At 45.3% G+C, this 288358-nt stretch overlaps 5 protein-coding genes, 1 long non-coding RNA gene, 2 other non-coding genes and 1 pseudogene across 51 annotated transcripts in view; 5 read left to right on the top strand and 4 right to left on the bottom strand.

Moving 5' to 3' along the window:
• Positions 1-9350, top strand: part of SNRNP27 (small nuclear ribonucleoprotein U4/U6.U5 subunit 27) — an 11924-nt gene extending 2574 nt beyond the window's left edge. Inside the window, exons 3-7 of one of the 2 annotated variants that reach the window (XR_005243390.2) lie at positions 101-213; positions 1032-1111; positions 6668-6732; positions 8042-8213; positions 8299-9011. Coding sequence is in view for 1 of the 2 variants with exons in the window: in XM_007970345.3 (XP_007968536.1) it covers positions 101-213; positions 1032-1111; positions 6668-6732; positions 8042-8096 (313 nt within the window). In the remaining variant the exon portion in view is untranslated. Of the gene's footprint in view, positions 1-100; positions 214-1031; positions 1112-6667; positions 6733-8041 lie in introns of both variants that reach the window. The other variant, XM_007970345.3, reaches the window with a different exon arrangement.
• A 5365-nt stretch (positions 9351-14715) lies between these two features.
• On the top strand, positions 14716-14818 carry LOC119627466 (small nucleolar RNA U13). The gene has a single exon (XR_005243657.1). It is a non-coding gene; the product is annotated as a small nucleolar RNA U13 (small nucleolar RNA).
• A 2265-nt stretch (positions 14819-17083) lies between these two features.
• Positions 17084-44914, top strand: MXD1 (MAX dimerization protein 1). Of its 2 annotated transcripts, XR_492243.3 has the most exons (7): positions 17136-17407; positions 18121-18220; positions 23718-23747; positions 37380-37494; positions 39219-39378; positions 40078-40320; positions 42220-42307. XR_492243.3 is itself a non-coding variant. In XM_007970343.3 (6 exons), exons 1-6 carry the CDS (start codon positions 17335-17337, stop codon positions 40263-40265), a joined length of 666 nt encoding a protein of 221 aa, XP_007968534.1. In that variant the 5' UTR covers positions 17084-17334; the 3' UTR covers positions 40266-44914. The 2 variants fall into 2 exon arrangements, 1 of the variants encoding a protein (XP_007968534.1); XM_007970343.3 differs by having other exon boundaries at positions 17084-17407; positions 40078-44914.
• A 12948-nt stretch (positions 44915-57862) lies between these two features.
• LOC119627462 (small nucleolar RNA U13) lies at positions 57863-57966 on the top strand. Its single transcript, XR_005243654.1, has one exon. It is a non-coding gene; the product is annotated as a small nucleolar RNA U13 (small nucleolar RNA).
• Positions 57967-69851: 11885 nt separating this feature from the next.
• On the bottom strand, positions 69852-217185 carry ASPRV1 (aspartic peptidase retroviral like 1). 37 transcript variants are annotated; one of them, XR_012095349.1, is made up of 9 exons: positions 215348-216757; positions 213365-213513; positions 205248-205329; positions 187510-187587; positions 178757-178859; positions 177668-177765; positions 138456-138547; positions 107929-108122; positions 76596-76757 (listed from the first exon to the last, which is right to left on the bottom strand). XR_012095349.1 is itself a non-coding variant. In XM_038007053.2 (7 exons), exon 7 carries the CDS (start codon positions 71457-71459, stop codon positions 70428-70430), a length of 1032 nt encoding a protein of 343 aa, XP_037862981.2. In that variant the 5' UTR covers positions 71460-73266; positions 107929-108122; positions 150062-150184; positions 178757-178859; positions 181281-181346; positions 215348-215431; positions 216023-216768; the 3' UTR covers positions 69852-70427. The 37 variants fall into 37 exon arrangements, 3 of the variants coding, with proteins under 3 accessions (XP_037862981.2, XP_037862979.2, XP_037862980.2); XR_012095348.1 differs by lacking the exon at positions 76596-76757 and adding an exon at positions 82402-90253; XR_012095350.1 differs by lacking the exon at positions 107929-108122 and having other exon boundaries at positions 76601-76757; positions 215348-216753.
• Positions 217186-217276: 91 nt separating this feature from the next.
• Positions 217277-218967, top strand: PCBP1 (poly(rC) binding protein 1). The gene has a single exon (XM_007970341.3). It carries the CDS (start codon positions 217545-217547, stop codon positions 218613-218615), a length of 1071 nt encoding a protein of 356 aa, XP_007968532.1. The 5' UTR covers positions 217277-217544; the 3' UTR covers positions 218616-218967.
• A 37645-nt stretch (positions 218968-256612) lies between these two features.
• On the bottom strand, positions 256613-259682 carry LOC119627270 (uncharacterized). The gene is made up of 2 exons (XR_005243410.2): positions 258489-259682; positions 256613-258177 (listed from the first exon to the last, which is right to left on the bottom strand). It is a non-coding gene; the product is annotated as an uncharacterized lncRNA (long non-coding RNA).
• A 4996-nt stretch (positions 259683-264678) lies between these two features.
• Positions 264679-277010, bottom strand: LOC140713339 (high mobility group protein B1 pseudogene; annotated as a pseudogene).
• A 6441-nt stretch (positions 277011-283451) lies between these two features.
• Positions 283452-288358, bottom strand: part of C14H2orf42 (chromosome 14 C2orf42 homolog) — a 42454-nt gene continuing 37547 nt past the window's right edge. For all 6 annotated transcript variants that reach the window (XM_007970336.3, XM_038007056.2, XM_073023054.1 and 3 more), the window contains one exon: positions 283452-283939. In XM_007970336.3, coding sequence (XP_007968527.1) covers positions 283731-283939 — 209 coding nt within the window. In that variant the 3' untranslated portion in view covers positions 283452-283730. The remainder of the gene's footprint in view (positions 283940-288358) is intronic.

The raw sequence follows: 288358 nt of genomic DNA on the forward strand, positions 1-288358 counted from the left end.
GAATGACTGGTTGTTCTGTGGAGCTCCGCTCATGTATATCTGTGCTGATTGATACAAAGTTGATATGTCTGTTTCTAACCTCTTTACTTGTAAATGTTAGATCTCCAAGACGACATAGATCCACATCTCCTTCCCCTTCTCGACTGAAAGAAAGAAGAGATGAGGAAAAGAAAGAAACAAAAGAAACAAAGAGCAAAGAACGGCAGATTACTGGTAATGTTATTAGATAAATAACTGTAGTAAAAGTACAGTGATGATAAAATTATAAAAGTTTAATTTTGAACATTTAAATGTTAAGCCTTTTATAATGTTCATTGCATATGGTTTTGAGCTTTTTTTTGTTTTTTTTTTTTGAGATAGAGTTTCATTCTTGTCACTCAGACTGGAGTGCAGTGGCACGATCTTGGCTCACTGCAACTGCCACCTCCTGGGTTCAAGCAATTCTCGTGCCTCAGCCTCCCAGAGTAGTTGGGATTACAGGCACCCGCCACTATGCCAGCTAATTTTTGTACTTTTAGTAGAAACGAGTTCTCACCATGTTGGCCAGGCTGGTCTCAAACTCCTGACCTCAGATGATCCTCCCGCCTCGGCCTCCCAAAGTGCTGGGATTATAGGCGTGAACCATCGTGCCCAGCGTGAGATTTTAATTATATCCTAGCAAGTTGCTGGTTATCTGTGGTGCTCCTGATATAGAAGGGTAGTTACAAACATGAGAATATTCTATTTTGGAAGTATCTTCAGAACTAGATAGTGTCATGCCTGATATTAAAGGTAGTCCTTAATATGAAACCCAGATTTTTTTAAAAAGGTAATCCTGTCTAAAGGCTTCAAGGAGAGGACTTTTTCTTTGTACCATGTTACATTCTGTCCAAATGTAAGAGGAATTTTTTCATTAGACTCATCTTCAGCTAATTGTTTTGTGTATTCTCTGCTAGTGAGGTGGAATGACTATTAATCTGTTACCACCTCTCTTTTTGTTTATGTATATATATGAAATGATAGAGAGTTCACAAAATTATTCATTTTTGCAGAGGAAGACTTAGAGGGCAAAACAGAGGAAGAAATAGAAATGATGAAGTTAATGGGATTTGCCTCCTTTGACTCCACAAAAGTAAGTAAAACATGCAACATTCTCATTTGAATTAATCTGTTATGACTGTCCTGTCTTTCTATGTTCTTTTCCATTTATACAAATGTGTTTGATTATAAGACAATAACTATCTGTTTGAAGGACTTTGAGAATACAGAGGAGGAAATAGTGAACTGCCATTGGAATTCGGGGAGTGGTTGCCAGGGACGATGTTTGAGTTAGATCTTCAAGGGCAAGTAGAAGTGATCAGACAAAAAGAGGAAGATGATTATTTCAGGTAGGGGAAGAGCTCATGAAAATGCCATGTAGCTGTAAAGGAGCACAGTGTATTGTGGGAATTTCAAATTCTGCCAGGGATAAAGCAGTGCTGATGGGCTAGTGACTTAGGCTAGAAATAGAGGTAGGAGGCAAATCACAGAGGGCTTTTGATGCCCTTAGTCATGCTAAGGAATTCAGAGTCGATTCTTTAGGTGTTGAGGAGAGGAAGTAGTGATTTTTAAATAAGGGAGTGGCATGGTTATATGTGTGTTTTAGAACAATAACTCTGGGGGCAGCATGGAGGACAGATGGGAGGTGGGTTAGATTGGAGGCAGGGAGAACTGCTGATTTGTGCAAGTGAAAGATGATGAAGGCCTGAACTGAGTTGAGAACGATTCAGGAGCTGGGGGATGTGGGAGTGAGTAGTTAGTAATGCCTCTCAGGTGTCAGGCTGGGACCCTGAGTGATACAGTCAACCCGGAACAGAGTTTCTGGAAGGGGAACTGCTGGGAAATGGAAGAACAAAATCCAGCTGCCAGATAGAGATGACACTGGGCAGCTGCATACATGTCTCACAGCTTAGAAGTAGGGTGGATAGGGGAGTGAATGCTGTCTAGCCTTCATAATAGCAGAGAGATGAGGGAAGAGGAAAAAGAGGGAGGGATTAGGTAGAGGAGGGAGAGCATAGAGAGAGAGATGGGGGAAGAGAGAGATAGGTATAGAGAGAAGAAAGAGGAGAGGAGAGGAGATGGAGAGAGGGAGGGTGTGTGGAAAGAAAAACAATATATTTTTCAAAATCTCTTTTCTAGAATTTTAAGTCTTTCCATTTAGTTTTGCAAATGGAAATAGAGATGTTTGAGAAAAAACTGTCAAAAATAATCCACTTTCCCAAGTCTTGTATTCCATTGAGTTGCTAATGGAGTGGGGTAATCGCAGTTGCTGTAAGAGTTTCTTTCTAACTAATGTGACTGTGTAGGGCTCACATGTTTTAAAATGACAGTGTGTAACTTAGGAGTACTGAGGCATGACTGTTTTGAGGTGAGAAATTAAGAACAAGCTCTCATTCTTGGAATGGTTATGTGAACTCTGTTTTGGAATTGAATGAAGTTTATTTATCAGCTTTTTTTCCCTTGAATGCCTTAAATCCTTATTTGTTTTTCCAAAGAGTATTTTATAAATGAAAATTTATTAATATATATGTTGGGTGAATAAAAATACATTAAAAGTAAAGCAACTATAGTTTTATTGTCTTTAGAAGAATGGGGAGGGAACTTTTTCCCCAAAGAAAATGGAATTATTTTCTTTGTTTTTTGGTTTTCCTGTTGTTTGATGTCAGATTTGAAGTTCCTGAAAGTCAGATCTAAGGGTGGTGCCACCCATCACTTAAATGTAGTCAGTGTTGAGGATGTTTGCTTATAAGGGAAAAATTAGGTGAAAAGTCATAGATCTTATAAAAATTATGGAGTACCGTCACACTAATTGATGTCAGTTTTTTAAAATGACATCTACAAGGATGTTAATTTAGTTTATATGCAGTTGGCTTCATGGCTATCAGTTATAAAGTCAGCTCATTTGTGTTTTTTTTTTTTTTTTTTGAGACGGAGTCTGGCTCTGTCGCCCAGGCTGGAGTGCAGTGGCCAGATCTCAGCTCACTGCAAGCTCCGCCTCCCGGGTTTACACCATTCTCCTGCCTCAGCCTCCCGAGTAGCTGGGACTACAGGCGCCGCCACCACGCCCGGCTAGTTTTTTGTATTTTTTAGTAGAGACGGGGTTTCACCGTGTTAGCCAGGATGGTCTCGATCTCCTGACCTCGTGATCCACCCGTCTCAGCCTCCCAAAGTGCTGGGATTACAGGCTTGAGCCACCACGCCCGGCCTCATTTGTGTTTTTAAGTAATGCGTATCTTGTGATGTTTCATCATTGATCTATTGTGGGACCTCTTCATATGCCAGTGTAGTCACCCATTTTCCTTTCTATTTGATTGTATTTTCATTTTTAAATTTTTATTATTTTTTATTTTATTTTATTTTTTTGAGACAGAGTGTCGCCCTGTCATCCAGGCTGGAGTGTAGCGGCGCCATCTCAGCTCACTGCTACCTCCACCTCCCAGGTTCAACCAATTCCCCTGCCTCGGCCTCCCAAGTTTCTGGGATTACAGGTGCCTGCCACCATGCCTGGCTAATTTTTGTATTTTTAGTAGAGATGGGATTTCGCCATGTTGGCCAGGCTGGTCTCAAACTCCTGGCCTTAAGGGATCCACCTGCCTTGGCCTCCCAAAGTGCTAAGATTACAGGCATGAGCCACTGCGCCCAGCCTCATTTTTTAGTTTTTTAGACAGGTTCTTGTTTTGTCACCCGTACTGGAGTACAGTGGTATGATCATGGCTCACTGCAGCCTGACCTCCTGGGCTGAAGCAATTTCCCCGCCTTAGCCTCTGGAGTAGCTGAGAATATAGGCACATGCCACCACGCCAGGATAATTTTTTTATTTTTTGCAGAGATAGAATAGAGTCTTGCTGTGCTGCCTAGGTTGGTCTTGAATTCATGAACTCAAGAAATCCTCCTGCCTCAGTCCATTTGTTTTATTATTATTTTTGAAGAGACGGAGTCTTCCTGTGTTGCCCAGGCTGTACTCAAACTCCTTGGCTCAAGAAATCCTCTTGCCTCAGCCTTCCAAGTAGCTGGGACTATAGCCTCATAGCAATGTGCTTGGCTTCTCCCTTTCATTTTATTAGATTGGTGCAAAAGTAATTACAGTTTTTGCCATTGAAAATAATGGCTAAAACTGCAATTACTTCAATAACATTCTTCTAGGAAGTTTCAAAGTTTGGTTTTGTTTATTAATGGATAATTTTCTATGCCAGCATGTAAATAAATGAGGATAGAGCTAATAATATGCAACTCTGCAAATAGTTGCCAGAAATCAGTTAACCTTTAGGAATCGAACTTTGTAAAAAGGTTAGTATCATTTACTTTTTTGTGCCCAAGACTGGTTTCTCAGTCATGCTTACTTCCTATTACTGGGAGTTCAAAATCATATACCTCAAGTAATTTGTTGAGGACTCACCCTCCACCCCCCAAAAAATACATGAAAATAGGTATAGAAAAGTAAGACCAAATACATTTATTTTAGCCCCACTTCAAATATATATTAATCTGTATATGCCTTTTGGCCAGTGGGTCAGAATCAGTTTTTGCCCTGACACCAATATCTAATTAAGTACACTACACAGATAGGCTACTCTTGCATAGGTAGTAATGGGAGAGGGAGGAGGTGGGGGTCACTTGTGTGTGTCATGACATTAACTAATGATACTCATCTAAGTCATTTTCTGAATACCTGGGAGTGCAGTTACCTAGGATGTAAGAATGCAAAGGTGACTCTCAGACATATCCCTCCATCAAGAAGCTTGCAGTCTCATAGGGAAAATACCTTTATGATGTACATCATGGTTTTATAGGGTAGAAAATAGAAGGTACTGGGCTGGGTGTGGTAGCTCATGCCTGTAATCCCAGCACTTTGGGAGGCGGCGGGGTGGGATCACGAGGTCAAGAGATCAAGACCACCCTGGCCAACATGGTGAAACCCCATCTCTACTTAAAATACAAAAATTAGCTGGGCGTGGTGGCGCATGCCTTTAGTCCCAGCTACTCGGTAGGCTGAGCAGGAGAATCGCTTGAACCCGGGAGGTGGAGTTTGCAGTGAACCGAGATCATGCCACTGCACTCCAGCCTGGTGACAGAGCAGGTCTCCATCTCAAAAAAAAAAAAAAAAAAGAAAAAGAAAAAGAAAAGAAAATAGAGGGTACTGTGAGGAAAGCACAGTTAACATTTTTCTGCAGTTAGAGAAGATGGCACTTCCTAGCAACTGGAATGCTTGAATTGGGCCTTGAACAATGGATAATAACCAGATAGTTCAAGTTAGAGGCGGGGAAGGTAATTCAGGCATGAGGAACAACATGGGGGAAAGTGGGTATGTGGAGTTGATTTGACTGGATTAGAAGACCTGAATAAGAATTTGTGAAAAAGAGAATGGGTGCTACATTCAGAAAGGTCAAGACGGAGTGACACATAACCTAGCATTTGTGTCTGTTATTCTGTTCTGATTCTTGATTTAAAGATCAAAATTGGGCTGGGCACAATGGTTCATGCCTGGGATTCCAGTACTTTGGAAGGCCAATGCAGGAGAATTGCTTGAGACCAAGAGTTCAAGACCAGCCTGGGCAACATAGTGAGGTCCCATCTCTACAGGAAAAAAAAATTCAAAATTAGCCCAGATTGGTGGCATGTGCCTGTAGTCCCAGCTACTCAGGAGCTGAGGCAGAAAGATCACTTGAGCCCAGGAGTTTGAGGCTGCAGTGAGCTATGATCACGCCACTGCACTCCAACCTAGGGACAGCGAGACCCCGTGTCTAAAAAATAATAATTTTTAAAATGAACAAAAAATTGCAAGAGCAACCATTCCAGCCATGATATGAGAATATTATTAGCTAAGGTTGTAAGTTAAATTTTGTGTAAATATGAGTTTTTCTGGAGATTATACCTTTTATCTGGTTTCAAAGTATTCTTTGACCAGAAAAGATTAGATTCTGCTACCCTACTTTCTCAGCATGCCTTGCACATAGTACATACACTGTGAATGTTTATTGGTTTGAATATTAATTGCTTATGTACAATTGTAAAAGTGTGAGCAGAGAGTTGTACCGCTTGGGAGTTCATAGGATCTGCAAATTATCTCTCCCTCATTGGACTCTCCTCCTCCTCCTCCTTCCTTTATTCTCCTTCCTTCTCCTCCTTCTTCCTCTTCTTCCGCTGCTGCTGCTGCTCTTGCTGCTCCTGCTGCTGCTGCTTCTGCTTCTGCTGCTGCTGCTTGTGCTGCTGCTGCTGCTTCTGCTGCTGCTGCTGCTGCTTCTGCTGCTGCTGCTGCTGCTGCTCTTGCTTCTGCTGCTGCTGCTATTTCTGCTTCTTCCACTGCTGCTGCCGCTTCTTCTGCTGCTTCTCTTTCTCTTCCTCCTCCCCCCTTCTCCCCCCTTCTCCCCCACTTCTTTCTTCCTTCCTCCTTCTTTCTTCTTCTTTTTTTTTTTCTTTTTTGAGACTGGATCATGCTCAGTTGCCCAGGCTGGGGTGCATTGGATTGGTGTGATTATGGCTCCTTGCAGTCCCAAACTCCTGGATTCAAGCAATCCTCCCATCTTAGCCTGCCCCCAAGTAGCTGGGAGTACAGGTACATGCCACTGCCACCACGCCTGCTTTCATGTATCCTGATTTAATGTATCCTCCCTGGTTTTTTGTTTGTTGTTTGTTTATTGTTTTTCTTCAGGGTAAGAAAGTGGATGGCTCTGTAAATGCCTATGCCATAAATGTCTCTCAGAAGAGGAAGTACAGGTATGCATGGCCCCCATTATTATGTTTGAACTAATCAGTTTTGTACTTAGAACTTTATTATGGGATAATCATGTTTGTAGGAAATGTAGCAGTTTTCCATACAGTTCCTTGTTTGAATGAAATATTATCTTCATTGCTTATATTCTGGCGTGTTAAAATTGTTTTCCCCTTTACATGTGAGCTAATAGCTATTAGAGAGAGAGGGTAGTTGGCTTAAATATTTTAGGACTGGCCGGGCGCGGTGGCTCAAGCCTGTAATCCCGGCACTTTGGGAGGCTGAGACGGGCGGATCATGAGGTCAGGAGTTCGAGACCATCCTGGCTAACACGGTGAAACCCCGTCTCTACTAAAAAATACAAAAAGCTAGCCGGGCGAGGTGGCTGGTGTCTGTAGTCCCAGCTACTCGGGAGGCTGAGGCAGGAGAATGGTGTAAACCCAGGAGGCGGAGCTTGCAGTGAGCTGAGATCCGGCCACTGCACTCCAGCTCCGGCGACAGAGCAAGACTCCGTCTCAAAAAAAAAAAAAAAAAAAAATTTTAGGACTATAGATAGTAATTTCCTCAGAAAAGCATAATTTCAAGTCTATGGGCTTTGATTTCAGTATAATTTAGGTATAAAATAGATCCCTCCTGAACTAGATTGATTACGTAATGATTTCAACTGTAAATATATTCTTCTGTTACGTATAGGCATATTTTATTTGTACCACAGTTTTGGAACAAACCAATCCATACATGAATTCTTAATGAAAAAGTCAAGATATTTTCAAACATTGCCTTTCTCTCTAACTTTATCACTGATAAAAGATTAATAGTCCAGTTAATTTAGATTATGAATCATGTGATTGAAAATGCTATAAGCTAAGGTACTAGAATCATTTTGGACAATCTTTTGTAAAATTACCTTCAAATAAGGTCTTATGGGGAGAATCATTACAGTGTGCAATTGAATTGGCTTAATGGGTGCCTGTTTTGGAACTCCTCTATTTCTAAATTACCTGTTTCTTATTACCTAAAATAAATAAGGATTTTCAATTGATTTTTTTTAAGTCCGTAGAGTCTTCTCAAATAATTTCAAAATTAAACTTCCATACTGCTATTTGGAGTTAAAAGAAATCTGAAAGTCTTTGGTTTATTTTGAAAGTAAAATAATCTCTAAATACACATTAAATTACCTTGAATAGTTTCTACCCTAGACTTTGCTATTATAAAGATGGTTTATAGGTTTAATCTCTGAAGCATGTTTTTTTTTTTTATAAGAAGAGTATAGGATTAAAAAAATAAACAATGAATTTTCTCTTCTCATCACAGGCAGTACATGAATCGAAAAGGTGGATTCAACAGACCTTTGGATTTCATTGCATGAGAATTGAAATGTTGAAGGATAATTTTTTTTCCGCTTATCTTGGTCAGAGAGTGGATTTTGTATTTTGTATTTAACTTGCATTCAAAAAACAGGATCTCAGTTCTCCCTTCTTGTAAAGTAAGAAAATCTTATTTATGATGTATGCAGTTAACTTACCTTGCCTCAACAGAAGAAAGGTTAAATATTACATTTTTTCTTTTAGGAAATATCATTTGTGGCAGGCGTCAACCCCATTTTATTTGTCCTTATTCCTGTGGAAGCAGTATATGTTTTCTTCTTGAATGCTCATTAGGACTTCTTAAAAAACATGAAAGTAATTTGGAAGTAAGTTTATCCAATAAAGCAGTATTTCTACCCTTTTAGATTTGATAAATATTTTTTATTACTAAAGAATCTCCCTAGACATTTTCTTTTTTTCATGCATAGATTTAAGTATATTGTTAGTAATTTAAAAATGGGAAGAATGAAAAAGCATAACTAGATTTTTCTATCTTCTATGGTCCCCCCCAGAAAAATGCCATTTATAGTTCTCTCCCCAAGTATAAAAAGCGTTACATGCAAAAAAAAAAGATCTGAGAGAAACCAAAAAGTAAAAGAAAAGCAGAAAATCACCTGTTATCTACTCCCAGAAAAAATCAATTTCAACATTTTGGTATATGTCTTTCCAGGCTTCTTTGGGTTAATCCCATCTATGAGATCAGAATATGTATGCAGTTCTTTCTTTAACCCTTTTTTTCCCCATGTACTGTGAACATTTAAAAAGTACTTTTAAATATTCTTTGGAAACTTAGCTTTTAGTAGCTACTTGGTTGTATCATAATTTATTAACTAATGTTTTATTGGTAAACATTGGCTTGCCTCCCATGACTTGCCATTATAATTAAAACTGTGACTACTCTATCTCCATTACATACATATTTTTGTATGTTTCATTATTTCCTCAGGCTCCATACTTAGACGTGGCATTGCTGAGTTAGATTAAAAGGGCTATGTATACATGTTTTAAGACGTTTGGTATCTCTGGCTAGAAGGTAACAACCAACTCTATCCAGTGAAGTATGAGCATTCTTGTTTCAGACACATGTACAAATATTAAGTGTAAAATTTGTTTTAAGGTTTCCTACCTGATGGGTAAAATAATGGTACTATTTGGTTTTGTGTTTTTGTTTCATTTCTAGGGAGGATGAATATTTTTTAAATGTATTAGCCATATTTCTTTTGTGACATGCTAATTTTAAATCTTGGATCTATTAATATTTGTCTTTTGTCAAGCTTTTCTTTTTTTCATTTGAAGAACACTCTTTTTATATTGAAGATAATAACCATCACCCATTCTGTTGTAGACTTTGCTGGTAGTTGACGCTGTGTGGCTAGATTTTAACTTACTTTTCTGAGTAAGTACTACAAATGTGGAACACAATTCAGATGATACAAAGGATATCTAGTGATGCATTAATTGTATATCCTTTCAGAGATATTCCACATATGCACAACCATATATTTATATATATATGTCTTATACATAAAGATAGAAGCAAACTCTTCATACTGTTCTGCACCTAGTCTTTGTTTACGTACATCTTATACATCTTATGATGGTTTCTTATTGGTACCTGTAAAATTGTGTTGCTAGAGATTTGACTCGAAATCCTTAAGGCAGCATACTTTGCAGATAGATAATCTGAGAGAATCTAGTAGGTCAACAGATCTGCTCTCTGTGAGCTAACACTAAAGAAATAGAGGAAGAGGAAATCTTTGAAAAATCAAGAAAAGATACCTTTGATCCCAAAAGTCTTGGTTTGAAGGAACTTTTATCCATTAGATCATCTAATTCTGGAAGAATAACCAAAGTGCGGCATCCTTGTATTCTTCCTCTAAGAGGCTCATCCTCATAGGGGATGTAAATTGAGCCAGGTTTTCTAAGTGTCTAAATGATAAGTGCTTCAGGGGTCAGTCCTTGAACTCTCCAATCTCTTCTTTGGTGAACTGTCCATTTGTGTGGCTTCAAACACCTTCTGCCATGGCTCTCAAATTTATACTCTTCCAGTCAGACCATTTTACTGAATTATAATCACATATATGCAGCTAGACTATTAGGCACCTCAAATTTAAGATTAACTGAACTGAACTCTGCCCAGTCTTCTTTTTTGAGGCTTTCCCATCACAGTAAATGGCCCTTTCATTCACTCCTTTGCTCAGACCATGGTCCTTGGGGTTGTCTTTGACTCCTTTATTTTATGCCTTACATCTGATTCATTAGCTGATTCTTTTGGCTTTAACATCAGAGTACATTTTGAATTTGACCACTTTTCACCACCTATGCTAACCTAAGCCATCTCTCTTGCCTGGACTACTGCAGTAGCCTCCTAACAAGTCTCCCTCCTTCCACTCTTGGTGCTGTTTATTCTTCACCCAGTATCAGAGAGGAACCTTTTAAAATGTACATCAAGGCTGGGTCCGGTGGCTCATGCCTGTAATCCCAGCTCTTTGTGAGACTGAGACCGGCAGATCACTTGAGGTCATGAGTTTGAGACCAGTCTGGCCAATGTGGTGAAACCCTGTCTCTACTAAATATTCAAAAATTAGCTGGGCATGGTGGCATGAACCTGTAATCCCAGCTACTCGGGAGGCTGGGGCAGGAGAATTGCTTGAACTCTGGAGGCAGAGGCTGCAGCGAGCCAAGATCTTACCACTGCATTCCAGCCTGGGCAACAGAACAAGATTTTGTCTCTAAATTAATTAATTAAATGTGCAACTAGTGATATTTCTCCTGGCTCCAGTGATTTTTTTTTTTTAATCATTTAGAATGAAGTCCAGTCCTCAGTGTGGTCTACAGAGCCTCCACATGACCTAGACCCTGGCTTTCTACAGCCTCACTCCCTTGCTCACTGCACTGAGATACACTGGCCGGCCTCCTTGCTGTTCTTTCAAAACAGGCATGTGTCTACTCCCAGTCTTCTCACTTGCTCTTTCTTCCTTCTGAAATGTTCCCCCACCTCCTTGATTTGCACAAGTAGCTTCTTTACATTGTTCAGATCGCTCCTCAAACTAAGGTCATTCCTGACCACCGTATCCAAAATAGCAAACTTTCTTCCCTATCTCTCCACTCTGCTTTACTCTTTTTTTTTTTTAACCTTTAAAAAGTTGAGATTAAATTTATATACCGTAAAATTTACCCTTCTAAAGTTTACAATTCAGTGGTTTTTAATATACTCAGAGTTACGCATCCATCATTCCTAATTCCAGAATGTTTTCATAACTCCAGAAAGAAACCTCATATCCATTAATAATCACTCCTCATCCCCCCCACCCCTAGAATCCACTAATGTATTTCCTGTCTCTACAGATGTACCTATTCTGAACATTTCATATAAATGGAATAATACAATATGTAGCCTTTTGTGTCTGGCTTCTCTCATTTAGCATAGTGTTTTCAAAGTTCCTCTGTGTTGTAGCATGTATCGGTACATCCATCACTTTTTTTGTCTCCAAATAATATTCCATTCTCTATTTATACCACATTTTGGTTTATAATTCATCAGTTGATGGGCATGTGAGTTGTTTTCACTTAGTGACTATTAAGAAATAATGGTGCCATGGCCAGGCGCAGTGGCTCACGCCAGTAATCCCAGCACTTTGGGAGGCCGAGGTGGGCAGATCACTTGAGGTCAGGAGTTCAAGACCAGCCTGGCCAACATGGTGAAACTCCATCTCTACTAAAAATACAAAAATTAGCCAGACATGGTAGCGTGTGCCTGTAATCCCAGCTACTTGGGAGGCTGAGGCAGGAGAATTGCTTGAACCCGGGAGGCAGAGGTTGCTGTAAGCAGAGATCACACCATTGCACTCCAGCCTGGGCTACAGAGCGAGACTCCATCTCAGAAAAAAAAAAGAGAGAAAGAAATGGTGCCAGAACATTTGTATACAAGTTTTAGAATGAACATATTTTCAGTTCTCTTGAGAGTATGCTTAGGAGTGGAATTACCAAGTCATATGGAAACTATGTTTGACTTAAACATAAAGCACTGTCAAACTGTCTTTCAAAGCTGCTGCACTATTTCATAGTCCCATTTACAATATATGAGGGTCCCAGTTTCTCCATGTGGCTCTCCAAACCCTCCTTTACTTGTCTTCACCGCATTTATCACTGCCTGACATACTGTATATTCTTTTATTATTGTCTGGTTCTTCTATTAGACAGCAAGCTCGGAGAAGTGGGGCATCTGTCTGGTTAGCTTTGCACCCCCGCACCACACAGTGGCTGGCACAGAGTACAACACTCAATGCATGTCTTGAATTCGTGAATATAGTTCTGTAACCTTTTTTCACTAACCGAGTCCCCTGATCTTCAGTTTACATCTCATTACCTTTAGTTACCCAAGTACTTTATTTTGTATTTAACTTGCATTCAAAACACAGGATCTCAGTTCTTCTTTCCTGTAAAGTAAGAAAATTTTATTTTTGATATATGCAGTTCACTTATCTTGCTTCAACAGAAGAAAAGTTAAATATTACATTTTTTTCATTTAGGAAATATCATTTGTGGCAAGCCTCTTTCTTGTAACAGTCTTAAAACATTGTGACAAAGCTAAACTCCTTTCAAACAGTACTCAGAATGATATTGCCCATTCCTATTGCTGATCCTTTGCTTTGTATCTTTTGTCCATGCCTCTATGTATATAACAGAGTAGGAAATTGGGAAAATATATAGTTTGGGCCTTTAAAAAGAAAATGCTGTAAGGGTTATTTTACAATGTATTTACTCAACACTGTGCCTTGGGGATCTTTTCTTGCCAGTATATGTAAGTCTACCTTTTAAAAAGCTGCCGCGTAGTGTTTTGTGTGATGTACATATGACAGTTTAGCCATTGCCTTTTTTTTTTTTTAACCGCTCTGGCTGGAGTGCTGTGTGGTGTGATCACAGCTCACTGGAGCCTCAACTTCCTGGGCTCAAACAGTCCTCCTGCCTCAGCCTCCCAAGTAGCTGGGACTACAGGCTGCACCACCACACCCAGCTAATTTATTTTCTGAGTAGAGATGAGGTCTCACTATGTTGTCCAGTCTAGTCTCAAACTCCTGAGCTCAAGTGATCCTCCCATTTCAGCCTCCCAAAGTGCTGGGATTACAGGCATGAGTCACAGTCCTTGGCCAATGCCTCATTTTCTAAATCACAGATTTGTACAGTGACTAATTTTTGCAAAGCAGCATTTTTAAAGGTTTTTAAAATTTAGTATTATGATGTTAGGTATCATATTAGTGTGTCCAAAGTAGCCACAAAGAAAGAGATGATACTATTGAAGCAGAAACTTGAAATCCTGATTTACACTTCAAGGAACAAAATCATTTCCTCAAAACCTTATGAGGCAAAATTTATTTTAATGTCATAGTAGTTAGGTATCAAACTCAGTTATAAATAGGGGGCTTTAATTCTCATAGTGATAGAACTTTTTAAGCACTTCAGGATTATAATACAGTAACAGTTGTCTTCCCTGCCACTCTGGGGTGCTCTCTGAAGCGGCATCTCCGGCAAAGAACTCCACATTGTGTGATGAGCCTGCTGCTTGTTCAGTATTGGCATTTACCTCTTAATATACTGTCCCGTGCCCATCTGGAGTATGAGCCCCCCAGAGGAGACTGGGCAGAGATTTACTTGGCAGTAAAGATTATCTGACAAGTCTTAATATTTTAGGTCTTTGTAATTCCCCATTTTCAAGGTATATCTCAATTAGTTTATCTTGATATATGCTCAGATATAAACTGTTGTCATCCCATGTTTATGCTATTATACATAGCTTTTTATTTAAAGTTCTGGTCGTAAAACTCAGGTTCAAACATCCTAGAATTCACAACTTCTATGTTTGGAGCTGTGACTCTCAGTCAGTCAATGTTTATATCATGCCTTTGAGGCACTAGGTATTGAAAGTCACCACTTTTTCATTATCTTAGGATTCTCAGTTCTTTCTTCAAGACTTATACTTTCAGGTTTTCTTAATTAACTGGTCATCACATACATTTGTGTAAAATAATTTCTAGGAAACTCCGAATCTCAAAACCTTTGCTTTATACTTACTACTTCATTTCCAGTAGATGGCACCAAATACCCTTTGAAGGTCTTCGTTATACTAATTCCTAGTTGGTGTTGCTGGCTAATTGATAATTGCGTCCACCACCAAGGAACGAACATGATCTATTCTTCAGTCTGATTCTCTAATTTTTATATAATGTAGTATTTTTGTTTGGAGTCTAAGCTAGACTTGTTGGCATTTAAATTATTTGCTGTTTCTGGCTCAGATTTCAACCTTTTTTCCTCCTTTTTAAAACAAAAATAAGTGTGACTTTCCAGTCAGGGTGATGGTAGAGGAAGGGTCATGATACTCACGTAGGACTTGGTTAAAATAAAGAGTTGAGAGTAAGAGAATAGAGACATATGCCAAATGTTTGTAATAAAATCAAAGAGAAAATATAAATATACACAAAATCCAAAATGTTAGGATAAAGAAATCAAAGCATTTTTAGTATTACCGCTTTGGGTATTTTAGTAGAATTGCACTTGTTTATGATTTTCAAGTTTGTTTTACAAATAACATGCAATTTAAAAATACTCTTTAAAAACTGTTAGATCCTTTTGTATTCATAAACATAGTAATTAGGTGTTCCCATTCATGTGTGAGACGTGCCCCCCAAAGAGCTTGTTACAGCATTGGCACATTACCTGTCTGATGGGGAGAAAAAAAAAACTGTTATATTTCTACCTTCATTTCCAACTTTGTATTGTACTTTGAAAACCTTTACCTACAGTATGTGTATTTCATTAGTATTTTCCTAAAGAATCAGTTTTTAGATCCAGTTAACCACTGAAACCAGAATATGCCTATATGTCAGGCATGATTTACTACATGTTTATTCTATTTATTGAGTTGATTTAATTTTAGTGGGTTTGTGGACCATTAAAAAATACATGTTTAATATTTCCTACCATAATTACATTTACACCTTTGTCTTTCTTTTTCTTTAGTACTTGAGTTGTCAGTGTTTTGTGACTCAGTCTGGAAATCTGTTTAAACCACCTTGTCTTTATACAACTACCAACAGGAGGATTGGTAATTTGGGCTCTGGGTGAGATAGACCTAGATTCAGTTTCCATGTCTGCAGCTGAATGCATGACAAGGAAAATCATTTAGCCTCCCTGGGCCTCAGTTTCTTCACTTGCAAAATGTAATTAACACAACCTACCTCATGAGGCTATGTTGAAGATTAGAGATAATGTACGTATGATGCCTACACATAGTAAGCTATTATATATTGGCAACAATAATAAACTTAAAAAAAAAAAAAGAAATATGTTCATGCTTTACTCATTTGTATTTTGGGGACTCAACCTACCAAGAACTTTATTTCTACTTATAAAATTGGAGATATCTGTCAGTACATTGGCAGTGTAGCTTGGTTTGCCATATAGCTTTCATCTCAAAAATTTTGATAGGTTTAGGGAACGATCTTTAAACTTTTTAGTTTTCTATACATAACATTCTATTAAGCATTTATATTGGTACCACCCCATGCGGAAACACACCATTTGCAGACATCTTAAAGAGTATTCTTGGCCAGGCGCGGTGGCTCAGGCCTGAAATCCCAGCACTTTGGGAGGCCGAGGCTGGTGGATCACCTGAGGTCAGGAATTCGAGACCAGCCTGGGCAACATAGTGAAACCTCGTCTCTACTAAAAATACAAAAATAAGTTGGGCGTGGCGGTGGGCACCTGTAATCCCAGCTACTCAGGAGATTGAGGCAGGAGAATCGCTTGAACCGGGAGAAGGAGGTTGCCGTGAGCCGAGATTGCGCCATTGCACTCCAGCCTGGCCGACAAGAGCAAAACTCCCTTTCAAAACAAAAAACAAAAAAACCCCAATAATCTTGTGAATGTCTTCATCTAGAATTAAAAGGGAGGGGAAAACCCTAAAAGATATTTAAGTCAAAGAATCTGAGTTTAATGTCATTCTGTAGGTTCAGGAAATCTCGGCTTTAAAAACCCACTCGCGTGAAAGTAATTAATTATTCCATCACTTCCCGGGGGTGGAGGGGGGTGCGGAAAAGGCGCATGAGCTCAATGCTGTATACTGGAGCCCGATTCCAGCTCTTTCTTGAGGGCAGAAAAAACGCCAGGCGGCAAGCATTTAACAACTGCCAGGCTTTTCTTCTCAAGCCCTGCAGCAGCCACGTGGCGCCTGCCCGAGCTCCCGGCTCACCGGCCACTATCCTGCACCGCTCTCCGGGATGATTCGCGGCTGGGCCCTCGCCAGCCGGAGTTCCGCGAAGCCCGGAACCTCCAGGGCCGCGGCCACCAGACCCAGGGCTCCGGCCCCGAACCCAAGCGGCGCAGAGCGCCCAGGCGACGCGAGGTGCCAGCCTTCCATTCGAGGGACGCCTGGCAGGTCCCCGGAAGTTTTCCCCGGGGACAGGTCTTCGCAACAGGTCCGAGGCGAGGCCGGGTGGAGCCGAGCTCCGCGGCTGCCGGTGAATCAGCGCCGCCCAGCGCCGGACCGGCCCTCCCAGCCAATGCCACACCTGGTGAGGAGCAGGCAGGCCGCTGACCATCAGCCACTTAGGACTCGCCTGGACTGGAGAAAGGTGACATCATCGTAGCTGGGAGGTTTCCTAAGGCTTCACCAATGGGAGACCGGCGAGGTGCTTGCCTGCTACAGCTCTTGGCCAATACTAACAAAGCAAAAGGGGGCCCGGGTTGTTGGTATAGAACCAATGGGAAACAAGGAAGGAGCACGAGGCGGAGTTGCGAATCCTGTCACCAATTGGAAAGAGGGGGTGGAGCCCGGGCCTTGTCAAGCGTGACCAACCAGCGAGAGGAGCGGACTTTGGGGGGTGGAGCCGTGAAGCCCTCTCCCAATCGCACAAGTTTGGGGGCGGGGCATTCTTTGGGGGGCCCAATGAGCAACGCGGCCGAAGCTGGCCTGTCAAGAGAAGGGGCTGGGGGCGGGGAGATGGTGAGTCGGGGATAAACACTCCGCGGCGGTGGCGGCTGCTGCTCTGCTCCGGGTTCTGTCACGGTGTCGGCGGTGCCCAGCTCACTGGCCCCCCTCCCTCTCTTGTCGAGCGTGGTTGCCAGAGAGGCTCCCTCAGCCCTGCTCCGCGGTGTCCACAGCGGGCTCCATAGCGGTCCGGCGGCGGCAGCGAGCCCGTGGGCAGTGGGGGTTGGTCCCGTGGCTCCGGCCCCCGGTGCAGAATGGCGGCGGCGGTTCGGATGAACATCCAGATGCTGCTGGAGGCGGCCGACTATCTGGAGCGGCGGGAGAGAGGTGCACGGGGACGGGAAGGGGTCCACTCGAACCGAGGCCGGGGGTCCTGTGGGGCTGGCCTCAGGTACGGGCGCCCAGCCGCTCCGGGGGTGGTTGGAGGCAGGGAGACCGCGAGCGCTCCCAACCCCTCCGGCTCTCCCCACGCGCGGTCCGAAGGGAGGCCGACGCTGCCCCAGAGCAATGAATCAGGTGGAGAAGGGGCTATCGCCCGCCGGGGTCCCGAACGCCGCCCCTTCCCCAGTCCCTCCCGAGTGGGTGGCCGGGGCCCCCTCCGATAGCCTCTCTGGTTTACCTCACCCGGGCTGGTCCCGGCCGGCCCCCAGGTGGGTCCAGCGCCCCAGTCTCCTGGGCAGAGGAGCAGCGCCTCACGGTGCTTGCCCCGCACCTTCACCTGAGGCTGGTTCCACTTAACCCGCACCAACCTGCTGGACGTTGCCAGTGGGAAACCCAGGCTGCGTGAGCTTAGCCACTACTGTGTCTTTCTCAACAATGAGCAGCTGGAATCTTCTTTACACCTGCTCCGAACTGAGGGTATTCACACAATGTTGTTTTTTTTTTTTTAAATCATTGTTCTCAGAATTCCACCTTACTCCATTTAATTATTTCCACAATATTCTTTTAAAAATAAATAAAGGAAAAAGGAAATACTGTAGAGAGGAGAGAGTATTAAATATTCTGGGCCCATTCATTAACTGGATCCTCCTGTTTTCTAGAAGCTGAACATGGTTATGCCTCCATGTTACCATACAATAACAAGGACAGAGATGCCTTAAAACGGAGGAACAAATCCAAAAAGAATAACAGCAGTAGCAGGTAATTTGGTAAATACTTCTTTCTGTCTTTTAGATTATATTGTAGGTGACACAAACTGCTGAATGTAAGTTGCCTGTTGTGATTATAACCCTGTAAAATTACATTGTGGCCGTCATGATTCAGTAATGTACACATGGACTTAAGACCTTGTAGGAAGCTGTTTCTGTTTGGGTTGAGGGAACTGAAAAGAAAAATAGAAATGTTTTACATTTTTTATGAACTTTATTCAAAATTTAATTTCGCTTTTCTTCCCTTTTGGAACAAAAAAATCTGTGAAAGCTTCAAGTGAGATTAGCAATGGTGACAATATTTTCCCTTCAGAAGTTGCAGATCAGGGCAAGTTTTCTATAAGTCAAAATGCTGGACATTATCCATTTCTTTTACTTTTCGTTGTAATAATTTTATAAACACATTAAAGTACCTGATTTGGCATAAGTGGTAGGATCTAATTCTTGACATGTAAATTAAATACAGTAGTTTGTTTGATACTCTAATTTGTCACCTCTATTTGTAATGGCAAAGAGGAATGATTGAGGTTAAAACCTACCTCTTTAGTGATAGAGGAATATATAATACCAAAATATTAATATGCTACAACCTTTCCATGTTAGTCTTATAGATTGTCTTATACCATAGTTCTTAAAAGCTGTGAATCTCACTGGAGATTTGATTAATGGTCAGTTAAATCACATATTAAAGTCCTGTGCATAGTTTCTGGTACATGTAAATAGTCCATCAATGTTACTGCCCTTTTTCTCCCTTCTTTGCCCTTAAAATGTAGTTGGCTAGGAAATTCGTTTTATTAGATCCCTTCAACTATACCTTTCCTGCCAGTAAATTAAAAGCATTGATTTTTTCGTCACTGGTTTAGAATCCTCATCCCTCCCTCACCCTCATGAATAACTCCTTGCAAGTATCTATTTGATATCCTCTGTGGCTTAATACAGACCAGGAATTTCCCACTTAAAACTAAAAATCACTTGTTCTTGCTGCGTCTTCTGTACTTGATTCACCTCATTAGTATCGTTGGTGGAACCACAGGATGTGAGCAGCATTACTTGTGCCATGCCCTTGAATAAAAATGGCACATGAAGAATCAACCTGGTAATTACTTGGTGGGTTTTGCTTGTCCTCTAATCTTAGCATTACCTGAAGGTGGTAGCCTGTAGTTTTGTGCATGGATATGAAGGCACTTTAAGAAGGTTGTTAATACTGACTGGTAATATGCAATAGTATAAAAATAATTAAGCTGTGTTGCATTTTAATACAGTATTTTTTTTTAAATTTGTTTAGAAGAATTTTGAGGCCTTTCAGTTAATTTTTCTGGAAAAACATAGTCCATTTTGGCTTTTATTATCGTCCACTAATGATTTGAGAGGAATTGTCCATGTTACTTATTTAGGCTTAATACCTTAACACCTTATTTTTTTCCTTAGTTTCACAGGAAGGTTGTAGGGGATGTTCACTAGTGGGGATAAAAAAAATGAGATGTTGAAGTGGTTTGGTCCCAAAAGGTGATTAGGAAAGAAAAATAACAGTAGTTAAGAATCTTAAGCCAAGAAAAGGATTCTTTCTAGTATCTTCTGTTTAATAATCAGTACTATGCCAAAAAAAAAAAAAAAAAAGGCTACAAATTCTTCTGTTAATGGGTTGGTTTGCTTTCCATGGCTAGAGACAGGGGATTATCACAGTTGTCCATATACTTGACTGATAGTGAGTTAGTGTAATATCTTCAGTGGTGTAAGGATTTCTGAGAGACCATGATTAAACCTAGAGGTAGCACCAGGCACACGTGTGAGGCAGGAGCAGGTAGTTTTCTTTCAGTGTGATCATTTCCTTCATGACCCATTTAGAATAGCTCCTTTTTTGAGGAACAAGCAATCATAACGGAGAAAGCAGCTTGACCCCATGGTTTGAATCGGCTTTATATCCTCAGCCATGTATGGTCAGAATTTTGAACTGAGGTAAAGGATAGGGAGAGATTACTGCTGGTTTACATAACCCTTGGATAACAGTTTACTCTTGTTCATACAGGTTGAAAATGCTGTGCTTTTTGCTTGTAGAGTCTGGGGAGGTACTTTTCCTTGGACAATAAAAGATAAGATTTAGCCACATAGGAAACTTCTTGGGAACTGAAAATGCAGATCTTATTCACGTTTCTCTAGTTGCTTATTAAAACAACAAAAACGAAAATGAAATTGTGAATATCAGTTGTTTTTGAAATTATCCGTAGGAAGATGGAAGTTTCTTTGCTACTGATTTTTGAAGTCAATTACTAATTATTTAGAATTGAAATCTAGAACTTTTTAAAAGTATGTTTTGTTCAATGAGTAAAGCAAGCTTTGGCACTCATATGAAAGAGGAAGTTCAGGACTTGCCACCCAGTTGTTTTATAAGACAGTGGCTAGAGTGACCTGACATGAGGAGTCTTTTTGAACCCAAGGATTTTTCCTGGTTATCTCAGATACGCCATAATTTGGCTTAGTTATTTTTTTATTAGAGTGTATTTTTAAATGATGAAATTTGACCTTTATCAGTGATTCCAGAGTTATCCACTGTTTTCCATAATCACATGGAAAATAGTTTTGACACAAGGTATCAATGTGTTCTTATAATGCTTTAATTAAAAATGTAAATGTTTACCCATCAATGGAGGTGGCTGGCATCTCGGAACTCATCATTTTTGAAAGGGCTGCTTTTTATTAATAACTCAGTTTCAGTAAACTGGATACCCTTCAGTAATGCTCTAGCCATTAGCTATAAGTCCCCCTTGAAGAAGCACCATGTGTTTAACACTCTCAAGTAATCAAAGAAAATCTGTAGTTTTGAAAATTTTGTTCAAATTTTGGAAGAAGTTGTGCTTCCTATGGAGTTTGTTTAAAAGTTTATTTTGGGGATTCAAAATTTTACATAAGTATATAACTCTATTTATTAGCTTATCTATATATTTTCAAAGAATCCAGAAATATTTTGGTAAGAATTTCCTGTGTGCTGTTATTTTCTACTGTCTTCTCAACCTGTTCACTTTCCTCTCCTCCACCTACAAGGGATGGTCCTTGTCTACAGTGAAAGAGGGTAATCTGAACCAACTGTTGGCATATACTGTCATCCATTTTATTTTATTTATTTATTTATTTATTTTAGACAGAGTCTTGCTCTGTTGCCTAGGCTAGAATGCAGTGGCACCATCTCAGCTTACTACAGCTTCTACCTCCTGGGTTCAAGCGATTCTCCTGTCTCAGCCTCCCAAGTAGCTGGGATTACAGGCATATGTGACCATGCCTGGCTAATTTTTTGTATTTTTAGTAAGGAAGGGGTTTCGCCATGTTGGCCAGGCTGGTCTCGAACTCCTGACCTAAGTGATCCACCCACCTCAGCCTCCCAAAGTGCTGGGATTATAGGCGTGAGCCACCGTGCCCATCTACTTTCATCTTTTTAAAAAAATCTGTCAGACTTTGAATTTACTAGTCCTGGTTAAAGTTAAAATGCCACGTGCTTTAGAGCCAAAGGTTTGCCGTATACGCCAGATACTTGTTAACTATAGTATCCTGTTGGCTATTGAAGGCAATAAACCTTCAGAACAATGTGACTGGAGAATGCTGAGGGATAACCAAGTGAATCAATGTAAAGCTTTTATTTCTTTTTAATTGAGATGGGCTCTTGCTGTGTTGCCCACACTGGTCTCCAACTCCTGAGCTCAAGCAGTTCTTCTGCCTCAGCCTCCCAAAGTGCTGAGATTACAGGTCTGAGCCACCATGTCTGACAATTTTAAAGTTTTGTTTTGTTTTGTTTTTGAGATGGAGTCTCCCTCTGTCGCTAGGCTGGATTGCAGTGGCACGATCTCAGCTCACTGCAACCTCCGACTCCCTCATTCAAGCGAGTAGCTGGGATTACAGGCGCCCACCACCATGCCCAGCTAATTTTTGTATTTTTAGTAGAGATAGGGTTTCACCAGTTGGCCAGAATGGTCTCAATTTCCTGACCTCGTGATCCGCCCGCCTCGGCCTCCCAAAGTGTTGGGATTACAGGCATGAGCCACCACGCCCAGCCTGAAACTTTTAAGTTAACCAATTTTGGATTGAATACATGAGATCCATGTGTTGTTTACCTAGAAAACAAATATTCTAAACTTAAAATACTGTCATTTTCTCATTTATTTTTTCTTTGTGAATAAAAATTGATTCCCAAGGTCCTTGTGGAAGAGGAGTTTAATGCTAGGTTGGAAATTTCTCATTTCAAGACAACCTCCTCATTGCCGCCGCCATCCCCCGACATTTGCTGTCCTTACCCCCGTTCTCTGATGAGTGAACTTGGTGGTGGTGCCCCTGATGTGAATAAGTGGCTGAGCACTCTTGAGGTGGTATTCCTCCATGATAGCTGTGAGAATATATCTCCGAAGCCCAGTAAGGTGCTGATTATCGATGGCCCAACAGAATTCATGAGTTGAACCAGGGAGTAAACTCCTGAGCTGGTTAAACTCCAGAGAATTTTCATAAGCAAGGTCAAGATTCAGCTCCTTTATAATGCTGGTAGCTTCTTCCAGATTTATAACTGGTTAGGAAGGAGTTGTGTGAGGAGGACACTAAAAGGGCCACATTGACTTCTTATAATTTTGTGGTAACTTGTCCATAAAGTCTTAGGCCAGACCTTGTCTTTAAGGTCAGCCATAAATACACTAATCATATGGTTTCGTATCTATCACACCTTTCATCCGAGGCTCTCTAATCAGTTTTACGGTTGCTACCTCATTGGCCTATACTTGTTCAGTAAATAATTGGTAATTATTTTTATTCTCATCTTACAGACAGGTTAACCAGCGACAGGACGGTAAAGAATTTTATTTATTCCATAGCATATCAGTGGCAAAGCTGGACTTCACATTTCACTAACTTCTGCTTTAACCAACCTATCATCTTTATGTTGAGCTGAGCTTTGGAAACCCCTTCCTAAAATCATTTGGTTGCTATTTAACAGTAGCATCTTGTACATGATAGTTACTTCAGGGAGTCAGAAGATTGGGGAAGAGGGTTATTTTACTATTTAAAACAGCATAGTCAAGCAACTTTACACAAAGTTTTGGTGTATACTACCCCTAGGGAAAACTGCAGGGGTGGGGTAGGGATGCTACCTCCATTGTTCTACCCTTAGCCTAAAGAAGGCTTTGTCGTATTATGTAACGCAAATTCACATTGCTTTGTGCAGCTGTTTTTGTATAAATAGACCCCTTTTCTTCCTTGTCTTAAAAGGGATTATTTTTCCACTAGAGAAGGCATGCTTCTTGGTTTGTCTCTTTACCTTGAACTCTATTTTAGGTATTTACATTTATCTAACTCTTCAAATGGACTAATTTTTTTAGTAGAGCCCAGTGAATTTTTCTCCCTTTCTACATCTCTCCTATCAACTTCGGAGAGAAAGAAGTTAAAAGAATTGTGTTGGTGTTGAAGTACTTCTTTAAGACAAAAATATCTTATTCTTCTTTTATTGTTCCCTCTTTCAGATCAACTCACAATGAAATGGAGAAGAATAGGTGAGTTGGGGATTTGGGAGGTGGAATGCGGGGAGCTTTGTTGCATTCTCTGTTCATTAAGTTCAAACTTGGTTGCTCTTTTTGACTCTTCCCACTAGTAGCACCTGATTTCAGAATTCACTCAGGGCCCTCTAAGCAGCATTGCTCATAAATTACTTAGGTAGATATAGAGCTTGCCAGTTAAAAGACTACACCTCTAACCCTCACTCCCACCAGCCCACTCCTGAAGAAAGCCTTTGGATGACTATTCCACAGACCAAAGCATTTTAGTAAGGGGCAATATTTCCACAAATAGTGTTTTTTAAAAATTACATGCTACTGAATATAATTGGCAATGTTATCTAAAACATGTATACATAGATATATATATGCAAACATAATATATGTGTGTATATATTAACACGTGTGTATTAACATGTGTATGTATGTGTATTTGCAGTTTACTTGTGAATGAAGAGTCTCAAAATTCAGGCAAATGTATGCATAGCAAAAATTGGAGATGGTGCCTAACTAGAGGAGGCCTACCACCCTCACTGGGCTCCATCTTGCCACAGCCTGAGTGGAATCTCTCTCACCTGGATTCCTTCTTGCTACTTACTTAAATCTTTATTTTCCAAATCCAGTTGCCCCTCCTTCAGTGAGGCCGCTGAGTGGTTCTCAACTATGGTTGCACATTAGAATCACTTGCAAAGCTTTCTGTGTATTTTTAAACATATTTTTATATTAAACACATTATACACATAGACTTGTAGATTTTTCTGGTGAGGGTAGAGAACAAAGTTTTATTTCTGCTGATTCTATAAAATAACTTTTTATTATAGAAAATTTCAAATCTGGCCAGGTACAGTGGCTCACACCTGTTATCCCAGCACTTTGGGAGGCCAAAGTGGCTGGATCACCTGAGGTCAGGAGTTTGAGACCAGCCTGCCCAACATGGCAAAACCCTGTGTCAACTGATAATACAAAAATTAGCCAGGTGTGGTGGCACGTGCCTGTAATCCCAGCTACTAGGGAGGCTGAGACAGGAGAATCACTTGAACCCTAGAGGCGGAGGTTGCAGTGAGCTAAGATCCCACCACTGCACTCTGGCCTGGGCAACAGAGTGAGACTCTGTCTTAAAAAAAAAGAAAAAGAAAAAAGAAAAAATTTCAAATCTACAAAAGTAGAGTGACTAATGTAATTAACTCCTATGTATCCATTACCCAGCTTCAGTAATTATCAGCATTTTGCCAGTCTTCTATAAGCAAAACCACCTCTCCCCATGGAGTATTTTAAAGCAAATTTTCTTGTGTATCTCTAGTAAACACCAAAAAAAAAGGCAGAAAATACCCAAAACAACAACAACAAAGAAAAAACACTTGGTTTTACCATACTGAAAAAAAATTAATGATAACTTTCTGTGGACCTTTTAAAAGCCAACAAACAGACAAACAAAATAATGCGCAGACCTTACCTTTAGCAATTCTGATTTAACTGGTTTGGGTTGAGGCTCTGCACTCGTATGTTTCAAAAGCTCCTCAGGTGATTCTCATGTGCAGCCATGGCAGAGAACCATTGAACTAGCCTCATTCTGGTCTCTGAGCTCCCATCAATTTGAAATGCGGGCTACCCATCCAAATTGAGTGCTTTCTCAGTGCCCTGCATGAATAAGAAAAGGATGTGTAATGATGGCTCTGTAAAGACGTGGTTATTTCCTGCCAACCCTCTTTGAAAAAGAAGCCTGACTCTGAAAGTCAGGATCTGAATTATATTTATGTTTCATCAGTGAAAGGGCAGACCAAACCCTTCCCAGGCAGGTAGAATTCTAGAAGAGTGCGGTTAGCTTTACTCCACTATGGAATTTCGTGTGTGTGTGTGTGTATGTGTGTGATGGTGAGTGTGCCTCACTGCACACATGCTTCTGCTCATCCCTTCGTCTTCCCTTTTAATTGTTCTATGATCGTGACTGACCATGTTTTAAGTTGAAGCTTCCTTTATGCTTTAGCTATTTACATATCATGAACTAGAAACACAAAAGTATCTCTTAAAGTGGAAAGGTAGTCAGTGTGGCTTCTCTTTCTCATCTTTAGATTTTCTCTTCAGATTCTCTCCCTGCTTCCTGCCTTTGCAGTGATGTGGGTAAACCGGGACTGTTTCTACTAAGAAGTCTTCTAGTTCTTCACCCCTCTAATACTTTACTTTGGTATTTATTATTATTATTATTAAAATTTGATCCCTTCACATAAAGACTTACTAAAACTTCGTGACTTTTGCCTCTGCAGGAATGCCACAGAATGTCAATTGTATTATTTATTTTAGCACCTCAGGGATGTTTATTTTTTGTCTATGGTGGCCCCGGAACTTGTGCATGTTACTGGGTATTAAATGCGTTCCTAGTAGGGTATTAAATCAGCAAGGTCCTCATCCAAGATAAATGTGTAGTTTGTCCAATGGTAAAGATGCAGAGACAGTTTCAGTTAATATGCTAAGTGCTAAGATTGAGGTGTGCACAAGAAGCTAGAGGTAAAAATTCTAGAAGAGTGGACGTGAAGTCACCACTAGGCAAACTGCCTATAATTGAGCTTGCTTCCATATGACCAGTCAATTTTGCTTGTTGAAGGGTTAGTTATCTAGTTTCCTTCTTTTCTTTTTTGGAATTTGGTCTTTTAAGGTCTTGATAGTCTTTCTAGTCTAGAGCATGTGAACAGAAGAGAAGGAAAATCAGGACTCAGTTTACTTAATTTAAGCAAGCATTGGTTGCTGCAGTTCAGGGGAGGTTAAAGTTGCTGGGCTCCCCTCTCTTATTAGTGTGGATGTTTACAAACTTCAGGGTTTGGAGGTCAGTTGAACAGCTGTTTTTGTACTCTTCCTGGTTTTAGTAGCTGAGTTCTATAAAAGAATAACACTCTGGTAAATGCTAATACACTTTAGCCATTTTTTACCTGATAACATTGCATAAAAAGATTATCATGGCTTTCATTGCTTCTTGGCCTTTTGGCTAAAATCAAGTGTAGAAAGATTGCCGTGGGTCTCAAAAAAAAAAAAAAAAAAAAAAAAGAAGAAAAGGCAACTTAGGAAAAGAACTTCTAACAATGGGATTTTCCCTTTTGATATTGCAGAGCTGATTATACTTGGGTTAGTTTTCTTGAATGGAAACCTTTTCTATAGCACTTTAGAGATCCTAAATAATTAGTGTTACTCTATGTTATCAGGACTCAACTGTAAGGATATTATACCCAACACCAACACTTCGAAGTATTTTCGCATTGGTGGGACAATAAATGAAAAGACTTCTAGAATGGTGGTGGTAGTATTCTCTACTCAACAGAATAGGTGTTGAGCACCTAAGATGCCATGTAGTAGGTGCTGGGACTACAGAGTCCAGTAAAGGCTACGCACTGCTGTGGAGGAGCTCAGATTAATATCACTCTACAGGGGGTTTGTCAGTCAGCACATGGCCTGTGTTTCTCTGCATTTTAACTAATTTTCTGGGTCTGAGCTCCTAAGAAAACACCCTTAGGGGTATGGGGGGGGCGGTGTGTGTGTGTGGTTTTTCTTTTTTTAAACTAATCTTGCAGAAAATTTTGAGAAATATAAAAAACAATACTAAAAATTTAAATCATCCATGGTTCTGGCACTCAGAGAAAACCAATGGAACTTGGAAGTATATCTTTCCAATTGTTTCGGAAAAGAACTGAAAATATAGTTTTGTGTGGAAAGTTAGAAAATTCAGAAAAGCACAAAGAATGTAAAATCACCTGTAATAGGCCTCTCAGAGGTAACACCTGCTAACATTTGTTCTATATCCATCTAGACTTTTGTGTACAGTTTTTTTAACCAACATGGGATCATATAGTAATAATTTGTAGCATCTTTTCCAGTTATAAACATTTTCCAGCATCATTAAATCTCCTTTTCCAACATTACTTAATGCCCAGTATTATATTATATGAATACGTTAAACCTCGTGTAATCAGTCCCCTAGTTTGGATTCTTCCCAGAACCTAAACAATGCTTTCTTAAACCACCTGTAGAAAAATCTCTGTCCAACATCATAATTATTTCCTTAGGATAAATTTATAGCTGTGGAATTGGTGGTGAGCACGTTTTTAGGATTGCTGGATTGTCCACCAGGCAGGTTATAGGCAGTATTTTCCCTACACTTCACAAGTTGATGTTATAACTTAAAATCTTTATGAGTTTGATAAGTAAAAAATAAAAAACACCCGCACAGGCAACTTGTTTTAATTTGCATTTCTTGTACTACTAGCATAGTTGAGCAGTGTTGATGTCTTTGACTCTGTGCGTCTCTTTGTGCAAATTGTCTATTCAATAGCCTTTGCCCAATTTTCTACTGAAGAATTTATCTTTATTTTAAAAAGTTTCAGTAATATAAAAGACATATATGAAAGATATTGACACTTTTTCTATCACATAACTGTCCAGTTTGTCATTTAGCTTTACAGAATCAGTCTTCCCTCACTGATTCAAGTTGCTGCCTTTGGTGTATACTTAATTTTTGTTTATGGCTAGGTCTCTTTCTAGACTTATTCTTCCAGTCCATTGATCCATCTCTTCTTTCTATGCCAATACATACCCTTGCATTCTCCTTTTTTTATTTTTCCATGCTCTTATCTATTTTCACCAGTTTATTTTTCCTGAAAAAAAAACTTTATGAATTCCCCAACCCCTAACTTCTTTTGGGAGTTTAAAAATTAACATTGCATAATTCCAATATAAATTAACCTTGAAAAGTTCATGCTTATATATTAGATCTTTTCATCCAGGATTTGGTGTGTGTCTTTATTGAGATCTCTCTTTATTCAGATCTGTCTCTAAGCAAAGTTTTGTAGTGAAGTTTTCCACACAGGTCTTATACATGTCCTGTAAAAGGTATTCTTGGATTTGTATATTTTTAGATTGCTGTTCGTTTCCCATTTTAGTTAACTAATTGATTATTGTTGGAATATAAAAATATTTGAATATTTTGTTGTTATATACCCTTTATTGATGATAATTCTGCTATATCTTTCTCTTAACTGAGAATTCCTCCACTTTAAAATAAAGCCTTTCAATGAGCCCCTCAGCAAATGGAGACTGAGCGAACACATGTAAGCTACAGCCAATAGGTCGGGAGCCAGGTGGTAGAATAGACTCTTTTTTCAAAAGATGGCTCTGGCATTTCCTTTAATAGTAGACATCCATTTTTCTAGAATGGTGCATATGCAGCTCTTGCTGGAATTAGGTGCCTGATCTAGAGCTACTACCTCTGCCAGAGTCTTCTGATCCTGTGACAGAAGATTTCTGTGTGGCTCCATGGGGAAGACTCCGCAGCCCAGTCTAAGCTGTTATTTCCATTTGATCAAACAGTATTTCAGTGGCATCTGGTCTGGCATGAGAAACTAATTCAGTCAGGTCTCTTCTGGAAGAATATTCTAATTGATTACAGGTCCCTGTAGTTGTTCCTTTTGGATTTTGATTTTTCGAATGACAAAGTCCCTTATATCGGAAGGGCTGGGGCCTGACTTTTGCACTGGGCCTGAGTTGTGGTATGTGTTGCATCACTCTTATTGTTTCTGAACTTTCTTGACCACATTCAGATTTCACTCTGGGATGTTGTAACAAGTCCATGTTTGTTGCAACATGGGGTAAGGTTATTACAAAGGAGAGACACAGGGATCAGTGTATAAATCCAGTCTATATTGATGGTCTGGAGAAGAACTCACATTTGTACCACAAGAATCATCTTTCTTGTACTATAACCCTTGAGTAGATGATACCTGCCTTTGGCAAGACTTGGAGGAGAGACACACGCTGGTCATTTGACCGATTTCTAGTCTCCTACCTGGAACTCTGGGGCTGCTCCCTGACTTTTTGTCATGGGCATTAATAGTCAAACAGTGGGATAGAGCCAACAAGTACGATTATAATATATATGTTGCATTTGAAAATTAGGCTCTAAAAAGGAAGTATTAATGAGGTGTACTTATGTATTTTATACTTTAATAAAGAAGTGATCTTATCTCTCCAAAATGTAGCCACTGTGAACTGCTATTTATGTATTATTCACTAAGTATATTAATATCTTTGTATTTTCTACAAAGATTTATCAGCACAACTGTGAGAAATCTTCAAAACCTTTTAGGGTTCCAATTAAGTTGGTAATAATGATGCACTTGGCAATTGTTTATAAAGAGATCATTTTAGAAAAAGAAGGAAAGTATTTTTTCCCTTTTCAAAGCATGGCTTGTCATCTTCACCTGGTAGGGCTTTGTTCTCAATGCAGAATCTCTTGTGACCCTTGACACTTTAAGGGATTAATTTTATGAGTCCCATTAATAAGACTTGTTCCTTCTTACTTTATACTAAATACCTTCTTTTCCTTATTATACAGCTCATACATACCCATATCTAAAATTATTTTTGTTCAGCCTCCAATTATCTTATAGGATTTAAGATGCTATTTAATTGGGTAAGTCTGTGCCCACACTGAGATAGGTGATAAAATGGTGAAACCTCAAAATAGGCTACCCTGTTTAGGGTGATCTGTTTGGAAAGGAAAAGAAAGTTATGATAGGCTATGAAAACTTGGAAATAAGTTAAGTCAGATGGGATGTTTGAGGGTGAGGAAAAAGAAAGAACGTGTTTGGTAAGAACAAAGGGGAGCCCATTCTATAACTTTAGGTGGGAGCTGATATCTGTCAGGGTTTGAATGTAGCTCCTACAAATCATTCTGCAATAATTCATCTACATGTTTGAGCACTCCAACTAAATTTTAATTACCTCAAAGGTAGGGACTTGATCTTAATCAATATTGTATCCCAAGACTAGCTGGGGGCACTGGCTCACACCTGTAATCCCAGCACTTTAGGAGGCCGAGGTGGGAGGATCAGTTGAGCCCAGGAATTCAGGACCAGCCTGGGCAACATAGTGAGACCCATCTGTACCAAAATAAATAAATTAATTAATTAGCTGGGCGTGGTGGTGTGCACCTGTAGTCCCAGCTACTCAGGAGGCTGAGGTGGGAGGATTGCTTGAGTCTGTGAAGTTGAGGCTACAGTGAACTGTGATGGCACCAGTACACTCCAGCCTGGTTGACAATGCAGAAAAAAAAAAAAAGAAAATATAGCCTGGGACCTAAGAAAGCAGCAGAACATAACATAATAGTTTTTTTTTTCTTTTTTTGAGACAGAGTCTTGCTCTGTCGCCAGGCTGGAGTATAGTGGCACAATCTCAGCTCACTGCAACCTCTGCCTCCCAGGTTCAAACGATTCTCGTACCTCAACCTCCTAAGTAGCTGGGATTACAGATGTGCACCACCACACCTGGCTAATTTTTGTATTGTTAGTAGAAATGGGGTTTTGCCATGTTGCCCAGGCTGGTCTCGAACCCCTGGCCTCAAGTGATCCACCCACCTGGGCCTCCCAAAGTGATGGGATTACAGGCATGAGCCACCGCGCCCGGCCCAGCCTGTTACACTTTCAATAAAGAGAAGTAATCACAGATAACAGTGCTTCCCTCAAACACACACACACATACCCACATACCCCTCATTTGGTACCACTTCTGGTCTTGATTACATCCAAGTCAGAAAGAACTTTAAGGATAGTATATTAAGTGCAGGAGACACTATCTACAGATAGCGCCATCTGCCTAATAATCCTACTCTGTTGAATCTATTCCCCAATTTGCAGATCTACTAGCCTGAGAGAGATTCATAGATAGAATCAAGGAAGCATGGTCTGTGAAGAGCTACCGTCAGAATTGTCTGAGACATGCAGGTTAGCCCAGGTGCCTTCTGTCAGTGCCAAAGCTCTGGTAGGAGCTGGTGCCTCAAACAGCTCGGCACCTTCTTCATTAATAACTTCCTTCACTTGGATATTTACTTTCCGTAATTCATGGCTGGCAAGAGTTAAGGAAGACTAACAACAGAAATATGTGGTATCTGAATATATTTTATATTTAAATCTTTAATCTGTTTGGAATTTATTTTGATGTTAACCTCCTCACTCTTGCCATTTTCTGAGTAATCCATTCTTTCCCCAAGGATTTGTGGCATTATCTCCTTTATGTGCTAAATTCCTATCTATTCTTAGGTCTGTTTCTGGGGATTTCTATCCTGTTCACTTGATTTGTCTGCCTATTCCTGTATTAGTACTACACTGTTTTTAATTATTGAAGCTTTATAATACAATTTAATATCTGGTACAGCACATTCCTCCTCATTATTCTTCTTTTTCAAAAATCTTGGCAGTGTCTCACACATCTATTCTTCTAGATGAAGTGTAGTCCCAGCATTAAAAAGAACACTGTTGGGAGTTTTTTTCTTGGAATTGTGTTAAATTTGTAAACAAACTTGAGGAACATTGACATTTTTTGTTTGGAGGGTTCATATCCAGGAATCTGCTATTTTTTTCATTTACTCAAATATTCTTGTGTCTTTCGACAGACACAAAAATATTCTTGTGTCTTTCGACAGACACAAAGTTTTATAGTTTTCTTCCCATAGATCCTTCCCAGTCTGTTTTAAATTTGCTCCTCAGTATGTTATACTTTCTTCTTGCTATTGCACGTGAGATATTTTAAGATCTGTGTGCTTGGACTTCGCAAGTCAATACGTATTTGCCTCTATTTTTATTTTCCTTTGGCCCTTGCAGTAGAGGTCAAGGAGGCAGGCCCAGGCTCTTCAGAATGCTTGCTCCTGCAGCAAGCAGAAGTGAGGCAGCTGCCTCTCTCCCAGCCGTGGAATCCTTTCTACCCCTGCCTCTCCATGATGCGAATAGGAAATAAAGGAATCTTTTATTTTGCATTCATTGGCTTTATAAAACCCTTGCTAATTTTGTAAATGTAAAGAAATAGTACCTTTAGCATAAGCATTTTCTATGTTTCCACAGAAAATGGATTAGATTTTCCATTAATTATTTTAATGACAAAAGATGTCCATTTTCTTCAAGGAAGTGTTCAGAAAAATGGATTTTGCCAGATAGCCTCTGTCTGCCTAGTGAGACATTTTTTAGTTCCTATTGATTGTAAAAGGAATATTATAGGGCCATTATTATCTGTGTTTGCTCACAGTAAATCTCCTTCTACAGAGGAAGCTAGGATTGAAAGGATAACTGCTACCACATGCAGAGTACTCCCTGTCAGACCCTGACCGAGGGGCTTCCATACCTTTTCTCAGTCAGTACCCATGGCGGCCCTCCCAGGGAGGCGCTTGTCACCCTCTTTCTACTGATAAGGAAACTGAGGCTACACAGAGTTAAGTAATTTGCTCAAGGTCACACAGGGAGTAAGTGGCAGAGCCAGGATCTCAAACATTTACTGTTTTTTTAATGCTAATTTTTAATTTTTGTGGCCATGTGGCAGGTGTGTATATTTATGGGGTGCATGAGGTGTTTGATACAGGCATGCAATGCATAATAACCACATCACGTAAAATGTGGTGTTCATCCCCTCAAGCATTTATCCTTTGTGTTACAAACAATCCAGTTCTACTCTTCCACTTATTTAAAAATATACAATTAAATTATTTTGACTATAGTTACCCTGTTGTGCTATCAAATACTAGGTGTTATTCATTCTTTCAAGCTATTTTTTTTTTTTAACCCATTAACCATCCCCATCTCCTCCCCACCCCCACTACCTTTCCCAGTCTCTGGTAACCCTCCTACTCTCTATGTCTGTGAGTTCAATTGCTTTGATTTTTACATGCAACAAATAAGGGAGAATAAGCAATGTTTGTCTTTCTGTGCCTGGCTTATTTCACTTAACCTAATGATCTCCAGTTCCATCCATGTTGTTGCAAATGACAGGATCCCATTCTTTTTATGGCTGAAGATTGCTCCATTATGTATATGTACCACATTTCTCCAGGCATTTACTCTTAATCACTGCATTAATGTTTGGTTGCATAGTGACTGAAGGAGTCAGAATATTTTTTAAAAATTTAAAATAAAAATCAATAAAATTTGGTATACTTAAAACTTACTGAAGAGAATCTATAGTTGTACCTAAATTCGTTATTACTAGTTATAGGCCATACTTGCTTGGGAGCATGACTTATTATAGTTCAAAGATTGGTTTCTTTATGCCGCTGTAGACCAAAGGTATATCAGCCTATTCAGAATAATTAAAGTTATATTTCTGAAGAGTCAGAAGGTGAAGTTTGTTAAAGTTCATGACCTAAGTACAAAGCAGTGTGGATCAGTGCTAAAGGAAGAGGCAGCCAGGAAGCTGGGAGGTAGCTCTTGGCAACAGAGCGAAGACTGTCTGAAGAAGATGTGATGGGAGGAGAGCCAACTGCAGGGGTCAGATTGAGGTGTCGGGTGGCTTCCTGTTGAGGATATATGGCAAAACCCCTGCTAGTTCCCCAAACGGGAGTTTGACCTGGTTTAAAATGGGACAGCAGGGCAGGGAAGTAGTCAGAACTGAGAAGAGAATACTGAGATGGGTGGTGGTTCTGCTTGTTTTGGATCTGGGAGCTCCGTGGGTACTCAGGGCTGGCAGAGGGATTCTAGATCCCAGGAGTTTGTGTGTGTGTATGTGTGTCTGTTTATGTGTCTGTGTGTGTATCAGGGTTGGAGAGCCTTGGTAGGAGCTGTACGTAACAGAGGGGTCTGTTTGCTTTTTTTGGTTGGGGGATTGGATTTCACTACTGTATGATGGAACTGAGTTACTTAATATATTTCATTGCTCTCCTGTAGTTGGCCCGGGCACCAGTGTGGGGATGGCTGCAGGCAGTGGCATGTGGGCAGGGGGCAGCCATCAGGCTGCAGCTGTGAGGCGCCAGAGAAGGCCAAGGCAGACCCTGCCAAAGACAGAGTTGGCTTTGGGTCTCTGCAAAAATCCAGAAAGAATTCTGGTCCTATTTTTGTAGAACTAGGCCAGAAAACACTGAATGAACAAGTATTAGCCTCAGCTGGAATTAGTCAAATGGCTTATTTCTAGTTTCACAACTAGGAGTGTTCTTTGGAAACCCACATTTAGGTAGTGAAAATTGCACTTTCTGGGCAAGACTCCTATAAGGCTAGAAATGACAATGCTTCAAAAGATGACTTTATTATATTTTTATCAGTGGACAAACTTCCTAAAAAAATTCACACACTCATATCTGCATATAAACCAACATCATAAAAGTACTAATATGACAATCATACAGACTGAATCATGCAGTCTTTGCAAATAAGCTGACTGAAAAATATCCAAATATAATTTTAATTTTTGAACTTTTTCTTCTAATTCGAAAATTAGCCCACACCTATAATCTCAGCACTTTGGGAGGCTGAGGCAGGTGGATCGCTTGAGGCCAGGAGTTCGACACCAGCCTGGCCAACATAGTGAAACCCCATCTCTACTAAAAATACAAAAATTAGCAGGACGTGGTGGCTGGCACCTGTAACCCCAGCTACTCAGGAGGCTGAGGCAGGAGAATCTGTTGAGCCTGGGAGGCAGAGGTTGCCGTGAGCTGAGATCACGCCACTGTACTCCAGCCTGGGCAACAATAGCGAGAACTCCGTCTCAAAAATAGAAAAAGAAAAAGAAAATTAGTCTATAAGTTTTATGACAAGAAATAAATTAGACAAATTTATAAATGTATAAATTATAGTGTTTCTAATAACATCTATTTTCATGGCTCTTGTTGAAGAATATTATCCAAGATTAACAAGTATGTTTTACATACAAGTTTTCTTCCCTTCCCCTCCCAGTCCCCACCCGTTGCAGTAGTGGGAGGAGCAAACCTGTAACGTGAGTCTTTGCTATGACTCTGCCACATGGACAGGTTTTCAGAACAAGTGAAAGACTTACAAAATAGTAAAACCCGTGTCCCATTACCTCTTCCTAGCTCAGAAATGAATGCTATACTCCCCAAGCTTGCCAAACCTTAGAGTGCCCTTGGAGAGTTCAGGACTACTTCCTCATGACCTAGAGGAGGCAGGAGGCAGGAGGCTCAGAAGGAAGGAAGTCTGATGCCTCACTTACTAGACCTGCCTTGGGGGAACATCCTGAAGTCTCCCTAGAGAGTGTGAATTGACTTCTTACATTAACATCATGCATATTCACCTGTCCTATAGCTTTCTGAAGCCATTTCCTTTTTTTGGTCTACATTTCAACTTTTGCTATACCAGTACAATTCTTAAGAGGAAAAACGGCAAACCTATAAGGCATTGCATTGTTTCCCAATTCAGCTGGAGGGTAGCCTCCTAGACTCCAGGAAGCTCTGCTCCAAGTAGGTTGTGTGTGGGCAATGAATGTTATCTAAAACCTGAAGACTCTGGGCACTGCTGAAGGTGCAAAGATGCAGTAGAGATGGACTCTGTCCTCTAGAAGCTTAAAGTCTAGTTGAATAGATGACATAATCCGTTCAGCAAACACTTACTAAGCACGTATGTGTTTGAGGCACTGTGGCAGCACAGCAATGATTAAGCTGCAGTCCTGACTTTCTAAGGAGACTGCAGTGAATCGTTAAGTAAAAATTACAAAACAATTCAGGCAGTACAGTGAACTTCCCAGTGAATAGTATAAACCAGTGGTGCTCAGAAAATAGAGGAATCACTGTGAGCTAGGATGGCTTGGGAAGGCTTTAAGGAGGTGGTAAGCTTAAGCAAAAACCCCAAATCTCGACTGTTTCTTACATTCACAGAATCTTCCAGGTTCTAGAATAAAGCACAAACCATTTCAAGGAAATGTAAATTTCTAAATTGGAGCAACTCTTGTGCTCTGTCTTCAGTCAGTTGCCATGTCTGCTTCTTCATCTAGCTCTTTTCCCTCTCCCACTCCGTGCCGTTGCATCGGTCTGACATACTCCAAGAACAAAAAGTATAAAAAATGACTCAGTAAAAACCCCCCTCGCTTCCTTCCTTATCTCTGTCTGACTGTTCCTTGCCTTCTCCCTGCCTAGCCAGTTTCTTATGTGTCGTTCCAGAGTTTGTCTACATACAAGAAAACATGAATATAGATTCTTGTTTTCCTCCGCCTTTAAGATAGCATGGTATACTTACAGTTTGGAATCTTGCTTTTCTCCACTTCACAATATATCTGGAAAATCTTTCCTAATAGGACATAAAGCACATTCTCATTCTTTTTGATAGCTACATAGTACTCCATGGTGTGGATGTAGCATAATTTATTTAACCAGTTCCCTCCTGGCTGGTCATTTGGGTTGTTTCCATCTTTGCTATTACAAATAGAGCTTCAACAAATAACTCCACAGATATATATGCTCCTTGACTTATGATGGGGTTATGTCTCAAAAAGCCCATCATAAATAAAAAACATCCCAAGTCTAATATGCATTTAATACTTCAATAAACTCATTATAAATTTTTAAAAATTGTAAATTGAACCATCGTGAATCAGGGATCATTGCTGTATATAGTATTTACATATGTGAATGACCATATAATAGCAGATATTATTCCCTACCCCAGTGCTTGTATTATCAACAGACTTAGCTTTGAAAACCTTGGATTTTGCTTCTCATTGGTTTTCACCAGAATTGTCTGGTTCAAAATATGTTTATTCAGCAAGAGGTCATTGGTAGCATTTGCCATAGCAAGGGCTGGGCAACTTCACACTCTTTTAGAACTCATTCTGCCTGGGGTGCTTCTGGCCCACTGTGAAATCTCAAATGCTGCCATGGTCTTGTTTTCATAGACGGGCTCATCTTCGCTTGTGCCTGGAGAAGCTGAAGGGGCTGGTGCCACTTGGACCCGAATCAAGTCGACACACTACGTTGAGTTTATTAACAAAAGCCAAATTGCACATAAAGGTAAGTGTATTGTTGCGATGCTGCTTTATCCTTACCTGTTCAGTGAGGGTTTGTCTGTTGTTATATCTCCAGGACAGTCCTCTCCCCTGAACTCCTCCAGTCTGGCTATTGGATGAATCACAGGTACCTCAAATGCAACATATTAAAAACCTAGCTGAGTGTTTCTCACTCCCATGCACCAGAGGTTAAATGGTCCATCCAACTCTCCATCCAGTTGTACAAGCCCGAAACTCAGGAGTCCTTGATAGCTCCTGCTCCTTAACCATATATATCTAGGCCATCTCCAAGGCCTAAATATTTTACAACCTGGTCTACTTCCATCTTCATCCCCACTGTCTATTGCAATAAAATCCTCAGAGGTCTCCTTGTATCCCTCTGGGTCCCTCCCGTCTGCTTTCCATGCTTCCTGAGAACAGTCCTTTCAAGGTGCAAATCAACATGTGACCTTGTTTAAAATTCTTCTGTGGCTCAGGACAAGCTCTGTCACCTGGCCTGCCCCAGGCTCTGCCTTGCCTGGTCCTCACCTGCCTCTGCAGCACCATCTTGTTCCCCAATTCCCCTTTCTTCAGCTCTTCTTCCAGTCCCTGGCACTGTCATATTGTCTTACTTTAGGGCCTTTGTCCATGCTGTTCCCTTCTACTTATTCTTCAGATCACAGTGCAAGTCTCTCTAGCTCAGAGAATCCTTCGCTGACTTTCCCGACTCAGTGACCTCCTTCCTGTGACAGGTGGTCCAGGCACTGGGTATCTCTTAGCCCTGTCATAACTGACGTTTGACAGTGGTTTGTGTGACCACTGGGTTGTCTCAGTCCTTAGACTGTATGCTCCACGAGGCAGGGGACTGGGTCTTTGTGCTCACCTCGCAGCCCCAGCACCTCCCAGGGTGTTGGGCACAGAGTTGACACTCTCTATGCTGCCTGAATAGCAAAGGGTAAGGGGAGTTGGATTCAATGTCTGCAGGGCCAAAATCCCTGTTTAGCATGTTCGTATAATCATATTATAGTTGGACAAATGTTACTTTAATTATGGTTAGTAGCCTACATTCATGACAATTCTGGGAGAAAACCTCTATTTAAAGCAAAACAGCTACAATTAAACAATCTTCTTAATTATCTGAAGAATATGAGAAGCTAGGGGGCAGATTTGTAAAAATGAGTATTATATGGAAATGTGTTTTCTAAACTCTTCTGTTGGACAAATTAGAATCAGGACATCAAAAGGGACTATTATTTCCTGCTAACAAACAGAAGTTAATTGAGATTTGGCATGACACAAAAAAGTGCTTATGTAATTGGGACATGTACTTGAATAAACATAGTTTTAAATGGAAGCATGTTTCTTAAGCTCCCGTCACGTGCAGTTTTCTAGTTCAGAGATGAGGTGTTCAGGGCATCGCTGCAAACAAGGGAGATCAGGTTGGGGGCTGCTGCCTGCAGTCTTTTTGATACTAAAACTGAGGGCTACCAGGGTGCCACCATGTGAGAGCTCTCCCCCAGAATCCCTGTGATAGGCCAAGTACCCCCAGCACTAGCGATGCTGAAGAGTCAGACGAAGCCAGGAGTCACTGGCCAGTCGACTTCTGTCTCAGGGAGAAGCTTAACGAGTGGCACCAGAAGGCGTCTGAGGAAGTTTGGCGCATTCTATTGCTAGAAAGGAAGATGCGGGGGGCATTGACCATTTAGAAATCTCCCTGTGGGGCCCAACAACTACCCCTTTGACTTGCAGAAACTTGAAGATTGTGACAGAAAAGCCGTTCACCAAATAGACCAGCTTCAGCGAGAGCAGCGACACCTGAAGAGGCAGCTGGAGAAACTGGGCATTGAGAGGATCCGGATGGACAGCATTGGCTCCACCGTCTCCTCGGAGCGCTCCGACTCTGACAGGGGTGAGCCCCTCTCACTCTCCTCCTGTCTCCCTTGTCCTCTCCCACTTCCAGAGCAGGGGTTCAGTGCTGCGGACAGGAGGCAGAGTGTAAGAAGAACTAAGACATTTGGTATGATGTAGAGAAGTCGAACAGTGTGACCTGCAGTGACAGGTTCCTCCTCCCTGCTAACAGTTAGGTGACAACCCACAGAAGGGTTTGATTGGGGTTGGTTTTCAGCCTGAGTTTGTTTTGTTTTGAGACAGAATCTTGCTCTGTCACCCAGGTTGGAATGCAGTGGTGTGATCTTGGCTCACTGCAACCTCTGCCTCCCGGGTTCAAGTGATTCCACTGCCTCAGCCTCCCAAGCAGCTGGGATTACAGGCACACACCACAATGCCTGGCTAATTTTTGTATTTTTGTAGAGATGAGGTTTCACCATGTTGGCCAGGCTGGTCTCAAACTCGTGACCTCAAGTAATCCACCCACCTTGGCCTCCCAAAGTGCTGGGATTACAGGCGTGAGCCATCACACCCGGCCAAATTTTTGTATTAGTAGAAACGGGGTTTCACCATGTTGGCCCAGCTGATCTCAAACTCCTAAACTCAAGTGATCTACCCGCCTCAACCTCCCAAAGTGCTGGGATTACAAGCATGAGCCACTGCACCTGAGTTTTCTGCAGAGCGCTTTCATCAGTGTTCTTCTCTCTTGTCCTCCCTGCAGAAGAAATCGACGTTGACGTGGAGAGCACGGACTATCTCACGGGTGATCTGGACTGGAGCAGCAGCAGCGTGAGCGACTCTGACGAGCGGGGCAGCATGCAGAGCCTCGGCAGTGATGAGGGCTATTCCAGCGCCAGCATCAAGAGAATAAAGCTGCAGGACAGTCACAAGGCATGTCTTGGTCTCTAAGAGAATGGGCACTGCGGCTGCCTCCTTGAAGGTTCTCCCTGTTGGTTCTGATTAGGTAACGTATTGGACCTGCCCACAACTCCCTTGCACGTAAACTTCAGCGTCCCACCTTGACCAAAATCAGCTTTGTAACTGTTTTCAAGGAAGTGCTTAGGATTGTGGGTTTCTGATTGCATCCACTAGCTTCTCTTTTACTCGCCATAAAAATTTGTCTCTGAGAGACTATACATTCCAATCAATTTGAAGCATCCAAGAATTCTTAGACCGAGTAAGCAATGTCCACATCTCAGCAGTCCCCCTCTTTGCTCTCCTCGTGTCCTCTCCCAGACCTTTCTTCCAGTTTTCTGGCTTACTATGTTACTTGCCTAGGAGGAACGTCCAAGTGTGTCTTGTACTTAGGAAACTGAAGGAAACAAACTTTTGAAATTGAGATCCTGATCTCAGAACTCCAAAGTAAGCTTTGAAAGCGGCATTTAAGAGCACTTAACCATGGACCTCACCACCAGTGAGGAAGTCAGGAATACCTCTAGAAAACACGCCCTTCACACTGCGCATGCTCATTCCCCCGACGCACCGCGTGTGGATGGGAGCAGTATTTCTCACTTTAAAATGGACACCTTGATAGTGTGTCTTTGGGGTTGCACAGCTCATCAAAGTTCCAAATTGTTTGTTCTCACAAACAAAACGGTACAATCTATTTTTGTGCGATGTTCTTGGGACCTCGTTGTGTTCTGCTATCTCGAGGCACATTCTCCCCTCCAACTTTGTTAATGCTACTTGTCTCTGGAACATTTTTTTTTCCTACCTCAGAGATAGATGAGATCTCCATTTCCCACTTAACACAAAGTGATTATCCTTTTTTTCCCCCCAAATAAGTGACATTTGGTCCAATTATAATCTATTTTCCTATTGAACTTTCAGCAATAACTGAGCTGTGGCACTAGCAGCGCTAGTAGCCATTATCAGTGAAAGAAAAAGTCCACGTTTCTACTCTGTTGCAGGTGAACAGGAGAGGATGGTACACCGTTACTAGAACTCCTCTCCTTATTGATTATTTTTGGACACACCCGGAAACTTCTTTATGGAGGCTTTTGGGTTGATAGTTTAAAAGGCTGATTTTTCTTTTTGGTTATGATTTCTCCCTTAAGTGGTCTCCGACTTTGTAGCATTTTTATTTAAGCTAAAACAGAGCACATGTATATGTACATAAGACACATTAAATCTATAAATACTATTTATTCATTTTATATAAACTAATGTAATGGAAAAAAAATTCTTATGACTTTGTGCTTTTATAGATGTTCTAGAAACTTTGTATGTAGGTATCTACAAAATTAGTTCATTCCCCTGAATATTTTTGCATTCATATTTTTGAGGTCTTGATGTTTTCAGCCTCTGGCGAATCTTTTTCATTGAATTTGAACCATTTGTAAAATCTGTGATGCTGAAGCAGAGTGTGTCACAAAGTGATGAGAACATTCCTAAAATCCATGGACGCACTGCGACCTAAGGGCTCAATGGCTGACTCGGCAGCGGGCAGCCACCCCCCCGCGCGCCTGCTGGCCTGCGGTCACTCGCACACCACAGCCTGAAGCTCCCCCGGCGTCTGCACCTCGCACACAGCTAAGGTCAAAGTTCAAACGCACTCCCCACGGAAGCTCATTCTATGCCCGAAGAGCAATCTCAAAAAGCAAGATTACTTTTATGTGTTTTAAAAAATGATTCTTTAATGTATTTTTCTAAATGTTCTAATTGGAAGTAGTGGATTCTTAAATGATTCCAAAGTCATCTGTAATTCTTCTGTCTTTGTTTTTTCTTCATTTCAGCTTTGGCTGGGGGGAGGGGCAGGTGACACAAAGGATTTTTTTTTTTTTTTAATTTTTGGAATCTTTTCCAACAACCAGCTAAAGATTTGCACTGAAATACAACTTGTATGCCTTTTGCATTTTTAAAGCCTGCTTCCTGGATTTTAAGCAGAGTGATGGTGTTCACAGAGCCAGCTCAGCCTGTAACATGTTTGAAAAAGATATGTCTGCACTTTGAGGTCCCTTTTGAATGCCATTCACTAGACCTCTCAAGCATTTTGTTTCATTGCTACATCCAAGCGCCTCACAAGTCCACGATGCGGGACAGCATCGAAAGCTCAAGACTTTGGAAAAAGCTTGTGGGCTTGCACTGGGGGAGGGAAGGGAACAAAATTTGTGTACTTCTTTGTTTAATTTAGAAATAAGGCATCCAAGAGATGCCATTATTTTCTGTGTTTCAATTGTTGTGCCTTTGAGTTAAACTGCATTTTTGTCTTTTGGTTGAAATCTGAAATGTACTGTCCCAATATAAAACAGTAATTATTTGACCTTTGCACTGTTTGTCTGGTCCTTTTCAATTTGATTGCATATAAATGTGGAACTTGATAGATCTCTATATTTTTAATGCACTTGTGATAAACTGACAGCAGGGTTAGACATTACTTTCAAAGCTCGAGGTAGACCAAGTCAGCATGCTAGACAGGCTTCTCTCTCTCTAACCAAAACTGTAATCTTCAGGACCAGCAAACTCAGCCCAAGGCAGCTAATCCCCTGACCCCATCCTCCGCCCCCGCTGCTGACCAGCAGCCCTGGTTTGCCAGTCTATCCTCTCTCATTCACTGATCCACCAGCCTGACTGCTAAGAGCTATAGTCTTTTTAGTTGTTTTGTCTTTTTAAGCAAGATGAAAACCTTTCTAGTAGGGATTTGGGGTTGGGAGGGGATGGGCAAAGATATAAACCCCAGCCTTTAAGACTTTGACAATTGTACGTAAATATAGACGTGTATAAATATAGGCACATGCTATTTTTATGTGAAAGTTGATTTTAAACTAAAAATATCTAAACTGCGCTCTTATTGATACCATCATAGTGCAAGTGGGAAAAATAAGAGTACGCAGTCTAATTTAATTTCATTCAGTGAGAAAATATATATGTGTGCTTCTGTAACATCCTGAAAACATAGCTTTCCATCCCGTTGGCTTTGAATGGTGGGCCGAGCACCCAGGGTGTCTTTATTTTGGTTCTCTTTTGCTAAGCAGAGATCTTGAATTCTTCAAGGTGCTGATAGCAACTGCTGGCTCCTTTCTGTAGTCACACACCTAATGCTAGTTTAGTGATTCAAAATGCATCACATTTTTAGGCAGGACCTAGATTTTCCCAGTCAACCCAAGATGAAAATAATTTCAGTGTTGATTCAGAACTGAACATGAAGTAGGCCCTCACCCTGCAGTTGGCCACTTGAGTGTTTTTTTGTTTTGTTTATTTTTTAAGGTGGGCATTTTCCTTTAACCTCTACTTTTTCAAAAGCAACAAAGGGGCCTCGACCTAGGTTTCCTATGGGCCTCTCTTCTGCATCCCCAAAGTGGCCAAGAGCAAATCCTGGGGGGTAAGAAAAAAGAAAAAAGTGTAAACTAGGTAGGATTGTGATGCTCAAAATAACCGTCTAGCAATATCTTAGAGCTTGAGAATGGATTTTGTGGGCTTATTTCTTCTTGCCTCTTCCCCATCCTTGCAAGAGAGAACTTATTTTTGAAAAGTGTCTATACACACACACACATACACACACTATTATTTAGGTTTTTATACCACACTGTATTGGCAAGAATACCACTATCATCGTCCTTTACAGTCTACTTCTTCCCCCAAGTCTTGGTCTTTTTTTATTTTTTATTTTTTCATGAACCACACAAGAGACTTTAAAATCCTGGTCTTTTCTGTTTCTTCTTTGTTTCCCCAAGTTTGTCTGCACTTCTTTGCCTTCCCTGAGTGTTGAACATCAGGTAGTAAAAGGCTAAACGCGATTTCCTGCACGTCAATCTATTCTTTTTCTATGTTTGACTCCAGTGCAGCGTGTTTAGCGTGTCTAGTAGCTGGCTACTCCTATTTAAAAACTCTTCCTGGTCGAAGACAACCCAAAGGCCCTTTTCAATGAGGTGGTTTTCTCATTCTATATCTTCTGATATCTATAGACTGTAGGATGCTTTGCTTTCAAAGATAACTGGGTTAGAGGGTGGGGTGTGCAATAGGTGATTTATCATGATTTTTTTCATTATCAATATTACATGGATGATTTTTCTCAGATCCTTCTGAAAGAAGAAATTGACAGGCACTGCTAGATTCAGCTATTGAATGGCTGAAGAGATTGAGTATCTGACCTTTTCTCAAAATCATAAAGTGAGAAATCATAAGGCACCCGATTTTAAGATTTATCCAGATTTTTACATTTTGATTTCTTCTCTCTGGGGGGATGGCAAGTTGAGGGAGCATTCTTCATTTTAGCTTTTACCTGACAACCAAACTTGCCTTTACCCCCGTCCCTAGAACTGGTGCTCTTGGAATATTGCTGTTACCATCATTTTGGGGGGGCCATCTTCCTAATGCTACATACAGCCTGACAGGGGAGCAGCAGATGAAAGGGTATGCTATTCTATTTCCAGATGTTTCTTTATGTAAATATGACGCCAATGTAAATCCTGTGTCAAGACCATAGAGAATGGTGCTTTTTACTACAGTTAGCACATGCATTTTTAGAAACTACATGTTTTAGAGAATCTTTGCTGTGTATATGTAAACTGTATTGTTCAACCGTTAACAAATAATAAATTATTTCATTATTAAAGAAATTGTGGTCTTTCTGATGTTTTGTATCCCAGTTTACCCTTTCATGGTTGTCCTTGCAGAACTGCGTTCATCAGATTTCTTTTTTTCTTTTAATTTAAGGGAAACATCACTAGCTAAAAGTTTTCAGCCCTTGGAGCCTGTGATGAGGATTGAGATTGTGTGGCTCCAGTTGAGCCCATTTGTTGATCAGAATTAGCCACAGTCCCACCCTCTCCACTGCCCCATCATCCCACCTACTGGTTTCACCTGCTGGTTCACTCGCTCTTGGCTGACTTGCCCTTTGTTTTGGGTGTCTCTAATGATGCAGGCAGTGCACTGGGGCTGTAAGCACTGCCAAGACTTCTGCGTCTTTCGAGCAGCCTGTAGCCTGGGAAAGATATGCACACAATTTAATGCGGTGTAATTAGTTGTGGAATAAAGTTGTACGGTAAAGCTCCATGAGAAGTCAGAGTTGGTGCATTCGAGCTAGGCCCTGGAGGAAGAGTGAGTGTTTGCTGGGAAAGGAGAATTAGTGGGAAGGAGAACATCCAGGGCAGTTGAGGCAGGTGCTTAGGCAGGGCAGAGCTTCGTGGGGCTGCGGTGTGGCCTGGAGGCTGGGGCATGTGGAAGGAAAGACCTCGTGGATTGCACAACTCACTGAGAGGAGAGAGGCATTGGCTGAGGATGTCCATTCTTTTACATACTAACCCATTTGGTTAGTATACATTTATTCATTCACTGAACAAATACGGCTTGAGCACCCGCTCCGTATCAGGCTGTGTCCTAAAGGTGAGGACACATCTAAGAACAGCACACAAACCCCCTGCCTCATGCTGCCGCCTTTCCCGCGTGAGTCTCACTGGCGCTTAAGTCCTCGTCTTGGCATATTCGCCAAGTGCAGTGTGTCTTCCTGTTTTTGTTACACCAGGAGAGCACTTTTTCAGAGTCAAGAGGAAGGAAAAAGTTGTCTTTCTCCTTGTTGACCAATGTCTTCTTATTCTAAAAACCACCTAAAATTTTTGAAAGTTTTTTATGGTGCCCTATAAGTTAACTACACTGGCATTGTGCCTGCAGGGCTGATGAAAAAGGAACTTTCTGGTACTGCTACTTTGGAAAGTGGCCTGCCTTGTCTGCTTTCTCCAAAGGGTAGGGGTGGCAGCTGGGCCCTTTTAGGATGTGTGATTCTAGGATCCATCACCGTGGACGAGCTCCAAATGGAACCCAACCTCATTGTGCATTGGTCACAACCTCAACAAAAGCTATGTTCTCTACAGCATCAGGATCCCTTGTTTACTGTGGTTGTGGAGAGGAAGCTTTGAACTGTGGATAATTAGAAAGACAGCTTTCACATAAAATAGCCTCCCCCACAAGATGACAAATCTTATTTCCGAAGTTTCCTGACTTGTTCACAGTAGCTGGATGAAAAAAATATCACTTGTTATAATGCTGGATGGGCCCATGTCATAATGAAGGTCAACCCACATTTACTGAGTGCTGACTAAGGGCTGAGTGCGCCACTGCAGGGCCTCTGTGAACCTTCACATTGGCCCTGGGAGGGGAGCGCTAGCATTATCCAAACTTTACAGGTGAGGAAGCTGAGGGAGAGAGAAGTGAGGCATTTTGCCCCAAGCCCACAGAGCTGGTGAGGGGTGGGATTGGAAGCGTCAGCAGCCTGGCTGCTGAGTCCCATACTCCCTTGCCCCAATTTTTACAAGAGCTGTGCCACATTGTCATCAGTCTTCCATATACAGCATCTTTTCCTGTTTAAGCCTTTGAACGAGGCTACCTATTTTCTATGGGGGGGACCTTAGATTCCAGACAGTGGAGCAGAAAACTGGGAATTCACAATACGATTACTAAGGCATGGCTCTCCTCTCAAACTTAACTTCCCTCTGTGCCTGTTGTGAAGAAGGACCCCTACTACTGATCCTCCTGGGGATCTGGTGGGAATAAACCAGCATGCTCTCAGAGGAAGACACTCTATCCCATGTCTTCTTGGTGGCGAACCCTGTGACATCGCTTATTTATTCAACCAGTATTTACCATACACAACTTCTGCTTAAGCCTTGGAGTCTCCATTACCCAGTGCAGTTTTGGCCTGCCTCTTCTATGTCACTATGACCTAGATGAGGAGGGCCACACCAAGGCTCTCTGCCAAGAGACTATGGAAGGCCCATTGCCCACTTAGGCCTTCCCATCAATAAAGGACACTTAGGCCTGTAGTCCCAGCTACTCTGGAGGCTGAGATGGGAGGATGGGAGCCCAGGAGGTCAAGGCTCCTGTGAGCTATGATTGTACCACTGCACTTCAGCTTGGGTGACAGAGCGAGACCCTGTCTCAAAAAACTAAAACTAAAAAAAAACCCCTTGTAACCTGCACATACACCCCCTGAATCTAAAACAAAAGTTGGAATTATTTAAAAATATATATAAAAGGAAAGGACATTCAGCTTCCAGTGGCCAAGGGCCCTACAGGCGGGGTCTCTGCAGGTAGTATTGCTCAGGGCTCAGGCCAAACAGGGTGGCAAGGCAGCTCCCTCCCACTCTGTTCCATGCAGAATTCTGGAGTCATTGCCTCTGAGAGTTTCTTTGTGGGACTGGATGAGGTAGATGCGGCTGCTGGCTGCTAGCTGGGTTGAACATGTTGCCCAGAGGAAAGGGAAGTTTTATGCTGGGACTGAGTGACTAACCCCCTTTCAGGAAGATGGCAGGGCAGGCTCTAACTGGCTGAAGCTTCCGGGAGCCTCCTGGGCTGTGGGTGAAGGCTGCGTGTCTGGTGAAGACAGGCTAAGGATTTAATGGGACAGGCAAACCATCTCATCCAAAGGGATGACCACAGGAAGAGCCAGCATAGAGGCCAAGGGCATGCAGCTGAGGCCAGGTCAGAGCGGGTGGACTGGGAGTATTGGAGCTGGAGAGGCCACTCGGGCCCTGGAGAAAAGGGAGGGGGTTTTTCTAGGATGCTCTTGGCCTCACCTGGGGGCAGAGGTGAGGAAGACAGTCAATGCAGGGAGCTCTGTGTCAGAAATATGTCTACCTTCAAAGAAAGCAGCCATCCTGGAGGAGAAGGCACCTGGGAGGGCCTGAGGGATAGGGGAAAGAAAGAAAGGCACAGGCCAACCAACCCCATTGGCCAGCCAGATGGCCGGACTGGGTGACACCTGGAGGCAGCCCCCAGCCATGTACAGGGGCCAGTAGGCATGGGAGACCCAGCATCTGCTGGGGAGTCCGTTTAGTTACAAGCAGAACATCCAGCACACTCGCCTTGCCACGCTGATACGGTCATCCCCCGGAAGGTGGAAAACACCATTGCTGCGAAGCTTTTGAGCCAATAATGACCAACAGGACGAATAGGCTGGCCAAGTGGAAACGGAAACTCAGGGGGAGTGCCCATGTCCCCTAGGTACCCCGGAAGGTGGTCCTGGGTGATGGTCACATGCACAGACTCTGGTCAAATGGAGCTAAGGGTCGATGCCAACTCCACCCTTACACCCTAGGTGACCCCAAGCAAGTATCTGGGGCTCTACCGACCCGGTCTGTAGAATGAGGATAATAACAGCATGTACTTTCCAGGGCTGCTGGGGGGATTAAGTAAGGTAAAGTATGCAAACAGCTTTTCCCCGTGCCTGACATGCAGAAAGCATTCAGTACATATGAGCAATTACGATCATTTTCCCAGCCAAGGAGAGAACGTTTGAACACTGTCTGGCATGTGACTTGGATTTTCAGAATACAAAATTCCAACACTCAGAGAAGAAATAAGCTTGGAAGGGAAAATTACATTAGAGGGTGGGGAAGTGTTCAAATATGTCATTCTGACTGTGCTGTTTAGACAACAAACAGTGGGCAGGAAGTGGTTAAACCGAAAGGGGGAGCAGAGGGTGACTCAGGGACAGAATGTGGGCATTGACAGTGGGGGGGTGGGTATTTTCCAGGTGGTACCTCACCTAGGTGCTGTTCGGAAGGTCAAAATGACCCTAAGACCCCTCCAATCCTACAGGGCAGCTCCTCTCATAGAAAGAGAGACCAGGTCGTACAGAGCTGACTCAGAGAAAGAGAGACAGAAGGAAGTCCTTGCTAAAATGCCCGTATGTTGCAAGTATCTCGTCAGAAGAGTGCAAGATGACTCCAGTGCCAGCATTCACATGTACTTTTGCACTACGAATTCAGAACAGCAGTAGCTAGAGCTCCACCAAGACAGCAACAACTCTACACTTCCAGCGTGACCTCTGAGCAACTGCAGAGGTTCTGACAATTCTTGGCTACTTTGCAGTTAATAACCTTGGTCAAAGAAGCCACCAGTCTATGCAGACTAGCACAGGGCATGGAACAGCGTGGGGCCCAGAAGAGGTATCAGTGGAAGTGTAAAGAGATAATCAGGATAGAACCTGGCCCTGCTTTCTCGTCACCACACTTGCTAATGTCAGGGAAAAGTATTCTTTTGGGACTAGTTACAGCAATCCCATTGCTTTCCCCTGAAAAACAGGTGTGTTTACCTCAGGGAAACAGTGAATCATGCAATAGATCATCTTTCTCTTCTCCCTTTGGCCGTCAGGAAACTCAGAGCCAAATTCACACTTCACCTTTAGTAATTTTGTGAGAACCTGTAATTTGCATGTTTGTGACCCAGTTTCCCCTTAGTCTCTTCTCTGGCTTTGACTTTTACTCAACATTTTTCCTATTTTAGTATTTGTAATTTTGGAAGTCACTTCTGATTCACCTTTGTAGAGAACAGGAGGATACTGCCATGCGGAATCACTGTGTAAAATAAAAAATGCTTTGCAAGCAGAGGGAAGTGAGATTGACTAAGCAGGAGTGAGGTTATTGGGGTCAAGGGTGTGGAGAGGGAAGGTGAGTGTGACGGGTTTTTTGGTTTTTTTGTTTGTTTTTTTGGTTATGGAAACAAACTTGCCAAGGAGTAGGAGGGAGCTGCCCCAGGGCTGGAAATAATCCCTCCTGTCTAGAAGAACTGGGGCTCCTCGGGGGATTTCCAGAGGCCAGAGGCAGTGGCAGTGCTGACCTGGGTCTGAGTCCCCTGTCAGAAACAGGAAGGAATGCCATCCTTTCTCCTCAACTGGAGAAAGTTCATTGGATTGCAAGTAAATGAGAATAATTGTTCTATGGAACTAGCTTTGAATCTGCTCTGTTACAGATTTGTTGTTGTTGTTGTTGTTTTGTTTTGTTTTTTTTTTTGAGACATTGTTGTTGTTTTGTTTTTTTTTTTTGAGACAGAGTCTCACTCTGTCGCCCAGGTTGGAGTGCAGTGGCGTGATCTCGGCTCACTGCAAGCTCCGCCTCCCGGGTTCAAGTGATTCTCCTGCCTCAGCCTCCCGAGTAGCTGGGACTACAGGCGCCCGCCACCAGGCCCGGCTAATTTTTTGTATTTTTAGTGGAGACAGGGTTTCACCGTGTTAGCCAGGATGGCCTCGACCTCCTGACCTTGTGATCCTCGGCCTCCCAAAGTGCTGGGATTACAGGCGTGAGCCACCGAGGCTGGCTACAGATTTTTTAAGAGTAAGCTTGGGAGACAGAGGGAGACCCCATCTGTCAAAAAAAAAAAAAAAAAAAAAAAATTAGCTGAGGTGGTGGCCTGTGCCTGTGGTCCTAGCTACTTGGGAGGCTGAGGCAGGAGAACTGCTTGAGCCCAGGGAGGTCGAGGCTGCAGTGAGCCACCATTGCACCACTGCACTCCAGCCCAGGCCACAGAGTGAGACCCTGTCTCAAACAAACAATCAAAATTAATAGCTTGCAAATTTCAATATTTTATTACCCCATCCCTCGGCCCCCACCAAGGTTAGATTAGCGGAGACAGGTCACTGCAGGAAGCTGTCCAGCGGCATGGAGGGGACACTGTCCTCAGCCTGTTCCAGTCAACGTCAATACAGCCATTTGCAGTCGGGAATGGATGGCACCTTCTCTACGTCTAGGAATGATCCCGTGGCTGCCAGACGGACGGCACTTAGGGCCTGACAGAACCAGGATCCAAAAGTGCTTGACAGGCCGCAGCGGGGGCAGCTTGGACCAGATGCCTTTAGGAGGGATCAGTGGAGGCTCCCGGCAGGCTGGGAAGGCTTGCAGCCACGGAGGGCGGTGCTGAACACCGCGGCGCGCCCTGGAGGAAAGGGGGCGGGCTGCTCCGGCAGAGTGGAGGCCTTTGGTCTCAGGAAGAGGCCCCGAGGGAGGGGGCTGCCCTGCCCCCGGGGCCACCGGACCCCACAGAAGCCTCCGAGCTCCTCTCCCTGTTTCCCCGCTCTGCCCGCGCCCCCCGTCTCCCCTGTAAACCCTGCCCTCCCGCAAATGCCGTCTGGCTGACAGCACTCAGGCCTCCCCAGCGGCGGGTCCTCACCCGATCAGGCCCTGGTCACCCCCCAGCCCTCTCCTCACTCACTCTTCCCTGGACACCTGGGGCCCCCCACTTGGGGCACCTGCCTGGCCGCTCCCCTGGGCACCCTTGCGGCAGACTGCGCTTCAGTCAGGTCTCAGTGCAAACGTCCCCGTGTCCTTGAGGACCCCTGACTCCACCTGTATAAAATCGCAGCTCCCTGGTCACTTTCTATCTGCTGTCCCCGCAGTGATGCATTTCACTTTCTCTTATCGTCACCTGACACCTTGTATTTTACCTGTGTGATGTTCGCACGGAGCTCTGCCGGAGCAGAGACTGCAGGCCCCCTGCGGCTCTGACCCAGTGCCCAGGACCATGCCTGTGGGTGCTCAGCAATGGCCACTTGTGGATGGGTGCGCGAATGAATGAATGAATGAACAAACGAATGAATGCTTTTCAAGAGAGACAGAGGTGAACTTCAGGCTCAGAGCTAAGGCAGGACAAGAGTCTCCAGTATCATATGGCCCCAAGCAGAGGTGGTGAAACACAGCCAGTGAGGTTTTTACTAAAAACAAAGGACTTGATCACCATCAGAGTTGTACAGGACAGTGAGGGCCACAGAAAATGCCTGGGTTTTGGAAGAATCCAAGTGACTGGTTCAAAAACAAAAGCAATCGGACAGAAAACAATTTGGTTGAGAACAAGTTGCAGCGGAAACAATTCAACCCACAGGACAATTTGGTCTAAAAGTATACCCCACATTATTTTTCAAAAATTAGAATTTTAATGCAGCATGAAGGTGAATTGCATCGTTTTGTGCCTTTTCAAGTATTTTGCTTACATTTCGGGATATTTAGTTTTACCCTGTGCTTTAAATTTCTAGTTAATTTTTTAGTTAACTATTTTTATTCTGTTCATTTTTAACGTTTTTTATCATGATTTGGCACATATATATGTATTTGTTTGTTTGTTTGTGTTTGAGACAGAGTCTAACTCTTTCGTTCAGGCTGGAGTGCAATGGCATGATCTCGGCTCACTGCAACCTCTGTCTCCCGGGTTCAAGCGATTCTCCTGTCTCAGTCTCCTGAGTAGCTGGGATTACAGGCGTCTGCCACCATGCCCAGCTAATTTTTGTACTTTTAGTAGGGATGGGGTTTTGCCATGTTGGGCAGGCTGGTCTCGAACTCCTGACCTCAGGTGATCCACCGGCCTCAGCCTCCCCAAGTGCTGGGATTACAGGCATGAGCCACCACCCCCAGCCAGCACATATAGATGTAAAAGTACATAAAACATAAAGGTACTGTTTAATAGTTATAAAGTAAGAACCCACAAAAACACAACTAGTGAAGAGCCAGGACATCACTGGCCCCCAGGTACACCTGAGTGTCCTTCCCAACACAGCACCCTTGTTAGCCCTGAAGGACATAGCCACCCTGCTGCTGGGTGACTGTGTCCTTTTTGCCTTTGTCCTTTTGCCTCCTAAGAATGCATCTCTGTGGCTGGGCTTTAGGTTTGCCTATCTGTTTGAGAATACTACACAAACGAAATCATATTGTAAATGTTTTGTGTCTGGCTTCTTTCATTCAACACTGTGACATTCGTTTTTCTTGTGTGGTTGCAGTACACTCCTTTTCATTACCATACTGTGAGGTTTATAACAGCAAATGTTGGAAACGATCTAAATGTTAAAAAATAGGGGAGGCTAGGCACAGTGGCGCATCCCTGTAATCTCAGCACTTTGAGAGGCCGAGGCGGGTGGATCACTTGAGGTCAATGGTTCCAGACCAGCTTGGCCAACATGGTGAGACCCTTGTGTCTACCAAACACACAAAAATTAGCCGGGCATGGTGGCTGGCTCCTGTAGTCCCAGCTATTCCGGAGGCTGAGGCTGGAGAATCACTTGAACCCAGGAGGAGGAGTTTGCAGTGAGCCAAGATTGTGCCACTGCACTCTAGCACGGGCAACAGAGTGGGACTCTGTCTCAAAAAAAAAAAAAAAAAAAGACAAAATAGAGGATTGGTTTAATAAAGATGAAAGTTTACGAAACAGAAATTACGATGTAATCCTACTTTTGTTAAAAGGAAAGAAAGAAAAGGCAAGAACGAGAGAGTGAGAGCGAAAGAGTGAAAGAAAATACATTCATATGAATGTATATAGAGAAAGGTCTGGAAAAATACACCATGTTGTACCTAAGCAGGGTGAGTGAGTTCAAGGTTCTTATATATGTATATAAAATATGTGAGTGTGTGGCCCGGGTGCAGTGGCTCACGCCTGTAATCCCAACACTTTGGGAGGCCGAGGCAGGCAGATCACAAGGTCAAGAGATCGAGACCATCCTGGCCAACTTGGTGAAACCCCGTCTCTACTGAAAATACAAAAATTAACTGGGCATGATGGCGGGCGCCTGTAGTCCCAGCTACTCGGGAGGCTGAGACAGGAGAATCACTTGAACCCAGGAGGCAAAGCTTGCAGTGAGCCGAGATCGTGCCACTGCACTCCAGCCTGCCAACAAAGCGAGACTCCATCTCAAAAAAAAAAAGTGAGTGTGTGCGTGTGCATGTGTGTGTGTGTGTATGATATGTAGATCTAGATATAGATTGACTGAAGTTTCTGCTTTTCCCGCAAGGCTCACTCGTTGCTTTTGTAATTTAAAAAAAGAAAATACTAAAAGGAATTTAAACCATGAAAGAAAAAGCAAAGCAATAAAAATGAACAATCAAAAAAGAGGATTTGGAGTTTTAGGGAGGTTTTAGAGGTTTTTTTCTCTCCTAGTTTATTTTTAGCCAATTATGTCTCCTCTACTTGTTTGATGATCTTTTTTGGTGAGTTTTTTATTTTCATAATTTGATTTTTACATGAATATTTCCAACCACAGTTAACTGTTTCTGAGTTTTGTTAATATCATATACACTGCTTAGTTAACCAAGACCTAGTTGTTGGTTACTTTAGCTTTTCAAATTCATTTTTGCCCACTTTGTCTTGCCTTGCTCTGTTTATAATAGATGAAAACAACCTAAATTCATTTTAATAAAATATTTGTTTGTCCAAACTGTTCCAGCTAACTAAATTGAGTGCTCCAAAGTCAAGCCAGCTTAAATTCCAATCTCGGTTCAGCCCCTTACCATTTATACAACATTGGGCAAATTAACCTCTCCCAATCTCAATTCCCCCATCTACTAAATGGGGATAAAACCTACTTTGTAGATGTTTTGCAAGAATTAGAAAGAATTGCCTGGCTGGGTGCAGTGGCTCACGCCTGTAATCCCAGCACTTTGGGCGGGAGGATTGCTTGAGTCCAGGAGTTTGAGACCAGTCTGAGCAACACGGCAAAACCCCGTCCCTACAAAAAATACAAAAATTAGGCATGGTGGTGCATGTCTATGGTTGCAGCTACCCAGGAGGCTGAGGTGAGAGGATTGCTTGAGCCTGGGAGGTCGAGGCCACAATGAACTGTGATCGTGCCACTGTGCTCCAGCCTGGGATGACACAGCAAGATCCTGTAAGAAAATAAAAAGAAAGGAAAAGAAAAGAAAAGAAATGGGAAGGGAAGGGAAGAAAAGAAAAGAAAGAAAAGAAAAAGAAAAGAAGAAAAGGAAATGAAAAGAAAAGAGAAAAGAGATCGCCACATAAGCAAGCTGTGAGTTCCTTCATCTAGGGCTGGATAATTCTTTATTGTGTGGGTTGCTTGGTGCATTGTAGGATATTTTGCAGCCTCTGACCTTTACTTACTAGATGCCAGTAGTCCCTCCATCGCCCGTCCCCTGGAAGATGTGACAACCAAAAATGTCCCCAGACATTGCCAATACTGCCTTAGACCTGTCCCTCTCTCACCTCCATAACAAATGCCCCCAAGTCCTGTTGGTTCCTCCTTCATGTTACCTTTGGAATCGGTTCCCCTTTCTTCCTAGCTGGCTTAGCCCTTCAGTCCTCACCAGGGCAGCACAGAACCCCCGAGGCAACCTCCCTCCATCAGGCCTTCTGCCCTGCCTCCCTCCAGGGGCTGCACAGAGGGGCGAGACACGAAAACATGAAGGTCTGCTTTTGCTCTTTGATTTACTCCTGTTTCTCCCAGCTCAGGCAAGTATCCAGGCCTTTCATTTTACTAGGCCAAAAGCCAGTGTCGCATGTAAGACCCAAGACACTTTTCTTCCCCATCTTCTGTGCCTGCCTAAACTCCGGATGAGTGTATGTCCTAGTGCTCGGACAGGGAGTTGTGGGTGATCTCTGGATGAGTAAGGGAATATGCAGAGGGCAGATCTGGCTTGACAGGGGATCAACAGTGGTCAGTCCTGAGGACAACTGGCAGCCACACACCTCTCAGCAGCCTCGCTTCAAGCAAGTGGCAGGACATCACAAGGGGTGGGTGCCTGGCGTCCCTAGAGAGGGAAGACCTAAGACGGGGCCTCCTTGTGCCCCGTGCATGGCAGAGAAAGCAGCACAACCTTGTGGCCGGAAGGGCTCACATGTGCAGGGACGCTGGGCATTTCCATGGACACAGTGTGACTGCCACTGGGCAGCTTCAACCTGCAGGGTCCCCTTTCTCCAATGCTTCATTGCTGCATAAGTTTCCGGGACCTTTCCCCCAATCCACGGTAAAAAGAGCTTGCCAAAGCGATTGAGAATGGATTTCTCAAATGCCTGGCTGAATGGGGACTCAGAGTTGGACTTAATTTTCTTTTTTTTTTTTTTTCTTTTTTTTTGAGAGCAAGTCTCACTCTGTTGCCCAGCCTGGAGTGCAGTGGCGCCATCTTGGCTCACTGCAACCTCCACCTCCCAGGTTCAAGTGATTCTCCTGCCTCAGACTCCCAAGTAGCTGGGATTACAGGCACACACACCCCCATGTCCAGCTAATTTTTTTTGTATTTTCAGTAGAGACAGGTTTCACCATGTTCTCCAGGCTGGTTTTGAAGTCTTGACCTCAGATTATCTGCCTGCCTCTGCCTCCCAAAGTGTTGGGATTACAGGCATGAGTCATCATGCCCGACCAATTCACTTTAATTATGGAAAACTTTCTTAAATGACATCTCTCACATCAGCATCTATGAGTTTGTAAACTGAGGTTCAGATGCATCTCATGATGCAGAAGCCATCACGTCACTTCCCTGCCTCCAACCCTGCCCTGGCTCCCCATTACCTAAGAATGAAGGCTCCTCATGGTCCACCACAGAGGAAGCAGGGGCTCAGCCTCCACTCCAACTCCCAGGCCAGACATCACTAATTGATCACAGCATCTCGCTGGCTGTGTCTGAACACGGTCCCAGAATCCTTTGCAGCATTGCCCACTAGGCAGCCGCATGGGTCTGAGCTGGTCTTTGAGAAGTCAGGTAGTTTCTCTATTTTACCTCCATTTCCCCATTTTACTGCTTCTTAGATCCAGATACACCACTGGTAGATACATTTACATTGCAGAAGTGGTTGTTGTTTCCTCCAAAAATATTAATAAACTTAAAACACACTTTTGAATTGAGTGCATTTTAGAGCCGAAATAAAAGCAGCATCTCCCTCCCTGGTCTCCTGGAGTTTCCTCAAAGGCCACGTGAGAGGATCCATGCTGGCCCCTGTCTTCTCCTGTCTCCGTTAGCCGACACCAGCAGGCTGGTCCTTGCCTCTCTGTTTTCTTCCCTTTCCTCCCTCTACCCTAAGTATTTCTGGGAAACATCAACTCATTTGTCTTTCAAGACTCACTTAAAGATCTCTAGGGAGCTGTCCCTGACCGCACAATGTCCCATCCAGCACAGGAGTGGGGAGGAGGTCACAGCACAGGGTCACTCTAAGTCCTGCCTACCTCCCTCTCCCAGACTATCCTAGAGGACAGGGCTCCCTTCACACCCTTCCTAGTGCAGGGAGAGGCTCTGCTAGGAGCTCCTAGAGACAGGAAGAGCGCCACATGTGCCTTGGAGAAGTCACCACAGTCCAGCTCAGAGTTACACAGTTCTCCAGGCTTGGGGCTTACTGACCCACAGTATCAAGCAGTGAAAACTTGAAAGCCAATTGATTAGCCCGCAGTGAAAACATAACAGTCAGGTGGAGTGGATGGTCACAGTGGTCTGACCAGGATGTGCCCTCCTTGCTACCCAGCCAAGAGGCTTCCTTACCCAAGGTTACTTGGCAACGGTGGAGTCAGTACAGGAGCAGTGACTGATGGGCCTGGAACGTGGGGTGGTGTCAGTTCTGACAGCTGCCCCAGTATCTCCTCAGTGGTAGAGGATCAGGTGGGCGGACCAGGTCACCTCCCTGGAGCATGGAGGGTGGCCCTTCCCTCGCATGGCTACAAGGGCAGGACTCGTGGCCTTCAGTCTGTAACTCCAGCTGCCCTCTTGATGGACACATCGTGTTCTCAGATAAGGACACACCTTCGCACTGGTCCTCGAGCCAATCCCTGTACACCTGGGAGGCCTCCACTCTCCCGCCACCGGCAGCACTCGGCTTCCTCACTTGTCTTTCTCATTTGCTGCCAAGGGCCACCCACGCCTGGCACTGGGTGGGTGATCTGAATGACTGGTGGCTCCCAGGCTTCTTTTTCGTAGGTGCATGGGTTAGCAATTCGGAAACTACTTTCTAGGTATTTTAGAACCGGGCAAATAACTACCCTGGAGCCAGGTTTCTCATTATTTGAGAAAGAAGTTGCAAATCTCAAGGGGAAGGTGACGATCCTTTTGCAGCTTGTAAGCGTGATGATTGGGTGTTTGCGAGAGCGTGTGTGATGTGCCACCCTCACATCTTGTTACAACATCAGCACATTAGCCGTGCGACATGAGAAATAATAAATAAAGGGGAAGCTTAGACTAAGCCCTAGAGTGTGGGGTTGGCATTGGAAGTATCAGCATGAATTCCTATTTTAATATATATAGAGAGGGAGAGATAGAAATATAGAGAAGTGGGCCAGGTGCGGTGGCTCATGCCTGTAATCCCAGCACTTTGGGAGGCCAAGGCGGGTGGATCATGAGGTCAGGAGATCGAGACCATCCTGGCTAACACGGTGAAATCCCATCTCTACTAAAGAAAACTACAAAAAATTAGCCGGGCGAGGTGGCGGGCGCCTGTAGTCCCAGCTACTCGGGAGGCTGAGGCAGGAGAATGGCGTGAACCCGGAAGGCAGAGCTTGCAGTGAGCCAAGATCATGCCACTGCACTCCAGCCTGGGTGACAGAGAGAGACTCCATCTCAAAAAAAAAAAAAAAAAAAAAAGGAAATAGAGAGAAGTGTACTCTATGGTTTTCTTCTTAGCTCTGACCACTGAGAGGTCCTAGGAGTGATGACATGCCAGCAGCAAGAAGCACACACACCTGACACCCAGATCCTTGTTTCTGAATATCTGACCCCACTCAAAGGAGCCAGGGCTCCTGGAGAAATGGCTGATCCCAGGGCTGGTACAGGGAAGGGACAAGATGAGCCTGGAACATCTTTTTTTTTTTTTTTTTTTTTTTTTTGAGACAGAGTCTCGCTCTGTCAGCAGGCTGGAGTGCAGTGGCACGATCTTGGCTCACTGCAACCTCCACCTCCCAGGTTCAAGTGATTCTCCTGCCTCAGCCTCCCAAGTAGCTGGGATTACAGGCGTGCACCACCACGCTTGGCTAATTTTTGTAGTTTTAGTAGAGATGGGGTTTCACCATGTTGGCCAGGCTGGTCTCAAACTCCTGACCTCAAGTGATCCACCTGCCTCAGCCTCCCAAAGTGCTGGGATTACAGGCGTGAGCCATCACACCTGGCCTGCCTGGAACATCTTGTGCCAGAAAATAAGGAAGGGCCCTGATGATGATGGGGACACGTCCCAAGGAGACAGGAGCCAGTTTGAAGCTGCTCCATGGCCAAATCTAAAAGAATTTCAGCATCCAAATAAATAATGATTGTAAATGAGTATAACTCATAGAAAAATAAGAATCTCTAAGTCCACATGGTATAAATCAACCAATAAATGAGTAAGGAAAGCTCTCCTGTAGAGTTGAGGGCCAGCTAATAGGTATAGAAGGATAGAATTAGTCCTGTACACCCAGCTACTTTGGAGGCTGAGGCAGGAGGATCACTTGAGCCCAGGAGTTTGAGACCAGCTAGGGCAAAAAAGCAAGACCCTGTGAAGAAGAAAGAAGAAAGAAGAAAGAAGGAGAAGAGGGAGAGGAAGAGGAAGAAGAAGAAGGAGAAGGAGGAGGAGGAGGAGGAGGAAAAGGAGGAGAAGGAGATTTGAAAATCACCATCATTTGGTAATTTGGTAACATCACAGTGACAATTCAGGCAAGGACCATCAATGGGTACTGAGTCTAGTGGTGACAGTCTTATGAGAAACAGGATATTTATATGGCTTCAGAGTGTCTCCCCACATGACACTTACTCATGATGGGGGTAAAATAGTTATTTATGGAGTAGAAACCTGGCAAACAGCACTTTGACCAAGTGATGAAACAAGTCGGCAACCTGTGCCTCCTGACACGATATACTGAGGACACACCATCACTTCGGGGTATTCCTGCCTGAAACACACAGCCCGAATCTCACCACAACTGAACATAAGGTTCAGCCCAACTAAGGAATATTCTACAGAATAACTGGCCAGGTGTCCTCAAAACTGTCAGGGTCATGAAAACAGAGACAGAGGAATTATTCAGATTAAAGGAAATGAAAGAGACACGGTGACTAAATGCAATATGTAGCTGAATTCAGTCCTGGACCAGAAAATAATTTGGGGGCCAACAATGTTCTTGTTGGGATAATTGGAAACATTGGAGTCAGGTCTGAAGATCAGTGATAGTGGTAGTTTATCAGTGAACTTCCTGATTTTGATAACTACATCATGGTTATATAAGACAATGCCCCGTTTGCTGAATCCACGCCTTCCTAACTGTGGTGCAGCACTCTTCAGCGGCCTCCTGACAAAAGTGTCTCTGTCAAGAAGTCTGATGCAGGGGCACGCCCAAGATGTCCGAATAGGAACAACTCCAGCCTCCAGCTCCCAGCGTGAGTGACTCAGAAGATGGGTGATTTCTGCATTTTCAACTGAGGTACTGGTTCATCTCACTGGTGAGTGCCGGACAATCGGTGCTGGTCAGCTGGTGCAGCCTGACCAGCGAGAGCTAGAGCAGGGCAAGGCATCGCCTCACCTGGGAAGCGCAAGGGGGAAGGGAATCCCTTTTCCTAGCCAAGGGAAACTGAGACACACAACACCTGGAAAATCGGGTAACTCCCACCCTAATACTGCATTTTACCAAGAGCCTTAGCAAACGGCACACCAGGAAATTATATCCCACACCTGGCCCAGAGGGTCCCACACCCACGGAGCCTCCCTTATTGGAGCACAGCGGTCTGAGATCTAACTGCAAGGTGGCAGCAAGGCTGGGAGAGGGGCGCCTGCCATTGCTGAGGCTTAAGAGGGTAAACAAAGCCACCAGGAAGCTCAAATTGGGTGGAGCCCACTGCAGCTCAAGGAGGCCGGCCTGCCTCTGTAGACTCCTCCTCTGGGGACAGGACATAGCTAAACAAAAAGCAGCAGAAACCTTGGCAGAGGTAAATGCCCCTGTCTAATAGCTTTGAAGAGAGCAGTGGATCTCCCAGCACAGAGGTTGAGATCTGAGAATGGACAGACTGCCTGCTCAAGTGGGTCCCTGACCCCTGAGTAGCCTAACTGGGAGACATCCCCCGCTAGGTGCAGATCGACACCTCACACTTCACACGGCGGGGTACACCCCTGAGACGAAGCTTCCAGAGCGAAAATCAGACAGCAACACTCTCTGTTCAGCAATATTCTATCTTCTGCAGCCTCCGCTGCTGATACCCAGGCAAACAGGGTCTGGAGTGGACCTCAAGCAAACTCCAACAGACCTACAGCAGAGGGTCCTGACTGTTAGAAGGAAAACTAACAAACAGAAAGGACATCCACACCAAAACCTCATCAGTACGTCACCATCATCAAAGACCAAAGGCAGATAAAACCACAAAGATGGGGAAAAAGCAGTGCAGAAAAGCTGGAAATTCAAAAAATCAGAGCGCATCTCCCTCTCCAAAGGAACGCAGCTCATTGCCAGCAATGGAACAAAGCTGGACGGAGAATGACTTTGATGATTTGAGAGAAGAAGGCTTCAGCCAATCAAACTTCTCAGAGCTAAAGGAGGAACTACGTAACCAGCGCAAAGAAACTAAAAACCTTGAAAAAAGAATGGATGAATGGATAACTAGAATAATCAATGCAGAGAAGACCTTAAAAGAACTGATAGAGATGAAAACCATGACATGAGAAATATGTGACAAATGCACAAGCTTCAGTAACCGACTCGATCAGCTGGAAGAAAGAGTATCAGCAATTGAAGATCAAATGAATGAAATGAAGCGAGAAGAGAAGTGTGGAGAAAAAAGAGTAAAAAGAAAGGAACAAAGCCTCCAAGAAGTATGGGATTATGTGAAAAGACCAAATCTACGTCTGATTGGTGTGCCTGAAAGTGACGGGGAAAATGGAACCAAGTTGGAAAACACTCTGCAGGATATCATCCAGGAGAATTTCCCCAACCTAGTAAGGCAGGCCAACATTCAAATTCAGGAAATACAGAGAACGCCACAAAGATACTCTTCAAGAAGAGCAACTCCAAGACACATAATTGTCAGATTCACCAAAGTTGAAATGAAGGAAAAAATGTTAAGGGCAGCCAGAGAGAAAGGTCGGGTTACACACAAAGGGAAGCCCATCAGACTAACAGCAGATTTCTCAGCAGAAACTCTCCAAGCCAGAAGAGAGTGGGGGCCAATATTCAACATTCTTAAAGAAAAGAATTTTCAACCCAGAATTTCATATACAGCCAAACTAAGTTTCAGAGATTTTGTCACCACCAGGCCTGCCCTACAAGAGATCCTGAAGGAAGCACTAAACACGGAAAGGAAAAACAGGTACCAGCCATTGCAAAAACATGTCAAAATGTAAAGTCCACCAATGCTAGGAAGAAACTGCATCAACTAACGAGCAAAATAACCAGCTAATATCATAATGACAGGATCAAAGTCACACATAACAATATTAACCTTAAATGTAAATGGACTAAATGGTCCAATTAAAAGACACAGACTGGCAAATTGGACAAAGAGTCAAGACCCATCAGTTTGCTATATTCAGGTGACCCATCTCACATGCAGAGACACACATAGGCTCAAAATAAAGGGATGGAGGAAGATCTACCAAGCAAACAGAAAACAAAAAAAAGCAGGGGTTGCAATTCTACTCTCTGATAAAACAGGCTTTAAACCATCAAAGATCAAAAGAGACAAAGAAGGCCATTACATGATGGTAAAGGGATCAATTCATCAGGAAGAACTAACTATCCTAAATATATATGCACCCAGTACAGGAGCACCCAGATTTATAAAGCAAGTCCTTAGAGACTTACAAAGACACTTAGACTCCCACACAATAATATTGGGAGACTTTAACACCCCACTGTCAACACTAGACAGATCAACAAGACAAAGTTAACAAGGATATCCAGGAATTGAACTCAACTCTGCACCAAGCAGACCTAATACTCCACCCCAAATCAACAGAATATACATTCTTCTTAGCACCACATCACACTTATTCTAAAATTGACGACATAGTTGGAAGTAAAGCACTCCTCAGCAAATGTAAAAGAACAGAAATTATAACAAACTGTCTCTCAGACCAAAGTGCAATTAAACTAGAACTCAGGACTAAGAAACTCAATCAAACTGCTCAACTACATGGAAACTGAACAACCTGCTCCTGAATGACTACTGGGTACATAACGAAATGAAGGCAGAAATAAAGATGTTCTTTGAAACCAGTGAGAACAAAGATACAACATACCAGAATCTCTGGGACACATTTAAAGCAGTGTGTAGAGGGAAATTTATAGCACTAAATGCCCACAAGAGAAAGCAGGAAAGATCTAAAATTGACACCCTAACATCACAATTAAAAGAACTAGAGAAGCAAGAGCAAACACATTCAAAAGCTAGCAGAAGGCAAGAAATAGCGAAGATCAGAGCAGAACTGAAGGAGATAGAGACACAAAAAACCCTCCAAAAAATCCATGAATCCAGGAGCTGGTTTTTTGAAAAGATCAACAAAATTGATAGACCGCTAGCAAGACTAATAAAGAAGAAAAGAGAGAAGAATCAAATAGACACAATAAAAAATGATAAAGGGGATATCACCACCGACTCCACAGAAATACAAACTACCATCAGAGAATACTATAAACACCTCTATGCAAATAAACTAGAAAACCTAGAAGAAATGGATAATTTCCTGGACACTTGCACTCTCCCAAGACTAAACCAGGAAGAAGTTGAATCCCTGAAGAGACCAATAGCAGGCTCTGAAATTGAGGCAATAATTAGTAGCCTACCAACCAAAAAAAGTCCAGGACCAGAGGGATTCACAGCCGAATTCTACCAGAGGTACAAGGAGGAGCTGGTACCATTCCTTCTGAAACTATTCCAATCAATAGAAAAAGAGGAAATCCTCCCTAACTCAGTTTATGAGGCCAACATCATCCTGATACCAAAGCCTGACAGACATACAACCGAAAAAGAGAATTTTAGACCAATATCCCTGATGAACATTGATGCAAAAATCCTCAACAAAATACTGGCAAACTGAATCCAGCAGCACATCAAAAAGCTTATCCACCATGATCAAGTGGGCTTCATCCCTGGGATGCAAGGCTAGCTCAACATATGCAAATCAATAAACATAATCCAGCATATAAACAGAACCAAAGACAAAAACCACATGATTATCTCAATAGATGCAGAAAAGGCCTTTGACAAAATTCAACAGCCCTTCATACTAAAATCTCTCAATAAATTCGGTATTGATGGAACGTATCTCAAAATAGTAAGAGCTATTTATGACAAACCCACAGCCAATATCATACTGAATGGGCAAAAACTGGAAGCATTCCCTTTGAAAACTGGCACAAGACAGGGATGCCCTCTCTCACTACTCCTATTCAACATAGTGTTGGAAGTTCTGGCTAGGGCAATCAGGCAAGAGAAAGAAATCAAGGGGATTCAGTTAGGAAAAGAAGAAGTCAAATTGTCCCTGTTTGCAGATGACATGATTGTATATTTAGAAAACCCCATTGTCTCAGCCCAAAATCTCCTTAAGCTGATAAGAAACTTCAGCAAAGTCTCAGGATACAAAATCAATGTGCGAAAATCACAAGCATTCTTATACACCAGTAACAAACAGAGAGCCAAATCATGAATGAACTCCCATTCACAATAGCTTCAAAGAGAATAAAATACCTAGGAATCCAACTTACAAGGGATGTAAAGGACCTCTTCAAGGAGAGCTACAAACCACTGCTCAGTAAAATAAAAGAGGACACAAACAAATGGAAAAACATACCATGCTCATGGATAGGAAGAATCAATATTGTGAAAATGGCCATACTGCTCAAGGTAATTTATAGATTCAATGCCATCCCCATTAAGCTACCAATGACTTTCTTCACAGATTTGGAAAAAACTGCTTTAAAGTTCATATGGAACCAAAAAAGACCCCTCATTGCCAAGACAATCCTAAGCCAAAAGAACAAAGCTGGAGGCATCACGCTACCTGACTTCAAACTATACTACAAGGCTACACTAACCAAAACAGCATGGTACTGGTACCAAAACAGAGATATAGACCAATGGAACAGAACAGAGCCCTCAGAAATAATACCACACATCTACAGCCATCTGATCTTTGACAAACCTGACGAAAACAAGAAATGGGGAAAGGATTCCCTATTTAATAAATGGTGCTGGGAAAATTGGCTAGCCATAAGTGGAAAGCTAAAACTGGATCCTTTCCTTACTCCTTATTCGAAAATTAATTCAGTATGGATTAGAGACTTAAATGTTAGACCTAAAACCATAAAAACTCTAGAAGAAAACCTAGGCAATACCATTCAGGACATAGGCATGGGCAAGGATTTCATGTCTAAAACACCAAAAGCAATGGCGACAAAAGCCAGAATTGACAAATGGGATCTAATTAAACTAAAGAGCTTCTGCACAGCAAAGAAACTATCATCAGAGTGAACAGGCAACCTACAGAATGGCAGAAAATGTTTGCAATCTGCTCATCTGACAAAGGGCTAATATCCAGAACCTATAAAGAACTCAATCAAATTACAAGAAAAAAACAAACAACCCCATCAAAAAGTGGGCAAAGGATATGAACAGACACTTCTCAAAAGAAGACATTCATACAGCCAACAGACACATGAAAAAATGTTCATCATCACTTGCCATCAGAGAAATGCAAATCAAAACCACAACGAGATACCATCTCACACCAGTTAGAATGGCAATCATTTAAAAAATCAGGAAACAACAGGTGCTGGAGAGGATGTGGAGACATAGGAACACTTTTACACTGTTGGTGGTACTGTAAACTATTTTAACCATTGTAGAAAACAGTGTGGCGATTCCTCAAGGATCTAGAAATAGAAATATCAGTTGACCCAGTCATCCCATTACTGGGTATATACCCAAAGGATTATAAGTCATGCTACTATAAAGACACATGCACACGTATGTTTATTGCAGGACTATTCACAATAGCAAAGACTTGGAATCAACCCAAATGTCCATCAGTGACAGACTGGATTAAGAAAATGTGGCACATATATACCATGGAATACTATGCAGCCATAAAAAAGGATGAATTCATGTCCTTTGTAGGGACATGGATGCAGCTGGAAACCATCATTCTCAGCAAACTATCGCAAGAACAGAAAACCAAATACTGCATGTTCTCTCTCATAGGTGGGAATTGAACAATGAGATCACTTGGACACAGAAAGGGGAGCATCACACACCGGGTCCTATTGTGGGGAGGGGGGAGGGGGGAGGGATGGCATTAGGAGATATACCTAATGTAAATGATGAGTTAATGGGTGCAGCACACCAACATGGCACATGTATACATATGTAACAAACCTGCACATTGTGCACCATGTACCCTGGAACTTAAAGTATAATAATAAAAAAAAGAGAATGCCCTTGTTGTTGTTTTACCCTAAGAAATATACATTGAAGTATTTAGAGATAAAAGAGCATCATATTTGCAATTTTCTTTTTTTTTTTTTTTTTTGAGACGGAGTCTCGCTCTGTCACCCAGACTGGAGTGCAGTGGCCAGATCTCAGCTCACTGCAACCTCCGCCTCCCGGGTTTATGCTATTCTCCTGCCTCAGCCTCCTGAGTAGCTGGGACTACAGGCGCCCGCCACCTCGCCCGGTTAGTTTTTTGTATTTTTTAGTAGAGACGAGGTTTCACCAGGTTAGCCAGGATGGTCTTGATCTCCTGACCTTGTGATCCGCCCGTCTCGGCCTCCCAAAGTGCTGGGATTACAGGCTTGAGCCACCGCGCCCGGCCATATTTGCAATTTTCAAAGGTTCCTATACATATAGATACAGAGAAAAAGAATGAGAATGAGAGAGATGATGAAGTTAATTGGTAAAATATCAGTATTTGGGGAAACTTGGTGAAACATACAGAAATTCTTTATACTGCTCTTGCAACTTTCCTGTTAGTCTGAAATTAAGACTTGAAGGTTTGCTGGATAAAGCATGAAGAATTATCTAGTGTGGCCTGGGGAACTGGCATGCATTCTGTTTGTGGTGGCCATTATTAGAGAAGAAGGCAGCTTGTAGGGGCCCCTTACCTAAAGGTTTTAGAATGTTCTAGGCCAGGGCTTTTCAAACTCTTATATCCCCTAGAATTACTCGGGGATCTTGTTCACTGCAGATTCTGGCGCAGGTCTGGGTGGGACGGAGTCTGTATTCTCAACGGGCTCCCAGGTGATGCTGAGGTCACCTTCCTGCTGGTTCATGGATCACCCTTTGGGTGGCACAGGGGTAGAAGCCACTGGAATTTAGACCACCGGTTCCCAAGCCTGCTGTACTTTGGGACCATTGGAGGAATTGATGTTCATTGGTCTTCTCTGGTGATTATCATATGCTCCCAAGGCTAAACCTTCACATCGATCCTGCATCCTCCTTTCCATCATCGCAAATGCAGACCCTAAGTCTAAGGGCTGCCATGGTGTCCAAGCGGAGCTTTTGCTGCTGCTTTACTCCTTCCTATACCCAGAAGCCAGATGAATCTTCCTGCTCCCGCATGGTTCACTGTGGGAGGCAGGTGTGAACTCCTCACCCAGGCAGCAAGCCCTCTGTGGTGTGGCCACTACCCACTTTTTCTGGCTTCTCTCCCGGGCTTCTCTGTTGTTTGATACCTGGCTTCCCAGAGAGCAGCTGCTCACAGTCCTGCAGCCGGGTTCCACGTTGGCGCATCGGCAGCTGCGATCACTCTCACACCCATGCAGCAGCGGTCTCAGGCTCACTCAGGTCTCCCAGTAAGAAGCACCACATGGTCCCTTCCTCCATGGGGGCCTTCCTTCGGATGTCACAAACCCCGCCCCTCACTGTGCCCTCTCAGGGGGCCCACATTTCTCTAGGAGAGAAAACTGGCTGAGAGTTGGGACCTGGGGGCTCAGACAGGCTCTCCTCACTCAGAGCAGGGGAAGAAGGTGTCTGCTGCTGGGACACAGCATCCCATTCGCAACCACCCAGGACAGGGCTCCACTCCCTGTGGTGTGTGGGGAAGGGCAGGGAGGCTGGGGTATTGCTCTGGAATTCTGGCCTGGCCACCAATTCCTTAGTCCCCTCCCCAGCTCCCCACCCACCCGCTTACAGACCCTTTACCCTCCCTCCTTCCATCCTTCTACCCAGCACGTGGCTGGGATCCAAAGGACCTGGAGGAAAATAGGTCACAGGGAGGTGCCACCTGGATTGTTCCCTCGGGAGAGGGCTCGGCCCATGAGAGAGCAGCACGTGTTAGGCCACAGAGACCAGGGCTGAAAATCACATTTGAGAAGGGGGATGCAGCACCTGGGAGGCATCCGGAGGCCACCCCTTCTCCAGTTCCCCCATCACCTTCTCCAGTTCCCCCATTACCTTATCCAGCTCTCACCCCCTCTTCTCCAGTTCCCCCATCACCTTCTCCAGTTCTCCCACCCTCTTCTCCAGTTCTCCCCCTCTTCTCCAGTTCCCTCATCACCTTCTCCAGTTCCCCCATCACCTTCTCCAGTTCCCCCATCACCTTCTCCAGTTCTCCCTCACTCTTCTCCAGTTCTCCCCCTCTTCTCCAGTTCTCCCCCCTTCTATAGTTCTCTCCCCCTTCTCCAGTTCCCCCATCTCCTTCTCCAGTTCTCCCCCACTCTTCTCCAGTTCTCCCCTCCTTCTCCAGTTCCCCCATCACCTTCTCCAGTTCTCCCCCACTCTTCTCCAGTTCTCTCCCCCTTCTCCAGTTCTCCCCCCCTTCTACAGTTCTCCCCCCCTTCTCCAGTTCTCCCCCCCTTCTACAGTTCCCCCATCACCTTCTTCAGTTCTCCCACCCTTTTCTCCAGTTCTCCCACATACTTGTCTAGGCATCACTTTTCTGGAAAGAGATTTCCTCCTGATCCCACACCTATCCTTCCCTCCACATGCCCTGGGGCTGATGGAGCTAATTTCAGTTAAGATGCTTGGCTGCCCAAGGAAGGGGCCTGGGTAAACCCTGGGGATTAGGGGCTGAGTCACGCCTCAGTTCCCAGGAGGATCACAGCTGGAATCGGAGGGAAGAAGGGGCCAGGGAGGGGCAGCTGATCCTGGCTCAGATCAGCTTCAAAAAGTCCAGGGGCTTCACTCCTGCCTTCTGTCCTCCCTCAGGAGCTGTCCAGGTGGGAACTTCGAGAGGCTCATTCCGCCCTGGAGGATGGAAAATGGTCCTTCACGCCTCCATCAAGAGGTCCAGGATCCCTGCATGCTCATGTCTCTGACCTTGCGCCAATCTTCCTGGGCCCAAAGTTTGGAGGGTGCAGGTCATCTCCCCTGAGAACGGGCTCGCCCCATGTGCTTGGTGGGGAGGCCTGCGATTTGGAACAAATTGGCTCCTCTGTGGAGACTTCTGTCCACTCAGCTTCTCCCTTTGGGTTTCAGATTCCCAGCCCTGCTGCATTCCAGGAAAAAACAGAGATTTGGAAGCAAATACGAGCTGGATCCCTAAAAGAGATGCACACCCCATTTCCAGATCTGGGAACGTCCTCCTCTCCATCAGGTCGCTCTAGTTTCAGGCTCTGTTGCAAGTCCCTCCAGGAAGAGGCTGACCTCCCACCGCCAGGACCCTGCATTGCCGCTGCGTCCCGCGTCCTCCAGCACACCCTTGGGCTGTCCCACGCGGGTTAACACTTGTCTCCTGGCCCTGCTTTCTGCCTCCAAGTTCTCTCTCCTGGACAGCTGTAAGAATCTATTTGCCCAGCAGACACTTTCCTGTTTATTTATCATAATCATAATTTCCCCATCCCCAATCAAGACATCTCACATAAGACTTTAGGGTCGCTTTTGGGTATAGGGGCAATGTGTATGGTAAAATACTACAGATTGAAATAAGTAGAGGAATTATGATGATTTAAAATAACGCGAGTAATTCTGGAGGGAATAAGTCCAAATATTTTATGCTGAGACTGTCTTAGAAAATCCAAGACATGTTGTCACTGTGTATACGTTCTTATACCCCCAGCTAGGCACTCAGTAGACACGTGACTCTCCCTTGTCTTTGATGTTGACTCCCTCTCACATTCCTCTCATCCTCAATCAACACATTACATGGTTTTTCCATGAATCAATCTTTATTGGTGTTTGCAGCAATTAGATTATTGGCACAAGGCACAATGGGCTTCAAAGCAAATAATAGACAGAAAATACCATTGTACAGGTGGAAAGGGCTCTTCAGGCGGTGTCTCAGAGCAACTGTGACCCTCACAAAGACCCTGCAGCTAGGACCCAGCCCAGCTGAGACAGGCTTTGAGAACCTGAGAGTGACCAAGCCATACCTCGGGGGATCTGAAGGGGTCCCACAGTTCTTTCAAAGACAAGCATTTCTAGCTTCCTTGGGAGCTCTTCCAGCCTTCGAGTCTTTGTCATCAATAGCAGCTTGATGACCATGAGGACTCTGTCCCTCTAAGACAGCCTGATCTCCCTCACCCATGCCTGTTCAGTGGAAGCCTCCCCAGCCAGGGGCAAATTAAGGCCCCTGCAGAGGGAGCAAGAGAGGAGGGAAGAGCAAGAGTTGATAAGCGGATTGGCCAAGCCCAGTGATCCCCCTGAGGATATGCGCCCCCCCCCCCCTGCCCACAGTGGTGGGCCTTCCCACCAATATTTAGGAGGTTAGAGAAAAGGGGGCTTCTCAGTGGGAGAGCTCCTGCTGCCCTTCTTCTGAGGAGGGGTCCTCCTCTATGAGCTCCAGGTCAAACTCATCTTCCAGGGACCCTCCCACAGGCAGAAGGCGGAACTTCTTCCCTTTCAGGGTGCATGTGCGGTGCTCAAAGTCCAGGACAGCGTTGTGGTCCTGGAGCACATCAGTGCCGATGATGGCTTCCTCGGCACTTGCATTGGCCACTAGGAACTGTGCTTTCAGCTTCAGCTTGCCTAGGGACACTGCTGTATCCCAGACACCCAGGATCTTCATTTCAGCACCATTGGCCACCTTTACCACGTTCTCAAAGGGCCGCAGAGTGTCCAGATCGCCATCGGTGACCTCCTCCCACAAGTTTGGGTGGACCACAGAGACCTGGGCCCCAGAGTCCACCAGGAACCTCACGGGCACTTTACCAATCTTCCCCTTGAGATAGTAGCCCTTACCCATGCTGTTGGCAAAGACGATCTCTTTGGGCAGGTGGCTGGGGGCAGCCCCAGGGACCCCAAAGGCCTTCAGGAGGGTCTCTTTCACAGTCCCATAGTCTCCCTGGTCCTGGGGACTGAGCCCATTGTAGATATCCAGGGCCTCTCCTCTGAGGGACTCTTTCAGGAACCTTAGCTTGGTGATATGGTCCCAATGGTTGAGGTCGTTGATGACTTCAAAGCGGTGCAGCCAGAGGTTTGGGACGACATTGGCCCCATCAAAAGGCTCCGGGACAAAGGCATGCTGCCGGCGGCCTTCCTCACTCCTGGCTCTGCTCCCAGCCATCCTGCTGCTCTCCCCTGGAACTTCAGCAGCAACCCACGCCAAGAAGAGAAACCCACAGAGCAGTGTCGGCGCAATCACGCTGGAAAATGGGGCCTCTGGAAGCAGATCGGGGATGACTTGCCCAGCCTTGGGCAAGCAGGAGGGAGCAGGTGCCGTTGGCTGACTGACTGCTGGGGCAGAGGCAGGCAGTGCTGTGGCCTGCTCACTCTGCAGAGCCCTTTTGATTCCTAGGCTGGCCCCCGGGCTCCCCATTCTTCTTTGTTCTGGAAGCTCCGCCCCTCCTCGCTCCGCCCTCCTGCCAGCATCCAGCCCGACTAGCAGGATGGGTGCCTCACCCTCTGCATCTATCCTTGGACCAACACCAGCCAGCCCACATCCCAAGAAAGGCTGGCCTCTGTTGAAGGGGGACTACCCTGTGCCCTCCCCAGCCTGTGTTCCAGAATAACAGATGAGCACATGGAGGATGTGATGCCATTCAGGTATTTGTCATCAGCCAGAGAAGGAAGACGGAGGCAGGGACCAGATGCCCATCAGCTCTGAGACCAGGGAAGCCCCTGTTGGCCTCCCCCACAGGTGACTACTTTGAGGGGTCAAAGGAAAAGAGTTTACATGTACAGAGCTCCTACCACGTGCCAGGCACTGGGAAGAGTCTCACACACATTCTAAAGCAGGTATGGGATCCTACGGGATTTCCTGGAGAGGGAGGTAGAGGAGGGTCCCAGAATCAAGAAGGCACAGAAATGGCCTTTTTTGAGTGAGGGGACACGCGCGCGCACACACACACACACACGTGCACAATCATCTTACATGGACTCAATTGCTGCAGTAATTTTCCTTCATTGATCACCCCTGATTCAGAGGCAGAGGTGGCCGAGCAACTCTGGGTAGGCTCACACTGGACTCCATGAGTGTTGTCTCCACTCTATTTACCCCTCTCCATTTCCAAGAACTGTTCCAAGGGTCCCTGCCCCAGGCACTGCAGCCCTTCCTTTCCCACTTCCCAACATGGTCATTTGTGGAAAGATCATGGGGAAATTTAGTCCCTTTTCATTTTGAGAGGGAAAACGTCCACCATGTTGGCGATGCCAGTGGTGAGGACCTGGAGGGCTCTGGCTGTGTGCCCCTCCACTGCAGGGGTAAAGGGTAGCACCGGAGGACCTCCAGGCGTCTACAGGGGCGATCTGTGAGTCCAAGGGCTGGAGGCCTGACTTGGGGCTGTGCAGGGGCTGTTGAAGGGATCCACTTTTATGTCCGCATTCAAATGTTGCTCCATGGAGCCTTCTGCCTGTCCCTAGCAAGGGCACCCACTCCTGGTTGAGCGTGTTTCACAGTGTGCTCTGGTGGTTCGTTCACAAGTCTGCCTCTCGCTATGAACCAGAGTCTGGGGCTCGCAAACTTGGCATTTGTGATTGTCTCCAGCCCCCAGAACAACTTCCTCTGGGACCCAGGTGCTCTTTGCTGGACTCCAGGCCTAGCTGTGTGCTGTCACCAAACAGGAATGATTAAGGATCGGAGAGGAGGAAGACTCGATGGCACACCTGTGGCTCTGGGGCTGTTTTTCCTGGCCAAGAGCCTGTCCCTTTCCAGCTCCCTATGCCACGCATCACTCAGCGCCTGGCAGAATCCCGGCAGTACCCTGCCTTCGGACAGTCCTGCCTCTGGATAGCCCAGGTCCCCAACCACACTGCAAGACTGTGCTGTCCCCAGCCCCTTCCACCTGATTCAGTGAGCCAGCGGAGAGGCAGCTGGGTCAACACCTCTCATCACAGCTGCCTGGCTAAGGTGGGGCCATTGTGGCATTCCAGGAGCCCAGAGGAGGGGGAAATGGAGTCACTGAGAAGGTGTTGAGAGCAGGTGGTTCTTTGAGAAGATTGCATAATGAAAACCCTGCATCCAGAGAAATGGCCCAGCCACATGCAAGGCCAGGAAGCCCCTTCTGCAGATGGGCTTTTGCAGATAGCTTCCCAGCTGCTGGGATGAGTGCTGTTCTGTGACTCAAAGAACTGACCCAGTGGTTTCCTGATTCCCTGGTATTCATTACCTCCGCACATCTGGTCCCCTGGAAGTGGAAATGAGTGAGGAGGTTAGCATGCGACCAAGGGAGGAGCGAGGCAGGGTGGCCTGTCAGCTGACAAGCTGGGACTGCTAAATGCCCTGAACTAGCTTTTCAAACCATAGTGGTAGACATTGAATTCCAGTCTCCCCGCTGCGCTTAGACTAGAAATTGGTGGTCCCTTGGGACCTCATTTGAGTGGGTTTGGTGTTCACTTTGGCAAAGGTGTTTCACACACATCACTCCGTGAGCAGTGTGACAACCTGGGAGGCAGAGCAGCTCCACCCAGGACCCTGGAGCACAGGAGCTTCCATGGCCTCAGGTCTCAGGCTTTCCAGCGGCCAGAGAAGGGCATTTTGCAAGGACAGGGAGGTGGAGTGCTGGGATGGGAGAGGTACAGCATAAGCGCTGGGGGCAGGGGTCTTGGTGGCCAGTGGAGAAAGAGCTGCTTGTTAAATATTCAGGAATTTGGTGGGTCAATTGTTAAACCAATTGGTGCTTGAAATCAGACTTGGTGGAAGTATTCACACCACCAGAATTGGCAAATACTAAATGAAGACTTTTTCCCCCTCTGGAATCCAGTTCCATCACACCCCTGCATGGAAGCCTTGGACACACTGACTCTCTAGGGCAGGCAAAGCACTGTGGCTGGTGATGAATAAGTTTATGGTAACCTCCACCCCTGCTTAGCTGCTTGGGCCCTCTCACCAAGGAGCCCAAGCCCACCTTGGCCCCATCCTTCCCCACAATCTTTAGACTTCTGTGCTGCTGTGGCTTGAGGCAGATGACCCTTCAGGTTGTCTGTCCACACAGCTCCCTCTGGGACCTCCACAACAGAAGCACGCAGGGGCCTCGTGGTTACTGTGAGAGCTGGAAGGGGTCGGCATCAGCCTCTGGCTGAGTCTGGGAGTCTGTCTCTGGCTAGGATCAGGGACACGGGTAAAGGTTAGTTCTCAAGTTCCCTTATGCCTTGGGAGGTGCCCATCCTTAGAACAGCCTGGAAGCACACAGAGACCTTGGAATGGCTATGCCAGAGGTGCCCCATGAGCTAAGCCAGTCAGGGCAGCCAGGTGCCACTACCTCCTCCCAGAACCTAGGAAATCATGGTTAATTATTGACAAGTATAGGTATTGGGGCGGGACACCCTCATTATCACCCATTAGCGATTCCTGGGTGTACCCTGAAGCAGGCACACCGTACTTAACCCTGGAGGAGCAAAGCAGGACAATAAACAGGAAGGAGTGGGGCTCGCCACCCTCCACGCCCCCTCACTGAGATTTCTGGGCTGTGAGCTCCACCAACCCAATTCTTTCTCAGTTCCCTGGTTCCCTTTTGCCGTTTCTTTTCTGTTGTTTTTTTAAAATTGTTTCACTTCTGATATTCACCTGGATCCTTTGCCTGCTTTAGTCTCCCTCAGGACAGTTGGGCAAATCAGGACAAGCCCAAGACTGGGCCTGTCGGGCCTCCTGAGACCTGAAGCCCTTGGTGGGCAGTGAGTTCACCCCAAACACTTTATTTTATTTTTATTTATTTATTTATTTTTTGAGATGGAGTCTCACTCTGTCGCCCAGGCTGGAGTACAGTGGCGTGATCTTGGCTCACTTCAACCTCTGCCTCCTGGGCTCAAGCGATTCTCCTGCTTCAACCTCCTGAGTAGCTGGGATTACACCAGGCTAATTTTTCGTGTTTTTAGTAGAGACAGGTTTCACTATGTTAGCCAGGATCGATCTCCTGACCTCATGATCCACCTGCCTCGGCCTCCCAAAGTGCTGGGATTACAGGCATGAGCCACCACGCCCGGCCCACCCCAAACACTTTAGACCAAGGGTTCAATCTTTTGGCTTCCCTGGGCGACACCAGAAGGATTGTCTTGGGCCACACATAAAATACACTAACACCAACGATAGCTGGTGAGCTAAACAAACAAACAAACAAACAAACAAAACCTCACAATTTCTTTTTTTTTTTTTTTTTTTTGAGTAGAGACAGGGTTTCATGTGTTAGCCAGGATGGTCTTGATCTCCTGACCTCGTGATCCGCCCGCCTCGGCCTCCCAAAGTGCTGGGATTACAGGTGTGAGCCACCGTGCCCAGCCAAAACTCATGTTTTAAGAAAGTTTACAAATTCGTGTTGGGCTGCATTCAAAGCAGGCTAGACATGCTTGCTTTAGATTGTTCCTGCGGCCCGATGACTTCCCAGAACACAGTGGCAGCTTGCAGAGGAGTGTAAAGCCTTCCAAGTCCTGAGGCTGGAGGGCAGGATCCACCACGCAGGGTGGAATGGGGAGCAGACCCTGCCTTCTAGGGAGATCGGTTTTTGAGCCAAGAGCCCAGGGCAAGAGACACCTTACGGACTGGGGTGCCCCTAGTGAGGCCCAGCCTGGAAGAGGAGGGTCGGGAAAGGGTAAGACCAGCACAGCCCTAAGCCGTTCTGCCAGCCCACCTTGGCCACTTCCCCACATTGCGAAGGTCAAGGCCACCCTGGGAAGCCGGTGGGAAGAGAGCAAAAGGGGACCCAGGGGCCTTCGGGGTGGCATGGGGAGGTTGGAGGGAGACAAGGAGGTGCACTCCTCCATGGGGGTGAGACCCACCCTGAGCTCAGAAAGGCCCCAGTTTGGTGTGATGCTCTGCTGTTGCTGTCCTGAAAGTCCTGGTAATTTTGAATGAGGATCCATGTTTTTCTTTCACACTGGGACCCTGCAAATTAAGTAGCTGACTCTGTCCCCACCCAGTCCAGTGGTGGGGTCTTCTCTTCATTCACATGCACGTACACGCAGACACACACGCTCCCTACTACACACCACGTACACGTCCGTCCACAAAAACACACTCCTCCACACTACACACACACACCCTGCACCTGTGAAACACGCACGGCACCCACAATCACGCTACAGTTCTCAGTGTAAAACAGCTGAGCAATTGTGTAACTTGCACATATAATTCAGATCCCATCTTTCATTTCATGTATTTATTTGCACCCACATTTACATCGAGTATTAAAATCCTATTTATTTGAGGCACCTGCTGTTTGTTAGCCTCTGGACACACTTGCTGCTTCAGAAGACCAGGCAGGTCCCCATGGCCACGGCTTACAAGCTAATGAAAGCAGGATCTAGATGTTTAACAGCCAAGTGTTGAAGAGTTTAAGACCCATGGATATATGCAGGCTGACCCACTTACTGCACCCCGTCACAACCACGCTGCTTTGAAAGGAGCCAGTCTCTAAGTGGGTCAGCCTGCCTCCTGCTCCCTGCCACCTGGTGAGGGCAGGGACTGAGGCCTCCATCCCCCGACCCCCCAACCCCCCACCTCTGGCCATGGCCGCCAAGACGAAGGCCCTCCCATTTGCCTGCCCCTCTCCTGCACAACTGGGCCCCCCGGCCCAGGGTTGGCGTATGTGTGGGGTTGGTGGCACAGCTCCTCCAAGCACCGTCCCTAACCGCATTCTGCTTCCAGCGTTCCGCATCAGTAGGCTTATGGCATCAGATCTTCAAACTGAAAAGAGACATGAAGAGGTGAATTCTGGACACAAATCTGGTCAGGAACTCAGATCAAAGCTGGGTGGGCTTTGACCAAAGCAAGGTACATTCAGAAATCCAAGGCACCTGCAGTTTCCTTATCCCCGCCCCAGATCACCCATGCCTGCTCTGACCATGCGGGCACCACGCGGCATCCACAGTCAGTCATGGCCAAGGGCACACGGGCAGGACAGCCTGACCTTGACTGGACCTCCATCTTCGTCCCTGCCAAACCTCCTCAACATGAGCATTCCTGCCACGTGCCTCACCCGGTAGGCCAGTGTCACTGCTCAAGGACAGAGCTCTCCTGCCTGCAGAGCCCTTCCCCAGCTTGCCACTGTTCCAGAACCTCTCCTTCCTGTTTGGGTCTCCCTCCTATCCCGCTTTGCCCCTAGTTCAGAACCCCTCTAATCGAAGTGGCCCAGCACAGCCCACCAGCCAAATCCATTTTGCTGTCAGGAGGCAGCAAAATGCTTAATGCGAGTCCCAACCGTGGGGGGTCCTGGAGGTGTTTGGGGAACAGTGGTCCTGGCCCCAATGCCATTGCAAGCCTCCAGGCCTGGGGTCAAGGGCAGGACCAACAAAGAGTTGGTGAGAGCAAGTTGCTGACTAACTCCTAGAAGTCCACTTTGCCAAAACTGGTTCTCTCCTGTTTTTATCTTTCAATCAAATATGAAGATTACTAAGATGTCCTGAAGGCCTTCTCAGTCACCTCCTCCGGGCCCAGCCCTCTGAATTGGGTTTCTGCCTTTTTCCCCAATTGCTGGTGCCCCCACCCTAGACCAAGCCTTCATCCCTTCCTGCCCCATCCCTGCCACGGAGGCCCAGGGCCCTGCCTGGCCAGAGGGGCTGGCTTTAAGGCAAGACCCTATGCAGATTCCCTTCCTCCCATCCCCTCTTCAGGGTCCCCTCCACTTAACTGAAGTTGGGAGTGGGACTTGTAACACAGGTCCAGACAGCTTTGGGGACATTAAGCCACTTTTGACAAACACCCCTGCAATTAGTGAAATATTCAGGCAATTAAAACATACAGATTGGGTAATCTCCAACTACAAGTGGGCTTCTAATGACACCAGGAAACTTGGCTTAGAGCTGAACACATGGAGGGCTTCTGTCCAACTTAAATACCTCAAAGGCAGCTTCGAAATAATCTGGAAATAGTTTGAATTGTCTCTAATGATAACTAGCATTGTGAGCGATTAAAACCTATCAAATATCCTCAGCACAGGAAGTTGAGTCTTTTCAATCAACTGCCAACCTAGCTTTGCTCCTAACATACAGAAGATGGGGGGTGGCGGCAGAGAGGGGGTACCTTCCCTCTGGCATGTCAAAGTGATCCAGAAGATGTGGGAGAGACAGGAGAGGGAGAAAGGGAAAAACAGCAGAGCCCTTACATGTATAGAAATCTCCAGGTGGCTGGGTGCACCATCCACACACATTTATTGAGCACTACTGTGTGCCAGACACCATGCTCATGGCTGTAAATTAGTGTCAGGTACTCAGAGAGTCCATGGCATAGACAGGAATGGACAATGCCAAATAGGTGGGTTGATTCAATTCCACACATACTTACTGAGGCCAACGCTGCCTCACTTTGAGAGATGAATCAGACCTGTGCCCTACCCTCCCAGAGTTCACAGACGAGTGAGAGAGACAGACTCAAACCCAGCTACTCAGGGGTGAGCACAGGAGGTGCGGGGCACACTGGAGGCTTCTGGGCAAGACGGTAGCCCAAGGAGCCTCAGGCAACTCCCCCAACCAGACATCAGCCAGCATCACCAGAGAAAAACAAACATGAAAGGAATATTACAGGGGAAACCCACAGTAGCCCTGAAGCCAGGGAACGAGGGCATCCACAGACCAAAATCTTGGATTAATTTTTGTCGCTAAAGGCAAACCATCTGAGGGGAGATGTGGGTAGTGAAGGCCCTGAGAATAAGTCAGTGCACATGGACACACAGGATAGGACGTCTTGGGGGGATTGGGATAGTCTCCCGGTAAAATGGAAACTGTGTCTGTGAACACAGAAAAAAGACTGGGAAGAAAGACACCAAAACAATGACAGTGGTTATTTTGGGGTAGTAGAATCATGAATGATCTTAACTCTCTTCTACAGATATTCTGTAAATATATCCTCTAATAAGAAAAAGTTATTTCAAATTAAGAAAACTTGTTCTTGCCATTTTCTGTAAGCTTAAAATTTTTTCCAAATAGGCCAGGCACAGTGGCTCATGCCTGTAATCCCAGCACTTTGGGAGGCTGAGGTGGGCGGATCACCTGAGGTCGGGAGTTCGAGACCAGCCTGGCCCACATGGAAAACCTGTCTCTACTAAAAATTACAAAAATCAGTCAGGTGTAATGGCAGGCGCCTGTAGTCCTGCCTACTTGGGAGGTTGAGGCAGGAGAATCGTTTTAACCCGGAAGGCAAAGGTTGCAGTGAGCCAAGATAGAGCCATTGCACTCCAGCCTGGGTGACAGAGCGAGACGCCATCTCAAAAAAATAAAAAATAAAAATAATTTCCAAATAAAGTTTTTTAATAGGGAATAAATAGGAAACTTCTGTACCTTTCACTCAGTTTTGCTGTGAAATCTAAAACTGCTCTAAAAATAAAGTCTATTAAAATTTTAAGTTTTTTAAAAGGTGCTTTCAAAAGTGGTACATTGAACAGGCATGGTGGCTCACACTTGTAATCCCAGCACTTTGGGAGGCCAAAGTGGGCAGATCGCTTGAGGCCAGGAGTTCAAGGCCAACATGACAAAACCCTGTCTCCACTAAAAATACAAAAATTAGCAGAGGATGGTGGCGTGCACCTGTAGTCCCAGCTACTTGGGATTTTGAAGTAGGAGAATCACTTGAACCCAGGAGGTGGAGGTTGTGATGAGCTGAGATCACACCACTGCACTCCAGCCTGGGTGACACAGTGAGACCCTGTCCTGGAAAACAAACACACACACACACACAAAAAACTGCTCCATAAAATAAGATTGGTGATATCAATCATTAGTAAAGCTGGGAAATAGATCTAAGAGGGATTATTTGAGTTTCTCACTACTTTTGGGTGTGTTTGAAATTTTTCCATAGTAAAAAGTAAATAATAAGCAAGCAAAGGCTCTGTGCCAAGACCCTCCCCAGCCTAGTCTGCTCAGCTCTTGGCCCACTCCTGGGCAGTCTGCATGGGCCTGAGTCTTGGGCACTGGAACCCCTAGTCGCTGGGACAGGCAGTCCTGACTGTGGCTCAGTGTCCCTGGTCCCCTATAGCACGGGCCTCTCCCAGGGCAGCCACTCCAGTCTTGCACCCTCCCACCTCGTGTCCCACTCTCCCACCTCGTGTCCCACTCTCCCACCTTGTGTCCTGTACTCTCTTTTCCTGAATCTCCAAATTCTCACTCTCCATGGGTTCCCTGCCTTTATCCAAATCAGCACACACGAGACTTTCACATCTTAAAAAAGAAAACCCTCACATGATCCTGAATCTCCTTGGTCAATGACCACTTGTCGCCTTCCTTCCCAGACAGTTTCTAGAAGGGTCGGTCCACACTCACAGGGCCAAGATGCCCGGATGCCCTACTGTGGGGCAGGTGGATGCTGAGGCCTAGCCTGCACTCCTCTTGCCAAGCCTATGTGCCAGAACAAGGGGCTGGATCTGCCCGGAGGAAGGGGTGCCCCTTTCTAATTTGCACATGGTGCGGTGTGGTCCGGGGCAGCCTGCTTACACTCTGCCTCATGGTGTTACCTCCATTCACACACAAAGCCCCACCGCCCTCTGCCGTCAGCCTTGCCAGGGACATCGGCGGTTCCCCGAGGCTGCCGTCTGGCCCTCTCAGCCTCAAGGACTCTGGCCTTCTGAAGCCCTCGCACTGCTGCTTTCCTCCTAGGTCTTCTCTGCTCCTTTGGTTTCTGTGGCCCAAGTTTCTGGGTCTTCCACCACTACGACCACTCCCCTCTGTCCTTTGTGGGTTCCTCTCTCCCTGGATACTCACAGATGTGGCTCCCTGAGGCTCTGCCTACAGTACATTCCCCCTCATTCCATCCACTCTCCAGGCCAGGGACGCCCCCGCTGCACCACTTACCCCTTCTCTCCCTGCTGCCCCAGCTGCCCACCTGACACGTCTGCCTGCAAGGCCACTTTCAACAGTGAACGTTCTCTATTCTCACCAGACACCCTCTGCCTCCTGTGTGTTTTGTTTGTTTTGTCACCTAGGCTGAAGTGCTATGGCTCCCTGAAGCCTTGACCTCCCGGGCTGAAGCAATCCTCCCACCTCAGCTCCAGTTTCACCTTAGAGGGGATCACAGGTACGCACCACCACATCTGCCTAATTGTCTTAATTTTTTTTTTTGGTAGAGACAGGGTCTCCCTATGTTGCCCAGGCTGGTCTTGAACCCCTGGGCTCAAGCAATCCTCCCGCCTTGGCCTCCCAAAGTGCCAGGATTACAGGCATGAGCCACCACACCTGGCCTGCTGTGTTCTTTATCTGGCAATGGCACTGCTATCTAGCCAGCCCTCAGAGGCATAGACACAGGGGCCTTCCTCACCTCCGCCCCTTTCTCATGGCCCCACCTGGACTGGTGGGTCGCCAGTGCCCTCAGCTCCTCCTCCTGAGTCTCTCTCCCACCTCCATGCCTCTTCACACCCTGGCCTCAGGACACCCTGCTGAGGTCCGCAGTCATCCTACAGGTCTCCTTGCCTCCTGCCTCCTCTCCATGAATCCACCCTCCTCAGGTCACGAGTCATCTTCCAAAGATGTAAGTCTGCTCATGCCATTCTTCTGCTCAAAATTCTCCCATGGCTCTTCATCCCAAAATAAAATCTTGACATCCAACAAGACTCATGAAGTCCGCCTCCCTACTTCATGCTCTACCTACACAAAATGGCGTGTAGTTCCCCAAACAGGACAGGCTTTCTTGTACCTTTTCACAAGCCACTCAGCCAGATGAGCCCTCTCCACACCCCTGTTCTCCTGGCAAATGCCGAGAAGTCAACTAAGACACTACCACCTCCAGGAAGTCTCCCTTGATTTCCCTGGCAAACTCAGGGTCTCCCTCCTCTGAGGTGCTATCACAAGGGACTGCCAGGCCCAGCTTCTCTCTGAGTTGCAGCACTGGTACAGTCTAAGCATGAAAATCCTGGTGTTTCTGGGCCTTTGGTCTCATCCATAACCTGCACATCCTCCAGCCCAGCCTGTCCTCACCCCTTTCCCATGAAGCACTGCCGGATCTTCCTCAGCAACTGCTTCTGCCTCGATGCCTCTGAATGTCAGGCCTGGCAATGCTGTCTTTATCTGCAGATGAGCCGCATTCAAAGTTGCCCTTTTCTGGCTGGGCACAGTGGCTCACGCCTGCAATCCCAACATTTTGGAAGGCCAAGGCGACAGATCACTTGAGGTCAGGAGTTCGAGACCAGCCCGGCCAACGTGGGGAAACCCCGTCTCTACTAAAAATACAAAAATCGGCTGGGTGTGGTGATGGCTACTCGGAAGTAATCCCAGGTACTTGGGAGGCTGAGGCAGGAGAATTGCTTGAACTTGGGAAGTGGAGGTTGCAGTGAGCTCAGATCATGCCACTGGACTCCGGCTTGGGTGACAGAGTAAGACGCTGTCTCCAAAAAAAAAAAAAAAAAAAGTTTTGTACTGTGCTCATAGTAAGAAAGACATTTTTCTTCATAATCCAGTACACATATGCACGAAAATATATGTAGCTAAAACAAAATGTATTTACTATGTGTAATATATTCTGGTATTTTCTATTTGGAGCCACTTCTTTTTTAACTCTGGTAATGATACTGAAAACTAATCTCCCAACCCACTAATTGATCCCCACCTACTATTTGGAAAACTGCTGTAGCCAGTAGGGATCACTAAAGGCTCCCAGCAGGGGATCAACATGATTAGAATAGCACGTTAGGACCCTGCCTCTCAAATGTTCTAAGATTCAGGATCTGTTTTGCAAATTTCCAATCTGTCACGTACCTTACTATTTAAAAACACAATAAGAATGAATTCTCTGAAGGTAAAACAACAAAGATATTTAAAAATGCAAGCCTAGATTCATTATAATTAGATTCAACAGACAGTGTGGGGTGCTAAGAGCATCAGGTGCAGGAACATTTGGGAAGGCCGGAGATGTGAGGCGGCTTTGGAAGGCTTTGTGAGGAAGACCACAAGCCCTTGACATGCAGCCACGTCTGCCCTGCCAGTCTCCGTCCTGGAGCATTTGAACTTGCATCGTCTGGGGGAGCTTTGCTGAGAAGAAAGGTGCCTCTGTGCAGTCTTTTGCCTTGTCAAGAAGGCCAGGCTGCCTAAATTCAACTCCTGACTCAGCCACTAACTGGCTACAAGCTGTGGATAAATGACTTAATTCTTCCAAGCCTTGGTTTCCTCCTACGATTGTCCTGGAAGATTAATCAAGCAATCCGTACCATGGGGCTTAGCCTAGTGCTGCACCTGGTTACACTCAACCCTCTTGCTCTCATGGCTGTGATTCGGTTGCTGTCCTCTGGGTTTGGGGGTTTTCTTTACTTTTTTTTTTTTTTTTTTTTTTTTGAGATGGAATCTTGCACTGTTAGCCAGGCCAGAGTGCAGTGATGCGATCTCAACTCACTGCAACCTCTGCCTCCCGGGTTCAAGAGATTCTCCTGCCTCAGCCTCCCCAGTCGCTGAGATTACAGGCACTCACCACCACACCCAGCTAATTTTTTGTATTTTCAGTACAGATGGGGTTTCACTATGTTGGTCAGGCTGATCTCCAACTCCTGACCTTGTGATCCTCCTGCCTCAGCCCCCCAAAGTTCTGGGATTACAGGTGTGAGCCACCGTGCCCGGTCCCCCACTTTTTTTTTTTTTTTTGATGGAGTCTTACTCTGTCGCCAGGCTGGAGTGCAGTGGTGTGATCTCGTCTCACTGCAACCTCTGTCTCCCGGGTTCAAGTGATTCTCCTGCCTCAGCCTCCCAAGTAGCTGGGATTACAGGCTCCCACCACCATGCCTTGCTACTTTTTTAAAATTTTAGTAGAGATGGGGTTTCACCATGTTGGCCAGGCTGATCTCGAACTCCTGATCTCAGGTGATCTGCCTGCCTGAGCCTCCTAAAGTGCTGGAATTACAGGCGTGAGCCACCCGCCAGGTCTGCCGTCCTCTTGGTTTTCACGTGTGTTCTGCAGTCTCTCCTTAGTCTTCTTCGTCCTCCCTGGTCCTTTTTCTTGGCCCCACACTGACTACTCAGGCCAAACCTTCACCCTTCCTCACTTCTCCACCTCCTGCTTGCAGAAGATGGCTTGCGTCCTACTTGGCAGAGAAATGGCGATCTCCCACTCCACCCTACCCCAGGTTTTCTTCACTCCTACATCCCTTTTCAGGGACTCTGTGCCTAGCCAGGCTAATCCTTCCACCTGAGGCCCCTCCAACCTCCTCAGGAGCCTCTTTCCATCAGTGATTCCGACCCTCTTCTGGGAATCTTTCCAAAGAGTCAAATCTCTGGTCACTCCTCATCAGCCTAAGGCAACCTGCCCAGTGGTATGCTGGTAGATGTTTAATTAACAATGAGCTCTCTGGGGAAAATGCATGCATATATACACATACATATATTTATGATAAATTTTTTGTTGACATAAAGGATGGCTAATAATTTACAAATAATAAAAAATATATACTATCCTTTATTATAAATTGCACATAGCCATTTGGGTCTTACAGAATGCTTTCACTGATTTTTGCCAACCTGCTGAATCCATAGCCAGCCTACAGTTGTAACTGACAAATGAACGTAGTTCCAACATGAATGTTAACTGATATTTTTGTTTGTACCAACTAGCAAGAAAAAAGTGAAACCAGAAAGACAAGATGTTGGAACTTCACTTGTTTTTTTTTTTAAAGAATGGGTTGCCCAGACCTTGGAGTGCAGTGGAATGATCATAGCTCACTGTAACCTCAAACTCCTGGGCTCAAGAGATCCTCCTGCCTCAGCCAGTGAACACCATGCCCAGCTAACTTTTTTATTTTTTGTAAAGAACTGGTTTAGTTATGTTGCCCAGGCTGGTCTTGGACTCCTGGCCTTGAGTAATCCTCCCGCCTGGACCTCCCAAAATGCTGGGATTACAGGCAAAAGCCACTGCACCTGACCAGAACTTCACTTGTCAATGGTGTTAGCAATTTCTTTACTGAAGCAGAGAATAGTTTTTGAATACTGGAAGAATATTTGCTTCATTTTTCTGTGCCATTCACAATGCAATGGCCATTGGCAAAACATACATTTAAGTTTAATGTGCATTATTAGCATTTTCTCCATAACTTTCTTAAGTCTAGATAGTCAACTAAATAATGAATAAAGCCCTGATTTGTGGTGGTTGCTGCCCATTTCTGTAGTGTAAGTATTCCCACTATGGCTGATTTCAATCCACCAATATGATGTCACTGAATGCAGACTTGGGGAAAAAGCACAGTAACACAACATTATATAGTATTTCTACAGACATAATAGATGTACATAATCTTAAAAGAATAAATAATAATAAAATATATAATTATTGCCAGGCATGGTGGCTCATGCCTGTAATCCCAGCACTTTGGGAGACCGAGGTGGGTGGATTACCTGAGGTCGGGAGTTCGAGACCAGACTGACCCACATGGAGAAACCCTGTCTCTAATAACAATACAAAATTAGCCAGGCATGGTGGTGCATGCCTGTAATCCCAGCTACTTGGGAGGCTGAGGCAGGAGACTCCCTTGGACCCAGGAGGCAGAGGCTGCAGTGAGCCAAGATTGTACCATTGCACTCCAGCCTGGGCAACAAGAATGAAACTCTGTCTCAAAAAAAAAAAAAAAAATCATCAGGAAGTGATGGTTTTTGAAAATGTATTATTTTTGCCTTAATATAATTAATTTAATGGTAAGTTTATATAATTTAATTTAAAATTTAGTTTTTCATAATGGCTGGGTTTAACCATTGGTTCACGAAATTCCTGAAGATTTAACAATCAGCTCATAGGAACTGTTATGATCTGAGCACACCTGGATCTGAACCCCGACCCCAGCTCTGCCGTGAGCAGGGCCTCAAAAGGCTCTCCGAACACCTGATGGCCCTTCCCAATGTATACTTTCCAGATCTGATCAGCGAAACGGAACTCATTTTCCTTCTCTCCAGTCTGCTCCTTTGTGGGCTGCCATGTTGGTGGAGGGCTTTGCCATTCACCCTGGGGTGGCAGGAGTTGCGGATGAGAACTCTGGACAGGAAGAAGCCTGGGATCAGAGGATGGGGATTTTGGAATTGTTTAGAGCAGAGGTGAAATAGTTTTGCGTAATGACAACGTTGGGTGGGTGAAGAGTCCCTGGGCTGAGGAGGGCACGGAACCGTAAGGCTAGGCTGTTCCTGGAGGTCAGGGCATGGGCTGATGGCACAGTCACACTCCTGTTAAACATCTGTCAACTAGCTTCCCTGCAACAAGTTATGTCTGACAGCCCTCCAGAGCTCCTGGGGCAGGGGTCCCAGAGCAGACTGTGAGTCACGCGCCTGACAACCTCCCACACCCATACTCTTCTGGGATCGCTCCAGGCTAAGGCTGGATCCTCAGGCAGGAGGAAGGAGGATCAGCCTTGACCAGAGGCACAGAAAGCTATAAAGCCCCTAGCCCCTTCCTTGAAGGGCAGAGCTCCTTCTGAGGACAGAGAAGGGTCTGGAGGGGATGTGGAGGCAGGTGTTTAATGAAGGACTTGACTGTATCTGGGCTTTCCATGGCGGTGATGCCTGGACGGAGGCCAGAGTGTCCTAGGTGAAGTGGGGGATTCTGAATGGAGTCCACAGGGAACAAGAGCCCAGCCTGCAACCCACCTTTCCTTGCACACCATCTAACTTCCCATCTGTACTGCTGCCCCTCAGCCTCCCTGCTGGTGCCGCTCCTCCCCTGAGAAGCTTCCCTGCCTCCTCCCATGTACTTCAGGAAATTGGTAAGTTTGGAAAGCACCCAGAATTACTTGAGGATAAGACTGTAGTAAGTACAATTTGAATTTGCCAACAGACTTTACCACCAACTTCACTCGCCTAGGGAGAGAGGCCAAGTCCATGGGTTTCTCCCTGTGGTTCTGTGGCTTCACTGGGAAAATGTGGGCCTTGCTGAGCCATGGAGGAAAAAGGAGTGGAGTGTGATGGAGACAGGAGACAGAAGTCCCTCACGGTGCCCAGCGTGCTGAATGACAGGCCTCATGGCCAGGTGAGTGCAAGGCCGGGCAGAGCTGCTTGTTTCATGTTCCCTACTCTTTCCCCCGTGGTCAGTGAATTTGCTTTGGCTGAACCAGGGACGATTTCTACATGGCCTTGAGGCCACAGGCATATGTAGGCAACTGCACACTTCAGGGTGCAAGGGGTTACACCTGTCCCTTGCTCAAAAGTCATGGGAAGTTGCTAAACAGACCAAAAGAAGAACCAGCACGCTTACTGCTCTCTGTCCTCCCCTTTCCCACCCCACCCTCAGCTGTTAGCTCACAGAGGGTCAAAACAAGCAAGATAAAATCTGTCCAACTCACAGCTTCAAAGGAACACAAGTTAGACATGTGACCCAACCGCACCCAGCCTTGTCCTCCCAGGTGTGTGGCCCTGGAAGGCCCAACCCTCCGGCCGCGTGGCCCATGTAGACGCCGGGTGGGCAAAGGCTTTCATTCCAGACCCAGTGCTGCCCTCCCACGAGATCCCAGTCTGAGTTTGGTCTTCCTGTGGTTCTCCTTGGAAGCCAGGCCCAGCTCCACAGTGCCTCCTCCTCATGCTCACCTGGCTCCCTCCAATCCGATCTGAGGCAGGAGGTGATGCGGACCGCAGTCTTCACGGCAACCTCAACCCTGAGGGCCCAGAGTCAGTGCTGGAGCCACCTACCAGGAGTCACTTCCACAGCCCTTGAGGCTGAATGAGAGCCTTTGGGTTCCTGGATAGCGGAGAGCACAACCCAGACATGGCCCTGGGTATGAAACAAATCCTTTCTGAACCTGACACCAGACTTTTCCCCAGAGGTGATTTTTAAAAATTATTTTTTGAATGCTTTCCAGATTTGAGTGAATGAATGAATGGGTGACAATGACCCTAAGTCATGGCCTTCAAGGCCTGTACACTTGTGGGTTAAGAAAGCCCCTTTCCAGCCTGGCATCGCTGGCCCCCTCCCTCTCCCCCTCCAGGCACAGAGTGTCCTGGAAGGGATAATGGCACAATACGGCCTCTCCACACCTTATTCCCACCATCTCCCGTCGCTGTGCCCCCATCAAAGCACACACAGAGTCCCAAATCAGACCAACCTATAGGAACAGAGTGCCCCCCACAAAACACACACACTCATACACTGAGGAGATACAAATTGGGCAAAAATGGGACAGGCAAGGTGACTCATGCCTGTAATTCCAGCACTTTGGAAGGCTGTGGCAGGTGGATCGCCTGAGGTCAGGAGTTTGAGACTAGCCTGGCCAACATGGTGAAACCCTGGCTCTACTAAAAATACAAAACTTGACCGGGCATGGTGGCGCACACCTGTAGTCCCAGCAACTCAGGAGGCTGAGGCAGGAGAATCACTTGAATATGGGAGGAGGAGGTTGCAGTGAGCAGAGATCAAGCCACTTCACTCCAGCCTGGGCTACAGAGTGAGACTCCGTCTCAAAAAAAAAAAAGGGGGGGGGGGGCAAACAAAATGGGCAAAAATGTAGAAATTTAGTTTTACTGAACTTTTTTGTAAAATTATGGGAATTCCCAGTGTCTCAAAAGAAAATGACAACCTCCAGACAAGCACATTTAAGTAAACAACGTAAAGGCACTGGCAGCCACTGTGGATGGGAAGTCATCAGCAACGGGAGCCCTGCCCCCTCAGGGTTCCGTCATTGTTTTGCAGGTGCGATTCCTGCTTCCTCCACCATTCTGTAAGTTGTGTAAGATGCTGTTGAAAGAGCATGGGACTGAAAGGCAGGAACCTCACGTTCCAAACCCAAGACTGGCCAGGTAGCTGCGTGACCTTGGGCAAGGTCCTCTACATCTCTGGGTTATCATGTCTCCATCTGTAAAATGAAGGTTGACCTTCCTGTATAATTTCATGTCTTGGGTTTCTACTGTACTCTCACTCTACCTGGCCCATTACCACCTAGGAGGGGCCTAATAAATACAAATGAAAAGAAGTGGCGCCAAATGATTTTTTAGTCAATATAACCCCAAATCTGGTTTCAGCTAAGATTTGGATACAGAAAGTACCATTTCCCCACTAGTTCAATCGGAAAGTTGGGTGGAATGCATCTTTGGAGGGCCACAAGGTGGAAATTAGAAGAGTGACTCTAGAGGAGGGAGTGAAGAAAAGGAGGTGACAAGGTGGCCAGTGGGGCCTGTTGGTGTCACCCTGAGCTGTATCATTCCAGGCTGTCTGGCCCGTCCTCTAGGTCATGAGCCCCAGAAGTGGGTCCCTGCCCTTGGGTGGTGAATGACAAGTGTGGGTATGGATCCCCCAGACACTAAATTCAAACTCAGATATCCCTTACCCTGCCCCAGCCCATAAAGGAAGCAGGCTGGGGCTCCATGGGCTTCCTTTGCACAAATGCAACTGGCCAGGTGCCTGTTTCTGGCTACAACTCTCTGCAGGGCGGGCATGCTGGCAGTCTTGGACCTTAAGGCCAGCCAGTGATCCCAACACTCTGAGAAATGCTTGCTCCAGCTCCCAGAGAAGCCTCTTCCCCAGGGGCTCTGTGCTCTCCCAACACTCTCTCCACCCCTCCAGGCCTCTGGGGGAGTCTCCTTGGGGAAAGTTTTCCCAGGCTGGTTCTGAGCATGGTCACACACTCATCCCTGGATAGTTGCCCCACAGAGGGGACACAACCCGGAGGGCCAGGGAGCTCAGTCTGGGAATGGGACCAGCGCTGCCTCACCCACCAGGCCACCATGAGAAAACAACTTTGGGCCCCATTTTCCCCTTCATAAAATGAAAACAACAAGCCCAGCCCATCAAGCAGTTATGTGGATTAAAGGAGATAACGCATCAGGGCCTTAGGTCAAACCCAGAGCTAGCTCCCATTCACCCTGATGATTAGGCAGAGCTACAAAAGCCCTCACAGATTACACCAACCACAAGCCACAGCAAGGCATGACAAGGTTAAGAAAGCCCTTTCCCAGCTTGACATGGGTGAGGGTGTCCTGGTGAGGCAGTGACTGGAAAAGGCCCCGAACACCAGAAGCAAACCTCACGCCCTCCGAGGTGGTAGCAGCCCGTGGACAGGAGAGCCGGGCTGCTTCAGAGGTCATGGAACCTTCCCCTTCATTGCACAACTGAGTAAACTCCTAGACGATGAGTGACTTCTCAGAGGCCACACAGCAGGTCTGTGCCATTTGGACAAGAGGCTTATCTTCTTCGTATTTCTTCTCCGTGTGGCCAGATTATTTCCTTGGATACTCATGTGTGTTTCAATGGTTGTATTTTTCCTCCTCCTCCCATTCCAAGGTGGTCTTGGACCTGTCCTCTTTTGGGTGTCCCTGCTGCAGGAGACATGTTGTTTGTTTTTGTTTTTTTGAGACAGAGTCTCATTCTGTCACCAGGCTGGAGTGCAGTGGTGCGATCTCAGCTCACTGCAACCTCCGCCTCCCAGGTTCAAGTGATTCTCCTGCCTCAGCCTCCTGAGTAGCTGGGACTACATGTGCGCACCACCATACCCAGCTAATTTTTGTATTTTTAGTAGAGATGGGGTTTCACCATGTTGGCCAGGATGGTCTCAATCTCCTGACATCGTGATCCACCTGTCTCAGCCTCCCAAAGTGCTGGGATTATAGGCGTGAGCCACCGCACCCAGCCAGGGACGTTTGAGTTTCAGGACCAGGTAGAAGCCACCCCAGGCCCTTCTCTCCTTTGCCTCTTTGTTCCAGTATCTGGGCTCCTTGTAGACTCTGAGGGAAGAGTCTTGGGAGTAAATGAGAATGCAGAGGGGAGGAGGAACTGGGGACTGGGAAGAGGGCTGAGGCCTGTACTATGTCTCTCTGGGAGGGGCAGGACACAGAGGTGAGGAGGCCAGCCCTGGACATGGGACCCCCCTCAAACTGGGCACAAAGGCCCCCAAAATGGCCTGGGGGCAGAGTCTCAGCCTCATGAGGCCCTTGAGAGTGACAGGCTCCTTGCCTGCCCACATTTCTGGGCAGCCTCCTAGATTCTGGGGTGACCCTCACTGGATGGGGCCTAATAATGACCAAGATGAAGTTTCCGCCTCCTCAGGCACCATGGGAGCTCAGAGTTGGAACTGAGTTGATTTCAGGAACGTTTCCTGCCACCTGGGTTGGTGGACTGAGCTCCACGCTCTCCATATGAGGCATTGCTCGGTCCCCTTCACCACACTGCTCTCTACAACACCATCACCCACTTGTACGATGCTTTACACGGTGACTTCACGACCATCCGTCCAGTACCTGAACAGGCCTAAATTGTGCCCGTTTAATGGATGAAAAACTAGGGCTCAGAAAATAGAATGAGTTTTCTCCCTGCCACTGGCCTGCCCTAGCGAGCAGGGAGCCTCACTGTGAGTTCCACCGCCCTGGGCAGGCCTCCGAGGGAGAAACCAAGTCTGTACAGGGAGCACGTGGGCAGCCTGCCTTCCCCCATGGCCCCTTCAGTGACTTAGTAGGATGCAGCACCAGTCACAGCTTCTAGATGCTCACCTCACCTGACTCTGGCTGTGTGTCACCTTGAGTGGAAGCTAAAGATCTAAACACTGACAAAAATTCCTGTAGGTGATTGAGAAATCAAAAACAAAGAAAACCGACTGGCCACCAAACAGATGAAAAAATCCGTAAACTCATTAGCAATGAATTAATGCCCACTAAAGTCACATTGTTATTATCGCTGTTTCTCTTTTAAGTTGGCAAAGTCTTTTTCTCATCCCCTGCAATCAATGCTATTTGTGGGAATATACGTTTATATAATTTTCATGTATACATGCACACACATACATACATATGTATGCACACACATACACACACATATGTGTGTATGTGTGTATTTATCTAAGAAGCCTCACAAATATTCACACTCTAAATACAACATGCTATCTTGGAATGTATCCCAGAACAGTAAAGGACATTCATGGAAAAAAAATGAGTGAAATCCCAAAATATCTGGAGTTTACTTAACAGTATCATACCAATATTAGTTTATTAGTTTTAGCAAATGTACCCTGGTTAGGTAAGATAGGAGCATTAGAGGAAGCTGGATAAAAGATATATGGAAACTCTCTCCACTATCTTTGCAACTTTCTATAAATCTAAAATTATTTTATTTATTTACTTATTTAAGACGGAGTTTCGCTCTTGTCGCCCAGGCCGGAGTGCAAGGGAGATAGCTCACTGCAATCTCCCCTTCCTGGATTCAAGTGATTCTCCAGCCTCAGCCTCCTGAGTAGTTGGGATTACAGGCACCCGCCACCACGCCCAGCTAATTTTTGTATTTTGGGTAGAGATGGGGTTTCTCCATTTTGGCCAGGCTGGTCTCAAACTCCTGACTTCAGATGATCTGCCCACCTTGGCCTTCCAGAGTGCTGGGATTACAAGCGTGAGCCATTGCACCTGGCCTAAAATTATTTTAAAATAAAAAGTTGTTTTTAAAGTTCACATTCTTTTACCCAGAATTTCACTTCTCAGATTTTATCTAAAACTTATCAGAGAAATAGATCAGAGAAAGGCCATCCTTTACTTACAAGGATATTGCACCACTTGTGATAATCACAAAAAAGTATGAAAATTATCTACATGTCCAAGAACAGTAAGTAGATTAAATAAATTATGCTGCATCTAATGATGATAGAATGTGACCAGAAAGTATTACATTATAATACTTGTTGATGTGGCAAATGCTTACAATAGAAGGTTAAGTGAAATAATTAGGACACAAAACTAGATATACTTTAAGCTCAATAAAAATTTTTTTAACTATGTACTATATATTAATAGTTACAAATGGATCATATAATTATAGTGAATCATATTTTCTTCTAAATGCATTTATAAATTTTTACACAAAGAAATATGTTTTTAATCAGGAAAAAAAGGTGTTTGTTTGTTTATTTTGAGATGGAGTCTTGCTCTGTTACCCAGGCTGGAGTGCAGTGGCGTGATCTCAGCTCACTGCAACCTCCGCCTCCCGGGTTCAAGCCTCGGCCTTAAGTAGCTGGGTTTACAGGCACATGCCACAATGCCCAGCTAATTATTTTGTATTTTTAGTAGAGATGAGGTTTCATCATGTTGGCCTGGCTGGTCTTGAACTCCTGACCTTAAGCGATCTGCCCGCCTTGGTCTCTCAAAGTGCTAGGATTACAGGCATGAACCACCATGCCTGGCTATTTGCTCTACTTTTAAATGATGCACAGGTTGGTAGAGCCCAGTTGCCTGTACCCCCAGAGCCAGGTCTATGTAGGTAGAGCAGGTGGCCATCTGCAAGATGGAAGGGGCCCTGAGGAAGTGATCATAACTGCAAATCTCTCCCTATGAGTACCTTCCTCTCTCCCTCCCTCTCATCTATCCATCCATCCATCCATCCATCCATCCATCCATCCATCCATCCATGCATCCATCCATCCCTTAGGGACAAGAGCTGCAATGATCAGGAGGCCTTACAACAGGGATCTACTCTTCAGAGCTACCCTTTGAAGTGGACACTCTGTGATTAAATCTCTTTTATTGAGGCTAGGCATGGTGGCTCATGCCTGTAAAGGAGGATCATTTGAGCCCAGGAGTTTGAGACCAGCCTGGGCAAGAGAGAGAGACCTCATCCATACTAAAAATTAAAAAAAAATTTTTAAAAATAGCCAGGCCCCTTGGCACATGCCTGTAGACCCAGCTACTTGGGAGGCTGAGGTGAGAGGATCACTCAAGCCCAGAAGTTCAAGGCTGGAATGAGCTGTGATCCTGTCATTGCATTCCAGCCTGGGTGACAGAGCAAGACCTTGTCTCAAAAAATAAGTTTTCTAAGATTTTTAAATTGACCACTTATGTGGAAATTAATTGATCAGAGCTTTCTAGCCATATGGGTAGCTGAAAGGGGAGGAGGCACAGGAGGTACCAGCTTTACTAAAGAAAAGAGAAAGGGAGAGGTTGGCAGCAAGCAGCGCCTCATGGAACAGATGCATCTGGGTGAGGACAGGAGGACACTGGGCGCTAGGAGTCGTCAAGCAGAGCAGGGAAGACAGAGTCATGCAGGCTGGGCAGTCCTGGGGGCTGCTTCCCCCACTTCTCAGGCCTGCAGCTGGTCACCACGAAACCTCAGGCCTCTGAAGTGTGGCCCCTCAGACCTGAAAGCCCTTTAAGATGCCCTGAGCAGATGCCATCGCTGTGTCAGAACCCTGGAGCAGAAAGGGCTGGCAAGGCTGGCAGGTGGGCCCCTCTTCTCACCCTGTGGGGGCCTCTGGAACCCTCAGCATTTCTTTATTTTTTTGAGATGGAGTCTTGCCCTGTCACCCAGGCTGGAGTGCAGTGGTGTGATCTTGGCTCACTGCAACCTCCATCTCCCAGGTTCAAGTGATTCTCCTGCTCCAGCCTCTCAAGTAGCTGGGATTACAGGTGTGCACCACCACGCCTGGCTAATTCTTGTATCTTTAGTAGAGACAAGGTTTCACCACGTTGGCCAGGTCAGTCTTGAACTCCTGAGCTCAGGCAATCTGCCCACTGCGGCCTCCCAAAGTGCTGGGATTCCAGCCATGAGCCACCGTGCCTGGCTGGAACCCTGGGTATTTCTGTCTTCCTCTCATTGGAGCCTCTTGTACTCAATGCTCAAGGTCTCCTAGTGGCCTCCCCATGAACACATTTTTGCAGGATTTGGCCAAGAGCGAAGTAAAAAGAGCTGGTTTTGAAAAGGCAGAAGTAGGAAGAAGCAAATGGGGATTTCAGCACTGGCCTGAGTTCTGTTTCCTAGGGCATAGGGAATTCTGTGAAGAGCAGGTGAGGATTTGGCCTGGGATTCTCAGGGAGGGACCAGAAGGCAGGAGGCCTCAGAGCAGGGCAGCCCTTTGGGCAAAGCTGCCACCTCCTGCTCGGGCCCAGCTAGGCTGGGCTGGGCTGGGTGCGGCAGGCAGGGAGATGGTGTGTTGAAATTAAAATTGGTGGAGGAATTTGAGGAATGGGGGAGGGTGAGGGAACAGTAATTACACAGTTCTGTGCATGAGGGCTGACCTGGAGGGCCTAAGCAGGCACTGGCGTGGAGGTGGGAAGGTGGGGGATTCTCATGTGCGGTGGTCAACGGTTATGCTTGTCCAGCAACTTCTGCTTCCCTTCTTCTGGACAGCACCTCACTTTTCTGAGGGGGAACTACGTCTCCCGCAGTTCCATCATGGTCCTGGTGGGGCTGTCAGCACAGGATCCCAGCCAGTCAGTAAGACTGTCTGAGAGATTTGAACCTGGAGGTCACACAAGGAGGCTGGCACCGCATCTGCCCAGCGGCAGTCTTCCTATTCCTGAAACCCCAGTCCCTCCTTTCCCAGCATTCCTGAGGTCTTGGGATTCAACCCCAACTCTATGAACTAGGAAGTTTTATTTTCATTTTTATTTTTATTTGAGACGGAGTCTCACTCTGTTGCCCACCACTGGAGTGCAGTGATGCAATCTCAGCTCACTGAAACTTCCACCTTCCAGGTTTTTTTTTGTTTGTTTTGTTTTGTTTTTTTTGAGACGGAGTCTCGCTCTGTCGCCCAGGCTGGAGTGCAGTGGCCGGATCTCAGCTCACTGCAAGCTCCGCCTCCCGGGTTCATGCCATTCTCCTGCCTCAGCCTCCCGAGTAGCTGGGACTACAGGTGCCCGCCACCTCGCCCGGCTAGTTTTTTTTTGTAGTTTTAGTAGAGACGGGGTTTCACCGTGTTAGCCAGGATGGTCTCGATCTTCTGACCTCGTGATCCGCCCGTCTCAGCCTCCCAAAGTGCTGGGATTACAGGCTTGAGCCACCGCGCCCGGCCAACCACCTTCCAGGTTTAAGCAATTCTCCTGCCTTAGCCTCCTGAGTAGCTGGGATTACAGGCGTGCACCACCACACCCAGCTAATTTTTGTATTTTTAGTAGAGACGAGGTTTCACCCTGTTGGCCAGGCTGGTCTCAAATTCTTGACCTCAGGTGATCTACCTGCCTCAGCCTCCCAAAGTGCTGGGATTACAGGCGTGAGCCACCATGCCCAGCCAGAAGTTTTTAAATAAATGCTCTTTTTGGCTTAAGTTCATTAAATCCAAACTGACACCTCATGCAAAACCTGAGCTATGGTAACAATAATCCCCATTATTTGCAGCATGAATACACTAAGTGAGTTCTACCCTGTGCCGAGAATAGTGTGGGACACATCATATACATTAATCTGATTCTTCTTGTACAGATGCAGCAACTAGGACATAGAGATAGAGATCGTGTCTAGAGAGCCACATTTAAAAGAGATAGAAAGGGGATTCAGGTCCAGCTTTTTTTTTTTTTTTTTTTTTTTTTGAGATGGAGTCTTGCCCTGTCATCCAGGCTGGAGTGCAATGGTGCAATCTTGGCTCACTGCAATCTTCGCCTCCCAGGTTCAAGTGATTCTCCTGCCTCAGCCTCCCAAGCAGCTGGGATTGCTGGCGCCCACCACCACACCCAGCTAATTTTTTGTATCTTTAGTAGAGACGGGTCTTCACCATGTTGGCCAGGCTGGTCTCGAACTCCTGTCAGGTCCAGCTTTATCTAGCTTCCAAACCTTTGCTCTCTCTCCTTCTTTTCTTTGCTCTTCCCTCTCTTCCCTCCTTCCTTCTCTCCTTCCCTTCTTTCCCTTTTTTCTCTTTCTTTTGGAATCAGACCTCAGGGACAGATTTCTGAGTTAGCCACACTCCTCATTTCCTGGCACCTGATCGCCACTGGTTCACGCCAAGTCCTTTCCTTGTTTCATGATGCACATTCTTCCCATCTCACCAAACCCCCTTCCCATGGCCCCATGATCATGGCTCACATGTGATGGGGCCTGGCCTTTCACCAACAGGCACTCCAGATACTTGGTTGAGTCAAGCCTTTGTGTTTCTTTGTGTCCTTGGGGGATCAAAATCCACTTTTGACTTAGGAAACTTTTCAGCAGTCCCATCCATTGGCCAACCCATCAGCCCTGTTATGGGCTCAGCTCCGGGCTGGGCTGAGATATAGAATTGGTAAGAAAGGGAAACTTCAAGAAGTTTAAAATTCCTTCCATTCAACAAATGCATATGGGCCACTGACTTCCTGTGCAGGTCCAGGATAGAAAGATGAATACAACTTTCTGGCCCCTGAAAGCCACGAACCTAGTAGACAATTAAGCAATTACTACCTTGGGTCACAGACTGCTGTAGACAAGGTGGTCGAGATCTCAGACAGACATGGAACCCAGCCCTGGACATGAAGCAGATGACAGTGTTAGCCGCAGAAATCACAAAGAACCATGCACCTACATAAGCACAACTGTTTCTGCTCACCCGTCTCGGCATTGTGCAATCACAGTGGGCAGACTGCTCATCAAATTTGGAGGGGAAATTTGGAATGCCCAGACTTAAAACACAGACTATGTGGCAAGCAGTAATAAAAACTCACCGTCGGGACTGGGGGAATACCTCAGAGAAGGAAGCAGTCATCCTTGACCTATGGAGACTCAGAGTAGGGGCCTGGCAGATTGTCAAGTGGGACACAGATGTCCCCATCCATAGATGCCTGCCCAGGAGCAAGCAAGGCATTTAACATGAATCCCAATCAAAAGACAAGTGCAGAAAGCTCTGCCCTCAGGTAGATTCATAGCTGAGCCTGCTTCCTGCACGGGCAACTCTATCTACATGAGGCCCAGGACATGTGGCGGTGGGTAGTTTAGCTAATGGGGGGAACGGTCCTCCCCAGCAGCCCCTCTGCTCAGCAGCTGAGAAGGCAGCAGTGAGCACTCCCCTCGCCCAGAGACACACAAGTGTGCCCAGAACAGAATCTGCTCATGAGGGGCTGCCCTCTGGGATAGGTCAAGGCATCCCAAACCAGCACATCCACGTGGCGACACCTACAAAGGCTCTATAACTCAGGTCTGTGTCCCCAGCCCAGCAGGGCTGAGCAGGAGGGAGCCCACACTGGAAGTGGAATGACAACTTCCCAGACCCTCAGCCATGAAGCAGACCACAGGCGCTGCCCTGAGTTCTGATAGCAGTCCCAGTTCCTCTTCAGGACCTGGGGACCCTTTAATCCAGATGGTGGGGGACAAGAGAACCATGAGATCCCTTCCTGGGGGGCCCTCACTGCTACCTTGCTGGGCCAGGCGTCACCTTGCTGTGTCTGCTTTGATCACACCCACTGGGACACCATTTGGGGTTCCAGCTGTGCACACCTCTCACTGTGCGCCAGGAGAGTGGGAGAGGACTGGGAGGCCACTTAGTGGGCAGACTCTCAGCCTGCTCTGGCTGGAGCTGAAGAGGCATCCTGTCACACAGTACACAACACATACTGTGCAATGCTGTCCACCCCACCCTTGCCTTGTGGGGTCTGAGGCCTGGCAGAGAGGGGGCTTAGAACTGTGGAGAAAGCCCTGCAGAGGATGTGCACCTTCCTCTGGGCTTTGAGAAATGAGCCACCTTGGGTTAGGAAGAAAGGAGAAGAAGTAGGAATGCTGCTCCTGGGGAAGGGATCAGGGAACAGCCGGAACGAAGATGCAGGGGTGGGAATGGGTGAGAAGTCTGGCCTGAGTGAGGAGAAGGCACTGGGAGGAGGAGTTCTGAAACACAGCAAACCCCTAGCCCAATCGCCAGCCCCTCCTGGTTCCTTCAGTGCAGCACCAGGCACAGAAGCCACGATGTTCCCCAAGGCTATGTCCTTCTCAGCATCTCCTGTCTCCCTTCCCCTATCCCTCACCCCTGGTCCAAGTAGCCAAGCCCCAGGATCACAGGAAACCCACGGTGGGCTGTCCTTGGCCCCTGACACTTCAGTCCCATTCCTCTGGGCCTCTTGACTCTTATCTTTGCCCTGGATGGACTTTTACATTCGGCTCGGGGTGGTGGCTCACATCTGTAATCCCAGGGCTTTGGGAGGCCAAGGCAGGAGGATCACTTGAGGCCAGGAGCTCTAGACCAGCGTGGGCAACAAAGTGAGATCTCATCTCTACCAAAAAAAAAAAAATTTAGCCAGGCGGCACATGCCTGTAGTCCCAGCTACTTGGGAGGCTGAGGTGGGAAGATCACTTGAGCCTAGGAGTTCGAGGCTATAGTGAGCTATGATCTTGCCACTGCACTCCAGCCTGCACCACAGTGAAACCCTGTTTCAATAAATAAATAAATAACAAATAAATGGTTGTCTCAGAGCTGAATAGGGACTGGAATGGGAAGGTCTTGGGACCCCATGTAGGTAGGACACTTACTGACTGGGTGCCACTTTCAGGTAGCAGAGTTCCCAGGTACAGCTGCTCTGAGGCCAAGGCCTCCCATTCATTCATCCAACAAATACTTACCAAGCACCTACAATGTGCCAGGCACTGCCCTAGTCTCTGGGGGTACACTATGACGAAGAGATTTAAAACTTCTGCCACACTGGGGAGAATGTGGAGAAACTGGAACCTGTGTGCATTGCCACTGGGTATGTAAAGTGGTATATAGCCACTGTGGAAAACGATATGGTGGTTCCCCAAGAAGTTAAACATAGAATTACCATATGATGCAGCAATTTCACTTATTTAGGTATAGACCCAAAAGAACTGCAAGCAGGGATTCAAACAGATATTTGCACACCCATGTTCACAGCAGCATTATTGGCTTGCAATAGCTGAAAGGAAGAAACAACCCAAGCGCCCACGCATGGCTGAACAGATGAACATGTGGTACAGTTACACAATGGAATATTATTCAGCCGTGAAAAGGAATGAAGTTCTGACACATGCTACAACATGGATGAATCTTGAAAACATTATGCTAAGTGAAAGAACAGACATAAAAGGACAAATACTCTATGATTCTACTTACATGAGGTGTCTAGAGTAGTTAAGTTCATAGAGACAGAAAGTAGAGTGGTGGTTGCCGGAGGTGCAGGGAGGGAAATGTTTAGTGGGTAGTGGGAGTTAGTGTTTAGTGGGTACAGGGTTTCAGTTTGGGAAGATTAAGAAGTTCTGAAGAGAATGTTGATGGTTACATGATGTTGTAAATATACTTAATGTCACTGAATTATACACTCAAAAACCGTTAAAATAGTCAATTTTATGTTATATATATTTTATCACAATTAGAAACAAACAAAAACCTTCCCCATGGAACTTATGTTCTTCTGAGTTGCCCCAGATAAGAGCTTATAATGAAGAGTGGTGTTAACTCTGCCACCTCAAAGCAGGGGTCAACGTGGGGTTCTGCAGAATAGTCTGGAGTAGGGTGGGAGGGGTCAGGAAGCAAGAGGTCACAAACAGGTTCCTCTCACTCTCTGTACCCAGAACAGCTCTCCTGTTACCAAGTTTGAACGTATTCTGATAAAATTTTATTTGAAAAAAATGCTGCCACCACTAAAGAACTTTTTTTTTTCCTAAACCATTGCCTTTCTTCTCTAAAACAACCACTGACTGAGAGATGCTTCCATGAAGAGTGAGCAGGCAGGGGCCACTTTGCAAGAATCTGCATGGGCAGGGGATAGGGCCCAGAGGAAAGGGCTCTCACAGCCCTGCCACCCTTCCTCTGGGCTGGAGGGTCAGTTATCAGATTTCTGGCTCCATCTCCTCCTGGAGGGCAGGGTTCTCGGCTGACTCACCTCTGGTCTTGCCCAGGGTGGTGTATGGAAATGGCACCTGATTTTGGCATTGGAAACCTTGGCTCCAAGTCCTGGCTGGGCCTTTTATAAGACATTTAATGTCCCAGCCTGTTTTCTTAGCTGTAAAATGAGAATGACCCTGACACCACCCATCTCCCAGGATCAGACACAACACCACAGCACACCACAACATGGTGCTTGGCACAGAGGGGGTGCATGTACACGGGGGGCCTCAGTGTTCATGCCCTAAGGCCCAGGAATGGGGGGCTGTGGGCCCCAGCTGTGCCCAGGAGGCCCTGGGGTGGGTCCCTGAGCCCTTGGACCTGCCCAGCCAGCCCTGCCAGTCCTGGCCAGTCCCGGCGCTCATTTGGGGCGTGGAGGGGGCACTGAGTGCACAGCCGTCCCCAGAGTAAACAGCCTGATGAGCACGGGACAACAAGATGCTGAAATGCTTCTGAGCCACGTCATGGTTTCAGAGGCCCTGGCCTGCCACCCCTGGGAGCCTTCCTGGGTCCCACCCAGGTGATGTGACCACACCCTGTGCTGCCCCTAACCCATCTCTGCATGTGACAATTCTGTGCCTTCTACACTGGGCCATGACTTCTGGAAGGTGGGGACCCACCATACTGGTTTTTACTCCCCTGGCACATAGACGGGGTTCAGTAACTGCATTTTGAATTGGCGGTGATGATGATGATGGTGACAATGACAGTTGCAGCAATTATTCAGCACATGGCCCTTGCCACGGGTGTGGCCACAGTGCTAAGAAACTTCATTTAACTCTTTTAACCTTCACGGAAATCCTCACAGGTGTGTCCTGTTGCCATGATCCTCATTTTTAATGAAGGCACTGAGGCGCAGAGAGCTTAAGTACCTTGCCAAAGGTCACACAAAGTGACAGAGGCAGGGCTTGAACCCCAGTGTCTTGGTTTGCCCTTTTTATTTTTGTTTGTTTTTATTTTTACCTTTTTGAAACGGAGTCTCACTCTATTGTCCAGGCTGGAGTGCAATGGCAAGATCTTGGCTCACTGCAACCTCCACCTCCTGGGTTCAAGTGATTCTCATTCCTCAGCCTCCCAAGTAGCTGGGATTACAGGCCCCTGCCACCATGCCCAGTTAATTTTTGTATTTATATTAGAGATAGGGTTTCACCATGTTGGCCTGGCTGATCTTGAACTCCTGACCTCAAATGATCCACCCACCTCAGCCTCCCAAAGTGCTTGGATTACAGGCGTGAGCCACTGTGCCCAGCCTGTTTATTTATGTAGAGACAGGGTCTCACTCTGTGGCCCAGGCTGGAGTGCAGTGGTGCGATCAGGGCTTACTGTAGCCTTGACATCCAGGGCTCATGTGATCCTCCCACCTGAGCCTCCTGCCACACTTGGCTAATTTTTTAAAAAATGTTTTGTAGAGATGAGGTCTTACTATGTTGCCCAGGCTGGTCTCTAACTTCTGGACTCAAGCCATCTTCCCTGCCTTGGCCTCCCAAAGTTCAGGGATTACAGGTGTGAGCCACCATACCTGGCCTCCCTTTTAACCACTCCTCCCAGCTGCCTGGACAAGGGAACTTTCTCTCCTACTGACTCCTCATCCATGGCAATCATCAACATCTTGGGAAGGGACATTAGAAGGCCTCGAGCCACCTTCCTACGCAGCCTCTAAGATCCCTTCTGAGGTGTACCCTGGCAGAGGGGCTGTCTTGAGACTATGTAGACCCTCCTTTGGCAGGGAACTCCCCACCACACCGGCACTCATCTCAGATGGGACCCCAGTCAGCCTCCTCGAACGTGGCCTGCTGGACATAAAGAATGGTCCCCCTCTCACCCTTGGTGGCTCTTCAGCTATATAAATTCACCTCTCCTCTAGCTAACAGCCCCTGCCTCATCACCACTGCTCTGTCCCCAGACCCCCTCCCTCCTGGTGACCTGCCTGGGGAATTCCTACTTGGTTGGGATCCGAGAGCTGCACCCCACACACAGGCATTTGGCCCAAGGAACAGGGATAGAGAAGGGATACGGCTCTCCCTGTGCCAGGTCCTTGCCTCCCATGTGTGGGGGGCTCTCCTGATTTTCACACTCTTGGTCCACAAGGAGCCCATGGAAAACCAGTCCCCTTGGGCCCTCAGGTTCCTCCACTATGTATTTGAATGAATCATTTTAGTGAACCCAAATATAAAATGTTACATTTTCCCTTGTAAAAATATCTTCTTTTTTTCACTCTGACAGAACTATTTTGAGTCATGACTTTGTTACCCCAAAGTCATTTATTGTCCCTCCAGGGGCTGGGTCACCTGCAGCCCAGAGAAGTCTCCCTTCAGGGGCTTTATTTTTTTTTATTTTTTATTTTTTTGAGATGGAGTCTCGCTCTTGTTGCCCAGGCTGGAGTGCAATGGCGCAATCTCGGCTCACCGCAATCTCTGCCTCCCGGGTTCAAGCAATTCTCCTGCCTTAGTCTTCCGAGTAGCTGGGATTACAGGCATGTGCCACCAGGCCTGGCTAATTTTGCATCTTTAGTAGAGAGGGGGTTTCAATATGTTGGCCAGGCTGGTCTTGAACTCCCGACTTCAGGCAATCTGCCCACCCTGGCCTCCCAAAGTGCTGGGATTATAGGCGTGAGCCACTGCAGGGATTTAAAAATAAAAACAAACCTTGCTGAGCAAGTTTCTCTTCTCTGTCTTGAAATCTAGGACTAATAAATGGATTTGTCTCTGGTCATGCCACCTCTCCCCAGAAGTGCTGCTTTGGGGGCTCTGGCCAACCCGGATGACCACCCGTGGGGAACGTGACCACCTGTGGGGAATGTGACCACCTATGGGGAACGTGACAAGTGGGTTGTTTTCTAGGATAGAGTTGAGGGAGCTCTATTTTACATTTTCTCTACTGTTAGGGGCTTCATTTCACTCTTAATGATCTTTGTTCCACCTTTTTTTTTCCTCCCAGTGTGAGGACTATTCTCAAGGGAGGTACAGTTAGAAACAAAATGGGAACTGGGTACTTTATTGTTCTCTCTACTCTGCGTCTTCCCCTAGCCGAGGGGAGTCGCTGCCTTGTCCATCCTCTTGCTCCAAACAGACCAATAAGGAAGCAAACAAACAACTTTGGTGCTGACCAGGATTCCTTTAAAATCGCTGCTAATTCTAGACTTTGGTCCTTCTGGACATTCTAACACACCCGGGGTATATCACAGCCAAGGCATCAAGCAGTGTGAAACCCCAGCAGGTTCACTGAAAACCTACACTCATCTGTCCTCCTTGGCTGCTGCCTGCCCCCTTCTTCCCCATTAAAATCATTTGCAATTTCATCATCAGAATCTAATTTCCACTCGGTAGAATGCTTACGCCTGGCAGGTTTTCCTCTACTCCTCACATTATTCTAATCCCACTGAAAAAAGAATTCCTTTAGGGAGCTTGTTGAGACCACCACTTTGATCAAGCCCTACTTCATTCTGGCCTTGGGGACATGTCACAGAGTGGCTTGTCTAAAATCTTTTCCTAGAACTTTGATATTGTTATTTTAGGTTATTATTGTGATTTCATGTTATTCTCCCCGCTTTGGGAGAAATGGTTTCATCATTTTGTAATTAAATTAGATTTGCAAAATGTCAACAATAGGATGTGCAATCCATTACACGTGCATAACGTAGTAATCTATTGTCAAGACAGAGACCTCCTGGTGAGGTGACAGAGTCCCGGGCCCCCCTGCCTTCTACTAGACCGTTACTTTCCAGATGTTGAGGAATAAGTCATCCTTATCTAAGAATCCTTATCTAAGATACCTGGCTTTTCTTTGAGATCCCCTCACTGATTGAAGCACCCCTGCAATCACCCAGGGTGATTCACAGAAGCAGATCTGGGGACCACATGGCCAGGGAGCAGGGAAGAATCAGGCTACCAAAGACACAGAGACTGGGCGCAGCCTGCCTCAGCGAGTGGGCTGCCCTGGCTCGGGCCATGTAGTGAAGAGGGCAGAATTTGTCCTCAAGCCCATGCCAGCCTACGCCTCCACCACTGCTCCCCAAACTGTACCCCTAGCCCAAATCTGAGTTGCTGTGTCCTGTCCTATGGCTATTTAGGCCATCCCACCAGGCCTGCCATCCCCAGGGAGTGTCCAGCTCAGAGTCCTCTCTCCACACCTGTCTCCAAGTATCAGCAAGCTTTCAGACTGGAAAGGATTTATTCACAAACTCATGCGGGTGAACAAAGGGGTCCAACAGTAAGGGAGACATTTTCAGCTGTGAAGCCAACTAGGGCTGTGTGGAGAGGACTTGCACCCTGAACCTGAAATCACAGTGGCCTCAGTCTCCAAGGTCCTGTGAGAAGCACGGCCGGCCCGAGTCAGAGCCACTCAACAGCATCTTATTCATCCAGAGTCACTGAGGTTCCCATCAATTACATTTTCTGAAAATGAAACTTGAATTGCCAAAACACTATTTTAACCACTATGAAAAGAAAAATCTTCCTAAAAGGGGGCCCATAGTCCCTAAACCTTAAACCTTAAACCTCTCCTTTTCCCACTGAAGTGGTCATCATTATCCCTATGGAATGGGACAATAATGTGATTGTGTTTCTATGTGCTGTTTAATTACAGCCTTCCTCACAGCCTTCACTTTCCTGTTTTCTACAAGTCTCTCTCTAAAAACCACTTTCCACCAGCCACCCTTCCAGGCTATTTCTTTTGCAGAGAGCTGGAAAATCAGACAGCACTCCTGTTAGGACAGTGTGCTCCACAGATGTCAGCGAAGCTTGAGGCCCACAGAGAAATAAGGCACTTGGTTCAAACGCAGGGATTTTGATTTAGCTATTTCTTAGGGTCTTATTTCCAATACCTTCCAGTTCATGGCTAAAATCCAAAGGCAGATGGGGCCAAGACTCACTTGCACATGGAATGCTCCTTGAATCTATTTCTCATGGTCCTCTGATTGGTAAGATGTTTCTGTCGTCGTGACACTATCAGGCAGGAGCTCCAGGGCTTGCTCTGCTTCTACTTGTTATGTGTGGCCCTGCTAGATGAGCAGCGTTGTGAGACCCCTAGACCTGAGAGGTCCCATTAAGAGGAATGAGATCAAGAGAGATGAGATGTGCAGCCTGTGTCCCTGACTCTGACCTGGCATCCTTCTTTTTGGTGTCTTGTGTGTTCTATAGATTTCAATCTCCTGACGCAGGTTCCGTGGCCATGGCCATTTTACAGCACGACCAATGGAGCAGTGAGAGTCTGTGAAAAGAGCAGGCCCCTCAGGGAGACCACCTGGATGAGCTAGCTCATGTGCTAGCTCCTCAAGGAACCCAGGGTGCAGCGTATGGGCAGTACAGTAACGGGCAGCCTGGGCTGTGTTTGGAGCTGCTCTGAGTCAGGCAGGGCTGGCTGTCACAGCTGGGGTGAAGATGCAGCCAGGGTCTCACTCTGTATTGCTCACTCGGTGGGTTGTGACTTGCTACTGGGTCATGAAATCAATTTAGTGGGTCACAACCAGCCTTTCTCTTTAAAAAATAAACAGAATAGGACAGGGGTGGTGGCTCAAGCCTATAATCCCAGCACTTTGGGAGGCGGGCGGACCATGAGGTCAGGAGATCAAGACCATCCTGACTAACATGGTGAAACCCCATCTCTATTAAAGATACAAAAAAAAATTAGCCGGGCATGGTGGCGGGCACCTGTAGTCCCAGCTACTCGGGAGGCTGAGGCAGGAGAATGGTGTGAACCTGGGAGGCGGAGCTTGCTTGAGCCAAGATGGTGCCACTGCACTCCAGCCTGGGCAACAGAGCGAGACTCCGTCTCAAAAAATAAATAAATAAATAAATAAATAAATAAATAAATAAATAAAATAAACAGAATATCCAAGTGCATCACATGTAGTCAGGGTGAATATTATTTTGACAAAACTTTTGCAGCTGGGCACAGTGGCTCACACCTGTAATCCCAGCACTTTTGGAGACCGAGGCGGGCGGATCACGAGGTCAGGAGATCGAGACCATCCTGGCTAACACAATGAAACCCCGTCTCTACTAAAAATACAAAAAAAAAAATTAGCCAGGCATGGTGGCGGGCGCCTGTAGTCCCAGCTGCTCGGGAGACTGAGGCAGGAGAATGGTGTGAACCGGGAGGCAGAGCTTGCAGTGAGCCGAGATTGTGCCACTGCACTCCAGCCTGGGTGACAGAGTGAGACTCCGTCTCAAAAAAAAAAAAAAACAACTTTTGCTTCAGTGTTATGTATCCATACATCGAGGTGTGTTCTGGTTGGGACAGGAGATATCTTTCTCACCGTGAGCAGTGGTCAAAGAAGTCAGAAACACAGTGGTTACATGCACATCCATCCTGCAGCTGATCTTCCTGAGACCCATCCCTGCCACCTCACCCCCTGCTGGGAAGCCAAATGGAATTTGTTCAGGGCCCTAGAATTAGCCTCACCTGGAAGGGACAGAGGAGTCTGGGAAGCCTTCTTGGAGGAGGTGGGGCTTGCTGTGGTGGGAGCAGGGAGAGGGACGCAGGGCAGAAGGGAGGACAAGAACAATGGTCCCAAGGTGGGAAGAGCTGGAAGAAGGAAGCCTGGAGAGGCCTGGGAGGAGCAGTACTGGACACCGCCTTCTCATGCAGGCAGAATGAGGGCTGAGGCCAGGGTTGGAAGGGAGAAAGAAAGCTCACTTGGTTTCAATGTGGAAACAGCCAAGTAATCTTCTACTTGATGCCTGCTTTTGTAGATGGTTAGAATCATCCTTAGTTAAGAACCAAGGCCGCCTCCTCCTTTATTCCAAATCCCTTTGGGGAGCACTTGGTAGTGCAGCAGTCAGGTGGGGTATCAGGCCTAACATCCCTAGCTCTCACCGACCCAGAGAATACAACTTCATAGTGCCTGCTTTCCATTTTTCAGTTTAAATTACAATTTTAAGGTGGGATGTGGAGGTTCACCCCTGTAATCCCAGCACTTTGGGATACCAAGGAAGGATCACTTGAGCCCAGGAGTTTGAGATCAGCCTGGGCAATATAGGGAGAACCCCGTCTCTCAAAAAAAAAAAAAAAAAAAATTAGCTAGGTGTGGTGGCACACACCTGTGGTCCCAGCTACTTGGGAGACTGAGGTGGGAGAATTACGTGAGCCCAGGAGGTCAAAGCTGCAATGAGCCATGATCACAGCACTGCACTCCAGTGTGGATGACAGAGTAAGACCTTGTCTCAAAAAAAAAATCAATTTTAATTCATTAAAATGAAAAAATCCAGTTCTTCAGTCACACTGGACACATCTCAAATGTTCAATAGCCACATGTGGCCAGCAGTTACTGCATGGAACATCACAGAGAACATTACTATCATCATGGAAAATTCTAGTGGGCAATGATGTTCTAGAACAAGGAAATAAATAATTTATTCATTGCCTCAGGAATGCAACATCTTTCATTATTTCTATGACACCTGAAATTCTAAATGCAAATGCTTCTGAGAGAGGCACTGGAATGACTTAAGTTCTTACCAAATAGTAACTGGTTGATATCAAGGGTCCAAAGAAAGCCACCATCTAAGGAAACCATCCACCTGAGGCTGACAGTATGGGGGGTGCAGGGATGTCAGACAGTCAGATACTGTCCCTAACCAGAGATGCTGTCCAAGAATGCTGATGGATAGGGTTTAAGCACCTCCATCAAGGAGTGTGGAAAACTGTGTGACCTGTGAAGAAAGAAAATGACCCAAAGTTATTATTCATCTTCAGATGAGTGGACAGTTTATTTTCCAACAGTCCTCAGCAGGGGTTATTGCATGAGAAACAAGCTCTTCTCTGTTTCTAGGTAAGGCAGAATAAGAAGTGGATACACAAAGAAGCTGGGTGTGGGGCTCATACCTATAGTTCCAACACTTTGGAAAGTTAAGGCAAAAGGATGGCTTGAGCCCAGAAGTTGAAAGCTACAGTGAGCTATGATCACACCACTGCACTCTAGCCTGGGTGACAGGGCAAGACCCGGTCTATTTAAAAAAAAAAAAAAAAAAAATGGATGCAGGCCTTTGCAGAGGAGGATGCTTGTGAACTTGGCTCTCCTCTGCCCTCCACATTTTACTCAAAGACCAAGCCCATGGCTTTATCCATCTCCTCCACACCAACACCTCCCAGAACCATAGTACTGACCTAGGCCTAGAGATCTAAATACTAACTTATCCTCACCAGGAGCCCAAAAGCAATTGTGACAATCTCTGTGCCCTGCCCCCACCACTTCTCTTCCTGTAGTCCCTACCCTGGCTCATGCTCCACCACCCTCATCCAAGTCAGCACCTGTGAGTCACCCTGGGCTTCTCCTCCTTCCTCCCTCTCCTGTGCAAAGTCACGTCTTGGCCACCTCTCCCATCTGCCTCAAGTCAGCCCTGCTCTCCTTCTCACCAGCCCTGCCCCACCTGCGGCCTCCTCCTGCCACACCTGCTCTCTGGCAGGAGCCGCCTGCTGACTTCCCTGCTTCCAGTCATGGCCACCTCCAGCCCGGTGGCACTGAACCACAGATGAGCAACAGAATGACCTGGGGAGGCGCTTAAAATCTAGATCCTGACTCAGTTATCTGGCCGGGTCAAGCGTGTGTATCTTTGCAAAAGTGCCCCAGGTGATTCTGACACATACTCCTAGTTAAGAACCACGGCTACAGCCGCCTCTTCCTCGTCGTTATTAATAACAAGAGAAACAACAATTCACATTTTTTTGTGCACTTACGTGCACTGCCTCATGTAATCTTTATGACAACCCTATGAGGCAGGAGCTGTCTTCTACTCCCATTTTACAGTTGTTGAAACTGAGGCATAGAAAGTCCCATGGCTAGTGAAGGGCAGGACCAGCTCATGACCAGCCTAACTTCTAACCGCTGTGCTCTCCATACCCCTTTATAAAGCCGAAATTCATACATGGCTCCCCTCCTCACACCATTTCCTGATAGTTCTAGGAAAAAAAAAAAAGCAGTTTGGGGACACATTTATGATTTCCCTCTCCACCCAACCTCCCACCAATAGCTTCTTAACACTAAAAGAAGTCTCTTGATCAGAGTCGTGGGGATATAGTGAATATCTATGTAAAAATTCACTGAGATGTATGCTTAGGATTTGTGACTTCAAGTTTGTTATTCCCCAATGAGAAAAGGCCTTTAAAAAGTCACTTTAAAAAGAACCTAGCAAATCTGAAACAGAGAAAAATATGCATCCGCTAAAGAAACTGGGGAAAGGCCATAAAAATGCCAGCAACTGTGAAGAATTCTTTCTGGCAATAACACAGGTAAGAATAGGCTAGGAAAAGACCCCCAGAGCTAACCCACAGGAAATGCTCGAAAGAAACCAGTCTGGGAGAGGGCACTGACTGGAGGCAGGGCCCCAGGCACAACTGACAGGAAACCCCAACACAGTGGGCTTGACGGCAGTCAGGCACAGGTCAGAAGCCACAGCAGTAACAGCAGCAGCAACACAGGGACTCTGAGGGCCCACAGGACTGTCTTTGGGCCAGGGGCTGGGGGCTGCCCCAGGTGGAGGTCAATGACAGTGAGTTATCTCCTTAACTTTCACAATTCACAAAAATTGTACTACAGATTCCATCTAGATTAATATTTATTTTATTTTTTGGAAACAGGGTTTCACCTAGCCCAGGCTGGAGTGCAGTGGCTAGTCACAGGTGCAATCGCGATGCACTACAGCCTTCAGCTCCTAGGCTCAAGCATTCCTCCTGCCTCAGCCTCCCAGGTAGCTGAGACTCTAGGTGCACACCACTGTGCCTAGCTACATTAAGATTTAAATTTAAAAAAAATAAAAAACTAAAGTATTGAGATAGTTTGTGTGAATATATTAATATAAATTCTGTAGCAGAAGAAGTATCCCTGAAACTGACATAAAGACAGAAACAATGCCTGTAATCCCAGCACTTTGGGAGGCCAAGGAGGGCAGATCACTTGAGCTCAGGAGTTCAACACAAGTCTGGCCAACATGGTGAAACCTCGTCTCTACTACAAAAATACGAAAACTAGCCGGTGTGGTGGAGCATGACTGTAATCCCGGCTACTCAGCAGGCTAAGGCAGGAGAATCGCGTGAACTCAGGAGGCAGAGGTTTCAGTGAGCTGAAATCGTGCCACTGCACTCCAGCCTGGGAGAGAGAGAGAGACTCTGTCTCCAAAAAAAAAAAAAAAAAAAAAGACAGAAACCACCCAGTCCTAGTGATCCAAATACCAGTGACCTATCCAGCCAGGAGCCTCCACGCAACAATGCCAAAGGGAATTGTCACGATTTCTGCACCCCACCCCCACCACTCCCCTTCCTGTAGTCCCAATCCTGGCTCATCCTCCACCTGCTCACACCCTGCCCTCCTCCAGGTCAGCACCTGTGAGTCACTCAAGGCTCCTCCTCTTCCTTCCTCCCTCCCCCACCCAAGGTCACCACATCTTGGTCACCTCTCTCATCTGCCTCCAATTGGCCCTGCTTGCCTCTTCTCTAGCCCTGCCCCACCTTCGGCCTCATCCTGCCACACGTGCACTCTGGCAGGGGCCGCCTCCCTGCTGGCCTCCCTGCTTCCAGTCATGGCCACCTCCAGCCTCAAGGTTTGTAAAGCCTATATAGACTACCTTGATACATGGACATTTTAGATTCATGAATGCTTTAAACATGAGCAAGACTAAATGACAAGTGACAATCTAGGATAAAATATTTGTAATGCATGATAATTGGGCAAGGTGGCTCACACCTGTAATCCCAGCGACTGGGTAGGCTAAGGCAGGAGCATAACATGAGGCCAGATGTTTGAGGCCAGCCTCGGCAACACAGTGAAACTCTCATCTCCAAATAAAAAAAAAAAAAAAACCACACATACACATACACACACACACACACACACACACACACACACAAAATATATGACAAGACAAGGAGTTAATAGCCTGAATACATCTTTGTATAAGAAAAAAATAATATACCACACTAAATACTAACAACAAACTGCACAAATGAAGTGGGAAAAATGGAGAAATATATCAATAGAAAACAGATAACTGACTGGGCTCGGTGGCTCACACCTGTAATCCCAGCACTTTGGGAGGCCGAGGTCAGCGGACTGCTTGGGCTCAGGAACTTGAGACCAGCCTAGCCAATATGGTGAAACCCTGTCTCTACTTAAAATACAAAAACTGTCTGGGTGTGGTGACGGGCACCTGTAGTCCCAGTTACTCGGGAAGCTGAGGTGGGGGATCACCTGAGCCCAGGAGGTTGAGACTGCAGTGAACTGTGATCATGCCACTGCACTCCAGCCTGGGCAACAAAGCAAGAACCTGCCTCAAAAAAAAAGAAAAAAAAAAAAGAAAAGAAAACTAGATAAAGCACATAAGCAGATAATTCATCAGAAAGAATTACCAACGGTTGGCCTGTAAAAGAGTCCAAGTAATAAAAAGAAAAAAGGAAAAGGAAAGCAAACTAAAGCAACAATGATATACTATTTGTTTTTGTTTATCAAATTTGCAAAATTTCCAAAAATGCTAATCCCCAGTGTTGGGAAGGATGTAGTGAGGAAGGCACTCTCATAGGATTGGTGACAACAGCCTAAGTTGATACATCCTTCCTGGAAGGTGATTTGACAATATGTACTAAATCCTTCAAAGTGTGCATACTCCTTGATCTACTCTACTTCACTTTAAAAAAAAAAAACACTAAAGTATTGAGATAGTTTGTGTGAATATATTAATATAAATTCTGTAGGAGAAAAAAGTTTCTTTCTGAAACTGACATAAAGACAGAAATCATGCCTATAATCCCAGCACTTTGGGAGGCTGAGGAGGATGAATCACTTGAGCTCAGGAGTTTAAGACAAGACTGACCACATGGTGAAACCCCGTCTCTACTAAAAAAATACAAAAGTTAGCCGAAGTGGTGGTGCATGCCTGTAATCCCAGCTACTTGGGAGGCTAAGGCAGTAGATCCCCTTCTACTTAAGTGGATCAAAATAAGGATGTGGCTGGGTTTGGTGGCTCACACCTATAATTCCAGCACTTTGGGAGGCCAAGGCAGGTGGATCACCTGAGGTTAGGAGTTCAAGACCAGCCTGACCAACATGGTGACACCCTGTCTCTACTAAAAATACAAAAACATTAGCCAGGCATGGTGGCACATGCCTGTAACTCTGGCTACTCGGGAGGCTGAGGCAGGAGGATCACTTGAGCCCGGGAGGTGGAGGCTGCAGTGAACCGAGATCTCACCATTGCACCCCAGCCTGAGCAGCAAGAGCGAAACTCCGTCTCATAAAAATAATAATGATAATAATAATAAGGATGTGCACAGCGTCAGAATTACATATAATGGCCACAACTGTTAATAACCTAAAATGGCAATAAGAAGGGATTAAATCATGGTAAATTATATAGTGAAATATAAGCGATCCATAAAAATTTCATTGACAAGAAAAAATATTCACAACGTACTGCTGAGTATAAAAAGCAAGTCATAGAACAGACATACAGTATAAACCTATTTATGTAATAAAATATATAGGCATAGAAAAAATATCTTAAAGGATATAACCAAAACCATAGCAATGTGTATCTCTGACAAATATTAGCATAATTTTTAATTTTCTTTTTCTGTTTCCTACTTCTCTTGTAAGAAACATGGCAATGTGCACTGGCAGAAACCCTGCAGGTAATGCAGACCCCACCATACCCCCACCATTCCATCTACCTGGTGGGGGTCCCTGTCCAGAGCTGCCCTGTGGCTCTGAGCATTCGTACCCTTTATATGAGACATAAATGCTATTTCTTTGTGCTGCCGTTTAACTTTTCAAGCTTAATTTTGCCTCCTCGATTTGCTGTGGTAAGACTGTGGGTAAGGTTTGTGTCTCACATTTCTTGTGTGTTCCTCTCACTGCCTACTACATAGCAAGTTCACAGCAAATAGCCTAAGCAAAAATGTGTCACTTCTGTGCCCAAGATGCTGTGGCATCTGAAAGAACCCAGTTCTAGGCCAGCTTGAGGCTGTATGTTGTGGGCTACCTGTCAATCTAGTTCTATGAAGATGCCTATTATGCTGCTAATTACTGTAGAGTGATGGGACTGTTTGTTTAAAGCATAGGTTATTGCCCTCACACCCAGAGGCAAAGACAATCCTGTGGCATCCTGTAATTAATGAGCCCATAGTATTTCTTCCTGCCTCTAGTGCAAAGTTGGCTTTGATCCAAGGGAGTGCTTCCCCTCCATCTACAACTTCACATCTTTGCTGTTGGAGGCCTCTTCTGAGAAAGTACCTCCTTTCCTAAACTGGGGGCCTGGTCAGAATAGCCCTATGTCCCTGGTGTTCCAAGTTAGCTTCACCAGCTCCCCCTGGTCCTTCTGAGTGACAGAGTATGCTCTTAAGTCCAGGCAAATCTACTATCCAAGCAGCTCAGTTTATAGGCCCAGAGGCCAAAAGAACCCTAGAGACCACTGCAGGGGTGACAGAGGGTTCGTTCATTCAAATTCAACGAGTAAATGTTTATAGCTGTCGGTAATCTCTGCAATCAGCACTCACTTCAGTTAAATCTTCTGTAGAAAAATGAGTTAAATTCTCTGGAGAAGGAGTCAGAATCAGGGAGAGGCCAGACAACTGCCTCTTTTTCTCCTTGTGTATGTGTGAATGTGTCTGGTGTTCACAAGGTTCTTGAAGGAGTGGACAGAGGAGAGAAGTCCTGAAGCCTTTGCCATGAGCACATGTGAGAGGCTTTCTGGAGGCCAAGCCCAGACTTCCATCATGGGGACCTTGGCCACGGTACTTCACAGCTCTGTGCCTCAGCTTCCTCATCTGTAAAATGGGATGATCATAGAGCACCTGCCTCACAGAGTGGTTGTTAATGAATGTTAAGCAGTTAGAACAGTGCCCAGCCCAAGGTGAACAGGATACAAGTGTTTGCCACTATTAACAAAAGCAGAGGGAAATTTTTGAAAATGTCATCCTTTGAGTCCCCTGAACACTCTCTTGCTCCTCTCTGTGAAGAAAGATTCCACACAGCCTGGCATGAGAGCAAACTCCCTTCCCAGGAGCTTTAGAAGCCAAAGAAGTGGCCGCAGATGAGTTGGAAGACAGCTACTGGCTACAGAACATTCCTTTGGAAACTCTTCTCTAAGCAGCCCACCAAGGGCCTTGGGTGTTGAGAGAGTCCAGCCAGCCACGATGGCTGCCACAGGCCTAAAACAAGGGTTGCGCTGTAGTTTGAATGTTTCTCCCAGAAAGTATGTATTGGAAACTTAACTTCCAATGCAAGTGCTGGGATGTGGAGCCCGAGAGGTGATCAGGCCATGGGGCGGAGTAAATGAATGCTATTATCATGAGAGTGGGTTCCTCACAAAAGGACAAATTTGGCTCCCTTTTCTCTCTTCCACTCTTTTCGCCTTTCCACCCTCCACCATGGGATGATGCAGCAAAGCCCCTTGATCTTGGACTTCCTAGCCTCTAGTACTGTAGGAAGTAAATCTCTGCTCATTATAAATTGCCCAGTCTGCAATATTCTGTGATAGCAGCACGAAATGGACTAACACAGGGTGTTTGAGAGGAATCCCACACTGGCTTACGGGAGGGCCATCTGCCACAAATGGAGTCTTCTAAGGGCGAGGGCTGGCCAAGGCTCCAATTCTTGGAGGAAAGGTTTCTTTTCTGTAGCCTGAAAGTCTGAGATAGAAAAGCAGAAGAGGAATAGTGACCAACTCCAGATGGAGTCCTTCTATTTAAGAGGTGGGGTAGGCTGAGCATGGTGGTTCATACCTGTAATCCCAGCACTTTGGGAGGCTGAGGCGGGCAGATCACAAGGTCAGGAGATCCAGACCATCCTGGCCAACATGGCAAAACTCCGTCTCTACTAAAATACAAAAAGTTAGCCAGGCATGGTGGTACGCACCTGTAGTCCCAGCTACTTGGGAAGCTGAGGCAGGGGAATCGCTTGAACCTGGGAGGTGGAGGTTGCAGTGAGCCGAGATTGCGCCACTGCACTCCAGCCTGGCAACACAGCAAGACTCCGTCTCAAAAAAAAAAAAAAAACAAAAAAGAGGTGGGGTAATCCAGTGCTAGTCAGTTAGTTGGTCTCATGGCAGGATACTACTTCAGACACATCAGTATTTGCAAAGAAGATAGACTACACGAGTCATTAAGAAATATTTATTTTCTTATATGGTAGAATCTGTTCTTCCCTCTGAATCTAGACTTTCTGAAAGGAAGTTAAACCTCTTCTCATCTCCTGCTCCATCTCCTCACCTAAGCCTCAGCATTTTCTTGTTCAATCAACAAACATCTTGAGCCAGTCTTGGGCCTTAGGTGAATTGATATCACTGGTCCCCATCTGTTGTTACCTGCTCACTAGGGCTCAGAATGCCACTGCCTTTTGTCTATTTTGTTAAATGCTGTACCCCCAGTGTTTAGAATAACGCCTGGCTCACAGTATGTGCTTAGCAAGTAGCTGTTAAATGAATGCATGAATATGCTGCAGTGTCCATCGCCCTCCCTCAAGCCCATGCCACCCTCACACAGAGAGGTTCCACTATGGTTTCTTTTTATTATTATTATTATTATTTTGAGTCAGGGTCTCACTCTGTTTCCCAAGCTGAAGTGCAGTGGCAATTGTAGCTCACTGCAGCCTGGACCTCTAGGGCTCAAGTAATCCTCCCACCTCAGCCTCCTGAGTAACTGGGACTACAGACACAAGCTATTATATTCTGCTAATTTTTAAACTTTTTGTAGAGACGGGGTTTCCCTAAGTTTCCCGGGCTGGTCTTGAACTCCTGGGCTCAGGCAATCTTCCCACCCTGGCCTCCCAAAGTGCTGGGATTACAGGAGTGAGCCACCATGTGCACCCAGACTGTGGTTTATCAATGTTTTTTTTCCATTTCTACATCCACTTTTATCTAATTCTGTTGTCTTCCTGACAAGCATACCAAACTGTCAATTTTATTTGTCTTAAGTGTATTTATTAAAGTTACAGATTTTCTCGTTTTCTAATTCATTAACTACTAATTTTATCTTAATTTGTTCTAGTTCCTTCCTGTCAGTTTATTTTTTGTTGTCTTGCTTCTTGAGTGTCCAACTTGCTCAGTTAAATTCTATCTGGCTTAATAATAAGGCATTTAATTCCAAGCATTTTTCTTTGAGACTAGCTGAGCCATATTTAGTAAACTTTGTAGTGTCTTCAACATCCTTAATTTCTCCATAGCTTGTGACTGCATGTAGAGAATGACAATCTATCCCACTACCCACCCCCAAACTTCACCAGCCATTCTCCTGTTCTTTGAGAGGGAAATTGGTATCTACTCATTGTTTATAAAAAGCTTTTTGTAAATATACCTTCAAGCCACTTCCCTTCATCCCAGATACCACCCACCCCTCAGCTCCTGTTACATAGAGACTCAGGAGTCATGGGGGAGAGCCATGTGCTGGGCACTGTCTGCCCTTCAATAGCCCAGCGTTTCTCAGTGTCAGCACTATTAACACTTTGAGCTGGATAACTCTTTGTGGCCAGGCTGTCCTGTGCATTGTAGGATGTTTAACAGCATCCTGGCCTCTTTCTACCCACTAGATGCCAGTAGAATATGCACATGTGCACATGCACATGCCCCATGTGCGTACACATATATACACCCCAAGTTGTGACGACTAAAAATATCTCCAGACATTGCCAGATGTCCTGTCCTGGGGCTGGCGGGTAAAACTGTCCCTGTTTGAGAACCACTGATACAGTCCTATAAAAGCCACAGCCATGGAGAAGTCAGGACACACAATCTTACCTCCCACTTCCGCAAAGGTCTGGCAGGACCAAGGCCTGGAGGTCCCACAGTGGGGCCCCCTGTGGTTAGGTGTAGGAGCTGCAAATGAGGCGGCGAAGGGGGCCAATTCTGTTTCCTTAGGTGGGTATAATTTTTCCCTCTTGCAGATGGAAAGAAAATAGGATCTAGGTGGCTTCTAGCTGGGAGGTACCTTCAAACTTAGGAGACCAAGAGGGTACAGGGGCAGGCTTCTCCAGCACCCAGTGGCCTTGGCCTCAGAGGGCATAAGAGGACACCAAGACTCATGGGAGCCCAGTCCAGCCCAGAAGGGAGAAGGCCAGATAGGATTCAGAGCTGAAGCCCTGGCCAAAGCAGACAGAACAGCCTTACTTCATAGAGCCTCAGGGTACAAGAGCATCGGCAGCCCCTCTGTTCTCTGAAAGCAAGTGGGATCTGTACTTGGTCATAAAAAGATGCCCATTACTCTTTACATAAAATAACATCCTAATCATTCAGCGCTATTAACGTGTGAAATGCACATACCTTGACCTAGCAGGTACATTGCTATGAGTGTATTTTATGGATATAACAGCACAAGTGCTCAGGGTCTACAGAGAAGCTGTGGCATACTAATCCAGAGTGCAGCCTTAGGGCCTGGCTGCCTAGGTTCAAGTCCCAGATCTACCACCTACCAGATATGTGATCTTGGGAAAGTTATTGACCTCTTTGCAACAGAGTTCCTTCATCATGAAGTACAGGCAGTAAAAGGACCTATTTCTTGGGCTGTTACTAAGATTATGTAACTTGGCCGGGCGCGGTGGCTCAAGCCTGTAATCCCAGCACTTTGGGAGGCCGAGACGGGCGGATCACGAGGTCAGGAGATCGAGACCATCCTGGCTAACACGGTGAAACCCCGTCTCTACTAAAAATACAAAAAAAAAACTAGCCGGGCGAGGTGGCGGGCGCCTGTAGTCCCAGCTACTCCGGAGGCTGAGGCAGGAGAATGGCGTAAACCCGGGAGGCGGAGCTTGCAGTGAGCTGAGATCCGGCCACTGCAGTCCAGCCCGGGCTACAGAGCAAGACTCCGTCTCAAAAAAAAAAAAAAAAAGATTATGTAACTTACCATATTCCAACAACATAGTCTGTGGTCAATAAATGCTAGCTAAAAATCTGGGAATTTAAATGCCAATCATTGGTTAAATACATGTGGCATATTCATTCTGTGAAATACTGGGTAGCCATTAAAAGAAGTGAAGTAGAACTATATCTACTTATACTACTATATCTACTTATAGTACTATATCTACTTACAGGTGTGAGCCACCGGGCACAGTGGCTCACACCTGTAATCCCAGCACTTTGGGAGCCTGAGGTGGGTGGATCACCTGAGGTCAGGAGTTCTAGACCAGCCTAACCAACATGGAGAAATCCCGTTTCTACTAAAAAAAAATACAAAATGAGCCGGGCATGGTGGCGCATGCCTGTAATCCCAGCTACTTGGGAGGCTGAGGCAGAATTGCTTGAACCCTGGAGGTGGAGGCTGCGGTGAGCCAAGATCGCACCATTGCACTCCAGCCTGGGCAACAAGAATGAAACTGTCTCCAAAAAAAAAAAAAAAAAAACTATATCTACTTAAATAAGAACTTATTTAACAATAAGTAATAAATAAGAATATATATATATAAAACAGAAAAACTGTGCTAAAATTTATAATAAAGATATACATACAGAAAAGTATATCTCATTTGAGGTTATTTGCATATAAAAAGAGCTATGTAGAAATAGCTATGTGAATTTAACTACATAGAAAGTTTCTAGAACCCTCAAGAAGCTCATTATATCTAGGGAGAGGGACTGGAGGACCAAGGAACTTTTGCTTTCTCCTTTGGTACTGTTTGAGTCTCCTACTATTAGCATGTATTTTTATTTATTTATTTATTTATTTATTTAGAGACAAAGAGTCTCACTTTGTTGCCCAGGATGGAGTGCAGTGGTGCGATCTCAGCTCACTGTAACCTCTGCCTCCTGGGTTCATGCAATTTTCATGCCTCAGTCTCTCGAGTAGCTGGACTACAGGTACGCTCCATCACTCCCAGCTAATTTTTGTATTTTTAGTAGAGACGGGGTTTCACTATGTTGGCCAGGCTGGTCTTGAACTCCAGACCTCAAGTGATCTGCCCGCCTCAGCCTCCCAAAGTATTGGGATTACAGGCATGAGCCACCGTGCCTGGCCTATTTTTAAAAAAATAATAATATTCATCTTTTTTAAAAGAATGAGATAGATTTATCTCATTCTTACTCATTCATTTCCACTGCTGTGGAAAATTTTTCAAGATTTATTAATTTTTTTAAGTGATAGAATATGAGTAATATAATACCAGTCATAGGAACGAATCACCTTCACAAATTCAAGTGTGCAAGAAATCAAGTTTTAGTCTATAACTGAACTCATTGATTATAGTAAGCTTCAAACTTGACAATAGAAAACTTAATTTCAGGTATGTCTGAAATCTCCAGAATACTGAGAAGTGCCAGGCATGGGGCTGCCGATGAAGTCAGCAGAGGCCAGGTCTGGCAGCCTCTGCTGCTCTGTGCCTCTTGGGGCAGCCAGGAACCTTGGATCAGGTTGCCTGTGTCTTCGCAGTCTAGTCCAACCTTGTCCAACCCACAGCCTGTGGGCCGCATGCAGCCCAGGACAGCTTTGAATGTGGCCCAATGCAAATTTGTAAACTTTCTTAAAACATTACGAGATTTTGTGATTTTTTTTTTCTAGCTCATCAGCTATTGTGTTAGTGTATTTTAGGTGTGGCCCAAGACAATGCTTCTTCTTCCAATGTGGCCCAGGGAAGCCAAAAGATTGGACACCCCTGGCTAGCCTTACCATGTGACTGCCTCTTTCTGGGATTGTAGTCCTGCCCCCAGCCAGACTGGGGAGGACAGGGCTAAAAGGGTTGGGGTCCTTTCCACTCCCAAGGAAATCCTTCTTCCATCGTTTCCAGTCAAGGCATTCAGTCTGTGCAAGAGAATCCTTGTCCTTTGATGAGCTACTCAGCAAATCCTGGAGTTGCCCTAAATGCTTAAGCTTTCAGCACACAAAAGCCAGAGATGCCTGAAGATCAATTCAGTTTTCTAACCTGAAAAGCTGCTCTGGAGGTAATAAGCTCCATCAATGTGAGGGCAGAAAAAGCGAAAATTCAGGGGAGAAAAAAATTAATTTCTCAGATACTATCCCAGCCACTCACATGCAAAGCAAAAAGTTTGAACATTTCCACCAAATAATTAACAGTGCCTACCTGTATGGTAGGCTTTAGAGAGGTACAAGGAGAGCATTTATATATTAGTCTATATATTTCCAAACTGTTTGGATTTTTAAATGATGAAGCTGTATTCAGCACTGCTTATATAACTTACTGTTTTTTATTTATTTATTTATTTATTTATTTATTTATTTATTTTGAGATGGAGTCTTGCTCTGTCACCCAGGCTGGAGTGCAGTGGCATGATCTTGGCTCACTGCAACCTCCGCCTCCTAGGTTCAAGCGATTCTCCTGCCTCAGCCTCCCAAGTAGCTGGGATTATAGGCATGCACCATCCCACCCCGCTAATTTTTGTATATTTTAGTGGAGGTGGGGTTTACCATGTTGGGCAGGCTGGTCTCAAACTCCTGGCCTCAGGTGATCCGCCTGCCTCGGCCTCCCAAAGTGCTAGGATTACAGGCATGAGCCACCGTGCCCAGCCATAACTTATTATTTTAAATAAATAAATACCCACACATCTTTTGCCTCCAGGGGGACAATGCAGGCCACATCTGTCTAGTAAGCTGGTGGGCAGACCTTTGGGAAGCCTATTTTCATGAGAGTTAGAAGGGTTCTGAAGGAAGTAACTCTAAGGGAAGAAGGAAAACAGGCACAACAAGCTGATCCAGAGACAGTTTTGTTCAACAGAAAGAACTGAGGCTGGGCTGGACTGGTATTTGTAATTTAGCTGCATCTGTGGGGCAAAGCCCCCCGGCTCTGTAAGGCAATGCAGGGACCAGCAGCCCCACAGCACTGCTCCTATAGGAGTGTCCATGACTCCCAGCAGGTATGGGGTACCTGATGGGTGTGGCTGTGTCCAGCAAAACTGATAGCTACATGGGGTGTGGTAGGGGCAAAGGGAAGTCACACAGCTGGAGGAGGGGGAAAGATGGGAAGGTAATGGTAATTGTCTAACCTTGTCCACTAGCACAGGGGAGTCACACACCCTGGGGATGCCTAAAATGCTCATGGGATGAGGGTGTGTGAACTAGACAGGGGTCTAGTTCCTATACTCGCAGGTAGGGGCAAGGGAGATGCATGAGTGGACAAGCTCTAAGTATGTGATAAGGGCACAAGAGTCCAGGTATGTGTACAGGTGGGGAGAATAAGAGAGGGAGCCACAAAGTCTACAGGGGAGGGACCAGGAAGGTCTCCTGAACAGCTGACGTGGGGTGATTCACAGTTGGACAGATAGGCAGTAGGGATTTGCGTGGCAAGGGTGGAGGGCACAGGGAACTCCATGTGCAAAGGCCTGGAGCTGACAGAGCGAGCAAGCAGCATTTGGGGGGAACTGAAATCAGTTTGGGCTGATGACAACGAATACAAGGGAGTGGTAGACAACGAGGCCACAAAGGTTGTGTTTCATGATAAGGAATTTGGACTTGATCCTGCAGGCAGTGGCGAAGCTCACAAGAGAAGTATTTAACAGGGAAATTAGATGATCAAATTTTCCAGTAAAGTTTTTCACCACAACACTCTCATCTCTCTTAGTTAATTCCCAACCAGGCTGTAGTCTGAACGTGAGAGCTGCTTCCTCCAGGAAGTGTTCCCTGAAAACCCTCAGACTCAGCCCTCAGCCAAAACTTCTAGGGGTTCTCAAGCACCTCTGCTATCTTTCCCCACTGCACTGGGTCCTAATGACCTGTGCCCTGTCCTTTTCTCTCTTCCTTCATATGCTGTGAGTGCTGGAGGTCAGCACAGTATCTGTTGTGTCCCACCTATGTTGTATTCCCACAGCCTGCAGAGAGCCTAGTATGATAAGTACTCAATACGTATTTATTTAATGAAAAACACATTATCCTTAGTAAACTAATGCAGGAACAGAAAACCAACTACCACATGTTCTCACTTACAAGTAGGAGCTAAAAGATGAGAACTCATGAACACAAAGAGAGGAGCAACACACACTGGGACCTCCTTGAGGGTGGAGGGTAGGAAGTTGGGAAAATGGAAAAGAGCAGAAAAAATAACTCCTGGGTACTAGGCTTAGTACCTGGGTAACGAAATAATCTGTACAACAAACCCCTGTGACACGAGTTTAACTATATAACAAATTTGCACATGTACTCCTGAACCTAAATTAAAAGTTAAAAAAAAAAAAAGAAGAAGTGTGAGAAGATCACTCTCGTGGTTTCCAACCAGAACTGTAGAGTACAGGTTGAAAACAGGTGGCAGGTGGCCAGGGAGAAGACCCTTGCAATCGTTCAGGTGAGAAGGGATGAGTGCCTGAGCTGAGGCAGTGGTGGAGGGGCTGGAGAGCAAGGAGAGACTGGGAAAATGTTTAGGCGGCAAACTGATAGGCCAGGTGAGCAGAGGAGGGAAGGAAGGGAGCCAGATAAGGGGAGGAGGACTCCTGGGATTCTGGCTTAAGCAGTTGAACAGATGATGGATTAACCAAGACTGCCTATTCCGGAAGAGGATGCAATGTGTGGGGGAAGATGAAGAAACCAGTTTAGACATGCTTTGACTTGCCTGTAGAGCATATAGGTGGAAAGGTCTCTGGTGGAACCACAAAACGGGAGCCCAGGACAGACATGTGGATTGAAGATAGAGATTTGGAAGCTATCAGCCTGCAGGTGATGGTTGAAGACCAGGGAGGAAATAAGATCACCCAGGGAGAGGAGGAGGAGACGAAACAACAAGAATGCCAACCTGTAAAGAGTGAGCTAAGGAGGAGCCATGGAGAGAAAGGGAAGCATGAGAGAGGGAGGAAAAGCAGGAGCTGAGAGCAGCATCACTGCTAAGGGAGGAGCAGCTTCGGGGGCCAGCAAACACAGTCCAACAGTGTGGAGAAACAGAGCCTGCCCAGGCCTCCCTTTACAACTGAGGAAAATGAGGCCAAGGGAGGCTGATCAAGGGTGCTGGAGGCATGTGCTATTAGTACCCATGGTCATATAGGCCATGGCTCTCAAATTATGATCCCTGGACTCCTGGGTCCCCAAGACCCTTCCCGGGGGATCCAAGAGGTCAACATCATTTTCATAATAATACCAAGAGTTTTTCTGCAGCATTCCCTTTGCGGACATTTGCACTGATGATGTGAAAGCAACAGTATTTGGTGCCTTCTAGAGCCTTAATCAATGAAGAGGCACCAAACTGCACCAGGAGTCATAGTCTTCACCCCCACGTACTTGCAGTTCAACAGAAAGGCAAACTTCATGTAAGAATGTCCGTGATAGAGTAATAATTATTAATTTTATTAAAACGTATCCCTTGAATACATGTCTTATTAATACTCTGTACACAAAGCACTTCTGCTGAATACCAAAGTACTTGAAGCACTTACCTAATTGTTTGAATTGCAAGCTGACCTACCTGCTTTTTCATAGAACATCATTTTTATTATGAAAAAAAAAGACTAACAAACTATGATTATTCAGACTTGGGTATTTGGCAAACATTTTCTCAAAAATGAATGAAGTGAACCTGTCACCTCATAGAAAACAACTGACAGTATTTGTTGCCAACTGTAAAACTGGAGCTGCAAGTGAAGATCTAAATTTTAGAAAATGTGTATCCATGTTGGTAGATACCTTAAGACTTCTTAACACCTCAAGACTTTTCTGATGAAATCAGTGGTAACACTGACAAATATTAGTTTTTGGTATTACAGACTGAAATGTGCCTATATTTAGAAGATGTGTATAATTCACTGAACCATCATTTTCAAAATGACCAATGTATGATGTTACAAAATCAGGCATGAATAAAAGACCCATTCAAAGTGCAAGAGAGAGCAATGAAGTTTACTATAGAAAGGTATGAGTTCACTGATATGGATTCAACTAATTTTTTACACATATTACAACTAATTTTTCAGAAACTGCCATTTGTCTAATTTTGATGACATACCAAAGAAGAGTATCCACCATGATCTAAAAAGGTTATTAAAATACTATTTTTTCCAACTCCAAATCTGTATGTAGCGGGATTTCCTTCATCTACTTCATTCAAAACAACATACATAACAGACTGAATACAAAAACAGATATGAGAATCCAGCTGTCTTCTACTACTATTATCTACATTTTTTTTGTTTTAGAGAAGACAGTTGTTTTTATAAAAAGTATGTTGGCTGGGCGCAGTGGCTCATGCCTGTAATCCCAGCACTTTGGGAGGCCAAGGTGGGTGGATCACTTGAGGTCTGGAGTTCAAGACCAGCCTGGCCAATATGATGAAACCCCATCTTTACTGCAAAATACAAAAACTAGCCGGGTGTGGTGGTGGGCACTTGTAATCCCAGCTACTCAGGAGGCTAAGGCATGAGAATCACTTGAGCCTGGGAGGCGAAGGCTACAGTCAGCAGTGAGCTGTAATCATGCCACTGCACTCCAGCTTGGGCAACAGAGTGAAACTCCATCTCAAAAAAAAAAAGTATGTTCACATGTAATGGATTCATTGTTGTTACCTTTAAATGATCAGTTTCTAATATGGCATTTTTCCAAAATACTAATTGTAATGTTTATCATATTTTGGATATGGCAAATATTGTTAAAACCACTAAATAAAAGTTATTTGGGGTTGTCTATAATTTTTAAGAGTGTAAAAGGGCATATCGTTGGATTTGTCAATGATTTCTTGAATATAACACCCAAGGCACAGGCAACAGAAGAAAAAGATATATACTGGACCTCATGAAAATTAAACACTTTTTTGCATCAAACGGCACTTTCAGCAGAGTAAAAAAGGTGATGCACAGAATGGGGGGAAATATTTGAAAAGCACATCTCTAGTATGGTTTAACATGCTAGGATACATAGAGAAATCTAAATATTCCACAACAGAAAAACCAAACAACCCCATTCAAAAAGGGCAAAAGACTTGAACAGACATTTCTCCAAAGAAGATATACAAGCACAATAAGCCCACAAAAAGATGCTCGAAATCGTAAAAAGCATGGGGGGAAAAAAAAGGAGACATATGGTACTACATCAAACTAAAAAATTTCTGTGCAACAGAGGATACAATCAGGAGTGAAAAGGCAGCTGGGTGCAGTGGTTCACGCCTGTAATCCTAACACTGAGAGGCCGAGGCAGACAGATCACATGAGCCTACGAGTTCAAGACCAACCTGGGTGACATGGTGAAATCTCATCTCTACAAAAAATACAAAAATTAGCCAGATATGGTGGCATGTGTCTATGGTCCCAGCTATTTGGGAGGCTGAGGTGGGAGGATCCCTTGAGCCAGGGAGGTTGAGACTGCAATGAGCCACATTCATGCCATTGTACTCCAGGGATAATAGAGCAAGATCCTGTCTCAAAAAAAAAAAGAAGAGTGAAAAGGCAACCCACAGAATGGGAAAAAATATTTGCAAATCATGTATCTGAAAAGGACTTACTATTCGGAATATATTTTTAAAATTCCTACAACTCAACAACAAAGAGCAAATGCCTTCATTTTTAAAATGGGTAAAGCACTTGAATAGACATTTCTCCAAAGAAGAGACACAAATGGCCAACAATCATATGTAAAGATGCTCAACATCACTAATCATTAGAGAAATGCAAATCAAAACCACAAAGAATTATCACCTCACACCCATTAGGTTGGATACTACCAAAAATTTAAAAACAGACCCAACTATATGTGGCCTATAAAGATTAAATTCATGTTTAAGAACACACATAGAATGAAAGTGAAAGGCTCAGGCAAATGGAAACCAAAGAGAGCAGGGGTAGCTATACTTAGATAAAATAGACTCAGTAAAAAACTATAAAACAAGACAAAGAACATCATTACATAATTATAGAGGATCAATTTATCAAGACAATATAACAACTGTAAATATACAGTTGACCCTTGAACAACACAGGTTTGAACTGCACGGGTCCACTTATATGCAGATTTTTTCCAACCAAATGAGGATCGAAAATACAGTATTCATAGGATGGGAAACCCATGTATATGGAGGGCCAACTTTTCATATACATAGGTTCTGCAGGGTAACTGCGGGACTTGAATGGTGCAGTTTTTGTTATACACAGAGGTACTGGAAGCAATCCCACACCAAGGGACAACTGTAAATACACCCAACATCAAAGCATCTAGATACATAAGGCAAATATCAATACATCTTGAGAGATTATAATACAATAATAGTAGGGAACTTCAGGCCAGGCATAGTGGCTCACACCTGTAATCCCAGCACTTTGGGAGGCTGACGCAGGTGGATCACTGGAGGTCAGGGGTTCAAGACCAGCCTGGACAACATGGCGAAACCACGTCTCTACTAAAACTACAAAAATTAGCTGGACATGGTGGCTCCCACCTGTAATCCCAGCTACTCGGGAGGCTGAGGGAGGAGAATCACTTGAACCCAGGAGGCAGAGGCTGCAGCGAGCCGAGATTTCACCACTGCCCTCCAGCCTAGGTGACAGAGCAGGGCTCCATTTCAATAATAATAATAATAATAGTAGGAGACTTCAATAGTCCACTTTCAATAAAGCCAGAAAATCGAAAAGGAAACATCAAACTTGAACTACACTTTAGACCAAAGGAACCTAATAGACATATAAAGAACATTCCATCCAACAGCAGTAGAAAATACATTCTTCCCAGGTGCACATGGAACATCCTTGAGGACAACTCACATGTTAGGCCACAAAACAAGTCTTAATAAGCTTTAGAAGACTGAAATCATACCAAGTATCTTTTCTGACCACAATGGTATGAAACTAGAAATAATAAAAGGAATTTTGGAAAATTTCACAAATACAAAGAAATTGAACAACATGCTTGTGAACAATAGCCAGACAAGGACACTACAAGAAAAGAAAATTATAGACCAATGGGACTACATCAGCATAGATGCAAAAATCCTCAATAAGGCCAGGTGCAATGTGACTCACACCTGTAATACCAGCACTTTAAAAGACTGAGACAGGAGGATTACTTGAGCCCAGGAGTTTGAGGCTGCAGTAAGCCAAGATTATGCCACTGCACTCCAGCCTGGGTGACAAAGCAAGACCAGCAAACCGAATTCAACAACACATTAAAAAGATCATCCAGGCCAGGCTCGTGTCTGTAATCCTAGCACTTTGGAAAGCCAAGGCAGGCAGACCACTTGAGGTCAGGAGTTTGAGACCAGCTTGGCCAACATGGTGAAGCCCCATCTCTAATGAAAATACAAAAACTAGCAGGGCATGGTGGCAGGCACCTGTAATCCCAGCTACTCAGGAGGCTGAGGCATAAGAATTGCTTGAACCTACGAGGCAGAGGTTGCAGTGAGCTGAGATCACACCACTGTCCTCCAGCCTGGACGACAGGGCAGCAGAGTGAAACTCTGTCCCCACTAAGGAGAAAAAAAAAACAATCATCCATTATGTTCAATTGGGATTTATTCCTGGAATGCAAGGATGGTTCAACATACACAAATCAATAAATATGATACACCACATTAACAGGAGGAAGGACAAAAGTCCAATGATCATCTCAATTTTTTTTTTTTTTTTTTTTTTTTTTACACGGAGTCTGGCTCTGTCACCCAGGCTGGAGTGCAGTGGCGCGATCTCGGATCACTGCAAGCTCCACCTCCTGGGTTCACGCCATTCTCCTACCTCAGTCTCCTGAGTAGCTGGGACTGCATGCGCCCACCACCACGCCTGGCTTTTGTATTTTTAGTAGAGACAGGGTTTCACCATGTTAACCAGGATGGTCTTGATCTCCTGAGCTTGTAATCCACCTGCCTCGGCCTCCCAAAGTGCTGGGATTACAGGCATGAGCCACCACGCCCAGCCTGATCATCTCAATTGATGGAGAAAGGTATTCAACAAAATTCAACATCCTTTCATGATTAAAAACTCTCAATAAATTAGGCATAGACCTCAACACAATAAGGATCATATACAATAAGCCCACAGCTAACATCATATTGAATAGTGAAAATTGAAAGCTTTCTTCTTAAGATTAGTAATAAGACAGGCTGGGCGCAGTGGCTCACACCTGTAATCCCAGCACTTTGGGAGGCTGAGGCGGGTGGATCACGAGGTCAGGAGATCAAGAGCATCCTGGTTAACATGGTGAAACCCCATCTCTGCTAAAAATACAAAAAATTAGCCAGGGCTGGTGGCAGGCACCTGTAGTCCCAGCTACTCGGGAGGCTGAGACAGGAGAATGGTGTGAACCCAGGAGGCGGAGCTTGCAGCGAGCCGAGATTGTGCCACTGCACTCCAGCCTGGGCGATGAGCAAGACTCCATCTCAAAAAGAAAAAAAAAAAAAAAAAGATTAGTAATAAGACAAGAATGCTTATTCTGGACACTTCTATTCAACATAGTATTGGAAATCCTAGCCAGAACAATTAGGCAAGAGAAAGAAATAAAATTTGTATAAATCGCAAAGGAAAAAGTTAAATTGTGTTTGTTGATGACATGATCTTTAGATAGATAGACAATAGTAAAAACTCACCAAAAAATGTTAGAACTGATAAACATATTCAGTAAAGTTGCAGGATACAAAATCAACATGCATTTGCTTGTCTGATAGTATTTTTTAAAAAAAGAAACAAGAATCAACATGCAAAATTCAGTACTGTTTGTATACAATAACAATAAACTATCAAAAAAATGAAGAAAACAATCTCATTTGCAATAGCTATTTTAAAATACTTAGGAATAGGCTGGGTGCAGTGGCTAACGCCTGTAATCCCCACACTTTGGGAGGCCAAGGTGGGAGGATTGCCTGAGCTCAGGAATTTGAGACCACACTGGGCAACATGGTGAAAACCCCATCTCTACTAAAATACAAAAAATGAGCCAGGTGTGGTGGTGTGTACCTGTTTAGGAGGCTGAGGCACGAGAAGCACCTGAACCCGGGAGGCAGAAGCTGCAGTGAGCTGAGATCACGCCACTCCAGCTTGGACAACAGAGTGAAACTCCATCTCAAAATAATAATAATAATAATAATAATAATAAAATAAATAAATAAATAATACTTAGGAATAAATGTAATCAAAGAAATGAAAGATCTGTACACAGAAAACACCGTTGAAACACTGATGAAAGAAACTGAAGAGGACACACACAAAACATGGAAAGATATGCTGTGTCCATGGATTGGAAGAATTAACATTAAAATGCCCATACTACCCAAAATGATCTACAGATTCAATGCAATCTCTATCAAAATACTAATAAAATTCTTCACAAAAATAGAAAAAACAACTCTGAAATTCCTATAGAACCACAAAAGACCCCAAATAGCCAAAGTAATCTGGAGAAAAAAGAACAAGGCTAGAGGTATCATACTATCTGGCTCCAAAATATACTACAAAGCTGTAGTAACCAAAACAGCATGGTACCACCAAAAAACAGACACATAGACTAATGGAACAAAATAAAGAACCCAGAAATAAATCCATATATTTACAGTCAACTGATTTTCAACAAAGGTCCCAAGAACATACACTGGGGAAAGGACAGCCTACTCAATAAATGGTGCTGGAAAAACCGGATATTGAAATACAGAAGAATGAAATTAGATGTTCATTTCACACCATATACAAAAATCAAATAAAAGTGGATTAAAGACAAACATAAGACCTGAAACTGTAAAACTACTAGAAGAAAGCATAGGGGAAAAGCTTCATGACATTAGTCTGGGCAAAAATTTTGGATATGACTCCAAAAGCTCAGGCAACAAAAGCAAAAATTGACAAATAGGATTACATCAAACTGAAACTCTTCTGCACAGCAAAGGAAACAATACAGTGAAGAGACAACTTACAGAGTGAGAGAATACATTTGCAAACCATGTATCTGAGAAGAGGTTATGATCTAAAGTGTATATAGAAACTCAAACAACTCAGTAGGAAGAAAACAAATAACTAGAGTTTTAAAATGATCAAAGGACTTGAACAGACATTTCCCAAAAGAAGACATACAAATGGCCAACAGGAATCTGAAAAGGTGCTCAACTGCACTAATCACCAGAGAAATGCAATTCAAAACAATGACGTATCACCTCACTCTTGTTACAACGGCTATTACAAAAAAGAAGAAAAATGACAAGTATTGGCAAGGACGTTGAGAAAAGGAAACTCTTGCACATTACTGATGGAAATGTGAATTAGTACAGCCATTATGAAAAACACTATGGTGATTCCTCAAAAATTTAAAAGTAGAACTACCATATGATCCAGCAATATCACTACTGGGTATACATCTAAGGGAAATGAAATCAGTATGTTGAAGAGATATTCACACTCCCATGTTCATTACAGCATTATTCACAATAGCCAAGATATAAAATCAATGTAAGGGTCCATCCGCAGATGAATGAAGAAAATGTGATACATACACACAATGGAGTACCACTGATCCTTTAAAAAGAAGAAAATCCTGTCATTTGTGACAACATGGATGAACCTGGAAGATATTATGTCAAGTGAAATAAGCCAGGTACAGAAAGACTTCACTTATATATGGAGTATAAAATAGTTGAACTCATAGAAATAGAGAGTAAAATGGTGGTTACCAGAGGGTGGGGGGTGAGGAGATTGGAAAGATGTCAAAGGACACAAAATTTGTTAGACAGGAGGAACAAGTTCAAGAGAGCGACTGTACATCATTCTGACTACAGTAAGTAACAATACATTGTATATTTGAAAATTGCTAAGAGAATTAAGTGGTCTTATCACAAAAAATGGGAAGTATATGAGGCAATGGATATGTTCAATAGGTTAATTTAGCCATTCCACAATGTATGTGTGTGTGTGTGTGTGTATATACATATATCAAAACATGTTGTATACCATAAATCCATATAATTTTTACTTGGCAAAACACACATTTTTTAAAAATCAAAAATAACAAGTGCTGGCAATGATATGGAGAAATAGAACCCCTAATGTAGTGTTACTGGGAATACAAAATGGTGCAGCTGCTGGAGAAAACAACATGGCAGTTCTTCAAATAATTAAAAATAGAATTACCGTATGATCTAGCAATTCTACTTCTGGTTATATATCCAACTGAATTGAAAGCAGAGTCCTGAAGAGGGTACTTATCCACTCATGTTTGTCGCAGTATTATCACAATAGCCAGCAAGGTATAAGCAACCCAAATGTCTATCAGTGATGAATGGATGGACAAAATGTGGTGTATACATACAACGGAATGTTGTTCAGCCATAAGAAGGAAGTTCTGAAACATGCTACAATATAAACATTTAAGACATTGTGGGCCGGGCACGGTGGCTCACGCCTGTGATCCCACCACTTTGGGAGGCAGAGGCGGGCGGATCATCTGAGGTCAGGAGTTTGAGACTAGCCTGGCTAACATGGTGAAACCCCATTTCTACTAAAAATACAAAAAATTACCCGGGGTAATGGAACACACCTGTAATCCCAGCTACTTGGGAGGCTGAGGCAGGAGAATCACTTGAACCTGGGAGGCAGAGGCTGCAGTGAGCTGAGATCATGCCATTGCACTCAAGCTTGGGCAAAAAAAAAAGACATTGTGCAGGGTGATGTAAGCCACACAGGGAGATGTGCTACATGATTCCACTTACTTGGGGTGCCTAATCAGATTCATGGAGAACAGAGGATACTGGTGGTGATCAGGGGTTGAGGGAGGGAAGAATAGGGAGTTTTCATTTAATATGGATAGAGTTTCAATTTTCAAGATGAAAAGAGTTCTAGAGATAAAGAGTGGTGATGGTTGCACAATATAAATGTACTCAATACAACTGAACTGTATACTTAAAAATGTTATGTGTATTTTACCACAGCTTTTTAAATTTTTTAATTATATAATAGAAGCTGTATGTCCACTGAAAAATGCTCCCCATTGCTCCCTCCCCCATTCCCTGGTGGTCACCATTCTATTCTTAGGTATGTGGAATATGCATCATATAGGTAGAATCACATGGTGTTTTTCCTCCTGTAACTGGCTTGTTTCATTTGGCACAGTATTCTCTAGGTTTATCCATGTTGTTACAGATAGCAAGATTTCCTTCTTTTTTAAAGTTGTATAGTATTCCATCATATGTACATAACTTTTTTTCATCCATTCTTCTGTATGCAAGATGAATAAATTCTTTTTTTTTTTTTTTTTTTTTTTTTTTGAGACAGAGTCTTGCTTTGTTGCCCAGGCTGGAGTGTAGTGGCGTGATCTCAGCTCACTGCAAGCTCCGCCTTCCAGGTTCATGCCATTCTCCTGCCTCAGCCTCCCCAGCAGCTGGGACTACAGGCGCACACCGCCATGCCTGTCTAATTTTTTGTATTTTTAGTAGAGACGGGGTTTCACCGTGTTAGCCAGGATGGTCTCAATCTCCTGACCTCATGATCGGCCTGCCTCAGCCTCCCAAAGTGCTAGGATTACAGGCATGAGCCACCTTGCCTGGCCAAGATGAATAAATTCTAGATATCTGCTGTACAATATAGTACCTATAGTTAACGATAAGGTATTGGGCACTTTAAAATACGTTAAGAGAATACATGTTATCTTATTATTTTTTTTTTTTTGAGACAGAGTCTCATTCTGTCGCCAGGCTGGAGTGCAGTGGCACTATCTCGGCTCACTGCAACCTCCGCCTCCCGGGTTCAAGCGATTCTCCTGCCTCAGCCTCCTGAGTAGCTGTGACTATCGGAGTATGCCACCATGCCCAGCTAATTTTTTTGTATTTTTAGTAGAGATGGGGTTTCACCATGTTAGCCAGCATGGTCTCGATCTCTTGACCTCGTGATCTGCCCACCTCAGCCTCTCAAAGTGCTGGGATTACAGGCGTGAGCCACCACACCTGGCCGATATATGGTTTTTTTTTTTTTTTTTTTTTTGGTTTGTTTGTTTGTTTTTGAGACAGAGTCCGGCTCTGTCACCCAGGCTGGAGTGCAGTGGTGCGATCTCAGATCACTGCAAGCTCCACCACCCAGGTTCATGCCATTCTCCTGCCTCAGCCTGCCAAGTAGCTGGGACTACAGGTGCCCACCACCATGCCCGGCTAATTTTTTTATATTTTTAGTAGAGACGGGGTTTCACTGTGTTGCCAGGATGGTCTCGATCTCCTGACCTCATGATCGCCCGCCCTGGCCTCCCAAAGTGCTGGGATTACAGGCGTGAGCTACCACGCCCGGCCCAATACATGTTATCTTAAGTGTTCTTACCAAAACACACACACACACGTGCGCATGAACACAAGCAGGCCAAGCACAGTGGCTCATGCCTGTAATCCCAGCACTTTGGGAGGCCATGGCAGGAGGATCACTTGAGTCTGGGATATTGAGACCAGCCTGGGCAACATAGTAAGACCTCAACTTTACAAAAGACAAAAAAAAAAAAATGAGTGGGGCATGATGGCACATGCAGTGAGCTGAGATCGCACCACTGCACTCCAGCCTGGGGAGTGAGACCCTGTTTCAAAAAAAAAAAAAAAAGAAGAAGAGGAGATTCCAAGATGGCTGAATAGGAACAGCTCCAGTCTCCAGTTCCCAGCGTGAGCGACACAGAAGACGGGTAATTTCTGCATTTCCAACTGAGGTACTGGGTTCATCTCACTGGGGCATGTCAGACAGTGGGTGCAGGACAGTGGGTGCAGCCCACCAAGCAAGAGCCGAAGCAGGGCGAGGCATCGCCTCACCTGGGAAGTGCCAAGGGTAAGGGAATTTCCTTTTATAGTCAAGGGAAACCGTGACACACAGCACCAGGAAAATGGGGTCACTCCCACCCTAATACTGTGCTTTTCCAACAGTCTTAGCAAAGGGCACACCAGGTGATTATATCCTGCACCTGGCTCAGAGGGTCCCACGCACACTGGGCCTCCCTCATTGCTAGCACAACATTCTGAGATCTAACTGCAAGGTGACAGCGAGGCTGGGGGAGGGGCGCCTGCCATTGCTGAGGCTTGAGTAGGTAAATAAAGCGGCTGGTCCAGGTAAGCTGGAACTGGGTGGAGCCCACCAAAGTTCAAGGAGGCCTGCCTGCCTCTGCAGACTCCACCTCTAGGGACGTGGCATACGCAAACAAAAGGCAGCAGAAACCTCTGCAGATTTAAATGTCCCTGTCTGACAGCTTTGAAGAGAGTAGTGGTTCTCCCAGCATGGAGTTTGAGATCCGAGAACGGACAGACTGCCTCCTCAAGTGGGTCTCTGACCCCCAAGTAGCCTAACTGGGAGGCACCCCCTAGTAGGGGCAGACTGACACCTCACACAGCCGGGTACCCCTCTGAGACAAAGCTTCCAGAGAAATGATCACACAGAAACATTTGCTGTTCAGCAATATTCACTATTCTGCAGCCTCTGCTGCTGATACCCAGACAAACAGGGTCTGGAGTGGACCTCCAGCGAACTCCAACAGACCTGCAGCTGAGGGTCCTGACTGTTAGAAGGAAAACTAACAAACAGAAAGGACATCCACACCAAAACCCCATCTGTACATCACAATCATCAAAGACTAAAGGTGGATAAAACCACAAAGATGGGGAAAAAACAGCAGAAAAGTTGAAAATTCTAAAAGTCAGAGCGCCTCTCCCCCTCCAAAGGAACACAGCTCCTCGCCAGCAATGGAACAAAGCTGGACGGAGAATGACTTTGACGAGTTGAGTGAAGGCTTCAGACGATCAAACTTCTCCGAGCTAAAGGAGGAAGTTTGAATCCATCGCAAAGAAGCCAAAAACCTTGAAAAATGATGAGACGAATGGCTCACTAGAATAAGCAATGTAGAGAAGTCCTTAAATGACCTGATAGAGCTGAAAACCATGGCACAAGAACTACGTGACAAATGCACAAGCTTCAGTAACCGATTCAATCAACTGGAAGAAAGGCTATCAGTGATTGAAGATCAAATGAATGAAATGAAGCGAGAAGAGAAGTTTAGAGAAAAAAGAGTAAAAAGAAATGAACAAAGCCTCCAAGAAATATGGGACTATGTGAAAAGACCAAATCTACATCTGATTAGTGTACCTGAAAGTGACGGGGAGAATGGAACCAAGCTGGAAAACACTCTGCAGGATATTATCCAGGAGAACTTTCCCAATCTAGCAAGGCAGGCCAACATTCAAATTCAGAAAATACAGAGAACGCCACAAAGATACTCCTCAAGAAGAGCAACTCCAAGACACATAATTGTCAGATTCACCAAAGCTGAAATGAAGGAAAAAATGTTATGGGCAGCCAGAGAGAAAGGTCGGGTTACACACAAAGGGAAGCCCATCAGACTAATGGCAGTTCTTTCGGCAGAAACTCTACAACCCAGAAGAGAGTGGGGGCCAATATTCAACATTCTTAAAGGAAAGAATTTTCAACCCAGAATTTCATATCCAGCCAAACTAAGTTTCATAAGTGAAGGAGAAATAAAATCCTTTACAGACAAGCAAATGTTGAGAGATTCTGTCACCACCAGGCCTGCCCTACAAGAGATCCTGAAGGAAGCATTAAACATGGAAAGGAACAACAGGTACCAGCCATTGCAAAAACATGCCAAAATGTAACGACCATAGATGCTAAGAAGAAACTGCATCAACTAATGAGCAAAATAACCAGCTAACATCATAATGACAGGATCAAATTCACACATAACAATATTAACCTTAAATGTAAATGGGCTAAATGCTCCCATTAAAAGACACAGACTGACAAATTGGATAAAGACTCAAGACCCATCAGTGTGCTGTATTCAGGAGACCCATCTCACACGCAGAGACACATACAGGCTCAAAATAAAGGGATGGAGGAAGATCTACCAAGCAAATGGAAAACAAAAAAAAAGGCAGGGGTTGCAATTCTAGTCTCTGATAAAACAGACTTTAAACCAACAAAGATCAAAAGAGACAAAGAAGGCCATTACATAATGGTGAAGAGATCAATTCAACAAGAAGAGCTAACTATCCTAAATACATATGCACCCAATACAGGAGCACCCAGATTCATAAAGCAAGTCCTTAGAGACTTACAAAGAGACTTAGACTCTCACACAATAATATTGGGAGACTTTAACACCCCACTGTCAACATTAGACAGATCAACGAGACAGAAAGTTAACAAGGATATCCAGGAACTGAACTCAGCTCTGCACCAAGTAGACCTAATAGACATCTACAGAACTCTCCATCCCAAATCAATAGAATATACATTCCTCTCAGCACATCGCACTTATTCCAAAATTGACCACATAGTTTGAAGTAAAGCACTCCTCAGCAAACATAAAAGAACAGAAATTATAACAAACTGTCTCTCAGACCACAGTGCAATCAAACTAGAACTCAGGATTAAGAAACCCACTCAAAACTGCTCAACTACATGGAAACTGAACAATCTACTAATGAATGACTACTGAGTACATAACGACATGAAGGCAGAAATAAAGATGTTCTTTGAAACCAATGAGAACACAGATACAATAAAGATACAAACAACACATTTAAAGCAGTGTGTAGAGGGAAATTTATAGCACTAAATGCCCACAAGAGAAAGCAGGAAAGATCTAAAATTGACACCCTAACATCACAATTAAAAGAACTAGAGAAGCAAGAGCAAACACATTCAAAAGCTAGCAGAAGGCAAAAAATAACTAAGATCAGAGCAGAACTGAAGGAGACAGAGACAGAAAAAACCCTCCAAAAAAATCCATGAATCCAGGAGCTGGTTTTTTGAAAAGATCAACAAAATTGATAGACCACTAGCAAGACTAATAAAGAAGAAAAGAGAGACGAATCAAATAGATGCAATAAAAAATGATAAAGGGGATATCACCACCAACCCCACAGAAATACAAATTACCATCAGATAATACTATAAACACCTCTACGTAAATAAACTAGAAAACCTAGAAGAAATGAATAAATTCCTGGACACATATACTCTCCCAAGACTAAACCAGGAAGAAGTTGAATCCCTGAATAGACCAACAACAGGCTCTGAAATTGAGGCAATAATTAATAGCCTACCAACCAAAAAAAGGCCAGGGCCAGAGAGATTCACAGCCGAATTCTACCAGAGGTACAAGGAGGAGCTGGTACCATTCCTTCTGAAACTATTCCAATCAATGGAAAAAGAGGGAATCCTCTCTAACTCATTTTATGAGGCCAACATCATCCTGATACCAAAGTCTGGCAGAGACACAACAAAAAAAAAGAGAATTTTAGACCAATATCCCCGATGAACATCGATGCAAAAATCCTCAATGAAATACTGGCAAACCGAATCCAGCAGCACATCAAAAAGATTATCCACCGTGATCAAGGGGGCTTCATCCCTGGGATGCAAGGCTGGTTCAACATAGGCAAATCAATAAATGTAATCCAGCATATAAACAGAACCAAAGACAAAAACTACATGATTATCTCAATAGATGCAGAAAAGGCCTTTGACAAAATTCAACAGCCTTTCATGCTAAAAACTCTCAATAAATCGGTATTGATGGAATATATCTCAAAATAATAAGAGCTATTAATGACAAACCCACAGCCAATATCATACTGAATGGGCAAAAACTGGAAGCATTCCCTTTGAAAACTGGCATAAGACAGGGATGCCCTCTCTCACCACTCCTATCCAACATAGTGTTGGAAGTTCTGGCCAGGGCAATCAGGCAGGAGAAAGAAATAAAGGGTATTCAATTAGGAAAAAGAGGAAGTCAGCAGAGCGGTTTGGTCATTCATTGGGCTAGTGTTGTTCTTTGCTCTGCGATTGCGGCTCTTCCTCGGGCAGCGGAAGCGGCGCAGCAGTCGGAGAAGTGACCTAAAACTTTGGCATTGGGTGAAAGAAAATGGCCTGAACCAAGCTCGTAAATCCACCGGTGGGAAAGTGCCCCGCAAACAGCTGGACACGAAAGCCGCCAGGAAAAGCACCCCCTCTACCGGCAGGGTGAAGAAGCCTCATTGCTACAGGCCCAGGACCCTGGCGCTTCCAGAGATGCGTCCCTATCAGAAGTCCACCCAGCTGCTTATTCGGAAGCTGCCCTTCCAGAGGCTGGTGAGGGAGATCGCGCAGGATTTCAAAATCAACCTGAGGTTTCAGAGCCCGGCCATCCATGCGCTGCAGGAGGCTAGCAAAGCGTACCTGGTGGGTCTGTTCGAAGATACTAATCTGTGTGCCATCCACGCTAAGGGAGTCACCATCATGCCCAAAGACATCCAGTTGGCTCGCCGGATCTGGGGGGAGAGAGCTTAAGTGAAGGCAGTTTTTATGGCATTTTGTAGTAAATTTTGTAAAATACTTTGGTTTAATTTGTGACTTTTTTCTAAGAAATTGTTTATAATATGCTGCATTTGTACTTAAGTCATTCCATCTTTCACTCAGGATGAATGCGAAAAGTGACTGTTCACAGACCTCAGTGATGTGAGCACTGCTGCTCAGGAGTGACAACTTGCTAATATGCAGAAGGGATGGGTGATATTTCTTGCTTCTCATGATGCATGTTTCTGTATGTTAATGACTTGTTGGGTAGCTATTAAGGTATTAGAATTGATAAATGTGTACAGGGTCCTTTTGCAATAAAACTGGTTATGACTTGAAAAAAAAAAGGAAAACCGGAAGTTAAAGTGTCCCTGTTTGCAGATGACATGATTGTATATTTAGAAAACCCCATCATCTCAGCCCAAAATCTCCTTAAGCTGATAAGAAACTTCAGCAAAGTCTCAGGATACAAAATCAACATGCAAAAATCACAAGCATTCTTATATACCAGTAACAGACAAACAGAGAGCCAAATAATGAGTGAACTCCCATTCACAATTGCTTCAAAGAGAATAAAATACCTAGGAATCCAACTTACAAGGGATGTGAAGGATCTCTTCAAGGAGAACTACAAACCACTGCTCAATGAAATAAAAGAGGACACAAACAAATAGAAGAATATTCCACGCTCATGGATAGGAAGAATCAATATCGTGAAAACGGCCATACTCCCCAAGGTAATTTATAGATTCAATGCCATCCCCATTAAGCTACCAATGACTTTCTTCACAGAATTGGAAAAATCTACTTTAAAGTTCATATGGAACCAAAAAAGAGCTCGCATTGCCAAGACAATCCTAAGCCAAAAGAACAAAGCTGGAGGCATCATGCTACCTGACTTCAAACTATACTACAAGGCTACAGTAACCAAAACAGCACAGTACTGGTACCAAAACAGACATACAGACCAATGGAAAAGAACAGAGCCCTCAGAAATAATACCACACATCTACAACCATCTGATCTTTGACAAACCTGACAAAAACAAGAAATGGGGAAAGGATTCCCTATTTAATAAATGGTGCTGGGAAAATTGGCTAGCCATATCTAGAAAGCAGAAACTGGATCCCTTCCTTATACCTTATACAAAAATTAATTCAAGATGGATTAGAGACTTAAATGTTAGACCTAAAACCATGAAAACCCTAGAAGGAAACCTAGGCAATACCATTCAGGACATACGCATGGGCAAGGATTTCATGTCTAAAACACCAAAAGCAATGGCAACAAAAGCCAAAATTGACAAATGGGATCTAATTAAACTAAAGAGCTTCTGCACGGCAAAAGAAACTACCATCAGAGTGAACAGGCAACCTACAGAATGGCAGAAAATGTTTGCAATCTACTCATCTGACAAAGGACTAATATCCAGAACCTACAAAGAACTCAAACAAATTTACAAGAAAAAAACAAACAACCCCATCAAAAAGTGGGCAAAAGATATGGACACTTCTCAAAAGAAGACATTTATGCAGCCAACAGACACATGAAAAAATGCTCTCATCACTCGCCATCAGAGAAATGCAAATCAAAACTACAATGAGATACTATCTCACATCAGTTAGAATGGTGATCATTAAAAAGTCAGGAAACAACAGGTGCTGGAGAAGATGTGGAGAAATAGGAACAGTCTTACACTGTTGGTGGGACTGTAAACTCAACCATTGTGGAAGACAGTGTGGCGATTCCTCAAGGATCTAGAAATAGAAATACCATTTGACCCAGTCATCCCATTACTGGGTATATACCCAAAGGATTGTAAATCATGCTGCTATAAAGACACATGCACACGTATGTTTATTGCAGCACTATCCACAATACAAAGACTTAGAACCAACCCAAATGTCCATCAATGACAGACTGGATTAAGAAAATGTGGCATATATACCATGGAATACTATGCAGCCATAAAAAAGGATGAATTCATGTCCTTTGTAGGGACATGGACGCAGCTGGAAACCATCATTCTCAGCAAACTATCACAAGAACAGAAAACCAAATACCGCATGTTCTCACTCAGGTGTGAATTGAACAATGAGAACACTTGGACACAGCAAGGGAAACATCACACACTGGGGCCTGTTGTGGGGTGGGGGTACCGGGGAGGGATAGCATTAGGAGATATACCTAATGTAAATGACGAGTTAATGGGTGCAGCACACCAACATGGCACATGTATACATATATAACAAACCTGCACATTATGCACATGTACCCTAGAACTTAAAATATAATAAAAAAAAAAATTAAAAAAAAGAGAACACAAGCAATTTTTTGGAGGTAATGGGTAAGTTTAGCATTGTGGTTGTGGAGATAGTCTCATGGGTGTATGCACATGTTCAAACTCGCCAAGATGTATACTCCTCAAGACATATAAATCAAATGTGTGCTATTTTTTGTGTATCAATTATAACTCAATAAAGCTAAAAAAAAAAAAGGAAGAAGGAAGAAGGGTATAAAAAGGTCCTGAGACCAAAGCACTTGAGAACTGCTGATACAGGACATCCATTTCTGCCTCCTGGTTTTTAGGCCCAGTTTCCAACACACCTTCCCCTCCCATGCTTCTCCACAGAATACAGAATCATAAAATCCTAAAAACAAAATCAAAATCAAAACTGAAGAAGAGATAAGACAGAAAGCACAGTGAGCTAGAGAGAGAATAATATCCCCTCTTTCTTTTCAAAATAATTTTCCTTTAAGGGAAGGGCCTGCTAAGTAGTCCCGCCAGAACAGGCTGGTTTCATCTACAACCCCTCCCTGCTGCTACATGTGGCAAAAGAAAGATGGGGGGCGAGGGCCTAAGCAGGAGTTCAGGTGTCTTGTCTTCTTCACATTCTGAATCTGATGTGCTACAACAGCCAATTAGGCAAGGCAGGTGGGGACATTTTTTATTAGTCACAATTTGCAGGGGAGAGAAGAGAGGTCTATGCCTTGCTTTTTACTAGTAAATAAAAGACAGGGCTGAGAGCAGGGCAACCTCCTGGCTGTAGTCCAGGGTTCCCCCCATTAGGCACTCTCTCTCTGCAGTAGACGCCTCTCTGAAGATGCCTTTCTTCTCCACTCAGGCCTAGAGGTCCACCATTAAAAGATGCATTGTTGGCCGGGCATGGTGGCGCACTCCTGTGATCTCAGCTACTTGGGAGGCTGAGGCACAAGAATCACTTGAACCCCAAGAGGCAGAGGTTGCAGTGAGCCAAGACTGCAGCACTGTACTCCAGCCTGGGCAACAGAGAAGACTCTGTTTCAAAAAAAAAAAATTCATGGTTGTACTTGCTAATAAAGTATTTTCTTGCATCTATAAACCACATAGATTTCTTTTTTAAAAGTCCTTTTTTCTATTACTTTGGGTTGTTGATCTTTTCATAATAGTTTGGAAGAGAAAGTGACTCATTGTATTACTTTTCCACTGCAAAATTAGTTTTTAAATAATTAGAAAGAAAAAGTTAATGAAATAGAAGACAAACAAGAGAGATGACAAAACGGGTCCTTAAAGAAAAGACAGACCACTAATAAAACAGATCATAAAAAAAGGCTGAGGCCAGGCACAGTAGCTCACGCCTGTAATCCTAGCACTTTGGAAGGCGAAGACTGGAGGACTGCTTGAGGCCAAGAGTTCAAGACCAACCTGGCCAACATAGCAAAACCCTGTCACTATTAAAAAAAAAAAAGAAGACTGAAATATTAAATAATATTGGGATGAAAAATGGAAGATAAAATCGAGCTTTAAAATATAGTAAGACTATGAAAAATTCATTCCAATAATTTTAAAACTTTTTTAAGAAAAAAATAAAAATTACCAAAATTGACTGGAAGAGAAGTAGTAGTAATATAGTTTGGGTAATACTTAATAACGGCAGCAGAAGTGATATGCTAAGATCTCCTCATAAAGTGCAAACCCGTCAACGCAGTCGGTAATAGTAAGTCGTTCATCAGTTGCAGTCTTCCGTGACAAAAGAGATGGGTCTTTCGAGCCTGGGACTATCAGTCTGGTTTGGAAAGAAAGGAGATGCTGAGAGAACAGAGAGGGGCTGGTACTGCCCCGTTGAGTCAGATTACTCCAGGGCTGGGCCAGGATGCCAAGAAATCTCCTACTTGCCTCCCCAAGGGGCAGCACCCCTGTCAATCTGGCTCAGCCCCAAGGTTGCTCCTGCCCACAATCCCCTCCTCACTAACCCTCTTCCTCCTTCCCTCCTCTCCTCACTTCTTCTCCCTCTTTCTCAACCCTCTTCTTTCCTTTCCCTGCCTCCTCTTACCTCCCCTGTTTTCTGTTGGAAGACAGCTGTAGCTCCAGGTGTGACTGGTGTCATCAGGTGCCACACCACTTCTCCCCACATCTCACCCCCTCCCTACCCCAGACAGAGGAGTTGCAGCAAATAGGTGGAGTTCTAAGGCCCAACCCTCAGCCTGTCTTGGCCCATTCCCCAAACTCATTCCTAAGGCTGATCTCATGGACACAGAAGAGGTCTAGGAAGGGAAGGGTATGCAGTAAAGGGTGACAGATGTCATAGCTCTGAGCCCTGGTACTAGAGTTAATGCAAAAGATCCACCTTTTGAACCCTGCACTGTCTGTAGCTCAAATATATGTCCCACATATATAAACACTATTGTGTCTCAAATTTGTCAATGTGATTGGATGTACAAAAATTAAATATACTTAAATTTGTCATTCTTTTCATACCAGCTTATAACCACTTGTATTATCTCAACAGACACTAGACAGACACTAGAAGCACCACCATTATAACACACATACATGCATGCATGTGAATATGCGTGTGTTGGCGATTAGAAATGCATTAAATATTTAATGATAGAAAGAGTGATCTCCTTCAGGAAAAGCATGGAGCAGGACATGGTGGCTCATGCTTGTAGTTCCAGCTACTCAGGAGGCTTAGGCAGGAGAGCCACTTGATCTCAGGAGTTCAAGGCCAGCCTGAGCAACACAGCAAGACTCCATCTCCAAAGGAAAAAAAGAGAGAAAAGAAGAAGGAGGAGGAGGAGGAAGAGGGGGGAGGAGGAGAGAGGAGAAGGAGAGAAAAGAAAAGGATGGAGATGACCAGTGTACCCAACATTGCTGTGGTCGAGTTCTGATGTCTCCTTATGGTCCTATCCATGGGGTGGGAGGAAAGGAGGCCACAACAGAGTTGGGTTTATGTAGGAAGGATTCCTTTGTGGACTGTGCCAATGATTTACTCCTGGACTGATGCTAGCCCTTAGCAGCCCCTCAGGCAGATGCTTTGGTAAACCATCTACCTTGCTCAAAGCCTGGAAGGTGGGATGAGATTTGGAGAGCAGATACTCTCTATGAACTCCAGCTTCTGCTGACACAAATGGTCTGGAGTAGCCTGACTATCCAGATACACAGAAACTGATGCTGCAATGGCTGTGACCATACCAAAGGCCAGGACACTTGACCAGGCACGTCCAAGTGCATTAATTGACACAATGGATTGAAAGAATTAAAATATGGACCATATCAGAAGTTTGTGCTCCTTACCAAAGTCAGCCTCTGGTGAGAATACGGATTGGAATCCAGCATCAGAGAACTAAAAACCTATAAGGATGAGAAAGAGATGCCACATTATGGGCACTTCCCAGTCTTCCTCTAAGATACAGAACAAGAGCCAGGCACAGTGGCTCATACCTATAATCCCAGCACGTGGGGAGGCCAAGGCGGGTGGATTACCTGAAGTCAGGAGTTCAAGACCAGCCTGACTGACATGGTGAAACCCTGTCTCCACTAAAAATACAAAAATTAGGTATGATGGCACATGCCTGTAATCCCAGCTACTTGGGAGACTGAGGCAGGAGAATCGCTTGAACCCAGGAAGCGTAGGGTGCAGTGAGCCGAGATAGCACCACTGCACTCTAGCCTGCGCAACAAGAGTGAAACTCTGTCTCAAAAAATATATTTTATATATATATATGGAACAAGAAAAGGATGCTCACTTTCACTACCTTTATTTAACACAGACCTGGAAGTCCTAGCCAGAGCGATCAGAAAAAAAGAAAGAAAGGGCATCCAGATTGGAAAGGACAAAGTCAAATTATCCTTGTTTGCAGACAACCTAAAAACCTAAAGACTCCACCAAAAAACTGTTAGAAGTCAATAAACAAATTCAGTAAAGTTGCAGGATACAAAATCAACATACAAAAATCAGTAGCATTTCTATACAACAGCAAAGAATCACAAAAAGAAATTGAGAAAGGAATTCCACTGACAATAGTGAAAAAAAAAAAATACTTAGGTACAAATTTAACCAAAGTAAAAAACCTCTACAATAAAAACTATAAAACAAGATGAAAGAAATTTAAGAGGATACAAAAAATGAAAAGATATCTCATGCTCATAGATTGGAAAAATTTATACTGTTAAAATGCCTGTATTACCCAAAGCAATCTACAGATTCAATGCAATCTCTATCAAAATACCAATGACATTCTTCACAGAAATCGAAAAAACAACCCTAACATTCCTAGGGAACCACAAAAGACCCCAAATAGTCAAAGCAATCCCGAGCAAAAAGAACAAAACTAGAGGCATCGCACTACCTGACTTCAAAACATACTACAAAGCTATAGCAGGCTGGGAGTAGAGGCTCACTCCTATAATCCCAGCACTTTGGGAGGCTGAGGCAGGAGGACTGCTTGCATCCAGGATTTTGAGACCAGTTGGAAAACACAGTGAGATCCTGTCTCTACAAAAAATTTTAAAATTAAAAAATTAGCTGGGTGTGATGATGTGCACCTGTAGTCCCAGCTACTCAGGAGGCTGAGGTGGGAGGACCACTTGAGCCTGGGAGGTCCAGGCTGCCGTAAGCCAAGATCGTGCCACTGCACTCAGGCTGGGTGACAGAGCAAGACCCTATCTCTCAAAACAAGCGGAGGTGGAGCAGGATGTAAATTAGTATAGCCACTGTGGAAAGTAGTATGAAAGTTCCTCAAAAAACTAAAAATATATCTACCATATGATCCAGTAATCCTACTGCTAGGTATAATACATACAAAAGAAAGGAAATCAGTATATTGAAGAGATATCTGCACTCCTATGTTTACTGCAGCAGCAGTCACAATAGCCAAGATGTGGAATCAACCTAAGAGTTTATCAACAGAAGAATGTGTTAAAATGTAGTATATATACAAATACAGTCATAAAAAAGGATGAAATTCTGTCATTCGCAGTAACATGGATAAAACCAAAGCCATTACGTTAATTGAAATAAGCCAAGCACAAAAAAGGTGATCTCATGGAAGTAGAGAGTAGAATGGTGGTTACTACAGGCCGGGAAGGGTGGGAGAGAGACTGATGAGAGGTTGGTTAATGGTTACAAAAATACAGTTAGATAAAAGGAATAAGTTCTAGTATTCAATAGCACACAAGGGTGACTATAGTTAATAATTTGTTATATGTTTCTAAATAACTAGAAAATTTAGGATGTTACCAACACAAAGGAATGACAAGTGTTTGAGGTGATGGATATGCTAATTAACCTGATTTGGTCATTGTACATTGTATGTATCAGAATATCACATGTACTCCCATAAGTATGTTCAATTATTATGTATCCAAAAAAACCCTACAGGATAAGAAAGAGGTGCCACATCATGGGCACTTCCCAGTCCAGGGTACTGTGATTAAAGCTCCCCAAGGAAGGTCCTCAGATCCTCCAACATATCTAGTGAAAAGATGCCTAAAACCCATAATTAGAACTCTCCCTTCCTTTCACTGCAATTCTACTAGGTTGGGTTGCACTGGGTGAGGCTGGGTGGAGCTAGAACCAGTATTATTCTGAGCTGTTGGCACTCTTTTCCACTCCAGTACAGTTGAAGATACTGAGAACGGAGTGTGATGGGGTAGATGTGGAAATAGATGGAAGTAATGACGAGAAGACAACTTTCTAATATTAGCCACAACTGATTCATTTCAGGTCTCTCTCCCATGAACCCCACTGAACTTATTTGCGTTGACTCTTTGGAAATTAGTGAGCACCTGCTTCAAAGTACTCACCTCTCCATACCACCTGAGACCTAGGAAATAGGGTGCTTTCTGCATGGGCTCTCTGCCGGCTCAAGGGCTATAAATTATGAAGTGACTAACTCAAAACCTTCCTCTCTGGGTGCCTCTGGAGGTGACATAGTAGGAAGCCTGGTGCTGCAGTTTGAATGCATCCACCAAAGTTCACGAGTCGGAAACTTAATCCCCAATGCATCAGTGTTGAAAGGTAGGATCTTTAAGAGGTGATTAGGTCATGAGGGTTGCACTCTCATAAATAGATTCATGTCATAGTCACAAGACTGGGTTCCTGATAAAAGGATAAATCTGGCCCCCTTCCTCCCTTGTGCATGTATACTTTCTTGCCCTTCTACATTCCACCATGGGATGATGCAACAAAAAATAGCCGGGTGTGGTGGCACAAGCCTGTAGTCCCAGCTACTCGGGAGGCTGAGGCAGGAGAATCGCTTGAACTCAGGAGGCGGAGGTTGCAGTGAGCCGAGATGGCGCCACCACACTCCAGTCTGGGAGACAGACAGACTCTGTCTCCAAAAAAATAAATAAAATAAATTCTCCTTCCCAAAATATCAACCCTGACACCTAAACTTCCACCACCACCAGAGAGGCCCTAAAGTTACTCAATGGGTCTCTGTTAAAATACAAATACCCCTCAACTCAGAGTAAGGGGTAGGGGACTGGTGTGATGTCATTCAACAGCAAATCCATTGTAACCCTGGAATTTCTATATCTGGGGCTGAGTGGCAGCAATCCAACAGGAAGAGGATTGGGGCAGGGAAGTGGGAGGTAATTATGTTGAATATTTGGAATAACTTTGGCCAAGGGACTGACAGAAATTTAGAATGCTAAAGACATATAAGCGACACCCTGACTACCATTCCAGCAAGAGAAACAAGCTGAGTGCAAAGACATTGGCAATAAAAAATAGGAGTTCAGCCGGGCGCGGTGGCTCACACCTGTAATCCTAGCACTTTCGGAGGCCAAGGTGGGCAGATCACAAGGTCACAAGATTGAGACCATTCTGGCCAACATGGTGAAACCCCATCTCTACTGAAACACAAAAAATGAGCCGGGCGCGGTGGAGCACACCTGCAGTCCCAGCTACTCAGGAGGCTGAAGCAGGGGAATCACTTGAACCCAGGAGGCAGAAGCTGCAGTGAGCCAAGATGGTGCCACTGCACTCCAGCCTGGCGACAGAGCAAGACTCCGTCTGAAAAACAAAACAAAACAAAATAGGAGTCCTGGACTTAGTGGAGGACATCAAACTCAACTCCCTCCCCTACTTAGCCACTTTGCTTGTCAGAAGCAGGTCAGCACACCAAGGCTGAGCTAAGAAATATCCACAAGGGGTCTTGTGTCCTCAGAATTCTTATCAAGGACCCCTCTCCAGAGGAGGCAGAGGAGGGAGTGCAGGTCCTTGGGCCACAAATCATGGGAGAAGGGCACAGTGAATTGTCAGCTGTCTTATCCAGTCATAAGAAGCAATCTCACTGCCTCTTGTCACATGATCTTTTTCTCCTTCCTCCTCTGGTCTCTCCCTCTCCACCCTTCCCCTCCGTTTGCTCTGTTTTAAAGATTTGGTTAAAATAGATGCAAACTCTAGTCTTTTCTATTTTTAATACCTAGCCATTACATAATCCACACCGTAATTGCTGACTTGAAAAACTATTGGCAACAGTAGAAAATCCCCAGAGTTTTAAACAGGAAAAGGATTATTACAGCACAAAAGCCTTTGGTAGTTTTACTGACTAGTAAACCATTGGTAATCGTCACTTGCCAGTGGAAGTCACATGGGCCCTGGGAAATACTCCCCCATCTCACGGAAAGCAGGCTACGGGGAGGGATGAAATGCAGCCTCAGCTGCGAGGAGGAGGGTGCTGGTGGGGTGGTGTGCTGAGCTCTGAGTGGGGCTCGAAACAACAAGGGAGCTCCAGCCAAAAGTGCTGAGGGAGTGAGCTTCAGGTTGTCCTCAGGCCACCTTTAACTGCTTTTGTTTCTTGTTAGGAGTGAGTGAAGTCTCCAGCGGCCCAGTCCTTTCCCTCTCAGTTTCCCGCCTTCCTACAGCCTCCAGCACATTCCTATAAGAGCCTGAGGGAGGGTAGACTACTCTAGTTAAATAGGCGATTTTATAAAGACACAGAAGCAGGGAAGGCTGCCTGTTTATCACAAAGACCTGACCCACTCCTCTGCAAGGCTTTCCAGACATTAGGCCAGAACCACACTATTTAATTCAATAAAATGATCCAATGAAAGTTTAAGAACCAGTGGTTTGGTTTACAACCAAGAAGTTAATTATCTAATTGAGACAAATTCTCTGTATGTGTGTGTTGGGAGTGTGGGCAGTGTATCAGATGCAGAGGGGACAGAGACTACTCTAATTTTGCCACTTCTGCCACAATCTAACCTCAATCAAGGAGGATCCGAGTAACCACATGGCCATTCATTCAATAAACGTATGCTGAATGCCACATACCAGACTAGGTGCAGGGGATGCAACACTGAGCAAAATCACTGCCCTGCTAGAACTGCTAGGTCAGTAAAGGAGAGAGACATTAATCAAAATTATTACATAAACACACCATTACAATCATAATGAAGGGTTATGAGGGGAAGGTACAGGGCACTAGAAGCATTTAGAATGGGGGTACCGGATTGGGTCTGAGGGTTCCTAGATTATCCTAAGGACTTCAGGGTTCTTTTAAATCAGTACCCCTTCTTCTTCCCCTCACCCCCCTCCTTCCTTGCTTCCTGTAGTTAATATTTACGGTTTTTTTTCTACAAGGAGGATAATGGCAGGTTCTTCACATGCATGATTTCATGTGATTCTCATGACAAACTTACAATTCAGCACTTTAAGACAAAAGATCTGTTGAGAAAGGCTGATCCACATTTTGTAAGGAGAACTATATAAAATTTATGGCACTGATTAGTTAAAACTCTTTTGGCTGCAAGTGGCAAAATTCCAAATCAAATTTTCAAAAGGAGGGGTAAAAAAAGGGAAAACCTGGGCCCATGTAAATGAAATGTCCAGGGTTAGACTAGCTTAAGACACAGTTAGATCCAGGTGCTCCAAAGATGTCATGTGGCCTTCATCTCGCTCCATCTCACAGCTCAGCTTTCATCTATGTTGGTTTCATTCTCAGGCAGCGTTCCCCTTGGGGTGGCAAGATGGCCCCCAGCAGCATGAGGCTTACATTTTACAGGCTTGGGAACCCAGCTGGAAAAGAAATGAGTTCACTTTCTTAATAGTTCCAACAGAAATCCAGGGTCATGATTGGCCTGGATTTGGAACCATGCCCATGTCAACTGCTATTCTCTGACTGCAGTCATGTGTCCTCCAAGGGATTTATCCCACCAGAATCTGGTCTGAGAGTGGGGAAGGACGTGGTCCCCCAAAGGAAAATCAAAGTGTTCTTACCTAAGAATGAAGACTGCATGCTGGGCAGTCAAAGCCCACTGATCTCTATTGTCCTCAAAGTTTGGAATTATAGTGAATGTTAAGACTATAAGATAGATTATTCTATCAACCAGGTCCTCCTCCCTAAGGAATGAGCAAGAGTATTTTGTTCGGTGTGGCACTAGCTGCATTCACTCTGGTCCTCCCTCAGCTGCTCAGACACCTTGGCTTAGGATAGTGATTGGAGTTAATATTTGCTTAAGGCCAAGTGTGGTGGCTCACAATTATAATCTCAGCATTTTGGGAGGCTAACATGGGAGGACTGCTTGAGCACCAGAAGTTCGAGATCAGCCAAAGCAACCTGGCGAGACTTGGTCTCTACAAAAAAAAAATCTGGGCATGGTGGTGTGCACCTGTAGTCCCAGCCACTCAAGAGGCTGAGGCAGGAGGATTGCCTGAGCCCAGGAGGTCAAGACTACAGTGAGCCATGACCGCACTACTGCACTTCAGCCTGGGTGACAGAGTGAGATCCTATCTCAAAAAAATTTATTTTGCTTAGGTCCTTGCTCAGAGCAGTCTTCAAGTTCCAAGACTTTGTGTAAGACTTTGCCCAACCTCTTTACCCCTAATGATATATCCTTCTCAGCAATGGTGTGGCTGAGGAGACTGAAGCTCTCCGACTCTTTTAACTAGCATCCTCAGGTTCTGTGTAACTCATAAGGTGGGAAGAGTATAACAAAGTCCTTTGTTGGGAAGTTTGCTGTTCCTCTTTGGAGTCTGAATAGAGAGACGAATAACATGATGGTTCCTGAAGCATCAACAGGATCTTGGGGACCACTGTTAAACACTGTATGAGTTACACAGCACTACAGCAATCAGATGTCAGCTACAACCACCCTATCCTTGGGCATGTTTTAAAAACTCCCTGAACCTCCCTATCCCAAGTTCTATGAGAAGTCCAATGGCCTTCCCAGAATTTCTGCAAATCAGGAGCTAACGCTCTTCATAGTCTCTTTGGCTCTGACTCCATTTCTTGCTGGACTTCTCATCTCACTTACTTCTCACTTCCTGAGGTGGATCTCTCCCTCTGCTCTAAGCTGTTCCAGATATAGGACTCAGTCCCCCTTTTCCATGCTTTAACAGAAAAAAAAAAAAACCACATATAAGCACTCACTCAACACACTGTGTGCCCATCAGACTTTCCTGAAGGTATGAAAAGACTGAGGGGTTATTACCACACTGCTTGGCCCCTTTATCCTCTTCAAATGCTTCTCACATTGTGTTTGTGTATTGGGGCGGGAGAGAAATCCCCCTTATATTATTCAGAATAATTTAGCTCTCCACTCCCTTTTCTCTGACTTCCATTGACCCATAGCTGGAGCCACCCACAGTATGAACTATCCACTCCAGCTTCTACCCTTGATCAGCACCGAGGAACAAAAAGAAGTTTTGAACTTTCACTCACCACTACCATTCTGTAGTGGTAAAGGGAATGAAATAATTTTTTCCCCTATGTATATGAATTAAGCCACCCCTCTTTAGAAAAAAAGCTGGCCACAGCCATTTTTTTTGTTTTAAATAAGTTTCTATTATATCCCTCTATATAAACTCTCCAGCTCTAAGTAAAGCCTATGTAACAAGTCTGAAACAATTCCCATACACTCATTGACAGTCTTCTGACACTGAGGATGTGATTAAGGAAAGCAATGCTTCTGTCCCTAAGACACTGCCTATATTTTATTTTTTTGCGACAGAGTTTCGCTCTTGTTCCCAGGCTGGAGTGCAATGGTGTGATCTCAGCTCACTGCAACTCCTGCCTCCCGGATTCAAGCGATTCTCCAGCCTCCTGAGTAGCTAGGACTACAGGCGTGTGCCACCACACCCAGCTAATTTTTGTATTTTAGGCTGGTCTCAAACTCCTGACCTCAAGGGATCCGCCCGCCTCAGCCTCCTGAAGTGCTGGGATTACAAATGTGAGCCACGCGCCCAGCCAACGCTGTCTATCTTTAAAAGAGAAAAGACTTGCTGTCCCTGGGCCACCTTATGATAGAATCCCTGTTGTTTCTAGGCTGTAGCTTTGAAGCCTCAAATCCCATTGAAATAGGCAGAACCAGAGCGAGCTTAAAGTACTCCATTCACCTAGGTTGAGGAGGGTCTGAGACCAAGACTAAAACCAGCTGAGGGGCCTCTCCAAAAGAGAGGCAAGGACAAATGCAAGGGACAGGTTTCCTCCAATGATTGAGGGCAGCTCTAAGCCTTGCCTTCCTGGGTCACTCAGGTTTATCTTTCCTTTTGAAGAGGATGAAGCAAGCAAGGCCTCCTATGCAGAGGTCCCAGCCCCTCCAACTGCATCAGAGGCAGGGGCAGAGAGGTTCTTGCATGGCTGTACATACCAAAAGTGAGCAAATTCCAGGAAAGAAGAATCCTGAACTTTGAATTCCATTATTCAACATATCAAAAAGTGCAACTACAGACATCATGGCCCAGCAGCCTACTCAGGAATCCTTTTAGGCTAGGCACAGTGGCTTATGCCTGTAAACCCAGTTCTTTGGGAGGCTGAGGCAGGACTGCTCGAGCTCAGGAGCTGGGAGACCAATCTGAGCAACACGGTGAGACCTCGTCTCTATAGAAGATTTTAAAATTAGCTTAGTTGGGCATGGCGTTGTGCACTTGGAATTCCAGCTACTCTGGAGGCTGAGGCAAGAGGATCACAAGAGCCTGGGAGGTTGAGGCTGCAGTGAGCCATGAGCATACCACTGCAATCCAGTCTGGGCAAGAGAACAAGAAAGACCTTGTCTCAAAAAAATAAAAATAAAAATGAAAATAAAAATTAAGATTTTTAAAAAAGGAATCCTTTTAGTCCCTGGGAACAGAAGGGTAGTGAGAGTTCTCTAAATCTTTTCCAAGGGCTAGAATTTATAATACCAGATTAAACTAAAAAAGAAAGGAGGAAGGTGAGGATGCAAGGATGGGGAATAAGTCTTTTTTCTTACATTAAAAAAAGCAAAGGTTAACATTTCATTCATTAAGATCATAATTAGAAAAACACAGCCTTGTCCAGGTGCAGTGGCTCACACCTGTAATCCCAGCACTTTGGGAGGCAGAGGTGGATGGATCACCTGAGGAGTTCCAAGACCAGTGTGGCCAACATGGCAAAACTCCGTCTCTACCAAAAATACAAAAAATCAACTGGGGGTGGTTGTGGGTGCCTGTAATCTCAGCTACTTGGGAGGCTGAGGCGGGAGAATTGCTTGAAGCTGGGATGCAGAGGTTGTAGTGAGCCGAGATTGCGCCATTGCACTCCAGCCTGGGTGACAGAGCAAGACTCTGTCTCAAAAAAAGAAAGAAAAACACAGCCTTAAATTTTAACCTAAAAGCACCCACAAATAAAATTTAAAACAGGGGCCAGGCACGGTGGCTAACACCTGTAATCCCAGCACTTTGGGAGGCTGAGGCGGGAGGATCACTTGAGGTCAAGAGTTTAAGACCAGCCTGGCCAACATGGTGAAACCCCAACTCTACTAAAAATATAAAATTAGCCAGGCGTAGTGGCAGGCACCTGTAATCCCAGCTACTCGGGAAGCTGAGGCAGGAGAATCACTTGAACCCGGGAGGCGGAGCTTGCAGTGAGCTGAGATTGCGCCATTGCACTCCACCTGGGCGACAAGAGCAAAACTCCATCTCAAAAAAAGAAAAAACAAAAAAAAGCTAAAATTTAAAACAGGTTATATGCTTTTGCTACTTTTTTTTTTTTTTTTTTTTTTTTTTTGAGACAGGGTCTGGCTCTGTTGCCCAGGCTGGAGTGCAGTCGTATGATCTCAGCTCACTGCAACCTCTGCCTCCTAAGATCAAGCTATCCTCCCACGTCAGTTGGCTCAGTAGTATAGAGACATGGTCTCTACTGCCCAGGCTGGTCTTGAACTCCTGAGCTCAAAAGATCCACCCACCTCAGCCTCCCAAAGTGCTGGGATTACAGGGATAAGCCACTGTGCCCAGCCAATATACACATTCTAAATCAAATAATTATAAATTTTTTTTAAATAAATGGATGCCAGACAAGATGGCTAATGTCTGTAACCTCAGCACTTTGGGAGGCTGAGGCAGGAGAACTGATTGAGTTCAAGACCACTCTGAGCAACATAGTATGACCTCATCTCCATAAAAATAAAAATAAATTAGCCAGGCGTGATGATGTGAGCCTGCAGTCCCAGCTACTCAGGAAGCTGAGGCAGGAAGATCACTTGAGCCTGGGAGATCAAGGCTGCAGTGAGCTATGATTGAGCCACTGCACTCCAACCTGGGATACAGAGGACGACCCTGTCTCAATCAATCAATCAATCTATCCATCAATGGGGACGACGAATGGTGGCTCATGCCTGTAATTCCAAATTGTGGGATTACACTTTGAGAGGCAGAGATAGGATTGCTTGAAGCCAGTAGCTAGAGGCTGCAGTGCGCTATGACGGCACCACCGTACTCTAGCCTGAATGAAAAAGCAAGATGTTGTCTCTAAAAAGAAATTTAAGCCAGGCACGGTGGCTCATGCCTGTAATCCCAGCACGTTGGGAGGCCAAGGCAGGTGGATCACTTGCGGTCAGACCAGTCTGGCCAACATGGAGAAACCCCATCTCTACTAAAAATACAAAAATTAGCTGGGCTTGGTGGCACATGCATGTAGTTCTAGCTACTCAACAGGCTGAGGCTGGAGAATCGCTTGAACCCAGGAGGCAGAAGTTGAGCCAAGATCACACCATTGTACTCCAGGCTGGGCAACAGCAAGACTCCGTCTCAAAAAATAAAATTAAATTTAAAAATAAAAAGTAAAGCCGGGCACAGTGGCTAACACCTATAATCCCAGCACTTTGGGAGGCCAAGGCAGTTGGATCATGAGGTCAGGAGATCAAGACCATCCCTGGTTAACACGGTGAAACCCCGTCTCTATTAAAAAAATACAAAAAAAATTAGCTGGGCATGGCAGTGGGCGCCTGTAGTCCTAGCTACTCGGGAGGCTGAGGCAGGAGATGGCGTGAACCTGGGAAGCGGAGCTTGCAGTGAGCCGAGATCGCGCCACTGCACTTCAGCCTGGGTAACAGAGCGAGACTCCGTCTCAAAAAAATAAAAAATAAATAAAAAATAAATGAGAACATTCTATCCATACTGTTCCTCATTCGCTTTTTTCACTGATACAGAAACCTACTTCCATCCTTTTTTTTTTTTTTTTTGAGATGGAGTCTCGCTCTGTCGCCCAGGCTGGAGTGCAGTGGCCGGATCTCAGCTCACTGCAAGCTCCGCAACCCAGGTTCACGCCATTCTCCTGCCTCAGCCTCCCGAGTAGCTGGGACTACAGGTGCCCACTGCCTCACCCGGCTAGTTTTTTGTATTTTTTAGTAGAGACAGGGTTTCACCGTGTTAGCCAGGATGGTCTCGATCTCCTGACTTCATGATCCGCCCGTCTCAGCCTCCCAAAGTGCTGGGATTACAGGTACTTCATCTTTTAACAGCCACATAGTACTTCATACTACCCCTACTTGTGGATATTTACCACTGCAATAAACATCCTTGTCTAGAGAACTCTGTGCTCAAGGGTAAGCACTTCTTTGTACTCTCTGCCCGTTCTCTACCAGGGTTTGTCTTTTTCTTACTGATTTGTAGAAACTCTTTATAGATATTAGCCCACTGTCTATTACATATATTGCAAAAATTTTCTGCCAACCTATTGGCTGTCTTCTAACTTCGTTTATAATGACTTTTGCCAGACAGTTGTTTTTCATTTTTATGTAGCAAAACCCATTACAAACTAAAAGTACAGAGACAGCCAGGCGTGGTAGCTCATACCTGTAATCCTAGCACTTTGGGAGCCTGAGGTCAGGAGTTCAAGACCAGCCTGGTCAACATAGTGAAACCCCATCTCTACTAAAAATACAAAAATTAGCTGGGTGTGGTGGTGAACACCTGTAGTCCCAGCTACTTGGGAGGCTAAGACAGGAGAATTGCTCGAACCTGGGAGACAGAGGTTGCAGTGAGCTGAGATTTGTGCCAGTGCACTCCAGCCTGGGTGACAGAGTGAGACTCCCTCTCAAAGAAAAAAAAAAAAAAGTAGTACAGAGACAGGAGCAGTGCACCCCAAGCTCTGATCCAAACAGCCTCTTCTGCTTAGCCTCCTGTGGTGAAATGGCTGGTTAGGCAATCATTTTCTGAGCTGTTCACATCTGGTTTTATAGCCAGAATGGTGGTGAAAATGGGTCAAGGTAAAAAGAGGCAAAAAGAATTGTGAAGATTTTAATGTATTTGTTTGAGTTATTTGGAAGCTGCTTTTTAAATGTTTGCGGTCATGAACTAACAATGTTGAAAAGAATCCTGAAACACTGAAAATTCAAACACATCTATATGAACAATTATCTGAGTATTTCCAGACTCTTCCAAATTATGTGGACTTTTTAGGGCATTTTCTGCTGTCACTGTGAAGCAGATGACTGAACATAGCTCAAGAAAAATAAATTTCAGACTCCAAAGGAACAGAAAGGCTCAAGAGTCCATTGACTCCTAGAGTTTTAAGTAAGAAACCTTTTTAAAAGCTTCCATTCAGCCTCTCACAGATGATTAGCACTGGCTCAGCTCAATCTGATCCTAAACAGTTAAAAAAATCCTAGCGGCCAAATGGGATTTTGCCTGCAAGAGGGCCACAGGCTTTTCCCCCAAGAATTAATGGCGCCTGTTACCTGCAAAGGAAGATCCAGGACTTTGTGGAGCTTGTCCTACTTGGCCAGAACACCCTAGGCCCCATTAAGACTCTGCATTACTTAGACAGGCAGTACAGAAAGCAAGACTGAAAGGTGGTCCTAGCCACCTTCCCTCTAGCTGAAACTTGATACTCATTTAGGAACTTGCTTTCTGGGAAATGAAAGTCATGCCATGAAATCATTCTTCAGTACCTAGCAATACTAGGAGGAGAAGTCCTAGAGTTCGGGGCTCCAGTGAACTAAGATTGTGCCAAGCCTGGGAGACACAGCAAGACCCTGTCCAAAAAAAAAACAAAAAACAAAACAAACAAAAAAAAGACACCCCACAAGGAGAAACAGACATTCGCCTCAAAGATACTTTTTTCTTTTCTTTTTCCTTTTTTTTTTTTGAGACGGAGTCTTGTTCTGTCATTCAGGTTGGAGTGCTGTGGTGCAATCTTGGCTCACTGCAACCTTCACCTCCTGGGTTCAAGCAATTCGCCTGCCTCAGCGGGGATTACAGGCACGTGCCGTCACACTCAGCTAATTTATGTATTTTTAGTAGAGACGGGGTTTCACCATGTTGGCCAGGCTGGTCTCGAACTCCTGACCTCAAGTGATCTGCCCACCTCAGCCTCCCAAAGTGCTGGGATGACAGGCATGGGCCACCACGCCCAGCCTCGGTGCTACTCTGAAGCCACTATTCCTACAAAAAAATCCTTCCTTTGATGAGGCTCATGCCAAACAACTACACTCTTCCTCACTGCTATCATCTGCAGACCTTCTGGTTATCAAGGACTTTGGCCTCTGAGGCACAGTATGCCTTTCCACCTCAAGTCACACCCTTTGCCTGGTCATGGCTTTCTATATTTCTGCATCTCCTTGTTTTTACTTCTACAGCTTCTGTTCTTCAACTTCATTGGGATTTCCAGCCCCTTGACAACCCCACTCTCTATCATATGCCACCTATCACTCCTCTCTTGGGTTCATTTCTTTCTCTAGCCAGCTAGAGGCCACTTTCCTACCAATACCCTAGACCCCCTTATTCCATGTCTTCCATTTGCCCCACAAAACACAGCTACTATCTGAACACAAATGTCCTCCTTTGTTTTAACCCCAAGTTGCTTTGTGCTGCTAAAGCAACCATGAAGTCATGAGGGCTACTTCCTCTAAAATTCATCATCTCCTATGTTAGCTGGGTCTTCAGCACAGCTCAGGTGTCCTCCTACAGCAGCTTTTAAAAACCATACCACTCTGCCCACTATCAGCAGATGACCTCAACTTCTGCCCAAAGAAAACAAAACTCAAAAGAAGAAAACTCCAACTTTCTGTCTCCCAGAATCTTACCAAATCCCTCTGCCCAATTACATCCTTTGCCCCATCAAACGAAATTTAAAAGTGCCTAGAAGAGCCTGGCATGATGGCACATGTCTGTAGTCCCAGTTACTTGGGAGGCCGAGGCAGGAGGATTATTTGAGCCCAGGACTCTGAAGACAGTCTGGGTAACACAATAAGACCCTGTCTCTAAAAAATATGAATAAATTTAAATATTTTTTAAAAATGCTCAGCCAGGTGCAGTGGCTCTCATCTATAATCCCAGCACTTTGGGAGGCCAAGATGGGAGGATTATCTGAGCTCAGAAGTTCAAGACCAGACTGGGCACAGTGGCTCACACCTGTAATCCCAGCACTTTAGGAGGCCAAGGCAGGTGGATCACCTGAAGTCAGGAGTTCGAGACCAGCCTGGTCAACATGGTGAAATCCTATCTCTACTAAAAAAAATTGGCCAGGCATGGTGGCATGCACCTATAGTCCTAGCTACTCGGGAGGCTGAGGTGGGAGAACTGCTTAAACCCAGGAGGTGGAGGTTGCAGTGAGCCAAGATTTTGCCACTGCACTCCAGCCTGGGCAACAGTGAGACTCTCTCTCAAATAAAAAGAAAAGTTCAAGACCAGCTTGGGCTACATAGTGAGACTTCATCTCTACTGAACATTTTTAAAATGGCCGGGTGTAGTGGCTCATGCCTGTAATCCTAGCACTTTGGGAGGCTGAGGCAGGCAGACTGCTTGAGCTCAGGCGTTCATGACTAGCCTGGTCAACATGGAAAAACCCTGTCTCTACAAAAAATACAAACACTTGGTTGGGCATGGTGGTGCATGCCTGTAGCCCCAGCTACTCAGGAGACTGAAGCAGGAGGATCACTTGAGCTCAGGAGATGGAGGCTGCAGTGAGCTACAATCACACTACTGTACTCCAGCTTGAGCAACAGAGACCTTGTTTTCAAAAAAAAAAAAAAAAAAATGTTGAGCAGAGTGTTGGCAAAAGGTAGGAAAGCAATAAAGGGTGCTTTATTGCACCTGGCCAATAATTTTTAATACCATGAATGATAATAGATTTTCCTTTGTATTAATGCTACCTCTGACCATAGTATAAGCAAAACTGTTTATTTTTTAAAACAATCCAGTTTTCACAAAACTCACCTAGTTCTCTAGATCCAAAAGCTGGAAACAATCTCTCCTCCCTCTGAATTCCTACAGATTAGGTGGTGGTAATGTTCATCTCAGTGGTAGCCCTGTCCTTTGTTCAGCTCAAGTTTAATCTCTCTGCCAGTACTCAGAACGCAGTAACCCCTTCTCCCCAAGGGCCTTGCTCAACAATTTTTATTTCTATTTTCAATTGTTATTTATTTTAAAGACGAGGTCTCACTCTGTGGCCCAGGCTGGAGTACAGTTGCATGATCACAGCTCACCGCAGTCTTGACCTCCCAGGCTCAAGAGATCCTCCCACCTCAGTCTCCCAAGTTGCTGGAACTACAGGTGCATGCCACCATGCCTGGCTAATTTTTTAATTTTTTTTGTGGAGACAGGGTCTTATCATGTTGCCCAGGCTGTTCTCAAATTCCTGGGCTCAAGTGATCCTCCACTACAGCTTCCCAAAGTGTTTATTTATTTTTCCTATCTTCAACTTCTCCCTCTTATCCAGCTCTTTCCCCACAGCAAAAGGACATGCTTGGGTCTCAAAATGTAAATCAATAGCCCTCTCCACATCCCATGTCTTCCTTTCACTAACTCTTCACACTTTACAGACAAGCTTCCTAAAAGTGCAGCTTCCCTGACTGGGTCCACATCCTTGCTTCTCATTCACTAGCTACAGAGCTACCATCCAGTAAGAGTGAATTCCTCTTACTTGCCAAAGGTTCTGCTCAGCACAATGAAAAGAAGTATGCTGTATTGCTATTAATTCAGAGTTTTAATAATATTAGTAATTTTTTGTTTTTGAGACAGTCTCGCTCTGTCACCCAGGTTGGAGTGCACTGGCGTGATCTCAGTTCACTGCAACCTCCGCCTCCTGGATTCAAGTTATTCTCCTGCCTCAGCCTCCCAAGTAGCTGGGATTACAGGCACACACCACCATGCCTGGCTAATTTTTGTATTTTTAGTAGAGATGGGGTTTCACCATGTTGGCCAGGCTGATCTCAAACCCCTGACCTCAGATGATCCACCCGCCGCGGCCTCCCAAAGTGCTAGATTACAGGCGTGAGCCACCACACCCAGCCAATCATTTTTTTTTTTTTTTTTTTTTTGAGACAGTGTCTCGCTTTGTCACCCAGGCTGGAGTGCAGTGGCCGGATCTCAGCTCACTGCAAGCTCCGCCTCCCGGGTTTACGCCATTCTCCTGCCTCAGCCTCCCGAGTAGCTGGGACTACAGGCGCCCGCCATCTCGCCCGGCTCGTTAATAATTTTTAATACTATGAATGATAATAGATTCTCCTTTGTATTAATGCTACCTCTGACCATAGTATAAGCAAAACTGTTTAAAATGTTCTTTAAAACAATCCTGTTTTCACAAAACTCACCTACCTCTCTCAATTTAAAAGCTAGAAAAAATCTCTCCTCCCTCTGAATTCCCACAGATTAATCTGTATCTGTCACATCCTAACACTCTATCTACAATTAAAATTATTTTTATACTGAACAAAAGTTCCTCAAAAGCAGGCTCAATTCAAGTTACCACAGAACTCTCTGCAGTTAAAAAATATCTGAAAATGAATAAATGCACTTTATAAACACCTGTTACAGAAGGGCTAATTTTAATTATAAATCAGTCTAATCAACTCATTAAATCAGGCCACCTGAAAAACCTCCACTGTCATTTTGCTAAATTAATGTTAGTTTTCCTTATGTATTGAAGCTAATAAAGTTGCATTCACTCATTCATATCCTATAATTTAGGCTTTCACTCATTGAAACATGCCTTGAAAAGTCTCAAATACTGACACTCAGGAATAACTAGGATAAGTCAGTGAGGTCAGCATTACCCAGTCTGAAAGGGATGAGCAGGGCATTCCTAGGGGAAGAATGCATTTGCCTCCTCCCTCACCCAAAAAATACCCAGGGAAATGCTCCTCCAGGAAAGACTGAGACTTACTCTCAGGCAGTGCCTGCTCCCGTCTGCTTCAATTCCTTTCATATAAGCTGAGTGGCAGCTCCTCATCATGGACGTGGCTTTCCCACTAGCTGGACCTTCCTAGGGTTGCTCATTTCTGAAACAAGAAAATTTGCCTTGGGGACCTCAAGTATTTTTTTTTTGTTTTGTTTTGTTTTGTTTTTAATAGAGATGGGGTCTCACTATGTTGCTGGAGCTGGTCTCCAAGTTCTGGGCTCAAGTGATCCTCCTGCCTCAGCCTCTCAAAGTACTGGGATAATATAGGTGTGAGCCACTGCACCCAACCCCTCAAACTTTTTCATGATGATATTCTGTGAATAATCATACATTATTTACCCATTTGAAAATCAGATTTCAGGCTGGGCGCGGCAGCTCATGCCTATAATCCCAGTACTTTGGGAGGCCGAGGCAGGCAGAACACCTGAGGTCAGGAGTTCAAGACCAGCCTGGCCAACATGGTGAAATCCCTGTCTCTACTAAAAATACAAAAAGTTAGCCAGGCGTGGTGGCGCATGCCTGTAGTCCCAGCTACTCAGGAGGCTGAGGCAGGAGAATTGCTTGAACCCGGGAGGCGGAGGTTGCAGTGAGCGGAGATGGTGCCACTGCACTTGAGCCTGGGCGAAAGAGCGAGACTTTGTCTCAAAAAAAAAAAAAAAGAAAAAGAAAGAAAATCAGATTTTATTTTGAAAAGCAGGTCCAATACTGATGGGAAATCCTTTTGTGATATGAATACCACTGCCCATAGACACCTCCAATATAACTGTTAGATCATCTATATGAGACCAACAATTCTCCCAAAGGCAGAATGTGGCGGTTGCTGTCAGGAGCTTCTTCCAAAGCACTGACATTCCTGCCCCCACAGACCCTCTGAAGAAGGTAGTTTCTTCTAATCCCTACCCAGGCAGAATTATGGGCTTGGAGTTGGTGTGCTAAGGGTAAAAAGGTGGCCAGGAATACTCAACAGGAAACACAGGCAGGCCAGGTGACAGGCCCCAGTCCCCAGTCCCTCTGGAGCCAGAACCAGCACCTCCCAGTTTGCTTTACCCTTGTAGAGAGTGTAATTTCCAGCAGGGCTAAAAATCACGAATGGCATACAGCCAGAGGGCACGGCCAGGCTGTGTAAGCAAAAACCAGAGATGGGTCAGAGAAGTTCCGGATTTAGAATTCAAGCAATGAGAAGGAAGGGAGGTGAAGAGCCTCCTACAGTAGACCTATAAAGTAGGGGCCCTCTTTGGGCAAGATCCAGGTTGCCAGTAGGAAATCTCCTACCTCCATGACCCTCCTCAATTGTTCCAGGGACTCTCAGCAGCCTGATCTTCTAGAAGGAGAGATCCAGTGACTGAGACTCAAGTGATACCAGCTTACCAGTTTTGAAAACACTCCTTCTGCCAGGCGCGGTGGCTCAAGCCTGTAATCCCAGCACTTTGGGAGGCCGAGACGGGCGGATCACGAGGTCAGGAGATGGAGACCATCCTGGCTAACACGGTGAAACCTCGTCTCTACTAAAAAATACAAAAAACTAGCCGGGCGAGGTGGCGGGCGCCTGTAGTCCCAGCTACTCGGGAGGCTGAGGCAGGAGAATGGCGTGAACCCAGGAGGCGGAGCTTGCAGTGAGATGAGATGGCGCTACTGTACTCCAGCCTGGGCGACAGAGCGAGACACCATCTCAAAAAAAAAAAAAAGAAAACACTCCTTCTTTGTGGAATTACCAACTCATACAGCAGAAAAGTCCTATGGTGCCTCCATGTCCTCCTCCCTCTCACTATAAAATCTAAGCAACATGATTTGTCCCTAAACAACCCAGCAAAACTACAGTGTGAGGTTGTGGGAAGACTGTTTCACACAGCTCAACATGCCTCAAGGAGAAAGATTCCACTAGTAATTCTCTCACTCACTTATTTACTGGACCATCCATCATTTTCTGACTGCCCACAATGCACCAAGCACTGAGGTGCAAGATGCCTTGCAGGATTCTTAGCAGACACCAGTCTAGCAATTGCAGGAGAATTTCTGTTAACACTGACCCTGTTGATTCTGAACTCCTCATAGGAGATAATTACATTTTGTATTTATGCTATCTGAATGAGTCAGTTAAATAATTTAATCCCATAAGTATGACTGCCAGTTGAAAAACTGAAGTGACTTAAGGGACTCCTGATTTTCTACTCATTAAAGCAGCTCCTCTCAGGATCTCTATCAGCTAGCGAATACACAAGTGGAGGTACCATGGAATTCCAAAAATAAACAAACCTAATGACTTCACAAATTTTTTTTCTCATTTAACTAACTCAAAAAAGCCCTTCTGTCACTGGTCTAAGTCAATATGCTTTTACTGTATTACTTTCAAAGAAATGAAGCCAGAATTCAATAAAGAAATGAGAAATGAACTTTGAGGCTGAATATCTGAGTTTGAATCCTAATTCTGCATTCTCAGATATATTCAGCCTCAAAGTTCATTCCTCATTTCTCCACTCCCTGTCTCTTAGAGATGAATTTTCCAAGGAGGGACAGACAGAGCAAAAGCTGCTGCCTGGAGCTAGGAGCAGTGAAGAGGTGGGCAGAAGAAGAGACAACTGTTACTTGAACGTGGTGGGTGGGCTGAAACGAGACAAAATTATTTTACCTTGGTGGGATTGGTGATGAAGAGCCATTGTAGGCTCTTGAACAGATAGTGGTGATAAAAGCAGTGATCAGCCCAGGTTTTATGGTGTAGCATGCAAAATGAATGAAGCAGAAAATGAGATTAGAGAAACCAGTTAGTAAGCTGTAATGGCAATACAAGTCTGAAATAATAAGGTAGCAACTAGGGTGGGCAGTAGGATTATAAAGAAATGGATCAATCTTAAGACACTTTATAGAGTAAGCGCTGATTTGACAGTCTCTCAGGTAGGGAGAACAGAGTAACAAATCACTGATAACACCAAGGTGTTTGTCTACACCAAAATTGGAAGGTTACCTATCAGTGTACATACAAACAAAAAACAAAAAAAAAGTAATAATCCAAAACACACAGGATTCTGTTACCTAAGTCACTATAATGTCACTTTGTAAAGTAATTTTTATTTTTTTCTGAGACAGGGACTCACTCTGTCACCCAAGCTGGAGTGCAGTGGCATGATCATGGCTCACTGCAGCCTCGAACTCCTAGGCTCAAGGGATCCCCCCACCTCAGCCTCCCAAAGTGCTGGGATTACAGGCATGAGCCACTGCGCCCAGCCTGAAGTAATTTTTAAATGCTGTTGTGGCTGTTTATGATTACTGCCCACTCCTACCTCTCCCCACTCTCTACTCTTTAGGTTCTAATTGAGACCACACACTCCTCTCCAGTGTTTCTCAAGGAGACTTCCAGTAGGAAGGGAAGAACCAAAATACCACCTCCCCTCCAAGCCTGTCAAGGGTGCCAAATCTAGGGGAGTCTCCACTCCCACCTACTGCTTCTACTTTAGAAGTAATTTTTTTCTCTAAATGGAAATCTCCAGCCTATAGAACACTTCCTCTTGGATGTACCTCTAGCTCTTCAAATTCAACCCCAGGAAACAAATCCATCTTCCCCTTCTAGAGGAGTGGCTCCCCTTTCCAGTTAGCCCCATTTCCATCACGACAGGTAACCTTCCAATTTTGGTGTAGACAAACACCTTGGCATTATCAGTGACTTGTTACTCTGTTCTCCTCAAACTCCTGGGCTCAAGCAATCTGCCTGCCTCAACCTCCCAAAGTGCTGAGATTACAGGAATGATGAGCCACTGCACCTAGCCTATTTCCTTTTTTTTTTTTTTTTTTTTTTTTTTTTTGAGACAGACTCTTGCTCTGTCACCCACGCTGGAGGGCAGTGGCGTGATCTCAGCTCACTGCAACCTCCGTCTCCTGCGTTCAGGCCATTCTTGTGCCTCAGTCTCCTGAGCTACTGCTGGGACTACAGGTGTGCACCACCACTCCTGGCTACTTTTGTAGAAACTTCCCAAAGTGTTGGGATTACAGGCAGAAGCCACTGCACCTGGCTGAAATAGCCTTTTCTATATGCTTTGTTAGTCACATTTGATTTCATTCTTCTATGACTGTGGTCTATTTTTTTGTGGTATTTGCTTTTTTTCCTATTAATGTGTAAAAGCTGTGTACACTAGAGATATGCTGAAAATTGTTTTTAACCAGTTTGTCATCGACTTTTAATTTTGCTTATGCTGTTACTTTTTTTAGCTATTTCATCACATATTTTCCATTATAGTTTCTGCCTTTAGTGCCATACTTTTAAAAAAATTATCTTCTAGTACATTTATTACTTTAGTTTTTATGTAAAAACTTGTAATCCATCTAGAATTAATTTTGCTACATGGTGACAGAAATTTTTTTTCTTGTCAGCCAGTTGTCCTGTATCATTTGTCCTAACACTATTCTTCCCTGCTGAAACCTAGGTCTGTTTCTGGACTTTCTAATCTATTCTGAGCTCTCCTCCTTGACAAGAATCCTTCTTCCCAGTTGGACTAGTTTTTCATTTATCCACAACAGGTTTTATGAAGGTTGCTGCTTTTATTGTTGCCTTTACCTAGAATATCCTCCTATTTTTCCTCCATAGATCCTTCAATGTAAAACCATTATGAGGGTAAGCAGTAAGTGCTATTCAAAACAAGAAATACCTTCAAAAGAGGGAAGATAATGCAAAAGTAAACATCAGAGGGTCTACAGATTATTCTTTGTGTAGCTAAAGAAATATTCATGAAGGCTGGACAGAGTGGCTCATGCTTGTATTCCCAACACTTTGGGAGGCCAAGGAAGTTGAATTGCTTGAGGCCAGTGGCCAGTTTGAGACCAGCCTGGGCAACATACCAAGACCCTGTCACTAAAAAACAAAAAAAAAAATAGCCAGGTCTGGTGGTGAGCACCTGTAAGTGCTAGTTACTCAGGGGGCTAAGGTGGGAGGATTGCCTGAGGCCAGGAGTTTGAGGTTACAATGAGCTATGATCACATCATAGCACTTCACTCCAGCCTTGGCAACAGAACAAAACCATGTCTCAAAAAAAAAAAAAAAAAAAAAAAAAAAGGCATATGAAGCTCTTTATTCCCCTTGGTGGGCTCTGGACACACAGAAGTGAACCCAGAAGTGATTTTAGGATGAAGAGTTTGAGAGAGTTAAATTGCTTGCAAAATAGAATGAGAGAAGTATTTGGAGTTCTAGTGGTAATATGCTAAGGAGAGTTTGCAGAGGAGAGAAAGATAAGATTATAAAAGACCAAGGCTGGCAGGGCGAGGTGGGTCACACCTGTAATCCCAGCACTTTGGGAAGCCGAGGTGGGCAGATCACCCAAGGCTGGGAGTTCGAGACAAGCCTGACCAACAGGGAGAAACCCTGTCTCTACCAAAAATACAAAAATTAGCCAGGCGTGGTAGTGCATGTCTGTAATCCCAGCTACTTGGGAGGCTGAGGTAGGAGCATCACTTGAACCTGGGAGGCAAAAGTTGCGGTGAGCCGAGATTGTGCCATTGCACTCCAGCCTGGGCAACAAAAGCAAAACTCCGTCTCAGAAAAAAAAAAACAAAAAAACAAAAAACACAAGGCCAACATATGTGGGTGATATGAGTAATGACAAATCCCTACTGGAGGGATGGGCAAAAGTACTCTGAGGAACAGGAATAACCAGTATTAGAATTCAAGTTGCTTACTTTGTTGCTATGTTCAATGTTCAATTCTCTTCATTATCCCAAACCTTTGATAAAAGTCTGCAACACATATAAAGGCTTTAGCTGTGAGTTCTGCATCTGTATCAATGTGGATGGAAACAATGACAGTGTACTTGATCTAGTAAACCATCCATAATCTGAACAAATTCAGTGGAAGCAAGAGCTCAAAATCAGAGCACCTGGGAATTTGAAGCAATCTGAAGAAGGAATCAGGACAATTCCTGCTGTAAGTTGAAGAATGACATTTCAAGCCAAAACTTTAAGGAGAAGGATGACTCCTGCTAGCTGATGGGTTACACTAGGATGCTGAATCCTTAGACTCTTAAACCAAATTACATGAGGTTCCATAGCGATTTACAGAAACAGCCAGCAGGGGAGGTGCCAATTACTTTGCTTGCACAAGAAACAAACTGAGGATCATACGCCCCCCGCCCACCTCTTCTCCATTCTGCATGCTCCTAAAGAGGTCTTGTGGCCCCTACTGCACCTAAGGGTGGCCTTAGTCAACTCTCAAGTTTTCTCTCAAGGTTCTAGCCCTCAGATGCTTCCTCTCCAGGACTTCCATTTTACTTAGTCTGAATCTCAGCTTAACCTTTAATTGTTCTTGAATAAGAAAAAGAACGAACCACATCCTAGACATCTTACAACTGGAGCCTATTAAATTCCCAGTGGGGGAATAGAAGACAGTGATGCTAAAGCATGTTAATAAATGACCCTAGTTGGTGATGCTTCTAAATCAAGGAAATGAGGAGGAGGAGGAGGTTTGGAATGGGGAAAAAGAATGGTTTGATGAAGAATATAATTTGGCTTGAGACATGTTGAGTTTAAGATGCTTAAGAGCTATCCAGGTTACAATGCCAATAGTGTTTGGCTATTATGAGTAAGAAACTCAGAAGAGAGAGAAATCTAGGTGGGAGATGATAGTATTAAAGTACTTGATGTATTAGTGGTAGCTGAACCAATAAATATAGATGGCATCATCTAGAGACAGTACATAGAGGGAGTAGAGACAGTTGGGCATAGTGGCACCCACCTATGTAATCTCAGCTACTCAGGGAGGCTGAGACAGGAGGATTGCTTGAGCACAGGAGTTGGAGGCTGCAGTGAACTGTGATCACACCACCACATTCTAGCCTGGGTGACAGAGCAAGACTTTGTCTCTTTATTCATTTTTAAAATTTTTATTTATTTTGAGATGGAGTCTTGCTCTGTTGCCCAGGCCGGAGTGCAGTGGCGTGATCTCAGCTCACTGCAACCTAAGACCTTCCCTAACAGCCTTCCTAAAGCTGCTAACAAGTTTTCCAGTTATAGGCCAATTAATACTTAGCAAATACCAGCTGGGCACGGTGGCTCACGCCCATAATCCCAGCACTTTGGGAGGCCGAGGCGGGTGGATCATGAGGTCAAAAGTTCAAGACCAGCCTGGCCAAGACGGTGAAACCTCGTCTCTACTAAAAGTACAAAAATTAGCTGGGCACACTGGCAGGCACCTGTAATCCCAGCTACTTGGGAGGCTGAAGCAGAAGAATCACTTGAACCCGGGAGGCGGAGGTTTCAGTGAGCCGAGATTGCGCCACTGCATTACAGCCTGAGTGACAGAGACTCCGACTCAAAAACAAAATAAAATAACGTGGCAAATACCTATAAACCAAAGAAACTACAAGCTCTACTGAAGATCTTTGAAGGCCCATTTCAAGCCCTCTTCCCACTTTCCTATAAGCGAGCTGACTCCCTGGTCTTCAATTAAAACCATGGTCTTTCAGAAGAAGTGGCAAAAATGGACAAATGCCACAGGCTAAGGCCCTAAGGGTGGGGCTTGTATATGCAGAATGCTGCTTACTGGATGTTCAAAGAACATACCTAAGGACATGGTCCATCCATATCTAATGTCACGGTCAAAGCTGAGCCTTTCCATCTAGTTTGTCTTATGATTAGCTAAGCCAACTATCTGAGTTGAGATCAGCCAACTAATAGATCTCACTCACGACAATAAAGACACATATATGAGGATGTCAAGAGGACCCAGTAATTTCTTCATCAGAAGTCTTAGAGATTTCTTTCAGGTGATCTTTCCCTAGCTGTGCTGGTTGGGAATGGCATGCAGGGGAAGTAACTGGCTTGCTCTTTGGTTACTAGCTATGTCAGCTTCAATTCCTGGTACCTGGTCACCCACCCAGTCAGATTTAAATGGCAAACCACCTGTACCACCACCCTGCCCACAGAGCATGAGCTTATCTCCATTCAAGGATTGAAAAAAATATAGTCTAGACTGCCCATAAGATATAGAAGAGAAATTTAATAGGGAAGGTAGAAAACTGATGTCATACCCATTCCATAAAAATGAGCTACTTCCCATTTGGCACTGATCCCCATGTGTAACGTCAAAATCCTGAACTAGCAGTAAGACTTGAGACTAATGCTGAGATGAATATAGTCCCAGAGTAGACAGAAGTGTACTCAGAAGTGCTCTAGAGAAATTCTGACAGAGGTCCAACCTAGGGAAGAGAGCCTCAGAGAAGCCCTCCTATCTTGTATCCAGAAGCCAGTGATGGCCATGGCCATGATGGCACCATAGCATCTACCACTTCCTGTTTCCACTGGGATGGAGAAGATGATTCAAAGTGGAAGAAAGAATGCAGAATTCTTCCTTCCTCCTCATTTCAGAGTTCCATTGTGGATGACAGCTATCTATCCTTTTGCAGACACACAGGAAATAGTGATTATTACCTTCATCTGGAATTTCAGATGAAGGTAATAGTAACATTATCTTCATCTGGAATTACTTCATTTGATGTCCATTCCTTTGGAATAAAGATTCACTCTTTCCAAAACTGTACTCCACCAAACACATATTCTGTAAGATTTTAATAAATATTCCTTCAGGAAAAAAAAAAAATGAATCTCTAGTTAAATACGTTTGAAAAATGTTACATATTCTACTTCCCTTTTGGAGTTTTACAATGCATATTAAAAGCTCTTTTTGAGGTGGAGGCAGCTGGACAGTTAACATGAAATCCAGGGCAAGAGCTCAACGAAGCTAAGAGCCTTGTTCCAGAAGGCAGCGGGACAGACTAGCATGACATCTAATTAGCCCAAAGAGTAGATGGCAAAGTTCAAGGTGGTCAACACAGGGAGATCTGTGCATGGACAGAACTCTACCTACTAAAGCCTAGATGCAAGAAAAGGCTCTAGTATCAGATAAGTGACCTGGCCAGGGGAAGGGTGGAAAGTCCCTGGTGAGGGACTGACAGCAGGGCTTTAGTCCTGGACAGGGTTAGTAAGTCCAGGCAGAGAAACAAGACAACGCTTGTATTTCTAGGTAAAAGTCAAAATAAAGGTGAGATGGCGGGAAAGTAGAAACTGATAGGCAGAGAGCTGTCATTCAGGGCACAGAACACATGCCCAGGAGTTCCTTCCTACTGGAGACACTGGTTCTAATACCCTAGTGATCAACAGATCCTGCTTTCCACTAGACCTCATGTATGAGGCTGCAGGGGTTGAGAAGAGAGGAAATGGTGTGGGAGGTTCAGAAATCTCGAGTAGTGCTGATTCCATTAAGGTAGGAGGTACAGACCTTGCCAAACTTGGGGGATAGGGAGGAGAGGCCATTCCTAGGCTGCCCACTAGGGAAATGTGTCCAAAAAAATTAGCTACAACCCAAGAGTCCTCAGTAAAGCCAAAAGTCTGGATCAAAAATAAAGTGCTCTAGACTTAGGATAGGAATACGAACAGTGAAATTGAACCTCAGGGTGGAGGCATCTATAAACCCAATTGTAAGGAGCTCAGAAAGGCACTGAGATTTGAGTTGCCTCTGTAAAATATGCCCTTAGGGGAGAAAATGCTGTGAGAATTCTAATCATAAAGGCAGTTAGAGAACACTGGTGAATGAAAGATGACGCCAGGTCAACTAGGAAGGGTCTCTGTTTGGCAGAACTCAGGCCAATAAAGTCGTATGCCTTCTTTGGGAGGCCAAGGTGGGGGTATCACCTGAGGCCAGGAGTTCAAGACCAGCCTGGCCAACAAGGTGAAACCCCATCTCTACTAAAAATACAAAAATTACCTGAGTGTGGTGGTGTGTGCCTGTAATCCCAGCTACTTGGGACGCTAAAGCAGGAGAATCACTTGAACCCAGGAGGTGGAAGTTGCAATGAGCCAAGATTGCTCTACTGCACTCCAGCCTGGGTGGCAGAGTGAGACTCTGTCTCAAAAAAAAAAAAAAAAAAAAAAAAAAAAAGTTGTATGTCTTAATCACAGGGACTATCTTCACAGCTTCTGGATCAGTTATTTTGGCTCCACAAAATTAGTGCACAAGGAGGAACTGTACCTTTGCATGGACACCTCAAGTGCTTTGTCACTGCTTCTGGCATGGCTTATTTTGCTTTCCGGTAAAGCTCTTAGCATAGCTCATTGGGAAATTGAGACCAGAAGTTGTCCGTGACCACCAGCCACGAAGGAAATGCCCTACCCTTGTTGCCACTGGTGGCCTTTTTTGCGCCACCATTTTGCATCATTTCTCGGAAGCTGTGCCTCCCCCCTTCTAAGATCTGTGACAGTCTTGTCTGAGGACATCACAGTAAACCACAGACCCAAAGGTCCAGCACTCCTAGTTACATTCTAGCTGTCAGCAGCTCTCCACACAACACTGTGCCTCCAGCCGAACACGCTGGTGGGAAATCTGTCTACTCAGCACACCCTCTTTGGGGGTCATGGGCCTCCATAACCATCACCCTCAGCTGCTTGTTTTTTCTCAGACAAAACTGCGAAGGAAACCAAGTATTTCTTTTTTTTTTTTTTTTTTAAACCAAGTATTTCTTTAGGGACCCAGCATCTCTCTTCAAGGCCTTTATCTCAAACTCATTGGTGTCTCCTTCCTGTCCCTACAACTAGGAGCACAGTGCCTTCTCCTCTCTATCCCTTCCTCAGGCTAGTTCTCAGAAATCAATCTTATAAACTCATTCACACTTCCACTTAACATGACCAAGATGTTTCACAATCAAAACCCTTCCTGGAGTCTCTTCATTTTTAACAGGGTCTCAAAGATGTAAATCAAGAAAAAGAAATTTCAATTGTGGGATTCCAAGCAATAGCCAACAGCCAGGGAAAGTTTTTGAGGGGCAGGACACATTCTTGGTGCCCTGAAATTATACCACTTGACAGACCAGCTCTTTGTATTCCATCATCTGACACCTTCAAGCCATCTCTTCTGCTAGCCCAGGGGCCAGGATCCCTGAATGTGTGCCAGCACCCACTGCTATCTGGTCTCCCTTGGAAAAGAAAAAAAGAGACACACATAATTTTTTGTTTGTTTTTTGAGACAGAGTTTCACTCTTGTTGCCCAGGCTAGAGTGCAATGACACGATCTCGGCTCATGGCAACCACTGCCTCCCGGGTTCAGGCGATTCTCCTGCCACAGCCTCCCAAGTGGCTGGGATTACAGACATGAGCCACCATGCCCAGCTAATTTTGTATTTTTAGTAGTGACAGGGTTTCTCCATGCCAGTCAGGCTCGTCTCAAAGTACCGACATCAGGTAATCGGCCCGCCTCGGCCTCCCAAAGTGCTGGGATTACAGGTGTGAGCCACCGCGCCTGGCCGAGACACCTCTTACTCACTCACTAATCATTCAATGTTAACAGTCACACAACAGGTGCCACCAGCTCCAGTACATGCAATAACACACCACACCCTCACCTCTAGCCCCATCACAGCTGACTTTGTGAGCCACATCAACAGATTTTATGTAGATGATAGGACAGAGCCACTTTAGTAGTAAACCAATTACCACTGGTGTTTTGACACGTGTGGCCTACACTGTGATGAAGAACAAAGACTTCTTGAAATCCTCACCTACAGCCAATTGGTATCTTTCCCACATATGTTGTTGCAGCATCTCTATATATAGAATCTAGTACTCTATAAACAGAATGTTCTAGCTAAACACGTACCAACAAGCAAAATCGCAAGGTAGGTAAAGACGGCATCTCATCACCCTTCTTTCTCTCACCCTTTCCTAAATCTCACCAGGGACAGAAAAGCTCTGTGAAAACAGCATGGGTTTTGGCGTTGTACAGACTTGAGGAGAAATAAATCTTAGCTCAGCCCTTTTATTAGCTGTGTGACCTTGGACAAGTTATATAACTTCTTTGACTTTCAGCTTGCTCATGTGCAAAAAATGGGAATACTTTATTGGTTTGTACTACAATTAAATTATATATGAAAGCATCTAATACATGCCTGGCTCTCAACGGACACAAGTTTGTTATCCATCTAAACTATCATGTACCTGGTATCCTCAAGCTATCAAAGCCAATGTGTGTGCCCCACACAAATCTTCCTTTTCTTTCCTAAATCCTATTGAAGCTGCCATCCCCTACAAGAGATGATCTAATCACACTGTTAAAAGGAATGCAATTCTGATGAAATGAATTCAAGTAAAACATAAACAACATTGCTGGGTTTCTACACTAACTCTGGGTTGGGGGGTATTTCTGCATTTAAAAAAGCAGCCTGGTTGGGAGGCCGAGGCAGGTGGATCAATTGAGGTCAGGAGCTCGAGACAAGCCTGGCCAACATGGTGAAACCCCATCTCTATTAAAAAACAAAAATTAGCCAGGCATGATGGCACGCACCTATAATTTCAGCTACTTGGGAGGCTGAGGTGAGAGAATCACTTAAACCCAGAGGCAGAGGTTGCAGTCAGCCAAGATCACACCACTGCACTCCAAGCTGGGCGACAGAGCGAGACTCTAAAAAAGAAGCCTGGAAATTCAAATGAGAGGCAGGATGTGCAATGGTGAGGCTCTCCTAAAGGACAAGAGACCAGTATTCACCTTTTCCACTGCAAGCACAGCCTCTTTTCACTCTCTCTGCGGAAGATGAGAAACCAATCCGAGCTACAGAACATCAGCTCAGATTGCTGAATGTCACACCTCAAATCAACAGCAGGTCCAGAATAGAACTTGGAGCCTTGGCTACCCCTCCTGCTCTAGTCAGCACATGTCACTTCCTTACCCAGGAAGTTATGGTGTTGTTTTTTTGTTTTCCCTAGGAGGTTTCCAACACTATTTTAAACTCTTTGGACTCAAGCAACAGGATTTGACTATGGTCACAGCCTTGAAACTGTGTGTGGGAGGCCTGGACCTTACTTCTAGCATCACATCTTTTTTAAATGGTCTCAACGAGGCCCAGATTAATACAAGTGGTACAATGAACTTATGTCTTGACTTGTCTCTTAGTGATCCAGGAAGGAGGATCACAGAGAAATTTCTAGGTTTTCCACATACAGGATCACAGAAGCAGATTATTCGGGCTAAAATCAGCCTAAGCATAATCATGTGACACATGTGCTATGCTGACTATAAATCACAATTCAGCATGGGAATTCTCATTATTAGGTACTCTTTGGCAGTATGTATGTTCTCCTTTGACTTTCCTGGCAAGACCCTAGTGAGCCAAGGGCACTAGCTCAGGCTAGGGTCTGAGAAGCCAAACACCCTTGGGGGAGGGAGGGTGGTGGAAAAGGCTGGCTGGCAGCTTCAGCAGGTGGTATAAAGGGGAACTGAAGGTGAAGTCTAGGGTGAGGGAAGGACTGGTCCAGGCAGGATTACTCAACAGCATGTGCTCAGGGAACTGGCAAAACAAGAACAACAACAAATATTTTAAGTTATTTTATATTTATCAAAGTGGTAACCATGGTAAAAATCAGAATTTTGCTGCATTTTCTTTACATTTTGCTAGGTTTCTTTATACTTATTTTGCATTTACACTGTTTTTAAAATACATACTGAGGGATGAAAGTATGAGGGACATCATAATTTTTCTATTGCTTAAGACTGTTAAACAAATTCTTAATCTGGCCTCTAACTTCAGGAACAAGCAAGGAAAGCCAAGAGTTTGAACTTTCCAGGTCAATATTCATTTCTTCATTCAATAAATATTTCTTGAGGGATTAGTAAGTATCAGGCCTTTGCTCAGTCCTGGGATGCAGCAGCAAACAAAAGAGATGTGGTTCCCGGAGTTCAGTTTAGTGAGAGTGGGTAAGAACAAGAACAGAATCTAAAGCCAAAAGTCTTATTGGAAAAGAGGCAAGATTCCACAGCCAGCAATGAAATGCCAATAGAAAAGCCCAGGGGCAGGCAAGAAGTTATTCAGGGAGATGAGCTGGTTCAGAAAATGGTCTCATCCCCTCACTCACTTTGACAGGGGAGACAGCCACTGTGGTAGGTTGAATTCATCAATATAAGTGCCCTCACAGCCAATGCCACCATGAAACTGCCCCTTCTCTGTTCACAGCCATGTAACTATAAGCTATGTGCAAGATCTTGAAAGCTCCAAAGAAAAACACAAGATTTGAATTGTCTACTGACAGAAATTCTAGAAGGTATACCACGCCAGAAGTGGGAAGTACAAAACCAAATGCCAGAGGCAGCTGGGGGATCCTCCCCCAACATTGTCACTACACTTCTCTGACACTGCACGAAAAGTAAAAATAAAGACACAATAGGAGAGGGAAAATAAAGGGGAGCAGGGAAGAGGGATTGAAGAAGAGATCGGGTGAGATGGTCAGGCTACAGTCAGAAGCCTCGTGAGAGGAGTTTCTGATTTACAGTATGAAGCAGGCAAGACATGAAGAAAGGCTATGGCCTGATGTGTTAGAAAAATGAGTCACAGGCCAGGTGTGGTGGCTCATGCCTGTAATCCCAGCACTTTGGGAGGCTGAGGCAGGTGGATCACAAGGTCAAGAGATCGAGACCATCGTGGCCAACACAGTGAAATGCCATCTCTACTAAAAATACAAAACTTAGGTGGGCGTGGCGGCGTGTGCCTGTAATCCCAGCTACTCAAGAGGCCAAGGCAGGAGAATTGCTTAAACCCGGGAGGCGGAGGTTGCAGTGAGCCGAGATTGCGCCACAGCACTCCAGCCTGGTGACAGAACGAGACTCTGTCTCCAAAAAAAAAAAAAGGGGGCCGAGCAGAGTCACTCACCCCTGTAATCCCAGCACTTTGGGAGGCCGAGGTGGGTGGATCACGAAGTCAGGAGATTGAGACCATCCTGGCTAACACGTTGAAACCCCATCTCCACTAAAAAAGCTGGGCATGGTGGCAGGCACCTGTAGTCCCATCGGGAGGCCGAGGCAGGAGAATGGCGTGAACCCGGGAGGCAGAGGTTGCAGTGAGCTGAGATCGCGCCACTGCACTCCAGCCTGGGCGACAGTGTGAAACTCTGTCTCAAAAAAAAAAAAGAAAAGAAAAGAAAAAAGAAAAATGAGTCATTCCAGCAGCTCAGCTCCAACACGGTCAAAACGTGATGGCCATGGTAAAGGTGGAGAGCCAACAACAGCAACAGCAGGAGGTATAGAATCTATGCACAGCCAGCACAGTAGGGGCCTACAGAGATCTCAAAGTGTTTGACTTCTCTGGGCCTCAGTTTCCTTTATCTGAAAATGAAGATAGTAAGAGTGTACTTTAATTACCTAGGACTGCCATAAAATTACCACAAACTACATGGCTTAAAACAACAGAAATTTATTCTCTCGCAGTTCAGGAAGCTACAAGTCTGAAATCCAGGTGTCAGTAGGGCCATGCTCCCTCTGAAGGCCCTAGGGAAGAATCCTTCCTTGTCTCTTCTAGTTTCTGGTGGTCGCTGGCAATCCTTGGAGGGCTGCAGCCATTCCTTAGCTAGCAGCAGCATAACTGCAATCTCTGCCTCCATCTTCATGTGGCCATCTTCCCTCTGTGTCTCTCTCTTCTTATGACAACACCAGTCACTAGACTAGGACTTTCCAGTTAAACTTCATCTCAACTTGATTATATGTGCAAGGACCGTATTTCCAAGTAAGATCACATTCATAGGTTCTGGGGCAACATGAATTTTGGGGGATACTATTCAATTCGGTACAGAGCACCAACCTCCTAAGAAGTTTATACATGTAAGGTATTATACTTAGGACCATGACTGGCACACAATATGTGTTGTGTAAAGGTTGGCTACTCTTCTTCAACATCTCTGGCAGGTAGCTGTTGCCAAAAGGGTATGTAGGTGTGTTCTGTTATGTAAGAATCACCCTCCCTCCATTTTGAGTCAGAGGCAAGAAACTGAATGAAACTAGAGTTCTGAAATAAGCAGATTAGGGCAGAGCTAGAGCACATGTTTATTACCATTCAGTACCCCTTATCAATATCCTAGCAATATTCTCAGGTTGGAGTGAAAAAATACCTGCTACAAGCACTTGTTTTTTGAACAACATAGACTTTTATCATTCCAAATGAACAATGGCCCTTCAAAGCATTCCCTTGTTAGGATCTGCCTTGGAAGAGCCTTCAGAGCCAGCCAAGAAGCTGCAGCAGAGAGACAGCAGTCTCGTAACTTACAATTCAGACTGTGAGTTCTGATCCCAAACTGTTTTACATGGTATATTCACCCCATGGTTTGGTAATGAAATGACCTTTGGCTGTATCCAAACATTAAATCCATTCTCTGAGATGGAGATTTGCTATTTCTGAGGATGTGATATTCAAAATAACAAGCCACTTTCAAATTAGGGAAGAGGAGAACAGATTAAAGGCTCCTGCTCTTACTTCTCCTTCTTTAATGAATGAATTTGGGACAGCTACCCAAACTGGAAAAAACATATAAGGCGGGACGCGGTGGCTCAGGCCTGTAATCCCAGCACTTTCGGAGGCCGAGGCAGGCAGATCACAAGGTCAGAAGTTCGAGACCAGCCTGGCCAACATAGTGAAACCCAGTCTCTACTAAAAATACAAAAGTTAGCCTGGAATGGTGGCACGTGCCTGTAGTCCCAGGTACTTGCAAGGCTGAGGCAGGAGAATCGCTTGAACCCGGGAAGCAGAGGTTGTGGTGAGCCGAGAACATGCCACTGCACTCCAGCCTGGACAACAGTGAGTGAGACGTCGTCAAAAAAAAAGAAAAGAGAAAAGAAAAAAGAAATAAAGCCAGATTCCAACCACTCTCTTCATATCAAAATAAATACCAGATGGATCAAAGATTTAAATTTAAAGATAAAAGATTTAAACACACAGAGTACTCAAAAAGAACAAGTAACTATTTTTATAATTTTGAGGTGGGGAAGCATGCTTTTTCTAAACATTGGTCTAGTAGCAGAAAAAATAATAAGGGAAGAGATTTTCTGACTACCTAAAAATGTGAAATTTGCATACAGAAAAAAAGTTGCATAAACAAAGCTGAAAGGAAATGACAAAATGGGAACAATTCTGTATTATATATGATAGTCGACATGTTAAATCTTACAAATAAAAAAAAATTATTGGAAAAAATGTGCAGGCAAGGTGCAGTGCTTCACACCTGTAACCCCCAATGCTTTGGGAGCCCAAGGCGGGAGGAGCACTTCAGTCTAAAGTTCAAGATCAGTCTGGGCTGCAAGAACCCATCTCTAAAAAAAATAAAAAATTAGCCGGGTGTGGCAGCAGGCACCTGTAGTCCCAGCTGCTCACGAGGCTGAGGTAGGAAGATCTCTTGAGCCCAGGAGTTCAAGGCTACAGTTAGCTATGATTGCACCACTGCACTCCAGCCTAGACAACAAACCAAGACCCTTCCTCTCTAAGAGAAAAAAAAAAAAAAAATTCAAAAGTCATAACTGATTTAAAGAAAAAATAGAAAGGTCCAAAATACATCTGAAAATTCAACCTTTAATATTCAAATAAATGAAAATTAAATCATACTTATTGAGTGCTATGTTTCAGTTACTATTTATTCTAAGCATTTTACTTGGATTTATTCTTCACAATAACCCTCTAAAATAAGTGCTATCATTACCTCACAATAACCCTATAAAACAGGTGCTATCATTATGCCTACTTTACCACGATGAAATTGAAGAACAGAGAAGGTAAATGACTTACCTAAGGTCACCCAGTTAGTAAATGGCTGAGTCAGAATTCATCCCCTAGCAGGCTGGCTCCAAAGTCACATTCTTAACCACTGTGGTACAAGACCATGTCTTACCTGTTAGATGAAGAAGACAAAAAATACAACACCCAATGTTATCAAAAGCATGGGAAAACTGGCAATCTCATGTGCTGCTAATATAAGTTTACATTCTTAAGGGTAGTTTGGCTCCATGAATTGACATTTAAAATATGCATACCATTTAACTCAGCAGGTGAATTTCTTGGAATTTATCCTGAAGAGATAGTGCACAAGCATGTAGAGATGTATATATCAAGTGTTTATCACAGAATGCTCACAATAATCAAAATATTGCAAATAAAAAGCCCAGTAAGTATACCAAATGTCCAACAAATTCATTCACTCAACAAATATTTATTGAGCATCAATGATGTACCAGGAACTGTTCTCAATACCAGGTATAGAGCATGGATAAAAGAAAAAAGGGCCAGGCATGGTGGTTGACGCCTGTAATCCCAGCACTTTGAGAGGCTGAGGAGGGAGGATTGCTTGAACCTAGGAGTTTGAGACCAACCTGGGCCACACAGTGAGACCCCCATCGTTAGAAAACATTTTTTAAAATAGCTGGGTGAAGCAGCACATGCCTGTAGTCCCAATTACTTGAGAGGCTGAGGTAAGAGGATCACTTAAACTCAGGAGATGGAAGTTGCAGTGAGTCGAGATCACGCCACTGCACTCTAGTGTGGGTGACAGAGCGAGACCCTGTCTCCAAAAAAAGGGGGAGAAACACTCATTCTATGATACAGAATGGGATGCTGCCTGATTCTAGCATAACAAAACAATCTTTAAAATAAAAATCCCCGTCTTCATGGAGCTTATATTCTAATGGAGGGAAGTTAGGCAATAAGCAAATAAATGAGAAGAGTATATATCAGGTGATGCTAAATGCTATAGAGAAAAATACAGAAGGGAAGAGAGATAGGGAAGAAAGGGGGATTGTTATCTTGTTAAGGGAGTCAAAGAAGACCCCACTGATAACAGATAAAACAAATGGATTAAATATTAGAGAATAATAGCAGTATGATATATCCACTCACTGAACAATAATTCAGCCCTTTATTCTGTATTTATTGACATGAAAATGTCCTCAATCAAGTGAAATCAAGTGAAAAAAGATGATAAGACAGTAACAAGGTATGACTCCACTGATATAAAATTACATGTATATATATGCTCATATTCCAACTGGGAGAGTGGACCAACATCTAACAAGATTAATACTGAGTAAGGGTCCAGGCTGAGTGCCAGGCAACAGGATAAGCAGTATGTTTGTTCACACATCCATTCACTGATCCTCCTCCCAATACTTATACTTTGCTCCAGAAATAATTTAAGAACAGCAAATCTACACCCCCCCCTCAAGTTCTTTCTCTCTCTCATCCTTTCTCTCTTCTTCCCAGAAGCCAGGCCAGTGACAGTATGAAAAACGTACATAAAAAGGATGGAAGGAAACCTCTACAGAATCTGGATGGGATTCCTCTTATTTCAACACATAGGAAACAGGTCCTGGGAAGCACAACTCCTCCCTGCACACCTGCAGGATTTGAAGCAAGGCTACCTGACTCAGATTCTCTATTTTATCCCCTACTAAACCCAAGATGCCCTGCAGGGACAGCTGGGAGCAAGCCTGGCTCATCATATGGAGGTGACAGGCCACAGGAAGCCAGAGCTCTACCCTTGGTACACAAGGCCTGTATCTTTCTATGAGCAGAAATGACAGAGTCAAACCGTTTTTGGCCCCTACCCTGTCCTCTCATCCATGCCTGTACTCACAAGCTATCCTGGCTAAGTTAATTCATGCTCAACCCCCCATATTTACCACCTTGCCCACTTACCCCAGAGATTCACAGATTTCCCCAGTAAGAGACTAAGTCCCTACCAAGAAAGCTGCCTAGAGTGACCAGACATGTTAGTTTGATTCAAACATTTCCAGTCTTGGGTGAGGGTAGCCAGGGTTCAGATCTATCTGCTCTTAGATATGTAGGAGCAGACTACACTTCTTGTTTGACCATAAAGCCACAAACAAGGAACTGGAAACTTCCCAAAGGCGAAATCCACATTGTTGTTGCCTGTATGTTTAGCCTGGGGTAGGGGGGGTACAGGCACATGAGTGGAGGCAGGGCACCCAGGGGAAGACTCAACTACTTCAAAACATTTCTCACATACTCTCTGTCACCTTTTGGACAACAACTATAAGCCAGGCTCTGTGTTAAGTGCTTTCATATACTACTGACAAAAAAAGCAAAATCACTTTTATCAAATATTCCGACTACGTGCTACTGAATTTAAGACACCAAAAGTACAGTCAGGTCCAGCTGCCCTGCCGATAGTTAAATATTCAGGCTTGATGTTAAGCAGAGGATAGAAACCTGAGATTCTCTCCTCAGGGTTATCACAGAAGTGTACATACTATCAAGTCAGATTCTTCAGGCTCCAATCTGGCTCCAGCTCTCTTACCTGTGCTTTCAGCAGGAAACATCACAAACACTCATGTACACATCTCAAGTCCCCAACACACTTGGTCTGCAAGTGGAAGAAATTTCCTGCTAGAAATGGGTACCACATGAGGTAGAAAAAACCAAAAGTAATCACACTTCTTCAGCAGAGGAACCTCTTTCTCTCTCCACTTTCATCTCTGCCAAATATGTATTTATTGAACAACTCATATTATGCTCATCACTACAGGATATAAGATGCCTCCTGCCTTCAAAAATTTACTCCATTAGGGAAAACAAAATCAACACATACGAAGCATGTTATAAAAATAAGAGGACCCGCCGGGCACAGTGGTTCATGCCTGTAATCCCAGCACTTTGGGAAGCTGAGGTGGGTGGATCACAAGGTCAGGAGTTCAAGATCAGCCTGGCCAAAATGGTGAAACCTCGCCTCTACTAAATATACAAAAATTAGCCAGGCGTGGTGGCAGGCGCCTGTAATCCCAGCTACTCGGGAGGCTGAGGCAGGAGAATCGCTTGAACCTGGGAGATGGAGGTTGCAGTGAGCTGGTATCGTGCCACTGCACTACAGCCTGGGTGACAGAGTGAGACTTCGTCTCAAAAAAATAAAAAAAATAAATAAATAAGAGGGCTCCAAGATTTCTAGTGCATGGAACAGGAAAAAAGAGATGCTGGTGGGCCGGGCGCGGTGGCTCAAGCCTGTAATCCCAGCACTTTGGGAGGCCGAGACGGGCGGATCACGAGGTCAGGAGATCGAGACCATCCTGGCTAACACAGTGAAACCCCGTCTCTACTAAAAATACAAGAAAATTAGCCGGGCGTGGTGGCAGGCGCCTGTAGTCCCAGTTACTCGGGAGGCTGAGGCAGGAGAATGGCGTAAACCCGGGAGGCGGAGCTTGCAGTGAGCCGAGATCGCGCCACTGCACTCCAGCCTGGGGCACAGAGCAAGACTCCGTCTCAAAAAAAAAAAAAAAAAAAAGAGATGCTGGTAAAACAAATGGAAAAGTATGTAAAATAAGACAAATGGTGGGATGTCCTGGTATATATAGCTATCTTCAATTTCAAATAACCACATCTCCCCTTTTTGGTTCCATTCCTAGTAGAGTGATATTTTACTTCAAGAAAAATCTCCAATACAAACATCTGAGACATAAAGTTGGGGACCATTCACAAGGCAAAAAGGAGTCTCCTCTTTGCTCTAAAGTTAACTAAGATATGATTTAACCACCCCTCAAACTATCCCTGTATCATACATACATACATACACACATATACATACAATGTTTATACCCAACTTTTCAGGATCACATTTATAAGGTGAAGCAAAGTAGTTTTAAAAAGTATTCAGGACAGGCGAGGTGGCTCACGCCTATAATTTCAGCACTTTGGGAGGCCGAGACAGGTGGATCACCTGAGGTCAGGAGTCTGAGACCAGCCTGGCCAACATGGTGAAACCCTGTCTCTATTAAAAATATGAAAATTAGCCAGGCATGGTGGCGCACGCCTGTAATTCCAGCTACTCAGGAGGCTGAGGCAGGAGAATCACTGGAACCCGGGAGGCAGAGGCTGCAGTGAGCAGAGATCGCACCACTGAACTCTGAACGCCACTGGGCAACAGAGCAAGACTCTGTCTCAAAAAAAAGAAAAAGACACGTGCACATGTGTGTTTATTGCAGCACTATTTACAATAGCAAAGACATGGAACCAACACAAATGCCCATCAATGATAGACTAGATAAAGAAAATATGGTAACACATACACCATGGAATACTATGCAGCCATAAAAAGGAATGAGATCACGTCCTTTTGCAGGGGCATGGATATAGCTGGAAGTCATCATCCTCAGCAAACTAACACAGGAACATAATACCAACCACCACATGTTCTCACTCATAAGTGGGAGCTGAACATTGGGAACACATGGACACAGAGAGGGGAATAACACACACCAGGGCTGCTGGGGGGTGGGAGGTGGGGGGTGAGGGGAGGGAACTTAGAGGACAGGTCAATAGGTGCAGCAAACCACCATGGCACACATACACCTATGTAACAAACCTGCACGTTCAACACATGTATCCAGTTTTGGTTTTTTTGTTTTTTAGAATAAAGAAAAAAAATTTTATAAAGGCAGTGTATCAGGTTGGGTGTGATAGCACATGCCTGTAATCCTGACACTTGGGAGGCCAAGACAGGAGGATTGCTTGAGGCGAGGAGTTCAAGACCAGCCTGGGCAACATAGCAAGAAGACTCTGTCTCTACAAAAAAATTTAAAATTAAAAAATAAAATATTTCAAAAGGCAATGTATTGATGAAGAATGGCTAAACTATGATGCATACATAAAATGGAATATTATTCGGCCTTAAACTGGAAAGAAATCCTATCACATGCTATAACATGGATGAACCCTAACACATGCTAAGTAAAATAAGCCCATCACACACACAAAAATACTGTATGACTCTATTTATATGAGGTAGTGAAGTATTCAAATTCATAGAAACAGAAAGTAGAATGGTGGTACCAGAGAGAAAGGAGAGGTAGGGCAAGTAGAGTTGTTGTTTAATGGGTACAGAGTTTCAGTTTTACAAGATGAAGAAGTTCTGGAGATCTGTTGCACAAAATGTGAATATACCTAAGACTACTAAAACGTAAAGACTTAAAAATGGTTAAAATGGCAAATTTTATGTTTGTTTTTTACAATTTCTCATACACTTAAAAATGGTTAAGAAGGTAAATTTTATGTGTGTGTTTTTTACCACAACTGCTTTTTTTTTTTTGAGATGGAGTCTTGCTCTGTCACATAGGCTGGAGTGCAGTGGCACGATCTCAGCTCCCTGCCACTGCAACCTTCACCTCCTGGGTTCAAGTGATTCTCCTGTCTCAGCCTCCCAAGTAGCTGGGATTATAGGTGTGCGCCACCTCACCCAGCTAATTTTTTTTGTATTTTTAGTAGCGACTGGGTTTTGCCATGTTGGGCAGGCTGGTCTTGAACTCCTGACGAGGTGATCCACCCGCCTCAGCCTCCCAAAGTGCTAGGATTACAGGTATAAGCCATCGTGCCCAGCTCACAATTACTCTTTTTAAAAAGGTAATGTTCATATGGGGAAAAAAAAAAATTCAGCAACAGAGAAGGATATTAAAAAACAAAAAGGCCAGGCATGGTGCTCATGCCTATAATCCCAGCACTTTGGGAGGCCAAGGCAGGTGGATTGCTTGAGTTCACGTGTTCTAGACCAGCCTGGGCAACATGGCAAAACCCCATAACTATTGAAAAAAAAAAAAGAAAGAAGAAAAAAGAAAACTTTCAGAAACAGTATGGGTATATAACAAGTATACAAAGTTTCTCCTCTTTTTACATACAAATGCTAACACTAGTACACTAGCCATAAAAACTATTCTGCACGTTAGTTTTCTCTTAATGACAGATCTTGGAGATTGTTCCATACCAGTGTGTTTGTGTATATCTGTGCAATCTTTCTTTTTCCTGCAACCAATCATCCATCCTTTTTTTTTTTTTTTTTTTTTTTTTGAGACAGGATCTTGCTCTGTTGCCCGGGCTGGAGTGCAATGGGATGATCTCGGCTCACTGCAACCTCCGCCTCCCAGGTTCCAGCAACTCTCTTGCTTCAGCCTCCCAAGTAGCTGGGATTACAGGCATGCACCACCACGTCCAGCTAATTACTGTATTTTTAGTAGAGATGGGGTTTCACCACGTTGGCCAGGCTGGTCTTGAACTCTTGACCTCAAGTGATTCACCGGCCTCGGCCTCCCAAAATTTTGGGATTATAGGCATGAGCCACCGCACCCAGCCAGTAAAAAGGTTTTCTTGGGTTTTTTTTGGTTTTTTTAGAGGGAGTCTTGCTCTGTGGCCAGGCTGAAGTGTAGTGGCACAATCTCGGCTCACTGCAACCTCCACCTCAAGTTCAAGCAATTCTCCTGCCTCAGCCTCCCGAGTAGCTGGGACTACAGGTGAGTGCCACCACACCCAGCTAATTTTTTGTATTTTTAGTAGAGACAGGATTTCACCATGTTGGCCAGGATGGTCTTGACCTCTTGACCTCGTGATCTGCCCGCCTCAGCCTTCAAAAGGCTGGGATTACAGGCGTGAGCCATCATGGCCGGCCAGTAAAATGTATTTTTAAAGCAAAACATATTAAGGACTTTGCAGATCAATTTCGCACAGCTTTTCCCTCAACAAATATGTTCAGGCCAGGCATGGTGGCTCATGCCTGTAATCCCAGCACTTTGAGAGGCCGAGGCGAGAGGACTGCTTGAGCCCAGTTCAAGACCAACTGGGCAACATAGATCCCACCTCTGCAAAAAAAGAAATTAGCCAGGCATGGTGGCTCAAGCCTGCAGTCCTAGCTACATGGGAGGGTGAGGTGAGAGGATCACTGCCGCTTGGGAGGTTGAGGCTGCAGTGAGTGGAGACTGCACCACTGCACTCCAGCCTGGGTGACAGTGCTAGCTAGACCCTGACTCCAAAAAAAAAAAAAAGTTCAGATTTCACTCTTTATATATCCTCCAGGAAAACTGAGTTAATGATTGATATTTTCTTTGGTTTGACTTGAGTAACATTTTCACCTCAGCTCATTTCTTTTTTTTTTTCTTCTTCTTTTGAGATGGGGTCTCGCTCTGTCGCCCAGCCTAGAGTACAGTGGCACCACCTCTGCTGTCCTGGCATCCCAAAGTGCTGGGATTACAGGTGTCAGCCAACGCACCTGGCCAAGCTTATTTCTACTAGGCTGTATGTGTTGGCTTTATCAGTACCACAAGGAATCGTGGATACGATCAAGGAAATACATGAAATACACATCATCCTTTCAATGCTATGGTCACTCTTTACACTCTGCTGTCTTTATCAATGGCTTGTCAAAAGTATTCATTTTATTGTGTTTAACTCTGAGGAAATTGAGTCTCACTCTGTCACCCAGGCTACAGTTAACCTCCACCTCTTGGGTTCAAGCAACCTTTACCTCCCAGGTTCAACCAATTCTCCTGCCTCAGCCTCCCAAGTAGCTGGGACTACAGGCACGCGGCACTGCACCCAGCTAATTTTTGTATTTTTTGTAGAGAGAGTGTTTTGCCATGTGGGCCAGGATGGTCTGGAACTCTTGGCCTCAAGTGATCGCCTGCGTCAGCCTACCAAAGTGCTGCAATTACAGGTGTTAAGTACAGGTGTAAGCCACCGTGCCCGGACTCTGCAGAAATTTTTTTTTGAGACAAAGTCTTGCTCTTGTCTCCCAGGCTGGAGTGCAATGGCATGATCTTGGCTCACTGCAATCTCCACCTCCCAGGTTCAAGTGATTCTCCTGCCTCAGCCTCCTGAGTAGCTGGGATTACAGGCGTCTGCCACCATGCCCGGCTAATTTTTGTATTTGTAGTAGAGACGGGGTTTCACCATGTTGGCCAGGCTGGTCTTGAACTCCTGACCCCAGGTGATCTGCCCGCCTCGGCCTCCCAAAATGCTGGGATTACAGGCATGAGCCACCACACCTGGCCAGAAATTTTTTTTTTAAGTTTTATTACCCAACTAATTTTTTTTTAAAGCACCTCTTTCACTTCAGTGTCTCTCAGTCTGCTGACTGGTTTTCTCTTTTTTTTATGGTAAATTGATTTTTTTTTTTTTAAATTATACTTTAAGTTCTGGGATACATGTGCAGAACATGCAGGTTTGTTGCCTAGGTATGCACACTGGTTTTCTTAGAGGGAGCATAGTGAGGCAGAAATGAGGGCTCCTTAGATACATCGGGGTTCAAATATCAGTTCTGCCATTTCCAAGTTAATTAATCTCTTAGAGTAGCCATGCCCCAACCTTTTTGGCATCAGGAACCCGTTTCATGAAAGACAATTTTTCCATGGACAAAGGGGAGGGAATGGTCTTAGGATGATTCAAGTACATTACATTTACTGTGCACTTTATTATTATGATGTTGTAATATATAATAAAATAATTATACAACTCACCATAACGTACAACCAGTGGGAGCCCTGAGCTTGTTTTCTTGCAATTAGATGAAATGGGAGACAGTGACAGATCATCAGGCATTAGATTCTCATAAGGAGCATGCAACCTAGATCCCTCACTTCCTCAGGTCACAACAGAGCTCCTGCTCCTAAGAGATTCTAACACTGCCATTGATCTGACAGGAGGCAGAGCTCCAGCAGCAATGCGAGTGATGATTGTAAAAATACAGATGAAGCTTTGCTCACTCGCCCACCACTTACCTCCTGCTGTGCAACCTGTTCCTAATGAGCCACAGACTAGGGTTGGGGACCCCTTTCTTAGAGCCTCTGGGTTGTCACCTGTAAAAGAAAGGCACTACTATCTTATCTCTTACACAGGTGAAATCACAACATACGGTTGAAAAGCCTATTAGAATGCTAGGTGTGCTGGCTCATGACTGTAATCCCAGCACTTTGGGAGGCCAAAGCAGGTAGATCACCTGCGCTCAGGAAATCGAGACCAGCCTGGCCAACATGGTAAAACCCATGTTCACTAAAAATACAAAAATTAGCCGGGTGTGGTGGCACACATCTGTAATTCCAGTTACTTGGGCGGCTAAGACATGAGAACTGCTTGAACTCGGGAGGCGAAGGTTGCAGTAAGCCAAGATCACACCACTGTGCTCCAGCCTGGGCAACAGAGTGAGACTCTATCAAAAAAAAAAAAAAAAAAAAAGCCTATTAAAGAGGAAACAGTGCTGTCTCTGTTGAACCATCACTGTCTCAGAAGTCAAAGAAATGCTTCAAGAAGTAGTAAAGGGCCGGGCGCGGTGGCTCAACCCTGTAATCCCAGCACTTTGGGAGGCCGAGACGGGCGGATCACGAGGTCAGGAGATCGAGACCATCCTGGCTAACCCGGTGAAACCCCGTCTCTACTAAAAAAATACAAAAAACTAGCCAGGCGAGGTGGCGGGCGCCTGTAGTCCCAGCTACTTAGGAGGCTGAGGCAGGAGAATGGCGTGAACCCGGGAGGCGGAGCTTGCAGTGAGCTGAGATCCGGCCACTGCACTCCAGCCTGGGCGACAGAGCGAGACTCCGTTTAAAAAAAAAAAAAAAAAAAAAAAAAAAGAAGTAGTAAAGGACAAGAAGGAATCTGCCAAGTTGACATGAGAAAGGGGGTTTCTGGAAGAGGCAACAATACATACAAAGGGCAAGAGTTGGGCAGAGCTGCCAGGCACAGTGGCTCACACCTGTAATCCCAGGACTTTGGGAGGCCGAGGCAGGTGGATCACCTGAGGTCAGGAGTTTGAGACCAGTCTGACCACCATTGTGAAACCCTGTCTCTACTAAAAAAATACAAAATTAACCAGGTGTGGCGGCACACACCTGTAATCCCAGCTACTTGGGAGGCTGAGGCAGGAAAACTGCTTGAACCTGTGAGGCGGAGGTTGCAGTGAGCCGAGATCGCTTCACTGCACTCCAGCCTGGGCAACAACAGCGAAACTCTGTCTCAGTTAAAAAAAGAGTTGTGCAGAGCCACAATCCAACAACACAGATACTAACGAAGATAAAAATGTGGATTAGTCAACAAGTAGTTATTGAGTGCCTCTACATACTAGGCACTGAAGATACACAACCAGGAACAAGCTCCCTGCCCTCACAGAGCTTCAAACCCACCAGGAGAGAAAGACAAACAGTTAAGTGGTCTTATGTAAACAAATAAGGTGCTAACAGTTTCTTCATATACAGCGCCAAAAAAACCCTTCAAGAGGAGATAATGCTTACTTGACAATTAAAGGCAAGGGACAGGCTGGGCGCGGTGGCTCACGCCTGTAATCCCAACACTTTGGGAGGCCGAGGCGGGTGAATCACTTGAGGTCAGGAGTTCAAGACCAGCCTGGCCAACATGGAGAAATTCTGTCTCTACTAAAAATACAAAAATTAGCCAGGCATGGTGGCGCATGCCTGTAGTCCCAGCTACTCGAGAAGCTGAGACAGGAGAATCGCTTCAACTCGGGAGGCGGAGGTTGTAGTGAGCTGAGATAGTACCACTACACTCCAGCCTGGGTGACAGAGATTCCGTCTCAAAAAAAAGCAAGGGATAGTTAATTGAGGCAAAATGCACAGTAAAGACTGTTCCAGGCAGAAGCTATACAGCATTGCAAAGGCTCTCAGGCCAGAAACCACTGGAGAAGGGGTCAACGAACTGTGAGCAGATGAGGGTGCCAGGAGTAGGGAAGGAGGGGCCTGGGATGACACGTGAAAAACATGCAGGGACTAGATACTGCAGGATCCAAGTAAAGAACTCAAATCTCTTCCCTGCCCCTTCAAGGGTAGAGAAGTGGCAGAGTCCTGTAAGTCAAAATATCTCTAAATATGGTCTGGAGGACTGAGGGCAGTGGCTCACACCCATAATCCCAGCACTTTGGGAGGCGGGTGGATCACCTGAGGTCAGGAGTTCAAGACCAGCCTGGTCAACATGACAACCCCCCGTGTCTACTAAAAATACAAAAAAAAAAAGAAAAAATTTAGCTGGGTGTGGTGGTGGATGCCTGCATTCCCAGCTACTCTGGAGGCTGAGGCAGGAGAATCTCTTGAACCCAGGAGGTGGAGGCTGCAGTGAGCCAAGATCACTCCATTGCACTGCAGCCTGGGTGACAAGAGCGAAACTCTGTCTCCAAAAAAAAAAAAAAAAGGAGAAAATAGATATCTTTGGCTAGGCGCAGTGGCTCATGCCTATAATCCCAGCACTTCGGGAGGCTGAGGCAGGTGGACTGCCTGAGGTCAGGAGTTTGAGACCAGCCTGGCCAACATAGTGAAACCCCGTCTGTACTGAATATACAAAAATTTAGCTGGGCATGGTGGCAGGTGCCTGTAATCCCAGCTACTCAGGAGGTTGAGGCAGGAGAATTGCTTGAACCCAGGAGGCAGAGGTTGCAGTGAGCCAAGATAGCGCCATTGCACTCCAGCCTGGGCAACAAGAGCGAAACTCCATCTCTCTCTCTATATATATATATGATCTGGAGATGATGACTAGTGTCAGAATCACCTGGGAGGCTGATCAAGCTGCAGATACCTGGTCACCACCCCAAACTTACTGAATTAAGAGTATCTAGCAGTTAATACCAGGAATCTGCATTTTAAACAAATATCCAGTGCCCCCTCCCTCACCCTCATAGGTAATTCTGATACACTAAAGCTTCAAAACCATAACTCTAGGAACAAGGATAATGAAGAAAGGCCCTTACTTGAAGCTGGCTGTCAATGTCATAATTAGAGTACTATGTAAAGCCAGAGTCAAGCTGAGCATTAAGTAATCTAGACAGAGCAGTCTGAGCTAGGTGTGAAGGCGCACACCTATATCCCAGCTACTTGGGTGGCTGAGGCAGAAGGATCATTTGAGCTCAAGTTCAATGCTGTAGTGTGCTATGATCATGCCGGTGAACAGCCACTACACTCCAGCTTGGGCAATACAGTGAGACCTTATCTCTAGAAAGAGAATCTGTATGAATTATGGAATTTGAAGGTGCCAAAGCGAGAAACAGAAAATAGAAGGCAGGACACTATAGCCATGGGACTTAAGAGAACAGAAGGAGCAAGTAAAGACAGTGAGCAGTCTCACGGAAATCACTAACAACAGTCATGATCTCCAGCTCTCTTAGGTTGGTTTTCCCAGCATGGCCCTAGGAAGGGAATGCAGGTGACTCACCTCACAGAGACTAGATGACCAGGCCATAGACTGCCCAGTCTGTGCACATAACCACTCCATCCAACCTTCAAAAGAGAACACACCCTTCCTCAGTAAGTACTCTATCTTCATGAATCCCCATCAGCCTGCAAAAGAGCTCTGAGCTACATACAAAAACATTCAGAACACCTCTAAGGGCCAGGGACTAGCGCTACCCCTCAAGACTCTCTACTTGGCACATCAGTGCCCCCAACCCTGTCAAAATTTAAGAGCCAGGTCAGAAACCTTGATGCCCACTCCTACATACCTTCAGATCCCACCATTCATGCACATCCAGCCAGTCTTCCACTACTTTTTGCTATGCCTCATGGACACAGTCCCATACTATATTCTACAGAATACTTGTTCCCCAAAATTCAGAGAGAAATTCCACAGATTCATGTTAAACAGAGTCCTGAACTCCTAAGGCTGCTGAGGCCAGCTCCTATGCCTGGTTCAGTGGGAGGAGGTAGCCTGAAGAGAGGTCACTCCCTTCAACCTATCTGAAGGAAGCTCCAGCACTACTGCAGGCTTCTGTACACGCAACTTGTTTCAAAGATAAGGGAGTTGAACCTGATATATTTAAAAGAATGGATGATAGGCTCTTGGCAGCAGAAATTGAGGTGGGGGAAAAGTTAAGGTAGGATTTCTGGGGATTTCATTTTAAAGTAAAGAGCCCATAAAATACAAAGAAAGTAATATACACTCTCACTCAAATCCTTGTATGTCAACTAACTGATCCTTTCTATAATCCAAAAGCTGGTTCCAAACTAAAGAGGTAAGAATGCTAAAAGATGATTTAAGTAATCCCCAAGATTATTTATGACCCTAATCCTGAACTGCTTGCCCTGTTCCTTCTTACACTCTACTCACTATCCAAGTGCTCCAGGTTTATGACTTAATGATTCAGCTTCCTGCTTCAGCCTTGTCTCTTCCTTCAGGCCTTTTGCTTCCTTCCTCGCTCAGAATTCTACTCCACTGTCAGTTATTCTGCCCTCAGCTACCTGAAGTTAATAATAAGCCTACCCAGATTCTCAACCTTTATCCTCAGGACACATGCTGCCTTCATGAGCAAGTCTTTTGTATCAGGCTTACCCTGGTTTCATGGATATGACCCAATCATTTTAGATGGTTCATCCAGGCAAACAAGGGAATCAACAAAGATGGACGAAATAGGAAGAATCACAATGAACCAAGGGCCAGTGTTTAAAACTCACCCTGACATCCTAAAGTATACCTTCCTAGACCTCAGGTGCTGCCCCCGATACTCTATCCCCCTCCCTAGTGCCCCACCTCAAAGGTCCTTCTAGCCACTGCTGATAAGCTTTGACCAGGAATTCATGGTGAGCACAACATAAGCTTATAGTCTAGTGAAGGACACAGACAACAAAAGAATTACAATATATATGATAATTAATGGCAAAGCATGCAGAGTTGTATGATCAAGGCTAATCAGGTGAAGTTATACCTAAGCTGTAACTTGGATGATGAACAGGAAATATCCAGGCAGTGGCAGAACATTCTAGGCAGTGCCTAGAATGGTGTGTTCTCGGCACAGTGAAGAGCACATGTAAAGGCCCTGCAGCAAGCGAGCACATCTAAAGACATGTCATGAGCTGGAGGATGGGAAGGTCAAGATAGGGGACTGATACAGATGATGTTGGAGAGGCCAAAAGGGCCTAATAAGACAACGGAAGTTGTTTTACTATTCACTTCACAAGTATTTATTGTCAATAATGTGTCAGACATTGTCCTAGATGCTAGGAATACAACAATTAAACAAACAATATCAACCAGACACAGCGGCTCACACCTGTAGTCCCAGCACTTTGAGAGGCCAAGGTGGGCGGATCATTTGAGGTCAGGAGCTCAAGACCAGCCTGGTCAACATGGTAAAACCTTGTTCCCACTAAAAATACAAAAATTAGCCAGGCATGGTGGCACACGCCTGTAATCCCAGCTACTGAGGAGGCTGAGACACGAGAATTGCTCGAACCCGGGGGGCAGAGGTTGCAGTAAGCCAAAATAGAACCACTGTACTCCAGCCTGGGCAAGAGAGCAAGACTTCATCTAAAAAAAAAAAAAAAAAAAAAAAAAAAAAGCCCAGGTGCAGTGGCTCACGCCTGTAATCTCAGCACTTTGGGAGGCTGAGACAGGCAGATCATGAGGTCAGGAGATCGAGACCATCCTGGCTAACACGGTGAAACCCCATCTCTACTAAAAGTACAAAAAATTAGCCGGGCATGGTGGCGGGCACCTGTAGTCCCAGCTGCTGGGGAGGCTGAGGTAGGAGAATGGCATGAACCCAGGAGACGGAGCTTACAGTGAGCCGAGATTGTGCCACTGCACTCCAGCCTGGGCAACGGGACTAGACTCCGTCTCAAAAAAAAAAAAACAAAAACAGACAATATCCCTGTTCTCTTCTAATTAGAAAACACTATAAACAAATATGTAAATAAACCAGAAAATTATCAGATATTGGTAAGTGCGATCACAGTATTAAAATAAGGTGACATAATAAAAGCATATGGGTAGACACTTCAGAATCATTAGATAATCAGGGGAAGACCTGTCTGAAGAGATAGCATTTAAAAGCAGGGGCAGGGTGCAGTGGCACAGAGATGAGCTGTGAGACCTCATTTCTACAAAAAAATTTTTTAAAAACTAGCCAGGCGTGGTGGCGCATGCCTTTAGTCCCAGCTACTGGTCAGGTTGAGGCAGGAAGATCCCTTGACCCCAGAAGGGTACAGGGGTACGCTGAGTTATGATCACACCACTGCACTACAGCCTGGGTTACAGAACGAGGATTCTGACTAAAAAAAAAAAAAAAAAAAAACACACACACACACACACACAAAACAGAAACGAAAGGAAGGAAGGAAAGAAAAGAAAAATCAGGTATCTCAATAAAAGGAAGTCATTAAAAGCTCAATGGAGGCTGGGTGCAGTGGCTCACACCTGTAATCTCAGAATTTTAGGAGGCTGAGGTGGGCGGATCACTTGAGGCCAGGAGTTCAAGACCAGCCTAACCAACATGGTGAAACCCCATCTCTACTAAAAATACAAAAATTAGCTGGACATGGGGGTGCACACCTGTAATCCCAGCACTTTGGGAGGCCAAGGCAGGACAATCGCTTGAAACCAGGAGGCAGAGGTTGCAGTGAGCCAAAATCACACTACTGCACCCAAGCCCAGGAGACAGAGACTCTGTCTCCAAAACACAAAGTAGTTCAATGGAAATATCACTAACATCTAACTTTTTTTTTTTTTTTTTTGGAGACAGAGTTTTGCTCTTGTTGCCCAGGCTGGAGTGCAATGGCGCAAACTCAGCTCATTGCAACCTCCACCTCCCAGGTTCAAGTGATTCTCCTACCTCAGCCTCCTGAGCAGCTGGGATTACAGGCCCCCACCACCACACCCAGCTAAATTTTGTATTTTTAGTAGAGATGAGGTTTGACCATGTTGGCCAGACTGGTCTCGAACTCCTGACCTCAGGTGATCCACCTGCCTTGGCCTCCCAAAGCACCAGGATTACAGGCGTGAGCCACCGCATCCGGCCTCACTGACATCTTTTTAAGCAGGGGAATTATCATTTAAGCAATCATTCTTACATTTTACTTTATTTTTTTTTGAGACAAGGTCTCGCTCTGTCACCAAGGTTGGAGTGCAGTGGCATCATTATAACTCACTGCAGCTTCAACCTCCCAAGCTCAGCCTCCCAAGTATCTGGGACCACAGGTGTGCACCGGCACCACACGTGGCTAATTTGTTATTTTTTGTAGAGACAGGGTCTCACTATGTTGCCTCGAACTCCTGGGCTCAAGCGATCCTCCCATCTTGGCCTCTCAAATTGCTAGGATTACAGGCATAAGCCACCACGCCTAGCCCATTCTTCCATTTTATAAAGATCACTCTGGCTATAGTGTGGAGAATGGAATGGAGGTAGGGGCGAACAAAATTAAGACTGGAGGCAGTGATAGATAACGGATTATATAAACTAAGATAATGATGATAATAACAACTAACATTCATATAGCAATTAGTAGGTGCCAATCTATTATTCTAAATATTTTACATATATTAATTCACTTAACCCTCACAAGTACTCTTTTATAAATTTAAAAACTAAGGTACAGGGTAGTAGCAATGGAGAGAAAAAGTGATTAGATTCAAGAAATATTGAGGAGGTAGGGAGGACAAGTCCTAGTGACTGGTTGTCAGATGTGGGAAGGGAAGGAAGGAATGATTAATCATTGCTATGTTTGGGGCTTTAGCTACTGCATGCTGTCTATAATGTATATGATTAGGCACTGGAGAAGGAGCAAGTGAGAAAAAGCAGGGGGCTACAAGACATCCCAGTGGAGTTGTAAGCAGTTGGATAATCTGGTCTAGAGATCTGGGCTGGAGATTTGGGAACCATCCACGTGTAGATGGTAACTGAAGCCGCCAAAGAGGTTGAGATCACCCAAAAACTGGAAATACCTTAATGTCTCAATAGAAAAATAGCCAACTAAAATACAGTATATCCATTCTATGAAATACTATCCAGCACCAAAAAGAATGAGATATGCCTTTTTGTATTAACATGGAATACTATCAAAGCATGTTATTAAATCAAAGAATACCAGAACAATACATAAAATGTTATATCACTTGTATAGAGAATTAAATAAAATACAAAATAATACTTTAAATTTTTTCTGAGTTCATACTTATGTAAGCAAACACACAGGAAAAAGTATGGCAGGTACATTCCAAACCACCAACACGTTACCTCTAGTGAATACAGAAATAACTGAAATGGGGAGATAGGAATAGTCAAAATATGCTCTACGATGTTTTGATATTTTAAAAATATAATTTATTATATTCTCTGTAAATTAAATAATTTTTCAAAAAGAATGCACAGAAGGAGCTTACAAAGGAAATCTTTTGCTTCAGATACTAAATTCTCTCTGTCCTTCCCATCTTCCACTGGCCTTGAGGTTCACGTATTCTGGCTTCTCATCTGCCTACCTCTGAAATGTTAACACCAAGCCCCCTAATTCCATACTCTATCCCAAATCCTTGACTCCAGGCAAGGCCTGGCCACCAATCCCTGAGCCTGGGCTATAGCCCTAGGAGGGGAGATCAGACACCAAAGTCTCAACACACACAGGGGAAATAGGTATAGATGCCAGCTTCAAGGACAGTGATCAAGTGGCCTTGCTGGCCAGCAGAAATTTCAAACAGAAAAAGGTATCTGAAAGTATCTGGCCATTTGGAAGCAGCTCTGGAGTGCTGACGAATGGGGCTGAGCAACAGTCACGTAAAGTCAGGGGTGAAGTAGTAAGGGGTGGGCTGAAGAAAGAGCTAGTTTCACTTGTGAAGATTCCAAGTGAAGTGCTGCAATCTTATGGAAACCAGGTTTACAGAAAGAGGAGACGGCAAGCTGCATTCTGTGAGAGTCTGGTTGGAGAACAGGGGTTTCTAGGCATATCTAGAGTAGTCAATTTCAAAGCAGCAATTCCAAAAGGCACATTAGTAAAGGTTTAGTAGATAGAGCAGCAGAACAAAGCTACAGATGTAAATAGAAAGGAGGTAAGGAAGATCTACAAATGAGGCAAGATGAAGGCAAATTAAAGCCTTTCCTTCGGCCAGGCACAGTGGCTCATGCCTGTAATCCCAATACTCTGGGAGGCCGAGGCGGGTGAATCACCTGACTGAGGTCGGGAGTTCAAGACCAGCCTGACCAAAATGGAGAAAACCCGTCTCTACTAAAAAAAAAAACAAAATTACCCAGTCGTGGTGGTGCATGCCTGTAATCCCAGCTACTGGGAGGCTGAGGCAGGAGAATCGCTTGAACCCAGGAGGTGGAGGTTGCAGTGAGTAGAGATTGTGCCATTGCACTCCAGCCTGGGCAACAAGAGCAAAACTCTTGTCTCAAAAAAAAAAAAAAAAAAAAAAAAAAGCCTTTCCTTCGTCAGTAAACCAAAGGCAGAGATGATCATGGGCAGCTTTCTGGTGATTGTACCCTTAAGTTTCAACTTTCTGTAGATGAAAGACAATGTATTTGGTCATGTTTTCCTGGTTACCCAAAAAATGACAGCCCAGACCTTACCCAACAGCTGATTCACCATCAATTAATCTATATCACAGCCTGCTGGTCCTGACACCTCACACAGTCACATACTAGATAGCTCTGGGGAAAAAAAACAACCCAAGGTGAGCTGTCAAAGTCCTCTTCATACCTGACCTCGCCCTCTGGAGTAGGTTTCATTTCAAAACTGAAAGGGACTAAAGGGCTGGGGAAATCCAAAGATCAACAGAGCCAGGAACAGGTGGTTCCCAGCAGAAGCGTCCCAGGTTGGAACTCAAAACAGAAACCAGACCACTGATAAGACATCGTTTATGATGTCTGTCTCCAAGCCTTCAAATGCCATTTATGTTTGCTGATATTTACAATAGGGCATGACCACATTTATCCAACTCCTGACTACTAAAAATCTAATTCTCCAAGTGCTCAAGCAACTTCCTGGTTTTATTACATTTTAGAGCTTTGCGGTAGCTCCAATAACTGGGACACAGGGAACGTGTGAATTCTTTAGCCCTTCAAATGGGCCACACATAATGAATTTTATCCCTTCCTCCTTCTTCATCTCCCCTCAAAGCCTTGGCAAAATTCCTGTCTCACTAAAAAGTTTCCAAGTTGTTCTTAATGGCCCTCTCAATGGAGTAATATTCAATACACAAAAGTCTAGTTCATCAAAGGAGTCAGGTTATTTGCTTGAGGTTCATCTGTAACTAGCTATATGACCTTGGACAACTCACTTCACCTTTCTGAGCTCAATTTCAATTTCCTCATCTATAAAGTAAAGAGGTTGGAAACAAAAGAAAGGGAAGCAATAAAACAACCTCGAACTGAAAAAAGACTTTAAGTTCTTAAGTCTAAAAGGCTCATCGAGTACCAACGAGGGTTATTTTTAAAAGGCTGGCCAACCTCAGCCTGGCCAACACGGCGAAACCTCATCTAAATTAAAAATACAAAAATTAGCCAGGCGTGGTGGCACGCATCTGTAATCCCAGCTACTCAGGAGGCTGAGGCAGAAGAATTGCTTGAACCTAGGAGGTAGAGGTTGCAAAGAGTCGGGATCGTGCCATTGCACTCCAGACTGGGCGACATGAACAAGACTCCATCTCAAAAAAACAAAACAAAACAAAAAGACACACAGGAAGCATACCACAGGAAACTCTAAGCATAAATAAAAATTCACAAACTTCCAGAACAAGAGAACAGATTATTACTTACAAGGAAAAAAAATCCCACTGGACTTCTCATCTGTATCACCAGAAACTCAAAACACTGGAAAGCTACTTAGACTCTGTCGAGACTAGGACCAGTATTCCAAGAATTCTAAACCTAACCACAATATCATTCATACACAAAGGTTAAAAAGAAATTGGACATTAAAAGACTTTGAAAGTACCACCCATGCCCCACTTCTAAGAAAATCACTCAAAGAAATGTCCTACTTGACTGGGAGCGGTGGCTCACGCCTATAATCCCACCACTTTAGGAGGCCAAGGCGGATGATCACGAAGTCAGTAGCTCGATACCAGCCTAACATGGCGAAATCCTCTCTCTACTAAAAAAATAAAATACAAAAATTAGCTGGGCATGGTGGCACACACCTGTAGGAGGCTGAGGCAGGAGAATCACTTGAACTCAAGAGGCGGAGGTTGCAGTGAGCCAAGATTGCACCCTTGCACACCAGCCTGGATGACAGAGTGAGACTTCGTATCAAAAAAAAAAAAAATGTCCCAGCAAATTAATATTTAACTGTAACAAAGCTAGGAAAGACAAACTATATAAAAAACATATGTTTCCCCTCTCCAACAAAAACCTTTTAATGAGTTTGGACCAGATAACTTCAAATGGCCTTTCCAAGTATAAGCAGAAACTGCCCTGTACACCACAGTCCTTGGCAGTCTGGGTTTGTGAGTTGCTCATCACCTAGTGGCCTGATGAAGTAAATGCAGTTTGTCAAGTGCCCGGATAAACTTCCAGCCATTTTGTGAGCTCTGATGGTGTATGCAGCAGGGCAGCAGCCTGACCTCCTAATGATTACAAGAGTAGGAGACTGTAAACCCTCCAAACTCATAGACAATTGTAAACTTAGGTCAACATTTATTCATTCTTCAAGGAGGAAGGGAAAGCATACCCACCTTCTAACTAAATAATCCTAAGTGAAGCACAAATTTGTCAGGCTGCATTTACAAAGTAGGGAGAGGTAGAAATTCCTTTTGTGCAGACTGATCTGAATTGAAAAAAAGTTTAGATATTAGGATAAACTGCAAATATGTCTTATACATAGGAAGACTGTCTTCAAGGGTTCACAAGTTGGCATGCGGAAAATGTATTATATTTATTCTGTATAGTTCTGGGGTACTGGTCTAAAATTAGGCCGGGCACAGTTGTTCGCGCCTGTAATCCCAGCACTTTGGGAGGCTGAGGTGGGAGGATCACCTGAGGTGAGGAGTTCAGGACCAGCCTGGCCAATGTGGTGAAATCCCGTCTCTACTAAAAATACAAAAATTAGCCAGGTGTGGTGGCACGCACCTGTAATCCCAACTACTCAGGAGGCCAAGGCAGGAGAATCACTTGAACCCAGGAGGTGGAAGCTGCAGTGAGCCAATATCATGCCACTGCACTCCAGCGTGGGCGACAGAGTGGGACTCCATCTCAAACATAAATAAAAATAAAAATTAATGAGAAATCTCGATTAGATTTCAATTCAAAATAAGAAATAATTTTCAGCAGGGTGCAGTGGCTCATGTCTGTAATCCCAGCACTTTGGGAGGCCAAGGCAGGAGGACTGATTGAGGTCAGGAGTCCAAGACCAACCCAGGCAACATAGCAAGACCCAATATCTACAGAAATTTTTCTTTTTTTTTTTTTATAAGAAAGAGTCCTGCTCTGTTGCCCAGGCTGGAGTGCAGTGGCACGATCTCGGCTCACTGCTACCTCGGCCTCCTGGGTTCAAGCAATTCTCGTGTTTCGGCCTCCCAAGTAGGTAGGATTACAGATGTGAACCACCATGCCCAACGAACTTTTTTATTTTTAGTAGAGATGGGGTTTCGCCACATTGGCCAGTCTGATCTCAGACTCCTGGACTCAAGTGATCCACCCACTTCGGCCTCCCAAAGTGCTGGGATTACAGGCATGAGCCACTGCACCTAGCCTCTACAGAAAATTTTTAGAATTAGCCTGGTATGGTGGCACACGGTAGTCCCAACTACTCAGAAGATTGAGGCAGGAGGATCACTTGAGCCCAGGAGTTCAAGGCTACAGTAAGCTATGATCACACCACTGCACTTTGGCCTGGGTGAAATAGCAAGACCCTGTCTCTTAAAAATAGAAAAAGGCCAGGTGGCCGGGCACAGTGGCTCACGCCAGTAATCCCAGCACTTTGGGAGGCAGAGGCGGGAGGATCATTTGAGGTCAGGAGTTTGAGACCAACCTAGTCAACGTGGTGAAACCCTGTCCCTACTGAAAATTTAAAAATTAGCCAGGCATGATGTCAGGTGCCTGTAATCCCAGCTACTGGGGAGGCTGAGGCAGCAGAATCACTTGAGCTCGGGAGGCAGAGGTTGCAGTGAGCCAAGATTGTACCACTGCACTCCATCCTGGGTAACAGAGCAAAATTCTGTCTCAAAAATAAAATAAAAATAAAATAAAATAAATAATTTTTGCTGGGCATGGTGGCTCATGCCTATAATCCCAGTACTTTAGGAGGTCAAGGCAGAAGGATCACTTGACCCCAGGAATTCGAGACCAGTCTGAACAATATAGTGAAACCCTGTCTCTACAAACAACTAAAAAAAAAAGAAGAAAAAAAAACAACAGCTGGGCATGGTGGCATGTGCCTGTATTCCCAGCTACTCGGGAGAAGCTGAGGGGGAGGATCACTTGCGCTACGGAAGTTGAGACTTCAGTGAGCTGTAATCCAACACTGCACTCCGGCCTGTGAGACAGAGCAAGACCCTGTCTCAAAAAAGTATTATTATATTTCTACCAATGAGAGCTTTTCAACAATAATCTCCTCAAGAAGTGATGAGCTCCCCTATTAATGGAGGTATTCAAAGAGAACTTGAAAGATCATTTGTCAGGAGAATGATAGAAAGCATTCCTGTAACTGGATGGCAGGCTGGAGACAAGGAGACTGCATTAAATTACTTCAAAGGCTCTAGCTCCAAGAGTTTTTATTCCAAATACAAACAAAACAAAACAAAAACCACTAATAAATAAGAAGTCCTCCTTATATTTAAAGATCCAACCAGGTAGTACAACTTAGTAGCTAAAAGTGCAGGTTTGATACTACTTTCTCTTGAGTAAATCTGGACAAATTACTTAACTCTACTTGCCTCTAGTTTAGAATAGGAGTACCTATTTCGTAAGATTACTGTGAAGATTAAATGATATGATAATGTTAAGTACTTAAAACAGTGTCTGACACACAAACGTGTTTAAAACTAGCAGCTTAAAAAGGAAAGAAAAAGGAAAGGTGGAAATGGGAGAAAGGCAAGGAATGAAACCTAAATGTGCGACTTGTTTTCATTATGTGTACCCAAGCCTCAACCAAAGCATTCCTGGCTGTTGCTGGCCAGAGGCTGGGTTCCCTTGGCAACCAGCCTCAAAAAAGAACCTAGATCTACCTTCTTCAGGGAGTCGGCTCATCCCTTGACCTAGAATCTGGCATCTTCCCTGCACAAGGTAGACTCTGTAAGAACTCACAGCTGGGCGCAGTGACTCACGCCTGTAATCCCAGCACTCTGGGAGGCTGAGACAGGCGGATCACGAGGTCAGGAGATCGACACCATCCTGGCTAACATGGTGAAACCCCGTCTCTACTAAAAATACAAAAAAATTAGCCGGGCGTGGTGGTGGGCACCTGTAGTCCCAGCTACTCAGAAGGCTAAGGCAGAATGGCGTGAACCCAGGAGGTGGAGCTTGCAGTGAGCCGAGATCGTGCCACTGCACTCCAGCCTGGGCGACAGAAACTCTGTCTCAAAAAAAAAAAAAAAAGAACTCGGCCAGGCGCGGTGGCTCAAGCCTGTAATCCTAGCACTTTGGGAGGCCGAGACAGGCGGATCACGAGGTCAGGAAATCAAGACCATCCTGGCTTACCCAGTGAAACCCCGTCTCTACTAAAAAATACAAAAAAACAACTAGCCGGGCGAGGTGGCGGGCGCCTGTAGTCCCAGCTGCTTGGGAAGCTGAGGCAGGAGAATGGCGTGAACCCGGGAGGTGGAGCTTGCAGTGAGCTGAGATCCGGCCACTGCACTCCAGCCTGGGCGACAGAGAGAGACTCTGTCTCAAAAAAAAAAAAAAAAAAAAGACCTTACAAATACCACTGCCCCAAACTCAAGGAGCTAAGCACGTGTTACTCTTACTTCCTATGATCAATTACAGGACATCAGAGTTCAAAGAGACCTCAGAGGCCATCTAGAGCAACCCCTTTGTTTTTGTTTTTTTTGGAGACAGAGTCTTGCTCTGTCACCCAGGCTGGAGTGCAGTGGCACAATCTCGACTCACTGAAACCTCCACCTCCTGGTTTCACGTGATTCTCCTGCCTCAGCCTCCCGAGTAGCTGGGACTACAGGCGCACGCCACCACACCTGGCCTTTTTTTTGTATTTTTAGTCGAGACAGGGTTTCACCATATTGGCCAGGCTGGTCTGAAACTTCTGGCCTCGTGATCCACCCACCTCAGCCTCCCAAAGTACTGGGATTACAGGCATGAGCCACCGCGCCTGGTCGCAACCCCTTTGTTTAATAAATGAGCACCATAAAACTAAAAAAAGTGAAATCCTAAATATGGCAAGTTGGTGGCAGAGCCAAGACAAGATCACAGTCCTCGTTATTCCTAGTCCAGTGGTCAAAATCTTCCCATTTTTCATATGAGAAAAACAGAACTGGCCCTACTACTCTTAAACCACACAGTCCACACTACCTACTTAACAGAGGTAAGAAAAGACTACAGGCAGTAGAGTGCAGAGGTTAGAGCATGAACTCGGGGCTGGACGCAGTGCCTCATGCCTGTAATCCTAGCACTTTGGGAGGCCGAGGGGGGCGGATCACGAGGTCAAGAGATCGAGCATCCTGGTCAACATGGTGAAGCCCCATCTCTACTATAAAATACAAAAACTAGTTGGGCATGCTGGCACATGCCTGTAGTCCCAGCTACACAGGAGGCTGAGGCAGGACAATCGCTTGAACCCAGGAGATGGAGGTGGTTGCGGTGAGTCAAGATTGCACCACTGCACTCCAGCCTGGCCACAGAGCAAGACTCCATCTCAACAAAAAAACGCAAGCATGAACTCAGGTCGGACTGCCTTATTTAAATCCCTGCTCTACTACTTATTAACTGCGCAACTTGAAGCAAGTTTTCTAACCTCTCTTCAACTCTATAAAACAGGGATAAGAGTCACCATGAGGTTATTTTTAAGGATTAAATGAGATAATTCATGTAGAGTACATAGCATGTAGAAAATTCTCAATGTGTGGCCGGGCACAGTGGCTCAATGCCTGTAATCCCAGCACTTTGGGAGTCTGAGGCAGGCGGATCACCTAAGGCTGCGAGTTCAAGACCGGCCTGAGGCACATCGAGAAACCTCATCTCTAGTAAAAACACAAAATTAGCCAGGCATGGTGTCACATGCCTGTAATCTCAGCTACTTGGGATGCTGAGGCAGGAGAACTGCCTGAACCTGGGAGGCGGAGGTTGCGGTGAGCCAGTATCACGCCGTTGCACTCCAGCCTGGGCAACAAGAGCGAAACTCCATCTCAAAGGAAAAAAAAAAAAAAGAGAGAATTCTCAATGTGTACGCTGTTCTACTACTCATCATTACCAGTCATGTGAGAAAATAAACAAGCATAATAGCAAGAGAGGCTGGACAAGCTCTTACTTCTGGTCCAAAAAGCACTGAGATACAGGTGTTCGTTAAGCTCCATTTCCTGGCCCAGAAAACACCCAAACCCTCAGCAGGAGAATATAACTAACCTATCATTCATGTCTTTGGATCTAGGGAAGAATCAATTCAGAGAATAATCAAGGCACATGCTACACTGATAAGATTCTTAAGATCACAATGCAGGTTAGGTAAGTCAGAACTCAAGCCTGACCTTTACCCCTACACTCAAGTTTGACAAGATGCAGTTTTTGCCCAGTCTTCCTCTCAACCTACGAAGGTGATGCAGCGTAATGGTTAATAGCAAAAGCTCTGGAATTTGACTGCCTGGGTGCAAACTAGTTCCATCATTTATATGCTGTGTGACCTAGGCAAATTACTTTATTTACCTTATTTCTCTAAGCCTTTGTTCATCCATCTTTTAAATGAGAATAACAACTATTTTAATTTTTATGGTAACAGCTGACATTTGGTAATCACTTTCTATGTGCCAAGCATTATGCTAAGCACTTTACAGAGTTTATGTCATTTAACTGTCACCACCATCTTAGGAGGTAGGTATTATCATTATCCTCACTGTACAGATACAGATGCTCCCTGACTTATGATGAGTTACATCCCGAACACCGTAAGTCAAAAACACAATTAATATACTTAGCCTACCAAACATCATAGCTTAGCCAAGTCTATCTTAAATATGCTCAGAATACTTACATTCATTAGCCTCTAGCTCGGCAAAATCATCTAATACAGTACCTATTATAAACCTCAATATCTCATGTAATTTATTAAAAACAGTACAGTGTGCAGTATTGGTTGCCTTCATGATTGCATGGCTGACTGGGAGCTGCAGCTTGTTGCTGCAGCCCAGCATCATGAGAATATATCATACCATGTGACACTAGGCCAGGAAGAGATCAAAATTCAGAATTTCAAGTGCAGTTTCTAACTAATGTATATGGCTTTTGCACCATCGTAAAGTTGAAAATTGTAAGTCGAACCACTGTAAGTCAGGGACTACCTGTACAAATGAGGCATAGTTTTCTTGTTCAAGGCCACACAATCAGTTACTGGCAAAACTTAGGTGTCAAAGCAAGAGGTCTGACTCCAAAGTCTATGCTCCTTACTCCTACACTACACTGGCTCTACTTCTCATAGTACAACAATCATATGGTTGTTAGAATATGGCAACCAACATAAAGTGCTTAGCACAGTGCCTGGTTCATCAAAAATGGCCATTACTATTATTTTTTATCATCATTATCAATCCCTTTAAGCCTCTCCCAAAGATTACTACCTCCTAAGTTCCAATTTCATCTAAAAGGAAAGGGTTGTTTTCTTACCTAGCTACCACCTCACTGAGTAGCTGGGAGTGGGGCTGTAGTCTTTTTGTTTCATTTCCCTCATGTAATACCGGATAAGTAACTGGATGGAGAAAAAGGGAAATATTTATTAGAAACATGTTACTCTATAAAAAGCAATATTCTAAAGTCTTTGTTTTTAAAAATAAAACCTTTATTACTCTCATTGGAAAAAAAAAAAAGCATACACTTACTATAAAACTTTTTTTTTTTTTCAAAATAAAGCAGAGATAAATAGTATTTACTTTAAAAAGAAACTGTCGGCTGGGCACAGTGGCTCACGCTTGTAATCCCAGCACTTGCGGAGGCCGAAGAGGGCAGATCACCCAAGGTCAGCAGTTTGAGACCAGCCTGGCCAACGTGATGAAACCCCGTCTCTACTACTAAAAATACAAAATATTAGCTGGGCATGGTGGTGTCCACCTGTTGTCCCAGCTACACAGGAGGCTGAGGCAGGAGACTCACTTGAAGCCAGGAGGCAGAGGTTGCAGTGAGCTGAGACGACGCCACTGCACTCCAGCCTGGGAAACAAGAGTGAAACTCTGTCTCAAAAAACAAAAAATAAAAATTAAATAAATTAGCCGGGCGCGGTGGCTCATGCCTGTAATCTCAGCACTTTTGGAGGCCAAGGTAGGCGGATCACGAGGTCAGGAGTTTGAGACCAGCCTGACCACCACAGTGAAACCCCGTCTCTACCAAAAATACAAAAATTAGCCAGGCGTGGTGGCACATGCCTGTAATCCCAGCTACTCAGGAGGCTGAGGCAGGAGAATCACTTGAACCTGGAAGGTGGAAGTGGCAGTGAACCGAGATCGCGCCACTGCACTCCCGCCTGGGGGACAGAACGAGACTCTGTCTCAAAAAACAAAAAATTAAATAAATGTATTCATTCAGCTCCTATGTCAAAGGCACTGTTCTAGGAGTGGGGCTATAGCAATGAGCAAAACAAAGCCCTAACCATCATGAAATTTACATTCTAGTGGGTGGTGACATGTAATAAACTATGGTAGAGAGTCCCTAGAACACAATGCCTGGCACACAGCAGACTGCACTCAATAAGTACTTGCTAAATAATGAACAATGAATGAATGAACAGTATGTCAAACAGCAAGCACTATGCAGAAAAGTAAAACAGGGAAGGGGAGCAGAGAAAGCAGAACGCAGAGAGATAGCTTTTATTTTAAATAAGGCAGTTAAGGTATATTTCACTGATTATATGACAGTTGAGAAGAAACCTGAAGGAGATAAGGGAGAAGGCCATACTGACATCTGGAAAAATGATGTTCCTGGCAGAGAAAACAACTACAAACGCCCCAAGGCATGGCATGCTGGAGCAACTGCAAAGGAGACCAGTGTGGCTATAGCACAAGGGGAAGTGGTATGAAGTCAGAGCACTGGGAGACGGTATTGTGGATCCTATATGGTCTTGTAGACCATGATAGGGACACTACCTTTTAATCCAGGTGGGATTTTAATCTGGGCACCCAGGTGACAGTTTTCAGCAAAGCAGTGACTTGATCTAATACATACTTAAAAGAATTATTCTGGTCACTGTTAAAATTAGATTTAGGGGGCAAAGAGCAAAAGGAGGAAGATCATTTAGAAAGCTATTCCAGTGGTAGCAGGGCAGGTGGTAGGAAGTGTTTAAATACTGGATATATTTTAAGGTGAAGCTGACAGGACCTGCTGGTGAAATGGATGAGGAAAATGAAAAAACAAGAGTTAAGGGAGACTCTCTATATATTCAATACACAGATGAATAGCAACTCTGAGATGGGGAGGACCTTCCAGAAATGCAGATTTGAGAGGAGATGTTCTGAAGTTTTTAAATAAGTTCAATAGACTATTAGACACCCAAGTGGAGATATCCAGTGAATAGTTGGATATAAGTCTTGAGTTCAGGGAAAGACATTCAAGTTAATAATGTAAACTCACGAATTGTCACAGAATAACGGCATTTAAAGTCTTAATCGAGTCCAGCCTGAGCAACATAGTGAGACCCTCTCTCTACAAAAAAATAATAAATTAGCCAGGCATGGTGATAGGTACCTGTAGTACTAGCGACTGAGGAGGGGTGGGAGGATTTCTTGAGACCAGGAATCAAAGGCTACAGTCAACTATGATCATACCACTGCACTCCAGCCTGGGCAACAGAGTTAGAATCTGTCTCTAAAAAATAAAGTCGGCCAGGCGCGGTGGCTCAAGCCTGTAATCCCAGCACTTTGGGAGGCCGAGACGGGTGGATCACGAGGTCAGGAGATCGAGACCATCCTGGCTAACACGGTGAAACCCCGTCTCTACTAAAAAATACAAAAAACTAGCCGGGCGACGTGGCGGGTGCCTGTAGTCCCAGCTACACGAGAGGCTGAGGCAGGAGAATGGCGTGAACCCGAGAGAAGGAGCTTGCAGTGAGCTGAGATCCGGCCACTGCACTCCAGCCTGGGTGACAGAGCAAGACTCCGTCTCTAAAAAAAATAAATAAATAAAATAAAGTCTTGAAAGAGAGAACCTAGGAAAAGAGTGTAGACAGAGAAGGGATCCAAGGATTGCTCTGAGTACTCCATAAATGGAGGCTGAGGAGATGAAGAATAAGAAAAAAAAAAGTTGAGGAGGAGGAACCAGTGAGGCAGGAACAGTAACAAGGGAGTGACATCCTGGAAGACAAGTGAAGCTAGGGCACAACAGACTGTCAAATGCTACTGAGACATCAAGAATAAAAATGGGTGAGAAATGACCACTAACTCTACATACATTTTCTAAGCTTGTTCTTTCCTATTCCACACATAACACTTTTCTTCTCCTTCAATCCACATAAAAATCCCAGCACTATCCAAAGAACACACAGAAGGTTTCTATTTAATTCAGCTATATCCGTGTCTCAGAAATACAAAAAGCAGAAATCAATGCTCTTAATCGGGACACAACAAATATTACACAGTGAATAATGTTGAACAAATGCTTTGTCTGGTTGAAGTAACTCCCTGAGACAAAATCCCTAAGTCTTGCTTGTGCTTAGTAAGTGGGATCAGAGAAACAAGTTATTTAAATGTATTTTTTTTTGTTGTTCTGCAGAAAGTAGCAATCATTCTTGAACTCCTTTCTCTCCTCCCTAACTCAAACCTTCTAACCAGCTTAACAAAGACCCTAAATTTCCACACATACCCCTCCTCAAAAACAAAGCAAAACACAGTAAGATTCAAACGTTACATGAGAAAGAAGTAGTAGACTGTGCACTGTGCCCTGCCCTTTTTTTTTTTTTTTTTTTTTTTTTGAGACAGAGTTTCACTCTTTTGCCTAGGCTGGAGTGCAATAGCACGATCAACCTCTGCCTTCTGGGTTCAAGGATTGTTCTGCCTCAGACCCCTAAGTAGCTCGGATTACAGGCATGGGCCACCACACCCAGATAATCTTTGTATTTTTAGTAGAGACGGGGTTTCACCATGTTGGCCAGGCTGATCTTGAACTCCTGACCTCAGGTGATCTGCCCACTTTGGCCTCCCAAAGTGCTGGGATTACAGGTGTGAGCCACAGTGCTCGGCCTACCCCTTCTTTCTTTTATGGGACAGAGAGTTATCCATCATTTGCTAACTCAAAGGTTAGATTTAATTTACATTTTCTCCTTAGAAGCTCTAGATAGATGGCCGGGCATGGTGGCTCACACCTGTAATCTCAGCACTTTGGGAGGCCCAGGCGGGCGGATCACGAGGTCAGATCGAGACCATCCTAGCTAACACGGTGAAACCTTGTCTCTACTAAAAATACAAAACATTAGCCGGGCGTGGTGGTGGACGCCTATAGTCCCAGCTACTCAGGAGGCTGACGCAGGAGAATGGCATGAGCCCAGGAGGCGGAGCTGGCAGTGAGCTGAGATCTTGCCACTGCACTCCAACCTGGGTGACAGAGCAAGACACTGTCTCAGGAAAAAAAAAAAAAGAATCTGTAGACCTTAAGTATAATTTCTGATGTCTTCACCTTAAAAGAGAATTATTGCTATAAAATAAGGCCTTTAACTTTCTGTGCTCTAGCAAGTATAGTCAAATCTCAATAATCTACACTACTGAAGTAACAAAATAATAATCACCAAAAACTGGATAATGTAAACATCCTTCATTCATATCTTCCTGAAGGACTACAACTTCTGAATGGACTGTGCTCTCTTTGACTTCAGGCCTTTGTTTCCTCTGCCTGGAATACCCTTCCCTGTCCTCCACCTTGCAGTCTGCTAGTTTGAAACTCCTTGCCTCAACCTGCCCAGTAGCTGGGATAATTATTTTGGTAGAGACAGGGTCTCCCTACGTTGCCCAGGCTGGTCTTGAATTCACAGGCTCAAACAATCCTCCTGCCTCAGCTGCCCAAAGTGGAGGGATTACACGTGTGAGCCACCACACCCAGCTATACCAACCCCAACACACTTCTTACATTTCTCAGAGAACCAAGAAGTGATCTTCTAACAGCAGTGCAGGGTCACCAGCACATGAGGTCAAACTGTTATTATCTACAAAATGGGTAAGACATATTGCTTGGAAGTGCCTGTTTCTGGCTTCTGGCTGGAGGCTACACTTCCCAGCCTGGCATTTATTTATGAGAAATAAAGCACTCCTTTCCATATAAAAAAATTTTCGCCAGGCACGGTGGCTCCAGCCTGTAATCCCAGCACTTTGGGAGGCCGAGACGGGCGGATCACAAGGTCAGGAGATCAAGACCATCCTGGCTAACACAGTGAAACCCCATCTCTACTAAAAAATACAAAAAACTAGCCAGGCGAGATGGCGGGTGCCTGTAGTCCCAGCTACTCGGGAGGCTGAGGCAGGAGAATGGTGTAAACCCAGGAGGCGGAGCTTGCAGTGAGCTGAGATCCGGCCACTGCAGTCCAGCCTGGGAGACAGAGCGAGACTCCGTCTCAAAAAAAAAAAGAAAAAAAAAATTTTCCATCCTGGCTAACACGGTGAAACCCCATCTCTATTAAAAATACAAAAATTAGCCAGGCGTGGTGGCACACGCCTGTAGTCCCACTACTTGGGAGGCTGAGGCAGGAGAATCACTTGAACCCGGGAAGCAGAGGCTGCAGTGAGCCGAGATTGCGCCACTGCACTCCATCCTGGCGACAGAGCGAGACTCTGCCTTTAAAAAAAAAAAAAAGAGGCCAGGCATGGTGGCTCGCGCCTGTAATCCCAGCACTTCGGGAGGCTTAGGCAGGCAGATCATGATGTCACAAGATCGAGACCATCCTGGCTAACACGGTGAAACCCTGTCTCTACTAAAACTTCAAAAACTTAGCCAGGCACGGTGGTGGGCGCCTGTAGTCCCAGCTACTCGGAAGGCTGAGGCAGGAGAATGGCGTGAACCCGGGAGGCGGAGCTTGCAGTGAGCTGAGATCGTGACACTGCATTCCAGCCTGGGTGACAGAGCAAGACTCCATCTCAAAAAAAAAAAAAATTTTTTTTATGATGATGTATTTTTAGCTGTAGTAACCTAGAAAGTAACAGAGAAAAGGCTTTCTCAATTTACTCTTATTTTCTTTTTTCAGATAGGGTCTCACTCTGTTGTTCGGACTGGAGTGCAGCTACATGATCATGGCTCACTGCAGCCTCTGACTCGTAAGCTCAAGTGATTCTCCCACCTCAGCCTTGCAAAGTAGCTGGGACTACAGATGCACGCAACCACACCCAGTTAATTTTTTTATTTTTTTGTAGAGACAGGGTCTCACCATGTTGCCCAGGCTGGTCTCCAACACCTGGACTCAAGTGATCGTCCTGCCTCAGCCTCCCAAAATGCTGGGATGACAGGTGTGAACCACCGTGTCCAGACGACTACTACTACTTAATTAAAAAAAAAAAAATAGAAAATCTTAAGGGAGAGAGAAAAGGAAACCACTTTTAAAAAAAAAAAAAAAAAGGCTACATGTTAGTAGGGCTAATTTTTTTTTTTTTTTTTGAGACGGAGCTTCCCTCTGTCTCCCAGGCTGGAGTGCAGTGGCCAGATCTCAGCTCACTGCAAGCTCCGCCTCCCGGGTTCACGCCATTCTCCTGCCTTAGTCGCCCAAGTAGCTGGGACTACAGGTGCCCGCCACCTCACCGGCTAGTTTTTTGTATTTTTTAGTAGAGACGGGGTTTCACCGGGTTAGCCAGGATGATCTCGATCTCCTGACCTTGTGATCCGCCCATCTCGGCCTCCCAAAGTGCTGGGATTACAGGCTTGAGTCAACGCGCCCGGCCTTTTTTTTTTTTTTTTTGAGACAGTGTCTCACTCTTTCGCCCAGGCTAGAGTACAGTGGCACCATCTCAGCTCACTGCAACCTCTACCTCCCAGGTTCACATTCACATGCCTCAGCCTCCCAAATAGTTGGGATTACAGGCACATACCACCACACCCAGCTAATTTTTTTTTTTTTGTATCTTTTTTTTTTTGAGACAGAGTCTCACTCTGTCACCCAGGCTGGGGTGCAGTGGCCAGATGTTAGCTCACTGCAAGCTCCGCCTCCTGGGTTTATGCCATTCTCCTGCCTCAGCCTCCCGAGTAGCTGGGACTACAGGCACCCACCACCACGCCCGGCTAGTTTTTTGTATTTTTTAGCAGAGACGGAGTATCACCGTGTTAGCCGGGATGGTCTCGATCTCGTGACCTCGTGATCCGCCCGTCTCGGCCTCCCAAAGTGCTGGGATTACAGGCTTGAGCCACCGCGCCCGGCCTTTTTCTGTATTTTTAGTAGAGACACGGTTTTGCCATGTTAGCCAGGCTGGTCTTGAACTCCTGACCTCAGGTGGTCTATCTGCCTCACCACCTCATCCACAGCACTTAGCCAGTACGGACCAGTACGGCGACTTTAAATAGCTATAGGCCAGGCATGGTGACTCACACAGGAAATCCTAGGACTTTGGGAGGCTGAGGTAGAAGTATCACTTGAGCTCATGAATTCAAAGCCAACCTGAGCAACATAGCAAGACCTCATCTCTACTAAAAATAAAAATTAAAAAATTAAGTCAGGCATGGTGGCTCATACCTGTAATCCCAAAACTTTGGGAGGCCGAGGTGGGTGGATCACCTGAGGTCAGGAGTTCGAGGCCAGCCTGACCAACAAGGAGAAACCCCGTATCTACTAAAAATACAAAATCAGCCGGGCAGTACATGCCTGTAATCCCAGCTACTCAAGAGGCTGACACAGGAGAATCGCTTGAACCTGGGAGGCAGAGATTGCAGTGAGCCAGGATCGTGCCACTGCACTCCAGCCTGGGCAACAAGAGCGAAACTCCGTCTCAAAAATAAATAAATACATAAATTAATGTAATTTAATTTAATTTAAAAATTAGCCGGCATGCTGGGTACACACCTGTAGTCCCAGTTACTGAGAGGTAGAGGTGGGAGGACTGCTTCAGCCCGGGGGACAGAGGTGGAAGTGAGCTATGATGGAGCCACTGCACTCCAGCCTGGGTGACAGAGCGAGACCTTGTCTCAAAAAATAAATAAAAATTAAAAATAAAAAAATTAAATAACCATAGTATGCTTGCTGAACCTAGTAGGTTAGAGAAAATAAATGTGGTCCCTGCTCCCAAAGAACTTAAGAGTCTTATTGAGGAATCTTTCCCACCCCTTCCAAACTCATAAATGTAAACATCAGAGAAAACAGGGAAGAGATTTTCTAAAACAAGAGTTAGGAACTTAAGGTAAATGCATTGGCTCTTTGGGGACAGAAAAATAATAACTGGCTGGAAAGCCTTTTGAGTTTAAGGTAAAGCTATCCTACACATCAAAGTCCATATGACAAGCATCAGAAGCCATGGAAAGGTATAATCCATAACTAGGAGTCAAGAGGTTCAGCTCAGGTTCTAACAGGCTGTGTAACCTTGGGCAAGTCACTTCACTCCTCTAATCCCAAAATGGCTCTTCTGTAAAATGGGCATAATAAGACCCTACTGGCAAAGTTGTCTGTGATGATTAAACGAGTAACACGAAATCACTTTGAAAGGTTTTACGTGACATACCAACTTAACATTAAGAGGAAGCAACAATCATTCCTCTGAATGTAGCATAAATCCTGTGGTTCAACTTCCAAAGTCTAAACCTGACTCACCTTCTTAGCCTTGTTAAACCCCTCAACCAACCTGTGGTCACTGAGTGAGAGGAGACGAGTCATGTGTGAGGCTCCAGGGGTGGGGCAGTGACTACTCAGTCAGTTGCTCCACATCTCAGTGGCTTCATCTATAAAATGGGTGGAGTATAATTCACGCAGGTATCCACAGATAATGCAGGTCTGAGGAACAGAGTGCAGATTTTACCAAAAGTGCAGAAAATATTTACATAAACCTCCTGCCCCCCAAGGATAAAAAACCAAGGTCATCAAATATCATCATTCCCTGGACATAAGTAGAAAGACCCTTAGAGATCATTTAATCTCTTGCTTTATAAAGGGGAGAACTGAAACCCTGACACATGAGTTATAGAAGTCTCGAGCTAGTCAGGGGCAGAGCTAGGACTAGGGCCCAGAGCCACAGATTCCAAGGTACAGTGACCTCTTTGCCAGATCACAGCATCACCCAAGGTTCCTATATGACATGTTATCAACCCCAAGACACATTACAATTTAACCAACGGCCAAACGTAGGCTACCGAAGGGAGAAACTGTTAAGACTCTGGGGGAAGGAGGGAGGCTAACAGCTGGGGAAGTTGGGAAAGGGAAAGCTTCTCTGAGGAGGTGCATTAAGTCCCAGGAGTACATAACAGGAAATTATGGAAATATTTCAGTAGGCAGACTTGGGAAGAAAGACCTGATGGATAAAATTTTCTCTAGAGAAGAGAAATAAGTTAGATTTATAAGACCAGAAGGCTTTGGTTGAACATTCCTTGATTATATGCAATTTAGTCCTTTTGTTGTAACCTGAGTTTCCAACACTTGGTAATATTTTTAATTCCCTTATCTATTGTCTCCCTATGAGACAGGACCTTCTGCAGAGACCACATCCAGTTTAGTGGTTAAGTATGGAGTCTCTGGACTCAGATTGCCTAAATTCAAATCCTTGCTTTACCACTTAATAGCTATGTGACCTTGGATAAATTCCTTCACCAATCTGTACCTCTGTACCACCCATTTCAGGAGGTTTTGTGAGGATTAAATGTGTATAAGCGATCACAACTTACTAATGGGTTTTTAATCACTTTATAACGTGTCCTTTTTATATATAAAGAATAGAAATTACCCAAGTATACTACGTGTAGCAACAAGTACTGTTTTGCAAAGATTTTGTTACACATGTGTGCATACATGTCTTAAGTCAAAATGTAAAATTCGTTTCTTACAGTGTTTTTTTTAAAAATGTGAACCACTGAAGACATAAAATAAGGCTTAGAATAATGCCTAGCATACAGTAAGCACCTAGTGCTATAACTGTCATCGTTGCTGTTATGTACCTATTAAATGTGTTTGTAGAGTTATATAAGCCTACATGAAACCACTTTGGAAAATATATCTGATAGTAACGCAAGTTAAAAGCAAAGCCTTTCTCTTTGCCTCTCATATCCGCACAATCAGAGCCCTGCTCAGGCACCCGTTTGTTGCTTGGCCCACTAGCTACGTGTTGCACTCAACTGAAGGGTCCATAGACTGACCTAACACTCTGTCATGCTCTGTCAATCTCTGCAGAGAAACGGAGGCTTCGTGCCAGAGTGAATTTATTTTTACCTGGTTGGTGTGCTGGGGTGGGGAAGGCAAGAGTCAAGCCCATGGGGAGCTGAGGGAAGCAAGTGAGTCATACAGAAAACTGTTTGCTCCCCCAGAGCCAGGTAGACTCAAACGTGCCACAGACAAGGCCAGACCGACAGATACCTGAGCCTCTGGGCGGGCTGAATCATTTCCCCCTCCCTATCCTCACCAGACACTGCATAAGACACCATTTCAGCCCGCCTGCCTGTTACAGGTGTAGCTCTTATCAGGAAAAGCTGGGAGCCGCCAAACAGACACAAAAGGGGGCTAACTACACAACAAAGGTTACCTCAAGGGCTCATTTAAATGACAAGCTCACCTAAACGTTTAAAATAGCATTTAAATTCCAAAACCCTGATTTATAGAAAAATCTGGAAAATGTGCTCACCAGTAAGGAAATCTGGAGGTCCATCCCCGACATTGTGTGACCTTGAATTAGGCACTTCATCTTTATGTTTTAAAGTGTCTTCCTCTGTTCAAAAAAGAAAGAAAGAGATAAGAACACCTACCTCAGAGGATCACGGTAAAAATTAAAGATAGAATACGGTGAAATGCCTTGCATCGGATGTGCTGGCACTGGCCAATACACAATAAACGCCTGTCCCTTCTAAACTAAGAGTGAACACCGAATTGTGGTAAACTATTAGTAAGATTCACCGGCCAACCGGTCTATGAAAAAGTCAGAGGCATTCTGGTCTCTTCGTATTTCTCGTTCGCTCCAGCACAACCGCCCATGCTAGGAAGTCTAGAAAAGCAGTAATTTATCTCATTCTTTAAATTAAGCAGAGGTTTCTAAATGCTTTGGTACTGTGGGGACCCAAAATATCCCTTGATACTGCCCCCTATTATTCATCGTTAAGCTTTAAAAAGGCGAGAGATTAAATATCGTGCCTACATTTTACAGTTATTCGCGTTCCCGTTTCAAATTAAAGGGAGGGAAACGCGTTAAAATTAGGCTTCCGAACTTCAGACCAGCCTATGGGGTTTTCTAGGTCATAAAACTCGCGGAGCAGGAAAGGCCCCGGGGAGGAAGGGGGCTACATTCTAGAGCTTTCGGGCCGACCCCAATTTCTCGTTGGCGACGAATGCTAGCCACGTGTCGCCATTTTGTGTTCAGGCAACATGGCGGCCGCCCCTCAGGAAGGAACGGGGGAGGCCGAGTAGCGCCACGTTAGCCGCTTTCCCTGAGGGATTCTGAAGCACGTTGTGCACGGGGCCCTTTCTGGTCTGGCTTAGCCCAAGGAGGAAGGGGAAAGGGCAGAAATCACAACTCGTATGCCAGCGTCTTAAACGACACTTCCTCAGCGGGAGGAACCTGCAAAAAAGGCCTTCCAAGATGGCGGGCCACGGGGCCGCCCCCGGAGAGTCGGGTGCGGTGGCTGCGCCCATGGGCCCGAAAGGCAGCCGCGGGAGCCCAGGCCGCGCGGGAAAAGCCGCAGAAACGTCCTGAAGCCCTGGCCGGCATCCCCTGAATAAACAAGGCCTCCACAGGCGCACACTATTGTTTCTAATGTCGGAAAAGGGTGCCGCGATGGAAACGACACAAGGGCAGGAGGTGGGGTTTCTGGGGCTTTAACCGAAAGAAACTTGCGAAACGCAAACAAAGCATTATGTAAATGGACGCCATTCTTTCTAGGACCACGTTTCTAGCACGCCCCGCAAACAGCAGAGCCGCGATTCGAGAGGCGGCAGTGAGCGGGTTTCGGTCTTTCTGCCCACCGGCCGCCGCCGGGGGGCAGGGGCTGGGGTGGGGGGTCGATGCGGCGCGCCCGGACGCCGGGGACGAAAAGGCCCCACGTGCCCGCCCGCGCGCACCCGCTCTGCAGGCCTCGCCTCGCCGCCCCTCCCCCGCCGGAAGACGGCGTCTGCCCCTCCCATCCCCCCACACCCTCGCGCACGCGCCCTGGTCACCTCGCGCGCACGTTTTAAACCCGCGGCGTCCCGGCTTGTGCCTGCAGTTTCCGCCTGGGCTGCCCGTGTCGTTCCTCGCACGACCCCCCCTCATGTAGGGCAGGAAAACAATGTCTGTCCCCCATACACAACGCTAGTATTTTCAGTCACCCGCCAGTGCCGTTAGAGTTAATAAAATACGTAATCATTTTAAAACTTTGCCGGACTCACAGTTTCCGCCCATAGTGCGCTTGATTTTCACTACTGCAGTGTCAGAAGGGTTTTTTTTTTAAGGACCATGTGAGGGTTGGCGCAATCTTGTGACCTAAAAAAGACGGGTCCTCATTTTTTTTCAAGGGGTCCTGCGCAGCAAGCACTTCCGGGGTCAGAGGGTACGCGGGGTTGAAAGCGGGCTTCCCGCCCCGCCCAGACCGCCGAGGCTGCCGCCGGAGTCGCCACCGCCGCGCCCTCGCCCACCCGCCCGCCCGCCGCTCCCGGCCCCGCTCGCCCCCTCCGCCGCCGCCGCCCGCCCCTGCGACTACGCTGCGGCCTCCCGCCCGCTCCCGCTCGCTCCCGCGGCCCTCGCTCGCCTCGCGCCGGCAGTTTTGGGCCTACACCTCCCCTCCCCCCGCCAGCCGCGAAAGACTTGACCACGTAACGAGCCCAACTCCCCCGAACGCCGCCCGCCGCTCGCCATGGATGCCGGTGTGACTGAAAGTGGACTAAATGTGACTCTCACCATTCGGCTTCTTATGCACGGAAAGGAAGTAGGAAGCATCATTGGGAAGAAAGGGGAGTCGGTTAAGAGGATCCGCGAGGAGAGTGGCGCGCGGATCAACATCTCGGAGGGGAATTGTCCGGAGAGAATCATCACTCTGACCGGCCCCACCAATGCCATCTTTAAGGCTTTCGCTATGATCATCGACAAGCTGGAGGAAGATATCAACAGCTCCATGACCAACAGCACCGCGGCCAGCAGGCCCCCGGTCACCCTGAGGCTGGTGGTGCCGGCCACCCAGTGCGGCTCCCTGATTGGGAAAGGCGGGTGTAAGATCAAAGAGATCCGCGAGAGTACGGGGGCGCAGGTCCAGGTGGCGGGGGATATGCTGCCCAACTCCACCGAGCGGGCCATCACCATCGCTGGCGTGCCGCAGTCTGTTACCGAGTGTGTCAAGCAGATCTGCCTGGTCATGCTGGAGACGCTCTCCCAGTCTCCGCAAGGGAGAGTCATGACCATTCCGTACCAGCCCATGCCGGCCAGCTCCCCAGTCATCTGCGCGGGCGGCCAAGATCGGTGCAGCGACGCTGCGGGCTACCCCCATGCCACCCATGACCTGGAGGGACCACCTCTAGATGCCTACTCGATTCAAGGACAACACACCATTTCTCCGCTCGATCTGGCCAAGCTGAACCAGGTGGCAAGACAACAGTCTCACTTTGCCATGATGCACGGCGGGACCGGATTCGCCGGAATTGACTCCAGCTCTCCAGAGGTGAAAGGCTATTGGGCAAGTTTGGATGCATCTACTCAAACCACCCATGAACTCACCATTCCAAATAACTTAATTGGCTGCATAATCGGGCGCCAAGGCGCCAACATTAATGAGATCCGCCAGATGTCCGGGGCCCAGATCAAAATTGCCAACCCAGTGGAAGGCTCCTCTGGTAGGCAGGTTACTATCACTGGCTCTGCTGCCAGTATTAGTCTGGCCCAGTATCTAATCAATGCCAGGCTTTCCTCTGAGAAGGGCATGGGGTGCAGCTAGAACAGCGTAGGTTCCCTCAATAACCCCTTTCTGCTGTTTTCCCATGATCCAACTGTGTAATTTCTGGTCAGTGATTCCAGGTTTTAAATAATTTGTAAGTGTTCAGTTTCTACACAACTTTATCATCCGCTAAGAATTTAAAAATCACATTCTCTGTTCAGCTGTTAATGCTGGGATCCATATTTAGTTTTATAAGCTTTTCCCTGTTTTTAGTTTTGTTTTGGGTTTTTTGGCTCATGAATTTTATTTCTGTTTGTCGATAAGAAATGTAAGAGTGGAATGTTAATAAATTTCAGTTTAGTTCTGTAATGTCAAGAATTTAAGAATTAAAAAAAACGAATTGGTTAAAAAATGCTTCATATTTGAAAAAGCTGGGAATTGCTGTCTTAAACTCTTTGTTGGTGCCTTTTTTTCCCTCCCCTTTTAGCCTGAGGTGTTTGGAGGGAGGAGGGAGAAGGGTGGGCCCGTCCTTGGTATTCTCTGAAGCTCTTCTCACCTTATCGGTAAGATTCCATTCCCTCTGTGCCCCAACAAAGGAACACAGCAGGCTGGGCCTGCTTTGGGATGTTTCCAGGGACAGAGGGGTTCAAGTTCCAGAGAGAGGCCTCATGCCCATTTCTCTGGTAGAAACAAGGTTTTCTCGAGGGGAAAAGGTGTGCCCACTCAGTAGGACCTCTGAATGGCAGAGCGTCCTCTCCATCTAACCAGTTCCCCCCACCCCCACCTCACAGGATAAACTTAGGAACAAAAAAAATACTCTGGAGTGGGAGGAGCCTGGGGGAGGGAAAGGAAGGGAGGGCAGTGGGCAGTGGGGGGGATTGGGGGCTTGGAGGAGGGTAACAGCTGCCGGGTGGTGGTGGGACTAGAGGGGTCTTGGTTGGGCAGCAGGGATGGGAAGGGGGGAGGGGATAGTACCAACGAGACGCACGTGTCAAGCATGCACCTGTGGCAAGCAGCCTGTCAGAGGATGTTATTACACCTGCCAAGTGGTGTATCCAGAAACAAAAGAGGCCCAGTTTCCAATTCTTCAGCTGTGTGCAATGTTTAGAGAATCACTATACCAGGAAATAATCCTGCTTAAATGGGTCAGTCCTCACAAGGTGGGAATGTAGACCGATGCACTGACTATAACCTAACAATGATCTGGGTGTTAAAGATGCAGATTCCTCTGTCCCACCCCAAAACTAATCAGCTGCATTTTTAACAAACGCCCCAAAGGAGTCTTAAGATTTGAATGCCACTGATTGTCTTCAGTGGAGGAGAAAGATCCCGCTGTGAAGGCCGTAGCAGCCTCACGCCCACGTCAGCCAATGGGACTATCCTTGACCTGATGAGAAGGAAAACTGCTAGGCAAAGGCAACATTAGAAACAATAGTATGAGAAAATAGAGCCTGAGATGAGGGAAAGAAGAAACAATAGTATCAAACAATAGACCAGTAGGTGCCAAAGTGGGTAGTTCAAACCCCAGGCACTATGGGAGATCACTCATGGCAAAAAGAAGTTCCTGTGGGAAGGGAGTATTATCCACAGTAAATATTTGTTGAGGCTTATTATGTGGTCACGCAGGGTTAGGCAAGCAGTCACTGAAAGGAGCTCAAATTCTGGAGTTAGACTTGCTTTCAAATTTGAGTTCTGCCTCTTATTCATGGCTTTGGGCAAAGTAATCTCTATAAATGAAGATGTTAAAAGTAACACCTTCTGGGCTTGTGAAAATAAAATGAAAGCATGTATATAAAACAGAACAGTGCTTACAACACAGTAAATTTCAGTGAACTCTGGATTATAAAAAGCCAAAAGGCCCATTTCTGGAGGCTGAGGGTTGGCCACAAAATCTGGGCAGAGAAGACATGATTAAAAGGGAACAAAGCAATGTGTATTAAATGAGTTGGACTGAGAGGCTAAGACAGGTGGGGAGGGAGGGGGACCTAGTGAAGACACAGAAGTGGGTACCATGCCTTCTGGGAACAATGAGCAGAAATCCAAGTCAAGGCAAGAGTGGGTGTAAGCTTGAACCCTCAGACACCAAGCCAAATAGTCTGTGAAGAATCCCTGAAACACTGGGTGAAGCAGTTGGAAAGCCCTGTGAAAAGCAGGTCTGAATACCAAAAATTAGGCCAGGTGCGGTGGCTCATGCCTATAATCCCAACACTTTGGGAGGCCGAGGTGGGCAGATCACTTGAGCTCAGGAGTTTGAGACCAACCTGGGCAACATGGTGAAACCTTATTTCTAAAAAAAAAAAAAAAAAAAAAAAATAGAAAAATTAGACAAGTGTGTTGGTGTGCTCCTGCAGTCCCAGCTATTTGGGAGGCTGAAGTGGGAGGATCGCCCTGCACCTAGGAGATAGACGCTGCAGTGAGCTGTGATCATACCAGTGCACTCAGCCTGAGCGACAGAGCAAGACCCTGTCTCAGAAAAAAGAAAAGTAGGCCTCAAACTTTCCTGAAACTCCTCCCTACTGTATCTTATACTGGGCAAAGCTGGCAATAATTTGTAAAATAATGATTTAGGCAGCAAGGCATAGGACGAATTGCTACTTGGAGAGATGAAAGGCAAGAATAGCAGTTGGCAAACTACCTCAAGGAAGAAGCAGGTACTAATATAGGCTGGCAAGTGGTACCAATAGGAATGCAAGGAAAGGAACTAGTCAATGGCAGAGAAATTGAAACTGGGTGTGGAGGCCAGAGGAAGATGTAAAGAGGGGGAGCAATGAATTCAGGCATGGTGATAGAAGTATATGCAGACAGAAATATTCAACAAGTAGCTAGAAATAGACAAGATTGAGGTGAAGTCAAAGCTGCATAGGAACAGAGGTAAATGAAGGGAAGGGACTGGAGATGGAGTTTTGGGTATTTTGTTGGGTTGAAGGACCTAGTTTTCTTGTTCACTGTCTATCCTAGTACCTGCCACCATACCTGATACATAGCAGGGACTCCGTAAATATTTGTAAAGTGTATGTGGAAGAGGCAGCCAGTGAGGACAGAACCAATAGTTGAAGCAGCAGGAAATAAATCAGGAGAGTGCCCTTGAGAGAAGTCAAGGAGGAACAGTCCAGGACTGACGGAGTGATAATAATGCTGTAAGGAGGTTATTTAACAGATTTGATTGAGCATCTACTGTGGGCAAAGTACTCTGAATTACATCGTGCTGTTGTGGTGCGCTTGGAAGATGTCTAGTAGCTGATTATAGTTAAGAGAATGATCTGTGGTAAAGGGAGGAAGAGGAGGTGGAGGAAGCCATAAAATTACTTGGGGCTAAATTATCACCAGCATTGAATGCCATAACAAAGGCTTTGAGCATCATACTGAAAATCGGTGGTCTCCAAACATTTTCTTAAAGTGTAGGCCTTCAATAGCAAATCTTTAGCATATACCTTTATAACTCATTTATTTATAAATTATATATGTATACTAATCCTCATGCTTATTTATAAGCTATATATAAGCAGAATCCTAAATATTATATACTCAAGGAAGAAGCAGGTTCTAATATAGGCTGGCAAGTGGTATCAATAGGAATGCAAGGAAAGGAACTAGTCAATGGCAGAGAAATCGAAACTGGGTGTGGAGGCCAGAGGAAGATGGAAAGAGTAGGTTGAATATTACCAGTTTAAAAACAAATGAAATCTCTTCTGAATCAAAGACAAGAGAATTTTTTAATTGAAATCTAAATTATTTATTCACTTATTTATTTTTGAGACAAAGTCTCACTCTGTTGCCCAGACTGGAGTGCAATGGCACAATCTTGGCTCACTGCAACCTCTGCCTCCTGGCTTCAAGCAATTATCCTGCCTCAGCCTCCCAAGTGGCTGAGATTATAGGTGCCTGCCACTACGCCCAGCTAACTTTTGTATTTTTAGTAGAGACACGGTTTCACCATGTTGGCCAGGCTGGTCTCGAACTCCTGACCTCAGGTGATCCACCTGCCTTGGCCTCCCAAAGTGCTGGGATTACAGGTGTGAGCCACCATGCTTGGTCTAAATTATTTAATTTATTTTGAGACAAGGTCTCATTCTGTCATCCACGTTGGAGTGCAGTGGCACAGTCACAGCTCACTACAACCTCAACCTCCCCAGCTCGGCTGATCCTCCCACCTCAGCCTCCTGGGTAGCTGGGACTACAGCCGTGTGCCAACACACCTGGCTAATTTTTGTATTTTTTTGTAGAAACAGGGCCTCACTGTTTGCCCCGGCTGGTCTCGAACTCCTGGGCTCAAGCAATCCGCCCTCCTTAGCCTCCCAAAGTGCTGGAATTACAAGTGTGAGCCACCACACCTGGCCAAAATCTAAATCTTAATAGTTTTTGTTGTTGTTGTTGTTTCTGAGACTGAGTCTCGCTGTCTCCCAGGCTGTAGTGCAGTGGTGTGATCTCCGCTCGCTGCAACCTCCGCCTCCTGGGTTCAAGCGATTCTCCTACCTCAGCCTCCTAAGTAGCTGTGATTACAGGTGCGCACCACCACACCTGGCTAATTTTTGTATTTTTAGTAGAGATGGGGTTTCACCATGTTGACCAGGCTGGTCTTGAACTTCTGACCTCAGGTGATCCACCTGTCTCGGCCTCCCAAACTTCTGGGATTACAGGTGTGAACCACTGCACCCAGCCAATCTTAATAGTTTTTTTACCCCTTCACCCAGTCCTGTCAGACACCAAAGTAATTCTGGGGAAGACAATTTCACTGGAATGAGTATGTTTGGGGAGCAGAATTTCAGAAGAGTGATGTGGGGAAGCCAGTTTGCAGCAGGAGAGGAGGGCATAGTGGGTGAGGAAATGGAGGCAGGGGTGTCCACTGCTCAAATACTTGATGGTGCAAAGGAGAGAAAGAAGTAAGTCAAAAACTTCAGCAGGAAAAGACGTTTGTTTTCTTGTTTTTGAAAGGAACGTCACTAACAGCAGATACTAAGGAACAAATGGCAAGCTGAGTGTTAAAGGTACAGGTAAGAGAAGACTGTGACTCTAGCCGTAGTCTGTTGGACTGTTGGAATTTAACTCTGTCCCCTCCTCCATAGGGACTTGCATCTCAGAATTCCTCTCCTTTGTCCTTTCTCTTTGGGGCATCTTGAGCATGTCCTGTCCTCTTCTGGAAATTGATGAGGCCCCATGCAGTTGCTGATTCTTGTCACAGCCCTGTTCCTGCCACCAGCTGTTAGGCCATAGCCACTGCCAGAGTTGGGAAGAGCCGGAACAGGTTGACAAACACCTGTTGTGTCATGGCCATAGTAGTTGTATCATGTGTTTAGAAGGCTGGTCTCCCCCAGTCCCCAATCCCCTCCCTTGCCCCACTCAAATATAGACACTCACATACACACACGTACATGACCACCACACACTCCCCTCAAGTCAGTAGTTTGGACAGTGAATCACCACCCTTGGGTTCACCCCTAGAGCAGCTACTTATTCCCTGTGATCTGAAAAGTAAGCAGTATTTACCAAGAACTTCAGGTTCGTGATTTGAACCCACCTCACTCCTTGCTACTCTTGGCTACCCCAAGTGGTGAACCACATACTGTCCAGCATCTCTGGGCCTGCCACCTCCTGCCAGTGAGACAGCGCCCAGCCAGACATACAAATAGGCAGTCACAGCAAGAGAAGCCTCCCCTTGCCAAGTCCTCTGCTCACCTGAGGGGCCTTCCTAAAATTCAAATCTAAACACGTGTCCCCCGATCAAAGGCCTTCAAGTCCCACCTCACCCCCATGGTCTATGAAAGAAAACCCAAACTCTTCAGCACAGTTTTCCAGACCCTTGAACATCTGTTCCCCACCAGCCTCACCAGTGCAAGGCCCAGCAAGTCTCCTGCTGCTACCTTCAGCCTTCCATACAAAATAACTGGCAGTCCCCCCAAAGTCATTCTGTGTGGGCATCCTTGCCTGTGGGACATCATTGTTTCTTCACTCTTCTGATCCTGGCTGTGCTCTTCTTCCTTACCTGCCTGGGGTTCTGAGGTTCCTGCTCTTTGAGCATCAACATTCTGCAAGGAAAATCACACTGTTCACACTGTACTAAGAATTGGGAGACCTGAATTCTAGTCCTGGCTCTGGCATCAGCTCACTGGGAGAGCTTGGACAAATTCCCCCCTCTTTCTGGGTCTTATGCTCCATCTAAGAAGACGAGATAAGTTCAGACCCATGATTCTCTGGCTGCCTTGGAAAATAAGGCTTCCTTTGTGGGCACCCATCCCAGCTTCTGCCTCCTGCCACAGGGCTGACTTCTGACACACAGGCCTTCTGTAAACAGTCTAACAGAGAAAAGCGGAAGTTGACAAAAAACTGGCAGCAACAAGCCCCAGCTTGGCATTTTGGGTAACTATTCATGGGTACTTGACTGAGGAGGAAGTAGAAAGGAAGAACTTCAGAGAGACTTGCTCTGAACATCCCTGATCTATCATGCCTGTCACTTTAGACTTTTTCTGATTGATTGATTTACTTTGAAGACAGGGTCTGTCACTCTGTGGCCTGGGCTGGAGGACAATGGTATGATCACAGCTCACTGCAGCCTCAAACTCCTGGGCTCAACTGATCCTCCTGCTTCAGCCTCCCGAGTAGCTGGGATTATAGGCTATCACTTTATACTTTGAGGGGAAGACGCAAAGACAGTAGAGGGGAAGAAGACAGATATGCCAGAGAAGGTTACACACGAGGAGAAGTTAATCCCTAAAAGCAAGCCCAAGCCCTCGCCCCACCTTTCCCCTGCCCTCCTGCCCTCACAGCAAGGGCTTTAGGAGAGGGCGTGGCTGCCCTGATTGTCCCTTGTACCTTGTGTCCACTGAAGTACGGAGATGGGAACTGTGCTGCCCTCCTCCTCCCAGGAGTGGATTATGCCTCCAAACATCTACCACTGGGCTGAGTGAGCCTTGGTAGGGAGCTGAGGCCACTGTCCTTCAGTGTCAGCAAACTCATACCCTGTCAGCTAGTCACTCAAGTGGTGCAAGATGCCAAATTGGTTATTCCCTGAGCAGTTCAGTCACAGTAAGCTGACTCTAAATGGACGGTCTGCACATTTTTCATCTTGTCTGTAATTACTTGTATTGCCCAATTGTTCTTTTTTTATTTTTTTATTTTATTTTTTATTTATTTATTTTTATTTTTATTTATTTATTTATTTTTTTGAGGCAAGGTATCACTCTATCGCCCAGGCTGGAGTACAGTGGTGCAATCTAGGCTCACTGTAACCTCCGCCTCCTGGGTTTAAGTGATCTTCCCACCTCAGCCTCTCGAGTAGTTGGGACTACAGTCGTGAGGCACCGCACTGGCTATTTTTTGTATTTTTAGTAGAGACAGGGTTTTACCCTGTTGCCAAGACAGGTCTCGAACTCCTGGGCCCAAGCGATCCACCTGCCTCAGCCTCTCAAAGTGCTAGGATTACAGGTGTAAACCACCACGCCCAGCCTGCCCAATTTTTCAATCAAGAAAGCATACATGAAGCCTGGCACGGTGGCTCACGCCTATACTCCCAACACTTTGGAAGGCCAAGGCAGGAGGATCAGTTAAGGCCAGGAATTCGAGACCAGTCTGGGCAACATAGTGAGACCTTATCTCTATTATATTTTTAAAAATTAAAAATTTAAAGGCCAGAAATGGTGGTTTATGCCTGTAATCCCAGCACTTTGGGAGGCCAAGTGAGAAGATCAGTTGAGACCAGGACTTGGAGACCAGTCTGGGCAACATAGTGAGATCTCATCTCTATTATATTTTAAAGAATAGGGGCCGGGCGTGGTGGCTCACGCCTGTCATCCCAGCACTTTGGGAGACCGAGGCAGGTGGATCACGAGGTCAGGAGATCGAGACAATCCTGGCTAACACGGTGAAACCCTGTCTCTACTAAAAATACAAAAAATTAGCCGGACGTAGTGGCGGGTGCCTGTAGTCCCCGCTACTCTTGGAGGCTGAGGCAGGAGAATGGTCTGAACCCGGGAGGCAGAGCTTGCAGTGAGCTGAGATTGTGCCGCTGCACTCCAGCCTGGGCAATGAAGCAAGACTCCGCCTCAGTAAATAAATAAATAAATAAACAAACAAAATAAAATAAAATAAACTAAAAATGTAAAGGCCAGCAATGGTGACTCATGCCTGTAATCCCAGCACTTTGGGAAACCAAGGCTCAGGAAGATTGCTTGAGCCCATGAGTTCAAGACGAGCCTGGGCAACATGCCAAAACCCTGTCTCTACAAAAAATAAAATAAAATAAATAGCTGGGCTTGGTAGTGCACGTATGGTCCCAGCTACTTGGAAGGCTGAGGTGGGAGGATCACCTGAGTCCAGGAGGTCCAGGCTGTAGTGAGCCATGACCATGCCACTGCACTCCAGCTTGGGTGACAGAGACCCTGTCTCAAAAAAAATAAATAAATAAAAAATGAAAAGAAAGCAATATATGTCTTTATAGAGCATACATGAATATCTAACACATATAAAAACCCTTATTGCTATTAACATCCTCTATTCTTTGTTGTATGCATATATAAATACACTACTTTTCAATATATATAGACACAGTATATATATATATATACTCACATATATATATATAGAGAGAGAGTGTGTGTGTATATAAATGTACTTTTTTTTTTTTTTTTTTTGAGACAGAGTCTTGCTCCATCACCCAGGCTGGAGTGCAGTGGTGCCATCTCAGCTCACTCCAATCTCCGTCTCCTGGGTTCAAGTGACTCTCTTGCCTCAGCCTCCTGAGTAGCTGGGATTACAGGTGCCCACCATGCCTCCTGGCTAATTTTTGTATTTTTAGAAGAGATGGGGTTTCACAATGTTGGCCAGGCTGGTCTCAAACTCCTGACCTCAAGTGATCTGCCCACCTCGACCTCCCAAAGTGCTGGAATTACAGGCGTGAGCCACTGCACCCAGCCAAATTCACCATTTAAAGTGTACAACTTAATGGTTTTTAGTATATTCACAAGATTGTGTAATCATCATCACTCTCTCATGCCAGTCATTTTCATCACCCCAAAAAGTAACCTTTGCACCTATTATCAGTCATTTCCATCCTCCTTCACCTCCAGTCCCCAGCCCCGAGTCCCTGGTAAGCACTAATCTACTTTCTGGCTCTATGGATTTGTTTATTTTGCACATTTCATATAAATAGAATTATACAATATGTGGCCTTTTGTGTCTGACTTCTTTCATTTAGTGTAAGTTTTCAAGGTTCATCTATGTTGTAGCATGTATCAATACTTATTTTCTTCTTTTTTTTTTTTTTTTTTTTTTTGAGACGGAGTCTTGCTCTGTTGCCCAGGCTGGAGTGCAGTGGCATGATCTCGGCTCACTGTGAGCTCCGGCTCCGGGGTTCACACCATTCTCCTGCCTCAGCCTCCTGAGTAGCTAGGACTACAGGTGCCCACCACCACGCCTGGCTAATTTTTTTTGTTTTTTTTTTTAAGTAGAGATAGAGTTTCACCGTGTTAACCAGGATGGTCTCGATCTCCTGACCTCGTGATCTGCCCACCTCGACCATCCAAAGTGTTGGGATTACAGGCATGAGCCACTGCGCCCAGCCTTCTTTTCTTTTAATGGTTGAATATATTCGTATTCAAGTGTGATATGGTCATACAATATATGGTATCACATGACCATATCACATTTTATTTATACATTCATTAGTTGCTGGACATTTGTATTGTTTCCACTTTCTGACTATTATGAATAATACTATGGTGAACATTGAACATTTGTGTACAGGTTTTGTATGGATATATGTTTTCATTTCTTTGGAGTATATACCTATCGGTGGAATTGCTGGGTTATATGGTAACTCTATGTTTAACTTTTTGAGGACTGCCAATTTTTTTTTACATTCCCACCAGTGGTATATGAGGGTTCCAATATTTCTACATTCTTGCCAACACATTTTTTTCTTTTTTTGGGATAGGGTCTCACTCCTGTTGCTCAGGCTGGAGTGCAGTGGCATGACCTCTGCTCACTGCAGCCTCAACTTCCCGAGCTCAGGTGATCCTCCCACCTCAGCTTCCCAAGTAGCTGAGACTACAGGCACGCGGCACCGTGCCCGGCTAATTTTTTGTATTTTTAGTAAAGATAAGGTTCGCCATGTTGCCCAGGCTGGTCTCAAATGATCTGCCTGCCTTAGTCTCCCAAAGTGCTGGGATTACAAGATTGAGCCACTGCGCCTGGCCACTTTTTCTTTTTTTTCTTTTTTTTACTGTAGCCATCCTAGTGGGTGTAAAGTGACACCTCATTATGGTTTTAACCGCATTTCCCTAATTGAGTATCTTTTCATTTGCTTATTGGCCATTTATATATCTTCCTTGGAGAAATATTTATTAAAATCCTCCCCAACCTAGGCAACATAGTGAAAACTCATCTCTACTAAAAATTAAAAACTTAAAAGTAAAAGAAATTAGCTGGGTGCCATAGTGTGCGCCTGTGGTCCCAGCTACTCGGGAGGCTGAGGCAGAATTACCTGAACCCAGGAAGCAGAGGTTTCAGTGAGCCAAGATCATGCCACCACTATTCCAGCCTGGGTGACAGAGCGAGAATCCATCTCAAAACAACAAAATAATATAAAGTAAAATAATAAAAGAAAATCCTTTGCCCATTAAAAAAATTAACTTGTCTTTTTATTATTGCGTTGTAAGAGTTCTTTATATATTCTATATACTAGAACCTTATTAGACATATAATTTATAAATATTTTCTCCCATTCTGTGAGTTGTCATAACTTTCTTAATAATGTCCTTTGAAGCACAAAAGTTTTTAATTTTGGTGAAGACAAATTTTTTTCTCTCTTTTTTTTCTTTCTGCTTTTTTGGTTGTCGTTGCTTGTGCTTTTATTGTCATATGTAAGAAACCATTGCCTAATCTAAGGTCATGAAGATTTATATTCATGTGTTCTTCTGTGAGTTTTATAGTGTAAGAATTAGAACTATAAAACTCTTAGAAGAAAACAAAAATATAAATCTTCATGACCTCGGATTTAGGTCTTTGATTCATTTTATGTTAATTTTTGTATATGGTATAAGATTCCAAATTTGTTCTGTTGCATATGGATATACAGTCGTTCCAACATCATTTGTTGAAAAGACTATTCTTTCATTATTTTATATTTTTTCCTATTTTTTACCTTAATAAACTGTTAACATTTTCACTACAATAAATACTACAGTTTTGTGGTCTTTTTTTTTTTTTTTTTTTTTTGCCATTATATATTTTTTTAACCTCTCTCCTATTTATTCACATTTGTTTGTACATTTTGCTGTCTTCCTTCCTTCCTTCCTCCCTTTCTCTCTCTCTCTCTCTCTCTCTCTCTCTCTCTCTCTCTCTCTCTCTCTCTCTCTTTTCTTGTTTATGAGACAGAGTCTCGCTCTGTCGCCCAGGCTGGAGTGCAGTGGCACGATATCAGCTCACCTGAGTTCAAGAGATTCTTCTGCCTCAGCTTCCCAGGTAGCTGGGGCTACAGGCACTCGCCACAGCGCCCGGATAATTTTTCTATTTTTAGGAGAAATGAGGTTTCTCCATGTTGGCCAGGCTGGCCTGGAACTCCACCTGTAAGTAATCCCAGCACTTTGGGTGGCCGAGGCTAGCGGATCACTGGAGGTCGGGAGTTCCAGACCAGCCCAGCCAACAGAGTGAAACCCCGTCTCTCCTAAAAATACAAAAAAATTAGCCGCGTGCGGTGGCCGGTACCTGTAGTCCCAGCTATCGGGGAGGCTAAGGTGGGAGCATCGCTTGAATCCAGGAGCCGAGATCCCACTATTGCACTCCAGCCTGGGGGACAGAGCGAGACTCCGTCTCAAAAACAAAAGAACAAAAACAGCCGGGCGCGGTGGCTCAAGCTTGTAATCCCAGCACTTTGGGAGGCCGAGACGGGCGGATCACGAGGTTAGGAGATCGAGACCATCCTGGCTAACACGGTGAAACCCCGTCTCTACTAAAAAATACAAAAAATTAGCCGGGCGAGGTGGCGGGCGCCTGTAGTCCCAGCTACTCGGGAGGCTGAGGCAGGAGAATGGCGTGAACCCGGGAGGCGGAGCTTACAGTGAGCTGAGATCCGGTCACTGCACTCCAGCCTGGGCGACAGAGAGAGACTCTGCCTCAAAAAAAAAAAAAAAAAAAAAACAAAAAACAACAAATTATTCAAAAGAGGAAAGGCTGGATTTAAGAGCAGCTCCATTTCCAAGGCTTTTCATGCACATTATCACTTTGCTATACAACAGCAGTTCTCAAACTTTTTGGTCTTATCCCTTTACACTCTTAAAAAGTACTGTTTGGCCGATGTGGTGGCTCACGCCTAATATCCCAGCACTTTGGGAGGTCATGGCGGAAGAATCACTTGAGCCCAGAAGTTCATCAACAATCCTGGCCTGGGCAACATGGCAAAGCCCTGTCTCTACAAAAAATACGAAAGTTAGCCAGCTATAGTGCCGAGTGCCTGTGGTCACAGCCACTCGGGAGGCGGAGGTGGGAGGATAACTTGAGCCCATGAGGCCGCAGTGAGCCATGATCGCACCACCGCACTGCAGCCTGGGCAACAGAGTGTTGAAAAAAAAAAAATTATTGAGATTCCTAAAAAGCATTTTTATTATGTGGGTCATTTGTATCATGTTAACTGTCTCACAAATTAAAGCACATAAACATTGTAAATGTTTACATGTTAATTATTTTACAAGTAACTATAATAAACCCATTAAATGCTAACATAAATTGATTTTTTTTATTAAAAATAACTTTTCCGGCCGGGCACGGTGGCTCACGCCTATATTCCCAGCACTTTGGGCGGCCAAGGCAGGCAGATCACCTGAGGTCAGGAGTTCGAGACCAGCCCGACCAATATGGAGAAACCCCGTCTCTACTAAAAATACAAAATTAAATGGGCGTGGTGGCGCATGCCTGTAATCCCAGCTACTCAGAAGGCTGAGGCAGGAGAATTGCTTGAACTCAGGAGGCGGAGGTTGCAGTGAGCCGAGATGGCGCCATTGCACTCTAACCTGGGCAACAAGAGTAAACTCCATCCAAACACAAAAACAAAAACAAAAAAAAATTTCCAAAACAAAAAATACTTAGTGTGAGAAAATATTTTGTGGCATTGTTTTACATTTTTTGCAAATCTCCTTAGTGTCTGACAAATAGAATACACTGTCTCCTATTTGTTTCTGCATTAATCACATGTGATATCACAAATCATCTTATCTCTGGAAAATTACATTCTGTGCCAATGAGTGAATGAGAATGAAAAAGGCAAACAAGGCTTTTGTGTTTTTTTTGTTTTTTGTTTTTTTTTTTGAGATGGAGTCTTGCCCTGTCTCCCAGACTGGAGTGCTGTGGTTCGTTATCGGCTTACTGCAACCTCTGCCTCCCAGGTTCAAGCAATTCTCCTACCTCAGCCTCCTGAGTAGCCGGGACTACTGATGTGCACCACCACACCCAGCTAATTTTTTTTTTTTTTTTTTTTTTGTATTTTTAGTAAAGACAGGGTTTCACCATGTTGGCCAAGCTGGCCTCAAACTCCTGACCTCAGGTGATCCACCCACTTCAACCTCCCAAAGTGCTAGGATTACAGGCGTGAGCCACCACACCCAACCACATCTTAGTGTTATTATGAAAATAGTTTTAACCTCTCAGACCCCTGAAAGGATCTCAGGAAGCCCTAGGGGCCCCCACCACTCTTTGAGAAACGCTACTGTGCAGAAAGATTTTACCGAAGTGTACTGTCATCAGTGTGCCCCTTTTTCTGTACCTTCACCAACACTGGGCATCATTTCGCTTTTTTTTCTTAGCCTTTGCTAATTTGTTAAGCAAAAAGCAGGATCTGTTGGTGATTTTAATTTGCATTCTGAAAGGTTCATGATTTTTGAATTTATATTTTTTCTTTTATAAACCACCTCTTTATATCCTTTGCATATTTTCTTCCTGGGATGGGCATTTTGTCTTATTTATTATAAGAGCACTCTTTTTTTTTTTCTGGCTCTATACCCCAGCCTGGAGTGCAATCTCGGCTCACTTCAACCTCTGCCTCCCGGGTTCAAACGATTCTCCTGCTTCGGCCTCCCCAGTAGCTGGGACAGGCACTGGCCACCACGTCCAGCTAATTTTTGTAGCTCACCACCAAGAACAAGGTGACAAACATGGAGTTTATTGTACCTGTGTCAGATCAGGATTAGAAGACTGGAGACCTGTGAGTCCCCTGTTCCTCACAGGGGAAGAAGTGGCCCATCTGGGTGGGCTTCCTGGCCTCAAGCCAATGCTGTGATGCCCAGCAGGGGGCTGTCTCACTGTACCCTAAGGTGGGGCCAGTTTATACCCAAAATTTTAACAAGGGATTTGGGTATCCAAGATGTTAAAGCTTTGTTAGGGGAAAATAGGCTAAGCCCTCATGACCCATTTCTTCAGAAAAGATGTTTTAGAATAAGAAAAGGAAACTAGAATTTAACAGCCTGACAGGATATTCTTGCTAACCACAAATTTACAGAATTATAGTTTAGCTATAGAGGTCTTCTGCTTTCTCAACTTTTTGCAGATCTCTCCAGTAAATGCCTCCACTGCTTGACTGCTTTCTGAAATAGGAAACCATTATAAAGTAGAATTTGTGTCCAACGTGACGAGGCCCAGTTGGCTGGGATTTTCTCCACTTCAGTGTTGTTTCCCACATCCTTAAGCACCCTAGAGATTTTTCTTTACCAGTCTGGCAGGTGAAAAAAATGGTATAGTATTTTTAAAATTTTCATTTCTTGGATTACTGGTGAGTAAAAAGAAATGTTACATATCTCTCAGCTGTTTGCATTTCTCTTTTAGTGAACTGCCTATTCATATCTTTTTCATCTTTTTCTACTGGAGTGTTCATATTTTTCTTAATAATTAAAGATCTCATTATATAGTAAAATATTAACCCTTTGACATATATAGTGCATTTTCTTAATGTGTCAGTTTTCTTTTAACTTCTGCTCTGCAGAAGTGTCTAATGATTAAGTAGCTAAATCTATCAATCTTTAACTTTATAGTTTCTGTCTTTAAAGTCAGGTTTGGAAAGTTCTTCCCTAACTTCAATAATTGTTTTTCAAAATTTCCTCTTTTTTCCTTCTAGTATTTTATGCTTCCATTTTTTATACTATTTAAATCTAAACCGTCTGACATTTACCTGGGTATATATTATATATGATGGGAAGAGCTAATAATTTTTTTTCCCCCAAATTGCGGACTCATTGTCCCAGTGATACTTATTGAATAATCCAGGAAGGGAAAATATGTGGTCCGAGTGAATCTGTCTCCCCTTCCCGGGCCCCTGGAAGACATTTCTAATCAAATGCAGAACTCCTAGTTAAACCCAGACTAGGCCTCACAGCCCGATTAGAACTGCAAGCAGCTACCTCCAACCCGTGAGATGTGTCATCAAGATGAAACATTTTGTCATTCCCTAAGTAATCTATCCTTTTCCCTATTGATGTGTGATGCCTTTATAACACTATTTTTATTCTAGACATTTCTTTCTGTGTTACTGACATACCTGTTTTTTCCTGTGCCAGCCCCACACTGTTTGGTTATCGCTTCCAAGTACTAAATGGTAATGACTGGCAGCACCAGCCTTATACCATTTTTCAACATTTTAAAATAATTTCCTCAAACAGAAGTCGGACTCAGAATATGTCAGAAAATATTTTAAAATAAAAATAAAATTATTTTTTCTCATTTAAACTTTTGATTTGTATTACATCAAAGTACTTCCAAAATAAATTAATTAAAATTAAAAATTCATATTAGATTTTCCAATCTAGGTACATAGTGTTTCTTCCCATTTTTAAAGATTCCCTTTATTTCTCTGTTTTTTTTTTTTTTTATAATGTCTTTCACATTACTGATCAAGTTTATTCCTGCATATTTTATATTTGTGGTTGCTATCAGGAGTGGAAGTTTGGGCAGGGCGTGGTGACTCACGCCTGTAATGCCAGCACTTTGGGAGGCCGAGGTGGGTGGTTCACTTGAGGTCAGGAGTTTGAGACCAGCCTGGCTAACATGGTGAAACCCCATCTCTGCTAAAAATACAAAAATTAGCTGGGCATGGTGGCAGGAATTTCTAATCCCAGCTGCTAGGGAAGCTGAGGTAGGAGAACCTCTTAAACCCAGGATGGGGAGGTTGCCGTGAGCCAAGATCACACCACTCCACTCCAGCCTAGATGACGGAGTCAGACTGTCTCAAAACAATAAATAAATAAATTTTTAAAAATAAAAGAGTAGGCCGGGCGCGGTGGCTCAAGCCTGTAATCCCAGCCCTTTGGGAGGCCGAGACGGGCGGATCACAAGGTCAGGAGATCAAGACCATCCTGGCTAACACAGTGAAACCCCGTCTCTACTAAAAAATACAAAAAACTAGCCGGGCGAGGTGGCGGGAGCCTGTAGTCCCAGCTACTCGAGAGGCTGAGGCAGGAGAATGGCGTAAACCCGGGAGGCGTTGCTTGCAATGAGCTGAGATCCGGCCACTGTACTCCAGCCTGGGCGACAGAGCAAGACTCCGTCTCAAAAAAATAAATAAATAAATAAATAAATAAAAGAGTAAAAGAAGTGAAAGTTTTTTGAATATAGTATCTCATTTCTCACTCTGTCACCCAGGCTGGAGTGCAGTGGCACGATCTCGGCTCACTGCAACCTCCGCCTCCCAGGTTCAAACGATTCTCCTGCCTCAGCCTCCCGAGTAGCTGGGATTACAGGTTCATGCCACCGTGTCGGGCTAATTTTTGTTGTTGTTGTTATTTTTGGTTTTTGAGATGGAGTTTCACTCTTGTTGCCCAGGCCAGAGTGCAATGGCACGATCTCAGCTCACTGCAACCTCCGCCTCCCAGGTTCAAGCAATTCTCCTGCCTCAGCCTCCTAAAGTAGCTGGTATTACAGGCATGCGTCACCACGCCCATCTAATTTTGCATTTTTAGTAGAGACAGGGTTTCTCCATATTGGTCAGGCTGATCTCGAACTCCCGACCTCAGGTGATCCGCCTGCCTTGGCCTCCCAAAGTGCTGGGATTACAGGCATAAGCCACCGTGACTGGCCTTAATTTTTGTATTTTTAGTAGAGATGGGGTTTCACCATGTTGGCCTGACTGGACTTGAACTCCTGACCTCAAGTGATCCTCCCACCTTGGCCTCCCAAAGTCTTGGGATTACAGGCGTAAGCCACCATGCCGGGCTTTGTTTCTTATTACTAGACTGTCAGCTTCATGAGAGCAGAGACCACATATCTTTTGTTCATAATAGCCATAGACCTGGCCGGGCACGTTGGCTCACACCTGTAATCCCAGCACTTTGGGAGGCCGAGGTGGGCAGATGACAAGGTCAGGAGATCAAGACCATCCCAGCCAACATGGTGAAACTCCATCTCTACTAAAAATACAAAAATTAGCCGGGCGTGGCAGCACATGCCTGTAATGCCAGCTACTCGGGAGGCTGAGGCAGGAGAATCACTTGAACCCGGGAGGCAGAGGTTGCAGTGAGCTGAGATCAAGCCACTGTACTCCAGCCTGGGACAGAGCTAGACTCCGTCTCAAAAAAACAAACAAACAAACAAACAAAAACCATAGAGCTTAAGAAACAAGGCCTCCACACTGTAGGTTCTCAGTAAAAGTTTTGAAATGAATGAAGGAATAATGGCACTACTATTACCTTAGTGATATTAATTTGTAACAGGCGCCAGGCACAGTGGTTCAAGCCTGTAATCCTAGCATTTTGGGAGGCCGAGGCGGGTGGATCACGAGGTCAGGAGATCGAGACCATCCTGGCTAACACGGTGAAACCCTCTACTAAAAATACAAAAAAAATAGCTGGATGTGGTGGCATTCGCCTGTAGTCCCAGCTACTCGGGAGGCTGAGGCAGGAGAATTGCTTGAACCTGGAAGACGGAGGTTGCAGTGAGCTAAGATTGTGCCACTGCTCTCCAGCCTGGGCGACAGAGTAAGACTCTGTATCAAAAAAAAGAAAAAATTTGTAACGTGCACCCTTATTGTTTTGTGATTAGTTTTTCATTCTTTGATTAGTTCTGTTTTTCATATGAGTCTCTGGAATTTTCCACATCTACAAACATTGGTAACTGCCTTCTTTCCAGCAAGTGTTGCCCTTTTTTCTTTCTTTTTTTTTTTTTTTTTTGAGACGGAGTCTTGCTCTGTCACCCAGGCTGGAGTGCAGTAGTGCCATCTCGGCTCACTGCAACCTCTGTCTCCCTGGTTCAAGCTCCTGCCTCAGCCTCCTGAGTAGCTGGAATTACAGGCCACCACGCCCAGCTAATTTTTGTATTTTAGTAGAGACAGGGTATCACCATGTTGGTCAAGCTGGTCTCGAACTCCTGACCTCATGATCCGCCTTCATCGACCTCCCAAAGTGCTGGGATTACAGACACTAGCCACCGTGCCCGGCTATTTCTTTTTCTCATAAAATTTTATCGAATTGAATAGATCTTCCAGAATAATTCTAAATAACAGTGATGGCAGTAGGCACCTTTTCTTGTTTCTAACTTTGGTAATGCTTCTAAGTGTTTCGTTGTTAAGTAAAATGACTACAGAAAGAACAAACTTGATGGGAGAAAATAATGGGTTCCATTTTGGACATGTTTAGAAGGATATTAGTGTGGAAATGTCCAGTAGATGGAGGGACATACAAGAAATTTGGGCCCGGCGTGGTGGCTCATGCCTGTAATCCCAGCACTTTGGGAGGCTGAGGTAGGTGGATCACCTGAGGTTAGGAGTTCAAGACCAGCCTGGGCAACATGGTGAGACCCTGTCTGTACTAAAAATAAAAAATACAAAAATTAGCTGGGCGCGGTGTCACGTGCCTGTAATCCCAACTATTCGGGAGGCTGAGGCAGGAGAATTGCTTGAGCTCAGGAGGTGGAGGTTGCAGACAGCTGAGACTGCACCACTACACTCCAGCTTGCGCAACAGAGCGAGACTCCGCCTCAAAAAAAAAAAAAAAAAAAAAAAATCCGAACTAGAGACAAAGATCTGGAAGTTAATGTTAGATAGATAGTAAAGCCTTGGGGTAGATAAATTCCAGCTAGAGAGAAGGCCAAAGATAAGAATTGGGGAACAGCAATCTCAAGGCTGAGCTGAGGAAGAGGAAACTAGGAAGAAACCATCACAGAGATGAGTGGAATCAGTAAAAAGAGGAGTTACCTGAACCACAAGATGAATTTCAAGGGAGAGGAAACGATGATATAGCCACAGAGCAAACAGTGGGGAGACTGAATATGGGCAAGGAGGGGCCAGGCACAGTGGCTCACACCTGTAATTCCAGCACTTTGGGAGGCCGAGGTGGGTGGATCATCTGCAGTCAGGAGTTCGAGACCAGCCTGACCAACATGGAGAAACCCCGTCTCTACTAAAAATACAAAAATTAGCCAGGTGTGGTGGCATGTGCCTGTAATCCCAGCTACTCAGGAGGCTGAGGCAGGAGAATTGCTTGAACCTGGGAGGCGGAGGTTGCAGTGAGCCGAGATTGCACCATTGCGCTCCAGCATGGGTGACAGAGCAAGACTCTGTCCCCCTCCAGGAAAGAAAGAAAGAGAGAAAGAGAGGAAGAGAGGAAGGGAGGAATGGAGGAAGGGAGGAAGGGAAAGAAGGAGGAAAGAGAGAGAGAGAGAAGGAAGGAAGGAAGGAAGGAACGAAGGAAGGAAGGAAGGAAGGGAGGGAGGGAGGGAGGGAGGGAAAGAGAGAGAGAGAGAGAGAGAGAAAGAAAGAGAGAGAGAAAGAAAATGAGCAAGGAAGGATTTGGTGGCAAGGAGGTCATTGGTGATCTTAGTGAGTGTGGGGAGTATCTTTGTTGGGATGTGGCCAAAGCCACCTGTGATGGTTGAGGAGAGGTGACAATATGCAGACTGCTTCTGGGCTGCTCCTTCAATAAGCTTAGCACGGCCAGGCAGTAGTTCACACCCACAATCCCGGCACTCTGGGAGGCCAAGGCGTGAGGATCACTTTAGCCCAGGAGTTTGAGACCAGCCTTGGCAACATGGTGAAACCCTTTCTGTTATAAAAAAAATACAAAAATTAGCTGAGTGAGGCTGGGTGCGGTGGCTCATGCCTGTAATCTCAGCACTTTGGGAGGCCGAGGCAAGCGGATCACTTGAGGTCAGGAGTTCAAAACCAGCCTGACCAACACAGTAAAAACCCATCTCTATTAGAAATACAAAAATACAAAAATTAATGCACCACTCCACTCCAGCCTGGGTGAAAGAGTGAGACTCCATCTCAAAAAAAAAAAAAAAAAAAAAAAAAAAAAAATTAGCTCAGTGTGGAGGCTGGCGCCTGTAGTCCCAGCTATTCCAGGGGCTGATGTGGGAGGACTGCTTTAGCCTGGGAGTTCCAGGCTGTAGTGAATCGCGATGGCGCCTCTGCCCTCCAGCTTGGGCGGTACAGCGAGACCTTGTCTAAAAAAAAAAAAAAAGAAGAAGAAAAAGCCCCAGCAGTCGCCACTAAGCTAAGAGGTAAGCTACTAAGTTGAAGGGGAGACAGAGTGGAGATAAGGATTTGGGTTTTCTAGGTAGTAGTGACACAAAGATGTTCATAAGCTGAAGGGGAAAAGACCAATAAACAGACTAAATGTTTGAGAAAGAGACAGAGGAAAAAGCATATGGAGCAAAGCACAGAGGGCACAGAGTATGTGGCCAGCAGTGGTGGGGACGCTGCTAGCTTTCTCTGAAGTGGGAGAAAAGGAGACAAGGAGCGTTCCTTTCCCTGCGCTTTCTCAACCATACTGGCTGAAGAAGGACAGAGGGGCCCCGAGAGCAGCGGGGGTGTCCAATCACTGTTCTTGGGCCTGGAAACTGTTGGGGCCGTGAACTCCAGAGTACTGAAGGGCTGCTGGACAGAGCCTATGGCTCCGTCTGAGCCTGTAAATCATAAATCCACCTGGTCAAAGAGCAAAGGCCTCAAAGTTTCTGAGTTAATTGTTTTTGACCTGGGCATCAGGAAATTTTTTTTTTTTTTTTTAGGCAGGTTCTTGCTCCGTAGCCCAGGCTGGAGTGCAGTGGCGCGATCTCGGCTCACTGCAAGCTCAGCCTTCTGGGTTCACGCCATTCTCCCTCCTCAGCCTCCCGAGTAGCTGGGACTACAGGCACCGACCACCGTGCCCGGAATTTTTTTTTTTTTTCAGCCGCCCCCCGGATAATTTTTTGTATTTTTTTAGTAGAGACGGGGTTTCACCATGTTAGCCAGGATGGTCTCGATCTCCTGACCTTGTGATTTGCCCGCCTCAGCCTCCCAAAGTGCTGGGATTACAGGCGTGAGCCACCGCGCCCAGCCACATCAGGAATTTTTAAAGCTCCCTGAGTGAGTCTAACATGCAGCCATGGTTGAGAACCACTCGGGAGGCTGAGGCCGGAGAATGGCGTGAACCCGGGAGGCGGAGCTTGCAGTGAGCTGAGATCCGGCCACTGCACTCCAGCCTGGGCGACAGAGCTACACTCCGCCTCAAAAAAAAAAAAAAAAAAAAAAAAAAAAAAGAGGTGAATTGAGGCCGGGCACAGTGGCTCACGCCTGTAATCCCAGCACTTTGGGAGGCCGAGACGGGCGGATCATCAGGTCAGGAGATCGAGACCATCCTGGCTAACACGGTGAAACCCCGTCTCTACTAAAAATACAAAAAAAAAAAAAAAAAATTAGCCGGGCGTGGTGGCGGACGCCTGTAGTCCCAGCTCCTTGGGAGGCTGAGGCAGGAGAATGGCATGAACCCGGGAGGCGGAGCTTGCAGTGAGCCCAGACAGCGCCACTGCACTCCAACCTGGGCGACAGAGAGAGACTCTGTCTCAAAAAAAAAAAAAAAAAAAAAAAAAATAGAAGTGAATTGAGACGTATGGAGACTAAATCTCCAACCCTGGGTGGGAGGACAAGGAGAGGCTCTGCTGCCCTGGCTGGACTAGTGGGGCCCTGTTTGGGTTGTGGACATCCCCTCAGTCATAGGAGGATGAATTCCTGCCTTGTTCCTTTGGTTGGATCTGAATTCTTCCCCAACCTCCTGACCTAACTGAAAGCATACAGAGCTTCCCAGACAGAGATCATCAGCCTCTAGGGTGGCAGCGAAAGGCCAGATTCAGGAATGTGATGTTAATTATGACAAACAATATGTTCTCCCACTTAAGAACTAAGCCTGGTTGGCTGAGCGCGCATGTCTGTGAGTGTGTGTGTGTGTGTGTGTGTGTGTGTGTCCAGGGCTGCCTATTCAACTGAAAAACAAAAGCGGCTCTGAGTCTGAAGCTAAAGTTTAACAAGTGACCAAGATGACACATGCTGCTTGGCTGCAAAGGCCACAAGGTTGCCACCCCCAGTGGGGCAGGGCCTGGATGAAGAGTCACAGGTACAGAGGCAGGTCCTGTGACATTCCCACTCTGCCCCTGTATAGACTGCCTTTGGGGCCAACCAATATTTTGTGAAAATTAAGACAAAAGGCCGGGCGCAGTGGCGCACACCTGTAATCCCAGTACTTTGGGAGGCCGAGGCAGGCAGATCACGAGATCAAGAGATCGAGACCATCCTGGCCCACATAGTGAAACCCTGTCTCTACTAAAAATACAAAAATAGGCAGGGCATGATGGCTCACGCCTGTAATCCCAGCACTTTGGGAGGCTGAGGTGGACTAACATGGTGAAACCCCGTCTCTACTAAAAACACAAAAACTTAGCTGGGTGTGGTGGCCTGCGCCTGTAGTCCCAGCTACTCAGGAGGCTGAGGCAGGAGAATCCGCTTGAACCCAGGAGGCGGAGATTGCGCCACTGCACTCCCCACTGGTGACAGAGCAAGACTCCATCTCAAAAAAAAAAAAAAAAAAAAAAAAAAAAGCCAGGCGTGGTGGCTCACGCCTGTAATCCCAGCACTTTGGGAGGCCGAGTTGGGTGGATCACAGGTCAGGAGATCGAGACCATCCTGGCTAACACGGTGAAACCCCGTCTCTACTAAAAATACAAAAAAATTAGCCGGGCGAGGTGGCGGGCGCCTGTAGTCCTAGCTACTCGGGAGGCTGAGGCAGGAGAATGGCGTGAACCTGGGAGGCGGAGCTTGCAGTGAGCCGAGATTGTGCCACTGCACTCCAGCCTGGGTGACAGAGTGAGACTCCGTCTCAAAAAAAAAAAAAAAAAATGAAAAGAGAAAAAGAGATCGAGGCCATCCTGGCCAAAATGGTGAAACCCTGTCTCTACTAGAAATGCAAAAATTAGCCAGGCATGGTGGTACGCGCCTGTAGTCCCAACTACTCGGGAGGCTGAGGCAGAATTACTTGAGCCCCAGGAGGTGGAGGTTGTGGTGAGCCAAAATCATGCCACTGCACTTCCAGCCTGGTGACAGAGTGAGACTCCGTCTCAAAAAAAAAAAAAAAAAAAAAAGATTACATGTTGAAGTGTATTTGGATATGGAGTTAAAGGAACTGTACTGTTAAAATTAATTTCCCTTGTTTCATTTTACTTTTTATAATATGGCCACTAGAAAATTTGAAATTATATATGTGGCTTTTATATTTCTATTGCATAGTGCTTCACTAAGCTCATCAACCAATGAACTTTTATTGGACAACACTTTTGCCCAAGGAAACATGAAATACGAAGTCATATATAAAAATAACAGCAGCTCCAGCTTTTATAAGGTTGACTACTTGCCAGGTGCTTTGCACTGATTTAGTGACTTGCCCTAGGTCAGAAGCCCCGTTTGTTAACTTCAGAACTCCCTGTTAGCCATTAGGCCAAACTTCCTCCCTGATGGCAAAGACCTTAGGGAGGTCTAATTGGGGGGCACCACAGACATATGTCCTGATACGATACAGGTTGCCAATATAAGGTGCTGGGCTGAAAACATTCAAGTTAAAAATTCATCCTCAGAAACACTTACGTTTTTATTTTATTTTATTTTATTTTATTTTATTTTATTTTATTTTATTTTATTTTTTAAGACACAGGGTCAGCTGGGCGCAGTGGCTCACGCCTGTAATCCCAGCACACTTTAGGAGGCTGAGGCAGGCAGATCACTTGAGGTCAGGAGTTCAAGACCAGCCTGGACAACATGGCAAAACCCCGTCTCTACTGAAAATACAAAAACTAGCTGGGCATAGTGGCACACGCCTTTAATCCCAGCTACTTGGGAGGCTGAGGCAGGAGAATCACTTGAACCTGGGAAGCGAAGGTTGCAGTGAGCCAAGATCGCGCCACAGCACTCCAGCCTGGGCAACAGAGCGAGACTATTTCTCAAAAAAAAAAAAAAAAACAACTCTGTCACCCAGGCTGGAATGCATTGACAGGATCCTAGTTCACTGCAGCCTCTAATTCTTGGGCCCAAGTGATCCTCCCGCTTTAGCCTCCTGCATAGCCACCCCGCCAGCCTTAAATGTTTTTTAACCTGATAGAAACATATAGCAATCTGTCTGCTCTCTTTCCTAGTCTTCCTTTTTTTTTTTTTTTTTTAACAAAGATTGCCAAACATTTATGACATGCTGGTAGAGTAAGAGATACAGCAAATACTGGAAAAGAAAAAACAGTGGTTCTCCACCTTGGTTACTCAGTTTAATCGCCTGGGTTTCTTAAAAAAATAATCCTAATGTCTGGATCCAACCCCTAGAGATTCTGATGTAATTAGTCTGGTCTGGAGCCTGGGCTTTGAGATTTTTTTTTTTTTTTTTTTTTGAGACGGAGTCTTGCTCTGTCACCAGGCTGGAGTGCAGTGGTGCAATCTCGGCTCACTGCAACCTCTGCCTCCCGGGTTCAAGTGATTCTCCTGCCTCAGCCTCCCGAGTAGCTGGGACTACAGGTGTGTGGCACCATGCCCAGCTAATTTTTGCATTTCTAGTAGAGACAGGGTTTCACCATGTTGGCCAGGATGGTCTTAATCTCTTGACCTTGTGATCCGCCCACCTCGGCCTCCCAAAGTGCTGCTGAGATTACAGGCGTGAGCCACTGTGCCCGGCCTTTTTTTTTTTTTTTTTTTTGAGATGGAGTCTCACTGTGTTGCCCAGACTGTAGTGCAATGGCACGGTCTTGGCTCACTGCAACCTCCACCTCCTGGCTTCACACAATTCTCCCGCCACAGCCTCCCTAGTAGCTGGGATTACAGGTGCGTATCACCACACCCAGCTAATTTTTTTTATTTTTAGTAGAGACGGGGTTTCACTATGTTGGCCAGGCTGGTCTTGAACTCCTGACCTTGTGATCAGCCCGCCTTGGCCTCCCAAAGTGCTGGGATTACAGGCATGAACCACCACGCCCAGCGGCTTCTCCATGCCCAGCGGCTTTGGGATTTTTAAAAGCTGCCCAGTTGATTCTAATGTGCAGCCAAGGTTGAGAACCACTGGAGTAAAAAGTTAATCAGTGCGTATGGAGACCGGATTCCTCAACCACAAGCTCTGTTGATTGTTCTCTCCTAGGCTACTCTGCCCACCTAACCATAACCATTTGAAACGGTGCTGATGTCTTAAACTAATGACAAAGGGGTGCTGGAGTGAATGGAGTTCATTAAAAGGAACAAAGGGAGACTGGGCCATAGAGCTTCTCAGGCTGAGCATTTTTACCCAAACTCTTGTGGAATCAGTACCTTTTTTACATTCTTAAAAATTTCAGGTGTGATGACTCACACCTGTAATCCCAGCACTTTGGGAAGCCGAGGCAAGCATATCACCTGAGGTTGGGAGTTCGAGACCAGCCTGACCAAGATGGAAAAATCCCATCTCTACTAAAAACACAAAATTAGCCAGGCATGTTGGCTCATGCCTGTAATCCCAGCTACTCGGGAGGCTGAGGCAGGAGAATTGCTTGAACTGTGGAGGCGGAGGTAGCTGAGATCGCGCCGTTGCACTCCAGCCTGGGCAACAAGAGCGAAACTCCATCCCCTTCCCCCCGCAAAAAAATTATTTCTAAAGAAGGAGTCTCGCTATGTTGCTCAGGCTGGGGCGCAGTGGCTGTTCACAGATGTGATCATAAAGCAGTACAACCTCAAACTCCTGGCCTCAAGGGATCCTCTCACCTCAGCCTCCACAGTAGCAGGGACCACAGGAATGCGCCACGGCACCCAGTGTGGCACCTTTTAAAAAATGCAGCCATTTAAGGGCACTTTCTGTCGTTTTATTTATCTCTCAAGTTTTACTTATTTATAAACCTATGCACACATACACATGTACTATTAGATGAAAAGAGCAGGAGGCTGTGGAAAGGATACTTGGCATAAAGCCAAGAGCACTTGTCTCTAGGTTTGATCTCCCACCTCCTGGGGCTCCATTTCCCCATTCATAAAATGGGTGGATTGGCCTAAATAGGCCTAAGGACCCTTCCAGCTTAGACACTGCAGGGTTCTAGATTGAAGTCGAACTGTTCCTTAGATTTTGTGTCTGATCCCATAGCCAGAGAGCAGGGCTGGTTTCCTTGTTAGCGCAGATCCAGTGCTGTCAGCCATGAGAGACTTCACCTTTGGAACAGAAATTTCCATCTGCATCCTCTCTGCAGATCATGCCTATCCCTCCTCCCCACTCACACCCCTCCTCATGTAAATCAGCCTGGGGAATCAGATCTTGGAAAAACTTCGATCTCTTTATCTGGAAGGCACAAAGATAGCATTGCAAAGCCTGCTGCTGGTGTGGAGGTGGTGTTCAGGAATGCTTCACATTTTTCTAGCAAGTTTCATTCCTGGTAGTATAATCTTGAGGAGAGGCCTTCCCCGAGGGAGGCTTTGGGGAAACTAGCAATGGAATGAGGGAAAGAGCATGGGCTGGGTGGGAGACAGCCTTCTTTAGAAGGAAATACTGGCAAAATCCGGTATTGCAAAGTTTTGAAAAAATCCATCCTGTTGCATTTGCTTAGAAAGAACCTGGGGCTGAGCTGTCGGCCTGGCTCTGTCACTGTGTGATTTTAAAAGACATTTAATGTTTCCAAGCTACTGAGTACAACAGGTTTCTCACTGAGCTTGATTTTGCACCCCTCCAGCCCACCCTCTATCTACAATGCTGCCAGCACTGACTCTAAAATGCACATGACTCCACCTCCACTCCCACCCCACTGCCTCCATTACCTGTAGCAAAAAATAAAAGAAAATCTAAACTCTTCTCCATGACATTTGAAGCCTTTAAAATCTCGTCCCAGGCTACATTTTTAATCTCATCTCATACTCTCCAGCTCACTGAGCCCCTTCCCCTATTGTCCTGAGTCCATATCAGCCTCTGGACAACCGTGAGCTCCACTGGGAAGGACAGTGGCTTGGCCACCCCTGGCTGTATTCTTCCCCCAATACGCTTTCCAATTCCTGGCACCGAGGCTTAGTAAAGGTTTGATGCCTGAATAACCAACTAAATGGGCAATCATGTAAATCAAGGAAGGTCCATGGACTGGACAACTCCTAAATTCCCTTCCAGCACTAACTTCTGAGTACTGTTCCCCAGGGCAGAGCTCAAAACTGCTTAGGACTTGACCTAGTTCATACTATTACTGCAGTTTGAAAAACAGAGACAGGTGGTCTGACAAAGGGTTTAAAAGTTTTTTATTCATATGACAATTTTGCATACGGCAGAAAAATTAAAATGCAATGCAATTTAAATATTTAAAATCGTTTTAAAACAAGATTATCCTATGGTTACACAACAATGTGAATGTACTTTTTTTTTTTTTTTTTTTTTGAGACAGAGTTTCGCTCTTTTTGCCCAGACTGGAGTGCAATGGCGTGATCTCGGCTCACCACAGCCTCCGCTTCCCAGATTCAAGCGATTCTCCTGCCTCACCCTCCCGAGTAGCTGGGATTACAGGCATGTGCCACCACATCTGGCTAATTTTGTATTTTTTGTAGAGACAGGGTTTCTCCATGTTGGTCAGGCTGGTCTGGAACTCCCTACTTCAGGTGATCTGCCCCCTTTGGCCTCCCAAAGTGTTGGGATTACAGGCACACGCCACCGTGCCTGGCTAATTTTGTATTTTTAGTAGAGACGGGGTTTCTCCATGTTGGTCAGGCTGGTCTTGAACTCCCGACCTCAGGTGATCCACCTGCCTCGGCCTCCCAAAGTGCTGGGATTACAGGCGTGAGCCACCGCACCTGGCCAACAATGTGAATGTACTTAATGCCATGTACACTTACATGGCTGAGATGGTAAACTTTATGTTATGTGTATTTCACTACAATTGAAAAAAAAAAAAAAAAAAACAAGACTGCCAGGCACGATGGCTCACACCTATAATTCCAGCATTTTGGGAAGCCAGGATAGGAAGATCACTTGAGGCCAGGAATCCAAGACCAGCCTGGGTAACATAGCAAGATTCCATCTTTACAAAAAAAAATCGTACAAATTAGTTAGGCATAGTGGTGCAAGCCTGTGGTCCCAGCTACTCGGGAGACTGAGGCAGGAAGATCGCTTGAACCCAGGAGGTTGACGCTGCAGTGAGCAGCATTCGTGCCACCCCAGCCAGGGTGACAGAGTGAGACCCTGTCGCAAAAAAACAAACAAAAAACTCAAGACTATCCTGGATGTGTAGTTGCTACTACCATGCCCCTGGCCCTTCTGTACAGGGGGATTTTAAAGAGATAAACAAATATCTCAAGTAGGAGAAGTATTGAAACCTTTGATTCCTAGAGAAGATGGAGAAAGAAAGGATTCCTGGTTTAACAAAATGTTCAAATTTAGTGAAATTTAAAGTACCGTAATATCACCAATGCCCAGAAGCCTCAGCCATCTGTCACACTGAGGGCTAGGAAATGAGCAAAAATGCCTCTGTGGGACCACAAGAAATATCACTAGACTAATTGAAGAACCAATTTTATGAAGTAGATGATCCCCATTTTTAAAACTGTAAAGAAAGCGTTTACGTTTTTGTTTTTATTTTATAAAGACAGGGTCTTGCTGGGCACAGTGGCTCACTCCTGTAATCCCAGCACTTTAGGAGGCTGAGGTGGGCAGACCACAAGCTCGGGAGATTGAGATCATCTTGTCCAACATGGTGAAACCCCGTCTCCACTAAAAATACAAAAGTTAGCTGGGTATGGTAGCACGCGCCTGTGATCCCAGCCACGCGGGAGGCTGAGGCTGGAGAATCGCTTGAACCCAGGAGGCGGAGATTGCAGTGAGCCGAGATTGCACCACTGCACTCCAGCCTGGATGACAGAGTGAGTCTCTATCTCAAAAAATAAAAAAGACAGGTATCCCTCTGTTGCCCAGGCTGGAGTGTAGTGGCGCAACTATAGCTCACCATAGCCTCAACCTTCTGGCATCAAGCGATCCTCCCACCTCAGCCTCCCAAGTAGCTAGGACCCTAAGTGTGTACCACCATGCCCGGCTAATTTTTTTTGGTGGGGCTGTAGGGGAGGAGTCACACTATATTGCCCAGGCTGGTCTCAAATTCCTGGCCCCAAGCAATCCTCCTGCCTTAGCCTCCCAAAGTGCTGGGATTACAAGAGTGAACCACTGCACCCAGTGGTTACCATTTTATAGTCAAGGAAATTAAAGCTTAGAAAAAAGTAACTTGTGGCCGGCTGCCATGGCTCATGCCTGTAATCCCAACACTTTGGGAGGCCGAGGCGGGCGGATCACCTGAAGTAGGGAGTTCAAGACCAGCCTGACCAACATGGAGAAACCCTGTCTCTACAAAAAATGCAAAATTAACCAGACGTGGTGGCGTATGCCTGTAATCCCAGCTACTTGGGAGGCTGAGGCAGGAGAATCGCTTGAACTTGGGAGGCAGAGGTTGTGGTGAGCCAAGTTCGAGCCATTGCACTCCAGCCTGGGCAACAAGAGGGAAACTCTGTATCAAAAAAAAGAAAAAGTAACTTGTGTAAATTTATATATACAGCTGGCCAGTTGAAAACAAAGATTCAAAACTACCTTGGGTGTGGGAAGAGTTAAAAAAAAAAAAAAAAAGACCCAAAGTCCATGCTGTTTCCAGTGCCCCATGCCTTATAATGGCTTTCTTGTTTGGCTTGGTTTTGTTTTGAGTCCTCCCAAAGCAACTCTGACTACCTAATCCAAACAGGACATTATTGGAAGGAGCCTAGGGTGGCTCCGGGGACTAAAGGAAGTGCTAATAAACAGCCCTAGACAGGCAGGGACCACGGCAGCTGAGGGACCTTCAGTCTAAAACACGAGCGTCCATGTGACACAGCTCCACGCGTGCCAGGCTCAGAGATTCTGTCCAGGTTTCAAATTCCCAGGACAGAGAATCTGGTTTGCCTGCTTGGGTTAGGTGCCCACAGCCTTATCAGTCAGCTCTGCCCAGGGAGACAGAGTCCCAAACCCGAGGCATGGCCACTGGGGTGCATCCTAGGTGTTGGCTCTTCTCAGAGAAGGGAAATCCCTGTGGATCAGGAAGTCCCCTCAGATAAGTCCCCAGCAGAAAATTTTCTGCGGGGAGGAAAAAGGGAACAGTAGTAGCCTGTCACCCGAGAAGCTTCCATGGCGACATTTGGAGCTATCAATTCAGCCTCAGCTTCACAGTTTGCTCCCTTCAAGGTTTCATCATTATCAGGGGCTGCAAACCTGGGCAGCATATCTGCAATTCTGGCATCGCTGTATCCCTCAGTGTTAAAACTCATCTTAACTACACCAACGTTGTTGGAGCTTGTCTTCCAAAGGCACCCCTGGGGACTTAGTGGGTGCAAGGGCCACTCAGGGAAAAGGAAAATGAAAGGCACACAACCAAGAGAGCTCAGAGGTACCTGGAAGGCTGTGCTCACTCTCCAGAAATCCCTGAAGGCTCTTTTGGAAGAAAGAAAAGAAAAAGTGTGCCGTGCATTTGACTCAGATTAGCTGTCATGGCATGAAAACCTGCCCATGCACAGTCAGCCCTAACAAGCAATAACCAGAGGTGCCTGGCCTAAACTCTAAAATGCTCTTAAGGATATTAGAACCATTAACTCTAACTAGAGTTAATCTATAGGCACAAATCACTCACCAAATTAACCGGCCAGCAGTTCAACAGCCTTTCAAAGTCAGGAAGGCCTGTATATAAATCAACAGCAGCGACTACCACTGCTTAGCACCTTACTGCTATTTCAATTGCATTTCTCTACAATCCTGAGAAAGCTGCTATTATTATAACCATTTATGGATAAGAAAGATGAGGCACAGAGTTTGTTTGTTTGTTTTTTTTTTTTTTTGAGAGGGAGTCTCGCGCTGTCGCCCAGGCTGGAGTGCAGTGGCCAGATCTCAGCTCACTGCAAGCTCCGCCTCCCGGGTTTACGCCATTCTCCTGCCTCAGCCTCCCGAGTAGCTGGGACTACAGGCGCCCGCCACCTCGCCCGGCTAGTTTTTTATATTTTTTAGTAGAGACGGGGTTTCACTGTGTTAGCCAGGATGGTCTCGATCTCCTGACCTCGGAGGCACAGAGTTTTGATGTGACCCAGGACACACAATGTTGGGAAATTCCAGACAGAATGGGGACTTGAATTTAGGTCTTCTGACCCCAAATCCTAGACAGATGTTTCTTATGAGGACTTTCTCATGGATTCATCACTTCTTTACTCCCTTTATGTCATCAGCCCTTTCTTCAGAGTAAGTTACCTAATGATTCTCCACCCTTGCACAGTGGGGCTGGTTTCTCCATGCCAGTGTAAAGTACATACAAAGAATGCATCGGATTAGTTTCTATGCCCAAGAAAGTAGTGTCACCCTTGTCATGGGCTCTAATTGCAAGAACAGCTGAGCTGGAGCAGATCCTGGTGACCATTTGTTGCCAAGTCCAGGATTACACAGTGGACAAGAGGAGTTTTCTAGGACTACACTAAAGTGAGTATAGTTAGGGTGAGGATTTCAGGACTATGGAACTAGAAGGAACTTTATTCTAAACCTCAGGCTTGAAATTCAAAACCCGAGTTTTTGCCCTTGCCTGTTAGATGTCAATCAGAGCTTAGTTCAGCCTGAGTGCTCCTGCACAAGTCTTCAGTGTTCCTCTATGGATTTGTGATTGTCTGGCCTCTCCATCACCCCTCTGGAGTGGGCAATAAGTGAAAGTGGCATGGAATGAGGTATGATTTGGGCAGAGAGGAAAATCAGCCTCTTCATGGTCCTGACCTGTTTTTCAAACTCTGAGTCAAGAATCCATTGATGGGTTGTTAAAGCAATTTACTGGGTCAAGACCAACACTTAAAAAAATAATATAAGATAAAATTAGGCCGGGCGCAGTGGCTCAACCCTGTAATCCCAGCACTTTGGGAGGCCGAGACAGGCGGATCACGAGGTCAGGAGATCGAGACCATCTTGGCTAACACGGTGAAACCCCGTCTCTACTAAAAAATACAAAAAACTAGCCGGGCGAGGTGGCGGGCGCCTGTAGTCCCAGCTACTCCGGAGGCTGAGGCAGGAGAATGGCGTAAACCCGGGAGGCGGAGCTTGCAGTGAGCTGAGATCCGGCCACTGCACTCCAGCCTGGGCGACAGAGCGAGACTCCGTCTCAAAAAAAAAAAAAAAAAAGATAAAATTAGTCAAGCAGGAAATATCAGATTATATCACATGTAGTTATGGTAAATAATGTTTCATAAAACCTTTTAAAATAATTTTCAAGAATAAATATATTTATGTATAATGGTTAGCTATGTAAAAATGTACCTTTTTTTTTTTTTTTTTTTTTTGGTTTTTGAGACAGAGTCTCGCTCTGTCGCCCAGGCTAGAGTGCAGTGGCGCGATCTCGGCTCACTGTAAGCTCCGCCGCCTCCCAGGTTCACGCCATTATCCTGCCTCAGCCTCCCAAGTAGCTGGGACTACAAGCGCCCGCCACCACGCCCGGCTAATTTTTTTGTATTTTTAGTAGAGACGGGGTTTCACCGTGTTTGCCACGATGGTCTCGATCTCCTGACCTCGTGATCCGCCCGCCTCGGCCTCCCAAAGTGCTGGGATTACAGGCGTGAACTACCGAGCCCCGCCATAAAAATGTATCTTTTACCACAAGTCTTAGTTTAAAAAAAAAAAAAAAGTTTGAAAGGCACTGGCTAAGTGGATTGAGAGCTGGAATGTCTGAGATTTATAACCCTCTCCACTTAAATATGAGATCTCAGATGTCAGGGAATATTATGGGGCCTATTTAAAGCTTGCCACCCAGAAACGTGAAACCAAAACCGAAAGCTGCAAGGAAAAAGATTTTGAAACTAGATTTTGTAAAATATTTCTAAATTGTCTATGTTAAAACATATAATAGAATTGAAAGGGGTAAAACTGAAAAAACATCTGCACCCACACGTCAAAGTGTCATATTCTTACTATTAAAATAATGATTATAAATCAAGAGGTGAAAAAGTCTGATACCCCAACAGAAGAAAAGGGACAGAGGCGAATCATGAGAAAAAGGGAAATCGATAAAAAGATGTTCGCCGGGCGCGGTGGCTCAAGCCTGTAATCCCAGCACTTTGGCAGGCTGAGGTAGGTGGATCACCTGAGGTCAGGAGTTCTAAACCAGCCTGGCCAACATGTGAAACCCCGTCTCTACTAAAAATACAAAAATTAGCTGAGAGTGGTGGCACGTGCCTGTAGGCTCAGCTACTTGGGAGGCGGAGGCACAAGGATCAGTTGAACCCAGGAGGCAGAAGTTGCAGTGAGCCGAGATTGTACCACTGCACACCAGCCTGTACAACAGAGTAAGACTCGGTCTCAAAATAAATAAATAAAAAAAAATAAAAAGATGTTCAACTTCACCAACAATGTCAATTAAGACAGGATCTAATTTTTTTTCAACTCCCGATGTTTTTTAAATACTCAGTTTTGTCAAGGATGTAATACTATAAAGGCACCACATACTGCTGGTGGGAGTATAACTAGGTAAACCGGGAGAAAAATTGGCAATATACACCAGAAGCCTTGAAAATTGTACCCTTTGTCTTAATAATCCCTCTTCAAATAATTTATCTCAAGGAAACAATCATGGGTGTGTTCAAGGTTGTTAACAATAGTAAAAAACTTGAGAGAAAAAAAAAAAACTCTGGCTCTCCAACAATAGGAATGTTATGATCTTGTGTACAAAATATAATTAATTAATTAATTAATAAGTTAACAAGCAAAGCCCCAACCTGGGGCTTGAGTTTGGGCCATTCTGGGGGCTGAAAACCTGACCACTCCTTTGGGAGTTCATTTTCCTGAGCTGACCGATGAAGGCAGAAGGAGGGAGGAGTTTGGAAAACACAGGCTTGGGGGTGGTGCGATGCAGACAATGGGACTGTTGAACCTCAGAAGAGACAGGTCGAGATGGAAGCCGAGAAGCTATTTTCAAGAGATACTTTGCAAGACTCTAAATCTGAGGCCTGGGATTAACAAAAAAGACATCATAGGTCTGTTGGTAAAAAGTGCCCTGGAGAAGAGTGCAGCAGACAAGAGAGTCTAGGGACTGCGAGGGACTTTGCAGTTTTATTTAGGGTAGGCAGGGAAGGCCCCTCTGATGAGTTGAGATTTAGCAGAGACCTGAAGAAATGGTGAGAACTACCAAGGGAGGCTAGGCAAAGGGAACAGCCAGTGCAAAGGCCTTGAGGCAGCACATGCTTGCTGTGTTTGAAGAACAGCAAGGAAGCCAGTGTGGCTGGAGTGTGGTGAGCACAGGTGACACTGGCAGGAGACGAGAGCAGTAAAGCAGCCAGGTTGGGTCATGTAGGACCTTGTGGTCATTCTGAGGATTTGTCATTTACTCTGAGTGAGATAGGAAGTCGTAGGGAGGATTTTGAGTAGGGAAGGGACATGTCCTGACTTAGGTTTTTATTATTTATTTGTTTATGTATGTATGTATGTATGTATGTATGTATGTATGTATGTATTTTTGAGATGGAGTCTTGCTTTGTCACTGAGGCTAAGGTGCTGTGGCGCAATCTCAGCTCGCGGAAACCTCCACCTCCCGAGCACAAGCGATTTTCCTGCCTCAACCTCCCTAGTAGCTGGGATTACAGGCATGTGCCATCACGCCCAGCTGATTTTTATATTTTTCGTAGAGACGGGGATTCACCATGTTGGCCAGGCTGGTCTTGAACTCCTGACCTCAAGTGATCCATCTGCCTTGGCCTTCCAAAGTGCTAGGATTACAGGCATGAGCCGCTGAGCCCGGCCTTGACTTAGGTTTTTAAAGGATCACTCTAGAGAGTGCAATGTGGAGGACAGGCTTAGGGGACAGGTGTGGGGGCTGAAGATAGAAGTTAGATACCAGTTAGGAGGTTACTGCAATAATCCAGGTAGGAGGTGGTGACTTGGACCAGGATGATGGCAGAGGAAACAATGAGATGTGTTCAGATCTTAGATCTATTTTGAAGGTAGACTGATAGAATTTGCTAATGGATGGGGTGAGATTTTGTGTGTGTGTGTGTGTATGTGTGTGTATAAGCGAGAGAACAGGCTGGGCATAGTGCTTCACACCTGTAATCCTAGCACTTTGGGAGGCCAAGGTGGGTGGATCACTTGGGGTCAGGGGTTTGACATAGTGAAACCCCATCTCTACTAAACATACAAAAATTAGCTGGGCGTGGTGGTGCGCACCTATAATCCCAGCTACTCCGGAGACTGAGGCAGGAGATTCACTTAAACCTGTGAGGCAGAGGTTGCAGTGAGCCAAGATTTCTCCACTGCACTCTAGCCTGGTCAACAGAGCAAGACTCCATCTCAAAAAAAAAAAAAAAAGAGAGAGAACAATGGGGCCCACCTCACTCCACATGAATCAGATTCTCTGCAGATAGTTCATGGTATTTCTTTTCTTTTTTTCCCTCCAAGTTATTTGTGGAGAAAGTTCATGGTATTTCCTAAACACTCCCCAGGAGACACTAATGTGCAGCCAGGGTTAAGAACCACTGCTCTAGATGGTGAGCTTATAGGAAACTTCTATTCCTTTTTTTTTTTTTTTTTTTTTTTAAGATGCAGTCTCGCTCTGTCGCCCAGGCTGGAGTACAATAGCTCTATCTCAGCTCACCGCAGCCTCTGCCTCCCAGATTCAAGCGATTCTCCTACCTCAGCCTCCTGAGTAGCTGGGATTACAGGCGTATGCCACCACGCCTGGCAAATTTTGTATTTTTAGTAGAGACAAGGTTTCTCCATTTTGGTGAGGCTGGTCTCAAACTCCTAACCTCAGGTGATCCACCTGCCTCGGCGTCCCAAAGTGTTAGGATTACAGGCGTGAGTCACCTGGAAACTTTTATTCTTATCTTTATGTTTTGTGTGTGTGTGTTTTTTTTAAAAATATTCTTATCTTTATTTTCCACATTTTCTACAATAAAAGTTTTAATAAGAGGAGAAAGGGGGCTGGGCGTGGTGGCTCACGCCTGTAATCTCAGCACTTTGGGAGGCTGAGGCGGGTGGATCACGAGGTCAGGAGATGGAGACCATTCTGGCTAACATGGTGAAACCCCATCTCTACTAAAAATACAAAAACAATTAGCTAGGTGTAGTGGGGGGCACCTGTAATCCTAGCTACTTGGGAGGCTGAGGCAGGAGAATGGTGTGAACCCGGGAGGTGGAGCTTGCAGTGAGCTGACATCAGGCCACTGCACTCCAGCCTGGGTGACAGTGCGAGACTCCATCTCAAAAAAAAAAAAAGAGGAGAAAGGATATTTTAAACAAAACATCTCCCCCCACCCATCTTGAACTATGAAATGTAAGATAATACCAATACAACTTTCTTTTAATGATCGTATCTCCACTTGCCAAATACTTACCATCCCATGACCAGCATAAATGTCACCTTCTCTCTGGAGCCCCTTGCACTTCCCCAACCACCAGTGACGGCTCATTTTTGGCCTCTCCTGTGGCCCACATGGCCCCTCTGTTTGGAACTTAGTTCTCTCTCTTTTTTTTGAGATGGAGTCATTCACTCTGTTGCTTTGCCTAGGCTGGAGTGTAGTGGCGTGATTTCAGCTCACTACAACCTCTGCCTCCTAGGTTCAAGCAATTCTCATGCCTCAGCCTCCCAAGTAGCTGGGATTACAGGCACGCACCAGCACGCTCGGCTCATTTTTGTATTTTTAAAAGTAGAGACAGGGTTTCGCCATGTTGGCCAGGCTGCTCTTGAACTCCTGACCTCAAAAGATCTGCCTGCCTCGGCCTCCCAAAGTGCTGGGATTAGGCGTGAGCCACTGCACCTGGCTAGAGTTTAGTTCCCTAGTGTTGGTACTTGGAGCCTGCTTTTTTGGAGGAGGTCTTTTCTATAAACCCACTCTGGAAACAATGTCAAAGCAGGAAGTCAGAGATTGTGTTTGAGGTCCACAGTCCAGCTGGAAGAAGTGGTAAATAGAGGACCTTAGATTGTCAGGCCATTGGGCCACAGAATCAGGGCCTGGATCTGGGACAGTCCTTGGTCTCCCCTGAGGTTCTAGGCTCCTGGTTCACCTGTTTGGAATCCCTGTCTCTTGGGTGGCAGGGAGTGAGCTATTTGTGTAAGACTAAGGCCTTAGAATATGTCCCAAGCTCTCTGGCATCAGGCACCCCACTCAGGGGCCAAACAGAAAGCTGTGAAGGGTAGTGAGAAAAGTCTCTTCTTACACCTCCTCTCTACCAACACTATTTAGTGTCTTGCTTTTTTAGCTTTCATGTTATATTATGACTGGTTTCCCATGTCATTAAATATTCTTCAGAAATTTAACTTTGATGGTAACATATTATCCCCATTAACCATAACTTTATCATCCTCCAACTGTTCAAAAGTGAGATTATTTCTAGCTTTTACTATTATAGTATATTTAATCTCACCTGGTAATTGGTCTAAAAGGAATAATTAGGAATCAGTCCCCAAATTTTGAGATGGCAGCCAAGAAGTCTTCTTCATTTTCTACAGCTTTCCCACATTTTTGTGTTTTTTGAGAGACGCTTTGCCACCCAGGCTGCAGTGCAGTGGGATGATCATAGTTCACTGTAACCTCAAATTCCTGGGCTTAACCAATCTTCATGCCTCAGGCTCCCAAATAGCTAGGATTAATGGCGCATGCCACCATGCCAGGCTAATTTTCTTATTTTTGTAGAGACAGGAGTCTTGCTATGTTGCCCAGGCTGGTTTTGAACTCCTGGGCTCAAGCGATCCTCTCACCTCAACCTCCCTAAATGTTGGGATTATAGAGGTGAGCCACCATGCCTTTTTTTTTTTTTTTTTTTTTTTTAAATTCTGTTTTGGAAAGGATATCCCTCTTGCCACCATCCGAATAATATCTATCTTTACTATTATAATTTATGTCTGTAAATAGCTTTACAGTTCACAAAGCATTTTCTTATACAATGTCTCAGCTAATCAACACAGCAACACTATGAAATAAGCTATTATTTCCATTTTACATTTGGGGAAATTAAGGCTCAGAAAGGCTATGTGATATGTTCAAGGTAATACATTTAGTGTCAGAGCTGGGATGTGGACCCAGGTCTTGGGACTTCCAAAACCATATCCTTTACCGTGGGCAAAGTGCTATGCTGGGGTCTTGCCAGACACATAGACGGCATTGGAAGAAGGGCAGGTATGGAACAGCACCCCACGTATAGTGGGCGATGCCATTGGTAAGATACAGAGAAAGTGCTACAGACAGTGGCTTTGCAAGGACAGAGCGGTTCCTCCCACAGAGGGCATGCAGTAGGCTTTGGGAAGAAACGTGGCCAAGTCGGGTCTTCAAAAGTGAATAGGATCTAGATATTCAGAATAAGAGAGAGGGCTTTGCACAGGCTCAGTGAATGGGAAAGGAAAGTGTGGCTGATTGGGGAAAGCGCCAGCACAGGGAGCAAGAGATGGGGCGTGGCTGGGGAGGAATGGAATTGTAATTCTAGCCTCACAGAGGCTAGAGCCAGCAGGGCCTTGGGATCATGTGGGGAGGAAACCAGAGATGTGTGGAACAATCTGCTGAAGGCAGAACCAGGCAGGGAAAGGGCAGGGTCGGTTCGTACCCTTGCCTCTGGCCACCCGGGCCAATGCTCCTTCCCTGCAGTAAACCTGATTAATCTCAAACTCAGGTGCCGTTTCCTTGGAATAGTATTTACTGCGGGGCGCGGTGGCTCACGCCTGTAATCTCAGCGCTTTGGGAGGCTAAGGCGGGAGGATCCCTTGAGCCTAGGGGTTCGAGAGCAGCCCGGGCAAAATAGCGAGACCCTGTGGTTAAAAAAAAATAATAATAAAATTAGCCGATAATGGTGGCACGCGACGGTAGTATCAGCTTCTTGGGAAGCTGAGGCAGGAGGATCACCTGAGTCCAGAGAGGGCGAGGCTGCAGTGAGCCATCATCGTGCCACTGTACTCCAGCCTGGGCGACAGTGTGAGACCCTGTCTCAAAAAAAGAAAAAAAAAGTTGTTCAAGTTGTGTAGTGCACCGGAGGAAAGAAGTATGACAATAACAAAGGACAGCAGCCGGCTCTTTTTTTCCTCAGGATGTGGAGAGTGGGCGCCTTGGGAAGATGAAATTGAGTATGTGCGGGGGAGGGGTCATATGAAACAAGGTCGGGAGGGGGGCGGGGAGAGCTGGGGCGCTAGAGGAGCTTGGGGCTCGCGCTGCGGGGGAGGAAGCGCCTTCCGCGGTCGCTGGGGGGAAGTGGTTAGGAGGAAGCAAGGGCAGTGGAGGGGACTGCTGGAGGGTCCCATCTGGGAAAGCAGGCACGGATGCGGGGACATTTCCTCCCGTCACCCTGGCAAAGAGCTCGCCGGGCTGGAGGGTCAGAGTTCTCAGATCCAAGTGGAGAAAACCGGGAACGGTTCCGGCTCTGGGGACTGACATTCATCGCGGCAGTTTCTGGTGGCAAAACAGAGGAAACAAAGGAATGATGAAATGAACTGAGCTGCCTTCATGCCCCGGATGAATGTTCAGCCATTAGAGAAGAGTGAATCCCAGCTGGGATTTGGGGTTCCACGGTGTACTAGAAAAGCAAGACAAAGAGAAGCGCCTACTAGAAGCTGCCATTTTGGAAAACAAAAGCAAACGTGTGTGTGTGTGTGTGCTGTTACATGGACATGGGGAAATTACGGAAGTAAATACTAATGCTAGTGTAAATTGGGATGGTGGAAAATGAGGAAGAGGGCGGCGGGGGAATCCTTAGTACTTACAGAGAAAACGGAGCAAGTGCACAAGCACGCCAAACCACCCGTTGCCCGAGCTCGGCGCTCACGCGGCCAGGATGACGCCTGTGGGGTGCCCCAGGGGCCCTGCTCGCCGCCACGCTGCTCAGGGTCATTTACAGTCTCTCCGCTCTTTGTTAAATAAAGAGGGTGAGACAGGGACGGGCTGGAGTCGCCAGGGGTCTTGGAGGGCGGAGGGGACGGGTCGGGGCGCCCCTCGCTCCTGCCACGCTGCCGCCACCCCAGACAAAGACAGCTGCGTCCCGCAGGAGTGCAGAGGCCCCTGCGCGCAGGAACTGACTCTCCTGTCCCGTCTCCCCCTGACGCCCACACACCCAAGCGGCAGCCCACTCCCCTTCTACCCTGCAGCCATTTGCTTCCCACCCCTTGATTTTCTTTTTTCTTTTCCCCTCCCCTCAGCATCCCCCCAACCTCCTCTGATACACTTTCTAATTGTCTAATGAATTTACCTATTATAGGCATTTTGTGTAAGTGGAATCATATAATACTCGTCCTTCTGTGTCAGTCTTATTTTGCTTAGCATAATGTTTTTTATTTATTATTATTTTTTCTTTAATTGAGACAGGGTCTCGCTCTGTCGCCCAGGCTGGAGCACAGTGGCGCTCGGCTCACTGCAACCTCCACCTCCGGGTTTCAAATCATCCTTCCACCTCAGCCTCCCGAATAGCTGGGACTACAGGCACGCCGCCACCACTGCCTAGCTAATTTTTATACCTTTGGTAGAGATGAGGTTTCGACATGTTGCCCACGCTGGTCTCCAGCTCCTGAACTCAAACGATCCTCCCACCACAGCCTCCCAAAGTGCTGTAATTACAGGCGTGTGAGCCACAATGCCCGGCCGCTTAGCATAATCTTTTCACGTATGAGAACTTCATTTCTTTTATTGTATTTGTGGTAATATGTACACAACATAAAACTTATTTTAACCAATTGTTTAAGTGTACAGTTTAGTGGCACTAAATATAATCACATGGTTGTGCACTCACCACCATCATCCATCTCTAGAACTCTGCCATCATCCTAAATTGAAACTCTGTACCCATGAAACAACTCCTCCCTCATTCCCCTCTACCCAGCTCCTGGCAACCACCAGTCTACTTTCTGTCCCTGTGCACTTGGGAGCATCACCTTTCTGGGACATCTGCAATGGTTCTCTGGAGGATTGTGTCTCCCCTTTTTAAAAAAATTCTTTTCTTTTCTTTCTTTGCCTTTTTTTTTTTTTTTTTTTTTTTTTTTTGAGACGGAGTCTCGCTCTGTCGCCCGGGCTGGCGTGCAGTGGCCGGGTCTCGGCTCCCTGCAAGCTCTGCCTCCCGGGTTTACGCCATTCTCCTGCCTCAGCCTCCCGAGTAGCTAGGACTACAGGCGCCCGCCACCTCGTCCGGCTAGTTTTTTGTATTTTTAGTAGAGACGGGGTTTCACTGTGTTAGCCAGGATGGTCTCGATCTCCTGACCTCGTGATCCGCCCGTCTCGGCCTCCCAAAGTGCTGGGATTACAGGCTTGAGCCACCGCGCCCGGCCGCCTTTTTTTTTTCTTTTCTTTTTTTTTTTTTTTTTTTGGTAGAGAAGGGGTCTCACTTCATTGCCCAGGCTGATGTCCAACTTCTAGGCTCAAGCAATCTGCCTGCCTTGGCTTCCCAAAGTGTTGGGATTACAAGCGTGAGCCACTGTGCCCCGCCTGTGGTCTCATTTTGGAGGGCAAGAGGGATAGAGATAGCCATGACCTGGAGAATATTGAGATGTGGACAACAAGGATGACAAAATTTGGTCCTATGAGAAATCATCTGTGAGGAAGAGTGGAGGGAACTGAGCATGTTCAAGGCAGTGAGGTCCTGGGATGATCTCAATTCACCTAAGAAAACCAAAACTAGGAAGCAAAGAGGTTTCAGTTAATCAACAGATTTGAAAGGAGCAAGCCTTGTGATATAACTGGAGAAGAGAAGACTCAGGCGATCACACAGACTGTCTTCACCCAAGTGAAGGATGATTATGTAGGAAAGTAGATAGAAGATGCTGTCAATAGAAATATAAAAGGAATTGGGGCCAGCTGCGGTGGCTCAAGCCTGTAATCCCAGCACTTTGGGAGGCCAAGACGGGCGGATCACGAGGTCAGGAGATCAAGACCATCCTGGCTAACACGGTGAAACCCCGTCCTACTAAAAAATACAAAAAAAAAACTAGCCGGGCGAGGTGGCGGGTGCTTATAGTCCCAGCTACTTGGGAGGCTGAGGCAGGAGAATGGCGTGAACCCGAGAGGAGGAGCTTGCAGTGAGCTGAGATCCGGCCACTGCACTCCAGCCTAGGTGACAGAGCAAGACTCTGTCTCAAAAAAAAAAAAAAAAAAAAAAAGAAAAAGAAATATAAAAGGAATCATATTAAAAAAAATTTCAGTAGCCACATTTTTTTTTTTTTTTTTTGAGACAGAGTCTTGCTTTGTTGCCCAGGCTGGCGTGTAGTGGTGTGATCTTGGCTCACTGCAACCTCCTAGGTTCAAGCGATTCTCCTGCCTCAGCCTTCCAGGTAGCTGGGATTACAGGCACACCACCATGCGGGACTAATTTTGTATTTTTAGTACAGACAGGGTTTCACCATGTTGGTCAGGATGGTCTCAAACTCCTGACCTCAGGTGATATGCCTGCCTCAGCCTCCCAAAGCGCTGGGATTACAGGCGTTAAGCCACCACACCTGGCCAATATTTATTTATTTATTTATTTTGAGACGGAGTCTCGCTCTGTCTCCCAGGCTGGAGTACAGTGGCGTGATCTCAGCTCACTGCAAGCTCCGCTTCCCGGGTTCGTGCCATTCTCCTGCCTCAGCCTCCCGAGTAGCTGGGACTACAGGCGCCTGCCACCATGCCCAGCTAATTTTCTTTTTTTTTGTACTTTTAGTAGAGACTGGGTTTCACCATGTTGGCCAGGATGGCCTCAATCTCCTGACCTCGTGATCTGCCTGCCTCGGCCTCCCAGAGTGCTGGGATTACAGGCGTGAGCCACTGCGCCCGGCCCCCAATTTTTAAATTAATAATGAGAAGCTGGGCATGGTGGCACACACCTGTGGTTCCAGCTACTCAGAAGGCTGAGGCAGGAGGATCATTTGAACCCAGGAAGTTGAGGCTGCAGTGAGCTGTGTTCACACTACTGCACTCCAGCCTAGGCGACAAAGCAAGACCCTGTTGAAAAAAAAATGTTTAATAATGAGATATCTCACATTCTTATTTTTACATTTGGTCTCTGAAATCAGGTTGGCTTCATATCAAGTGCTCTATAGCTACCTGTGGCCATTGTATTGGACAGTGCAGGGTTAGAAACTGGACTTAAGGGTTAGGGCTGGGTTCAAGCCCCACATTCCATCCCTTACTAGGCTGTGTGACTAGACACATTACTTAGCCTCTCCTATTTCTGTTTCTTCATCTATAAAATGAAACTAAAAATAGTACCTACTTTATAGGGTAATTTTGTGAATTAATGGCACATGAAGCATATGGTGCATGTTCAGTAAATGTTGGCTATTATTAGCAGTAAATTCGGTGGTTATTGAATTAGTGATATTGCAGTATCACTGTTAGGGTGACCTCCATTCTCATCAGATGATGTGGCTTGGGGGTATTCCAAAGGGGCAAGATTAAAAAACAATAAGCAAACCGGGAAAACCTATTTGCAACACATATGAAAACAAAATGTTGTTATTCTTGCTATGTAGGAAGTGCTTGCAAATAAATAAGAAAATGAATACCAATGGAAAATTCAAAAGAAACAAACATCTGAAGTGATTTTTTTTTTAAAGCAAGGCCCACTTTAAATAGGTGCAACTCTCCTTGGAATCAGACATAAAAATAAACAAAAGACATTTTTTGTTGTTATTGAGTTAACAGATCAACAGCCAGAATTTGGTAACACCTAATATTGAAGAAGGTGTGGGGAGATCCCTTCTCTTTTTAAATCAAGATTTCCTGAAGTTTCTATTGTTAGATCTGACCACAGACTATCTGGAGAAAAGAGCTGAGTTCTTGGTTCAAGGAGGAACTAGCCAGAGCCTTTTCTACCCATTTTTTCCCTTGTCCAGATAAAGCTCAACAGCCAACAAACTTCTCCTAGCAAGTTGACTTTTTCCTTGTCCTGTGTGCAGACTCTGCACATTAGCTTTGCTAATAGTCCTTTACCACAGGTGTTGACATTTCACGTAGCTTGAAATAGCCCCTAGCATTGTTCTACATTTGGACAGGGCTGACATACTTAAGCCACAATACCCCCAGAATATTCTTAGACTTCTAGCTACCTCCTTCAGGAATGTTTTATCTGCCAGCAGGATTGGCTACATAATTTTCAGGACCCAGGGGAAAATGAAAATATGGGCCCCTTTCTCATAAAAGGAGGAAAAAAGCTCTTTAATTTTTTTTCTGCAGTCTCTCTCTCAACCTGTCATGATGTTTTTATTTGCTATTTATTGTTGCACTCTCTCGGACATAGAGATACTTCAGAGGTCAGTGCAGGCCCTCACAGATGCCCAGGACTCTGCCGCAAGGCAGCATGCATTTTCCAGTCAGGGAAAACTTTCTTTTTTTTTTGAGACAGAGTCTAGCACTGTTGCCCAGGCTGGAGTGCAGTGGCACAATCTCGGCTCACTGCAAGCTCCGCGTCCCGGGTTCATGCCATTCTCCTGCCTCAGCCTCCCGAGTAACTGGGACTACAGGCACCCACCACCACGCCTGGCTAATTTTTTTGTATTTTTTAGTACGACAGGGTTTCACCGTGTTAGCCAGGATGGTCTCGATCTCCTGACCTCGTGATCTGCCCGCCTCGGCCTCCCAAAGTGCTGGGATTACAGGCGTGAGCCACCGTGCCCAGCCCTATTTTAACCAATTGTTTAAGTGTACAGTTTAGTGGCACTAAATATAGTCACATGGTTGTGCACTCACCACCATCATCCATCTCTAGAACTCTGCCATCATCCTAAGCTGAAACTCTGTACCCATGAAACAACTCCTCCCTCATTCCCCTCTACCCAGCTCCTGGCAACCACCAGTCTACTTTCTGTCCCTGTGCACTTGGGAGCATCACCTTTCTGGGACATCTGCAATGGTTCTCTGGAGGATTGTGTCTCCCCTTTTTTTAAAATTTATTTTCAGGCTGGGCGCGGTATATATAGATATATAGACAGATATGTATTTTCCTTTTCTTTTTCTTTCTTTCTTTCTTTTTTTTCTTTTCTTTTTTGCTTTTTTTGGTAGAGAAGGGGTCTCACTTCATTGCCCAGGCTGATGTCCAACTTCTAGGCTCAAGCAATCTGCCTGCCTTGGCTTCCCAAAGTGTTGGGATTACAAGCGTGAGCCACTGTGCCCCGCCTGTGGTCTCATTTTGGAGGGCAAGAGGGATAGAGATAGCCATGACCTGGAGAATATTGAGATGTGGACAACAAGGATGACAAAATTTGGTCCTATGAGAAATCATCTGTGAGGAAGAGTGGAGGGAACTGAGCATGTTCAAGGCAGTGAGGTCCTGGGATGATCTCAATTCAGGAGGTTTCACTTTATTAACAGACTTGAAAGGAGCAAGCAGGCTAGGTGTGGTGGCTCACACCTGTAATTCCAGTACTTTGGGAGGCCGAGGCGGGCGGATCACAGGGTCAAGAGATTGAGACCATCCTGGCCAACATGGTGAAAGCCTGTCTACCAAAAATACAAAAATTAGCTGGGCGTGGTGGTGCATGCCTGTAGTACCAGCTACTCAGGAGACTGAGGCAGGAGAATTGCTTGAACCTGGGAGGCGGAGGATGCAGTGAGCCGAGATGGCGCCACTGCACTCCAGCCTGGCGACGGAGTGAGACCCGTCTGAAAAAACTATAAAATAAAAAATAAAAGGCGTAGGCCAAGCACAGTGGCTCACACCTGTAATCCCAGCACTTTAGGAGGCCGAGGCGGGCAGATCACAAGGTCAGGAGATGGAGACCATCCTGGAGAGCATGGTGAAACCCCATCTCTACTGAAAATACAAAAAAATTAGCCGGGCGTGGTGGCGGGCGCCTGTAGTCCCAGCTTCTAGGGAGGCTGAGGCAGGAGAATGGCGTTAACCCGGGAGGTGGAGCTTGCAGTGAGCCGAGATTGTGCCACTGCACCCCAGCCTGGGCAACAGTGCCAGACTCCGTCTCAAAAAAAAAATAAATAAATAAACAAACAAACAAACAAACAAATAAATAAATAGGCACAAGCAGTGTGACATAACTGGAGAGGAGAAGACTCAGGTGATCACAGAGACTGTCTTCACCCAAGTGAAGGATGATTATGTAGGAAAGTGGATAGAAGATGCTGTCAATAGAAATATAAAGTGAATCATGTTAACAATTTTTCAGGAGCCACATATTTTTTTTTTTTTTTGAGACGGAGTCTTGCTCTGTTGTCCAGGCTGGAGTGCAGTGGCATGATCGCGGCTCACTGCAACCTCCACCTCCTGGCAAAATGCCCTGTCTACTAAAAATACAAAAATTAGCCAGGTGTAGTGTTGCACACCTGTAATCCCAGCTAGTCGAGAGGCTGAGGCAGGAGAATCACTTGAACCCAGAGGGCAGAGGTTCCAGTGAGCCGAGATTGCATCACTGCACTCCAGCCTGGGTGACAGAGCAAGACTGTCTCAAAAAACAATCAAACACATTTTTTTTAGAGTCAGGGTCTTGCTCTTTCATCCAGGCTGGAGTGCAGTAGTGGTCTCAAGAGATCCTCCTGCCTCAGCCTTCCAAGTAGCTGGGATTATAGGCATGTGCCACCATGCCTGGCTAGTTTTTTTATTTTTACTTTTGAAGAGATAGGGTCTTGTTCTGTTGCTCAGTCTGGTCTTGAATTCCTGTCTCAAGCCGTCTTTCTTGAGACCTTGGCCTCCCAAAGCATGGAGATTACAGGCATGAGCCAGGGCTCCTGATCAGTATTCTCTTTTTCAAGAATAAATTTGAATATGCTTCATTACAAGGTATATTGTTTTCACTGAGCACCTAGGATTTCTCAAGTTCTTTATATATGAGTCTTTCACAGCAATGTTAAGGGACAGGTGAAATAAACATAAAATAATTCCTGGCCAGGCGTGGTGGCTCATGCCTGTAATCCCAACACTTTGAGGGGCCAGGGGGGTGGATCGCCTGAGGTCAGCAGTTCCAGACCAGCCTAACCAACATGACAAAATCCTGTTTCTACTAAAAATACAAAATTAGCCAGGCATGGTGGCACATGCCTGTACTCCCAACTACTTGGGAGGCTGAGGCTGGAGAATCGCTGGAACCCAGGAGGCAGTGAGCTGAGATCGCGCTATTGCACTCCAGCCTGGGCAACAAGAGCAACACTCTGTCTCAAACAAACAAAAAATTCCTCTTTACAGAGGGGGCAATTAAGACCCATTGTCAATCTAGTAGGCGTTGGGACTGGGGTTTGAAAGCACATGTCTCTAAAGTCCATGCTTTTATTTGTAATGCCAAAAGACTAGAAACACCTAAACACCCCTCGATGGGAACCAATTAAATTACAGCACGTCCATACAATGTAATACTCTGCAGCCACAAAGATAGATAAAAATGAGGATATTGTCATATACCAATAAGGAAATGACACCAAGATAGAGTGTTAAAGTGGGGGAAAAACCCAACAAACGTGTAGAACATGTACAGACTGGCACCATTTATGTTAAAATGGAGTAAGGAAGGGTATAGATTTGTTTTAGCTTGTATGTGCAGAAAAACAATGTTAGAAGGATAAATAAAAACCTTATAACAGGGTTATCTATTTAGGGTAGGGGAACTGGGCATTTGGGGGACAGGGGCAGGAGACATGTACATCTTTTCATTTTTTTTTTTAAAGTTTTGAACCATATAAACTACCTGTTCAGAAAAGCAAATGCATATAAACATTTTTTAAGCAACGTGACATTAAACAAAGCTGCTGTCCCTTCCTTCCACTGTACCATGTGCCTTAGACATCTTTGGAGGGCAGTCTGTCCCCTTTTCCAATGAGTTGCACAGGGCAGCAGACCTCGGGACACCCTGGCAGCTCTAAGGATGGCTTCAGCACAGACTGGGGAAGGGAGCCCTGCCAGTAGGCAGCGCCAGGCCAAGTGTACCCTCTTTCCTTATCCCTGACTTAGAGAAACAAAACCAAGAGGCAAATCCACTCGTCGGCATTTCTGAATCCAGTTGTTAACCAATCCTCTTCCTGCCCTTTACTCTCCTTTTCTTCCTTTTTCCAGAAAATCCTGGAAAGCTCTGCAGCTACTTTGCAAAGTGCTTTACTAGCTCTGGCTGCCTCGTTGTTTTCCTTCTCTCTCATTTGGCCTGTGTCATCCTCTCAGGCAAGTACTGCAGTCAGACTTCCTGCCAGCTTGCCTGCTAGGTTCATCTGTCTTAAAACAAAAACAAAAACAAAAAACAAACAAACAAAAAAAACCCTGTCTTTTCATAGAACTACAAACCTCAAATTTGAAGTTATTTTGTCCGAGCCTCCACCCAGAGCAGAAGATCCCAGTTGTAAAATTTAGCAGAGTAAACCTATTTGGTTTTAAAGCCCAATTCTGTCGTTTCACTTTGTCCATCCAATCAACTTGGAGTGACAGCTCTCATAAAATATTTGCTGTTGTGAAGAATCCCACGGGGCAGGTCTATTTGTGTGTGGAGTCTAGTGGTGCAGTGAGCACCAGTAAATTTCCATTCAGTAATTCAGGGACTTGTTAATCAACACCCAATATGTATCCATCACTGTCTGAGGCCCTGTGCTCCGGACAGAAACAAACACCGAGACTCAGCCCCTGCCCTTAAATCTCTAAGAGCCGTGTTAGGATACCTTCAGGTCATCAAGCCGGGTCATTAGTGCCTGGCCTAATTGGTTTTGTTTTTAAAAAGTCATTTGCAAGGTATCAATTATATCACTGTGTTGTGGACATTTTCATGGTGAGTTATGGGTTGGAAATATGATTTATGGGAATGGGTTTTTTCCTCTCTTTTTTAAGGTTTTGGGGAAATAGCTTTTATACTGCAAAGATAATGGCCAAAGTTCAAACTCTAGGTAATGTAATTCATATAAGATTAATTAGCCTTTCAGGGTATTAATTTTGTCATAACAGTGTCATAGCTTTCAGCTTTCACTAGCTAGAATTCCTTGGCTAATGTGCAGGAAATCTGAGATGTCTGCCAGGTGTGTTCAGTGAGATTTTGCTCAAATCAAATGTGAGTCTAAAAGCAAGTCATTTTGAGAGACACTGAGCTTGGCAGAGATTCAGGTGTCTAGAACCATACCATATACTCCCCAGAGAATGCTGGGCCAGAACATGTCTTCCCTTGAGCGTTGTTCAATTCACTAGGCACACAGAGCAGAAGACTCTGTGGAGGCAGCATGCTCACTCCCCATTACACACGCACAGCGTTACCAGGAACCATACCTCGACATTCATTCCTTGCTGGCTTATTCTCAAAGGAAAACCCCAACCAGAAGATAATGAACACCACAGACTGTTGGAAGCAGCAAGAAGCTACTGCACGTTTGTGGCTCCCACACATCCACCCAAAACACACCAGCAGGAAGAAAGAGCAATATATTATTCAGGTTTCCTGTCAGGACATCCTGGCTTGAAACACAGGTCTGCCACTTAAAAATGTAAGATAACCCGCAGATGGGAAACTGCTACATTTTGTCCTTGGGAATCTCAGAAAACTGTCAGCTTATAAAATAGAGCTCAAAAGCAAGTAGAAAATCACCCATTCCCATTAATGATGGGGAGTTTTTCTTCCAGGCAAAGAGAATCGCAGGAACATGGGGGCATGAACTGACTCAAGGAATCTGGGCTGGGGAAGGCCCCATGCAGTTTCTGGGCAGACTGGGTCTTGTCTCAGACCAACAACCTTGGTCCAAATTTGTCATAAGGACGTGACAAACTCAGTGTACAAGCATTACCACATAAATAGTAGGCCCTATTTTGTTGGTGACTGAAGATTGCCTTTAAACGCCTCACCATCTGCTACTGGACAGTGTAAGGTGTAAGCAGATCAGTTCAGCAGAACAGTATAAGGCTATACTTTGAACAGTAGATGTCTCCTTGCGGAAACCCTACAATGAAGGGGAATCCATTCAAAGGAGGGTATAGGCTAGATCTCTGTTCTCCAGGCTTGTCATGGCAAGCTCAGGATTAGACAGACCACCCATCCATTCATTAATGCATTTATTCACTCATTCAATAGACATCTATAGAGCACTTTTTTTTTTAGAGTCTCTCAGTCGCCCAGGCTGGAATGCAGTAGTGCGATCTTGGCTCATTGCAACTTCCATCTCTTGGGTTAAAGCAATTCATCCGCCTCAGCCTCCTGAGCAGCTGGGACTACAGGCATGAGCCACCACGCCTGGCTAATTTTTAAAATATTTTTAGTAGACATGGGGTTTTACCATGTTGGTCAGCCTGGTCTCGAACTCCTGACGTCAAATGATCTGCCCACTTCACCTCCCAAAGTGCTGGGATTACAGAAATGAGCCACCACATCCGGCCTTTTAATTTTTAATTAAAAAAAAAATATTAGAAGCATTCAGAATGTCACAATATCAACAAAACAGCTGCAACTTTTTTTTTTGTTTTGCGATTACAGAGTGGTATTCAGTTAACAGAACAATTACTTTGTATAAGCTGCATCAGAGACAACTGAAGATGAAAAAACTACCATTCCCATATATAACTAATTTGTGCTGTGCACCAACAAGACCCTGCTTTAAATTTCCATGCCAATTTACAACCCCCATACCGTACCAGGCAAGGTTAGTGGCTATTGAAAATACCACCAGGACAGGGCTATCTAAAGATGCATTCGGTAGTATGTTAACCATACAAAAAAAGACACTGCACAGTTTAAAAACAAATCTTACACAGCCTTACATTTCAATTTTTTTCTTTAAAAGGAGTGAGTTGTGTACAGGGGGGTTAAATGCTTTATAGACAAGAAAAGAAAACTGTGCTAGAACCAACTTATTCATCATCATCATCTTCTTCATCTTCATCTTCCTCCTCATCCTCTTCATCTTCCTCATCTTCCTCCTCTTCCTTCTTTTTCTTGCTTTTTTCAGCCCTGACAACTCCCTATTTTGCTGTATCAGGCTTTCCTTCAGCTAGATATACAGCAATATCCTTTTCATATTTTTCCTTCAGCTTCGCAGCCTTCTTGTCATAAGGCTGCTTGTCATCTGCAGCAGTGTTATTCCACATGTCTCCCAGTTTCTTCGCAACATCACCAATGGACAGGCCAGGATGTTCTCCTTAGATTTTTGGGTCATACTCAGAGCAGAACAGGAAGAGGCCAAAGGAGGCCCCTTGGGCACATTGGGATCTTTGAACTTCTTTTTTGTCTCCCCTTTGGGAGCAATATAGGTTTTCATTTCTCTTTCATAATGGGCCTTGTTCGCCTTTGCCATATCTTCGAATTTTCCTTTCTCTTTAGCAGACATGGTCTTCCACCTCTCTGAGCACTTCTTAGAAAACTCTGAGAAGCTGACTGAAGCATCTGGGTGCTTCTTCTTATGCTCCTCCCAACAAGTTTGCACAAAAAATGCATATGATGACATTTTGCCTCTCGGCTTCTTAGGATCTCTTTGCCCATGTTTAGTTATTTCTCCTCAGTGAGGCACAGAGTCGCCCAGTGCCCGTCCGGTTCTCACTTGCCCCAGCGCTGTCTCTGTGGAGCTCAATGTACTGCAATGGCTGTTAGAGCCTATTTTTCTTTTTTTGAGACAAGGTCTTGCTCTGTCACTGGAGCCTGGAGTGCAGTGGTGCAATCACGGCTCACTGCAGTCTCAACCTCCTGGGCTCAAGCAATCCTCCCTCCTCAGCCTCCCAAGTAACTGGTACTACTGGCGTGTGCCACCATGCCCAACTAAGTTTTGTATGTTTTGTACAGACAGGGTCTTATGTTACTCAGGCTAGTCTCGAACTCCTAGGCTCAACCAATCCTCCAGCTTTAGCCTTCCAAAGTGCTGGAATAACAGGTACTGTTATTCCAAGTAACTGGTACTACTGGTGTGCGCCACCATGCCCAGCTAATTTTTGTATTTTTCTGTAGAGACAGGGTCTTACTATGTTACCCAGGCTATTTTCGAACTCCTAGGCTCAACCAGTCCTCCAGCTTTGGCCTTCCAAAGTGTTGGAATAACAGGCGTGAGCCACCGCACCCAGCCAGTGCAAATTCTTGGGAGCCTGCTGTCTCTCTTAGGTAGGTTACAATGGATGCTATCTGTTAACACTAGTATTCCTACTGTCCCATATTTGATCTTTACTCCTCAACCACAAACTTTTATTTCCTTCTGCTATTCTATCCCATGATTCTCATAAACCATCAAAATGTCTTCAGAATGCCAAATTTTTGTGTGTTCCGATTTCATCTCTGGCATAAACTTTATAGCTCTGAAACTCTTGGTTCAAAAAATAGTGCCGTGGAGAGCTAGGTGGTCAGCCTGAGACCTCAACTTGTAGTCCCTCCAGACTCATACCTGTATCTGTGAACAGGGAATCTCCTGAGGAAACACACGTGGTCTCCACAGATTCCACAGCCACACCATCTCATGACCTGGCTTCCTCCCCTCCCCCCTGCCCAGCCTCCACCCGCTGGGCAGGAAAAGGAGCCAAGAAAGTGAGTCTTCAGCTCCTTCCTCTTCTGTACTTACATCTATCACATCTCACCACGTCAACACTGTTATTTTCTTAGAACTATATAGTGTTTATATTTGGGGTCTAGGATAAAATTCCATTTTGCTCTATCATTGCAACTGGCTTTTCTGGCTTTCAGAGAAAATACCTCCTTTGGAGATCTTGGCTTATTTTTCCCCAGGGAGTGAGTCATATTCACAAACATGCTTTATCTTCTGGGACACAACCTGGTCAGCTAGCTACCCCAACTCACAGAAAATGATCACAAAGATTTTGTGTCCCTTTTACCTTTTTTTTTTTTTTTTTTGAGACGGAGTTTCGCTCTTGTTGCCCAGGCTGGAGTACAATGGCACGATCTCGGGTCACCACAACCTCCACCTCCCGGGTTCAAACAATTCTCTTGCCTCAGCCTACTGAGTAGCTGGGATTACAGGCACCTGCCACCATGCCTGGCTAAGTTTTGTATTTTTAGTAGAGACGGGGTTTCACCATGTTGGCCAGGCTGGTCTCGAACTCCTGACCTAAGGTGATCCCCCTGCCTCAGCCTCACAAAGCGCTGGAATTACAGGCGTGAGCCATCGCACCCGGCCCCCTTTTACCTTTATATCACTCACTTCCACAAAATTTATTTAAAATTTAGAGGAAAATTTCTGTACTTCCTCCTGCCTCCCACCCCTTGTTTTAACTTTTTTTCTTTCTTTTTTTTTTTTTGAGACAGACTCTTGCTCTGTCACCAGGCTGGAGTGCAGTGGCACGATCTCAACTCACTACAACCTCCGCTGCCCCGGTTCATGCGATTCCCCTGCCTCAGCCTCCCAAGTCACTGGGATTACAGGAACGCATCACTACCCCCAGCTAATTTTTTGTATTTTAGTAGAGACGGGGTTTCACCATGTTGGCCAAGATGGTCTCGATCTCCTGACCTCGTGATCCACCCGCCTCGGCCTCCCAAAGTGCTGGGATTACAGGTGTGAGCCACCACGCCCGGTCCACTTGTTTAATTTTCTCCATAGCACTTGTCACTATCGACATACTAGATAGCTTATTCATTTGTTCATCATTCATTCATTGTTTGTCTCTCTCTTTCCTCATGGGAATGTAAACTTCTGGCCAGACATGGTGGCTCACATCTGTAATCCCAGCACTTTTGGAGGCCGAGGCTGGTAGCTCACTCGAGGTCAGGAGTTCAAGAACAGCCTCTGGCCAACATGGTGAAACCCCATCTCTACTAAAAATACAAAAAAAATTAGCCAGGCGTGGTGGTGCATGCCTGAAGGTTGCAGTGAGCTGAGATTGCGCCACTACTCTCCAGTCTAGGTGACAGCGCCAGACTCTGTCTCAAAAAAACAAAAAAAAAAGGTAAACTTCTTGAGGGCAGGGCTTTTGTTTGTTTTGTATATTGCTGTATTCCCAGGCCCAGCTCAGTACCTGGCACATAGAAGATACTCAATAAAGGTTGAACAAATAAATTGGTGAATAAATAGTTGATTTTTCCTTCCTTGTCTCTGAGGCCTACCACTTCCCTCTCCTGCCACAACGTCTTTCCATTGTCTCAATTCCTAAGAGATCAGATGACTGTATGTTCTGTGTAGGCTCCAGAGGCGAACCACAACAGTGGGTAGTTCCTCTCCATCTCTTGCATCTCCACCTACTGATAGCACAAACATTTTGCAAGTCCTACTCGACTCCTCTGTGGTACCACCCCTTAATCTCCCAGTGATCTCACCTTCTTCTGAACTCACAGCATCCAGTGCACGTATCATTCTTCTACAGTTTAGCACTTTCCGCCTTGTGCGGATAATATAATTCTCCTGAATGTGAGCAAAGCTGGCTTCCTGCACCAACCCTTTCCCCTCTTTCCAGCAGCTCCTCACTTTTTACCTCGTGGAATTTAAACAAGTACCCAGATGTGGGACTTACACTTTCAGGCTGGCCCATTACGACAGGTCTCATCTCTCAAACACCTATTTAGAGAGTTTACACAATGTTGAGGGACATATAAATCAAATGCCAATTTACTGACTTACACTGAGGAATGATAGACATTCAAAATGGACTGGAATGCCTGAATTGGCCTGACTGGCCGATGTCCCCATGGGCTAAGGATTGCTTAGTAAAATGCAGACTTAGAACAAAACTAACTAACATAAAGTCAGGTCTCACCTCTAAGGCAGGAGATCCTCTTTCGTGAAACAGGAGCAGCAGCCTGACCAAGGAACTCACTGAGCTCACCTGTTCTCCCCCTAGCCCTGGGCCCTGCCAGGGCTATACTTGGAAGTATAGGTACTTCCAAGGATGGCCAAACCCCTCCTGTTAAGTCTGCCAAACTGGTTTATAACCCAGTTGCTTAGACTTCACCTAAATTACAACCACTTTCCAGCCCCTCTCCTTTTAGACTAAAAGCTCCCAAGGGCCCATGCCTTGCAGGGCTTTTGTTTTTTGGAGGCGGAGTCTCGCTCTGTCGCCCAGGCTGGAGTGCAGTAGCACGATCTCGGCTCACTGCAAGCTCCGCCTCCCAGGTTCACGCCATTCTCTTGCCTCAGCCTCCTGAGTAGCTGGCACTACAGGTGCCCACCACCACGCCTGGCTAATTTTTTGTATTTTCAGTAGAGACAGGGTTTCACCGTGTTAGCCAGGATAGTCTCTATCTCTTGACCTCGTAATCCTCCCGCCTCAGCCTCCCAAAGTGCTGGAATTACAGGTGTGAGCCACTGTACCCAGCGTTTTTTTTTTTTTTGAGACAGAGTTTCCCTCTTGTTGCCCAGGTTGGAGTGCAATGGCGCCATCTCAGCTCACCGCAATCTCCACCTCCCAGGTTCAAGCAATTCTCCTGCCTCAGCCTCCTGAGTAGCTGGGATTACAGGCATGCACTACCACGCCCGGCTAAGTTTGTAATTTTATAGAGACGGAGTTTCTCCATGTTGAGGCGGGTCTCAAACTCCTGACTTCAAGTGGTCCACCCACCTCGGCCTCCCAAAGTGCTGGGATTACAGGCTTGAGCCACTGTGCCTGGCTAGCAGGTTTCAATAAGTATGTTGTGACACAAAGGGCCGCTTTGTCAGCAAAGAAAGGAACAGAAAAACTCACTCCCCCTGCTGTTTTTTTGTTGTTTTTAAGAGACAGGCTCTCTCTCTGTTGCCCAAGCTGGAGTGTAATCACAGCTCACTGTAGCCTTAATCTCCAGGGTTCAAGCTTTCCTCCCACCCTCAGCCTCCCAAGTAGCTAGGACTACCAAGTGTGCATCACCACGATGGCTAGTGTTTTTGTTTTTTGTTTTCTTTTACAGAGATGGGGTTTCACCATGTTGCCCAGCCTGGTCTGGAACTCCTAGGTTCAAGGGATCCTCCCACCTCAGCCTCCCAAATTGCTGGGATTACAGGCATGAGCCACCTCCCCTGGCTTCACTCCCCATTTAAAGGGTCCCTGGGCCAGGCCACCACACCCAGCTAAAGTTTTTATTTTTAGTAGAGACAGGGTTTCACCATATTGGCCACACTGGTCTCAAACTTCTGACCTCAAGTGATTTGCCCAGTTCAACCTACATCCACTCTCTTGATCTGAAACACTGAAGCTACCTGCCTTGTTCAAAGCCAAAAAGCATCTACCTACAAAGCCCTGAGTTTTTTGTTTGTTTGTTTTATTGGAGATGGAGTCTCACTCTGTCGCCCAGGCTGGAGTGCAATGGCGTGGTCTTGGCTCCTGACCTAGTGATCCGCCCGCCTAGGTTTTGAAGGACAAATGCCTGCACCCTTATTTGTTTGGCTTCTCCTGGGAATTTCTCTATCCAATGCGGTAGGTAAGATTTTTTTTTTTTTCTTTTTTGAGACGGAGTCTCCCTCTGTTGCCAGGCTGTAGTGCAGTGGCGCAATCTTGACTCACTGCAATCTCTGCCTCCCAGGTTCAAGCAATTCTCCTGCCTCAGCCTCCTGAGTAACTGGGACTACAGGCACGCGCCACCACGCCCAGCTGATTTTTGTATTTTTAGTAGAGACGGGGTTTCACCACGTTGGCCAGGATGTTCTGGATCTTGACCTCGTGATCCGCCCGCCTCAGCCTCCCAAATTGCTGGGATTACAGGCATGAGACACTGTGCCCGGCAACAAGATAATTTTAAAAGGAGCTGGTACTTCTGCTTTTGTTGCCTTTGTCTTGTCTTTTGTGGTTCCACATACAACACAGCAGTGTCTATGGGCTGTTAATCGCAACATAATGCAGACAACACAATTGTCTCTGGGGTCCACTGAATCCAAGTTACACGTGCACCACACTTCTGCCTTTTGCACTGCAGACTGGCAAGTGAGCAATGTTTTGTAGAAGCAGCAGGTGTGAGGAGAGGTGACTTCTGCCAGATGGTGCTAAAAAAAGGCCCAAGTCTGATACACAGGAGTCCTTCCATTAACCCATCCATGACCAAGGCAAAGTGTGTGCGTGTGGGGTGAGGAGTGGGAGGAATTGCCCTGTCTTTGCCTTTTGGTCTTCTTCTGCCTCAAACACTATCCATCTGTCAGCCAACCTGGTTTTGCCTTGATATAAATGGCAGGGGTGGCCAAGAGAATGGGGTGACAGAGGGGGAAACCCACGGTGTTATATGCTTTCACCTATACCCTCCAAGATGGCCCTGAGCGTCTCACACCCTAGAGGTCTGAGCAGGTACTGACGCTTTCTTGTCAAAGCCCTACAACTATCACCTCCCTGCTGTGAAATGTGAGGTGAGTTATTTAAACCGGCGGAACCAGTTTCCTCATCTACATAGAGGGATGATGATTCCCCCTAGCTCACAGGACAGCTGTGGGCATCGAATGAGATCACTCATGTGAAAAGTCTAGCACAACCCCTGATACATGACACAAGCACTTGAGGACTCATTCATGTTCCTCCTTCCAGGAGATGGCCTTGCACGTTCTACTCTGGTAGACCAGCTTCATATAAGCTCCTGGAGGCTGGCGTGTCCCCAGGGGTCAGACCATCCCAGGAACGATGACTTGACCACAGCCATGTCATGAGGTACCAGATTCTGGGAAGGGGCAGCAAGAGGAGAAAGTGAAGGGCGCCTCAAGGTAGTGTGTGCCCTAGACAGGGCTCCCAGCCATAAGCACTTACGGAGGTGCAGGGGCACAGAGAAAATTCTGGTAACACTCCTCCTTCAATTCTGATCAGGTCCCAGGCTCAACTAATCAGTTCAGGGCCCTTTGCCACCTTTTCCTAACCAAAGCCACTCGCGGGTGCGGAGCTCACACCTAGAAAAGGGAAACTTCTATTAACAGCCAGTACGCAAAACACACAAAGCCTTTTGTTTAAAGGACTACCCAGGCGTTAGTGCCCTTCCAGACCGGCTCTCGGGACTGGCGGGGAAGAAGGGGAAAAGAAATCAGCGTATTTTGACAAAACACCCACCATGTGCTAGGCGGAGACTAAGTGTGCGAAGCGGATCCCGCTGTACAAAGGGAAAAACCGCGGCGGGGAGAGCCTGAGCCGCGGGCTCCAGGCCACCAGTCGCAGGCTGGGGCGGCCCTCCCGGCGCGCGCCCTCCTCCTCCCCGACCTGGCTGGAGATGCCCAGGGCGGGCGTAGACCGGGGGGCGGGAGGGCGACGGTATCCCAGGTGGGGCGGGACCTGGCTCCGGGCGCGACGACTCTTTAACCGCAGCGCCGCGCGGTCTCGAGCTCGGGGTGCGGCCCGAGCCCACGTGCCCCAAATCGCCCCCGCTGCCCTGGAGGACCTGCGGGCCCCGGTCCAGGCGTGGTCCCGCTCGCACTAGGGAGCGGTCGCCCAGGGTGCCAGGAAGTCGGGGCCCGGCCAGCCGCCGACCGGCCGCACCCCTCCCCGCTGAGCTCGCGCGCCCGCCTAGTCAGCACCTTTCCCGCAGCGCAGCCCCACGGTGGGTCACGAGGCGGGCGCGGCCCGATCAGCCCCGGCTAGACCAGGCATCGGCGCCACTCACCTCGCCCCTCCCCGTCCCGCTGGTCTCCCCTCCCCCCTCCTTCCCCTCCCCCTCTCCGTTCTCCTCCTCCTCCCCATCCCCCGGCGGGCCGCAGCGCGCCACGTCCCTGGCCCCGCCCCTGCGAGCCACGCGGGGAACCCCGGTGACGTCACCACCCTCCAGCGCTCGCATTCCCGCGCTCTCCAGAAAAGACGCGAAGGTGGTGACGTGTCCGGTGCGCCAGGGCGGCTGCGCAGGAGGCATTGGCAACTGAGCGTCCTGCGGCGCCGCCTGGTGGAAGCAAAGCGGCCGAGCCCCCGGAAGCGGCGGCGCGGGCGAGAGGAGAACGTGACTTACGTCATCTGGCGGAGGCGAGGGGGCGGCTGCCGCGTGACCAGCCCCAGCGCGGCGCGGTCGGCGCGTTTCTCTTTCTCTTCTGTTCTCAGTGGAGAGGGTGGAAGCTTGATTTCATGCCCTTTATTTTACTTTGACTGTTTTCAAACCTATCAAGGTAATATTGTTAATTATAGAAGACTTGGGGGAAAAAGGGAAAAGATAGGTAGAAAATGATTCTTAGCACCCCCAAGCATCTTTAACCTTTCATTATGTTTACTTCCAGCCTTTTTCATGAAACAAAATTGTGGTCTGACTGTATACAGTGGTATTAACTACAAGGATTCCTAAGAAGGGACAAAAAGCACTTTTCAGCTTCAAGGCTAATTTATAGGACCAGGTAGAAGAGGAAAAGGTCAAACAATAGACAAAATGAGCGATTCCTCCACGGTATCTAATCACTATTCAAATCATCCAGAGGAGGAAACGGGGGCTCAGAGTCATGCCAAAGGCTGCGCATGAGAGAGTGGCAGACTGGGGTTTCAAACCCAGGCTCTAAGCTGTCAACCTGCAAGATGGTGGGAGTGGGGAAGACAGTGAAGAGTTGTGCAGGGGATTCACAGAGCTACAGAACCCATTTGTACTTCTTGAACTGCTGAGTGGGGAACTAGTTATAAGGAATAAGGCTAGTGCCCCACCAGTTGGAGCAATTTCATGAGAGAGTGGCACAAAGCCCTGGCCACTAGTTAAGTGCCACCCATCTCCAGTGCCACCCATCTCCAGCACGGCCCTCCCCATGAGTGACAGTGAAAGGTGGGAGGGACGTTACCTGACTGTCAGGCATTAGACCTGCTACTCTAAGTGCAGTCTGCAGGCCAGCAGCATCTCTGCTGTCCAGCACTTTAGGCATCACTTGGAAGCTTGATGGAAATGCAGAATCCTGGATCACACTTTTAAAACTTCTGAATCGGGCCACGTGCGATGCCTCACACCTGTAATCCCAGCACTTTGGGAGGCCAAGGCGGGTGGATCATCTGAGGTCAGGAGTTCGAGACCACCCTGGACAATATGTTGAAACCCCGTCTCTACTAAAAATACAAAAATTAGCCGGGTGTGGTGGCGGGTGCCTGTAATCCCAGCTACTTGGGAGGCTGAGACAGGAGAATGGCTTGAACCCGGGAGACAGCAGTTACAGTGGGCCAAAACTGTTCCATTACACTCCAGCCTGGGCAATAAGAGCGAAACTGTCTCAGAAATTTTTAAAAATAAAGCTTCTACATCAGAATATGCATTTTAACTATGTCCCTGGGTGATTCCTGTGCACATTAAAGTTTGAGAAGTGCTGTTGTAAGTAAGTGATCCTGCTCCCTTGGTACAGCAGGTGGGATGGTAGATGCGAAGGGTGCTTGCAGAACTGGATGATGGGAAGTCAGGCAAGCAGGGAGCAAGGTCAGTAAGGAGGATTTAAAAAAAAAAAAAAAAATCAAGGCTGGGCGCGGTGGCTCACGCCTGCAATCCCCGCGCTTTGGGAGGCGGAAGCAGGCGGATCACCTGAGGTCGGGAGTTTGAGACCAGCCTGACCTATATGGAGAAACTCCATCTCTACTGAAAATACACAATTAGCTGGGCATGGGTGGCGCATGCCTGTAATCCCAGTTACTGGAGAGGCTGAGACAGGAGAATTGCTTGAACCCGGCAGGCGGAGGTTGTGGTGAGCCGAGATCGTGCCATTGCACTCCAGCCTGGGTAACACGAGCGAAACTGCGTCTAAAAAAAAAAAAATACTACGAGTGTCAGAAAATATGATCTGCCACACAGGAAAACCGGGAAATCAGAATCCGGGAGATAAACGAAGAAGAAATAGGTGAAGCAGGTAATCAGATCTCTTGAGAAAATTCACTAATAGACAGAAGGGCTGCCCCCCTGTGGCTGACTTTTTTGTTTTGTCTATGACTTAGAGGGTACCTAGTTGTTATAATTCACAGAGCTTGGGGAGAGTAACCCCTGCCCATCCCCTCCAGCAGAGTATAGAGAGACTTCTCTGGGTTCTTCTAGCTGAGGGCATATTCTGGGTGTTTTCGGACAGGGGAGAACCAGGGATAGGAGGAGCTGGCTGAGGTTCTGACAGAACAGTGTCTGTTGGATGAGGGCTGGAGTATGTATGATGTGTGCTTGCGTATGCACATGTGGGCTGGAGGGAAGGGCAGGGCATTGACTCCAGCCCAGGACAGCAGTCACTGAAAGATGGGATGAATTTAGGTGATTGGGAATTAGTGGGTCCACAAGGCCACAGGGCTGATGACATATGGTACCTTGAAAGTCAGGTGGCATGCCTACAGATCTCTTGGGTGGATAGTTCTTGGAGTTAAAGAGTTTTGGAGGTTCCCAAGTAGCTTCTAAATATTAGCAATCTGGCTGGGCGTGGTAACTCACACCTGTAATCCCAGCACACTTCAGGAGGTCAAGGCAGGCAGATCACCTGAGGTCAGGAGTTCGAGATCAGCCTGGCCAACATGGCGAAAACCTATCTCTACCAAAAATACAAAAAAATTAGTCGGGCATGGTGGTGTGTGTCTGTAATCCCAGCTACTCAGGAGGCTGAGGCAAGAGAATAGCTTGAACCTGGGAGGCAGAGGTTGTGGTGAGCGAAGATTGCGCCACTGCACTCCAGCCTAGGTGACAGAGTGGGACTCCATCTCAAAAAAAAAAAAAAAAAAAAAGTGTGTGTGTGTGTGTGTGTGTGTATATATATATATATATGCAATCTGTTGAGACAATAGTAGTACTGGTAGAGCCAGGGCCGTAGTAGATTAGAAGCAAAGTGTTCTGGGTGAAGGAGTGGCAAGTTGTTGTTCTCATCATGACCATGATGTTGGGGGGGTCCAGCCACGTTGCCTGGAGGAGGAAGAGTTAAGAAGGCGTCCCTCTGACTTATTGATACACTCAGTCTGAGAATGATCAGTCTATGCGGTAGACAGCAGGCCGCGTGGGTATGGAGGGTTTTAAGCTGTTCTCTCCAGACTACAAATGGTGGCTTAGCTTGGAGAGGCAGCAGCTGGGCAGTCCTTAGAGATCCCATTGACTGATGGAGGAGGGGTGCAATGGACAGTAAATGTGGGAATGTGTATGGGTGGGGAGGTAAGTGGATGTGGGGTTTGAGGAGTGTTGCTGTGGGAGTTTCTAGGACCACTCTGAGAGTGGGGCAGGCCCGAAATGAGATCAACACTGATGTTGGCCCAGAGGTGTCTGGAGGCTGGGAGTTGGTGCAGCAGTTGTACTGGTCCTCCTAGGCCTGTGCTTGACTTGGTAGAGAGGGTGTCAAGTTAGAAAAAAAGGAGGGACGGCCGGGCGCGGTGGCTCAAGCCTGTAATCCCAGCACTTTGGGAGGCCGAGACGAGCGGATCACGAGGTCAGGAGATCGAGACTATCCTGGCTAACACGGTAAAACCCCGTCTCTACTAAAAAATACAAAAAAAAACTAGCCGGGCGAAGTGGCGGGTGCCTGTAGTCCCAGCTACTAGGGAGGCTGAGGCAGGAGAATGGCGTGAACCCGAGAGGAGGAGCTTGCAGTGAGCTGAGATCTGGCCACTGCACTCCAGCCTGGGTGACAGAGCAAGACTCCGTCTCAAAAAAAAAAAAAAAAGAAAAAAGAAAAAAAGGAGGGACTCTGAACTCCATTCCTGATTGTGATGGGCTGTGATACTGTGCTGGAGTGGTACTACGGGGAAGATTTGACTGCTTGAGTAGAGTCCTCTTTGGGTGGATGATTTGCCACCTGTGTGTTTTATGGCCCTGTGGTTCTTCTGACTGTCAGGTATTACTAGACCAGGCATCTGCCTGTCACCCACAGGTGTGTTTTGTCAAAAAGCTGTGAGTGATGTCCTCCAAATTCTCAGGTTGAAGGATTTCTCAGAATGGCCAACCACGGTCTTTCCTTGAGTGTTCCTGCTCTTTAGGCAAGCCTTTGCCTTATCTAGTTTTTGTTTTGTTTCGTTTTGTTTTTTGAGACAGAGTCTCACTCTGTGGCCAGGGTGGAGTGCAGTGGTGCGATCTTGGCTCACTGCAACCTCTGCCTCCCAGGTTCAAGCGATTTTCCTGCCTCAGCCTCCCAAGTAGCTGGGATTACAGGCGTGCACCAACACACCTAGCTAATTTTTGTATTTTTAGTAGAGACGGGGTTTCACCATGTTGGCCAGGATGGTCTCAATCTCTTGACCTCGTGATCTGCCCACCTCAGCCTCCCAAAGTGCTGGGATTACAGGCGTGAGCCACTGTGCCTGGCATGCCTCATCTAGTTTTATCTTCTCCACACCTATCCAAACCCTTCCTCTCCTTTGAAGCCCAATTCAAATTCTAGGTCTCTGTGCACCTCCCTGGATTCTCAACAATTTCCCCCATTGTCTGATGCACGTAGGAGCTGACACAAACCAGCCCCTCAATCATACAGGGTAGACAACACAATGTGGTTATTCCTTCTCTTTTAGGGGCATAGCACCTCTCTTACCAAAAATGTCTCCCCCTCTGTTAGGCCAATCAGTGCCTTTTTGGGGGGGGTGGGAGGGGTTCTGCCTTTTGGATCAGAGAGTGGAGCAGTCAGTCCTGTTCCAGTGAGGAAGCCAACATTCAGGCACTTCAGGAGCCAGAATTCCTATCAGGAGGGGCTGCTCTGTGCTGAGATCAAATGAAGCCCCAGAGAGAGGCAGAAATGGGTCAGATGGACCCTAGCTCCACAGGTCCTGAGGCCCAGCCACATCAGCTCCAGCCCAGTATGGTTGTCTAGCTTGACTTTAGTGTCCACAAACCAGTCACAGAGCAGTTCACTAAGGAACAGGGCCATCTAAGTGCGTAACTAGTATTTAAAGTTGTCAAGGGGTGGGGATGTGCAAATTAAGCAGCAAAAGATTATTCATGCCTATTTTGCCCAAGCTGGTTAACTGGCTTTCTGTCACTTGCAATGGAAAGTACCTGGTACAGGCCGGGCGCGGTGGCTCAAGCCTGTAATCCCAGCACTTTGGGAGGCCGAGACGGGCGGATCACGAGGTCAGGAGATCAAGACCATCCTGGCTAACACGGTGAAACCCTGTCTCTACTAAAAACTACAAAAAACTAGCCGGGCGAGGTGGCGGCGCCTGTAGTCCCAGCTACTCAGGAGGCTGAGGCAGAAGAATGGCATAAACCTGGGAGGCGGAGCTTGCAGTGAGCTGAGAAAGTACTTCGTACAGCCGGGCGCGGTGGCTCACGCCTGTAATCCCAGCACTTTGGGAGGCTGAGGCGGGTGGGTCACAAGGTCAGGAGTTCAAGACCAGCCCGGTCAACATAGTGAAACCCCATCTCTACTAAAAATACAAAAAAAAAAAAAATTAGCTGGGCGTAGTGGGGGGCGCCTGTAGTCTCAGCTACTTGGGAGGCTGAGGCAGGAGCATCGCTTGAACCTGGGAGGCGGAGGTTGCAGTGAGCCAAGATCGCGCCACTGCACTCCAGCCTGGCTGCACTCCAGCCTGGCGACAGAGTGAGACTCCATCTCAAAAAACAAACAAAAACAAAGTACCTGGCACATAGTAGGCATGCAAGAAATGTTCATTCCCTTCTTTCCTCCTTAAAGATAGGCTTATACTTCTGAGTTTTTCAGTATCTCTATTCTGTGATCATTGAACTCAGAAACAGTAATTGAATTTTACTGTTTGGAGAACATATAAAGATACAAATATTAAGTGAACAAGCTATTACAAGCATTAGTTTGAAATAGCAATATTCCCTTGACACCTGGATCTCTTTTTCCTGTATCACTATCAGTTAAATCCCACCCCCCAAAATTTATAATTTTATAAAAAGGTGACCATGATATAATTTGGAAAAACTAGTGACGCTGTGCTTTGAGAACAGAATAAAGAGCATGGCTGGAACTCTGCCAAGATGGTCTTTAACATTCTGCCCTAGCCAGGTGTTAACTTCCCAACACTGTTCGTGTATGGCTGAGTGCTGCAAATTTCTCAGATAATTAGCAAAAGGTTGAAATAAACGCTAAAAATGAGTTCATAAGAAGGAAAATAAGCTGGTTTTCTTTCTGTTCCTTTTAAAACTCTAGCCAGAAATACTGCCCAATGCATAATGAAGACTGTACACAGCAGCACCAAAAAGGCTATTTACAAGAGATTTTCTTCAGCAGAATCTACTTGAAAGCACTGAGAATTTGCATCTTAGCTAAGAGCAGTTCACTAAGGAACAGGGCCATCTAAGTGCGTAACTAGTATTTAAAGTTGTCAAGGGGTGGGGATGTGCAAATTAAGCAGCAAAAGATTATTCTCTTGTTTTGCCTTAGGGGAAAGTGATAGTGGTCAGAGGGGCCAGTTCCAAGGGCTGGTCCAAGGCAGGCCGGTGGTCTTGGTACTCTGCCACATGCCCATTCCGGTGGTGGCCATACTCAAACTTGATCCGCAGCTCACCAATCTTAGATTGGGGAAGGATATCTGGGATCCACTCGATGATGAAAGGTGTTGGTTCCTTTTGATCTGGGGAAGTGTTGCCTAAAGAGTAAAAAGGAGTATTAGTACACTTTAATAGGTGTTCCTAATTGCAAGAAAAAGTGTCTGGAATTGGAGCAGTCTGTTCAGCTTTGATAATCAGAAGGCGGAATGAGGTTTATAAATTCAGTGGTGACTGGGATATCAGATTTATTGATCATCATTAAGTTTTTGTTTTTGTTTTGTTTTTTGAGACGGAGTCTTACTCTGTCTCCCAGGCTGGAGTGCAGTGGCGTGATCTTGGCTCACTGCAACCTTTGCCTCCCAGGTTCAAGCGATTCTCCTCCCTCAGCTTCCTGAGTAGCTGGGATTACAGGCGTGTGCCACCACACCTGGCTAATTTTTTGTATTTTTAGTAGAGATGGGGTTTCACCGTGTTAGCCAGGATGGTCTCGATCTCCTGACCTTGTGATCTGCCCATCTCAGACTCCCAAGTGCTGGGATTACAGGCGTGACTCACCACACCCAGCCATCATGAAGTTAAAACTATATATTTAGGCCAGGCGTGGTAGCTGACACCTGTAATCCCAACAGTGTTGGAGGGCAAGGCAGGAGGATAGCTTGAGGCCAGGAGTTGAAGACCATCCTATGCAACAAAGTGAGACCCTGTCTCTACAAAAAAATTAGCCAGGTGTGGTGAAATGTGCCGCTAGTCCCAACTACTTGGGAGACTGAGGTGGGAGGATTGCTTGAGCCCAGTACTTCAATGCCAGCCTGGGCAATACAGTGAGACCCTATCTCAAAAAAAACAAAGTGGCCGGGCGCGGTGGCTCAAGCCTGTAATCCCAGCACTTTGGGAGGCCGAGACGGGCGGATCACGAGGTCAGGAGATCGAGACCATCCTGGTTAACATGGTGAAACCCCGTCTCTACTAAAAAATACAAAAAAAAAACTAGCCGGGCGAGGTGGCGGGCGCCTGTAGTCCCAGCTACTCGGGAGGCGGAGGCAGGAGAATGGCGTGAACCCGGGAGGCGGAGCTTGCAGTGAGCTGAGATCCGGCCACTGCACTCCAGCCTGGGCGGCAGAGCGAGACTCTGTCTCAAAAAAAAAAAAAACAAAAAAAAAACAAAAAAAAAAACCAACAAAGTAATATAAGAAAACAAGAAGGATGGACCAGGGGCAGTGGCTCATGCCTGTAATTTCAGCACTTTGGGAGGCTGAGGTGGGTGGATCACTTGAGGTCAGGAGTTCAAGACTAGCCTGACCAACATGGCAAAACCATCTCTACTAAAAATACAAAAATTAGCCAGGTGTGGTGGCATGCTCCTGTAATCCCAGTTACTTTGGAGGCTAAGGCAGAAGAATCGCTTAAACCCAGAAGATGGAGGCTTCAGTAAGTTGAGATTGCACCACTGGACTCTAGCCTGGGCAACAGAGCAAGACTCCGCCTCAAAAAACACCCCCAAAAAACAAAAAAACAAGAAGGATGGAGGAGAGGACCCTGATTAATAATGTATACACATTTTTCTCTCAGCACTACTTAACCTTCGACTTCATAAGCTAGTATTTTACTTTTTATTTTTTGTTTTTGTTTTTTGAGATGGAGTCTTGCTCTGTTGCCCAGGCTGGAGTGCAGTGTTGCAATGTTGTTTCACTGCAACCTCCGCTTCCTGGGTTCAGGTGATTCTTCGGCCTCAGCCTTCCAAGTAGCTGGGACTACAGGCACGCACCACCATGTCCAGCTAATTTTTGTATTTTTAGTAGAGACAGGGTTTCACCATCTTGGCCAGGCTGGTCTCGAACTCCTGACCTCTGGTGATCTTTCCACCTCGGCCTCCCAAAGTGTGGGGATTACAGGCATGAGCCACTGCGCCTGGCCTACATTTTACTTTTCACTTCACTGTGTTACTCTCTCTCCACTTTAGCCTAAATAGTCACCCCGTTTAAACTCCTTCCCTCAACTTCTTTTGGTCCTTTCTTTCCCACAAAGACTAAGATATCACTGATATGATGAGAAACAAAGCATCCATCCACCCTGGACTAACAACCTTATTGGCAGGGTATTTTGGTCTGTTTGGTTTCTTTCAGTCATAGAATATAAATGTTAGGTATTATCTAGCTCATGTTAGTCACAGACATTCTAGCTTCCATTTCAAATGATATCTGGAGTTGCTGCCAACTTTTCACTTAAATATCAATGAAGACATAGAAAAAGATGAAAACTCACAACTGATGAACACTAAGACCACTGGCAGCTTCTGGGAGGAAATATAAAACAGGTGGAGATGGATGGAAAGAAATCCACCCAGACTTTGGCCATAGCATATCCCATCTTTCCTTCATAAAGGGAGGCTACATGGAACAAGGCAGGAAAATACTCTCTCTCTCTCACTGTTTGTGCCCTGGCTACTACTTGTACACAGCAGCAAATGAGTAGTGCCACTTCCTTTCCTTTAGAACATCTCACACATACCCCCTCCCCACTCATGTACCTGAATTCTTGATGACTGCAAAGGGGACTTGGGGGAGGGTAGGTGCATGGTTAAAGTTGAATAGCAGGGCTAGGTGCAGTTGCTCACATCTGTAAACCCAGCACTTTGGGAGGCCAAGCCGGGCAGATCATGAGGTTAGGAGTTCGAGACCAGCCTGATCAACATGGTGAAACTCTGTCTCTACTAAAAATACAAAAATTAGCTGGGTGTGGTGGCACGCACCTGTAATCTCAGCTACTCAGAAAGCTGAGACAAAAGAATTGCTTGAACCTGGGAAGCAGAGGTTGCAGTGAGCTGAGATCACACCACTGCATTCCAGCCTAGGCAACAGAATAAGACTCTACCTCAAAAAAAAAAAAAAAAAAAAAAAAAAGTGAATAGCAGTGGCAGAGTGTGTTCTGGAAAGTACAGTCTGCACTAGTAAAGCAATTTGGGTGGGAGAAAGAGGAGAAACCCCTGAAAACTGTGTATGTGGGGAATCTTAGTTTTGTGTGTTTTTTCCTATATTCCATTATTAGCAATGAAGGAGGCAGAGATGTTCAGGAGATGCCACTGTGGTAGGAAAGAGAAATAATAGATATGAGAACTCTGCATCAGCACCTCACATACAGATCTGAGAGGGAGCCAGCCATCACGCAGGAGTGATCCCAAGCAATCTGCCTGTTACCAAACTTTGAGTCTGGAAAGATCTTGTTTTTTTGTTTTTGTTTTTGTTTTTTGAGATGGAGTCTCTCTCTGTCGCCCAGGCTGGAGTGCAGTGGCTCGATCTCAGCTCACTGCAAGCTCTGCCTCCCAGGTTCACACCATTCTCCTGCCTCAGCCTCCCGAGTAGCTGGGACTACAGGCGCCCGCCACCATGCCTGGCTAATTTTTTTTTGTATTTTTAGTAGAGACGGGGTTTCACCGTGTTAGCCAGGAAGGTCTTGATCTCCTGACCTCGTGATCTGCCCACCTTAGCCTCCCAAAGTCTGGACAGATCTTAATCTGTTCAGTAATAAGAAAAGAACAGGAAGTTTAAAAAAAAAAAAACTATATAAGGAAAAGGGAGTAAATAACTAGAAGAATTAAAGGAAGGGAAAGCAATGACTGATCTATCCAAAAGAAAATTTAAACAGCCAGGTGCAGTGGCTCACGCCTGGTAATCCCAGCACTTTGGGATGCCGAGGCGGGTGGATCATGAGGTCAGGAGTTCGAGACCAGCCTGGCCAAGGTGGTGAAACTCCGTCTTTACTAAAAATACAAAAATTATCTGGGCATAGTGGTGGGCACCTGTAATCCCCAGCTACTCGGGAGGCTGAGGCAGGAGAATCGCTTGAACCCAGAAGGTGGAGGTTGCAGTGAGCTGAGATCACGCCACTGTACTCCAGCCTAGGTGACAGAGCAAGACTCTGTCTCAAAAAAAAAACAACAGAAATTTCAGGGAACTGTTTAGCATCCACAAAAGAAAAAAATAAGATCTGGCCTTTATGGAAATAAGGCCAGAATCATAAGAAGAGCCCAGACTGGGAAGAAAAGGCAGCTGGATGAGAGTAAAAGGAAGACAAACAAGAAAAGGCCAAATTTCAAGAACCACAAAGAGTAGAATTAAAATCTACATGGTCAGCTGGGCACAGTGGCTCATGCCTGTAACCCCAGCACTTTGGGAGGACCAGGGTGGATCGCTTGAGGTCAGGAGTTCAAGACCAGCCTGAGCAATATAGCGAGACCCCCATCTGTGTAAGAAATTTTTTTTTTTTTTTTTTGAGACGGAGTTTTGCTCTGTCGCCCAGGCGGGAGTGCAGTGGCACGATCTTGGCTCACTGCAAGCTCTGCCTTCTGGGTTCACGCCATTCTCCTGCCTCAGCCTCCTGAGTAGCTGGGACTACAGGCGTCCGCCACCACGCCCGGCTAATTTTTTTTTTTTTTTTTTTTTGAGATGGAGTCTCGCTCTGTCGCCCGGGCTGGGGTGCAGTGGCCAAATCTCAGCTCACTGCAAGCTCCACCTCCTGGG

Source organism: Chlorocebus sabaeus, chromosome 14 (genome assembly GCF_047675955.1).
Source record: "Chlorocebus sabaeus isolate Y175 chromosome 14, mChlSab1.0.hap1, whole genome shotgun sequence".
Taxonomy (NCBI): Eukaryota; Metazoa; Chordata; class Mammalia; order Primates; family Cercopithecidae; genus Chlorocebus; species Chlorocebus sabaeus.

Excerpts from the sequence above, each read along its gene's own strand:
- ASPRV1 (XM_038007052.2), bottom strand. The coding sequence starts at position 71,459 with ATGGGGAGCCCGGGGGCCAGCCTAGGAATCAAAAGGGCTCTGCAGAGT.
- PCBP1 (XM_007970341.3), top strand. The coding sequence starts at position 217,545 with ATGGATGCCGGTGTGACTGAAAGTGGACTAAATGTGACTCTCACCATT.
- MXD1 (XM_007970343.3), top strand. The coding sequence starts at position 17,335 with ATGGCGGCGGCGGTTCGGATGAACATCCAGATGCTGCTGGAGGCGGCC. Across the intron at positions 23,748-37,379 it reads AATGAAATGGAGAAGAATAG|ACGGGCTCATCTTCGCTTGT; the intron begins GTGAGTTGGGGA and ends TTGTTTTCATAG. Across the intron at positions 39,379-40,077 it reads GCGCTCCGACTCTGACAGGG|AAGAAATCGACGTTGACGTG; the intron begins GTGAGCCCCTCT and ends TCCTCCCTGCAG.